The sequence below is a fragment of the Narcine bancroftii genome, chromosome 5 (genome assembly GCF_036971445.1).
Source record: "Narcine bancroftii isolate sNarBan1 chromosome 5, sNarBan1.hap1, whole genome shotgun sequence".
Taxonomy (NCBI): domain Eukaryota; kingdom Metazoa; phylum Chordata; class Chondrichthyes; order Torpediniformes; family Narcinidae; genus Narcine; species Narcine bancroftii.
Window position 1 is genome coordinate 208154493 of NC_091473.1, and position 287564 is coordinate 208442056.

The 287564-nt window shown below is 46.9% G+C and overlaps 8 protein-coding genes, 1 long non-coding RNA gene, 1 other non-coding gene and 2 gene segments (V, D, J or C); 8 read left to right on the forward strand and 4 right to left on the reverse strand.

The window, feature by feature from the left end:
• Window positions 1-4874: 4874 nt before the first annotated feature.
• LOC138764664 (uncharacterized) lies at window positions 4875-22578 on the reverse strand. 2 transcript variants are annotated; one of them, XR_011358280.1, is made up of 3 exons: window positions 22502-22578; window positions 15512-15604; window positions 4875-9106 (listed from the first exon to the last, which is right to left on the reverse strand). It is a non-coding gene; the product is annotated as an uncharacterized lncRNA (long non-coding RNA). The 2 variants fall into 2 exon arrangements; XR_011358279.1 differs by lacking the exon at window positions 22502-22578 and adding an exon at window positions 15745-15835.
• Window positions 22579-48908: 26330 nt separating this feature from the next.
• On the forward strand, window positions 48909-50270 carry LOC138764663 (Ig heavy chain V region-like). The segment is given in 2 exon segments: window positions 48909-49051; window positions 49161-50270. Coding segments are annotated over 2 exon segments (417 nt in total).
• On the forward strand, window positions 49989-85126 carry LOC138765495 (Ig heavy chain C region, secreted form-like). The segment is given in 10 exon segments: window positions 49989-50129; window positions 50183-50303; window positions 57351-57653; window positions 58585-58887; window positions 61749-62048; window positions 62134-62451; window positions 77786-78088; window positions 78177-78494; window positions 83800-83942; window positions 84574-85126. Coding segments are annotated over 10 exon segments (2262 nt in total).
• LOC138764661 (uncharacterized) lies at window positions 50315-53832 on the forward strand. The gene has a single exon (XM_069940862.1). It carries the CDS (start codon window positions 51938-51940, stop codon window positions 53561-53563), a length of 1626 nt encoding a protein of 541 aa, XP_069796963.1. The 5' UTR covers window positions 50315-51937; the 3' UTR covers window positions 53564-53832.
• A 2801-nt stretch (window positions 85127-87927) lies between the features above and the next one.
• LOC138765579 (U6 spliceosomal RNA) lies at window positions 87928-88034 on the reverse strand. Its single transcript, XR_011358575.1, has one exon. It is a non-coding gene; the product is annotated as a U6 spliceosomal RNA (small nuclear RNA).
• Window positions 88035-100209: 12175 nt separating this feature from the next.
• On the reverse strand, window positions 100210-110021 carry sdr39u1 (short chain dehydrogenase/reductase family 39U, member 1). Of its 6 annotated transcripts, XM_069940875.1 has the most exons (6): window positions 109747-110021; window positions 107912-108015; window positions 105559-105641; window positions 102335-102456; window positions 101474-101626; window positions 100210-101179 (listed from the first exon to the last, which is right to left on the reverse strand). In XM_069940875.1, exons 1-6 carry the CDS (start codon window positions 109760-109762, stop codon window positions 100770-100772), a joined length of 888 nt encoding a protein of 295 aa, XP_069796976.1. In that variant the 5' UTR covers window positions 109763-110021; the 3' UTR covers window positions 100210-100769. The 6 variants fall into 6 exon arrangements, with proteins under 6 accessions (XP_069796976.1, XP_069796981.1, XP_069796978.1 ...); XM_069940880.1 differs by lacking the exon at window positions 102335-102456; XM_069940877.1 differs by lacking the exon at window positions 101474-101626.
• ttc5 (tetratricopeptide repeat domain 5) lies at window positions 109272-123198 on the forward strand. Of its 3 annotated transcripts, XM_069940872.1 has the most exons (10): window positions 109273-109550; window positions 111609-111741; window positions 111949-112157; window positions 113231-113378; window positions 113640-113731; window positions 114493-114549; window positions 115804-115950; window positions 116175-116389; window positions 116867-117011; window positions 117296-123198. In XM_069940872.1, the coding sequence occupies exons 3-10, from the start codon at window positions 111975-111977 to the stop codon at window positions 117413-117415; spliced, it is 1107 nt and encodes a 368-aa protein (XP_069796973.1). In that variant the 5' UTR covers window positions 109273-109550; window positions 111609-111741; window positions 111949-111974; the 3' UTR covers window positions 117416-123198. The 3 variants fall into 3 exon arrangements, with proteins under 3 accessions (XP_069796975.1, XP_069796973.1, XP_069796974.1); XM_069940874.1 differs by lacking the exon at window positions 116867-117011 and having other exon boundaries at window positions 109272-109550; XM_069940873.1 differs by lacking the exon at window positions 109273-109550 and having other exon boundaries at window positions 111330-111741.
• On the reverse strand, window positions 118039-127378 carry LOC138764669 (E3 ubiquitin-protein ligase CCNB1IP1). 3 transcript variants are annotated; one of them, XM_069940884.1, is made up of 4 exons: window positions 126770-127378; window positions 125279-125901; window positions 124384-124699; window positions 118039-118452 (listed from the first exon to the last, which is right to left on the reverse strand). In XM_069940884.1, exons 2-4 carry the CDS (start codon window positions 125573-125575, stop codon window positions 118358-118360), a joined length of 708 nt encoding a protein of 235 aa, XP_069796985.1. In that variant the 5' UTR covers window positions 125576-125901; window positions 126770-127378; the 3' UTR covers window positions 118039-118357. The 3 variants fall into 3 exon arrangements, with proteins under 3 accessions (XP_069796985.1, XP_069796984.1, XP_069796983.1); XM_069940883.1 differs by having other exon boundaries at window positions 118039-118540; window positions 126770-127377; XM_069940882.1 differs by having other exon boundaries at window positions 118039-118543; window positions 126770-127372.
• ipo4 (importin 4) lies at window positions 127036-219653 on the forward strand. 8 transcript variants are annotated; one of them, XM_069940865.1, is made up of 31 exons: window positions 127036-127274; window positions 158926-159012; window positions 159963-160042; window positions 161454-161495; window positions 165160-165289; window positions 168854-169033; window positions 178880-178945; window positions 179762-179863; window positions 182202-182285; window positions 187611-187772; window positions 188307-188360; window positions 189840-189949; window positions 190816-190924; window positions 192098-192227; window positions 196345-196458; window positions 196838-196951; window positions 197487-197610; window positions 199322-199433; window positions 204842-204951; window positions 205400-205477; window positions 205916-205973; window positions 207039-207144; window positions 208125-208318; window positions 208790-208843; window positions 210172-210297; window positions 212613-212821; window positions 213396-213532; window positions 215063-215167; window positions 216985-217054; window positions 218042-218170; window positions 218958-219170. In XM_069940865.1, exons 1-31 carry the CDS (start codon window positions 127209-127211, stop codon window positions 219040-219042), a joined length of 3327 nt encoding a protein of 1108 aa, XP_069796966.1. In that variant the 5' UTR covers window positions 127036-127208; the 3' UTR covers window positions 219043-219170. The 8 variants fall into 8 exon arrangements, with proteins under 8 accessions (XP_069796966.1, XP_069796964.1, XP_069796967.1 ...); XM_069940863.1 differs by lacking the exon at window positions 218958-219170 and adding an exon at window positions 219337-219653 and having other exon boundaries at window positions 127037-127274; XM_069940866.1 differs by having other exon boundaries at window positions 127037-127274; window positions 218999-219170.
• A 27726-nt stretch (window positions 219654-247379) lies between these two features.
• LOC138764671 (thiamine-triphosphatase-like) lies at window positions 247380-254534 on the forward strand. 2 transcript variants are annotated; one of them, XM_069940887.1, is made up of 3 exons: window positions 247380-247600; window positions 249253-249785; window positions 253831-254534. In XM_069940887.1, the coding sequence occupies exons 2-3, from the start codon at window positions 249272-249274 to the stop codon at window positions 253929-253931; spliced, it is 615 nt and encodes a 204-aa protein (XP_069796988.1). In that variant the 5' UTR covers window positions 247380-247600; window positions 249253-249271; the 3' UTR covers window positions 253932-254534. The 2 variants fall into 2 exon arrangements, with proteins under 2 accessions (XP_069796988.1, XP_069796987.1); XM_069940886.1 differs by having other exon boundaries at window positions 247380-247564.
• A 4317-nt stretch (window positions 254535-258851) lies between these two features.
• On the forward strand, window positions 258852-262514 carry LOC138764670 (CCAAT/enhancer-binding protein epsilon-like). The gene is made up of 2 exons (XM_069940885.1): window positions 258852-259489; window positions 260739-262514. The coding sequence occupies exons 1-2, from the start codon at window positions 259001-259003 to the stop codon at window positions 261060-261062; spliced, it is 813 nt and encodes a 270-aa protein (XP_069796986.1). The 5' UTR covers window positions 258852-259000; the 3' UTR covers window positions 261063-262514.
• Window positions 262515-279860: 17346 nt separating this feature from the next.
• The window catches only part of LOC138764673 (phosphoenolpyruvate carboxykinase [GTP], mitochondrial-like), a 19392-nt gene continuing 11688 nt past the window's right edge, over window positions 279861-287564 (forward strand). The window contains exons 1-6 of one of the 2 annotated variants that reach the window (XM_069940888.1): window positions 279861-279973; window positions 280890-281141; window positions 281896-282080; window positions 282622-282828; window positions 283227-283417; window positions 285584-285746. In XM_069940888.1, coding sequence (XP_069796989.1) covers window positions 279951-279973; window positions 280890-281141; window positions 281896-282080; window positions 282622-282828; window positions 283227-283417; window positions 285584-285746 — 1021 coding nt within the window. In that variant the 5' untranslated portion in view covers window positions 279861-279950. The remainder of the gene's footprint in view (window positions 279974-280889; window positions 281142-281895; window positions 282081-282621; window positions 282829-283226; window positions 283418-285583; window positions 285747-287564) is intronic. The other variant, XM_069940889.1, reaches the window with a different exon arrangement.

The following is a 287564-nucleotide window of genomic DNA, read 5'->3' on the forward strand; positions in this document are numbered from 1 at the left end:
CAAGGAAAACTGCCTCAGGATCTTCGTGATGCCACCATCATCATCCTGTACAAAAACAAAGGCGAGAAATCAGACTGCTCAAACTACAGGGGAATCACGTTGCTCTCCATTGCAGGCAAAATCTTCGCTAGGATTCTACTAAATAGAATAATACCTAGTGTCGCCGAGAATATTCTCCCAGAATCACAGTGCGGCTTTCGCGCAAACAGAGGAACTACTGACATGGTCTTTGCCCTCAGACAGCTCCAAGAAAAGTGCAGAGAACAAAACAAAGGACTCTACATCACCTTTGTTGACCTCACCAAAGCCTTCGACACCATGAGCAGGAAAGGGCTTTGGCAAATACTAGAGCGCATCGGATGTCCCCCAAAGTTCCTCAACATGATTATCCAACTGCACGAAAACCAACAAGGTCGGGTCAGATACAGAAATGAGCTCTCTGAACCCTTCTCCATTAACAATGGCGTGAAGCAAGGCTGTGTTCTCGCACCAACCCTCTTTTCAATCTTCTTCAGCATGATGCTGAACCAAGCCATGAAAGACCCCAACAATGAAGACGCTGTTTACATCCGGTACCGCACGGATGGCAGTCTCTTCAATCTGAGGCGCCTGCAAGCTCACACCAAGACACAAGAGAAACTTGTCCGTGAACTACTCTTTGCAGACAATGCCGCTTTAGTTGCCCATTCAGAGCCAGCTCTTCAGCGCTTGAAGTCCTGCTTTGCAGAAACTGCCAAAATGTTTGGCCTGGAAGTCAGCCTGAAGAAAACTGAGGTCCTCCATCAGCCAGTTCCCCACCATGACTACCAGCCCCCCCACATCTCCATCGGGCACACAAAACTCAAATCGGTCAACCAGTTTACCTATCTCAGCTGCACCATTTCATCAGATGCAAGGATCGACAATGAGATAGACAACAGACTCGCCAAGGCAAATAGCGCCTTTGGAAGACTACACAAAAGAGTCTGGAAAAACAACCAACTGAAAAACCTCACAAAGATAAGCGTATACAGAGCCGTTGTCATACCCACACTCCTGTTCGGCTCCGAATCATGGGTCCTCTACCGGCATCACCTACAGCTCCTAGAACGCTTCCACCAGCGTTGTCTCCGCTCCATCCTCAACATCCATTGGAGCGCTTTCATCCCTAACGTCGAAGTACTCGAGATGGCAGAGGTCGACAGCATCGAGTCCACGCTGCTGAAGATCCAGCTGCACTGGGTGGGTCACGTCTCCAGAATGGAGGACCATCGCCTTCCCAAGATCGTGTTATATGGCGAGCTCTCCACTGGCCACCGTGACAGAGGTGCACCAAAGAAAAGGTACAAGGACTGTCTAAAGAAATCTCTTGGTGCCTGCCACATTGACCACCGCCAGTGGGCTGATATCGCCTCAAACCGTGCATCTTGGCGCCTCACAGTTTGGCGGGCAGCAACCTCCTTTGAAGAAGACCGCAGAGCCCACCTCACTGACAAAAGGCAAAGGAGGAAAAACCCAACACACAACCCCAACCAACCAATTTTCCCCTGCAGCCGCTGCAACCGTGTCTGCCTGTCCCGCATCGGACTTGTCAGCCACAAACGAGCCTGCAGTTGACGTGGACTTTTACCCCCTCCATAAATCTTTGTCCGTGAAGCCAAACCAAAGACAAGACCCATCCCAGAGCAGATTTGAGCTGATTGGCTATGGCCTTGGAGAGGATATTGTAGTCACCATTTTGCAATAATATGTGCCTCCAGTTCATGATATCCTCCTCTCCCATCTATTTGAATTTGCGGATGATAATCCCCTTTTTACATACTGCCTGTCTGCAGCATAGCATTGTGCACTTCCAGAAGGGATGGGCTCACCCAGTCCCACAGAACTGTATACAACTCAGCCACTAAGCCATTGTTTATGGGAGTTTTATTCAACCCAAATGAGTGGATGGAGTCTGTCAGCTCCTCGAGACTAAATGTCTTGTTAGACTCTCCCGCTTGCTGTCTTATACCGACGTGATCGAGGAAGGAAGTTCTGGGAGTCTGTTCTCGTCTGTGGCCTTAGTTTCATACAAATCTCCAGAGAAGGATCTACTAGTCCTCCATATGCCCATCTATGACAAGGGTTATGGGTGTGAGATAAAAAAAGGGTTTGAATGTTGTGGAATAGGTTTACATAAGTCATCACATTGTGGGCTGAGGGGCCTGTACTGGACTGTAATGTTCTATGTTCTGCAATATTTGGCACTGCAGAGGCCCAATATTACATTTTAACTCTGATATCTTTCCATCCCAAAAAAGATGGGGAGCTTCAGTTTTGGTGATGGAGTTCCAATTGTTCACCACCTACCAGCAGTCTCGACCTTCACCCTCACCTGGATCATCCTGCTCCACCCACCCTCTTTTTCTTCTTTCTCTCTTCCACACACATACACCTGGCACCTCCCAACTCTATCCTTCACTCTTCCCATTTGTCTCTGATCCTTCACCCCTCCCATATTCACCAATTACCACATAGTCCCTCTCTCACCCCTCCCACCCTCTACTTCTTTTACTGGCTCTCTCCTCTTTCCACAATAAATCAGATGGTTTTCAACAAAAAATATGGACAATTCCTTTCCTCCTATTGATGCTGCTGGATGCAAGGTGAATTGACCACTGTCAGTTTCCCTTAGCATGTTAGTGAGGAGTGGAATTTGGAGGTGGTGGGTAGTTGATGTGAATGTGAGAGATAACAGCTCGATTATTGCAGGATTTGTGTCGATGGTCAGTGTGAGCTGAAGAGCCTGTTTAAGTGCCATTTCACTCCATAACCCTGATGCGAGGGAACCGTTGAAACAGAAGGGATGCCATTTTCACTACCACTTGACACACTGAATGGCAGTGGAGAGACATCAGAAGTGGTTGGTTTGGGCCAACATTGACAAGTTGAGTCTGCACAGGTAAACTGTTGCCGGCACAGAGACTAATTCTTTCTGGGGATTGTTTGTTTCTGCTGAGCAAATATTATTAAGAGAGATGAGAGAATGAAGCTGAATGAATTTATTCACTTGGGCTGCTGGTCACCATGAGGTCGAATGATTTCCTGCAACTTGACCTGAAATCTCAGACTGCCTTGGGTCAGGTGAAAAGATTTCACTTGATAGAATAGTTTGTTTCTCCCTCACAGAGATTGCAAGTCCCTTAGTTCCAGGAATTTTTTTTTTAATTTATTTAAATGACCTGTGTCTGAACAGTGGGACTGGGGTCATCAATGCCAGATACAAGTTGGTGCAATACCTCACACCACAAAAATTACATAAATCAAAGCCAGAAATTTTGGAAATGTGCTTTAGGTGTGGTGTAGAGATTGGAACCTCTGTCCACTGCATCCTGGCCATGTGCAAGGGGGAGATCCTTCTGGACGGACCTGGGGACATTCTGTGATGCACAATCAGTTGCAAAAGTCTGAAGTACAGGTCCTGGATGGAGGCTTTTATTAGTGAGGGTGGACAATGTGCCTTGAGTTGCTGGCTCACACTGACCCGGACTCGAACTGGGGGCAGGTTGTGACATGACAGCTTTTATGAGGAATAAAGGGGAGGAGTCAGGAGCCGGCCAGTGAGAGCAGGGTCAAACATACAAGGTCAAGGTATTTACATATATAAGTGGTTTCACCACATTCTGAAAAACATTACAAAAGTGGATTTTCCACGGGATCCAGAGTTGTACCTTTTGGGAGATGTTGGGGATGTGAGTTATAGACTGTCCAAATACCAAATTCAGTTTGTGAAGGCCACCTGGGTGGGAGCCAGGAAGAGTTTAGCGGTAATGTGGAAGTCCGACTCCCAATTAAATATCACGCGATAGAATATGGAAATGCAGAATTGCATTCTCTTGGAGAAAATCACGCACAATCTAAGGAGGAAATAAGACACATTTGTTAGTGTGGCAACCCTATTTGAAATACATGGGCAATCAGATTGACTAGTTCCCCCTTCCTTCGAAATGTGGACACTATAAAAAATCTGTCCCAGAGAGGAAGGGAGTGGAGTTAAGGAAGGGAGACATGGAGTCGGTGTCATGTATTTTTTTAGTTCTCTTTTTATTCCTTACCTTTGTTATTTAGTTAGAATGGTTATTTTTCCTTAGGTATTGGTGGGGGCTGTGAACCCCACTGGTGAGTGCATTTGTATGATTATATTTGGGGAAAGGGAGGGGTGGGGAGAGGGATTTAATACAGACTCTGTACATTATATGAATGTTGGAAAAGATGGCAGTGGTTGTTTGAATTGCTTTATGAGTATAAAAACCAAAGTGAAATATTAAAGAATAATTGATTTAAATTTAGGTGTACAGCACGGTAACAGGCCCTTTCAGCCCACAAGCCCAAGCTGCCCAATTGACCTACACCCCCGGTACGTTTTTGACAGGTGAGAGGAATCCGGAGCCCCCAGGGAAAACTCATGCAGACACAGGGAGAATGACAAACTCCTGACACACAGCGCAGGATTCGAATCCCGGTCCCAATTTGCAAAATCTGCATGTTTTTCTTTGCCTCCGTGATGGTTCATTCTGCCTGCTGTTGCTCAGATGCCAATTCCTGAGTGAATTGAGCACCTTGCAATAATAGGCTGCAACCACTGGGGGGCAGAGAACAACCCCCAGACACCCTGGCTTTGGCCAAATTAACTGGTGTTACTGCTCCAGCCACTGGGTGAGAGTGTGGCAGCCCGACATAGAGGGTTAGCTGGAGGGTGTGGTGGAACTACACAGAAGGATCCCACTGCACCTCGAGGCCGAATGCTGATTTTCTGTTTTTTTTTGATGGAGCTCTTCAGATAAAGAGGTAAAACACAGGATTTTGTGGACACTGTGGTTAAGTGAAAAAACACACACAAATGCTGGAGAAACTCAGCAGGTCAAACAGTGCCTTTATGTAGCAAACGTAGATACATCAATGTTTCAGGCTTGAGCCCTTCATCAAGGCATGAAGGAACATGAGAGATATCTCAACAAAAGGGGGGAGAGGGGGTTGGTGAGGGTGGGAGATGATAGATGGAGGGAGGGTGAGGACTGCAGGAAGGTGGGAGAGGAGACTAGACTAGGTAGAAAGGGAAAAGAAGTAGGAACTGGAATAACTAGTGTAAGGGAAGGTGGGGAGGGGAGGAAAAATGCAAGATGATCAGTGGAATGCAGTGATTTCAATGTTCATCCCCCGGGGTTGGAGGGTGCCCAGATGAAAAATGAGGTGTTGTTCCTCCAATCTGTGGGTGGTCAGGGTGGGGTAGTGTGAAAGGCCATGTAAGCTTCAGAGTGTGACTCAGAATTGAAATGGTTGGCTCTGGAGAGGTCGCTTTTGTTGCAGACGGAGAGGAGGTGATGCACGAAGCGATCTAATCTGCGACTGGTCTCTCCGATGCAGAGAAGGATTCAGAGAGTGTGCCAGATGCAGTAAATGAGTTCTTTGGAGGTACAAGTGAAGTATTGCTTCCCGTGAAAAGTCTGTTTGGGACCTTGGATTGTGGTGAGGGAGGAGGTGTGGGTGCAGGTATTACAACTCCTATGACCACAGTGGAAGGTGCCGGGGGGTGAGGGCGATGGGTGGAGAGGGAAGAATACACAAGGAAGTCACGGAGGGAGCTGTCCCTATGGAAGGCTGAGAGGGGAGGAGAAGGAAAAAGGTGTTTGGTGGTGGGGTTCTGTAGTAAGTACCGGAAATTCTGGCAGATAATGTGTCGGATGCGGATGCTGGTGGGGTGGTAGGTGAGGATGAGTTTTTTTATATACAGGTAAAGTATTGCTTCACCTGAAGGTCTTCACGATGGATGTCCAATCCCTTTACACCTCCATTACCCACACAGAAGGCCTAAAAGCACTTTGCTTTTTCCTGAACCTCAGACCTGAGCGGTCACCTTCAACCACCACTCTTCTCCACCTGGCAGAACTTGTCCTCACCCTTAACAATTTTTCCTTTAACTCATCCCACTACATCCAAATTAAAGGAGTAGCAATGGGTACCCACATGGGTTCCAGCTATGCCTGCCTGTTTGTGGGTTTTGTGGAGCAAAACACAGGCAAGACCTCCCCCCCCAAAACTCTTCCTCTGGTACATCGACGACAACATCGGGTAGACTCATGCATCCATGATGAGCTCATCAATTTCACGGCCAATTACCACCCTAACCTCAAACTCACCTGGTCCATCTCTGATAATACTCCCCATTTTCTGGATCTCTCTGTCTCCATCTCTAGAGACTGAATCTCCACTGACATTTATTACAAACCCTCTACCTCGCACAACTACCTGAACTAGACATCCTCACACCCCTGCAAGGACTCCATCCCCTTCTCTCAATTTCTCCATCTCTGCCACATGTGGACTCACCAGAGATGAGGTCTTCCAACCCAGAGCATCTGAAATGTCTGCCTTCTTCCATAAATGTGTCTTTCCCTCCCAAAATATTAACGCAGCCCTCACCCCCATCTCCTCCATTCCTCGCTCTACCCCTGGCCTCCTGCCCCTAGAAACAATAAACACAGAATCCCCCTTATCCTCACCTACCACACCACTAGCCTCCACATCCCACACGTTATCCGCTGGAATTTTCAGTACTTACTACAGATCCCACCACCAGACACATTTTTCCTTCTCCTCCCCTATCAAAGTAATGTTAAGAACTAAAGACAAGGTACAAAATACCCCTTACCAAAAAATTGGAAGGAGAGGGACATAACCAGAACATATGATACAGTGAACCTTCTTCAGTTATACATTTATCACATTTAGAAGAGAGATTTGAATAGAATTTAGCTCATTGAACTTTGGAATAGTGGGCCCCGTGTACCACCTTCAATTGTAATAATGAGTGTCGAGCACAAAGAGAGGATGAATGTGCTCGTTTCAAAATGGAGTCCCGTGTAGTTTCAGAAATTAACTGTTGAAAATCTTGTTCCCGTAATTTTTTAAATTCTGTTCAGGGAACTATGCAGAGATCTTAAAATAATTCATAAAGGACTGATAACAGCTGTTTGTGGTCAAATTTAAAATCATAAATCTCCCCGATCATATTAGGTTCCAGACCTTGAGGAAGCCTCAAAATGAAAGAATTCAAGAAACTCCTAACCTGTAAATAACAAAAAAAGTGATGTTTAGATATTATAAATATGATGGATAATTGTTCAAAAGAAGCAAGATTTTGGTCAATAAAGAAACCTGCGACTACAATTCTCTGGTGAGTCCACATTGGTCACCTCATTACAGGAAGGAGGTGGAAGCGATGGAGAGGGTGCAGAGGAGACTTAGCAGGATGTTACCTGGATTGGAAAACAAGTCTTATGAGGCAAGGTTAGCAGAGCAAGGACATATTTCTTTGGGCCTTAGAAGGATGAGAGGAGACTACAAGATCATGAGAAGCATTGATAAGGTGGTCAGCCAGCATCTGTTTCCCAGGGCAGGAATGGCAAACCCCAAAGGACGTGGGAACAAAGTGAAGGGAGGGAAGTTTAGGGGAGACATCAGAGATAAGTTTTTTTTTGATGGAGAGAGTTGTGAATACCTTGCCGGGGATGGTGATGGAAGTTGAATCATTCGGGGCATTTAAAGGACTCTTAGACAGGCACATGGATGGAAGAAAAATAGCAGATTACGGGGTAGGGAGGTTTGAGTACATTTTGTAAGGAATACATGGGTCGGCAAAACCTTGAGGGTCGAAAGGCCTGTACTATGTATAAGGAAAAAGCAGGCAGATGTCTGAAGAAAGACTGGGAGAGAAAAGGGGGAAGAATGGGAGGGGGAGGAGTCCAGACCAGCAAACCAGAAGTGTTCATTGGACATGATAAAAGGAAAGGTGAGAATTGATTTTGACTCTGTGAAAGGAGAGAGAGAGAGAGAGAGAGAGCAAACTAAATAAAAGGAAGGAGATGAAGATTGGGGGGTGGTGGTGGTGGTGGTGGCTTATAGAACACCAGAGAAATCGATATAAATGCAATCAGATTGGATGGTGACCAGTCGGAGGATGAGGTGATGTCCCGTCCATTTTCAGGTAGTCTCAGTCTCTGAATGAGTTGATTGTCCTAGAGTTTGGTGGTTGAGGGGTAGCAACTATTCCTGATCCTGAAGGTGCGAGTCCAGTGGCACCTGTATCTCTTTTCTGATGGTAGCAACAAGAACAGACCGTTTCCTGGGTGGTGTGGATCCTTGATGATTGCTGTTGCTTGACGACTTCATCGTTCCATGTAGATGTTCTCGATGGTGGGGAGAGTTTTCCCTGTGAGGTTCGGGCTGTGTTCATTACCTTTTGCAGGGCTTTCCTCTCAGAGGTATTGATGCACCCAAAGCAGGCCATGATGCAGCCGGTCAGCACATGTCTCACTACATTTCTGTAGAAGGTTCCCAAGGTTTCCGTTGACCTACCCAGCCTCCGCTGAGGAAGTCGAGGCACTGATGTGCTTTCTTCATGATGGCATTGTTATGATGGGTCCAGGAAAGCTGCTCTAAGATCGTGACTCCCAGGAATTTAAATTTGCTCACCCTCTCCACCTGTGATCCCCCAGAGATGCCTGGATCATACACCTCTGGTTTTCCTTTCCGAAAGACTGCAATCAGCTCCTTAGTTTTGGTGACATTAAATCAGAGGTCATTGTTAGTACACCATTCAACTAAGCTTTGAATCTCCCTCTAGTATGCTGACTCATTGGCCCTTAATTATACAGCCCACTCAGGTGGTATTGTCAACTAATTTGTGAACAATTTTGTTGTCGTATTGAGCCACACAGTCAATGGTGTAGAGTGAGTAGAGCAGGGGGATAAATACATTACTCAGTGGTGCTCTGGTACTGAGGCAGATTGGAGAGGAAATATTCTGCCAATCCGGGCTGACTGGAGTCTGGAAATGATGAAATCGAGGATCCAACAACACATGGGAATATTGACGCCCAGGCCTTGGAGTATGTTGATTAGTTTGGAGGGAATTATGGTGTTGAATACCAAACTCTAGTCAATAAATAACATCCTGATTCATGTATCTTTGCTGTCCATGTGTTCCAGGGTTTTGTGTCGAGCCAGTGAGATGGCATCTTCTGTAGACTTGTTGCACTGGGAGGCAAACGAGAATGGATATATGTCACCGCTCAGACAGGAGCTGAAACTGAAGGAGAGTGAGAAAGACAAAAAGAAATACCAAGGAAGAGATTGAAATGAAATTTCAAGAACTGAGATGGAGACAAGAAGAGATAAAGAGAGATTTTTGTTCTTTTTTTTGTTTGTGACCACAAATGGAATTCTAATCTTGAGTGAGAGAGAGGGAAAATGGATGGGTTTGACAAAAACCAAGAAACCAAAATGGCAAAGTTTGTGTCAAACGTCCTCTATCTCCTGTTTTTTTAAATTTTTATTTATTACACAATGAACCTTTTCATTACAAATGTTTCTCATTAAATATGCACAGTGACATTTTCTCTCTTTTCTCCCCCCTCCAAAACCAATAAATATTAAACATATAAAATACAATAAAACAACATCTTCACACAAAAGAAAAACAAACAAGAAAGATGTGTCTCTACTTTTACACATTAAATCTGATCGTGTTTATCTTCTTATCGTTTTAGGAGATGGAGGTCCGAGGCGAGGCCAGCTCTTTCTGTTGTTTCATGTATTTGTTGTCCTAGAGTTTGGTGGTTGAGGGGTAGCAACAATTGTTCAAACAATGTAATGTCTTTTAAATTACATGTAATTTTTTCCAATGGGATACATTTATTCATTTCCATCTCTGGAGACTGAATCTCCACTGACATTTATTACAAACCCTCTACCTCGCACAACAATACATTGTTGTATTTTCAGGCTCTCTTCCATTTTCCAAGTTGACATTTTACATGTTTTTGCTACTGCTAAGGCTATCATAATGAATCTTTTTTGTGTTCTATCCAATTTGAGACCGAGGTCTTTACTTCTTATGTTATTTAAAAGAAAACTTTCTGGATTTTTTGGTATGTTGCTTTTGGTATTTTATTTAATATCTGATTTAGTTCTTCCCAAAATATATTCAGTCTTGCGCATGCCCAAGTTGCATGTATTGTTGTTCCAATTTCATTTTTACAGTGAAAGCATCTATCCGATATTTTTGGGTCCCATTCTCTTAATTTTTAAGGGGTGAGAAATAGCCTGTGTAACCAATTATATTGTATCATACGTAGCCTTGTGTTTATTGTGTTCTTCATAGTTCCAGAACATAACTTTTCCCATGTTTCGTTCTTTATCTTTGTTTAAGTCCTTTTCCCAACTTTGTTTAGGTTTGTACCTTATTTCATCATTTTCCTTGCCTTGCAGCTTAATGTACATGTTTGTTATAAATCTTTTAATTATCATTGTGTCTGTAATTACATATTCAAAACTGCTTCCTTCCAGTAGTCTCAATCTGCTTCCCAATTTGTCCATTAAATAAGCTTTCAATTGATGGTATGCAAATATTGGACCATCAGTTATTCCGTATTTGTCCTTCAACTGTTCAAATGTTAATAAATTATTTCCAAAAAAAAACAATTTTCTATTCTCTTGATTCCTTTTCTCTCCCATTCTCTTAAAAAAAAATAATTTGTCTATTGTAAAAGGGATTAGTGGATTTTGCATCAAAAGCTTTTTTGTTATTTGGTAATTTATTTTCCTTTCTACGTGCATCTTCTTCCATATATTAAGTAATGATGCAATACTGGTGAGTTGATATATTGACTTTACTCCTATTTTATCTAGTTCTATCTTAGTCTCACTCCTGTTGTGAGGCTGTGCCCTCTCATTGAGGTACAAACTGGTAAAGCAATACCCTGCTCCTCCTCTATCCATCAAATCCAAATTCCAGAATAGCATTCCATTGATCGTCATGTCCACAAACACAGTTGTTTGCCCTGTCAAAGCACAGACTGAAGAGCCATCAATGCAGGGCCACAATCCAGTCAAGAAAGAGGGGCAAAAGAGAGTCTCTTTTGAGGCATTGGGGGTCCTTGGATCAATCCACCTCCTCCGAGGCTGCTTCCTCTCGGCCTCTGTGAGCTTAGTAACCCAATGGACTCTTGCCCTGTTCAATAATGAGCCCAAGCTCAAGGCATCCAAGCTGTATCTCTGTGACCCATGGTTCTGAATCCTGAAGTGTGGGGAATCTATCAGTATCTGAAGCTCTTCAGGAGACTCACTAGCCATCAGCACTTTAACCAATCCCGGTAACCAAAAGTCATTTTCCCGAATGGTGCCAGCGCCTGCATCCAACATATCCTCCTCCGCCAGTTCTGCCACATACATTGGGATCCCACCACGAGACACGTATACCCCTCTCCTCCCCTCCCTGCCTTCTACAAGGACCACTCCCTCCGTGACGCTCTTCTACCTCCTTCCTCACCAATTATCTGCTTGGGACCTACCCCAGTGACCACAGGTGATGCTCCACGTGCCCAAACCTCCTCCCTCACCACCATTCAGCGTCCCAAACAGTCCTTTCAAGTGTAGCAAATTTACTTCTGCACTTTCAGTGGTGATGTTCTGTATCCAGTGCTCCCATTGTGGTCACCTCCACATTGGAGAGACTCGACGCAGACTGGGTGATCACTTTGTTAAACAGCTCGGCTCTGTCTGCTGCAATAGCATGGATCTCTCAATGGCTCCCATTTCAATTCTCCATCCCATTCACTTGCTGAAATGTGTGTCCTGGTCTCATGCACTGCCAGACTGAGGCCAACCACACACAGGAGGAACAACACCTCATCTTCCAACTGGGAACCATCCAACCAGATGGCATTAATAACAGCTTTTATGGCTTTCGGTAAAACTCATACCCCCAAACCTCGCTTCCTTTACCTCTGCCTCTCCGTTCTATTTCTCTCCACTCGCATTGGGTATCCTTTCACCAGTGAGTAACTCACTGACAGAGCAGGGTATCCTTTCACCAGTCAGTAACTCACTGACAGAGCAGGGTATCCTTTCACCAGTCAGTAACTCTCTGACAGAGCAGGGTACCCATTCACCAGTCAGTAACTCACTGACAGAGCAGGGTACCCATTCACCAGTCAGTAACTCACTGACAGAGCATGGTATCCTTTCACCAGTCAGTGACTCACTGACAGAGCAGGGTATCCTTTCGTCAGTCAGTAACTCACTGACAGAGTAGGGTATCCTTTCACCAGTCAGTAACTCACTGACAGAGCAGGATATGCTTACACCAGTCAGTAACTCTCTGACAGAGCAGGGTATCCTTTCGCCAGTCAGTAACTCTCTGACAGAGCACGGTATCCTTTCACCAGTCAGTAACTCTCTGACAGAGCACGGTATCCTTTCGCCAGTCAGTAACTCACTGACAGAGCAGGGTATCCTTTCGCCAGTCAGTAACTCACTGACTGAGCAGGGTAACCTTTCATCAGTCAGTAACTCACTGACAGAGCAGGGTATCCTTTCACCAGTCAGTAACTCTCTGACAGAGCAGGCTATCCTTTCGCCAGTCAGTAACTCACTGACTGAGCAGGGTAACCTTTCGTCAGTCAGTAACTCACTGACTGAGCAGGGTAACCTTACACCAATCAGTAACTCACTGACAGAGCAGGGTATCCTTTCACCAGTCAGTAACTCTCTGACAGAGCAGGGTAACCTTTCACCAGTCAGTAACTCTCTGACAGAGCAGGGTATCCTTTCGTCAGTCAGTAACTCACTGACAGAGCACGGTATCCTTTCGTCAGTCAGTAACTCACTGACAGAGCAGGGTATCCTTTCACCAGTCAGTGACTCACTGACAGAGCAGGGTATCCTTTCACCAGTCAGTAACTCTCTGACAGAGCACGGTATCCTTTCGCCAGTCAGTAACTCACTGACAGAGCAGGGTATCCTTTCGCCAGTCAGTAACTCACTGACTGAGCAGGGTAACCTTTCGTCAGTCAGTAACTCACTGACAGAGCAGGGTATACATTCACCAGTCAATAACCTGATTCCTCTTGTCCTCAGCTACTGCCCCACCAGCCTTCACATTCAACACATCCTCCTCCGCCATTTCTACCACCTAATTCGTGATCCCACCACTCGACACATATTTCCCTCTCCGCCGTCTGCAGGGACCACTCCCTCTGTCACTCCCTTGTCGACTCCTCCCTTCCCACACATTATTCCCTTGGGTCCAACTCCTATGACTGCACGAGATAGTCCTCTGTGACCACACCTTCCTCATCACCTTTCAGGGCCCAAACAGCCCTTCCAAGTGAAGTAGCATTTCACTTGTGAATCTGCAGGGGTCATCTGCTGCAACTGGTGCTTCTGTTGTGGTCTCCTCGACATTGGAGAGACTGGGAGATCGCTTTGTTGAGCACCTTGGTTCCATCCGCCACAACAATGTGGACCTCCCAGTGGCCTCCCATTTCAATGATCTACCTCATTCCCTTGCTGACGTGTGTGTCCGTGGTCTCGTGCTCTGCCAGACTGAGACCACGTGCAAATTGGAGGAACAATACCTCTTCTGAATGGGCACCCTCCAACCAGATTCGACATCTCTGGCTTTTGTTAAACCTCTCCCCTACCCCTCACTTTCTTCCCCTGTTGCCTTCCCTTTGCTTTGTCTCTCCATTCCATCTCCTTTTGCACGAACATGATGAATCCTTTTGTTCTTTTCTTGATATTTTTATTGAGGTTTACAATAAAACAGAGTTAAACAGAATGTTTTTGTAAGAAATACAAATTGTAATAAAATGGAAAGAAACCAGAAAACCCTTAATTCAAAGCCCCTACCACAATACAAGGTTGGAAAAAAAAACTAATGTGTGGATATCAAATGACGAGAACCTGGAAATAAACAGCACAGCATCGAAGGGGATGAGAACCGTCAAACTCAGAGTGTGATAATGGCCCATAATGGGCCTCATGTCTGTATGAAATTAGTATTTGAATCTTATTTCATCAAAATTGCTCGTCTCGCTATCAATGAAGTAAAAGATAAAATTTGGTTTTGAGTTGAAGTCAATAAAACGTCATCATCCTGTAATGATCCAAAAAGAGCAATTCAAGGGCAAGGTTCCAACTTAACCTTAAGTTGTTTGGAAAATATTTCTCTAAACCAGGGCAAGTCCATAATATGTGAATCAAAGAAGCCTCAACAATTACATTTGTCACATCGAATGTGTATATCAGAGTAAAAACGAGACAATTTAACTTTCAACAAGTGTACCCTATGGACCACTTTAAATTGCAATAAGCAATGTCGTGCACAAAGGGAGATCAAATTAATCAGATTACAAATAGAGTCTGAGAGCTCATCAGAGATTGAAAGATTCAAATCCTCTTCCCAGCGTCTCTTAATCTTAACTAACAAGGTCACATTTAAATCATGCAAATTGTTATAAATAAGAGATAGTGAATCTTTATGAGAAAGTTGTAAACCAAAAAGTAAATCAAGAGGATTTGCCTCGGGAATTTGCGGAAAATCAGGGATCTGAGATTGAACAAAATGGCTCACCTGCAAATATCTAAAAACAATGCATTTGGTCATTCACATTTAACCATTAATTGTTCAAAAGAAACAAACTTATTTTGAAGAAATAGTTCTTTAAAACATTTAAAGTCTAATCTGTGCCGACCCTTAAAACCTCTAAGATGCAAAAAGGGTAACAATAAGGACTGGCAAGGGAAACATTCTGAAAGCTAAAAAACCTTCTAAATTGTGCTCACAGGTGTTGAGAGCCTCACCTTCTCCTTCAATATCATATCATTTGTTCATTTTGATCTGGCTGTGATTGCCTGCAGATCCTGCAAGGATTTCAGATCAGAGGAGCAATCCTCGTGACTCAGCTCCCATTCATCATGAAGGACACCTGAGGCTGGTTGTGTCCATGGTCGGTGACAGTGCAAAGTCATTGGACAACTGAAGCAAAGGCTCCCATTTGCCTTTACAGAGAGTGGTGAGTCATTACAAGTTACTGACAGGAGGGTGAACCAGATGCCAGACCAAAGAAGTGGGGGAGGGTGCGCAGGGAGGGGGGATATCAGGTGAGGAAGAGTCTGGTAAAAGCTGTTTTGAAGCAATGTTTTAATCTGACAGTATGATCTGTTCAGACAGAACACACAACATTACAGCACATGTAGAGGCCCTTCAGCCCACTATGTTGTGCCAACCTGTATAGACCTACTCCACAACAATCTTTTTTCTGACCTCACACCCATAACCCTCTATTTTTCTTACATCCATTGCCTATCTCAGAGTCTTTTGAATGTCCCGATTGTACCAGCCTCCACCTCCAACCCTGGCAATGTAACCTCGACACTCACACTCTGTGTAATAAAACTTACCTCTGACATCACCCCTAACTTTTCCACCTCTCACCTTCAACAGATGTCCTCTGGTATTTCCTAATGTTGGGTGCTGGCTATCCACCCTACCTAATCCCCTTATAATCTTAAATACCTCTAATAAGTAACCTCTCATCCTTTGGAATGCAATGATACACATATCACTCTCTTGATGCCAGAGGCAGACCTCTTCATCCTTTCATTCACCCTCAGACAAAATGAATAGTGTCTTGACTGAATGTCCAACCTTAATTCCTGTCATCTTCAGGGCCTGTGGTCTTTTAAACCAGTCACGACCTTTAATTTGTATGGCGATTTACAGCTGTCGTCAGATGCATCTCTGGATCAGTGGGAAGAAGACAAAGTAAACAATTAGTGGGAACCTCTCAACTCCTTCAGAACCAAAATCACAGGGTGCCCTGTGTCGAAACACCTCGTTCCCATAATGAATGAATCAATCCATCCTGAACAGTCAATCACCATTACTCTGAGCCCGTTGCTTTCCAATGACACTTGTCCTGAAATGACAAGAGGGTCTTGGTCTGTGTGGATCTCACGGCCACTGGTTTCGATTCCTTCAGTCCCATCCTGCTTGGTAAACATGAACTTGTTGGTTGGTGCAAGAACCACCTCAGAAATGTATTTCCAGATGCAAATCAATGTGCTTATTCATTTTAGTAACAAGACTGCAATGGGAGGGCCCCCAGCTCAAATTAAACCGGCCTGTACAACCTGAGAGGAAGTGGAAGAAGGACTGCATCTTCACATTAACACAGAGTTTCAGACATCTGCAGCTCTTCACAGCAAATGGCTACTGAGCTTTAAATGAGCCACAGGCTGTCACTGAGAGTTGGTGAAGTTTGATCCAGGGTTAATTCAAAACCTATGGGGACCTTGTAGACCAAAAGCAGTCTCTACACTCCTTCCACTCAGTGCCCTGACACCATCCCAGCAGGGACTCCATCTCTTTGATGCTGCAATGCAGTGGATTGAATGGAGTGATGCTCTTTTCTGTGTGAACGTTTATCGGTAGATACTCATGTTAACCCCCCATACAATCTTCACAAAGACAAGATTAAAGTCTAATGCGTATTTCCACCTTCAAGATGATAACATTGAGGAGGGAAAAAAAATTTCATTCTCCAGGGGTATGGAGACTAATGTCATTAATCTTACTTTAGTTCTGTTTTTACAAGAGAGGATACAAATAACCTCCCAAGGATGTTGGGAAACATAGAGACTAATGCAAGGGAGGAACTGAAAGAAATCAGTATCTCTAAGGATATGGTCTTGGGGAAATTGATGGGATTGAAGGCAGATAAATCCCAAGGGCCTGATAATCTACATCCTAGGGTACTTAAGGAAGTGGCCATTCAGATAGCAGATGCTTTAAGAATTATTTTCCAGAACTTGATAGACTCAGGATCAGTACCCATGGATTGGAGGGTAGCTAATGTTACCCCACTATTTAAAAAGCGGGTTAGAAAAAAAGCGGGGAATTATTGGCCGGTGAGCCTTACATCAGTAGTGGGCAAAATGATGGAATCCATTATTAAGGATGTAATAGCGGAGCATATGACTAGCAGAGAAGAGATCGGACGGAGTCAACATGGATTTACAAAAGGTAAATCGTGCTTGACAAATCTATTCGAATTCTTTGAGATGGTGACAGGTAAAATAGATGGGGGAGAGCCAGTGGATGTGGTGTACCTAGACTTCCAAAAGGCCTTCGATAAGGTCCCGCATAAACGACTGGCTTCCAAAATCAAGGCTCATGGGATTGGGGGCAAAGTATTGATGTGGATTGAGAACTGGCTGGCAGGTAGAAGACAGAGAGTTGGGATAAATGGCTCGTTTTCTGAGTGGCAGGCGGTGACCAGTGGGGTGCCTCAGGGATCTGGACTGGGACCCCAGCTGTTCACAATTTACATTAATGATCTGGATGAGGGGATTGGATGTAATATCTCCAAATTTGCAGATGACACCAAGCTAGAAGGGGTTGTGTGCACGGAAGAGGGGGTCAGGAAGCTCCAGTTTGATTTGGATAAATTGAGGGACTGGGCAGATACATGGCAAATGCACTACAATGTGGATAAATGTGAGGTTATCCACTTTGGTAATACAAACCGGAGGGCAGATTACTATTTGAATGGCAATAGATTAAGAGATGGGGAAGTGCAGAGAGACCTAGGGGTACTTGTACACCAGTCTCTGAAGGCGAGCATGCAGGTACAGCAGGCGGTTAAAAAGGCAAATGGTATGTTGGTATATCAAGAGGGTTTGAGAATAGGAACAAGGATACCTTACTGCAGCTGTACAGGGCCTTGGTGAGACCACACCTGGAGTATTGTGTGCAGTTTTGGTCACCTTATCTAAGGAAGGATGTTCTTGCAATGGAGGGAGTGCAGAGGCGATTCACCAGGCTGATACCTGGAATGGCAGGAATGACTTATGAGGAAAGATTGCGCAAATTGGGATTGTACTCGCTGGAGTTTAGAAGATTGAGAGGGGATCTCATAGAGACATACAAAATTCTGGCAGGACTGGACAGAGTGGATGCAGATGGGATGTTTCCAATGATGGGAAAATCCAGAACCTGGGGCCATGGTTTGAGGATAATAGGCAAACCATTTAGGACCGAGATGAGGAGGAATTTCTATACCCAGAGGGTGGTGAATCTGTGGAATTCATTGCCACAGAGGGCAGTAGAGGCAGGTTCATTAAATATATTTAAGAGGGAATTAGATATATTTCTTCAGTATAAGGGTATTAAAGGTTACGAAGAGAAGGCGGGGATGGGGTACAGAACTTTAAGATTAGCCATGATCTTGCTGAATGGCGGAGCAGGCTCGAAGGGTCGAATGCACTACTCCTGCTCCTATCTTCTATGTTTTTATGTTTCTATCTCTCATTCTTGATAAATCATAATCTCAATGAGATAGAGTAGGGAGAATGTGGAACTCTCCCAAAGAGGTGAATGAGTGGGAAGGGAATAGACGGAGATGTTGACCCAGTTGGACGGTGTTGGGGTGGCTGAAGGCTCGTGTGGAAACTAAACAATGGCGTGGAAAAGCTGACCTGAATCTTCTCCAGTGTTGTATGTTCAATGTGAGTCAGTGCAACCTCAGAGTCACATGGGAGCAACAACATCCATGAGGCAGTCAATAAATCTCCCACCAGAATGTGGTCGTATCCTCCAGGACAGGAAGAACACAGATTTGATCTAGAGAGAGGTTCCTTTCACTTGTTCCAACAATTTCACCCAAGTTGTTTCAGACATTGGTGAGACCAAACTTGGAATATTGTGTGCATTTCTGGGCACCTAACTACAAGAAGGATTTCAATAAAATTGAAAGAGTGCAGAGAAGATTTACCAGGATGTTGCCAGGTCTTCAGGAGTTGAGTTTCAGGGAAAGATTAAATAGGCTAGGACTTTATTCCTTGGAGCAAAGAAGAATGAGGGAAAATTTGATAGAGGTTTACAATATTATGAGAGGTATAGACAGAGTGGATGCGAATAGACTTTTTCCACAGATTGGGGGAGATAAATATGAGAGATCATCGATTTAAGCTGAAGGGGAAAGGTTTAGGGGGAACATAATGGGGAAGTTCTTCGCTTATAGAGTGGTGGGAGTGTGGAATGAACTGCCAGCTGATGTGGTGAATGCGAGCTTGAGAGTGTGTTTTAAGAATGAATTCAATAGGTCTATGGATGGGTGATACCTGAAGGATTATGAAATGGGAGCAGATCAGTGCAATGAGGGAGATGATGGTCAGCACAGACTAGAGGGGGTGAATGGCCTGTTTTCTGTGCTGTAGCATTCAATGATCCTATGGCTAGAAGAGCATATGTTACAGGGTGAGGATTCCTCTGTTTAGGCATATTAAACCCTCTCAGGCAAGGAACATGTTGACAAACACCAAAGCTCTCGACCCTGATAAATAGGCGATTAAGCATTTGGAATGGAGAACATGTGGAAGTGACATTCACACAGAGTGGGTGATGTGAAAAACATTCCTGCATTTATTAGATGTTTCATAAATATGATGCAGAAAGGTGCAAATAATAGGTTGACAGGGTTAGAATCCAGAAAGATGCTATGTTCCAAAGAGAGAGAGTCAACTGGATCAATAGACATTGGCTGCTTTCTGCATGTGGAGAGGGTAAGAAACTTCATATTCCTGGGTCAAGTGCTCTGAAAATCCATCCTGAACCATGATGTCGATGCAATCATGTAGAAGGCTCGACAGCCACTATACTTCATGAGGAGTTTGTGGAGATTCGTGATGTCACCAAAGTCGCTTGCAAATTTCCACAGAAATTCTGTTTGGTATTGAGGTGCCAATGGACAGGACGGGAATAGGCGACTGAGGGTTGTAAACTCAACCAACACCATCATGGGCATTAGTCTTCACTCCATTAAGGGCATCTTTAAGAGGCAGTGCCTCAAGAAAGCAGTTTCTATCTTCAAGGACTCTCACCACCCAGGCCTTGCCCTTTTCTCACTGGGAGGAGGTGCAGGAGTCTGAAGACACACACACACACACACACACACACAATGTTTCAAAAGCAGCTTCTTCCCCCACCATCATATTTCTGAATGGACAAGATCCTGTGCACATGGCTTCACTTTTCCTCTTTCTCGCTCTCATTATTTCTTTTACAATTTTGTATTTACAAAATTGTAATTGATAGTCATTTTGCACCTTGTTCTCCACACCCTGCTGCCCTAAAACAACAAACCCTGATCCATGTTCGTGGCCAACCTGACTCTGACCCTGCGATGGAGGACGTGGATGTCAGGGTGAAGTGACGGAGTGTCTCCTTTGCCTCCATCTTCTCATCTGTGTGGAAGGGACTGAGTTACACTGCATGGATTGGAGGCGCAGAGGGTGCAGCGGTGCTGTTGAATGAAGTCACAAGTGCAGCTCATGAACTGGAAGTGATTTTTGGGAATGAGGGGGAGTTGGATTGTGAGATGCAGGTTCCCTCCTGAGCACTCTGTCCTCTTCCACTGGTTCCACCTCACTGGCATCTTCATTCTGGGACACCTGCTCCTGTTATTGGCACCAGTGTGGAAGTGAAGCAGGTCTCCATCTGTGCCACCGTCATGGTTATTTCCTTCTTATTTCCAGATCAGCCAATCACAGAATTACTCGCAGTTCTCAGCAGAAGAATTAATGTCAGAGAAGAAAAGGATTCAGTGACAAATTGTCGCACTGCTGATTTTCAATCACATCTTTAGAGGGGTTAAGATCAGCTTGAAATACCTCTGGCTCGACCATTTCTGTGCCCACTTCCAATCCTCACTCTATCAACTTGGAACAGTTACTATCACTGTCAGGTCCATGTAGTGAGAGAACGGAGGAGGAAAAAGACACACGGAACCGTCTGTGACCTGTGCAAGACAGCACGGTAACAGACCATTTGGCCCAGTAGCCTGTGCCATCCAATTACACCCAATTAACCGACAACCTCCGCTACATTTCAAACAGTGCGAGAAAACCAGACCACGGGAGAACATACACTTTACAGACAGCGTGGGATTTGAACCCCAGTCCTGATCGCTGGCGCTGTAACAGCATGACACTAACCACTACACCAACTGTGCTACCCTCATCGTTCTGCCTTTACCTGGTATGATTACTGTGTGAACTGGGGATCATGTCAAACAAACGTTAACCCTGATTCACTGGCAGCCAAAATGTGGACAGGGCCTGTGAAGTTGGTGAAAGAAATGCCCTTCAACACCTGGCTGTTGAATCCTCTGTCATCGAACATTAGCGCTCAGGGTTGGGCCCTTCAGGCCTCCACTGTCTGTGCTGAACACGATGTCCCAATTAAGCCAGAACTCTGCTGCTGGCACATGATGCAGTTCCCTCAAGAAAAGAGAGAAGCTGGGAGGAGAAGGAAAGAAAAGAATGGACTCAGTAGAATTTCTGGTGTAATTTTGTTGAATGACAACATTGTCTGACTGGCTTAATGCAACCTAGATTGTATACCTAAAATGGATGAGAGGGGGGGTGGGGAGGTGGTTTGGGAGGAAAGGGGGGGGGGAGAAAAAGTCACTGTATATGTGTGAAAAAGAAATAGTGTATATCATGGCTAATGTGATTTATGGTGTGAAAAATTTAAAAAAAAAAAGAAAAGAGAGAAGCAAGGAGTGATTTGCCCTATCACTGAGCAGAGGATGAGCAGGGAATCCAACAGGCCAAGGTTTCCATCACAGCTGCTGAGATTAGACTCTGTGTTGAGGAGATATTGGACTGTTCTGCCACAGCTCATACAATCATCTAACCCCCTTCACCCCACCCCCCCCATCTCTCTGCCTCTCTCCCCACCCCTACGTTCCTTCTATTAGGGCCTTCTCTCCTCATCCTCTCTCTCTCTCTTACTTTTCTTGCCTTTCCCTGACCCTATTCTCCATCTCTTCCTCATCTTTCATTGCACCTCTCTTCCCAACTCTCTGGAGCCACCCACTTTTCCTCTCTCCCTCCTTTGTCACCCCACTTTTCTAATACTCCCCTTTCCATTTTCTGCCACATCACATCTCTTGCCTCCTTCCCCTCTCCTCCCACTGTCTCTTTATTTTTTTCTCCTTCACCCACCATCAAACTCACTCCCAGGAGCTGCTGTTTCCCAGGGACAGTGTTGGACCCCATCCTATTCCCTATGGGCAGGTGAGTCAGATCATAAGGCTCAAAGAACCACTGTCTGCACTCCATGTCTCCATTCAGAATGGGAGCTGAAGGCAGAGGATACTGGAGATGGGAAAGCCAAAACTGTGAGGCTTATATCCGATGGCCGTTGGGCTGGATCGTTTTAATGAAACTTGTCATGATACATGAAAATTGAAACCTGCTGGAATTGGGAGTTTAAATTCATGAAAGGGTGCGCTGGAGGCCTGTGCGTTCCAAATAAGGGGGAAAACATTTCAATTGGACCCAGGCTATTCAGAGCACAGGAAATCCGGAACTCTCTCTGGAAAACTGTCAAGGATTGGGGTCAGATGAAATTTTCTCCAGTGATGGAATTTTGTAAGAGAGGGCAGATGGAGTTCAGATATATGTCAGCAACGAATGGGAGAAAGTGGAAGGCTGAACAACCTCTTTCTGATGCTCTCTGCATGGGACAAATTTCAACAGAGTCTTTGTGTGCAGCTGTCAATTGACCAGAGATGTGCTTGACATTTTCATTGTTGTGTGTGAAACTGGGCACTGATCTGGGGACTCTTACCTTCACTTCAGACTTCCTGTTGGAGATGGCAGCGGGACTTAATCTGAGATGGGGACCTCCCAGTGGGAACAGGCTGCTAAAAAGAAAAGGCATGCTGCTTGATGTATGGAAATGTGTTCCTGATTTAGTGATCAACACCAACAAACAATTCTCACCTTGCTAGAAAAAGACAGCTGATTACTGTGTTTGGATTGGTGAAGGCAGATAAGGATGCAAATGTGCTCAGCATCTGTCCTGTGGAGAGAAACATCGCAAAACTACCTCGAGTCAAACTCAAATACTGGATTCATTTGAGAAGAAAAACAAACTTGGCTCAGATCAATGTTGCTTCTTAATTACTCTGCAAACAGAAAGTTTGGGGATATGACTTGATCCCATTAAAATGGAGGCTTCTGGCAAAATGTTCCAGGACAGATTCCACTCTGATAACTGCATAATCACATGAAAATGTATCCAAGTTTCCCCAATTCTTGTGAAACAGGACACATCCAATAAGTAAATTCCTGACGTCAGTCTACTCCAGGGGTGTCAAACTCAAATTCACGGAGGGCCAAAATTAAAAACTTGGACTAAGTCGAGGGCCGAACTAAATATTTATTGAAAATTTTCAATAACATCTGCATGTTTTCTCTTCTTTCAACATATGTAATGTTAAACTTTAGGATATAAATTTAGGAGGATAATGTTACAGGTCAGGAGTAGGTAGCTCAAGTTCACCTTTGCTGTGTCCATTTTGGCCTACATCAGGACTCAGCATTTCCTGCTCACTCCTCAGGCTCTAGGCCTCTATTCACCCTTGACCCACCATCCCTCTACCTGACCAGTCCCTTACCCAACCTCTACTCACCCCTCACTCCACTCGCTCTGCCTCTACCCACCCCATCCTATACACGCCCCTCTACTGCCCCTCCCCTCAACCTGTTCCTCCCTCTACCCGTCTCTCACCCTCTAATCACCCCTCCCCTACTCGCCCTGCCCCTCCCCTTTTACCTCTTCCCTATCCACCCCTTCTTCTACTCATCCCTCCCTCTAACTGCCCCTCGCACCACCATAACTTCCCCTGCCCATTACTCCTCACCTACACCCTCTGCCCACCCCTTCTTACCCACCCACTCAGGCCCAGCGCGCTGCCGATCAGTCTTTGCGGACAGCCACCTTCTCTCTCTTCACGTGCAGGGCCGAACCAGCCGTCCCTGGGGTCCGCGCGGGTGCAAGCGCTGAAGGCCGTGGCGACCGGGAGAAGTGCGCTCGCGCTGTGGAAGGGCTGTCCGGTGCCAGTCGCGCGGGGCTCACGTTGCCCAGGGGCCGTGCGCAGTCTGCCATGCCCGTCGCGCCGACAGGAAATCACAGGCGCTCGCCAATCCGCCACACCGCTCGACAGGTGGGAGAAGTGACTGGTTGTGCGGGGAGCCTTCCAACTGGCTTGCCGGCTGATGACATCGACAGACTTCTCGTGTTACAATTTCTCGTGTTACAATGGGGAAGGATGTGCAATGAAGGGGGAGGATGGTGGGGGTGACATTACCAAAAAACAGCATCGGCTCTCGCTGCAGGGCGGGCCACCTCTAATACATTTTTGAAATGATCTTGCGGGCCAAATATAATTATATCGCGGGCCAAATTTGGCCCGCGGGCCAGAGTTTGTCATGTGTGGTCTACTCAATCCTCAGTAAAGTGATGGGCATGTTTGGCTGTGGGATCAAGTGCCACTTACTCACCATTCACCTCCTCACCAGTGACCAGTTTAGGTGTTACCTGGGCCACTTGGTTATTCAGCACATCTTTGCCTTTAGTCTCACGGGGACCAAAGAGCTGAATTCCAGAGATAAGCCAGAAAACTATGGGCTGGAGAGATTTACACCAGTTGTAGATAAGAGGCTGGAGGGGATGCTGAGAGACAGGATCTCCTTGCAGTTGGAAGGGCAGGCACTGATTAAAGATAGCACGGCTTATTGCATGGGAACTTGAATCTTGTCACCTTGATTAAAATTTTGGAGGTGACCAGGAAAATTGCTGATGGCAGGGCATCCCGTGTTGACCATGTGGAATTTATCAGCAAGGCCTTTGACAAGATCCAACATGGTTGGCTGAACTACATGGTGAATTTTCCATGGAATCAAGGGTGACCTGTCCAATTGGATACAGATTTGGGTTGATGATAAGAGGCAGAGGGAGGTTGTGGAGGGTTAGAACATTGAACATCACAGCAAACTACAGGCCCTTTGGCCCCCAATGTTATGCCATCCTGTATAAATAACTCAACAAGCTAAACCTTCCCTGCCTCACACCCTCTATTTAGCTTGTGTCCAAGAGTCTTTTAAATGCCCCTATTCTACCAACCTCCCCCACTACTGGCAATGAATTCCAGGCACCCACTGCTCTTTGTGTCAAAACCTACCCCTGATGTCACCCTTAAAATTTCCTCCCCTCACCTTTATACCGATGTCCTCTGGTATTTGCTTCTGTCGTTCTGGGAAAAAGGTGCTGGCTCTCCATCCTATTGATGCCACTTGTAATCTTATAAAACTTTTATTCAGTCACCTTTCATCCTTCATCGCTCCAAAGCGAAAAACCCAAGATATGTTAACCTTGCCTCATAAAACTTGTTCTCCAATCTAGGCAACATCCCATACTCTCTCCACCCTCTCTTAAGCTTCCACATCCTTCCTACAATGAGACGACAAGGACTGAACACCATATCCCAAGTGTGGTCAAACCAGAGTCTTATAGTGATATAACATTACCTCTCAACTCTTGAATTCAATGCCCCTACTAATAAAGGCCTGCACACCATAACCCTTCTTATGTTCCCTATCAACCTGCACCTTGAGAGATCTACAGATTTGAACCACGAGGTCCCTCAGTTCTTCCACATTATTAAAAATCCTGCCATTAACCATTCATTCCGCCTTCAAGTCCTACTTTACAATTTGCATCATTTCACACCACTGCCACTTATCCATACAACGCTGCATCCTGTATATATCCTTTTGTAACTTACCACAACCGTCTACATTATCCACAACACCTCCAACCATTGGGTCATCTGCAAACATTCTAAACTAACCTTCTAATTCTTTGTCCAGGTCACTTATAAAAATCATAAAAAGCAGAGATTCCAGAGAACTTCGCTGGTCACTGATCTCCAGTCAAAATTCAGATTTCACAAAGACAAGGTTCCATGGCTCTCATGCCCCTTGAGTTTTTGAATGAGTCTACCTTGGGAGACCTTGTCAATTGCCTTACTAAAATCCACAGACTCCACATGAACTGCCCTGCCTTCATCAATTTCTCTTGTTCCTTTCTCAAAAAAGTCAATTTGGTTCGTGATGCATGACCTGCCCTTCACAAAGTTCTCCTGATTATTCCAGAGCAGACTAGGCTTCCCTGAAGGCTTGGAAATGCTGTTCAGAAGAATCCTCTCCAATACTTTGCACACCACTGATGTCAGACTCACTGGTCTATAATTTCCAGGATTCTCCCCATAACCTTCCTTAAACAAGGGTCTACATTTACCATTCTCCAATCCACTGTACCTTCTCTTTGGTCAGAGAGGATGTCTAGATTATTGTCAATGCCCCAGCAATCTCATCCCTCACTTCCTGTCATAATCTGGGCTGTATCTCGCCTAGTCACGGGAACATCAATCCTAGTGTTTTTACAAAGATTCTGCACGTCCTCTTTCTTACCCTCACCTTGCACCAGCACATAAACTTGTTTTATACAGACCTCACATTATTCAAGATCCCCCTCTCTGCTGAACACTGAAGCAAACTACTCATTTAGGACCTACTCTCTGCCTCCAGGCGCACGTTGCCTCCTTTATCCTGAAGCAGCCCTACCTTCACTGGAGTCATCCTTCTGCTTTTTTTTTGTGAGCATAGAAAACCGTTGGATTTTCCTTAATCCTTCTTGCCAAGACAGTCTCCTGCCTAACTTCTAGCTATCCTGAGTCCTTTCTTCAGTTCCTTTCTGGCTACCACATAATTCTCATGAACTCTCCCTGTCTTTTGCTTGCTAAACTTTATGTAAGCCTCCTTCTTCCTCTAAACTCATTGTCTCACCTCTTTAGTCAAGCACACTTCCTTTTTCCTCTCATCTTTTTGCTGTCTCAATGGGACAAACGTATCCAGAACCCCACACGTGGACCCTAAACATCCTCTGCATTTCTTCTGTGCTTTTCTCTGAGAACAGTCACTGTCATTGAAATATACCCCACCATGAATTCTGTCACCTTACCAGGTTTATCAGCCAGGACTAGATCCAGAATGGCCTCTCCTCTAATCGGCTGGTTCACATACTGTGTCAGGAATCCTTCTTGGACACCCTTGACAAATTCTGCCCTAGCTCTTCCTCTTGTAGTAACGAAGCCGCAGTCAATATGAGGGGCGTTGAAGTTTCCCATAGCGAAAAGCCAGTTATTTCTGCACTTTTCCACAATCTGCCAGCTTATCTGCTCCACAATGTCCTAAGGGCTACACAAATACGAATATAATAGTTGAAATTTGTGGAACAAATTTAAGGCTAAAATTTAGGGGGTTGACTATTACATACACAATACTTTCAACTGCAGTAAGTAACTGTGTCGCTTGAGGCGTCAGGAGCTCAGGAGGCGGGTTGCTGGGATCGGGTTGTAAGTCCACATTGGCAGCTTTGGCAGCTCAGATGGGCAGACGGCTGGAACCAAGGTGACAGTCCGCGGTCTGAGCATCTGGAGCTGGGATTGGCAGGCTGGTAGCCGGGGTCAAGGCGAGAGTCCATTGTCGGGACATCAGGAGCTCCGATGGGTGGACAGACAGTGCCAGGAATACGGTGGGCTTGAATTTTACACACAAAATATATAAAAATTCGGATGTTTGGGCTAAAAACTGGGGGGTTGACTTTTATATGCTTTCAACTATTATACGTTTATCCAGAGTTTGGGGCACATAGACTATTTCCAACAGAGTGATTAACATAGAACAATACAGCACAGTACAGGCCCTTTGATCCTCGATGTTGTGTCGACCCATATATCCCTTCCTAATAACAAGTACTAAAACATCCTTACCCTCTAACCCTCTATTTTACTTTCATCTGTGTGTCTGCCAAAGAATCTCTTAAATATCCCCAATGTTTCAGCTTCCACAACCATCCCCGGCAAAGAATTTCTGGCACCCACAGCTCTCTGTGTTTAAAAAAAACCTTACTCTGAACTTCCTCCCTTAAATTTGTACAGAAAGATGTCCTCTGGTGTTTGCTGATCCTGCCCAAGGAAACAGGTGCTGGCTTTCCACACTATCTATTGCCTCTCACAATCTTGCAGACCTCTCTCAAATCTCCTCTCATCTTTCTACCATCCAAAGAAAATTGTCCCAGCTCTGCTAACCTTGCCTCATAAGATTTGTTTCCCAATCCATCTGCACCCTCTCCACAGCTTTCACATCCTTCCTATAATAGGGTGACCAGAACAAATAAGTGTGATCTTACTAAACATTTGTAGAATTGCAACATGACTTCTCTATTTCTGAATTCAATCCCCCGATTAATGAATCCAAGCATCCCATAGACTTTCTTATCTATCCTATCAAAGTTTGCGGTGACCTTGTGGGATGTATGCATTTGCACCTGTTCCTTCTGTTCATCTACATTCTTAAGTAACCAACAATTAACCCTGTTCTCAGGTTTCTTAGTTCTTCCATTTTATTTATGTGCAAGAGTTTGTTTCAGGCATGGCAGGTGAGCTCAGACCTGTATCATGCTCCTCCTATTCTATGTGGGAACTCAGGGATACTGTAAGTGTCCCTGGGGACTACGTGTGCAGGAAGTGTGTCCAGCTGCAGCTTCTGTTTGACCACATGATGGCACTGGGGTTGCGCGTGGACTCAAATTTGGAACATCTGGGATGCTAAGATGTTGGTGGATAGCACCTTTAGTGAATTGGTCACACTGCAGTTTCAGAGGGTAGAGAAAGATAGGGACTGGGTGACCCACAGTAATAGGAAGGTAGCGCAGGAGTCTTCTGTGGTCATCATCCTCCAAAAGAGATATACCATTTTGGATATTGTTTAGGGAGATGACCCCCAGGATCATCAGTATCCAGGATCATGGTTCTGCTGTGCAAGAGGGCATGAAAAAGAGTGGAAGGGCAATAGTGATAGGGGGATCCATTGGAAGGGGAATAGACTGAAGTTTCTGTGACAGCAAACGGGACTCCCAGTCGGTCTGTTGCCTCCAGGTGCAAGGGTCAAGGTTGTCTTGGAGCGGCTGGAGGACATTCTGAAAGGGTCAATTGTTGTGGTCCATATTGGTAACATCAATTAAGGGAAAAAAATGTGATGAGGTCCTATAAGTTAAATTTAGGGAGCTAGGAAATAAATTAAGGAGTAGGACCTCAGGGGTAATAATCTCTGTATTGTTACCAGTGCCACGAGCTAGCAAGAGTAGAAATAACAGGATAGTTTGAACAAATATGTGGCATGAACAGTGGTGTAGGAGAGAAGGTTTCAGATTCTTGGGACATTGGAATGGGTTGTGGGGCAGATGGGACCGGTACAAACTGGGCAGTCTACATCTGGGCAGGGCCAGGACCAATGTTCTTGGGAGTTGGTTTGCTTGCACTGCTGGGGAAGGTTTAAACTAATATTGCAGGGGGATGGGAGCAAGCGCAGAGAGATAGAAGGGTGTAATATGAGGGTGGAAGCAAAAGATAGTAAGGTGAAAAGCAAAAGAAGCAGTTGGGTAAACTCGGGGCAAAAATCAAAAACAGCCACTTTTCAGCATAATGGGAAAAGGGATAAAAGTGTGGCAGAAGCAAGCCTGAAGCCTTTGTGTCTCAATGCAAGGAACATTCACAATAAGGTGGATGAATTGAATGTGGAGATAGCTATTAATGACTATGATTTAGTCGGGATCACAGAGACATGGCTTCAGGGGGATCGAGACTGGGAACTCAACATTCAGGGATATTCAGTATTCTGGAGGGTTGGACAGAAAGGAAAAGGAGATGGGGCAGTATTGTTGGTTTGAGGAGGTAAATGCAATAGAAAGGAAGGACATTAGCTTCGAGGATGTGGAATCGATATGCGTCGAGCGGAGAAGTACCAAGGGGCAGAACTCGCTAGTGGAAGTTGTGTACAGGCCACCTAACAGTAACAGTGAGGTGAGAGATGGCATTAACCATGAATTTGGTAGTGTGTGCAACAAAGGTACAACAGTTATAATGGGTGACTTTAATCTACATGTAGATTGGGTGAACCAAATTGGTCAGGGTAACGAGGAAGAGGATTTCTTAGAATGTATGCGCGATTGTTGTCTAAACCAGGATGTGGAGGAACCAGCAAGAGGACAGGCCATTCTAGACTGGGTATTGAGTAATGTTAATTAGCAATCTTGTTGTGAGAAGCCCCTTGGCCAAGAGTGAGCACAGTATAGTGGAATTCTTCATTAAGATGGAGAGTGACCGAGTGAATTCAGATACAAAGGTTCTGAACTTAAAGAAGGGCAACTTTGATGGTATGAGATGTAAATTGGCAAATGTACTTAAAGGATCAATGATGGAAATGCAATGGCGATCATTTAAAGATAGCTTGGCTGAAATACAACAATTATACATCGCAGTTTGGGAAAGAATAAGTCAAGGAAAGTGCTGCATCCGTGGCTAACAAGGGAAATCAGAGAGGGAATCAAATCCAAAGAAGCAGCATATAAATTAACCAAAAGATAAACAATATTTCTGAGGACTGGGAGAAATTCAGAGTTCAACAGAGGAGGACAAAGGGATTTATTAGGAAAGGTCAAATGGATTATGAGAGAAAGGTGTCAGGGAACATAAAAAATGACTGTAAAAGCTTTTATTGGGACTTAAAGAGAAAGAGACAAATGTGGCTAAGGGGATCAGGGGGTTTGGGGAGAAGGCAGGTACTGGGTACTGAGTAGACAATCAGCCATGATCAAAATGAATGGTGGTGTAGGCTTGAAGGGCCAAATGGCCGACTCCTGCACCTAGTTTCTATATTTCTGTTACAGCTCAAAAACAGGATGTTAGGCCTTTCTCGTCTGTACCTGACTATTATTCTGCCTTGTTCCACTGACCTCCACCCAGACTATGACCCTCCATTACCCTCATATAGATGTACAGTACCTGTCCAAATTCTTTACTTTAATAATTTTTTTATTTTTCACACTGTGAACCATATCAACCATAATATGTACAAACGTTTCTCATTAAATATACACAGTGGCATTTTCTCCCTATTTTTACCTTTCACTCCCTCCCCTCCTTCCACCCCCCTCCAATACCAATAAATATTCAACATATACAATACAATAAAACCATAAAACAATGTCTTCACACAAAGAAAAATGAAAAAGAAAAATGTGTCTTCTACTTTTACACACTCAATCTAATCGTTTTTATCATCTTATCATTTTAGGAGATGGAGGTCTGAGGCAAGCTCTCTCTGTTATGTTCCTTGTATGGTTCCCAAATTTGTTCAAACAATGTGACTTTTTTAAAAATTTTATGTTATTTTTTCCAATGGAATACAATTATTCTTTTCCATGTATCATTGCTGTATTTTCAGACTCTCTTCCATTTTCCATGTTAACATTATACATTTTTTGCTCCTGCTAAAGCTATCATAATGAATCTATTTTGCGCTTTATCCAAGTTGAGGCCTAATTCTTTACTTCTTATGTTACTTAAAAGAAAGATCTCTGGATTTTTTGTAATGTTGTTTTTTTGTGATTTTATTTAATATCTGAGTTAGTTCTTCCCAAAATGTATTCACTTTCGTACATGCCCAAAATGCATGTATTGTTGTTCCAATTTCCTTCTTACAGCGAAAACATCTATCTGATAATGTTGGATCCCATTCTTTTAATTTTTGAGGAGCGAGAACCAATTATACTGTATCACGCTTCACCTTGTGTTTATTGTACACTTCATAGTTCCAGAACATAACTTTTCCCATGCTTCATTTTTTATCTTTATGTTTGTAATGCGCATCGAAAGAACCAAAGACTTGTTGATCCAAACCAAACTAAAAGACTGAAGCATATCACAAGTAAGTTGACCAGTCCAGAATGACCTGGTCTGGCTAGGAACAAACCTTTAAGACCTGCCAGTAGGTGTGGCTACACTCTAAGCCAATCACAGTCATCCTCCACTACCATCTGTACATATACACATTGGTGATAGAATCTGTACTATCACATTCACCCTTTCTTTGAGAACCGACCCCAGGGTGAATGGAGGATAGGGGCTGTACCGGTCAGGGGGTCTGACCATCCGACGTGACCACCGTGGCGCCGGGATTGGGGTCGCCGGAGTCGTGTCGCCGGCAAGCCTGTAGGGTGCGGCCACTGCTTCGCTCAATTCCCCAACGCCATTATCGACAGTATGGCCTGAGCTGGTGGGGTGCTGCTGGTCCCTCTGTTCAAGCACATGACCTGGGGTAGAAGGAATAGGGGGAGGTTGGGTTAAAGGCATTGCTGCATCTGATCCAGCTTGGGCTAGGTCCCTTACCAAGACTGTGTCCTCCCGTCCGTCTGGGTACTCGACTTAGGCATAATGCCGGTTCGCATGGAGCAGAGTCACTCGGTCAGCCAAGGGATCATTCTTAGAGTACTGGATGTGGCGTCATAAAAGGACTGGACCAAGAACCATGAGCCATGCCGGTATGGTCGTATCCGACTCAGATTTCTTCGGGAAAGAGAACATCCTTTCATGGGGGGTGACATTGGTCACAGTGCATAGGAGGGAGCGGATGGAGTGTAGGGCACTAGTGAGCACATCCTGTCAGTGAGGGGTGGGGAGACCTTTGGACCGGAGGGCAAGCGTAACCACTTTCCAGACGGTGACATTCTCTCTTTCGACTTGCCCATTACCATGTGGGTTATAGCTGGTGGTCCTGCTTGAAGCAATACCACGCTCCAGAAGGTACTGCCGCAGCTCCGTGCTAATAAACGAGGACCCCCTGTCACTGTGCATGTAACTGGGGTACCCGAAGATGGCGAAGATGCTGTGCAGGACCTCTATAACTGAGGAGGCAGACATGTTCGAGCAGGGAACAGTGAACGGGAAGCGGGAGTACGCATCGATGGCCGTAAGGATGTAGGTGATATGGTTGGTCAACGGCAGGGGCCCCTTGAAGTCTACGCTGCAACGCTGCACGCCATTGACGAGTCCATTCTGTTCCAAGTCGAAAGCGATGCGTCTGACTTTGCACTGGATGCCACTTTGAACCAGGCCGGCCAGCCGGTAGCCTTCTTCTCCAGAACCCTCCAGGGTCCTGAGAGCCAACACTCCTCTGTCGAGAAGGAGGCCCAAGCCATAGTCGAGGCAGTTCATCGTTGGAGAAACTATCTCACTGCAGGCGCTTTACGCTGTTGACTGACCAACGTGCGGTTTCTATCACAATGTTTAAATCCTTTTCCCACTTTTGTTTAGGTTTATAGCTTATTTCATCAATTTCCTTATCTTGCAGCTCAATATACATGTTTCTTATAAATCTTTTAATTACCATTGTGTCTGTAATCACGTATTCAAAGCTGCTTCCTTCTGGTAATCGCAATCTGTTTCAACCTGTCCAAATTCTTCTTAAATGTTAAAAACGAGCCCACATTTTCACTTCAGCAGGATGCTCGATCCACACTCCCACCACTCTCTGTGTGAAGATGTTCCCCCTCATATTTTCCCCTAAACTTTTCCCCATTGACACTTAACCTATTTCCTCTGGTTTGTATCTAACCTACCCTCAGTTCAAAAAAGCCTATTTACATTAACTATACACCTCATAATTTTAAATACCTCGATCAAATCTCCCCTCATTCTTCTCTGCTCCAGGGAATAAATTCCTAACCTCTTTAACCTTGCCCTGTAACTCAGTTCCTGGTCATGTTAACATCCAAGTAAATCTTCTCTGCACTTTTTCAAACGTATTGATATCTTTCCTGTCGTTCGGTGACCAAAACTGCAAACACAGTACTTCAAATTTGGCCTCACCAATCTCAATACAACTACAACATGACATCCCAACTCCTATATTCAATACTTAGATTTATAAAGGCCAATATGACAAAAGCTCTCTTTGCAACCTTTTTCCACGTGTGACACACTTTCAGAAAATTATGTATCTGTATTCCCAGATCCCTCTGTTCGATCGCACTCTTCAGTGCCCTATTATTTACCATGTATGCCGTTTCTCAGTTTGTCTCTTGAAAATTCATCGGGGTGGCATGGTTAGTGTAGGGGTGTTGGGCTTAGTGTAGCAGTTAGGGGACAGCACCATTAGCTCAACACTGTTACAGCTCCAGAGATCTGGACCAGTGTTTGAATTCTGTGTTGTGTGTAAGGAGTATATACATTCTCCCCATGACTGAGTTTGTTTTCCCGGGGCTCCGGTTTCCTCCCAACTTTCAAAACGTACCACGAGTTGTAAGTCAAATTGGGGGTAATTGGGCAGCATGGGCTTGTGGGCCAAAAGGGTCTGTTACCATGCTGTATGTCAAAATTAAATTAAAATGCAACACCTCACGCTTGTCTGCATTAAACTCCATCTGCCATTTCTCAGCCCATTTCAGCTGGTCCAGATCCCTCTGCAAATTTGAAAGCTTTCCTCGTTGTCCACAACACCTCCAAGTTTGCTGATCTAATTCACCACATTACCTTTGCTATAGATAACAAACAATAATGGTCACAGAGCCAATCCCTGAGGTAGGTACATCACTAGTCACAGGCCTCCATTCTAAGAAGCAATCAATCATCCACTACCACTCTCTGCCTTCTCCTGTATAGCCAATCTTGAATCCTGTTTACTCCCTCACCATGAATATTAAGTGTCTGAACCTTCCTGACTAACCTGCCATGTGGGACCTTGTAAAAGGCCTTAACTAAAGACCATAGAGATAACATCCACAGCCTTACCTTCATCAACTTTTCTGCTCAAAAAACTCTGAAACATTGGTTAAACGTGACCTTCCACAAACAAAGCCGTGTTGACGATCCCTAACCAGTCCCTCATTATCCAAAAACTTGTATATCCGATCTCTTAGAACGCCTTTCAGTCATTTACCTACTACTGATGTCAGGCTCTCACCGACTGATGATTTTCACGGTCATTTTTGGAACTTCCTTTAAACAACGGAACAACATGAGCTACCCTCCAATGATCCGGCTCCGCACACGTGGCTGAGGACATTTTAAATATTTCTGCCAGAGCTCCTGCAATTTCTACACTAGCCTCCCTCAAGGCCCAAGGGAATATCTTGTCAACCCTGGGGATCAATCCATCCTTATTTGCTTTACAACAGCAAGCACCACCTCCTCTTAACTCTGCTTGTTTGCCTACTTCCCTGGATTCTGTGCCAGTTTCCTGATTCAATAGTGATACAAAATGCCTAATTAAGACCTCCCCATCTCTTCTGGCTGCATGTATAGCTGATCAATCTGATCTTCAAGGGGACCAATTGTGACCCTACTTTCCTTTTGCATTTAGTAAAGCTGTAGAGACCTTGAGGATTTTCCATCTCATTGTTTGCCAAAGCAACCTCATGTCTTCTTTTAGTCTTCCTGATTTCTTTCTTTTTTCTTGCATTTATCATACTTCTCAAGAACTTCATTTACTCCGTGTTGTCTATGCCTGTTATTTATCTCTCTCTTCCTCCAAACCAGATCCCCAGTATCCCTCATAAACCAAGGTTTCATATGCCTGTTAAGTTTGCTTTTAATCCTGACAGGAACATACAAACAATGTGCTCTCAAAGTTTCACTTTTAAAGGTCTTATACTTACCTTGCACATCTTTGCCAGAAAACAACTTATCCCAATCTACATGTTCTAGATCTTTTCTCATTTCCTCAAAATTGGTCTTTCTCCAATTTACAATCTCAACTCAAGGCCCAGACCGATCCTTCTCCATAATTAACTTGCGATGCATAACATTATGATCATTGGGCTCAAAATATTACCCTGCACATATTTCTGTCACCTGTCTAGTCTCGTTCCCTAATAGGAGATTCAATATTGCATTCTCTCTAGTTGATACCTCTGTATATTAATTGAGAAAACTTTCCTCAACACATTTGACAAGCTTCAAGCCATCCAGCTCTTTTACAGTAATGGGAGCCCCTGTCAATATGTGGAGTTAAAATCTTCTCCTATCACATGTTTCCTAGAGCTGTCTGCTATCTCTCTACACATTTGCTCTTCCAATTCTCGTTGAGTCTATAATACAAATCCATGAGGGTGGTCATACATTTCCCGGTCATCAGCTTGACCCATATAGCCTCAGTAGAGGAGTCTTCTGGTCTGTCCTGTCTGAGCACATCTGTGCTATTTTCCTTGATGAGCAATGCTCCTCTTCCCCCTTTCATCCCCCTGTTCTATCAATAGAAGCCCAGAACATTGAGCTGTCAGTCCTGCCCCTTATGCAGTCAAGTTTCACAAATGGGCACAATGTCATAATCCACATGCCAATCTTTGCTCTAAGCTTGTCTGCCTTTCCAATAATACTTCTGCATAGAAATGGATGCACTTGAAAACTCTGACGTTTCCTGTAATCTTCAATCTTCAGTCCATCTCTTTCCTCCTTCACTCCCATATCTGATCTGGCATCCTGGTTCCCATCGTCCTGCTAATCTAGTTCAAGTGAGATGGGGTTAATACCTCCAAGTAACGTTAGTGAGACAGCAGAAATATTAAATCATCAGGTCAGTGTTTTCTGAGATTAGATGATTAGGTGAGCATGTTAAGAACAGAACAATAAAGGGATCAGTGTTTTTTGGAAAAATATCTGTGAATTCTTTTTTTTTTTTTTTTGTTTAAATTTTTTATTTTTCACACCATAAATCACAATAGCCATGATATACACTTTTTCTTTTCCACACATTTACAGTGACTTTTTCTCCCTCCCCCCTCCCTCCTCCCAAGCCACCCCCCACCCCCCCCCTCTCATCCATTTTAGGTATACAATCTAGGTTGCATTAATTCATATAGACAATGTTGTCATTCAACAAAAATACACCAGAAATTCTACTGAGTCCATTCTTTTCTTTTCTTCTCCTTCCATCAACTTAGGTAATGTTTGTTCCCGGTAGGTTTTCGCTATTGTATTTAATGTAAGGCTCCCATACTTGTTCGAATATTTCAATATTATTTCTTAAACTATATGTTATTTTTTCTAATGGAACACATTTATTCATTTCTATATACCATTGTTGTATTTTCAAATTATCTTCCAATTTCCAGGTTGACATAATACATTTTTTTGCTACGGCTAGGGCTATCTTGACAAATCTTTTTTGTGCATCTTCCAAGTCAATTCCAAATTCTTTATTTTTTATGTTACTTAGGAGAAAGATCTCTGGATTCTTTGGTATATTGTTTTCTGTTTTTTTTTTTTTTTTTTTAATTTTTTATTTTTCACACCATAAATCACAATAGCCATGATATACACTTTTTCTTTTCCACACATTTACAGTGACTTTTTCTCCCTCCCCCCTCCCTCCTCCCAAGCCACCCCCCCACCCCCCCCCCTCATCCATTTTAGGTATACAATCTAGGTTGCATTAATTCAGTTAGACAATGTTGTCATTCAACAAAAATACATCAGAAATTCTACTGAGTCCATTCTTTTCTTTTCTTCTCCTTCCATCAACTTAGGTAATGTTTGTTCCCGGTAGGTTTTCGCTATTGTATTTAATGTAAGGCTCCCATACTTGTTCAAATATTTCAATATTATTTCTTAAACTATATGTTATTTTTTCTAATGGAATACATTTATTCATTTCTATATACCATTGTTGTATTTTCAAATTATCTTCCAATTTCCAGGTTGACATAATACATTTTTTTGCTACGGCTAGGGCTATCTTGACAAATCTTTTTTGTGCATCTTCCAAGTCAATTCCAAATTCTTTATTTTTTATGTTACTTAGGAGAAAGATCTCTGGATTCTTTGGCATATTGTTTTCTGTTATTTTATTTAATATCTGATTGAGATCATCCCAAAATTTTTCTTCTCTCTCACATGTCCAGATTGCATGAATTGTTGTTCCCCTTTCTTTTTTACATCGAAAACATCTATCAGATACTGTTGGGTCCCATTTATTTAACTTTTGCAGTGTAATGTATAGTCTGTGTAACCAATTATATTGTATCATACGCAGCCTCGTATTTATTGTATTTCTCATCGTTCCAGAGCATAACTTCTCCCATGTTTCCTTTTTTATCTTTATATTTAAATCTTGTTCCCATTTTTGTTTAGTTTTACCATTTGTTTCCTCATTTTCCTTTTCTTGCAGTTTAATATACATATTTTTTATAAATCTTTTGATTAACATTGTATCTGTAATCACATATTCAAGGTTACTTCCCTCTGGTAAACTCAAGTTGCTTCCTAATTTATCTTTCAAGTAGGATCTCAGTTGGTAATATGCCAGCGCTGTATCTCCAGTTATATTGTACTTATCTCTCATTTGTTCAAAGGATAAGAATCTACTTCCTGAAAAACAATTTTCTATTCTTTTAATCCCTTTTTTTTCCCATTTTCTAAAGGCAAGGTTGTCTATTGTAAAAGGGAGTAGCTTATTTTGCGTCAATATTAGTTTTGGTATTTGGTAATTTATTTTATTTCTTTCTACATGAATCTTCTTCCATATATTGAGGAGATGGTGTAATACTGGAGAAGTTCTATGTTGTACCAATTTTTCGTCCCATTTATTTAATATGTGTTCAGGTATCTTTTCCCCTATTTTATCTAATTCTAGTCTCGTCCAGTCTGGTTTTTCCCTTGTTTGATAAAAATCTGATAGGTACCTTAATTGTGCGGCTCTATAATAATTTTTGAAGTTTGGCAATTGTAAGCCTCCTTGTTTATACCATTCTGTTAATTTATCTAGTGCTATCCTCGGTTTCCCCCCTCTCCATAAAAATCTCCTTATTATTTTCTTTAACTCTTTGAAGAATTTTTCTGTCAGTTGTATTGGCAATGCCTGAAATAAGTATAGTATCCTTGGAAAAATGTTCATTTTAATACAGTTTATCCTTCCTATCAGTGTTAGTGGTAGCTCTTTCCAATGCTCTAAATCGTCCTGTAATTTTTTCATTAGTGGATTGTAATTGAGTTTATATAATTGGCCTAGATTTTTGTTTATTTGCACACCTAGGTATCTTATTGCCTGCGTTTGCCATCTGAATGGGGATTCCTCCTTAAATTTTGAGAAATCCGCGTTATTCATAGGCATTGCTTCACTTTTATTTACGTTTATCTTGTATCCCGACACTTCTCCATATTCCTTCAATTTCTTATATAGTTCTTTTATTGATAGTTCTGGTTCTGTTAAGTACACTATCACATCATCCGCAAACAGACTGATTTTATATTCCCTGTCTTTTATTTTTATTCCTTTTATATTATTATCTATTCTTATCGATTCTGCTAGTGATTCTATAGCTAGCGCAAACAATAATGGTGATAGTGGGCATCCCTGCCGCGTTGACCTGCTTAAGTTAAATTGCTTTGATACATGTCCATTTACTGTCACTTTCGCTAACGGTCCCTCATATAATGCTTTAATCCAATTAATAAACTTCTCCGGTAAACTGAATTTTTGCAATACTTTGAACAAGTAATTCCATTCTACTCTGTCGAAGGCCTTCTCTGCGTCTAAAGCAACTGCTACTGCCGGTGCTTTATTTCCTTCTACTGCATGAATTAAGTTAATAAATTTACAAATATTGTCTGTTGTGCGTCTTTTTTTGATAAATCCAGTTTGGTCTAAATTTACCATTTTCGGTACCTGTTCTGCTAATCTGTTTGCTAATAGTTTAGCTATTATCTTATAATCTGTGTTTAGCAGAGATATTGGTCTATATGACGCTGGTGAGAGTGGATCTTTCCCTTGTTTTAGTATCACTGTAATTATTGCTGTTTTACATGAATCTGGTAAGTTTTGTGTCTCATCAATCTGGTTGATTACATCCAGGAGGGGCGGTATTATTAGGTCTTTAAATGTTTTGTAGAATTCTATTGGGAGTCCATCCTCTCCTGGTGTCTTATTATTTGGTAAATTTTTTATTATCTCTTGTATTTCTACTGTTCCAAATAATTCTGTTAATTTATTTTGTTCCTCTATTTGTAGTTTTGGTAGTTCAATTTTAGTCAAAAATTCATCTATTTTCCCTTCTTTCCCTTCGTTTTCGGTTCGGTATAATTGTTCATAGAATTCTCTGAAGTTTTCCTTAATTTCTTTTGGATTATATGTAATTTGTTTGTCTTTTTTCCTTGTTGCCAATACCATTTTCTTAGTTTGCTCTGTCTTAAGCTGCCATGCTAAGATTTTGTGTGTTTTTTCACCTAGTTCATAATATTTCTGTTTTGTCTTCATTATATTCTTCTCCACCTTATATGTTTGTAATGTTTCATATTTTATTTTTTTATCCGCCAATTCTCTTCTTTTGGTTGTATCTTCCTTTATTGCTAATTTTTTTTCTATGTTTATTATTTCCCTTTCCAACTGCTCTGTTTCCTGATTATAGTCCTTCTTCATCTTGGTTGCATAACTTATTATTTGCCCTCTAATGAATGCTTTCATTGCGTCCCATAGTATAAACTTATCTTCCACTGATTCCGTATTTACTTCAAAGTACATTTTTAATTGTTTTTCAATAAATTCTCTAAAATCCTGTCTTTTAAGTAGCATGGGGTTTAATCTCCATCTATACATTCTTGGAGGGATGTCCTCTAGCTCTATTGCCAATAACAGGGGTGAGTGGTCCGATAATAGTCTAGCTTTATATTCCGTTTTCCTAACTCTCCCTTGAATGTGGGCTGATAACAGGAATAGGTCTATCCTTGAGTATGTTTTATGTCTAGTCGAGTAGTATGAGTATTCCTTTTCTTTTGGGTTTTGTTTCCTCCATATGTCCACAAGTTTCATTTCTTGCATTGATTTAATTATAAATTTGGTTACTTTGTTCTTCCTGTTAATTTTTTCCCCCGTTTTATCCATATTTGGATCCAAATTCAGATTGAAATCCCCTCCTATTAGTATGTTCCCTTGCGTATTAGCTACCTTCAAAAAGATATCTTGCATAAACTTTTGATCTTCTTCGTTAGGTGAATATATATTAAGTAGATTCCAAAGCTCTGAATATATCTGACATTTTATCATAACATATCTCCCTGCTGGATCTATTATTTCCTCTTCTATTTTAAATGGCACATTTTTGCTAATTAATATAGCCACTCCTCTTGCTTTTGAATTATACGATGCTGCTGTTACATGTCCTACCCAATCTCTCTTTAATTTCTTGTGCTCCAATTCAGTTAAGTGTGTTTCTTGGACAAATGCTATATCTATTTTTTCCTTTTTCAGTAAATTTAGTAGTTTCTTCCTTTTAATTTGGTTATGTATTCCATTAATATTTAGAGTCATATAGTTCAGCGTAGCCATTTTATATTTTGTTTATCTTCTCTTTCCGTTTTTCCATCATTACCTTTCCTCCTTTTCCATTTCTGTTTTCTTATTTTCAACTCTTTACCAGACAACATTCCTACAACATCCAACATTTTCCTTATTCTCCTATTTCTATCTTCTTTATCCCCAATCTCCCCTTCCCCTCCTGAGTTGTCCTTTATCCCTTGTCGGACAACCACATCTCCCCTCTCCATTTGGATTTGCGAATCCACTCGCAAGCGTCAACTGATTTTGCAGTGACCGCTCTTTTCCCCCACCCAGCCCCCCCCAGAAAAGATTTCACTTTTTATATGTCACAAAGGTCACTCTTTTAATTCCCTCCTTATTCTCTCTATTCCATTACCTTCCCTTATTAATTCTTGTCTATACTATCTATGTTTTCCTCTAATTACAGATACTTTCACATATGCCCATTGTCTCTATTCACTCTTATACCTCTTTACCCGCATACATATCAATCGTGGTCATTTTTACCCTCATTACCCGTCTTCATCCCTCAGTCTATTTTTGTAATTGTTCTGCAAATTTCGTGCTTCTTCTGGATCCGAGAACAGTCTGTTTTGTTGTCCTGGAATAAATATTTTCAATACCGCAGGATGCTTCAGTGTAAATTTATATCCTTTCTTCCATAAAATCGCTTTTGCTGCATTGAACTCTTTTCTCTTCTTTAGGAATTCAAAGCTTATATCTGGATAAATGAAGATTTTTTGCCCTTTATACTCCAGTGGTTTGTTGCCCTCTCTTACTTTTTCCATTGTCTTCTCCAGTACCTTTTCTCTTGTAGTATATCTTAGGAATTTTACTACAATAGATCTTGGTTTTTGTTGTGGTTGTGGTTTAGGGGCCAATGCTCTATGTGCCCTTTCTATTTCCATTTCTTGCTGTAGTTCTGGACATCCTAGGGCCTTAGGGATCCATTCTTTTATAAACTCCCTCATGTTCTTGCCTTCTTCATCTTCCTTAAGGCCCACTATCTTTATGTTATTTCTTCTGTTATAATTTTCCATTATATCTATTTTTTGGGCTAGTAATTCTTGTGTCTCTTTAGTTTTTTTATTAGATTCCTCCAATTTCTTTTTTAAGTCTTCTACCTCCATTTCTGCTGCTACTGCCCGTTCTTCCATCTTGTCCATTTTTTTCCCCATTTCTGTTAAGGTCATATCCATTTTATTTATTTTCTTTTCTGTGTTGTTTATTCTTCTTCTTAAATCATTGAATTCCTGTGTTTGCCATTCTTTAAATGACTCCATGTATCCTCTAACAAGAGCAAGTATATCCTTTACCTTGCCTTTCCCTTTATCTATTTCACTGTATTCTTCCTCTTCTTCTTCCTCTGGGTTGGCCATCTGTTGTTTCTTTGCTGCCCTTTCCTCCTCTTCTTTCTTGTTTCCATTGTCTTCTGTGGTCTCTTCTTGCTGCAGGTGTTCTGCAGCTGTCGTTGCCGGCTGTGGAGATCGACTCCCCAGCTGGTCCCCCCTCCCGTCGGTGTGTTTTTTTTCATGCGCATCGCGCATGCGTGACTCCTCGCGCATGCGCGGTTGCACACTTTTACTCGGCTCTGTGAGCCATTGTTGTAGTTCTTTTTCTACCGACCTGAGGTAGTGGGGTCTTCTCTCCACAGCGGGCCTCTTCGGACAGGTAAGGCCTTCACCTTTTTCCTCCGTTGTCTTCTCTTCCTCTCTTCTTTCCGTTGATTTTGATTTTTCTCCTTTTGTCTCCATCTTCTTTCCACCTTTATACTCACTTTTCTTTAACTTGTATTTCTGTGTCTTTGTATTTTCTCTTGTTTTTCCCGACTTTTCTGGAGAGGGCTGGAGTTCACCGTCCGGCCACTACTCCATCACGTGACTCTTCCCCCCATATCTGTGAATTCTGATGTTTGGTAACTGCTTTTAATATTTCAAATTTCATGAAGTTTGGAGCAATTCCCTTGGATGAGATACAGAAAATGCATTTCCTACATTCAGGAAGGTAGAGCAGGAAGTCTGCAATCACAGGCCACTTGGCTGAACATCTGCCATCAGTAAAATATTCACAAGAAACAGAAGTAGGCCATTCAGCCCATCAAATCTGTTCTGCAACTCCACACTGAGCTAAACCTTTCTCGCGTCTAGTTCCAATTTCCGGCCTTTTCCCCATTATCCTTGATACTCTGACTAATTAGATACTTCCTTTAACTCCTCCAATGATCGGGCCTCCACTACTTTATGTGGCAATGAATCCCACAAATCCACAACCCCCTGGCTAAGGAAATTTCTCCTCCTCTCTGTTTTAAATGGGTTCCTTCTAATTCTAAGACTGTGTCCTCTTGTCCTCCAAGGGAAATATTTATTCACTTCTACTCTGTCCAATCCTTTCAGCTTTCAAAATGTTTCTGCGAGATCCCTTCTTATTCTTCTATTCTCCAATGAATACAGTCAAGAGCTGCTAAGCGTTCCTCATGTGTTAGCCCTTGCATTCCAGGAATCATCCTGGTAAATCTTCTCCGTACTCTCTCCAACATCATTACATCCCTTCTAAGATAAGGGGCTGAAAACTGAACACAGTACTCTGAATAAGGTCTCACCAGTGCCCCGTAGAGCTTCGTCAACACCTCTTTACCCTTATACACTATTCCTCTTGAAATGAATGCCAACATAGCATTCACTTTCTTGACTGCTAATCCAACCTTTCGGGTGTCCTGCACAAGAACCCCAAGTCCCTTTACACTTAAAAATTTTGAATTTTCTCCCCAACCAAATAATAATCTGTCTGTTTATTTCCTCTTCCAAAATGTTAGAAGCTATAAAGTACAATCTCATATTGCCTTATAATGTGGAAGGGGCGCATTCAGCCCGATGAGTCTGCACCAGCTCTCAGAGCATTCTGTTTTCTTTCAACTCATATAACTCCCCACTCATTCCCCTGTTACCTCCCTACTGCAGAGGTCATTTACAGCGGCCAATTAACCAACATGGCAACACATCTTTGGGATGCAAGAGGAGACTGGAGAATCCAGCAGGAACCTACATAGTCACAGGAAGAACACACAACCCCTGCTTGGAATTCTTTGAATACGTGACATGAGTTGCAGAGAATGGGTAGCTGGTGGATGTACTGTACTCAGATTGCAGAAGACAAGGATCATTTAAATTTAAATATACAGCACAGGAACAGGCTATTTCAGCCCATGGGTCCAATTTACACCCAATTAACTGACTCCACTGGTAAGTTTTGAATGGTGGAAGGAAACTGGAGACCCTGGGAAAAATCCACACAGACTCCAAGAGAACGTACAAACTCCTTACAGACAGTGCAGGATTCCAAACCCAATCTTGATTGTTGGTGCTGTAAAGGCGTTGAACTAACTGCTACGCCAACCGTGCTGTCCAGTTACCTCCTGAGCCTTAAGCTTCATTTTTCTGCAATAGCCCTCTAAGGCCTTTTCAGGAAAATAAAGCTCAAGGATTAGGAGATAACATCTTGACATGGAGAGAAGGGCTGGGTAGTAACGGGAAGCAGGGAGTCAACATTCTTGGGTCTTTTTTGATTGGAAAAATGTACTGAGTGAGATGCCACAGGCCTTCAACCTGCTAATATATATACAGTCAATGCTTGGGTAAAGGTTCTGAAGGCACAGTTGCTTGATGATCAGATCGAAAGTCGATGCTGAAGACAAAAAGGATAGAGGTGGGGTAAGTGAGGGTGTAAAAATCTGGCAAAGGATGTTAGAAAATCTGCAATGGTCCATTTCAGAAAACTGAAAATGCCAAGAGTGAGAGATTGCAGGGGTCAGAGGTGAAGAGAGATCTGGGTAACCATTTGCAAAGATTACAAAAGGCTGGTATATAACCACAGCAATAATGAAAGCTCACAGATTGTTGTTGTTTGCAGACAGAGGAAATAATGACGAAGGTGGGAGAGCTATGAATCAGTAGTAGGGAGCAGCCATTCTCAAACTTTTTGAGCTATGGCCCCCTTAGGACTCTGCCAGAAGTGTATGGGCTCCCTTCCCTGTGAAGCAGTCAAGTTTAGTTGGTTTCCTCATATGTCTCTCCTACTGACTGCATAAAAAACAACTCATATTTTATGATTTCAGACCTGACAACCCCCCACCCCCACCCCTGTCCTTGAATGTGCTGTGACTTCCAGGAGGCTATATGGCCCCTGGTAAGAATGGCTGGTATAGAACACTGGTAAATACCCATGCAAATTTCTGTGCACAATATTTTTTCCTTATTTCATCAGAGAAGCAGTTCAGAGAAGTTTTACTCATAAGCAAACTGGACTGGACAAATTTTCTTAGAACGATAGAACCATAGAACAATAAAGCACCAAAACAGGCCTTTTGGCCCTTCTAGTCTGTGCCAAACTATTTCCTGCCTGGTCCAACAGAATTGCATCCAGAACATATCCCTCCCTACGCCTCCTGTTCTTGGATCCATCTAAATTTTTCTTAAATCTCAGAAATTAAACTGCACACAATGCTCCAAATTTGGCATCATCAATATCTTATGCAACTTCATCATAACCTCTCAGCCACTGTACTCAGTGCTTTGATTTACGAAGGCCAATGTGCCAAAAGCTCTCTTTACATTCCTATCCACCTCTGATGCCACATTCAGTGAATTATTTAGCTGTATTCCCAGATCCTTCTGTTCTTCTGCACTCCTCAGTGTCCTACCATTTACAGTGCATGTCCTGCCTTGGTTTGTCTTTCCAAAGTGCAACACCTCACATTGGTCTGCATGTCATTCCATCTGCCATTTTACAGCCTATTTTTCCAGCTGGTTCAGTTCCCTCTGCAAGCTTTGAAAGCTCTCCTCACTATCCACTCCACCTCCAGTCTTTGTGTCATGTGCAAGTTTACTCATCCAATTTACCACATTATCGTTCCAAAGACCAGATCATTGATACAGATGACAATGAAAAGTGGATCCAGCACCGATCCTTGAGGCACACCACTAGGCACAGGCCTCCAGTCAGAGAGACAACTGTTCACTACCATTCTCTCGCTTCTCCCATAAAGCCAATGTCTAACCAAATTTACTACCTCACCATGAAAACCGAGCAATTAAACCTTCCTCACTATCCTCCCATGCGGGTCCTTGTCAAAGGCCTTACTAAATTCCATGTTGACAACATCCACCGCCTTCATCAACTTTCCTATTAACCACCTCGAAAAACTCGAGATTAGTTAAACATGACCTTCCATGCACAAAGCCATGTGGACAATCCTCATCAGTCCCTGTCAATCTAAATACTTGTATCCAAATACATGTTAGGCTTAGATTTGCTGGAATCTAGAAGAATGGGATGAATTGATTGAAATGTCTAAAATACTGAGGGATAGTGGCTGGGTGATGTGGGATATTCTGGAACTAGGGATCACAGCTTCAAAGTAAAGGGTTGCCAAATTAAAACAGAGATCAGGTCTTTGGAATGATATCCTTCCAGGACAATGGAAGCACGGTGTTTGGATATTTGTGAAGGCAGAGGGAGATGGGTATCTGAAAAGCAAGGGATGAATAGTGGAATTGCGGAATTCGTTGCTACAGGAGATGGCTGAAGTGAATGATGGAGATGCATTTAAGGGGAAACTAACAGGGCCTGTGTGATGAATCTGTGTCATGCTGTCAGTCTTTCGCTGTGCTTAGTCTGCTTTACTGACATTAGATGTGTATTATCTCTACCACTAAAGACACTCCCCTTATTTATAACTGTGTTTGCACCCATTATCATTCCTTATTGTATTACTTAGTTTCTACTAATAAAAGCCATGATTTCTGGTGAACTACACAGCCTTCATTCTCTTCATTAACTGGCACTTCAGTCTGAAGGAGAGGTACAGCGACTGATAACACAACAGGACTTAGTGTGGGCTATCAGCAAGTATACAACAAGGTTTCACGTCTCAGACACTGGAAAATTGAATGTGGAAAATGTGAGCTCGTCCATTTTGAAAACAAAAATAGAAATTCAGAGTATTGTTTACAAAGTGAGAGAACGAAAGGTCAGAGGGATATGGGTGCTCTTGCACAAGAATCACTGAAGTTAAAATGCAGGTGAGACAGTGATTATTGGAAGAAGATTTGATTAGAGGAGCAGAGGAAAGTTGCTCCAATTTTTGAGAGCCCTTCTGACACAATATTTGGAATAAGGATTACAGCTCTGAAGGAAGGATCACGTGATTGAGGGATTGCAGGGATTGAGTTCTGGGATGTGGGCTTGTTGCATGTTAAGCATGAAGCAGGCTGCATCTCTGCTTTTCTGAATTTGGAACAGGGTGTGTGACCTCATTAAAATGTCTGATATTTAGTGAGAGACTTGGCAGGGTGAATTTTGAGGTGATGTTTCTGCTGGTGGGGTGTCTAGAACCAAGGTTCAGTCACATAGTTCTATCACTGAGGACCAAGATGAGGAGAATGTCCTCACCCAGAATGGAGTGAATCTGTGAAATTCTTGAAATTCTGGATCCAGAGTCAATCCCTGACTCCATTTGAGGATGCAATAAATGGACTTTGAGATATGAATGTTTCAACAGATGTGAGTTTATGCATAGAAATGGCCCTGAGGTCAAATGTGAACAGATTGATGGAGAGAGTATGTGGGGCTGGATGGGCTTCTCCTCTCCCTGTCTCTCATGTTCTTGTATTTCCCACTGTCCTGGATCAACTGGTTCCACGGTGAGAGCTGAGGATGTAACAGAGTTGTCCTGGGGACCTCCAACAACATGTATGATTTCTGCCTGTATCAATGTCACCTTCACCAGTGGGGTCACAGCCAGCTTGTGTCAATGGCAGTGGGTTGAGGTCCCACTCCAGTGACTGGAGCCCTTCCTGCAGTCTGGCCCTCCCAGCACAGGTCTGAGGGAGCTGCTGCCCTTCTGAGGAAGCAGTGAACTTCCTGTCATGTGATGTGAATGTAGAAGGTTTAGGAAATTCTCCATCATCCATGCCAACCAGCATCAATGAAATAGCTTGTCTGCTCCCTTTATTTCATTGATGTTCAGGAAACTTGCTTTGTACAATTTGGGTCCCATGGTCCAGTCAAGACAACAGTGACTCCACTTCAAAAAGTACTTTGCTGTCTGTGATCAAGCCCTGATTTAACATGGAACAGTACAGCACAGTAAAGGGCCTTTTCCCCACCTCATATCTGTAATCCACAATCTTTCTTACATATATCTGCCTTTTGAAGTCTTTCAAATGTTCTGATGGTACCAGTTTCCATTCCAGACACACACCATTCTTTGTGTAAAAATAAATGCCCCTGATGTTTCTCCTAAACTTTCCAATCTCTCAGGGGGATATTTGCACACTGAACAGTGCCTCTCAATTCCTGTCTATGCGATCTCTCATTTATTTTTTCTTGGAGATATCTGTACACTGACCGATGTCTCTCTTTGTCACACACGGGAACATCTGTACACAGTCCCTCTCTCTCGGGGGATATCGGAACACTGACTGGTGCCTCTCAGTCCTTCTCTCTGGGGGGTGGGGGTGGTGGGCATATCTGAACACTGTCCAGTGTCTCTCAGTTCATCTCTCTCGGGGGGATATCTGAACACTGTCCAGTGTCTCTCAGTACCTCTCCTTCAGGGGGATATCAGAACACTGACCTGTGTGTCTCTCTGTCCTTCTCTCTGGTGGATGGGGGTTGTGGGGATATCTGAACACTGACCGGGGTCTCTCAGTCCTTCTCTCTGGTGGGGTGGGGGTTGTGGGAATATCTGAACACTGACCAGTCCCTCTCTCGCAGGGGTATATGAGTGAATTGAAAAGTATGATAGATCTTTAATCCGGATCTTATCATGACCACTGGCCTGCACCTGTTGCACAGACAAACATCTTTTGGGGAATTGAAATCTCTGCTGGGGGCGGGGACAGGAAGCTGCCCCTCTGGTTTCAGTGGGTGGGAGCCTGTTCAAGCCGCGGTTCCCTCTCTCCCTCTCACTGGCCCCTTCCCCATTTAAACAGCGCTCACTGCAGCTCCCGACAAAGCCGGTCTGAGCTGAAGCCGCCGATCTGTGGAGTGTCCAAGTCTGGCTCAGTGCGCGGGGCGATGGGGATCGCTCCTTATCTCTTTCTCTTTCTGTCCTGTCTGGCAGGTGGGTGCCCCGTGTCTTCACCCAGCCCGGCCGGGCCCGGCTGCTTCTCGGAGACTCTCTCGCCGTTGAACCGATCATTAAAATCCACTCTTTTCTCTTTTACTGACAGGCGTGCGGTCCGACGTCGTCCTGACACAGGTCGCGTCAGCGGTGAAGAAGCCCGGGGAGTCCTACAGACTGACCTGTGAGACCAGAGGGTTCGATCTCAGCAGCTCCTACATGCACTGGGTGAAACAGGTCTCCGGGAAAGGGCTGGAATGGTTGGTGTGGTATTATAGCGAAAGTAGCAAGTATTACGCGCCTGGAATCCAAGACAGATTCACCGCTTCCAAGGGAAGTAACAACTTCTACCTACAAATGAACAAGCTGAAAGTGGAAGACACGGCCACCTATTACTGTGCGAGAGACACAGCGAGAGGAAGCGGGGCTGGACCGCTGCAAAAACCCAGCGAGAGCGCCTGCCCTCAGGGCGCTGAGTGAGAGGGCAGCAGTGATCACCACAGGGATTCCCGGCCTTGCTGTGCCCCCGTCGGCCCTCCCTGCAATAGGAGGCGAGTGGTTGAAGGACGAGGGGATCGATCACAGAACAGGTCGGAGCCAAGCGCCGCGGATGGGACTGGAGTATCGGAACCAGGAGCACGAAGCGGCGGCCCCAGCCCCCTGGCCAGTGTGGATGGGAGGGGATCTGTGAGCCGGGACAGTGTCGGGACGGTTTAACTGAGGGGAGAGTGGGGTCGGAGACAGAGTGAGGGACGGAGGTTGTTGAACGGCGGTGTGTCACCGTGACTCTAGCTGGAGTGTCACGGTGGTAGGGAGCTGAGCAGAAACTGGTCCCGCCCGACAAATGAGCGTCTGCAGCGCAGCCTGTCTCCAAGGATCCCGCATTGCTGCTTCCCAGGGTCACATCCCCGAAGCCTGACTGCGGCTGTTTGAGGAAATGTCCATTTGCGGGCAATTAAACACCCCAAAGCCGGCGACTGAGTTTCTCGCGGGGCGGGGGAGCCGGTGCCCGCAGACAGGAAAACTGCCCAAAATGCTGCTTTTATTCACTCGTCAGGAAGAGACGAGGACGGAGTTGGTGACAGAGATGTGGGAAGCGGCTGCTCCTGGTCCGGACAGGGTTCATTCTGACACTTGGCTGGGATAACTGGAGGTGACGGCTCAGTGAAGTTACTGTATTGGGAGAGTCGGGAGACGGAGCAGTGTGCGCTCGACTACTGGGGGAAAGGAACCTCGCTGACAGTGACTTCAGGTAAGACCCTACTTCTCCATTCCACCCTTTCCCATTTGTATTTTATTAATTTGCCCTTTGAGCTGCTTCACTGAGGCCAGTGAGATATTGAATCAATTACTTGAATCTCCCCGAGACGGGCGGTTTCTCCAGTTACTGGAATCGGGGTTTCCTGTCGGCTGCTTTCGTGGTTATTACTGTTAGATAAGACCTGGCTGGGGAAAGGGTCCGCACATGTGTGATCCGGTTAAAGTCTGAATAACCCCAGGGTTCCAGTGGAGGTCAGTCCGCTCCTGTCATGACCGGTGTGAGGCCCGTCCCAGGATACACAAAGTATTGGGCAGCTCCGACTGCAGAGAGAGGTTAAATGATGGGATCAGAGTTTTATTCTCTGATGGGTGGGGAGGGGGCTACGGTGGGAAGAATGATGTCCTTGAGAAAGTAGAGGGAGGGGGCGGTGAAGGGAAGGAAAGGCAGGAAAATGAACACAAAATTACTTCGTAGGTTCGGGGCTGCTTTGTACTGGTGGGTGCGGGAGGTGAGGTGTAAATCTTCAATCGGGGAGGGTTGAAGGGAACTTTTGTTGAGGCAGTAATTGTGTGATCTGGATCACACTGACTGCGAGGAGGTGGAAGGTTACGGAACAGGAGTGAAACACGAGCCTGCAGACGCTGTGATTATAGTAAATAACCACAGAAATGCTGAAGGAACTCAGCCGGTCTCGCAACGTCAATAGGAGGAAAAGATACCGGCGTTTGGGGTCTGAGTCCTTCTTCAGGGGACAAGCAAAGATATCAGGAATGCAGACTGGAGAGAGAAAGGGGGGCAATGGGAGGGGGAGGAGTTCAGACCAAAATGTGTCCATTGGATACAAGAGGAAAGGTGAGGGTTGATATTGGCTTTGTGAAAGGAGACGGGGAGAGAGACAGACAGAACTGGTGGAGAGGCGACTGGGGGTGGGGGGTGGTGGGTTTAATGGAAACCGGAGATAATAGTATAGAAGGAACAGGAGAGATCCTCCTTTCCTCTGGATTCGGGGAAAAGCAATTGGAGCAATGTTTGACCATTCCATTGAGTCATTCACTCCGTTAACTGGCAAACACTGACACAGTTGGATGAATCGTCTCGATCTGTGCTCAGTCATTCAATGAACATACTATTTATTTTATAAATCCAGAAAACACTCACTTAAAGATATCCCATCAAATATCGCAGGGCGTTCAGAGCCTGCGTTAAAAGCAGAATTAAGCTCTGTCCTGTCAGTGACGGATCAGATACAAAGTTCCTTTTGAACTTCCTCCTCACTCCCGGGGCACAGGTTTGACACTGGGTGGAAGTTCCCTCCACACTCTCCTATTACAGCCTCCAGGACACTGACGGAAACTGAGACATGGAATCCAACTCTCCATGTGGTTCTGTCCAACGCTCCCAGGGTAAAAGCGACTGAACGCAGAGGATTCTTTCAATGGGAAAACAAATTGATGCCATTTGATGTCTAGAGTTCGCGACGATGAATAGTTTGCAGAGAGAAAATGTTAGACCCGGTTGAGATGTGAATTTTCAGCTGAACAGATTTGCTTTCTCTTTTCTCTTGAATTGCAATATTTAGAGATGCTCGAGAACTCTAAGCGTTTCAGTCCACATTATGTATTAACATGGCTCAGAGTTTAGAGTCAAAATGCCTAACTTTTCTGATGTTCTTTCCACTTCCTGAGATCAGGCCGAATCCAAACCGAGCTGCTGATTCCCACATCCCCAGGTTATTTTGGAAAATCCAGCACTGTGTTATCAAACCCACCTCCACCCCAGCACCCTGCTGTCCCACCTTGAAAATCTCCCCTCCACCCCAGCACCCTGCAGTCCCACTCAGCTCCTGTCACCTCCACCCCAGCACCCTGCTGCCCACCCAGAAAATCTCCCCTCCACCACATCACCCTGCTATCCAATGGGCTCCTCTCTCCACTTCATTCCAGCACCTTGCTGTCCCACCCAACTCCTCCCCTTCTCCATCCCAGCAGTCTGCTGTCCCACCCAGCTCCACCCCCCTCTATCCTAACTCTATGCTGACCCACCCAGCACCTCTCCCATCTCCACCCCAGCACACTTCTGTACCTCCCACCTCCTGTCCCCTCTCCACCCCAGAACCCTGGTGTCCCACCAAGCACTTCTCTCTCCATCCCAGCATCCTGCTGACCCACCCAGCACCTCTCACCTCTCCACCCCAGCACCCTGCTATCCCACCAGCTCCTCCCCTCCATTCCAGCACCCCACTGTCCCACCCAGCTCCTCCCCTCAATCCCAGCACCTCTCCACCCCAGCACCCTGCTGTCCCACTCAGCTCCTGTCACCTCCACCCCAGCACCCTGCTGTCCCAAATAGAAAATCTCCTCTTCACCCCATTACCCTGCTGTCCTACTCAGCTCCTGTCACCTACACCCCAGCACCCTGCTGTCCCACACAGAAAATCCCCTCCACCCCATCATCCTGCTGTCCCACTCAGCTCCTGTCACCTCCACCCCAGCACCCTGCTGCCCACCCAGAAAATCTCCTCTCCACATCACCCTGCTATCCAATGGGCTCCTCTCCCCAATCCACTCCAACACCCTGCTGTCCCGCCCAGTTCCTCCCCTTCTCCACCCCAGCATCTTGCTGACCCACCCAGCACTTCTCGCCTCTCCACCCCAACACCCTGCTGTCCCACTCAGCTCCTGTCACCTCCACCCCAGCACCCTGCTATACAACAGGCTCCTCTCTCCACTTCATTCCAGCACCTTGCTGTCCCACCCAACTCCTCCCCTTCTCCATCCCAGCAGTCTGCTGTCCCACCCAGCTCCACCCCCCTCTATCCTAACTCTATGCTGACCCACCCAGCACCTCTCCCCTCTCCACCTCAGCCCACTGCTGTCCCTCCCACCTCCTGTCCCCTCTCCACCCCAGAACCCTGGTGTCCCAGCAAGCACTTCTCCTCTCTCCATCCCAGCATCTTGCTGACCCACCCAGCACCTCTCGCCTTTCCACCCCAGCACCCTGCTGTCCCACCCACCTCCTGTCCCCTCTCCACCCCAGAACCCTGGTGTCCCAGCAAGCACTTCTCCTCTCTCCATCCCAGCATCTTGCTGACCCACCCAGCACCTCTCGCCTTTCCACCCCAGCACCCTGCTGTCCCACCCAGCTCCTCCCCTCCATCCCAGCACACCACTGTCCCACCCAGCTGCTCCCCTTCCATCCCAGCACCTCTCCCCTTTCCACACCAGCACTCTGCTGTCCCACTCAGCTCCTAACCCTCTACACTTGACTCCCTGCTGACGATTTGATGTGTTTTCCAAGTTCACCTCCGAACCACCATTCGGAACACTGATCCCAATTAAACTGAACTTACCATCTGCAGATCCTGGGATGTAGAAGATCCTCGGATGTAAATCCCACTTACTGACGTTGTGCCTCTCCACCAGAGACACTCAGCAGCTCTCCAACCCTCTGTGGGAAGGGACACAGAGATTATGTTTTACATCAATGGCTTTTCATTAAAGTCCTTCAGTCAGATTTTTGACACCCAGCCTCTTTCATTTTTATTTTGATCCTTTTATTTGGTGAAAGTTCATTTGTGTTTTTCATTGATTTTCACATCCCCAAAGCATCCCAAACTCTTCCCTAGCCCTTGAGGTGCAGACACATTGTACCCAACTTGTCTGCAGCTTGGTCCCACAAACGGAACCAGGAAAAAGTCCAGACGGTCTGCTTTAGTGATGTCGGGAGGGACCCGAGTTCCCAAAGTTCTCCTCCACTGGGGACTCCTCTGCTGAAGAATGACTCTGCTGTGGATGAATGGACAGACAGTGATTGGCTGGAGGGCATCCAGATGATCCCAGTTCTTTGCTCCAGGAATCCCTGTATTACTAAGGGCTGACATCAATGAAGAGCAGTGAGGTTCCTCAGATCATCCTTTACTTGAATTGCTGACTCCTTATGAAACTGAGGCTCACCAGGATCAGACAGTGCTGGCAGTGAGTGGCAGTTCCAAAGGGAACCAACAGTGTGCAGCCACGTGCACTACAGTTAGTCCTGGACATGCACAGACCCACTGTACAGAGTTTACTGAGATGTAAATTATACTGGGCCATTCACCACACTTCTCCACATGGAGCTGGGCCTTGCTGGGCTTCCCAGGATTACAAGAGGGAATCCAACACTATGATTCCCTACCAAGCAGGGCCTAGTAAAGGCTCACAGTCCCCATTCATCTGGGAACTCTCGGTCGGCAGATCTGTGAAGATCATTAGTGATGAAGGATTTTGGGGTACATTTTGTGGATTCAATGAACTGAAGATCACTTATTTTAAACAAAAGACTTTCAAAAGTACCTTTTGTGGCAGAATTTAAGTCAGTTTTAATGTTTCGGACATTTTAAATTTGTTATGTTACATGACAGCTTTGCTAACCCAGGTTTGCCTTGTGTCAGGGTGTTCTTGGCCCAGAGACCCAGCAATGAGACCATAGAGTGTTGAGGTCTTGGTGCTCCTCACTTCAGGTCTCCAACATCCAGGTCCCACCTTTTCCTGTGTGGCAGGGTGGGGAGAGTCCCGATAGCAGGCCAGACCAGCACCATTCAGCCCTTTGAGTGTAGTTATGGTCCAGGTGCCTCCTGTCCTGTGATACTTCACCACAACACAGGTCAGGGTTATATAGCCACTGGGGAACCTTCTTTGTTGTTGCATCAAAATGGAGGCTCCAGGACAGATCCTCAGACAAGCTGACACCCGGAAATCATGGCCACTGCTATCTGGTTGAATAATGTCTTTGAAGCAAGATTTCAACACTGCTTTTTGCTCATTACCTTGACAAAGGGTTCAAGGCTGAAATGCTGGTTACCCTTTACTTCCCATCAGTGCTGAGTGACCTGCTGAGTTTCTCCTGCACCATTGTGCACTGCAGTTCAACATTTCACCTCCATCTACTGGAGGAAACTATTGTGAAGTAAATATTTTGTAATTTTATTTTCCACCTAATTGAATCTTGACCAAAGTTTGTTCACTATCCTTCCATTCGCAGAATATATCCAATGGAACATGAGGCATAACTTTTTTAAACAGAGGGTGGTGGGTGTATGGAACAAGCTGGCAGAAGAGGAAGTTGAGGCAATGTTTTAAGAAAAATGTGGATTGATACGTGGATAAATTTGGAGGGAAAGACATGAAAAGTGTGGGTCAGACATTCTGGTCAGTGCATGCAAGTAGGGCCAAAGGGACTGTTTCAACCCTCTCTGACTCTGTGACTCTGTTTTGGTGGCCAAGACTAGTCCTGCCCACAACTCTGCTCCAGATAATTCTGACAATGGGCCAAAACAAAATCTCCTGCTATCAAATCTGTCATGGAGTCATAGCTCAGAAACCAACCCTTCAACCCAACTTGTCCATGTGCCTCCTTGTCTTTCCTTGACCAGATCCTTGATATCCCTTATTTTCCAAGGTTCCCTCCTCCTGCCAGTTTTATCCTGCATTTTAACAGGATCATGTTGGTCCTGAAGTCCACCTATTTCACATTTGGAAGCCCACTTGCTGGATATCCCTTTATTTGTAAACAATCCATGGAGAGTGAGGAAAGAGGGGAAAGAGCAAGTGTTGTGGTTACAGGGAGAATGCTGTAAGGGGAGTGAAGTGTGGAGATGAAAAGTGGCCAAGGGAGGTGCAAGGAAAACAGTCCCTTCAGAGCGCTGAAATGGAAGGGAAGGGAAGATGCACCTGGTGGTGGAAGCTCATTGAAGGTGGCAGAAATCACCAAGGATGATCTGTTGAATGCAGAGGCTGGAGAAGTGGAAAGTGTGGAGAAGAGAAGGGTGGAGTTGGAGCAGATGTGGAGGAAATAGAGGAGATGTCGTTTGTCACACACTGAACATTAAGAAACGATTCAAAACTTTTCAAGCTATTGAGAAGATTAAAGTAATGAAAACTAAAGCACCCATTAATGCCCAGGAATTAGCTGAAGTAACCACATGATAGTTGGTTGCTCTTTTCCAGTGAAATGAGAACCAGTTCTTTCAAGTGAATTCTGCCTCTTAACTGGTCCATTTCCTCTCTGGACACTGGAGCTGTGTATTCTGTGAACCTTTCAACCTTCCAGGATTCCTGCATTTACTCAGAACTGGGCTAATGGATTTCCAGATTCCTTTCTTATTTGTGTTAACATTCCCTCCTGCTTCACCACTAACTTACACGGGCTGTGTGGGTTCAAGCTCTTCTGCCACTACATTTGGAAAACCTGTAAAGCAGGATCAGATTCACTGTGGGGTCAGTTCAATTGAATTTCAGAAGAAGAGTCCCCAGGTGCCACCATAACACACATTTGGTATTGACGAGGTTCAGGTATTCAGGCCGGTGTAACTTCATTCCATGCAAATGCTCTGAATTATACAATAATCTTCCTGCCAATTATTTCCTTTTTACTGTGAACAATATTCTGGTGCAAAACGTTCAATAAGGATCATTCGTTGCATTTGAGGGAAAGATTTGGTGCAACTTTGATCAAAATTCCACACTTCAGACGTTGGGTCACTGCCTCAGTATTGCAGGAGAGAGTCGCCTTATATGCCATGCTTAAATCTCCTCTGTGGGATTTTTGAATATTAAATTTAGACATATAGCACGGTAACAAGTGTTTTCACCCCACGAGCCTGTCCCGCCCAATTACACCCAATTGAACTACATGCCTTGGTATGATTTGAATGGTTGGAGGAAACCTACACACACACACACACACACACACACACACACACACACACACACACACAGGGAAAACATACAAACTCCTTATCGAGAGCACCAGATTTGAACCCCAGTTGCTGGTGGTGTAACAGCGTTGTGCTACCACTACACTAACCGAGCTGCCTTTTGCTGTTCCTTGGATTATTCCATGCCTTTTTCCCTCAGAGACATAGACTCTCTGTTGAGATATAAAGTGGGAAGCCATTTCTGTAACACGGTAAATGAATTTGGAAATGACATTGGATGTTTGCTTCATCTGTTGGTCATGCATTTATTGACAGGACTGACTGTGAATTTATTTACTTTTCAGAGGTTGAGTCATTACCGTCAGTCTTCATCGCCCCTCCCTGCCACAGAGAATCTGACCAAGTGGTCAGCCTCCTGTGTCTGGTCAAGGATTATCAGCCTGAGAGCATCATCCAGAAATGGTCCACTGCCAGTGGGGACATCACCAACGGAATCAAGAAATATCCAGCAGTGTTGGGGCAGAATGCAAAGTACACAATGAGCAGCTTGCTCCGAGTCCCTGCGGCGGATTGGAAAAGCAACAATATCTACTACTGCAAGGCAGGGTACAAGTTAACCGAGCTCGTGACAGCAATATTCGCTGAACGTTAGTATGAGATTTGATTTTCTATTTGAAACTACATTACTGTCGAGGGATAAAACTAGAGCAGGAACCTTTGTCAAAAAATGAACAAGGATGTCCATTCATTCCTTTGCTCATTTCTTCCATTCCTACAAGCCAGTGCTGCTGTAGCGTACAAAAAAGGCAGAGAGAAATTATGTGGAAATAGAGCGGAGCATGAAGCAGTTTCCTCCAGTCAATGAAACTGAATTTTGGTGGAATGTGCAGGAAATAATCTGTGCTGAACAGCCTCCATTGTATCCACTCATTTATCTAATTTCAGAAGACTCTGCACCATCCCCACCACCTGGCCCAAGCACCACTCCCCAGATTAGCTCCTCCACACGGAACCAGACAGACATTAGTCACTGTTCCTGCAAAACTCACACTCCTTGTGAAGGGAACTGAAGAATCAACATCCCCCACTCACCTTTATCCATCACCTCTAAGATGTGAGCAAATCATTGCCATTAAAACCAAATAATTTCCTTTTGTCCATCTGTTCTACTTTTTGATTGTCCTCAAAATTGTGGTTCCCAAATGTCCTGTTCTACCCCATCTGCTCATGTCCACAGGATCTGGAGTCAGCCATTCCTCTGGATGGCATGTTCCACCAAACAATCAGATCACCAATGGTCTGCCCACACAGGCCACTTCCTCGTTCAACCCCCTCAACACTGCAGTGTGGGACATAATGCTGGGGAGGCCTGTGTTGTACACCTTGATCTCCCAATCACAGCTCTACCCAACATCTCACGATAGGATCCATCCTATCGACAGGTCATCTGTAATGAACAGAATTGTAGAGTGGGCTGCTGTTGGGGCATTTGCAAGTGGAGTTGGGGAATGGAGTCCTCCTACACTGTGGCCAGTTATGCCATCAGTAATATTGCATTAACATTGCATTGTTTTACAGCTCAATCTCCAAAGCTCATGCCTCTTGTTCCATCCCCGGAGGTTCTCAGCAATCAAACAGCTGCTATCCTAGGCTGTGTGATATCCGGATTCTCACCTGACAAGATTCAGGTGACCTGGAAAAAAGGCACATCAGAGCAAGTGGGCACTCTTCTCCCTTCCACGAAAACTGATGGTGGATTTGAAACTGTTGCCTACCTGACCTTGTCTGTGGATGAATGGACCAGCAAACAAGAATATTCTTGTGAAGTGACCCATAAACCTTCCAGCTTCAGTGAGAAGATCGTCATGAGATATCAGGGGGGTGAGTGGTGTCTGAAGGAGAATTAATTTACTTACAGTATTCAACTAGCTGACCTCCACTCAATTCATGTCCCCGATGGGAGTCCTGTTGAGTGAGGTGTGATATTTATTCCCTCTACATTTCAATCCAACCCTTTCCGTCACTAATTTTAACCCAATCTGTTGTTCAGCAAAAGTGAAAGTTTAAGTCTCCTGTGCACTTACTCCCACATAATTCTTGTGGTTACTGTGTGGAGTGAAAGGGAAATGGGACATCAAGCAAGATGTGTCCCAACCGATAGACCATGTGGAGAAGATCTCCACCTTCACTTTTCACTTTGCAGTCTCAGTTTCTGGAAAAATAGCTCCAGCCGAGTGAATGAATCTCCGCAGTCTATCTCCACAGTATCCCAGGAATCTCCCCGGCAGGTCATCCACTCACAAAGATGGATTATTATTCTGTTGGCCAACCCCTCAGAAACACTGGGATTAGAACTTGGAACAACAGGTCATCATTGGTTTTCATTATCTCATCCCTAAAAGATGGTGAATGCAGAGAATAGAGGTCGGGACTGTGTGGAGCTCCTTCCTTTCTCAGTGCAGCCAGTAGAGGAGAGAATATCTAATGGTTAAATCTATGCATCTTCCATTTTCAGATATAAACTGTCCCAGCTGTTCGAAGTGTGTGCCGATATTCTTCCAGCAGACTAATGTCAATGTGACATTCTCTGATGGTACCACCCGACCGTATCATTGTTCACAAGGAAAGTGTCAAATAAAGTGATTGGCTGCATGTGGAATTCGTCAGTGAATTTTATTACAATCCATTTTCTGGATTCAAATCTATCCCACCATATCCACTGAGATCAAAGTGCAGCAGAGAACAAGGCATCAATTCAAGCTGCCCCATCCCCACTCCACACCTCACATGTACACTCATTCATTTGTGGACATTGTTGGTTCAGTGTGATTCAGATCCCAGCCCCACTTCCCTTCACCACCTTCCTTCCAGGTCAGCAAGAACCAGGAACTACATCTCAGCCAGTGGCTTGGGGAGGAGGTGCTGAAGATACACAGGGGTGAAATGTCACCTTGGCTCAGTTACAGAATGTGACAACCTGTAAGAAAAGGGGCCTGTGACAAATCAGTGAGACAAACCACAGGACCCCACCAGTGACCTGACCAAACTCGCGCGCTTGGTGTGAAAGGGATGGACAGCAAACATTGGAAGCATTTTGTTCACTCACCTCCTGGACACTGAACTCAGTCCAAGAGAGAAACTCAGTGATCACAAGGAATGCCACTGAGGGGAGTGTGTGGGTGTAATCACCCAAAGGTTAATAGAATAATATCAGCACTTTGCAAAAAGGAGAGCTATCTCGACATTGTGAGGACTTATGAGGGGGAACTGCCTCTCACCAGAGATGGCTGAGCATTGGATTGATTCATTGATATGGGATGTGACTGAACAACAAACAAACGTTCAACAACATCACTGTACTGATTAAACCAATATTCTGAAAGAAATAACCCTGACACCACACACCTCACTTTACAAACTTCAGACCACACACTGCGAGAAATCTTATCTGGACTAACACCAGGTACCTGTCATATGTTTTTAAATTGCTCAACACTTGTTAAAAGAAAGAAGGGTTGAGCAAGAGATAACATCATATGTCATCAAATGAAATGTGTCCTGCCAGACAGGCACAGAGTTCATTATATCTGCTCTAAATACCATAGAGGAATTTACGCTGAATGTCGTGAAGGTTTCAACCCTGACACAAACATAATCACCCTCCTTTAAAAGTGTTTGAGAGCAAACACAGCCCTCGTGGACCAAAGTGACTGATTGTGTAAATGGTGAACTGCAGTTTAACTGATGTGACGATGGTGCTTGAGGAGACCAGTGGCTTTGCAGAAAACAGGAAACAAACGTTTCTAAAATGAAACGGGAAAGTACATCTGTTCCAAAAAAATTTCTAAACTGGAGCAAGAGGGAGATTTCTGTTATTCTCCAGATTTATGGTTTGCTCTGTTGTTACTGGAGAGCAAGTTGTCCACATCTTTCTTTCAAATAGTTATTTTCAAATATTAAAACACCGCACCACTTCACTGGAGCACAGTCACAGAAAACTGATTCAAACCCAGATGTCAGGTGCCCTCAAAGCTCCGTCACAGAGGATTCATATTCATTCACAATTTCATGTCCCTCATTGATCGCTCTTGAACTGAGGGTTTTTCTGGACCAGGGCTTGGCCATATAACTGCAGGTCTGGAGTCACATGCGACCAGACCAGGTATAGATGACAGATTTCTTCTGGTGATGAACAACAGTGGACCAAATGGGTTTTATAACACACAAATACTTTATAATCCCCACCACCAAAGAGAGTGTTTTATTCCAGGATGCATTTATTAATGAATACAAAATGAGGGAATCCCAGCCTCAGTCCAGAGAAAAGGATTCTCATTGATTCACAATGCTCAGTGGAGGTAACTCATTCATCAGGGGCTCCATGTGAAGAAGATATTGAATTGTCTCATGAGAAATAAGCCCACTTCCCTCTCATCTGGCTTCCCACAAACCTGACACTGGCTTTGCAGCATCAAAATGTTCAGCCTCTCACCTCCCATCGAGTCCCTGCTCTGAACCTCGTGGTCACAGTTCTGGGGAAGGCGATTAAACCCATTTGGCAGGTCCTTTATACTGAGTTTATTTTCCCAGCCAACATTTGCAGCACACTTTTCCACCCTTGCGAGTTTCTGTTATCCTGTTTCCAGTTCACTGCCACAATGCACTTGGATCTGCTCTGACTTTCCATCACAAAAAGAAAAGCTTCCACTACAATTCTGACATCTCCTCTTTCTGATCCACAGAATTGTTTGTCTCAATTCAAAATCCCTCCATTAAAGAGATGTGGATCAACAAAACAGCTACTCTGGTGTGCACAGTCATCTCTGCTGATCCTAAGAAAGTCCACATCTCCTGGGAGGTGAACGGGGAGGATAAAAGTGATGCAGCTGTGACCCAACAGCCCAGAAGGAAAGGGTTCCACAACACAATAATCAGCCGACTCCAGACCAGCGTGGAGGAGTGGTCCAGCGGGATGGAGTACATGTGTTCTGCCCAAGATCATTTATCCTCACCAGTCTCAGCATGGACAAAAAGCACCAAAGGTGGGCAAGAAATCACTGATTAAACAACAAACATCAGTGATGATGTGAGAAAGAGTCCAATGTTTTCTTTGTTCTTCTGTTCCAGTTGAGACAAAATCTCCTGCGGTCAGACTGCTGCCTCCACCATACGAAGAGTCTAAGCATAGGAACGTGGCTACCCTCGAGTGTGTGGTCTCGGGATTCTACCCAGACCACATTGATGTCACATGGAAGAAAGGTCACTCCCTGATCTCCTCCAATACCAGCTGGACACAGACTGCTCTGGAGCAGGATGGGACTTTCAGTGCCAGCCACTTCCTGATGGTGAATTCACAGGAGTGGAAGACAGCCTCAGTCTTCAGCTGCACGGTGTCTCATCCCTCCTCCAACACCAGCATCACAAAGGAAGCGAGGAACCTCCAAGGTAAGGTCCCGACCCACTCCATTGTTGACATTGTTTGCTTTTTGCTATAAACTGTGCCAGACAGAAACATGGTGCAGACCTGTTATGGTTTGATGACTGAAACGATCCTCCAGAATCTTGGCCAGAGAAATAATTGCTTTCATAACTTGAGCACAATACAAACCATTTCAATGGCCAGGTGCCATGTAGATCCCACATATCCCTCTTCCAAATGGTCTCTCCTTCTGTCTTTGAATGTAATCTGGGCCTCTGGTCATGGCCTCAGCCGTGACTGAATCTGCATCAGGACAGCACTCTGCTCCAGCATGGGAAGAGTTAGCCTGGGCAATGTGGAAGCCTCTGCAGGACGGCTTGAACACAAAACATTCTGACAAAGCAGCAAGAGATTTCAGTTACACTTCATGGAGGCCAAATGCATTTTAACAGTTGTAATAAAGATCAAATATTTGTGATGCTTGAATTTTAAAAATGTCAAGGAAAATTGCTGGAATATTTCTGAACTAAAATATTAGCTCTGCTTCCCTCTGCACAGGTGCAGCCTGAATTGTTTGGAATTTTCTGTTTTTGTTTTAATAAGTGGCTGGGAACAGCTTAAGTGTCCTCAAAACTGTCCAACTTACATCAGAGACAAATTTGTTCATTGATATTCCTGACAAGAGTTTACCCTGTCTGCTCAATTGGGGAAATCTCATTCCTCCATCAATGTAGATAAGTCTCGACTGATCTGATGCGACCAACGAATGATTTGCTGGAGATGAATATGAAATGTTGGTCTCACCAGTGATGCCCCATCCTTTGGGGAATGGTGAAATTGTAGCAACTGGTTTGCAGCGTGTATTGAAAAATGAGCAAATGATCAGACATAGTCCAGTTGAAGTTCAGTAAAAGTCTTTTACTCAAACAGTTACGCGCAGATTTTGAAAACACCGTACATTCCAAATGATATCATGACATTACTCGGAACCTCTTGACCTGGTTCGATTAAGCCTCCAGTGAGCCTCTACAAAATAATAATTATGACGTTTCTCCCAGCTGACTGTTCAGATACCAGCCCCTCAGTCACTTTAAGAAAACCTTCCTTCGAAGAGATCTGGATGAACAGGACAGCGTCCATTCTATGTGAGGTGGTCCATGGTGATTTAGAGGGATTCAGGGTAACCTGGCAAGTGGATGGAAGTGAGAGAAAAGATGGGGTGAGAACTCAGGGTCCAAATAGGAACGGAGGTGAAGACATGATTATCAGCAGACTGACGGTCCCCGCTGCGGAGTGGGAGATAGGAACTGAGTACTCGTGCGTGGTGGAGGACAAGAGTTTGCCAACACCGGAGAAGAGGTCCATTAAGAAGGCCACAGGTACGTGAAGAGAGAGCTTGGTGTGATTCTGATCTAAGCAAGTAGAGGAATGATAATAAATACTGAGGTTTTGTCATTTACATTGTGTAATGTACAGAAGCAAAGCATATGTCACCATTCAGCAGTATGGTAGACTCAGGGAAAATTAGAGAGTAGAAGTAGGCCATTCAGCCCTTCATTCCTGCTTAGCCATTCAATATGATCACAGCAGATCATTCAAATTGCACCCCCTATTCCTCCCTTCTCTCCATGACCCTTTAACTTTTACCCTTGGAACAATATCCAGCTCATCTTTGAATCTATTTACTCACTGGGCTTCAACTGCTCTTCGTTCACCATTCTCCAGGTGAAGACATTCCTCCTCTCACACCATCTTCAGCCTGTCAACCTTGTTCCTGGATTCTGCCGCCATCAGGAACATTCTTCCAATATCGATTCTGTCCAATCAGTTCAGAATGTTATAGTTTCCATGAGTCTCCCCACATTCTTCTTTGCCCTGTAGAAGGTCTTCTCATGTTGCTCAGAGAATATTAAGGAGCAAAGGAAGACTAAAGCCTCCAGAGAAAACCAGTAAGACCCCAAATCACCACAGCAGCCTCATCCAAAACCAAACTCAGCTGCGGGGTGAGTTCCTATGATGATGTCGAGGGAGAAGGATCTGCAGCTTTCAAACCCTGAGGGAGAGACTGAGTCAAGGCAGTGAGTGGAAGGGCAGGGAGGCTGAGGCACAGACTGAAGTTCAGCAGATCATTGAAGCAGAGGGGGAGATGGACGAAACAGCACAGGATGAGTCATCCGTGGTCTGACCCACTTTCTGTGGAGTCTCTGTGATCAGTGGCTCCCACTGATTAAACAGAATGGACAAACCTCTCGAGAAGTTTTAAAATGTGTCCGAGTCAAGGCTTCCACCCTGCACATCCCAACAATGAGCATAAAGGGAAAAGGCTCCAGTGTCAGGTAAAGTGAAATCCCTCAAGATGTAGAAGTTGCCCATATTGGTTTGAAAGCACAATGTGTGGGTTCAGCACAGAATTATTGAAAGATGCAACCTAACTGAGGTTCATTCTGTTCCCAGGTGGAGTTGTGACTTCTCCTCACATCTTCCTCCTCCCCCCTTCATCAGAAGAGTTAGAGGGCGATCAGTCTGCGACCCTGATGTGCCTAGTCAAGAAGTTCTCTCCTGCAGACATCTACATGGCCTGGATGGCCAACGACACCCTTCTGAAGACTGGCTACGTGAACCAGCCAGTGACCGAGGACCCCAGAAGTGGCTGGAACATGATGACCAGTCAGTTGAAGGTTTCTCCAGAGGAGTGGGATCATGGCACCACTTTCTCCTGCGTGGTGGGACATGAGTCGCTCACAACTAATCTGTTCAGAAGCATCAATAAATCTCACAGCAAACCCACCTCGGTCAATGTCTCACTTGTTCTCACTGATAGTTTTACCTCTTGTGCATAATACCTCACGATTCAATGGTTTTGTTAGTTTGATGAAAATTAACTGTCCAAGAAGATCTTTTTACTTTCTATCATGATTAAGATCTGGACATTTCTGAACCATTGAGAACAAAATGAGACTCGAGGATTACATTAGCCACAAATTTCTCAGCATCTGTATGGCTTTACAGACATTGATCAGATTGAAACATGATCTGGGATCTCAAGATGTGTTAAATCAATGGATGTGTTCATGTATCATTTGGAAGTTCAATAAATGTAACTTGAAAATGTCATGATTCTGCGTGTGCTTTGCTGATTGGCTTTGAGAGGCAGGAAATGAATGATGTGGGATGTGCTGTGTGGAAAATGCACATTTTGGGAGAAATTGGTGTCTTTGGATCGATGATGTGCAAAATAAAGGGATCCTTTAATATCAGGACCTGTTAACATAGAACATTGAACAATTCCGCACAGTACAGATCCTTCAGCTCTCGTTGTGCCGACCCATGTATTCCTTCCAAAAAAAAGTTCTAAACCCTCCTTACCCCAGAACCTTCTATTTTCCTTTCATCTTATGTGCTTGCCTTGAGAGTCTTTTAAATGTCCCCAATGTTTCAGTCTCTACCACCATCCCTGGCAAGGCTTTCCAGACATCCACAACTCTCTGTGTAAAAAACACTTGCCCTTTATGTCTCCCCTAAACTTCCCTCCCTTAATTTTGTACATATGTCCTCTGGGGTTTGCTGATTCTGCCCTGGGAAACGGGTGCTGGCTTTCCACCCAATCTCTGCCTCTTGTAATTTTGTAGACCTCTATCAATTCTCCTCTCATCCTTCTACACCCCAAAGTCAAAAGTCCGAGCTCTGCTAACCTTGCCTCAAGAGAATTGTTTTCCAAACCAGGAAGCTGTTCCATTCCAATGGCACAGTTAAACTCACTGAAAGGAAGAGTACCTCTGAAACCCAGCAAGGAATTGAGGGCTTTGCAATAACTGGCACAGTAGTGAAGTTGAGGTCAAAGTGGATCAGTCATGTTCAGGTTGACTGGCTGGGTGGACGTGAAGTGCTTGGTAGTTTACTCTTGCTCCTGTTTTCCATTGTTCTTCTCAGGAGAATGGAGATGGAGACGGAGAAAATTGCAAACAGAAGCAAAAATTGAAGTGGGAAGAAAATTGACTGAGAGAGAAATAGCGTGTGGAAGAATCAAAGAGGGAAAATAGAATGTGAGAGTAAAGCAGGGTGAGGCTCACAGAGGGGGAACCTTCCCATGATTCACTGGGTTTATTCCCACTCTATGAGACCTCACTCCTCATTGTTATCCAGCACTAATCTTTTATAGGTCTCATCATAACTTCGGAACATCAATGAACTTATTAAAGAGGCAATTAAAGTATCTGAGACAGGAATTCATTGAGAGGAGTTTTCTGAGGCGTTTGCAAATGTTTCTCATGAGAAACTGTTTGCCACAGTTGCAGCCTGAAGTCTGAGTGGCAGAAGGACAGGAGAAAGACTGAAGACACAATGGGTGGGAACTGAACCCAGCAGGAGATGATGATATGCAGTGTCCTGTAATGACCTCAGTTGCTTCCGTAACCATTCATGGACATATTCATGACATGGCTGAAAGGATATAAAGGGTTTCCAGCAGCAGAAGGTGATGGCATGGTAAGCCACGTGGACAACACACACACACACACACACACACACACACACACACACACACACACACACACACACACACACACACACACACACACACACACACACACACACACACACACCCCAGTCACACTCCCCCTATTCCTTGCCCATTTATTTGTGAACTCTGTTGGCTCACTGTCGCTCAGCCCACTGACCCACTGCAGGACCAGATCATTTTACTGGTCGGACTCCTGTTGGGAACTGGAAGCCCTCCTTCTCATCCAGAGCCTGGCGGGCAGGAGATAATGCGGGTGGATGGGGGAGGGTGGCGAACCCTTTCACAAACCTGAACCTGCGGCAGGTTGGTGAGACTGAACACAGGGATCCAACTGGTGCTCTCTCTCCTCCTGTGCGTTTGGTTGAAACACTTGGCAGCAAAAGCAACAACTGTGTCATTTTCATTCCAATCAGTGAATTCAGTCAAGTGCAGAAATTGGCAAAGTGTTTGTTTAAATTCTGCCAAAAGGTGAATATAATTAGCCATTGGAATAGGATCAGCATTCTCTAACAATAAGGGGAATAGTCCCAACACTGCCAGGCTTTCTGATGGTGACCTTACCTGGGGCACTGGACACTGTGACTGTGTCTCGGTGTCACGACTGCAGGACAGGGCTGAACACCTTGCAATTCTTCATATCAGGGCACTGCTGATTGAAGCCACATTCTCAAATCATTGGCCAAACTGACTAATCTCTAATTACAGTAGGTAACAGTCCTCTATTTCTACAATAAATTTTGAAAGAAATTGACTTTGAAGTTGTTCAGGTTAATTTGGAAAGAAACAGAACTGTACTTATTTCGTGCTGAAAAAAGGGTTCTGAGAAGCAGCTCCTCTGCAGTGAAAATCGGCTCACTTGGAGTCAAAGATGTTGTTCCCTGTGTGACAGAATATATAGATAGTTTTTGGGAGATAAATTGGGAAAGGTTTGTTTGAGTAGGTCACATACAAACACTTTAAAACATATCTTATTTAAAATACTGGAGCTCTGCCATTTGCTAGACATGTCGGGGCCAACAGTCTTTGCAAGAGATTCAGAGAGTGCCCAAGAGACTTGACGAATAGATTGTTGTTTACAAAAATGCAACAAATGAAAGATCTTGTCGGTCGCCTTCTGTCTGGAAGAGAACTTACTGGTCTAAGTGGGTCATGTGGTTTTGCAAGCAGAGAGAGTAAAACAGACTTTCTCTCAGAAAGAGAGAGAGACAAAGATTACTTCTCCAGTATTACACCCAGCAACAGCAGCTGGGACTGGAACAGGACAAGCTGGCAAGCTTGTGGAAAACCCCATGTGGAAGATGGGTTGTAAGTGCTTGATTTAGCCTGGTCAAAGCCCTTATGGTTCATGCAAGAGAAGAGGACTAGCTCTCTAATGTTTCACTTGCAAGAAGAGAAAGGAAAAGGCACTCTGTGATTACCTGAAAGAAAGACGTTATCATTTGGAGAACCCTGAAGGGGGCAAGTTTTGTCAGAGAGACAATGAGGTGGCTTGGCATCTGGAGAAACCTGAAGGCGGTGTAGTCCATCGAATGACTCAAAGACTTGTTGACTTTATTAACAAGGCTTTTATTAACAAAAGACATGAGCATAGTACATTGAGGTCGACCAGTCCAGACTGACCTGGTCTGGTTAGGAGCAGCCCTTTATGACCTGCAGTAGGCGTTCCTCCGGCTCTCAGCCAATCACTATTACTATATGTAAATATATACATTGGTGATAGTATCCTGTATTATCATATTCACCCCTTCTTGAGGAACTGACCTCGGAGTGAGTAAAAGAAAAAGGGGGAAGGTATATCATGCAGTGTTCATGGGCTGTAACAGTCGGGAGGCCTGATTGTTCGACATGATCGCCGGGATGGGAGTAGCTGGCAGAATATCATCGCTGGGGTCCCCGGGTGTGGGCGCAGTTTCGCCTAGTACACAGTCATCGTTGGCCGTGGGCTGGTCCAATCTCCTGCCGTTGTCATCCGCAAGGTGCTGCTGGTCCCGCTCTCCCTGCATGTAACCTAGGGGAGGATTGAATGGAGGTTGGGGTTGGAACGTGACAATGTTAGACCTGGCTTGGGTCAGGTCCCTTATCCAGACCGTGTCCTCCGGCCCTTCCGGGTACTCGATATAGGCATAGTGCGGATTCACAAGTTACAGCGTTACCTGGTCGACTAGAGGGTTGTTTTTCGAGTAGCGGACATGAATTCTCAGCAGGACAGGTTCAGGGACCGTCAGCCATGCTGGTGCAGTTGTTCCCGGTTCCGACTTCCGCGGGAACGAGTACATTCGTGCGGAGTAGCGTTGGTGGCAGTGCATAACAGGGACCTGATGAAGTGTAGGGCATTTGGGAGGACATCCTGCCAGCGAGTAGTGGGGAGGCCTTTGGACCAGAGGGAAAGCGTGACTGCTTTCCAGACGGTGGCATTCTCCCAATCGACCTGTCCGTTACTATGTGGGTTGCAGCTCGTGGTCCTGCTCGATGCTCCAGGAGGTACTGCCTCAGCTCCGCACTCATAAACGCGGACCCCCAGTCACTATGCATGTAGCTGGAGTACCCGAAAATGGCGAAGATGCTGTGCAATGCATTTATGACTGAGGAGGCAATCACGTCTGGGCAGGGAATAGCGAACAGGAAGCAGGAGAACTCATGTATCACTGTGAGAATGTAGGTGTTACGGTTCATCGACAGTAGGGGCCCTTTGAAGTCCACTCTGAGATGTTCAAAGATCTGGGTGGTTTGAATGACCTGGGTCTTCTCAGGTCAGAAGAAATTGGGCTTGCACTCAGCGCATACTGGGCAGGCTTGGGTCATGGAGCAGATCTCCTCGACCATATAGGGCAGGTTGTGGGCCTTTACAAAGTGGGCAAACCTGGTGACTCCTGGGAGACAGAGCTCCTCGTGGATCTATTCAGCCTGTCCAGTTGTACACTGGCACATGTCCCATGGGAAAGGACGTCAGCGGGTCATTGAGTTTGCCAGGCCTGTGCTGAATGTCGTAGTTGAAGATAGAGAGTTCGATTCTCCATCTAGGAATCTTGTCATGTTTGATCTTACTCCGCTGCTGCCACTAAATATAAATGAGACCGTGCATTGGTCGGTCAGGAGTGTAAAGCGCCTGCCAGTGAGGTAGTATCTCCAACAACATACGGCCTCTACACTGGACTGGGCCTCCTGCTCAACAGAGTAGTGTTGGCTTTCTGGGCCCTGCAGGGTCCTAGAAAAGAAGGTGACAGGCCTACCGGCCTGGTTTAAGGTGGCTGCCAATGCAAAGTCAGACACATTGGTCTCCACCTGGAAGGATATGGATTTGTCTACGGCGAACAGAGTGGCCACGGTGATATCCGACTTGATGCGGTCAAATGACGGTCTGGCTTCCGCTGACAAGGGGAAGGAGGTGGACTTAATTAGGCCGTGCGTTGTCAGGGTACTGTGGGACTCATTGAGCGTAATAAGAAAAAAAAACAGGCAGCGTTTGAGTGCCTTCTGGGTTTGGGGAGGTAGAAGGTCCATGAGCCTTGATTTGAGTCAACCAGTCTTCGAGTCATTTGACGCGCTACAATTTTATTAACAAAAGACTGGAGCGTTGTACATTGAGGTCGACCAGTCCAGACTGACCTGGTCTGGTTAGGAGCAGCCCTTTATGACCTGCCAGTAGGCGTTTCTCCGGCTCTCAGCCAATCACTATTACTATATGTAAATATATACATTGGCGATTGTATCCTGTACTGTCACAGGGGATAAGTTTCATCAGCGAGACACTGAGGTGGCTGGTGTCCATCGTACAACAAATGTCTCTCTGAAAACCGACAAGAACCTCATCTTTCAAGCACCAAAGCCTGGTGAACTTCATAAATGTTAAATCCTGTGCACAGTATAAGAATTGCCTGCAACCAGTGAACTTGGAGGAATGAGAAGTGAGATTGGACTGAGAACCAGAGAACTTACACACACATTACATACACGTGCGCTTAGAATTAGAAGGGGGTTAAGTTAGGTTAAATAAGTCAATAGCGATAAGTTAAAGTTTGATTCTATTTTCATGTTTCAAAATAATTAAAAGCAAGGTTTCTTTAAGTTACCATTTCTCTTGGTGAATATCTATTGCGGTTGAAAGTGCAGCGCTGGCCATCTGAAAGGGAAAGCTGCAAGGGAGGTGCCTCGGAGCGCACTCTGGCTCCTGTCCCTTCGGGTTGTCAGGGTTGGGGCGGCAGGCTGTCAGAGCTAGGGTGGCCTACAGGGTTTGGGGTGGCAGGCGCGCACTACAGGTATTGGGGCGGGCAGCGCAGGCTGTCAGCGCTGGGGTGGCCGGCGTGGGCTGTTGCCATACTGATCCCACTTATGAGGGACAGATTAACTTGTTGCTTTCCAATGCAGGCACCGAGCACCAAATGTTTGTTGATAAGCTGCCCACAGCCAAGTCAAACCTTCAGTGCTCTGAGAGGAATCAGACCAGCAGAGAGTTTGAACGAGCAGAGGCATTAGGAAAAATATATGGTACAGAAGAATTTACACATGAACCAGTTAGCAAAAGACATCACGGTGGCAAATAAAAACCCAGGGAGTTTATCAAAGAGAAATGCAAACACTAAATATAATGAATATCTAAAACAAAGAACAGGACAGCACAGAAATAGCCCATTTGCCCACAATGTGTGCACCAAACATTACCGTCCAATTAAACTAGCCCCATGTCAGTCCCCAGACTGATCCCACTGCTCTGCTCTCTCCCCATAGCCCCATGTCAGTCCCCAGACTGATCCCACTGCTCTGCTCTCTACCCATAGCCACATGTTGGTCCCCACACTGATCCCACTGCTCTGCCCACACCGGCCGCCCCACAGTGTTGGGACTGATTAAGGGCTGTGGGGAGAGCACTCAAGGTTTGGTGTGGCTGTGGGCAGATTATCAACAAACATTTGGTGTTCGGTGCCTGCATTGGAAAGCAACAAATTAATCTGTCCCACATAAGTAGGATCAGTATGGGGACAGCCCACACCGGCAGGCCCAACCACTACAGCCCGCGCCGACCAATCCAACCAATAAAGCCCGCGTCGGCCTCCCCAACCACTACAGCCCTACAACCCCTACAGCCCGCGTTGGTCACCTCAACCCTGACTGACCGCGCCGGTCACCTCAACCCTGACTGACCGTGCCGGCCGCCCCAGCGCTGACAGCCTGCGCCCACTGCCCCTGCCCTGACGTCCTGTGCCAGGGGGCAGGGCAGCAGGGAGGGGAGCTTTCATGCGCTCGCCAGCATATTGTCATCCCCTTAGTATTCGCTTTCAGGCAGCTGCATTCAGGTGCCGGGGGGACCTCAGTACTCCGGCGACTATCCCTCCCGGAGGAGGGTTACAAAGTTTGCCTCACATACCTCCTGTGCTTTCAAGTGGCCTCCTGACAGACCCATATGGGTATAATATGTGGCTTTACATAGGGGGATTTTGGCAACCTGAAAGTGCCTTTAGTCTCCAGTATGAGTCTTATTGTGATGGGGCGATGAATAACCATCAAGTAGCTGATTTAAATTTAGAGATACAGCGCGATAAAGGCCCTTTCAGCACCTGGACCTGTGCTGCTCGACTACACCCAATTGACCTACAATCTTTGGTACTTTTTTAAACTGTGGAAGGAAACCAGAGCGCTGGGATGAAACCCACGCAGATACAGGGAGAACATACAAATTCCTTATAGACCACGCGGGTTTTGAACTCTGGTCCCAATCTCTGCAGCTGTCAGAGCGTTACGCTGTGCAACCCTGATGTTTTTTGAGGATGTAATGAAAGCAATGGATCAAGGAGAATAGGTGGATGTTGAGGAGTTGGGCTTCAAGAAGGCATTCAATAATGTGCCACAAAAAAGACACCCAGAGGATAAGGATGCTTGAAATTGGGGCGTAAGATATTAGGATGCATAGAGGATTGGTTTCCCGAAAGAAAACAGAAGATTCAGATAAATGGATGTTATCTATTGGCAGATTGCAACAGGGATTGATACTGGGCCCATGATATGCAAGAATAATTTAAGTAAGGGAACAAGTGCTCTGTATCAAAGCCTGTTGATGACACAAAATTGAGATATACAGACACACAGCACAGAAACAGGCCATTTCAGTCACAAGCCCTTGGCACCCAATTTATACCCAATGAACCTACATCCCTGGTACATTTCAAAGAGTGTGTAGAAACTGGAGCCTCAGGAAAAAAACACGCAGACATGAGCAGAACTTGCAAACTCCTTACAGACAGCCCAGGATTTTAACCCCGGTCTCAATCACTGGCACTCTAAAGGCAATGCGTTAACCATGTCGCCCATATGTACAGGAGAAAATTTTGGAAAGGATGCAGAGAGTCTGAAGAGAGAGAGAGACTAGTCAATGAGTGGAGAAGGGTCTGTCAGGTGGCACAAGGTTGTAAAATCTGAGGTCATTCACGGTGGAAGAAAATAATAGATCAGGTTATTTTTTTTAATGGTGAATATTTACCGTATGCTCTGATCCAGAGGGAGTTGGCAGTGATTGTGAATGAATCACATAGATTAATTTGCAGCTGAAAGAGGTAATGAAGAAGGGAAATGGGATGCGGGCCTTCACTTCCGGAGGGATTGAATTGAAGAGAGGTAGGATCTGCTGTAGGGTTCAGGTGAAGCTGCACCTGGAGTTTGAGTCTCTGTATATGAAATAGACTATACTGGATTGGAAGCGGTGGTTCATCAGGTTGATTCCAGCAAAGAAAGGTTCAGCCTGTAAGGGGAGATTGAGTCGCTGGAACTATACTCACTGGAATTAAGAAGAATGAGAGGGGATCTTACTGAAAGGTAAAATTATGAAAGGGATAGATAACAGTGGCAGGAAAGTTTTTCTTCTGGCAGGTGAAATTAGAACAGGGAACGTCTCATGAAGACTTGGGGGAATTAAAGAGAGAGAGATGATGAGTATCTGCTTTTCAGAGAGTGTAGCAAATCTGTGGAATTCCCTGTCCAAGGAAGTTGTGGAGACCTACTCATTAGATATATTCTTTTTATATTATTTTTATTGTTTTATCAGAAAAAAAACAAATGTATAATAAATTGATCGCATGAGACTATTACACATTAAAGATTATAGCACATATTATGACAATAATATAAGCATATAACAATTTACAGTACGGAAACAGGCCATATTGGTCCTTCTTGTCTGCACCGATTTATGTGAAACTCCACTAGTTCCACCTATCTACTACCATGCCCGTAACCCTCCAATCCCCTCACATCCATGTACTCATTTAGCCTCCTCTTAAATGACAAAATTAACCCTGCAGCAACTACTTTTTCCGGTAGATCATTCCACTAAACCACCACTCTCTGAGTGAAGAAGCATCCTCTTATATTACTGTGGTGCGCTGATAGCCAGAATCAGACACACACAAAGGTAAAGACTGTACAACAGGCTTTAATCCACAAAGACTTCCACAGAGCCAGGCTAGCTCTAGCTGTAGCAACTCTGAGTGAGGCCTCGGGAGGCCGGCGCAGGCTTATATCCCGGAGGATGATTGACACCCGACTGGGTGGAGCTTGATCCATTCAGGCCGACTGGTTGACAGCCGGCCAGGTGTTGTCCTGTCCCCTCACACTCCTGCAGGTACAGAGGTTGCCCCGCAGTAGGCCGGTGGTGTACCACCACAATTACTCCTAAAATTTTGCCCCCTAACCCTTAACTTATGGCCCCTTGTTCCAATCTCCCCTACCCTCAGGGGAAAGAGCCTATTCACATCTATTCTATCTATTCCCTTCATAACTTTAAAACTATCAAATCCCCTCTCAACCTTCTACGCTCCAACGAATAAAGTCCCAGTCTATTCAATCTTTCTCCGTATTCAAGTTACTCCAATCCAGGCAACATTTTTGTAAACCTTCTTTGCACCCTTTCTACCTTATTTAAATTTCTATAAATAATTCTATAAATTCCTAGAATTTGGCAACCAGAACTGAACACAATACTCCACACTTGGCCTCACCAATGCCTTAAACAGTCTCAACATCACCTCCCAGCTCCTATATGGAGCTATGCTATGCTACCATATGCTATGATTTATAAAGGCCAGCATACCAAAAGCCTTCTTCACTACCCTATCTACATGGGAATCCACCTTTAAGGAACGCTGAACCGTTATTCCAAGATCTCTCTATTCCTCAGCATTCCTCAATGCCCTCCCCTTCACTGCATACGTCGTCCTATTTTGGTTATTTTTCCCAAAATGAAGCAACTCAAACTTGTCTACATTGAACTCCATCTGCCACCTTTCAGCCCACCATTCCAAACAGTCCAAATCATTCTGTAGTGCATGGAAATCCTCCTCACTATCCACAACTCCCCTTATTTCTGTATTGTCTGCATATTTACTCACCCAATTTACATCCAAATCATTAATATAAATGACGAACAACAAAGAACCCAACACCGATTCCTGAGGCACACCGCTCGTCACTGGCCTCCATCCTGACAGACAGTTGTCCACCATGAATCTCTGGTGCCCATCTTGCAGTCACCGCTTAACCCATCTGTCTGTCTTTATATTAATCCCTAGCGATTGAACCTTCTTCACTAACCTTCCACATGGAACTTAATCAAAAGCCTTACTACAATCCAAATACACCACATCAACTGCTCTACCTTCATCAACCTTTCTGGTCACCTCTTCAAAAAATACTACAAGAATCGTCAAACACGACTTTCTCCTGACAAACCTATATTGAGAGTCCCTGATCAATCCTTGCCCATCCAGATATTTATACATATTATCCCTAAGAAATCCTTCCATTAATTTCTTCACCATCGATGTCAAATTTACTGGCCTATAGTTGCTTGGCCTACACCTTGCATCCTTTTTAATACTTGCTCTTAACTCCCAATCCAATATGAATTTGTACAAAGAGTTGCATAAAGAATAAAGAAAGAGAAAAAAGGGAAAGAAAAAAATTGAACCTCATGCCATCCAAGGTTGTAATTGAGAATGAGGATCTGCTTTTCTGAGAGTGGAGAAAATCGGTGGAATTCCCTGCCCAAGGAAGTTGTAGAGTCCTATTCAAGACAGAGTTTTGCATTGTGGGGGAATCAAGGGGGTTATGGGGAAAAGGCAGGTATTTGGATCTAATTCTAGGACCAGATCAGCAATAATCTTGTTGAATGGTGGAACAGGCTCAATTTCTTATGTTCTTTGGTGCACCAAACATACCAAGTATTTCACGTCAAAACCTGATCCCAAGACTGAGGTCAGCTTCCCAAAAATGTGATTAAAACCATTTGAATCATTCACACCATTTGGACCTCAGTGGCAAGGTCATCATTTCATGCCCATCTTGACCTATCCTTGAGGTGAGCACTTGCTGGTTCATTCTGAGGACTGTCACATGGTTCTAGAGTCACATGGTAGCCAGTCCAGAAACTACACCTGCTGGAGATTGCACTTATTGCATTAGGGAAGCTAAAGATCATTCAGCTTGCAACTATCTCACAGACCCTGCTGTGACCAAGGTCATTCACAGTGGAAGAAAAATATAGTTGATCAAATTATTCTTTAAATGGTTAACGTTTGCAGCATACTGCTGTGCAGAGGGAGTTGGAAGTGCTTGTGCATGAATCGCCGAAGCTTGGTGTGAAGGTACAGCAGGTCATTAAGAAGGTCAATGGGATGTGAGTTCATTGCTGGAGGGATTGAAATGAAGAGCAGGGAGATTCTGCTGCAAGTGGACAGGCTATTGGTGAGGCCGCCGCTGGAGTATTGGGTGAGGTTCTGGTCTCCTTATGTGAGAAATGTTATCCTGGCAGAAGGCGGTGCAAAGGAAGCTCATCAGGTTGAGTCTGTAGATGATGGAGGGAAAACTAGGGGTGGAGATTGAGTTGCTTGGGACTATACACGCTGGAAGAGAGAAGAACGAGAAGGGATCTTACAGAAATATTATGAGGAAATTTGAAATCGGAAAGGGATAGGAATATATTTAGGATCGAGATGATGAGGAAGTGGTTTTCACATCAAGTAGCGAATCCGTGGAATTCTCTGCCTTGGGCAGTGGTGGAGACTTGTTCATTTGATGTAATTAAGACAGTTCAATAGATTTTTGCATTGTTGGGGAATCAGGGCTAATGGGTAAAAGGCAGGTATGTGGAACTGATCCGACATGATCTTACTGGTTGAGGGTGCAGGTATCACAGGCCAAATAGCCGACCTCTGCTCCTGCTTCATACGTACACACCTGTCATCTGGTATGTCCATGAATGGATTGGATGCCAGAAATATTGTTAAAGATATTTGAAGCAGGTCACAAAAAGTTACCACACTCCCACGCTGCAGAAAATTGTAATATTCCAAGCGTTGATTTGGTCAAACATACTGAGATGGCAAGAGGCATGGTCAAGGAAGATCTGAATGTCAGCACCAATGTTTTCATACCTGAAGAATCCCAGGTTCAGTTTGAATAGAGAAGAGAGGCCTCACTGATTCAGTAGGCACAATGTCAATAAGTGGTCCACAGTCCCACAGAGGCACCAAGGCAAGATGAATTTGTGCAATGTTTCCTTTGGTCAGAAACTGCATCTCACATCCAGGTGAATGCACTTGTTGACCCTGCAGCAACTAAATGCCATTCAGTTTACAACTATCTCACTGTCCCTGTCAAAAGCCGACAGGTTCCCAAGGATATGAGTTCCTGGTGTTCAATTCCGTTTACTCAGTCAAGGCAGTCAGAAAAGATGGTTTCATTCTAATGTTCAGTTCACTGCAGATGCAGCTGTCATTCAAGTCTGGGTCAAAGTGGAGAAGCCCGCTGACACCAGACATAGTCCAGTTTGTAAGTTTTTTATTTCTCACCTGCAGAATTGTCCATCTTTTTACAAAATCCATCCACTGAAGAGATTTGGATCAACAAGAGCGCTACTCTGGTGTGCCTGGTTGTGGGTGCTGATCTGAGCCAGGTCCAAATATACTGGCAGGTGAGCGGAAGGGAGAAAATGAAAGGAAATGTGACCCAACAACCGAGAGAGGAAGGGACACAAAGCACAGTGATCAGCCAATTCCAGACCAGTGTGGAGGAGTGGTACAGTGGGGCAGTGTACACTTGTTCCACCCAAGGATCTTCTTCATCCTCGCCAGTCTCAGCACAGACACAAAGTACCAAAGGTGGGCAAAAGATCAGTGATTAGATGGACAACATCTGTGACCTTGAGTAAAAATGTTGACGTCTCCTTTCTTTGCTCGTCTGTTCCAGTCGAGATCAAAGGGCCTGAGGTCCGTCTGCTGCCGCCAACACATGACGAAACCAAGAGTAGGATCACGGCCACCCTCGAGTGTGTGGTCTCTGGATTCTACCCGGACCTCATAAATGTCACCTGGGAGAAAGACAGCTCCCTGATCTCCTCCAACACCCCCACTACACGGACTGCTCTGGAGCAGGTGGGCACTTTCAGTGCCAGCCACTTCCTGACAGTGAGGACAGATGAGTGGAAGAAAGGCTCAGTCTTCAGCTGTATAGTGTCTCATCCCCCCTCCAACACCAGTATCAGCCGGGAGGTGAAAAACATGCAAGGTACGGTTCTGGGATTCACCCTAATCTTAAACACCTTTCTCTATGCCACAAACTGGGGCCAAGTTAGTTCACTGAAAGATAGTTGTGGCATTGTTGTGCTTATGTGAGGGAGCTGATAACCTGAATGCATAGAACAGAAGCAAATATATTCATTGATACAATTTCACAGAAAAACATACAAAACCTACATCAAAACACAGGCCCTTCGGCCCACTAAATTGTGCCAATAATGTCCCTACCTGAGAAATGACCAGCCTTACCCATAGGCCTTTTTTCTAAGCTCCATGTACCTTTCCAAAAGTCTCTTAAAAGACCCAATTGTATCTGCCTCCACCACATCTTGTCGAACACCTCAATAGCCCAACACAGAGGAGGGCAACGCTTGGTTATGCTCAACAGCCTCTGGAGAATGGCTTCGACGCACAACTTGAAGGGACAGTGCAGGATTTTAAACTGGAAAGCAATAGCAGGATATAAGTTGCTGTGGGCAGTCGAAGTGAGGGTGAAACTGGGAAAGGAACAGAAGATTAACAGGTTCACTGATGATCTTTTGTAAATGTCACCTGCCTTTTGCACTCTTTCGCCTTCAGTCACTCACCAAATTCATCAGTGTCTCTGATAGGCCTGGCAAGTCAGTCACTGGAGCAGAACAACAAATGCTGGTCCGGTAGGCAACAGTCTCACCCAATGAAAGAAAGATGACATAATGGCGGCAAGATCAAGGTTTTGACACTAGTATCTCAGGAACTTTGGGCAAGTCTGCCTGTCAGCACAACTGAAGGAAGAGGATGATGACCACTTTGTGTGAGTTGCCCCTCAGTGATTTTGAGCAGTTCAGGGTAACCTGGGACGTGAAGACTTGGGCCGAAGAGGAACAGGGTCAAAGGTGTCTTTGGCTGATTCACTGCAGATGGGTGGAGTCAGGCTGAGTACTTGTATTTGTTCAGGTTTTTGTCAACACTGGAGAAGAGGTCCATCACGAAGTTTCAACATTTCAATGAAGCTCAGTTGGAGTCGGTTTGCATTGGCGTGATGTACATCCATCCACAGAAATGCTGTCCTTTTGTATTAGAGTCCAGGAAATCCAGGACATGATAACACCACCAATTAATTCCATTGAGGAAAGAGAGGGTATCTCCAGAATGTCACTCTTCCTTGTATGGAGAGCAGCATGTGGTCACATGGTTCACAATTTGAACAGCTTTGTGAATGTTACATTCTGCAGAAGCCCTAATTCACTATTTGTTCTCAAGTGACTGCAGCCGAGAGACCAGTCTGATCCAATTCACAGAGTTTCGTGTTCTTTGGAAAAGGACAAACACAAGCAATGTTATGGTTCATTTGGAGATGAGATGTTATTTCTGGACCGGTGATACGCTCCACACTTTTTCCCCTAATTATTTCTGTAGAGAGTGGCCAAGAAGGGAAATAAGTGTATTCCAGGAAATTATACTCCAGTAACATCCAATTTGTGGTGGGAACCTCACCAAAAGATACTTGAGGATAGTGTATATGTGCACATTTTGAGCATCATGGTCAGATTAACTTGGCTTTACGTGGTGTAGAGAATTATGTGAATGATATTTTTTGAAGAAGTAACAGAGATGGTCGATGAGGGTGGGACACTGGACCTTGTCCTCATGAATTTCAATGAGGCATTTGAGAAGGTCCCTCACAATAGACTGATCCAGAAAGATAGGATGCATTAAATCGACAGTGAATTTTAGATGATTCTGTGGAGTTGTGGACAAAGAATATAACAGATGTAAATCAGTTACAGATATGGGCAGAGAAATGGCAGATGGAGTTTGATCCAGACAAATGTGAGCTTTTGAACTTTGGAAAGTCAGAAGTAAAGGTGACATATACAGTTCATGGCAGGACTCTTCAAAGCATTGATGTGCAAAGAGATCTGGGATCCACAGCTCCTTGAAAAGTACCGAAGGTGCTGAAGAAGGGGTGTGGTATGCTTGTCTTCTTCTGGTGGGGCATTCAGTACCAAAGTGAGCAAGACATGTGGCTGCTATATAAATCAGGTTGGAGTCACTTGGAGAACTGCATGCAAATAGAATCATGAATGGCATTGAGAATGTAGACTGTTATTGTCTTTTCCCAAAGCTAAGCATGTAACACACAAGAGAACGTGTTTAACCTGAACAAGAGCAAGTTTTAGCAAGATCTTTCACTCAGATGGTGGTTGGTGCCTGAAACAGGGATAGTGGTGGAAGCAAATAACAGAGTAACATGTTAGAGCCTTCTGAACAGACTCAGATACATGACGGAAGGGGTGAACAACTTTACTTTTAGATGTGGTGAGGGCACTCGTGATGTAAAAGTTCCCCAGCTTGTTGTAAGAATAAAACATTGCAGCAACAGGCCATTTTGGCCACAAGCCCTTGGCACACAATTTACACCCAATGAACCTTCATCTCTGGATTCAAACAGTGGGAAGAAACTGGATCCCCCAGGAAAAGTCCACGCAGACATGAGGAGAATATGAAAACTCCATACAGACAGCCCAGGATTTTAACCCCGGTCACAATCGCTGGCGCTGTAAAGGCGTTGTGCTGACTGCTACGCTAACCATGTCGTCCATATATACAGGAGAAAAATTGTGGAAAGAATGCAGAGTCTGAAGAGAGAGACAGACTAATGAGTGGAGAAGGGTCTGTCAAGTTCTACAAAGTTGTAAAATCTGAGGTCATTCAAGGTGGAAGAAAATAATAGATCAGGTTATTTTTTTTAATGGTGAATATTTACCGTATGCTCTGATCCAGAGGGAGTTGGCAATGATTGTGAATGAATCACAAAGGTTAATTTGCAGATGCAAGAGGTAATGAAGAAGGGAAATGGGATGTGGGCCTTCACTTCCGGAGGGATTGAATTGAAGAGAGGTAGGATCTGCTGTAGCTGAACAGGGTTCAGGTGAAGCTGCACCTGGAGTTTGAGTCTCCATATGTGAGAAGAAAGGATATATGGATTGGAAGCGGTGGTTCATCAGGTTGATTCCAGCAAAGAAAGGTTCAGGCTGTAAGGGGAGATTGAGTCGCTGGGAATATAGTCACTGGAATTAAGAAGAATGAGAGGGGATCTTACAGAAAGGTAAAATTATGAAAGGGATAGATCAGATGTGGAAGGAAATTTATTTCCACTGAGTGGGGGGGGGGGCCCTAACCTCAAGATTCGGGGGAATGGTTTAAAGATATAAGTGCGGATTAACTCTTTTTAAAAATATTCTATTTATAATTTTCCAGACTTAAACAATTATCCATCTTATCGATGTTAATGTTGACAATATCAACATTGATTACAGTTAACAATTATCAATTCAATACAAGAATTTCTGAGGAGTTCAAGCTTTCTCGATCCCTTTATCGCCACCCCCCCCCACCCCAACACCACCTTACCCCCTCCACATTTAACACTTAACCAACCACAGTTACACACAATATTCAAGATGTTCACAACAAAGGTATGAAACATCTATCTGGGGTTCATGTGTTTGTCACGTCGTGGCAGCCACTGAGGATTAACTCCCTTTTACAGAGAGGATTGTATTCACTGGTATTAAGAAAAATGAGAGGGGATCTTATAGAAATGTGCAAAATTCTAAAAGAGATAGATAACAGTGGCAGGAAAGTTCCTGCTCTGGCAGGTGAAATTAGAACAAGGAACATCTCATGAAGACTTGGGGGAATATATTTAGGAGAGAGATGATGAGGATCTGTTTTTCAGAGAGTGTCGAGAGTGGAATTCCCTGCCCAAGGAAGTTGTGAAGATGTACTCATAAGATATATTGTCTTTTTAAATTAATTTTTATTGTTTTGTCAGAAAAAACAAATATATAATAAATCCATTGCTTGAGACAATTACACATTTGAGGTTATAGCATAGATTATGACAATACTTACTCTTAACTCACAGTCCAATATGTATTTGTACAAAGAGTTGCGTAAGGAGTAAAGAAAGAGAAAAAAGGGAAAGAAAAAAACAAACTCAATGCCATCCAAGGTTGTAATTGATAATGAGGATCTGCTTTTCCGAGACCACAGAAAATCGGTGGAATTCTCTGCCCAAGTAAGTTGTAGAGACCTGCTCATTAGATATATTCAAGACAGAGTTTTGCATTGTGGGGGAATCAAGGGGGTTATGGGGAACAGGCAGGTATTTGGAACTAATTCCAGGTCCAGATCACCCATAATCTTGTTGAATGGTGAACAGGCTCAATTTCTTTATATCAGGAGGACAGGACAGCAAGGGGGAGGAGTTATGCTGTAGGTTAGAACACGTGTGCAGTACTGAGCAGTTTGGATACCACAACCAGGACAGGAAATTCCAGCTGGACAGACCTGGACCCTCACGGGTAAATTACAAGGTGAGATAGTTTAATGATGGTGTATTCTCTGAAATCTGGAAAGCTGAAGGAAGACACATTCAATGTTTTCAGGATGTTAAAGGAAAATGACAGAGATAATTAGAAGACATTATTTCTTTTTGTTTCATTGATTTAGTGTATTTTTTATTGTTCTGTGCACCGAGATGCAGTTTAAAAACAGAGTTTTGCATGCTATCCAGGCATAGCAAAAGGTCGCCACTCTCTCGTTCCGTTTATGGTTCCAGAATTCGCTGAAAACCATATGGTAAAAACAAAGTTAATGGAGTAATCATAATGAGTGTCCACTGGGATTCTGTCATTCAACAATATAGCAAATCAAAATTTTGTTCAGCAGCGTCCTGCCTTTCTAGGAGCTGGCTCGTCATCGGCTGCTGGATGGGAAGTGACTCAAACAGCCACTCCGTGTTATCAGTTATAGACCGAGTAAGCGCAGTTTCCATAACCACAGTTACTGTCCTGGCTCTGTTACCCTCCCAGGTAATTGTTGTAATTCAAGTCATTCAACAGGCTGTGTCTTCAGAATTCCATGAGTTTCCATGGTACTTCAGTAGCTGTACTTGTGAATGCAAACCTGCTTCCAGAAAGTACTTTTTCCTCAGTTTAATGCAGTTCAGGTCTCACATTTGTCCCTCAGACATTTTGGAGGGAAGAGTTTTACAGACAAGTTCACACCGTTTTACAAGGACGCAATCGATGCTAGATCCAAAGGTTATTTTGACACTGAGACACTGGAATTTTTGCTGGCCCAAGGTTTTAATGGTAAAGTCAGATAACACAATTGGTTCCAGATCATCCACAACCTCATGAAATGGCTCATGTCCTCTTGCTATCTTCATTTTATTGAGACGTTGTTGGTCTTCATGAAACATATGTGGGAAACTAACTTTCCTGCTTTCTCGATCACTGCAGAAGCCTGCCCTGAATGGATAGGAGAGGAAGGAAAGGAAGAACCAGGAGAGTTGGATGGAGATGACAACGTGCTTACAGTTGCTGCCTTCGCCATTCTGTTCATTATCAGTTTTCTCTACAGCACCTTTGTCACTGTGGTCAAGGTAACCAAATTACCAATATCAGAGATAACCCATGAAACCCACCTTCCAGCTTCCATTTCTCACTACATTGTGTTCTCGGTTTCTCGAATCCCAACTATAGCACGATCAACAGCGGATTCAGTCGGGGGGGCCTGCACAACCCTGGGACATTAAACCTTACTCCTGTTCTCTGGGCTTTGACATAGCAAATGTGACAGAACGTTGCTGAGTGTTTGGGACAATGATCCTGGGCTCCAGCATTGAAATCAAACAAGAGTTGTGTTCATGTGAACAAGGAAGATATCTGCACCGAAAACCTGAGCCCGAAGGCAGATCTCACTTCAGACCCCAACTGGGCTTCAGACTGCCTCTCCTTTAGGGACCTCCTGAGAGAATGTTGAGAGATCACCTGTCCGTGAGGAACCATCTCCTAGAAGAAAAATAGACCATTTTCCCATGGGATCCATTATCTGCAAGTGTGACAGACCCCTTAACCAGGAGGGTCCTAGAAAAGGGGGGAACCACCCATCTCGGAGGGTCCGTCTCCTCGAATAAGGACAGTCCCCTTTATTTATTTTACCCATCCTTCCAGGTCATGGTCTGTGCTGCCTCTTACAAAACACAATATCTCACTTCTCTGTCCACATTCCAGGTACAGCAATGACCAACAGATACACGCACCACCTTCCGTCAGGAAATCCCGGTGAAGCTGCTGATGTTCCGAAATGGATTCTCCCTCTCATTCCCTCAGCAATCCTAGGCTACTGCACTGCAACTGTTCATTTCAGGAAATAAACCTTTCTATGCACTGGGGATCCTGGAAAAGAATTGGGTTGGGAGAGGGAGGGAGGGACAGGAGGGGTCATAGCAGCGGGAAAATGTCAGGGTGTGTGACAATGGATGGGTGGGGAGAGGCAGGCAGGTTTAATTTTTGGGAATGCAAGTGGGGTCAGTGACAATGAAGAGGGCAGTGGGGGAGGGGGTATTGATATTGTGGAGCAGGAAAGTGATCTGGGGACATGAGAGGAGTTTGAAGCAACGTGGTGGAGGGTGGGTCAGTGCTTGGGGTCTTGATATGTCGACTTTTGTAAATAAGTTGTTGTTGAAATCATTGCCTGTGGCTTATTTTTCAGTTTTTTGCTGGACTGTATGTTTTGATTTAAAGTCAGATATATTAAAAAATGGATGATTAAAGTGAAAAAAAATACCTGTCCCATCTTAATTCCCTCACCACATCTGGGAGTTCACCTTCCACAATTTCCAGCCAACAAGTGGACACCCCCCAGAACATATATCACAGAGATTTGCAGCTTGTAATGTTTGAATGTGGTCACATTCTCACTGCTCACATTCATAAGGGATTTCCCACAGTGGAAACATCGGGGCATTGCATCCCAAAAAGGACGCTGAGGAGAGCACGACAATGCATGGACAGAGACTGGATTAATAGCAACCAAGAATAGAGCAGGACATCACACATATGTGGGTAATAAACACCAGCATCTGATGCAAGTGAACTAAGTCCAAGCAGCAGACATTTGGGAAATTAATGCACCAGGATGAGATACGGGAAGAATACACCTTGTCATGGGGTCACCTCTGAAATTGCAGGTAACAGGAAACAGCAGACCCCGGCCTAGGGCCAGATGGCACAGTTAATTATGAAGACACAAGTTGCTTTATTGGCACATGCCCTGAAATGCACTGAGAAAGTTTTTTTGCAAACAGTCCAGCTGGTCATTTCGTAGATTGTACAGGAAGTAAAACACGGTATAAGAGCAATGTTACAGATAGAGATCAGTTAGCACAGGGCAAGGCAACATGATTTTACTGATGTGAATATAATTAATCTCCTCATCCAACGTCATGAGGGACATATGTCTTATCTTGGAGAATGGTCTGATTCCCATGTATGAGAAACAATTCATACAAGAATATCAGTTATTTCAGAAAATGAAGAGGATCAAATTCACGATGTGACCCCAGACAAATGCCCATGGTTCATAATTTATACCTGGATAAGATTTGAGAGACTGCACCAAAAATAACCTATTGGGAGAGAATCCCAGTGCCCAAAACCCAAAGTGCAGAGCAGGTGGGTGTGGATTATGACCCGAACTCTGATCCTGGGAGAATAAATCACAGGAACAAACAAAGGGTGAACCTGACCTTGGAACAGGACTTGATGGAGATGACCTGCCCCATGGGTAAACCATCCACAGCCAGTTATACAAATGAAAACAATTTGTTCATCCAGTTTCCATGGAAACAATGAAACAGTCATTAAATTACATAACATTGAATTAATTACATTGCAATTTAGATCAGGAATCAATCCCAATCCAATGGGATGGATCTATTAAATTTAAACATAAGTACAGCACGGTAACAGGCGCTTCCGGTACACCTTATGATATTGCTAAACATCCATATGTTTTGAAGGGTGGGAGTAAACCAGAGGACCCGGAGGAACCCCTCAAAGACGTGGGGAGAACATACAAACTCCTTACGGACAGTGCCGGAGTCAAACCAGGCCACTGGTGCCACAACAGAGTTGAGCTTATCACTCAGCTGACCATTCCGCCCCAACATAGAAAACAACATCGAGGTGGATCAGTCATAGCGCAGTATAAAAATGCGTGACATTTATTTCTTCATTCATAAGATGTGGAGAGGTCCAGTATTTGTTCCCATCCCTAACGGCTCTTGAACTGGGTGGTTCACTGTGCCAGTTCACAGCAAACGATCAGCTACTGCACTGCGGTGTCTGGAGTCTTGTACAGATCAGGCCAGGGAAAGTCAGCAGATAATCGTCATTGAAGCCTGTCAGTGTCAGATTTAAAATCCAATCTTTTTTAAAATGTCTAAACCTCTGACACAGGCCCTTTATTCCATACATTTAATGGAATGAACTTTGACCTCCCAGCTGCTGTTTGACTGGAACTTGTGCCCAAATCATGCAGTTTCTTTATGACATCCAGTAAATTAAAAATCATGTTGGTGTATCTGCCATTCTACGCCTTCATTCCCTCCACTTCCTCGTGCTCCCTCTTTCTCTCTCCTGCTCCATGCACTCAGCTCCCCTCTGCCTTCCACTTCAAATCACTCCTTTTTGTACGTTTCCTCTGTTTTTTTCCTGGTTAATAATAGATTTCTCCCCAATGTCCTCCCTCTCTCTCCCCACCCCTCCCCACCTTGTGCACCTATGACACTTTGTCAACTTCCTTCCATCTTTCACAGCAGCGTGGTGTCAGCAGCCAACAAACAACATCTGTCACTGAGCAACCAGACTCCCTCCCACCCTCATAATTTAGCCATCGACAAACCCAGGAAGTGGAACAAAGAAGGACCTTACCAGGCTACTGGCCTCTGCTCCTCTCCACAAGTATCAGCTCTGAACATTGACCTGCCATCTCCTCTCCCTCTGTGCATAAGAACGGCTAATCTTCCGGTGTATTTTAAACACATCCTTGCTCACAAATACGGCCTCAAATTCTGTTTCCTGTTTTTGTGTTTCAGCTTCTCTCAGCCAATGAATCAGACACTCTGTTTGTACAAAGTGGAGCCAAGTAGGGAGAACATACAAACTCCTGACGGACAGTGCCGGAGTCAAACCAGGCCACTGGTGCCACAACAGAGTTGAGCTAATCACTCCGCCGACCATTCCACCCCAACATAGAAGACAACATCGAGGTGGATCAGTCATATCACAGTATAAAAATGCGTGACATTTATTTCTTCATTCATAAGATGTGAAGAGGTCCAGTATTTGTTCCCATCCCTAACGGCTCTTGAACTGGGTGGTTCACTGGGCCAGTTCACAGCAAATGATCAGCTACTGAACTGTGGTGTCTGGAGTCATGTACAGATCAGGCCAGGGAAAGTCAGCGCCATCTTGAGGGGATGTCACGTGATGCTGTAGGATCAACATGGAGGCTCCTGACTCCCTTGGAAAATTCGTTTTAAATAAGCGCTGTTTAAAGTTTTTTTTTATTAAAAAAAAGAAAACATATATTTACGCTTCACGAATTTGCGTGTCATCCTTGCGCAGGGGCCATGCTAATCTTCTCTGTATCGTTCCAATTTTAGTATATGTGCTGCCGAAGCGAGCACAGTGCTGTTTAAAGTTGAACAAGATTGTAAAGTGTATTTGAACCTTGCTTTACTTCCACGATCCCTCCAAAAAAAAAGGAAAACTGATAGCAATGACCTCCAGAACCCGATGGGAAAAGAATCGAGGCCTACCTTGATGATGAAGCAGCGCCCTGGACTCCGTTCTGCCTCCCACCCTGGTGAGCCTTTGGAGGCAACTCGTGCCGGCACCTCTCCCCCGCCCACTCACACACACAGATGTTTGTCAATGAGGACCCTGTAAGTCACACATGTCAAACTCTGGCCCGTGGATAATTATATTTGGCCCGCAAGATCATTTCAAAAATGTATTAGAGGTGGCCCGCTGGCCGCCGCGCCAGTATAGAGCATGCACAGTAATACAACAAATCCCAGAATGCATTGGCGTCAGCCTGCTAATCGCCCCCACCTCCTCTGTTTACGTTGCAGGGTCTCACCGTGGACTCTGGTTTTGGGGCCTGGCCGGTGTCGGGGAAGCCAAGGCCGCTTCCCAGCGCCCGGAACCGGAGGCCTCGGGCCTGACCTCGCCAGGACCGTTGCCCACTCCCCCTCCCTGCCGCAGGCCGATCCGCGACTCACGGTGATGGGGCCGCTGATCCGCCAAGATGCCGCCCTGCAGCGAGAGCTGATGCCCCCACACTGTCGTTGTCCAACCCGATCGCCCGCAAACCCCGCCCTCCCGCACACAGGCCTGAGTAAGGATTATGAACTTTAATCTCAGGATAAAACGATCTTCCAATAGTTTCATGTCACAGTGATAAATATATACCTGGTTAAAAATGATCCTGCACCTGGATACAAGCTCATTAGGCATAAAACTTGAAAAGTGTGTAAATCAAAGGATATCTGTACCAATGGAAAAAGGGCATGGCAAATAACCCTGCTAGAGTTCAGCCCACAATCAGTCACCCATTTGATTGTTTCAGGAATCATGTTATTCTCCCACATTCTCAATAGCCCTCAGATTTTACTATTCGACAGCACACTAGCAACATTTGACAAATCCTCTATAGAGATATTATTTATTGAATATTTTATTTCTCATTTGTTAATGCTTCTGGAAAGAGTTTATCCAAATCTATTATTAAACATTTATTTTAATAAGAAAAAGTTTAACATTACATGTTGAAAGAAGAGAAAACATGCAGATGTTGTTGAAAATTTTCAATAAATATTTAGTTCGGCCCTCGACTTAGTCCAAGTTTTTAATTTTGGCCCTCCGTGAATTTGAGTTTGACACCCCTGCTGTAAGTGAAGCATGCCTGTGCAAGCCCAAAGCATTTGTGGGAGCGCAGCAAGCCTTGACAGGCAGGTCGCGGACCTCGGCGCAGGCGGAGGAGGGAGGTTCATCAGCTGAAGGTGAGGGAGAAGGGGAGGTAATAGAAGAGAATAAGTTTATTCCTCAAACCAAGACAGATGTAAGGGATCAAACAAGGGTTAAGCAAGTATAATAAAATAGGAGTCTTCAAAAACAGGATAACAAGTAAATAGATTTAGCAAGTCCTGGAGGTTGATTGATGAGTAAGAACAAAGACATGACACTTCCTGGTAAACAAGTTTGCAGAAAGGCACATAAACTGATAAGAAGTTAGAATACACTTAGACAGAATTACCTAATGCTAAACCAATCCAGGAGGCAGAAGAATGTTAAGGGGAAGGTACCTCTGTACCGAAATGGAATGTATAAAAAGTTGGGTAAGCCCCAGTATCTGTGTGTATTCCCAGGGTAAGGGGAAGCACCCAACTTTGCATTGTTGTAAAATTATAATAAATGTTCTTTGTTCTCAATTTTTGTCTCCAGTGAAATCTGTGACGGCACCTCTGCTTTTCACACAGAGGAATTATCTATAATCTTAATGCCACAGATTAAAGCAATGAAAGGGGAAATGAGAGAAGGATTAAAGGATGTTAAGGCTGAAATTAAAGAGATGAAAGAAGAAACTGATAAGGTGTTTGATGTAAATAAAATGAAGAAGAAATTGGAGAAAATGGAAGAAACAATCACTGGAGTTCAGGATGGTGTGCTTTTTTTGGTATTTTTTTATTTATTGCACCATGAATCATATCAGTAACGATATGTACAAGTGTTCATCATTAAAATATACAGTGACATTTCCTTTTTTTTCTCCTTCTTCATCCCTCCCCACTCCCTTCAAAAACCAATAAAACACACAAAGAAAACAACAAAAAGCAAAGAAGTTATATCGTCCACTTTTACATATTTAAATCTTACTGTGCTTGTATTCATATCACTTTAAGGGATGGAGGTCTGAGGTCGGCATTTTGTTCAAATAATGTAAACTTGTCTTTTAGATTGTATGAGATTTTTTTTCTAATGGAATACACTTGTTCAATTCTGGGTGTATGTCGTGTTGAAGACTGTGTCTAATGTAGGAAAATACAAGTACTGGTTTACTTAAAGCAAATGAAAAGCTTTCTGATAAAGTGTCTATTTTGGAGAATTTCAGTCGAAGAAAGAAATAACATTAAAATAGTAGGCCTTTCAGAAGGGAAAGAAGGTCCAGATGCAATATGCTTCTTTCAAGATTTGGACTCCTCAAGTATTGGTAGAAAATAACTTTGAGAATAAGATTGAGAATGAAAGAGCCCAGAGGGCCCTGAGTCCTAAGCCTCTCCCTAATCAAAAGCCACATTCCATATTAATGAAGTGTCTGCATTTTCAAGACAGAGAGAAAGTTTTAAGACTTGCTGTGAAAGGAGCGAAGGAAGGACAAGGTCTTTTGTTATGGGAAGGGGATATTCTACCCCAACTTGAGTGAAAATTTGTTGAGAAGAAAGAAAGAATTGAATTCAGCTGAGAAAATTCTATACAATATAATTTTGTCCTTTGACACCCTGCGACTGAAGATTTTGGTTCTGAGACACCAGATTCTTTACAAATTTTACTCAAGTGGAAGAATATGCTAGGAGTCTTCCCAACCTCAACCTTTAGAAACTACTACGGACTTGATGCAATTAACTATCCATTTTTTTCTTTCTTTTACTTTAATTTCATAATTGAGATGGAAGAATTTTTTTCCTTTATGCCCTTTTTCTTTTGATTTTTGAACTGTTATCTTAATTATGATTAATTAGTTAGTTGATTAATTTTTATTAGCTAAGTGATGAAAGTTTATAAATTGAATATACCAAAGGAGTTGGGAGGTGTGGATTTCTGTGTGTGTTTGTGGCTGGTCACAACCTGTAAAATGGAGGGAGTTAGTGTTGGGCAACACTTATTGAGGGGGGGGGGTTTATATTGTTATAGGTATGAACTTGTACAGGTATTTTATTTTGTAGGGAGAGACGGCCGAGGGACCGCGGTCAGGGAGGCAGTCAGGCAGCCAAGGGACGCGGTCAGGGGTCAGGCGGCCGAGAGACCGCGGTCAAGGGGCAGGCGGCCGAGGGACCGCGGTCAGAGGGCAGGCGGCCGAGGGACCGCGGTCAGGGGGCAGGCGGCCGAGGGACCGCGGTCAGGGGGCAGGCGGCCGAGGGACCGCGGTCAGGGGGCAGGCGGCCGAGGGACCGCGGTCAGGGGGCAGGCGGCCGAGGGACCGCGGTCAGGGGGCAGGCGGCAGAGGGACCGCGGTCAGGGGGCAAGCGGCCGAGGGACCGCGGTCAGGGGGAAGGCGGCCGAGGGACTGTGGTTGGGGCAGGCGGCCGGGTGACTGGAAGGGGGTAGGGGTGGATACAGCAGCACAATTCGGGTGGGCTTTCCGAAATCCGGAAAAATCGGAAATTCAGAACACACTGTCCCCCGCGGGTTCTGGATAAAGGATCGTGTACCTGTATTACAACTTTTTTCTTCTTTTGGATTGCTAGGTGCCTATAGAGACACAGTTTTGTTGGATTTGGAGGAGGTCTGGGTGAGGGAGAGGGATTGATAAATGTTTGGTCTAGATGAATAGGTAATTAAGTTGGTAAATTTTAATGTTAATGGGCTAAAGGGAACATTAAAAAGAAAGAGAGTGTTAACATAAGAAATTGGGAGTTGATGTAGTATTTAACTGAAAAATAAGACAGAATTAAAATGGGTATGGGTGGGATATGTAATGTCATCATTTAATTCTAAAGCAAGAGGGATGGCAATTTTGATTACAAAGAATCTACCGATTAAGATTCAGAATATTGTAACAGTCTCTGCAGGTAGATATGTAATGATATTGTCAAATATTTTCAGAAATGTGGACACTTTTTGATTTGTATGCTCCAAATATTGATGATGAGAAATTTATTCAAGATACCTTTTTAAATCTAGCAGAGGCACATGAAAATATCCACTCAAGTAATGACGAGAACGAAAGCTGCGAAAGCGCCATTGGGTTTGATGAGAGATTTGAACATAATTGATGTAATGAGTACATGGATGTGGGGGTTGGGGGATTATGGGGAGGGAGCAGGTAGGTGGAACTAGTAGTTTCACTTAAATTGGTGCAGACTAGAAGGGCCGATATGGCTTGTTTCCGTACTGTAATTGTGATATGGTCATATGGAGAAGAATTCGCCCCAGAGAGATAGACTATTCATTTTATTTTAGTAGGTTTGATTTTTATTCCAGAATTTATCTAATTTTGGTTTTCCCTCAAATACAAACTCAGACTTTTGAAGTGGATTGTAAGATGAGGATTTTATCTGACCATTCACCTTTGTTAATAACTATGGAAATGCCTGATCAGGAGAAGTCGATGGAGATTAAATTCCTTATTGTTGAAAAGGAAAGATTTTTGTAATTTTGTTCGAAATTAAATTTGGATATTTTGTGATACAAACTTGAATTCCATAAATGATAAATTTACTATATGGGATGCTTTAAAGGCATATTTACATCAAATTATAAATTTTACATCTAAAATTAAGAAGGATTATATGAGAGAAATAGATCAATTAGAAAAATAAATTACATTTTTTGAAAAGGATCTTCAAACATCTGTTTCTGAAGATAAGCATAGACAATTGATTAATAAAAAGTTTCATTATAATACATTACAAACATAGGACTGAGAAAGCTATTATTAGGACGAGGCAAAAAATATTATGAATTAGGTGAGAGATCACAAAGTATTAGCTTGGAAATTAAAACGCAGAACAAACTTTGAGAATAAAGCAATTAAAAAAATACTAACGCAATGGTTCTCAACCTTTTTCTTTCCACTCACATATCACCTTAAGTAATGCCATAGGTGCTCTGTGATTAGTAATCCCATACAGTCCCTTCCAAGTGAGGCAACACTTCATTTGTGAATCTACAAGGGTCATCTACTGCATCCAGAGCTCCCATTGTAGTCTCCCCTGCATGAGAGAGACTGGACACAGAATGGGAGATCACTTCGTGGAGCACCTTCACTCTACCACAAAAGCATGGACCTCTCAGTGGCCACCTATTTCAATTCACCATCCCATTCCCTTGCTGACATGTCTGTCGATGGTCTCATGCACTGCCAGACTGAGACCACGTGGAAAGTGGAGGAATGACGCTTCCAATACCGTCTGGGCACTCTCCAACTGGATGGCATTAACATTGACTTTTCTGGTTTCCATTAGACGCACCCCACCCTCTCATCTTTCCCCATTTCTCCTTTTTGTAGCTCTCTCTCTCCCTTTTGTCTCCTTTCACAGAGCCAAAATTCTCACCTTTCTTCTCATCAAATCAAATGAACACCTTTTGCCTGTTTCCCTCAGTGATGGTCAACAAGCTCCAAATCATGGGCCCCTGAACCCACTCCTGCAACTAAATCCTTAACTTCCCCATTGGAAGATCACAGCCCCTCCTCACTGACAATCAACGCAGGCGCACCTCAAGGATACGTGTTTAGCCCACTGCTCTACTCACTCTACACTCATGACTGTGTGGCCAGGCACAATTCAAATGCGATCTGCAAATTTGCCAATGACACCACAGGTATCAACAGAATCAGAGTGTCAGCATCTCTGAGAATCGGTCCTGGAGCCCTCCACGCAGATGCAATCATGAAGAAGGTTCGCCACTTTGTGAGGTGTTTGACAAGATTCAGTATGTCTCTCAAAAACTTCACCAGGTGAACCATGGAGAGCATTCTGGCTGGTTGCGTCACTGCCTGGTACAGAGGTGCCAACTCTCAGGGCAAGAATAAACTCCAGAGGGTTGTTAACTCAGCCTGTGACATCACAGGCACCAGACTTCACTCCATCTCCATCGAGGACATCTCCATGAGTCGGTGTCTTAATAATGCAGCCTCTTTCCTCTTCCCATCAGGGAAGAAGGTAAAGGAGCCTAAAAACAAGCACTCAATAGTACAAGGAAAGCTTCTTCCCCACTGCCATCAGATTCCAGAATAATCAGTGAACCAAAGACCCTGCCTTACTTTTCGTCCACTCTTTTGTTTTTATAGCTTAATGTTGTAAGATGGTTATAGAACGTTTACACGATGATTACTACTGAAAAACATTGAATTTCATGACTTGTTCATGACAATAAATTTAGATTTTGATCTTCCTAAGCAGTCCAACGCAATCTTGTGCATGCCTCATTACTTATCTGCAGTCTCAGCGCTTGTCCGTGGGGTCTATTCACCCAGTCTGACTGCTGTGGGCTCTGTACACCTGACAGTAGTTTATTTTAAAATTTCCAAACAACATTTAAACCTTTAAATGATCATTTGTTATTAAAAGTGTTTAAATTCATCCATTGGTCAATAGTAAATGCCAGATTTGAGGTTCGTCTTAGTCAAAGGGAATTGCTCAAGACCAAGATTTTAGATGAAAATTCAAAGGTCGTCCTGTACAAAGTTCCCAATAAATGATATTTAATTAAATGAATTTTGATCTCCCAGCTGCTATGGTTTGATTTGAACTTGTGTGTCCTGAATTACATCCAGCAACTGAAGTATCATGTCGGTATCCCTGCTGGACAACATCACAGAGACCACAACAATATAGTCACATGTTCATCTAGTGCACAGTGGACCCACCCTGCACACACACTCCACCATTCTACACCTTCATTCACTCCACTTCCTCGTGCTCCCTTTCTCTCTCCTACTCCATGCACTCAGCTTCCCTCTGCCTTCCACTTCAAAGCACACTTTTCCTTTTTGTACCTGGTTCCTTTCCTTCCTTCCTGGTTGATAATACATTTTTCTCCAATGTCCTCGTCTCTCCCTCTTCCTCTCCTCCCTCTTTCACTCTCCCTTTCTCTTTCTGTCTCTCTCTCTCCCCCTCATGCGCCTACACTTTTGACAACTTCCTTCCATCTTTCACAGCAGCGCGATGTCAGCAGCCAACATCTGTCACTAAGCAACCAGACTCCCTTCCCCCCTCACAATTCAACCATCTACTAACCCAGGATGTGGAACAAAGGACCTCACCAGGCCACTGGCTTCTGCTCCTCTTTAGAAGTGCCAGCTCTGAACATCAACTTACCATCTCCGATCCCTCTGCAAGTGCTGCCAGTTCTCCAGTGTATTCTTACAAATACGGCCTCAAATTCTGTCTCCTGTTTTAGTGTCCATACTTCTCCCCTTTCAGCCATGGATCAGACACTCTGTATAAAGTGGAGCCAACTTGTGAGAACCAAATTCTGCCCTGGAGGGAGGATTTTTTTTTAAATTTTTTATTTTTCACACTATAAACCATATTGATCAAAATACATACATTTTCCTTCTTGAATATATAGTGTCATTTTCTCCCCCCTTCCCTCCTCCCCTCCCTCCCTCCCTCCCTCACCTCCCCTCCCATTTATTTAAAGTTCAGAATATAAGATACATTAAACCCATCAAACAATGTTGTCACTCAATAAAAATAAACAAGAAATTCCACTGAGTCAGTTCTTTTCATTATCTTCTCCTTCTGTCATTTTAGGTGGTAGATGTCCACGGTAGGTTTTCTCTATTGTGTTTCATGTATGGCTCCCATATTTGTTCAAATATTGTAATGTTATTTCTTAAATTATAGGTTATTTTTTCTATTCATTTCTTTATACCATTGTTGTATTCTCAAGTTATCTTCTAATTTCCAGGTTGACATAATACATTTTTTTGCTACAGCTAGGGCTATCATAACAAATCTTTTTTGTGCTCCTTCCAAATCGAGTCCAAATTCTTTGTTTCTTATATTACTTAGGAGGAAGATCTCTGGGTTTTTTGGTATATTGCTTTTTGTGATTTTATTTAACATCTGCTTTAGATCTTCCCAAAATTTTTTCACTTTCTCACATGTCCAAATTGCATGAATTGTTGTTCCCATTACTTTTTTACAGCGAAAACATCTGTCTGATACTGTTGGGTCCCATTTATTTAACTTTTGAGGTGTAATGTATAGCCTATGTATCCAGTTATATTGTATCATACGTAACCTCGTGTTTATTGTATTTCTCATAATTCCGGAGCATAACTTCTCCCATTTTTCATTCTTTATCTTTATATTTAGATCTTGTTCCCATTTTTGTTTAGTTTTACCATTTGTTTCCTCGTTCTCCTTTTCTTGTAGTTTAATATACATATTTGTTATAAATTTTTTGATTATCATTGTGTCTGTAATCACATATTCAAAATTACTTCTCTCTGGTAACCTCAGACTGTCTCTCAATTTGTCCTTCAAGTAGGATTTCAGCTGGTAGTATGCCAACACTGTATCGCGAGTTATATTATATTTATCCTTCATTTGTTCAAAGGATAATAATTTATTTCCTGAAAAACAATTTTCTATTCTTTTGATCCCTTTTTTCTCCCATTCTCTAAAGGAAAGGTTATCTATTGTAAAAGGGATTACCTGATTTTGCGTCAGTATTAGTTTTGGTAGTTGGTAATTTGTTTTATTCCTTTCTACATGAATCTTCTTCCAAATGTTGAGCAGATGATGCAATACTGGAGAATTCCTACGTTGTACCAATTTTTCATCCCATTTATATATGTTCAGGTATCTTCTCCCCTATTTTATCTTGTTCTAATCTAGTCCAATCTGGCTTTTCCCTTGTTTGATAAAAATCTGCTAGGTATCTTAATTGTGCGGCTCTATAATAATTTTTAAAGTTTGGTAGTTGTAAGCCTCCTTGTTTATACCATTCTGTTAATTTATCTAGTACTATCCTCGGTTTCCCCCCTTTCCATAAAAATTTCCTTATTATTTTCTTTAACTCCTTGAAGAATTTCTCTGTTAAGCGTATTGGTAATGTCTGAAATAGGTATTGTATCCTTGGGAAACCACAACAAAGCAGCAAGAGGAAAACATAGAATATAATGAGAACAAGAAAGAAGAGAGTAAAAAGAAATCAAAGAAACAACAGATGACCAACTCAGAGGAAGAAGACCAGCATCAAGACACTTCTAGTAAAAATAAGAAGACCAAAAATACCCAACAAAATAAAACAAACAAACCAAACAAGAAAACCAGAAGAGACAGAGGTAAAGGACACAGATCCTGGAGTGGACTCAGAAGAAGAAAAGGAAGAACACAGAGAAATGGAAGATGAAGGGAAGGGCAAGTACATGGATATTTTTTTTAAAGAATATATGGAATCAGTAAAAGAATGGCAATCACAAGAATTCAGTGAAATAAAAAGAGTAAAAAGTACAAAAAAAAAATGAATAGATTAGAGATGATCATCTCAGATATAGGAAAAAGAGTGGATAAGGTGGAAGAACGAGAAACAGCCATAGAAATGGAAGTAGTTGACTTAAAAAAGAAATTAGAAGAATCTGATAAAAAAGTTAAAGAGACACAAGAGCTGTTAGCTCAGAAGATAGATATAATGGAAAATTATAATAGAAGAAACAATGTAACGATAGTGGGCCTTAAGGAAGATGAAGAAGGCAAGAATATGAGAGAATTTATAAAAGAATGGATACCCAGGGTCCTAGGAAGACCAGAATTACAGGAAGAAATGGAAATAGAAAGGGCACACAGAACATTAGCCCCTCAACCACAACAAAAACCAAGATCCATTCTAGTAAAATTCCTAAGATATACAACAAGAGAAAATATATTGGAGAAAGCAATGAGGAAAATAAGAGAAGACAAAAAACCACTGGAATACAAAGGTCAAAAAATTTTTTTCTATCCAGATATAAGTTTTGAACTCCTGAAGAAGAGGAAGGAGTTTAATACAGCAAAAACGATCCTATGGAAAAAAGGATATAAATTTATGCTAAAGTATCCAGCGGTACTTAAAATAGTTATTCCAGGGCAGCAAAACAGGCTATTCTTGGATCCGGAGGAAGCACGAAAATTTGTAGAACAATTACAAAACAGACAGAGAGATGAAGACATGTAATGAGAACAAAAATGACCACGAACTATATGTATGAGTTTCCCCGACCGGCCACTACTCCATCACGTGACTCCTCCCCTGGAGGGAGGATTGAGGCAGCAAACTGGAGGGTAAAGAAAAGAAAGAGAGAGAGAGGACAGGTTGGGAAAAAAGCAAAAAGTGCAGATGAGGGAATGAGCCTGAAGGACAGGGAGAGAAGGGGAAAGGAAGCAGAAGTGCTGTTGGAAATGTCTCAGTCACCCTGAAAGCCTATATATGAATCAGCCATATTCCTCACGAACTTGCTGTACAGATTTGGGGTTATGGGATTGGGTGCAATCCCCAAATTCTGATCTCAGCCCGACATTAAATGATTGGTGTGGGAATCAGAATTATCCCTTTAGCTCCTGGGCATGGGTGTGGAGGAGGAAGGGTTGCCTAAATGACTGATCACACCTGGCTTGAGGCATTCTCTCATTCATGGGACACGACCTCCTGTTCCCAAGATTTTCCTGAGACATAAGATTGGAAATTAACCATAATATCTGATCTTGAGATATTTCTCAGTCTTGCATTTTATTCTGCAGTATCATCTGCAGGGGCATGTTTCCCATTATCCTCTTCTGATACATACTTCCTGGTATCTTCTTGAGGGGTGTATTCCATAGTATCTTTTGCTGGGATGTATTCCCCAGTATTTTCTGCAGAAATGTACTTCCCAGGGTCTAATCCATGGTTACATTCTTCCAATCTATGTTCCTGAGATGTATCCCAAATCTGGTCTCAATTGTTTTCACCCAAGGCTCCCACAACACCCAGGGTATTACCTTCTGAACCTACCTCCAACCCAGGGAATGGCCAGTCTACACTCCAGGGAATTGATTCATCCCCCTCCTGCCCTGATATGTCCAGCCCAAAGCACCCACCCCCATCAGTATCCAGTACTGCACCTCTGGGTGACAATACCCAAAGGATGACCTGCTCCCCACCCCACTGACCTGAGTTTTACTGCTCCCCCATAGCCCTCCGCTCCCCAACACATATCCCTATCACTGTAACCACCCCCCCACCCACCAAGGACAACATACCCCTCCCTGCCTCTGTAACTGCCTACAGTCCCCAACACCCCTCCCTGTCTCTGTAACCCCCCCCCCACAATCCCCATACTTCCCCCCCCATGACTCTGTAATCTCTTATGGTCCCCACACCCCTCCCTGTCTTTGTAACCCTCTCCGATCCTATACATCCCTTCCTATCTCAGTAAACCCCTCCAGTCCTCACACCCCTCCGTCTCTGTAACCCACTCAGCATCACCCACACCTCTCCCTGTTTCTGTAACCCACTCAGCATCACCCACACCTCTCCCTGTTTCTGTAACCCACTCAGCATCACCCACACCACCTTGTCTCAATAACTCCCTCATCACACACGCCCCTCCCTGTCTCTGTAACTCCCTCAGCATCAACACCCCTCCATCTCTATAACCCTCGCCACATCACCTACACCCCTCCCTCTCTCTGTAACTCCCTCCGCATCACCCACACCCCTTCTTGTCTCTTTCACCCCCTCAAAATCACCCACACCCCTCTTTGTCTCTGTAACTCCCTCATCACCCACACCCCTCCCTGTCTCTGTAACCCCCTCCAAATCACCCCTCCATCTCTGTAACCCCTTCCACATCACCCCTCCCTGTCTCTGTAACCCCCTCCACATCACCACTCCTTGTCTCTGTAACCCCCTCCACATCACTGCTCCTTGTCTCTGTAACCCCCTCCACATCACCTGCACCCCTCCCTGTCTCTGTAACCCCCTCCACATCACCTACACCCCTCCCTGTCTCTGTAACCACTTCACCTCCCATCCTCACACCTGCTGCTAAGCCGTCAATCTCTACAAAGATGTCACCCCGGACCCTGGAAGGACACAAGTGCCAGATGAAGGAAAGAGTCTTTATTGATTTTTGTGTTACAGCCACCATCAACAGTGATATGGAGTTCCACCCCACATTCTACCCTCTCACTCCATCCCCTTTACCTCCTGATCTCTGACCCCCTGATCTCTCAACTTGACCTGACTTTTGCCACAACTCTCAGGCTTCCACCTCTCCTGACCTTGAACAAAAGATCCTGCACCTGCTGACCTTTCACATTGCATGACCCCCGACTCAACCTTGACCCTGCACTGTTTTGAAGCTTCGGGAATGTGGGCTGCCATTTTGCTCAGAATAGCCTCAATTACCCTGCTGACCTTTTGGGTCACCTAACCCCACCAACATCGTCCTTGGCACAGAGTGAGAGCACGGGGATCTGGAATCACCCAGGGAACTCAACGACGCAATGGTTGCAACCACCAACCCACACCCGTGAACCCTGTTGGCCCCTACCCACTGACCTCAGCTGTGAGGGCAGGACACCTTCAAGGCAGCCCCTAGCTAGGGGAAGCAGTAGCAGTAGCCGTTGACCCTCACACCCTGGCCCTTGACCCCAGCAGCGAGATTAGGACACCAGGTCCTTCAAGGCAGCCGCCAGCTGGGGGAAGTGGTAGCGGTAGCCACTCTCCAGAGTGCGCTGAGGTACCACCCACTGCCCCTCGAGCAGCATGCTTGCCCTCTGGGGCCCTAGCAGAGCTTGGAGTACACCCCCGGGCACCGGGAGCAGAGCAGGCCGTCCCAGGCATCTGGCCAGTGTGCCCACAAATTCCGCATTGGTGCTGAGGCAGGGTGCCACACCATTCAGGATTCCGTGCACTGTGCTGCCCTCCATAGCGTGCAGGAGGATACCAGACAGATCATCCACATGGATCCAGGGGAAGGGCTGGCGGCCCGATCCAAGAGAACCGCCTAGGCCCAGCCGGAAGGGCCACAGCATCCACTTCAGGGCTCCTCCATTCTTGCCCAGAACCACACCTGAGGGCAGAGGGAAGAGTCAGTCAGGCTTACCACAAGGGTCAGACAGAGGGAGGGGCCTAATTCGGGGGTAAGAGGGAGGTGTCTGAGGGTAGCGACAGACCCATGCCAGAATACAGAGGGGGCCGGATCAATTCCGAACGGTGATAGAGAGCGGGAGACCCTGCATGGGAGGGGGAAGACAATCTCATAGCGGGGGCAAAGAGGGGGATGGACAGACTTTCAGCAGGGGATGGAAAGGGCAGTCTGACTCCTGGAGAGGACCAACTTCTCCCAGCAGAGTGGGGTACTCACCTGAACGCACCACCACCTGCCGCACAGATCGCCCTGTCTCCTCGGGCAGACGAGCAGCTCCCTCCCAGTCTCTGACCAACCTCGACATGAATTCAAAGTCTCCCCCCGCACTCTCCTCATTGTATTCCTGGGAGAGACTGGGTCGGTAATATCCTGAGGGAGGGTGGGTAAAGGGAGGGAAGGAGGGAGAGGGTTGGTGGTGAGAGGGAGGGAAGGAGGAAGAGGGTTGGTGGTGAGAGGGAGGGAAGGAGAGAGGAAGGGAGGGAGAGAAGGGACCGAGGGAGGGAGGGAGGGAAGAAGGGAGAAAGAAGCGAGATGTGGTGGGTGGGAGGGGTGGCGGCATCAGTGGAGGAGGGGGTGTTCCAAATCGTTGGGGGGGCATTTACCAACAGGTCAGTGAGGGAGGGAGCGATGTCTATCAGATGGGGAGGGGGCATTTACCGACGGGTTAGTGGGGGAGAGGGTGTTTACATATCGGTGGAGGAGGGGTTTACTGATCAGTGGGGAACGGGGCATTAACTGACAGATCAGTGGGGGATGGGGTGTTAGCCATCGTTGGGCTTGGGGGCATTTACTGACGGGTCAGTGGGGGAGGGGGTGTTACCAATAAGTCAGTAGAGAAGGGACATTGTCGATCGGTGGGGGAGGGGCTGTTTACCAATCGGTCAGTGGTGGAGGGGGCATTACCTCTTGGTGAGGGAGGGGGTGTTTACCAATCAGTCAGTGGTGGAGGGGGCGTTACCAATCGGTCAGTGGGGGAGGGGTGTTAATGATCAGTCAGCGGGGGAGGGGTGTTAATGATCGATCAATAGGGGAGGGGGATGTTTAACAACACCAGTCAATGGGGGTGGGGGTTTTTACCAACTCCAGTCAGCAGCACCCATGCATGTGGAGGGCTCCTGGCCCTGATGATTGCGTCCCTCAGGGTCCTGGTCGTCTCCAACCGGCTGGACTGTACCTCCGCCTCATATTCAGCATCCCACCTGGGGGGAGTGGAGCAATGAGGCAAACGCAGGCTCATTCCTCCAGCAACACAACTCAGTCTCCAGTGCATTCAGACCCAAAACTGTCCCCACTTGCAGTTCCATCACAGATTGACTCAACACTGACCTTCACAGCACAGGCCTATCGCAGTTTCTTGCGTGCAGGGCCTGTGCAGGCTCACGAAAAACTGTCATCAATGTACATAGCCCCACCACTGACCCCAACATACAGGTTCTGCACAGACTGACCCAACACCATCCTCAACCTACACAGACCCAGTATCCACAGAACCAGCGTCGTTGCCAGTGTGCAGATCCTGTGCAATGCGACCCAACACCATTCTCGACATGCACAGACCCGCCACTATACCCAGGGCACGTCCTGCGCAGACCAACCCAACAGTAACCATGACGTGTGCAGATCTAGCACTTCCCCAGCATGTAGGTCATGCGTAGACCAATCCAACACCATTCATGACATGCACAATCCCAGCATACACAGACCCAACACGGTTCACAATGTGCACAGAGTCAGCACACCAGTTTGGCACAGATCAACCCAACATCATTCACGAGGCACACAGACCCATCACCATTCCCGGTGCACCAGTCCTACTGACAGATCCAATACCATCAGTGATACATGCAAGCCTAGTGCAAATAGACCCACCACCATCCTCAATGCACAGGACCTGCGCAGACCAACCCAATAGTATCCACAATGCACGCAGACTCAGCATACGTAGACTAACACGTCCCTGATGCGCTCACACATTCTCCAGTCAGCACAGATACCCCTCCCCACCTTCACATCACTGCCAAAACTCACCCCTTATTACACTCCCTCTGCACCCACATGCCAAATCCACCTACAAATTAGTTGATGGCACAGATGTAGGCTGATCATAAATACCTGTGAGATGGAACATAGAAAGCAGCTTGAGCGTCTCCCTTCAACATCAGCAAGACAAAGGAAGCTGATCATCGAACCCACACCACTGTCTGCATTAATAGTGCTCATTTGGAGACAGCAGATAGCCCAAAATTCCTGGGAGTGAACCTTTCCTGTGACCTCATTGGGACCAACCTCACTCACACAATATTCCAGAAAGCACACCAATGACTCTACTTCCTTGGAAGACTGAAGAAGTTCTGCTGGTAACTCGTTACTCAACTACCATCGAGATCTTCCTTGCTGGCTACATCAAAGCCTGATATGGATAGCAGCTCTGTCCAAGATCAAACAATGCTACAAACTGTGGTGAATGCAGCTCAGATGACATCTCCCTCACCTCCATTGACTCCATCACATCTCTCACTTCCTAGACAAGGCACCCACAAGGCACTGAAGGACCAATCACACCCTGACTCTCTTCTCCCTATGCCCATTGGGGAGAAGGCTCAGGAGTGAAAAATCCTCCCCCCTTCTCCCAACAGCCATCAGGATTCCTAGGCACTGCAGAGGACGGAAAGATTGAGTTGGTTTATAGAGAGGTTTATCAAATATTGATAAACAACTCGCGCGTCTACGAGAACAAAGGAGGTGATTGAGATGAAGGTCGGCCATTCTCCATTACACATAAATGGTTCCATCATGAAGCAAGTGGAGAGCACATAAACCCTTGGTGCACATGACCTATCCTGGACCCACAATACCACCTCCTTACTCAGAAAGATGTACCAATGCCTACATTTCAAGGAGGTTGAAGAGGGCAAGGCCACAGGCCCCCATCTTGACAAGGTTCTACAGGAGCACAATTGAGAATGCTGAGTATTGTAGCTATAAAGGGTACAGTGGATCATCAAATCTGCCAAGAAGATCACTGGGCGCCCCTTTTCCTCCACTGACAATATTCATAAGGAGCTTAAATAGGACTCAAAAAATAATCGAGAATCCTTTCCATCCAGCTCACAGTATCCTTGACCCACTACCATCAGGAAGGAACAGAATACTATCACCAATGTATATTTGTATATATTTGCTTATAGCTGTTGTGATTGGCTGAGAACCGTAGCCACGCCTACTGGCAGGTCATAAAGGTCTGCTCCTAACCAGACCCAGGTCAGTCTGGACTGGTCGATCTTGCTGTAATGCGCTCCAGTCTTTTGCTGATTAAAGCCTTGGTTTGAGTTAACAAGTCTTTGAGTCATTCGACGCGTTGCAAACAGGAGAAACAGTTTATTCCCAAAAGCTGTGCCCTTTAGTTCAAAATGATTCGAGTGCCAAAATATTTTCTTTTGTATTTGAGAAAGATAATCAAAGGTTGATTTATTACTTATTATTGCAATTTAAAATAAATTTAGCAGTTTCAAGTTTTGTGCTTTTCATTTTTTTCTACAAAACATTCGTTTTTGAAAATAGAAGTTGACAATTTTATTTTAGGGGATGCAAGTAGCTGGGACAAAATAGTCTGCCACTGGCCTTGCCCACCCCCTTCCCCAGCTCTATTCTCCAAACCCTGCCCTCTCCCCCACACCCCAACTCTCTCTGATACCAAAACCTCCTCTCCCCTTCTACTCATCCTCCCCACCCTTCCCCACAGTATCCCCTCTCACTACCCTCCCCGAACTCTCTCCTACACCCCACCCATCGCTTCTTCCCTCCCCCGTCGCCTAAACTGTCCCCTCCTCTCCCACATCATACTTTCCTCTCCGTGTTCCCCAGCCTCCCCTTCTCTCCCCCCACCCTTCTTCCTTCCGCCTACCTCCACTCATCTCCCTCCTCTTCCTATCCCCACCCCTCTACCCACTTCCTTCCCCATCCTTCTACCCTTCCATTCCCTCCACACTCCTCTCCCCTTCCCTGTCCTTCCCCCTCCCTACTCCTCTCCCCTTCCCTAACGCTCCCTCCCCACTTCTCTCCCCTTCTCCCCTTCCCACACCTCTCCTCTTCCCCTACCCATTTACCTCCCTCCTCAACCCCCCTCATGCAACCCCTCCTCTCCCTCCAGTACTCCCTCCCCCTTCACCCCACTCTTTTTATCTTCCTTTCCCCTTCTTCACTCCACTCCCACCCTCTTCCCTCACCCCTCTCCCCACCACGCCTCACTTGCTTCCTCTCCCCTTCCCTCACCCTCTCCCCATGCCCTCACACATACTGACCTCCGCAGGGGGGAGAGTACATTTGCTCCGGCCACATTAACCACAGCGTCACATGTGGGGAGACCCTTGGACACCAGCTGTGCCTGGAACCAGAGTTAAAAGAAGTCAGGGATGGGGTCAGCAGTGGGATCCAGGACTTGGTCCGCTTGGTCCTGTTGAGTCAATGTTGGAATTGGCTTGCCAGACTTCTCGCAAAAGAACCCATCGCACTGCACCATGTGTGATATGGCAGAATGTTGAACTGAACAAATTTCCCACGTGCATGCCTGAACCCCTCTCACCCCTCCCCCGCACCTTTCCCTTCCCCAATCCCCTTCACATTTTCCCACCCCTGACCCACCGCCTCATCACTCTCCACCACCCCTTTGCCTCCCAACTCCCCTCCCTCATTCAGGGATGGAGGAAAGGGTCGGGGCTCAGAAACAGGGAGGGGAAACACTCTCTCCATTTTTTCATCTCTCTTCCTCCATCTCTGACCCCACCACCCCTTCTCCCCCTCTCACCCCTTTCTTTCTCATTTACCCTCAATCCTTCTATTTCTCCCACTTTCCTCCTCCACCCCGTCTCCCTTTCTCCTCCTCTCTCTTCCTCCCACTCCCTCCCTCCCCCTTTCCCTCCCACATGGTCCCTATCCCTAACCCTCACACCTACTACCCTTTCCTCTCCCTCCATTTTCTCTTCCTCTCTCCCTCTCACTCCACTTTCCCCCTCCACTCCCTTTTCCCCTCTCTCTCGCTCTTCCCCCTCCCTCTTCTCTTCCTTCCTTCCTGCCATCTCTGACCCTCATTTCCTCCCCTCCTTCCTTACACCTCTCCCTCCTTTCCCTCTCTCACTCCTTCACTCTCCTCCTCCCTCTCCTCACCCCACCTTACTCCCTCTTTCTCGCCCTCCACAACTTTCACTCCTTCCTTTCCCCACTCCCTCTGTTATTCATCTCTCCCTCTCCCCCTTTCCCCCTCCCATCCTTCCCCTCTCCTCTCCTTACCAACTCTCTCTCCTTCTCCCCTCTCACTATCCTTCCCCCTCCCTCATACTCCCCTCTCCCTTCCTACTCCCTCCTTCATTCCTTCTCTCCATCTCACCTATCCCCCTCTTCCCCACTCTCTCCCTTCACTAATCCCTATTCCCCTTCTCTCTCCCACCTTCCCTGCTGTCTCTCTCTCCTCTACATTCTCTCCCCTCCCTCCTTCTACCTTTCTCCCAACCCCCTCTCTCACCTTCTACGCCTCTCCCCTCCTTCCCCCTCTCTATACCACTCAGTGATTTTTTTAGTTTTATTTAAAAATTTCCACCATGTAATTATAACATATAAACGATACTTAAACAAACTTAGTACTCAGCGTGATTGTGCTTGATGTCTTGCTCCCACTCTCCCCTCATGTCCCTCCTTCCCCTTCTCCCTCCCTTCCCACCTTGCAACATCTCTCTTATCATTCCTTCTCTCACCCTGCATCGCCTCCTTCTCTTGCCTTCCCACCTCTCTCCCCTTCCTTCACCCCTCTCTCTTCCTTTCCCCCTCTCCCCTCCCCCTCCCTCCCTAAACCTCCTTCCCCTCTCTCTCCCCTCCTTCCCCCTCCCCTTCCTCTCTCACCTCCTTCCCCTCTTTCACTCTTCCTTCTTTCACATTCCCCTTCTCTATTTCCTTCCTTCCCCGTCTCTCCCTCCCTCCCCTCCCACCCTCCTTTCCCCCTCATTCTCACCCTCCTCTCATACTCCTTCACCTCCATTCTCTTTTTCCCACCCTCCTTCCTCCCTCCATCTACCCTCTCACCCTCCTCCTTTCCCCCTTTCTCCCTCCCACCTTTTTCTTTCCCTCTCCAACCTCCCCTTTGTCTCATCCCCTCTCATTTTCTCCCCACCTTCCCCTCTCTCTCACTCTCTCCTTCTCCTCTCTCCTTCCTTCTCCCTCACTCTCCCCCTATTTCCCACTCTCCCCTTTCTCCTTCCTTCTCTTTCCTCTCCTTACCCCCTCCCTTCTCAGCTTCCTTCACTCTCCCTCCTTCTCCCTCTCCCTTTCTCACCCACCCTCCATCCTCCTCTCTCCCCCTTCTTCCTCACCCCCTTTCACCCTCCTTCTTCCCTCTCTCTCCCTTTCCTGCCTCTCTCTATCTACTTTCTCGATATCTCTTTCCCTCCTTCCTCTAATCTGTCCTCCTTTCTTCCTCCTCTCTCCCCCCTTTCCCATTTCCCTCCTTCCCTCTCCCTTTCACTCCTTTCCCCTCTTTCTCCTGCCCTGTCTCTCATCCTCCCTCCTTCTCTCTCTTCCCTTCCCCCCTTTCTCCTTCCCCCTCTTTCTCCTTCCCCTTTCCGTCTTTACTCTCCCTCTTCCTCTTTCATCTCCAACATCACTCACCCAGGTAACACCAGCCCTTGGATCCCGTGAGACATGCTGCACTTCATGACCTTTGCTCCTCAGAAGGTGGGTCAGAGCCCCTCCCACGAATCCAGAGCCTCCTCCTGTCCAAGAGAAACCAGAGAGAGCTCGGGAACAACCTCATACATCTGTGTTTCATGCAATCATTCCCCAGAGGCTGGTGGAGAAACGAGAGGCTGTCTTTACTGGGACTCAACTCTGTAACTGAATTCTGGACTTCCTAACAGAAAGACCATTCTGTCCAGGTCGGCAGCAAGACATCAAGCACAATCATGCTGAGTACCAAGTTTGTTTAAGTATCGTTTATATAAGTTATAATTACATGGTTGAAATTTTTTAATAAAACTAAAAAAAAATCACTCTGAGTACCGGTGCACCTCAGGGCCATGTGCTCAGTCCACTACTGTTCACGCCACTGACCCAGGACTGCATCGCCAGATCCAGCTCCAGCTTCAACATTGTCATCAAGTTTGCCTCATCAGCAACAGCAATGGAGAATGGAAGATCTCGTGAACTGGTGTGAGAGTAACAACCCGAGTCTCAATGTGGACAAGATGAAGGAGATGATCATTGACTTCAGGAGGACCAGGAACGATCATCCTTCACTACACACAACGTTTTAGTGGACAGCACCACGTTCCTTGGAGTTCACTTGATAAGTGAGTTATCGTGGACACTCAACATCTCCTCACTTGCCAGGAAGGCACATCCTGAGAAGACAAGTCTACCAGCCACCATCATTTTCTCCCCTATCACCTTCCCCTCTCTCTCGCTCCCTCCTTCCCCCCCTCTCTCTCCTTCCTTCCTTCTCTCTCACTCCCCCTCCTTCCCTTTCCCACTCTCCCCTTTCTCCTTCCTCTTTCCCTCTCTTTACCCCCTCCCTCCCTCCCCTTTCTCTCTCCCTCCTTCTCCCTTTCTCACCCACCCTCCACTCTCTCACCCGTTTCTACAGGATGCTGGCCGGCAGCATCACAGTGTGGTATGGTTGCTGCAGAGAAATGGATTGGAGGTCAATCCACAGGATTATAAAAGTGGCAGAGAAGATCTACCATGATCATTGTCTAAGAGGGCACACAAAATCACTGAGGACACCTTCCACCCTGCACACAGCATCTCTCAGCTGCTCTCATCTGGAAAGAGATGCAGGAGTATCAAAGCCAGCACTTACCAGGCTGAGGAACAGCTTCCTCCCATGGGCAGTGAGAACGCTGAACGACCAAAGGAACTACTCACACTAACCCTCCGAAATTCTCATATTTACAAAACAATATTTATTTGTATAGCTAATACTTGTCCTGCATGTGCATTATATGTGTCACTTCCGGTTGTGTGTCTGCATTTTTTTGCAGATGACAATAAACTTGACTTGACATCCACCCCCAAGCCCGAAGCAGGGGCGAGACCCTACACTCTGACCACAGTGTCAGAGTCCCCAGCTCGGTCTCTCTGACCTCAGTGAGGGACATGCTGACCCTGGAATGACCTCAGAAAATGACCTTGCTGTCACTCATCGATCAGAGTAAAATCAGAGAGAAGCCGGAGTGTCTGAGCAGGAGGCAAAGATATATAACCAGCGTTTCCAGCCTGAGCCCTTCTTCAGCGTCCTCCTGTGAACGCAGTGAGACCGGCTGAGTTCTTCCAGCATTTATTCTCTCGACATTATACAGTTTCTTTACATTTGTTTATCTGTTTACTACCTATAAGTGGTCATTCTACTTCGACTGCAGGAATAAGAATCTCAGGGTTGTACATGTATGGTCTCCGACAGCAAAGCTGAATTGTGATCTCTGTACCGACTTTCGCATTTCACTCACCGATCAGAACCCTCATCTTGCAACGCGCGCCTTGTTGCCCCGCTGGGGCGCATGCGCGCTCTGCTCCTTCCCCGTCTTCGGAGCCGCTCTTGGTGGGGAGGACTTCCGGCAGCTGCCGCTCGTTCTTTGGAGGACTTGCTGCCCAATCGTTGGAGTTTTGTCGCTCGCCGTGGGGCGGCCGGCGAGAGAGATGGCGGAGCGTGGAGCGGGGGAGGGGGACGGGAACGGGCAGCGGAAGAGCGCGGGTACAGGGGAACGGGAGGAGTGAGGGGAACGCGGGGGGGGGGGAGGAGTGAGGGGAACGCGGGGGGGGGGGAGGAGTGAGGGGAACGCGGGGGGGGGGGAGGAGTGAGAGGAACGCGGGGGGGGGGAAGGAGTGAGAGGTACGCGGGGGGGGGGAAGGAGTGAGAGGAACGCGGGGGGGGGGAAGGAGTGAGAGGAACGCGGGGGGGGGGAAGTGAGGGGAACGAGGGGGGGGGAAGTGAGGGGAACGCGGGGGGGGAGTGAGGGGAACGCGGGGGGGGGAAGTGAGGGGAAACGCGGGGGGGGGGAAGTGAGGGGAACGCGGGGGGGGGAAGTGAGGGGAACGCGGGGGGGGGAAGTGAGGGGAACGCGGGGGGGGGTGGAGTGAGAGGAACGCGGGGGGGAGTGAGGGGAACGCGGGGGGGAAGTGAGGGGAACGCGGGGGGGGGTGAGGGTCGGGGAACGCGGGGGTGAGGGGGATAAAGGGATCGGGAACGCGGGGGTGAGGGGATAAGGGGGTCGGGGAACGCGGGGGTGAAGGGATAAGGGGGTCGCGGACCCATCGGTGAGGGGATAAGGGGCTCGGGGAACGCGGGGGTGAGGGGATAAGGGGGTCGGGGGTGAGGGGGGGATAAGGGGGTCGGGGAACGGGGGTGAGGGGGGATAAGGGGGTCGGGGAACGGGTGAGGGGGATAAGGGGGTCGGGGAATGGGGTTGAAGGGGTTTGGGGAATGGGGAAAGGGGATGGGGAACGGGGTTGAGAGGATAAGGGGAACGGGGATAATGGGAACAGGGATGAGGGGTCGGGAACTGGGGATAAGGGGGTCGGGGAACAGGGGGTCGGCGAACGGGGTGAGCAAGTCGGGGAACGGGGGTGAGGGAGTTGGGGAACGGGGTGAGGTAGTTGGGGAACGGGGTGAGGGGGTTGGGGAACGGGGAGGATGGGGTCGCGGAACGGGTGGTGAGGGATATAAGGGGGTCGGGAAAAGGGATCAGGGGGTGGGGGTTGTCAGTGGAACGGGGATAAGGGGATGGGTGAATGGGGGTGAGGTGGAGAACGGGGTTAGGGGAGTGAGGGGGTCAGGTTACGTCAGGAAATGGGGGGTGAGGGGTGAGGGGTGGGGGAACGGGGGGGTGAGGGGGTGGAGAATGGGGTTAGTGGAGTGAGGGGGTCGGGTTACGGGGTGAGGAATGGGAATGTGGGGCATTAGGGGTCGGGTTTACAGGTTGGGGAATGGGAATGTGGGGTATTAGGGGTCGGGTTACGGGGTGGGGAATGGGAATGTGGGGTATTAGGGAACGGGGTGGGGAGGGGTATCTTGTGATGGAGGGTGGGAGGAACCAGGGCATCCGGGAAAAACCCACACAGACATGGAAAGAACATACAAACTCCTTACAGACAACAGGATTAAAACCCGGATTGCTGACACTGTACAGGGTCACGCTAACTGCTGCTCCAACTGAGCTGGCCAATTGTGCTGTGGGAAGGGGGCAGGGGCGGTCAGCACTGTCATGTGAGGACTGGGGCAAGAACGCAGGTACTAGGTGGCCCTGTTGTGGGACACTCGTGTGCCACTCTCAGCCCCCAGGTGTAACTCAGCTGCCTTTCTCCATTGCAGGAGAGGGTGGATCAGCTGTACGCTTTCCGCGATCGGTACTTTGAGAGCCACGGTGTGGAGCAGGCAGGGAACCGGCAGCGGGACCTGGAAGACCAGCTGCAGTGTGTTCTGAGATCCATCCCAGACCTGCCTGGTGCGTGCTCGTAACGTGCAGCCCCACCCCGTCCCGTCCCCCTTCCACCCTCATCGTCCATCCCTTACGTTCCCCTTCCACCCCCATCTTCCATCCCTTACGTTCTCCATCGCCTCTCCCACCCCTTCCCCTGTTTCCCCCCACTCCAACATTGACCCCTTCCTACCAATGCTGAACTGTTGACGTCTTCTCTCCCCCTCCTCACAGACTCCTCCAACAAGGCTGAGCTGTTGATGCTGAGGGGCAAGGCCCTGAACGTTCTGGGAGAGTATAGCCCCAAGGCGGAGGAGGCTCTCTCCCGGGCCGTGAAGCTTGAGCCCAGCCTGGTTGAGGCCTGGAACCAGCTGGGTGAGGTGTACTGGAAGAAGGGCGACATCTCCGGGGCTCGGACCTGCTTCTCCGGGGCCTTGAACCAAGTAAGTGGCAGGGGAAGGGAACAAGGGGGAGGGGTCTAGGGGGAAGGGAACAAGGGAGGGAGCAAGGGGAGATAGGAATGAGGTGGAGGAGGTAGAAGGGCAGTGAGGGGGAGGAGTGAAGGGGGTGAAGGGAGGGGAATGAGCATCAGGGCAAGCATGGGCTGATGGACATGGGGTCAATGAGGGTACCAAGGGAATAAGGGCAAAGGGTCGATGTGAATGGACAACGTGGGGAGCAATGGGATATGGCAACTGCAGAGGGAACAAGGGTTCAATGGGATTTGGGATCAAGGAGAAGGTGGGTGTGAAGGAAGGTGCAGGGAGGGGGTCGGGGGCCAGGTAGGCAGTGGGGAGGGGGTCGGAGGCCAGGTAGGCAGTGGGGAGGGAGTTGGGGGCAGGGAAGGAATTTGGGGCGGGATCAAGGTTTGGGGGTGAGGTGAGGATTGGGGTTGGGGATTTCAGATTGGGGCAGGGAGGGGATTGGGTAGTGGGACGGGTTGGGTCATGCAAAGGAGTTAGGATGAGGTGGGAGTTGGGGTGAAGGGGTTTGGGGAGGAGGGGGTTGGATCTGGGACGGGGTTGGGGCAAGGAGGGGGTTAGGCTGCAGGTTGGGAAGGGGCCTTGGTGTGGGTTTCAGGACGGGGAGGGGCATTAGGATGGGTTTCAGGATGGGGAGGGGCCTTGGGGTGGGTTTCAGGATGGGGAGGGGCCTTGGGGTGGGTTTCAGGACGGGGAGGGGCCTTGGGGTGGGTTTCAGGACGGGGAGGGGTCTTGGGGTGGATTTCAGGCCGGGGAGGGGCCTTGGGGTGGGTTTCAGAATGGGGAGGGGCCTTGGGGTGGGTTTCAGAATGGGGAGGGGCCTTGGGGTGGGATTCAGGACGTGGAGGGGCCTTGGAGTGGCTTTCAGGACAGGGAGGGGGAAGGGGCCTCAGGGTGGGTTTCAGGACGGGGAGGGACCTCGGGATGGGTTTCAGGGCAGGGGCCTTGGGATAGGTTTCAGGATGGGGAGGGACTGAGGGGTGGAGGTGGATTTCAGGGTGGGAATAGACCCTCACCTCCCACTCCCCCCACAGAGCAAGAACAAGGTGTCCTTGCGGAACCTGTCAATGGTTCTGAGGCAACTCCCAGCACAGGGAGCCGAGCACTGCCGGAACATCCAGGCCAGCGTGGAGCAAGCCCGGCAGGCCCTGCAGATGGACCTCACTGATGGGACATCCTGGTGTAAGATGGGGAAGTGGGGAGGGGGCAGTGGGGATCCCGGGGATGGGGAGAGGGCTGTGGGGGTCCTGGGATGGGGAGGAGGTGGTGGGGGCCTCGTGGACGGGGAGGGGGCAATGGGTAGTCCAGGAAACAGAGGTGGGAGTAGTGGAGTTCCGAGATGGAGGATAGTCCTAGAGATGGGGGTGCGGTGGGTAGTGAGTTTTCTCCCCACCCCGCCCCACCTACTTTCAGCCTGACGACCTGCCTGCCTCACTCCCACAGACATTCTGGGCAATGCCTACCTCTCCCTGTTCTTTGCAAGTGGACAGAGCGCCCGACTCAGCCAGCAGGCCTTGAGTGCCTACATGCAGGCGGTGAGTGCCCGTGGCTTTCCTGACAACGAACGGGTGAGGGGGAATGTATGCTATGAGGCCAGGGCCTCAACACAAACTGGAAGGTGGGGAGGGGGCTCGGGAGAATCCAGTTGTGTGCCGGGGCTCTGGAGAATCCTGTCATGGGGAGGGGGTTGTGGAGAATCCTGTTGCAAGCGGGAGTTCCATAGAATCCGGTCGCAGGGAGGGGGGGTGAATGGTTGGTGGGGTTTAGGGAGGAGGGTCAGGGATGAAGGGTCAAAAGGTTCAGGGTGGGTCAGCGGTTTAGGGAGGAGATTCAGGGGTTTAGGGTGAAGGATCAGGGATTCAGGGAGGGTCAGGAGTGAAGAATTTGGTTTAGGTAGGAGGGTTAGTGGTTTCAAGGAGGGTCAGGGAAGAAGGGTCAAGGTTTAGGGAGGAGGATCAGGGGTGAAGGGTTGGGAGTTTTAGATGGCCAGTGCTGAAGGATCGGGAGATTCAAGGATGGTTGGTGATTTTGGTGAGGAAGGTCGGGGTAAAGGGGTCAGGGTTATGGGTTGGATGTGCAGTATGGGGGGAGTCGGAGGCTTCACGGAGGGTGTGGGTGTGAGGGTCAATGGTTTGGGGGAGAGGACGGTGGGTTTGCAGAGACATCATTGATGTCATTGCTGGAGGGTGGGGATGGTGAGGACATCAGACCCATTCTCCTGCAACCCTCTCCTTCAAACTGGGAGCTGTTTCAGTGGGTCTGGATCCCACTCACCATCCCTCTGTTCCCTTCCCAGGAGAAGGTGGATCCGGCCTCCCACAACAATGCTGATCTCCACCTAAATCGCTCAACGGTGAGTCCCCAAAACCATGTGCCCATCCTGGGGGCAGTGGGGTCTGTCTTATAGTGAGGTGCAGTGGTAGGAATGCAACGTTATTTAGGAGCTTACTGTGGAGAAACCCTAGTGAATCCTGTAAAGGTGGGGCCTCCTAGTGAATCCTGGGAAAGGTGTGTAAGATAGGAGGACCAGTGAATCATGGGAAAGGTGTGCAAGGCGAGTCCCCCCAGGGAATCCTGGGAAAGGTGTGCAAGGCAAGACCTCCCCGTGAATCATGGGAAGAGCATCCAAGGCGGGACCCCCAGTGATTCCTGGGAAGGCCCTGCAAGGCGGGACCCCCAGTGAATCATGGGAAGGGTTTGCATTGGTCAGTGCTCCAGACTGGAAGAAAAAGATCATGGGGGATAGGGGAATGGTCCTGGACTGGGGAGGGGAGACAGAATGATAATCAGTAAGGATTCCTGGAGGGGTAGGGGAGGTGTGTGAGAGTCAGGGAGCAGAGACAGTTCAAGGGCAGGGAGACTCTGGGAAGTGGTGAATAGTGTCAAGGGTCTCGAGACTGGGGAGGGAAAACGTCACAGAGATCCCCTCTCCTCGGGGTCCCCGAAAGGTGGGACATTCCAGGGAGAGGGGAGCAACTGATTTGTGTGTGTGTGCACTACTTGCATGAGTGTGTGAATTTGTGTCTGAACCCATCTGTGTGTGTGTGTACCTCCCCATGTGTGTCTTTGTAACTGCATCTGTACCTGCCTGTGTGTATGTCTATATCCACATGTCCCTGTAGTGCTGTGTGCGTCTACATGTGTCCTTGTGTGTCTACCTGCTTGTGCGTGTCTATCTGCTCGTGTGCGTGTGTCTGTACCTGCCTGTGTGTAGGTACATTTTTTGTGTGTATGTCTGTATCTGTCTTTGTGAGCGTATTATGTGTATGTGTACCTGCCTGCATGTATCTATCTGGATGTGTGTGTCTGTACCTGTTGCGGATGTCTGTAGCCATCCGTGTGTGTCTGTACCTATCAATGTGTCTTTACCTGGCTTTGTACGTGTGTGTGTCTGTCTGTACCTATCCGTAGGTTTGTCTGTACCAGCCCGCATGTGTGGGTGTCTGTACCTGTGTACCCCTCCGTATGTGTATGTGTACCTGTCCGTGTGTGTACCTGTCCGTGTGTGTGTCTGTACTGCATGTGTGGGGATGTGTATGTGTAGGTTGTGGGGGTGTGTGTCTGTACCTGTCTTTGTGCGTGTATGATGTCGTGCTCTGCTCTACAGCTGTATAGATATGAGGAGAACTACCAGGCAGCCTTGAACGGCTTTGCTCAAGCCTCTGCCCTCGACCCAGCCTCTTCCGAAGCCTCCCTCCGGGAACAACAGCTGCTCAACTTCCTGGCACGAGTTAGCACCCTGGTGCAGCAGAAGGTGAGGGAGTGGGGTTGGAATTAGCTCCACTGATGATGAATCATCCTGCCCACATCACCAGGGTGAGCTGCCCTCCTCCTCAGTTCCCCTCCACCCCGTCCCTCTCCTTTCCCACCCTCCTCTTGCCCTAACCCCTTCACTCGGTTTCCCCCTCCCGCCACATCCCCTTCACCATCCCCCTCCACTCCCCAACCCCCTATTCCTGATGCTGACTCTATTTCCAGGGGAAGCTGAAGACGAAGCGTTTGAATGGTTTGGTGAGTGTGCTGCTGACCCGGGAGCTGGGCCCTCACCAGCATCGCCTCTATCGCAGCCCAGGCAGCCAGCCCACTGCCCTCAGCCTGCAGCCTCTCTCTGCCCTCGTTCCTGGCATCAACCGTGGCCTCGTGGTCCTTGGGAAAGTGGTCTTCAGTCTCACTACAGACGAGAAGGTTCCCTTGTGAGTATGGGGTGTGGATGGAGGGTGTGGGGATTGTGTGATGGTTGTGGGGAAGGTGGCATTAGGGTAGAGGCAGTGGGATAGAGTGTGGGGGGAGCAAGAAGGGCACTGGGGAGGGAGTAAGGCTGAGGGCATGTGGTGTGGGAGCATTGAGATCCTGCCCCTCCCTCTCCTACCCCTTCCACCCCCTCCATTCCCCCGTCTGCCCACCCTCCCCTCCTCAAACCCTATCCCCTTGCCAGACCCCATCCCTCCCTCAGATCCCAGATCCCATCCCTCCCTCAGATCCCATACCCTGCCTTCCCTCTCCCAGACACCCCTCCCTCCCAACACACCCCCTCCCCCACCCTTCCCAGATACCCTCCCATCCCCAGACCCCTTCAGAACCCAGTGCCCCTATATGTTACCCCACACCCCCCCTTGGGCTGGGTTACCTTTTGGCCACTCAGTGACCTGGAATCTGACCTTTGGCCTCAGCACCTTCGGCCTGCTGGACGTGGAGGGAACATGCATGGCAGTGACGGTCTACAACGTGGCGCAGAGCTGGGGGGTGCTGGTTGGGGACTCGGTGGCTGTTCCCCAGCCCCTGCTCAAGGAGCACAGTGTCGAGCACAAGGGCAAGGTGAGTGGGTGTGGGCAGAGGATGCATCGCCCCCTCAATATAGTACCTGGTCCACCTGTGATAAGATCCGCATGTGACCCTGTGACCCCAATGATGTTGAAGTGACTCCTGTGACCCCAGGCGTGACTGCTATTGACCCAGTATGTGATCTGTCGCTTTCCCCAGTGACTCCTCCAGCAACACCCCGCCGATCCACCAGTGACCCCTGCCTGTAAAACCACCCTCCCCCCCAACCCGCATTGACATCAGCCTCTGCTTTGACCCCGTGTGTACTCTTTCCACAGCGGTTTTCCTTCCGCAGTATCCGTGTGGAGACTCCGCTGGTCCTGGTGGTGAACGGCAGGGATCAGAACACCAGCTCTCAGGCTGCTGCCATTGTCGCCTACACACCGTGCACAGAGTGAGGGGGTTTCGGACCACTAATCCACACCCCCCACCCCCGCTGGGGTGCAGGTCAAACACCCCCATCATATCTGGAAATCGTCAGCACCTCCTCCTTCCAGACAGCTCTCCAGGTGGGGAGAGGAGGGTTCCAGTGATCTGTACTCCCTGGGTGGGGAGGGGCCCGGAGTCTCTGTTCTCGCCTGGGAAGATCAGACTGGAGGGACCCACTTGGGTCATGATTGGGGAGTCAGTGCAGACTTCTGGATCTCCCACACCTTCCTATTCCTTTCTCCCCTGCCTTTGGAACGGGACCCGTTGTTGAACTTTCATGGCCTGGGGTACAGAGCACCGTCTCCACGGGACTGGTGAAGGGTCATTAAAGTGATTTTTCTATGGAGCTGGTTCAGCATTGGGACCTGCAGTTCCCGTCCTGGAGACAATTCCCCAGACCCTGTAAACTCCTCCCCTCTGCTGGGAGCTCACAATGGTTTCGTAAACCAAGTGGCCTCCTTCACCAGTCTCGGCGGAACAAGTGGACCCAGCTTGGTGCTGGGGGAGGGGGGGGTGTGAGGGAGGATGGGGGAGGGTTGCAAAAGGATGAGAGAGGACTGATGCAGAAGATTCAAATGCTTGATGAGGCATCGACAGTCTCCCAGATAATGTTTATTGGTGGCTGCTTCCTTGAATGTCCAGAGGACAGTGAGGGGAGAGGAGGGTGTGGAATGGGTAGATGAGGGGGAAGAGGGTGTGAGGGTAGGAGTAGGATTCAAGGACGGGTGGGAGGGAGGTGGATGATCAGGTGTTGAATGAGGTGGGGAGGGATGGAAAGAAGGGAAGAGATGGGGAAAAGGTGGGATTGATGGGAGGGCTTGAAGGATGGAGGGGGTGGGAGATGGTGGAGGCAGGAGGAGAGGTGGCTGAGACTGGCCTGGTCTCTGAAACCCCTCACACCCTCTTCATCTTCATGGCATTGCTGGGCTGAGTGATGGGTGACTGCTGCTGCTCATCATTGGGGGAGAAGCTGAAGAAACCTCTGGAACAGTCCCGGGCAGGTGAGCTGAAGAAGGAGGGTTTGAGATAGAAGTTGCTCTCTCCTGAGGGCCTCATCACTGGGGACTCACCAGACTGGAACCGGGTCAGACCACCTGCTGAGATGCAGAGGTCCGGTGAGAGGGATGCCCACCAGAACTGCAGTCTGGTCCCCAACCACCACCTCTGTCTCTGCTCTGCAACCCATGACCTCCACCTCTGACCCTAAACTACAACCCCAGATCATCATCCTCTGAACCTGCATGACAATCCTTCAACCTCTACTTCTGACCCTGCACTGCATCCTTGATCTTCTGACCCTGAACTGCACTTCCTGACCTCGACCCTCTGGCCCTGCACTTCCTGATCCTGACCTTGACCCTCTGGCCCTGCACTGCAGTTTCTGATCCTGACCTCAACCCTTGTGACCCTACACTGCAATTCATGACCCTGACCTTAATCCTCTTGACCCTGCACTGCAATTCTTGACACAACATCTGACTCTGCATTGCAATCCCTCACACAAATCTCTGATGCTGCAATGTAACCCCTGACCTTGATCCTTCGCTGCAACCCATGAACTCTCCATCTGATTCTGGACTACAATCATTGACCAACTCTCTGACCCTGCACTGCACCCCTCACCCCTATGACCCTCCACAGCAGCCGTTCACATGAATCTCTGACCCTACAATGCAATCCCTGACTTCTGATCTCGACCCTGCACTGAAATTCTTGACACCAACCTCATCCTGTACTGCAACCCCAACCTCAACTCTGACCCTGCACTGCAACCCCTAACCTCAACTCTGATCCTGCACTACAACCCCTAACCTCAACTCTGACCCTGCACTGCAACCCCTAACCTCAACTCTGACCCTGCACTGCAACCCCTAACCTCAACTCTGACCCTGCACTGCAACTCCTAACCTCAACTCTGACCCTGCACTGCAACCCCTAACCTCAACTCTGACCCTGCACTGCAACCCCTAACCTCAACTCTGACCCTGCACTGCAACCCCTAAACTCAACTCTGACCCTGCACTGCAACCCCTATCCTCAACTCTGACCCTGCACTGCAACCCCTAACCTCAATTCTGACCCTGTACTGCAACCCCTAACCTCAACTCTGACTGCAATGAAAACCACAACCTTGACCCTCTTAACCTCCACTACAACTGGTGACCAACTCTGAACCTGCTTTTCAACCCGACCCTGACCTCAATCCTCTGATCCTGACTGCAATTACTGACCCCAATTCTGCACTGTATCCTTGACTTTGACCCGCTGACCATGTACTGCAATCCCTGACCCTGATCTCAACCCTCTGACACTGCACTGCAGCCCATGACCTTGCCCGACAGACCCTGCTCTACAACTCAACCTCACCCTTCTCACCCAGATATCGTGGTTCAAATTGGTACCAATTACATAGATAAGATTAGGGATGAGGTTCTGAAGAGGAAATATGAGTTAGGAAATAAGCTGTAAGGCATGACCTCAAGGGTGGTAATCTCAGGATAGCCGCCTGTGCCACGCACCAGTGAGGGTAGGAATAGGAATTTGTGGCTCAGAATGCAGGGGACAGAGGTCAGATTTGTGGATCACTGGGATCTCTTCTGGGGAAGGGACGACCTGGAGAGGGACCAATATTCTGGCGTGCGGGTTTAAACTAGTTTGGCAGGGGAGTGGGAACCAGAATGTGAGGAAATAGAGCAGAAGGGGGAAAGGATGATCAATGAGTTGTAAAGACAGACAGGTAGCTAGATGTCCAAAACTGCACAACATGCCACCTGCACTCAGTAGTCTCACAACTGTAGTTGCTGCATGATGTCAGTACTCGAAATGATGTCAATAGCCTTTTTTTCCCTGCTGTCCACCTGTGTTGCCACATTCATGGAACCATGCACCTCCAGCCCCGTCTCTTTGTTCTACAAAACTCCACAGCACCCCACTGTTTACCGTGAAAACCTACCTTGGTTTAATCAACCAAAGAGCAACACTATCCACATGTCTGCTTTAAATTCCACCTGTCATTCTTGGCCCACTTTCCTAGTTCATCTCAATAGGGTTTAAACTAGTTTGTCAACAGAATAGAGCACATGGTGGAAAACTTGGTGCAATGTGTAGTGAGGAAGGATAGACAGTGGAGGGAGCATAAATGTCAGTTGGAGGGCTTGAAATATGTTTATTTCAATGCTAGAAGTATTGGGAATAAAGGAGACGAGCAGAGCATGGTTCAGTGCGTGGAATTACAGCATTTTGGCCATAACAGAGACCTGGCTGACACAAAGACTGGATTGGCTGATGCAGGTTCCTGGGTTTAAATTTCAAAAGGGATAGAATGTTGTGGGGGGGGGGGGGGGGTGGTTAGCAATACTGGTCAGGGATAATATCGTGGCTGCAGAAAGGGAGGATGCTGTGGAGGGATTGTCAATGGACGATGTGGGTGGAAGTCAGAAATAAGCAAACACTGTACTGGAAGGAGTCTATAAGCATCCAAATAGCCCTCAGGGCACTGAGCGACAGTTAATCAGGCAGAATTTGGAATGGTGCAGAAATTACAAGGTGGTTGTTATGAGAGTCTTGCATTTCCCAAATACTAACTGGCACCTTGCCACTGCAAGAGGGATAGATGGGCCAGATTTTGTCAGGTGTGACCAGGAAGGATTTGTGACACAAACAACCAGAAGAGAGGTCATACTGGATCTAGTATGGTGTAATGAAACTGGTCAGTGTACAGATCTCTTGGTGGGGAACATTTTGGTGACCGTGACCACAACTCTCTGAGCTTTAGCACAACAATGGACAAGGATAAAAACAAAAGAATGGTTAAGTGTTTAATTGGGGAAGGTCTAATTATGATGGGATGAGGAAGGAACTAGGAAGAGTAAATTGGGAACAGATGTTCTCGGCAGACGCATAGAAGTAATGCAGAGGATGATTCAGGACCACTTGCACAGAGTTCTGGATAGGTTGATCCCCCTGAGACAGGGAAAAGATGGAAGGAAAGGGGAACTGTGGTTGACAAAACAGGTGAGGCAGCTAGTTGAAGAAGGAAGCAAAAAGGAAGGGCTCTAAGAAATATATTGTAACAGGAAGAGGACAGAGCTAAAAAGAGGCTTGAGAAGGCCTTGGAAAGTAGGATTAAGGAAAACCTTAAAGCATCTTATGCTTGCATGAATAAGAGAAGGATGGCGAGAGTTAAAGGTAGGGTCATGTAAAGATAAAGAAGCCAATGTGCATGGTGGGGGAGAGGTTGAGAGATCCTAAATGAATACTTTGCTTCAGTATTCACCAGAAAAAAAGACCTTGACCAAGGTGAGGTCAGAATAAAAAATGTTTATTTACTGGATCATGTTGAAATTAAGAAAGGGTAAGTGCTGGAGATTCTTAAAAGCAATGGGATTGATGTTTCTGGAATTGGACAAGATGTATCCCAGGATGTTATGGAAAGTGAGGGAAGAGATTGGGTTCTGGCATCCTCTTTGGGCACCGTGGAGGTGCCAGAGGATCGGAAAATGGCAAATGTGGTCCCCTTGTTTAAAAAAGGTAATGGGGAGAATCCATGGATTAAAAGACCAGAGAGAATTCATAGGAACAGGATTTATGGCCATTTGCAGTCTTCTCAGGAATAGTCACCATGGCTTTGTGAGAGGGTCGTGCTTCCTGAGCCAATTTAGCTTTTTGAGTAAGTAACAAAAATTGATGGAGAAAGTCATGAGGCACGGGATCTATGGAACTTTTGTTGTGTGGATTCAGAATTGGCTTGCATGTAGAAAGCAGACAGTAGTTGTGGACGAAAGGTACTCTGCCTGGAGGTCAGTGACTAGCGGAGATCCACAAGGATCTGTTTGTTCTGGGACCCCTGCTCTTTGTGATTTTTATAAATGACCAGGATGAAGAGGTAGAAGGATGGATCAGTAAGTTTGCAGATGATACAAAGGTTGGAGGAGTTGTGGATAGTGTAGTTTACAACAGATATAGACAAGATGCAGAGTTGGGCAAAGAAGTGGCAGATGGAGTTCAATCCATACAAGTGTGAAGTCATGCATTTCAGAAGGCCAGGCTTGAAGGCAGAGTACATGATTGATGGAGGATTCTTAACAGTGCGACCTTGGGGTCCAAATCCATACATCTCTCAAGGTTGCCACGCAAGTTGATGGGGATAGTTAAGAAGTTCTATGATATGCTGGGCTTCATTAGTCAAGAAAATTGAGTTCAGGAGTCGTAAGGTGATGTTGTAGTTCTATAAATCTCTGGTGAGATCGCAATTAGAATATTGTGTTTAGTTCTGGTCACATCATTACAGGAAGGATATGGAACCAATGGAGAGAGTACAGAGAAGATTTACCAGGATGTTACCTGGATTGGAAAATGTCTGACAAGGCAAAGTTAGCGGATCTAGGGATTTTCTCTTTGGAGCAACGAAGGGTAAGAGATGACTTAATAGACAACTACTAGATTCTGAACGGCATAGGCAGCACATTTTTCCTGGGACAGGAGTGACACACCTGAGGACATCAGTACAAAGTGAAGGGAGGAAGATTTAGGAGAGAAATTTGGGGAAAGTTTATCATAGAGAATTGTGGGTGCCTGGAATGCATTTCCAGGAATGGTGGTGGAGGTTGGAACAAAAGGGGCATTTAAGAGACTTTTATACAGGCACATGGACAGAAGAAAAATGGAGGATAATGAGGTAGGGAGGTTTCGGTTTTGGGCCTGTAACTGCTGTAATGTACTATAATCTATAAACATCTGACCTGGTAATGCAGCTCCTCAGCCTCAATCTTAACTCTCCAACCCTGCACTCCACCCCCTCGTCCCTGTGACCCTGCTCTCCACCCTCTCATCCCTGTGACCCTGCACTATGATTCCTGACACCCCTCTGCCCCTGCATCAAAACCCGACCACCCAACATCAATTCCCTGACCTTGTAATATAACTTCTGAATAAACCCTTCTAACCCTGCACTGCAACGCCTGACTGACCATCTGACCTGCACTGCAGCCCCTTACCCCAGCCTTTGACACTGAACTGCAAGTTGACCTCAATCTCTGACCCTTGATTGCAAACCATGACTCCTGACCTCAAACCATTGACCTCAACCTCTGACCCTTTACTGCAACCCCTGAACTTCAGATTTATGACCTTGTACTACAACTCCTGACTTCGACCCTCTGACCCTGCTACAAGCCCCAACCACGACTCTCTGATCCTGCACTCCAACAAAACTCGAGCCTCTCACCTGGACTGCAATACCTGACACCGATCTCTGACTGCACTTGACCCTCAATCTCGATCATCTGTATTTTGCAACCCTTTACCTTGTTCCTTTGACCCTTTACTGCAACCCCTGCCCTCAACCCTCTGATCCTGTACTGCTTCTCCTGACCTTCACCTTCTGGTCCTGCACTGCAACTCCTGAACATCAGCCTCTGACTGCACAGTAACGCCTGTCCTTGACTGTACTCCAACCCCTAACCTCAACATTGAATTGAAACCCCTGAGAGACCCTCTAACCCTGCACAGCCCTTGACACCACTGCCAACCCTCTGACCCTTTACAATCCATGACTTCAATGCACCAACCCAGCACTTCATCACCTCTGACCCTGCACTTCATCACTTGACCTTGACCCTTTGACACTGCACTGCAACCCCTGAACCCCAGCCCTCCCCTGGTATCCCAAGCCCCTCCAGTTACCTCCTGGGTTCCTGTTAAATTACCCCTCCCTCCCCTTAAACCTCTGGTGCCAATTTGCCATGCTCTCGATGTTCACCCATTCTATCCCTCTCCTGATTTTGTACACCTCTTGTGAGATTATCCCTCGACCTGCATTCCCAGGCATGACAGCTCAACCTGTTCCACCTCTCCCTGTTACTCAGGCGCCCTTAATTCAGCGGCATCTCTGTAATGGGTGTGGAGGTGTAATGGGTGTATGAGCTGTTCCAGGTACCTGCAGGCATGTTGTAGCCACGGGCTGCTGTGTGCTCTCCCTCCCCTGCCATGGCGATGCTCCGCAGACGCAGGCTGTCATACAGGCCCTGCAGCCTCTGGTACTGCCTGTTCCTCTCCATCAACTTCTCAGCCATCTCGCTGTACTTCTTCTTGTACTCATCCAGCAGCTTCTTCAGAGCATTGACTTCACTGCGGCTGTTGCTCACTTCCAGGTCCTTGCCCTGGATCTGCTGGGTGTACATCTTCTCCATCTGCTTGAGCCGACCCTCTGCCCGGCTGTAGGTATACTCCTGGTACATGCGCTCCTGGTGGATCTGAGGGAGGTTTGTCAGACATGGCCTCCAAAACATAGGACGAGGAAAGGTAGCATGGTGCTAGGACCAAGGGGAATTCCCCACCCACTCCCCAGGAGGATTCCCTCAGCCTCCTCTTCATGGGTATGCGCCACCTGTTCCTTAGGTTTTGGTATCCAGGACGATTCCCTCCGCCTCCTCCACAGGGGTTTCTCTACCCAATCCTCTCTTAAGCCTCTTCCCAGCAGTACAGTGCGAGAAGCCGACTACCAGGGTTTGGGGTTTATCTTCCATAGGGTGGGCACTGAGAACCCAGGCCATCCCATGGGATTCTTCTCTGACCCCTCTCTCCCCAACCCCTTCACTCCAAACCTGGTCCCCCAGGGTCAAACTCCAATATCCCCACACTCATTGGGCCTGACCCCAGGACTGGGTCCCCAATCTCTCTACCCTCAGGACTCTTTGCTCCCGGTTGCCCCCTCGGGACCTGGGCCCCCGTTCTACCACCACCTCGGATCCATCCCATGACACCCCTCAGGGTCCTTCCCTGTCGGATCCACCCTCCCGGTTTCCCCCGGGGCCCGTTTCCTCCGACCCCACCTGGTAGGTCCAGAAGGCCAGCGCCCGTGACGCGATGTCCAGCACCAGCTCGGGACGCAGGCCGGCCAGTACCATGGCCTTGTACTCTTCGGATGGGCTCAGCTCGGTGCGCACGATGTCCAGCTTGCCTGCCAGCGCGCTGTTGCAGGCGGGGCAGAGGGCGGGTGAGCGGCTGAACTCGCCGCTGCCGTGTTGGTCGCAGAAGACGTGCGAGCAGGCGGTGACCCAGGCGAAGCCCGACAGCCGGGTGCGGCACTTGGCGAAGTTACACAGCAGCACGTCTTCGCACATCGCCATGGCAGCCGGCAGCGTGTGAAAACCGGCCAGCGCGCAGGCGCGGCGCGGGAGAACTGAGGCGGTGAGCAGTCGCTGCGCGAGGGACTGAGCGGTGCATACACATGGAGGCGAGGCCGCTTCCGGGAAAGGCGTACAACGGGCTGAATCAGTGATTTCAGGGGTCCGTGCCTTGCCCGTCTTGCGAACACAACGTCTCCTCACTTGTCAGTACGGTGCAACGGCGACCACTTCTTGAGAAGACTGAACGGACAAGGCCACTGGTCAATGTTCTCCAGGAGCTCTATCAAGAGCATCCTGGCCGGCTGCATCCCAGTTTGGTACAGTTGCTGTAGAGCATTGAGAGATCAAACCACAATAAGAGAGGATCATTGGAGTCTCCCTTCCCTCACAACGGGATCATTGTCTGAAGAGGGCATGCAAAATCATACAGAACCCCTACCACTCGACACAGCATCTTTCATCCACTCAGAAAAGAGATGCAGGAGTATCAGAGCCAGCATCACCAGGCTGAAAAACAGCTTACTCCCTGAATGACCTGCTCATACATACCCTCCGGGAGAACTATTTATTAAACAAAATTTATTTATTTTTAGAGCAGCAGTCAGCAACCCAGGTGGGAATCCTGAGCTGTCTCTAAGGATGTTCTCCTTGTGTCTGAATGAATTTTCTCCCACCCTCCAAAACGTACGGGAGTTGTAGGTATTGGGGTAGCATGGGATCATGAGCTGGAAGGGTCTGTTACAATGCTGTGTGTCTAAATATAAAAAAATATTTTTATATGTGTATAAACATACTGCATATGTATTGTTTGTCTGTGTCTATGTTATGCCTGGTTACACTGAAGAGCAGAGAATACCGTTTCATCAGGCTGTATGTGTACAATCAGTTGATAATAAACGTGAATAATACTACTTGTAATGAAAATGTTCACATGACAATAGTGTATTCGTAGATTTTATATTTTAAAAAACTACTATTTATATATAACTGTTTGCCATTCATACCAAGTGATAAATAAAATTTTCCAAAAAAAATAACGATGTAAAAGTTACAGTCCTTCGAAGTTTCCAGGGATCGGGTTCAGAAAAACTTCACTGATAGTAGACCAACAGGTCAGGGATACTGTTTCACCCGGTCCTCCCAATTACTTGGGGGCTTCATCCAGCCCTCCAAGTGACAGCGGGCTTCACTCACCCAATCTTCCCAGTGACGGGCAGTGTTAATGCTGTCCTCCAAGGTTTTGGGTCGCTGTTAATGCTCCTAGTGAAGGGGACTGTTAATACGGTCCTCTCAATCATGGTGGCACTGTTAATACCATCCTCCCAGTGCTACTCTCCCAGAATTCGGGACTATTCATGCAGTCCTCGGGGCTCTGCAAATTCAGTGACGAAGGGGCGCCCTCATGCAACGTTTGGCGGCGCTGTCACTGCGGTCTTCAGTGACGGGACCGTGACGCGCAAGGCGTCCTCCTCGCCGGCGGCGGCGCTGCGTCAGACGGCAGCTTCTGTGGCCACCAGTCAGAAGCACGTTGCTGGTGAGTGAGGCTACGCGGTCGTGGGCACACGGTGAGGGCTGAAGGAGAGAGAGAGAGAGTGAGGAGACGGAGCGGGGGCCGGAAGGGTACGAGACGGCGATGGCCGAGATCCTGGAGAAGATCCTGAACAACTTGCTGGAGCCCGACACTGCGCTCATCCAGCAGGTAAGGCGGGGACGGAAGCGGGTCGGCCGGCCCCTGGGAGGGGAGGGGCGGGGCGAAGCCTGGGTCGGTGCCGGGGTGGTGGGTGCAAACGATTGCTCCGGCGCTCGAGCTAAGGCTCCCAACTGTCGGCGGGCGAGTAGCTCGTGTACCTCCCAACGGCCGCAACACGTTTCCCCGGAGAAAGGGGGCGGGGCCTGGGTAAATTGAAGGTGGTGATAGGACAACCTGGGGCAGCCGGGGTTGATGATTGGACACTCAAAGGACAGTGATTGGCCACCCGGGGACGGAGCTCGGACAAACATGGGCGGAGCTTGTGCATAGGGCGGGCCTGTGAGTCACTTCTGTGGTGTGCAAACTATTAGAGAGGATTCTTACGGATAGGATCTATGAGCATATGGAGAAGTACAGTCTACTCAAGGATAGCGTGGCTTTGTGAAGGGAAGGTTGTGCCTCACAACTCTAATTTGAATTTTTTGAGGCACTAACAAAAGAAATTTATGAGGATGAGTTGATGTAGTCTATATGGATTTTAGTAAGGCATTTGACAAGGTTCCCCTTGAGATACTAGTTCAGAAAGTCCAGGCATGGGTTGACTTGCAATTGATAGTTGTACTGGAAGGAAAGTATTCTGCCTGGAGGTCTGTTCTGGGACCCCTGCTCTTTGTGATTTTCATAAATGATCTGGATGAAGAGGTAGAAGGATGGGTCAGTAAGTTTGCAGATGAAATGAGGGGATGGAGTTAATTTGGACACGTGTGAAGTGATGCATTTTGGAAGAACAAACCGGAAGGCTGAGTATAGAATTAATGGTTGGTTGCTTAAGAGTGTGGATGAGCAAAGGGATCTTGGGGGTCCAGTTCCATACATCCCTCGCTACTTTGGTTGATTGGATAGTTCAGAAGGCTTATGGTATCCTGGGCTTCATTAGTTGGGGAATTGAGTTCAAGAGTAGAGAGGTCATGTTGCAACTCTACAAATCTCTCCTTACAGGAAGGATGTGGAAGCTATGGAGAGGGTGCAGAGGAGATTTACCAGAATGTTGCCTGAATTGCAAAATTAGTTTTATGAGGCAAGGTTATCAGAGCTGGGAATTTTCCCTTTGGAATGTAGAAGGATGAGAGGAGACTTAATAGAGGTCCACAAGATTATGAGAGACATAGATAGGGTGGACAGTCTGTGCCTGTTTCCCAGGGCAGAAATAGGAAGCACCAGAGGACATATGTACAAAGTGAAACGAGGGAAGTTTAGGGGAGATTTCAGGGGTAAGTTTTTTTATGCAGAGAGTTGTGGGTGACAGGAATGCCTTGCCAGGGATGGTGGTGTAGGCTGAAAAATTTGGGGCATTTAAGAGACTCGTAGACATGCACATGGATGGAAGAAAAATAGAGGGTTACGAGGTAAGGAGGGATTAGAACTTTTTTTTTTAAGGAATAAATGGGTGGTCACAACAGAGGGAGGAGGAGCCTGTACTGTGCTGTAGTGTTCTATGTTCTATATCCGTCTCATCCTTGGACCTATCCAAATTTTTCTTAAATGTCAAAATCAGGCCTGAGGGAAGAAAGTCATTCTCCTTGGCTTTTGCCAGATGACCTCTTTTCTGAGAACCTGTGGTGAGAGGAAGCATCCTCTTCACATTGACATTGCCTCTCTTTGCTCAAGATCCACCACTGCGAGTCCGATCTGTCCAGTGCCCCCCATAGCACACCCTTCCCCTCGGAACCTGACTGACCCTACGGCAAGTGTGGAGGCTGGATCTGCAGGATGGTCATGTTGGTCTAGAGTTCAGGGTTTACAGATCCCTGGTTTGAGCTCATCAATAATTGGATCAGCTGAGGTGATGCTCTGGAGTCAACAGGGGTCCTGACCCCGAGACATTGACCAAGCCTTTTCCTCCAAAGGGCTGCTGAGTTCCTCCAGCACTCGGCTATTTGCTGCTGATCACCGAGCCAGCAGGTAGCCATTGGACGAGCAGAAGCAACAGTCCAATGTTGAGGAAATAGTAAAAAAATAAGAGGGCCTCTGAGAGTGGGGAAGACCTCACCCTTTCCCTTTGTGGAGGGTTGAATCGAGACTCAGAGTTTATTATCATCAGACTGTACTTGTATAACCAGGTGACACAGTGTTACTCCAGTCCATAGCCCATGCACAATGCACATCACATTATATAAAATAAATATATATAAATATTTTAGGATGATTTACTCGGTTACAGGATATTGTTCCTTAATCTCACAGCCTGGGAGGGGGGGGAGGGGGGGGGAGCTGTTTCCCAGTCTCCCAGTCCTGATTTTGATGCTCCTGTACCTTCTTCCTGATGGTAATGGATCAGCGGTCCTGTGTAATGGGTAGTAGGGATCCTTGATATTTCTTTGGACCCTATTTAAGCAAGGCTCCTGGTGAATGTCGGACTGAGAGTAGAGATGGATCCAGTCGGAGGATGGCAATCCTATGGATTTTGGGTGGTACAGTGAGTGTAGCAGTCAGGGCCTGCAACCTGTGTTCAGATCCGGTACACTCAGTAAGAAGTTTGTGCTTTTTCCTGTGACCTGCTTGGATTATCACATTTAATTCTGGTTGCCTCATTACAGGAAGGGAGTCAGTGCTTTGGAGAGGTTGTGGGGGATATTTACCAGGATGTTGCCTTGATTGGAAAACATGTCGTATGAATCAAGGAGTGATGGAGGATAAGAAGTATAAAAGATTATGAGTTGCAGTTGGAGGTGGGGTGAGTGGCTGGTGATTGGTGAGTACGAGTATTTGACTGTTTAAAAATGGCACGGAGGGCAAAGAGTTAAGCTGAGCGTTGATTTGTGGGAGCGAGTAATTGGATAATTGAGTTAATTGGCAGTGACCAAAGGAGGTGTAGCTGAAGGAGCAGCCCAGTGAGTGAGTGGCCTAGTAAAGGAGTGGAGCTTGAAGCTTTGGTGAGCAGAGGCTGAGAAAGAGTGAGCTTGCTTGCTAGCTACCAGAGAGGTAAGATCAGGTGAGGTAATTTAAATCCTTTAAGATAATGGAGTCGGCTAGGGCAGTGGACTGCTCCATTTGCGGAATGTGGGACAGTTACAGTTCCTTACAAACTGAGTTAGGGTTAACTGCAGATCTTGAGAGAGGTAGAGGTAGTTGCAGACAGGTGTGTCAGGGAGGAGGTCACCCTAAAATCCAGGAGGTGCAAGGGGAAGATGCAGACAGTGCAGAGTACCCCTGTGGCTGTTCCAATCAACAACAGATATACTGTTGGTGGAGACAACCAAACAGGGACAAGTTGAGGTAGTAATGTCTCCAGCGCAGAGGCTGCCCTCGCCCCCACCCTGACTCAGAAGGGAAGGGCGAGAAGAGGAAAGCGATGGTGATTGGGGACTTGTTGGTTAGACAAGTGGATAGAGGGTTCTGTGAACGAGATCGAGGCTTCCAGATGATATGTTGCCTCCCAGATGCCAGGGTCAGGGATGTCTCTGATCGAGTTTATAGCATTCTGGAGGGAGAGAGTGAGCATGCAGGGACCAATGACATAGAGAGGAGTAGGGATGATGTCTTGAAGAGGGAATACAGGGAGTTATTAAGGAAGTTAAAAAGCAAGACCTCAAAGGTGGTAATCTCAGGCCACACGTCAAAGAGGGTAGGAACAGGAAGTTATGGCAGATAAATGAGTGGCTGAAGAGTTGGTGCAGGGGGTATGGGTTCAGATTTGTGAATCATTGGGATCTCTTCTGGGGAAGGATGGACTTCTTCAAAAAAGACAGGCTACACCTGAACTGGAGAGGGACCAATATCCTGGCAGGCAGGTTTGCTAGAGCTGTTGCAGAGGGTTTAAATTAGTTTGGCAGGGGATGGGAATCAGAATGTGAGTGCAGAGATTAGGGTAGAAGGGAACTAGGGTGTTAGGGCCAAGAAAGAGGAAAATAGAACAGTCAAAAATAATGTGCAGCAAAGATTTTTTTTAAACTTTATTTATTCATTCAAAAAACAAATAATATGACATATACAATTAACCATAAACATGAATGTTATTTTTTTATATATATAAAAAAAGAGAAAAGAAAAGAACCCCCCCCCCTTCAGCCAACTCTCCTAAGGAGAGCCATAAAGAAAGAAAAAAATATTAAAGAAAAATTAAATATACATATTAAGATCTAATCAATGTAAATTGAAATGTAAATATTCTAAATATAATGACCACTTACTAATAAAAAATTATAATTATCACACGAAACATACATAATTTTTTCCATTATTAAACAATATTTCATCTCATTATGCCATTTATTAATATCAATCATATTTATATCTTTCCACATACTAGCAATACATTTTTTCGCTACAGATAAAGCTAAATATACAAAAGCAAGCTGAAACTTATCTAATCCCAAGCCTTTCAAAGGTTGCAAACTAATCAATAAAAATACTGTTGGATCTAAAACTATTTTAATCTTATACAGATATTCTAAAAACGATTGAATTTTCTTCCAAAAAGATTGTATATGTATACATGACCAAACGGCATGAAAAAAAGTTCCAACTGTATCACCATATCTAAAACACAAGTCTGATTCATGAAAACCATACTTTTAAAATTTTTCAGGTGTTAAATATAATTGATGTAAAAAATTATAGTTAATCATTACATAGCGTGCATTTATCAATCTAGTTACAATATCATAACAAATATCTAACCAATCATCTTTGGAAAAAATAAAACCAGTATCCGCTTCCCATTTACTTTCAGATCTATCCCAACCCTTTTTATCCATACCATCCTGTAATATTTGATACACAGATGAAATATAACCCTCCTTTGGTACCTTCATAAGAAAAGTCTCAAATTTAGACATTTCAGGTAAAATTATATCTCTACCAAACATACATCCTACCAAAGATTGAGTTGGATAATATAAAAACAAAGAATTCTTATCAATACCAAAATCTTCCCTCATCTGATTACCCTCTTTTAAACAATCTCCCAAATTTTTCACACCTTTAAATCTCCAATGCAATAAACTTCGATTATGTATTGAAAAAGGAGTAAGTTGATTATTATACAACGGAGTCAAAGCCGATAATTTACCCCTAGAGCCTGTCATTTTATTTTTCTTTATCCATAAATGCATTACATGTTTTATTATAGGCACATTATATTGGTGTAACAAATTTATATTCCATCTAAACAAAAATTGATGTATTTCAAATTCAGAAATATTTGCCATCTCAATTTTGGCCCAACTAGAAGGCTGTACCAAATACATCAATGAACTAATAAATTTAAGTTGGGCTGCTTCATAATAATTTTGAAAATGTGGTAAACGTAATCCCCCTAACTCATATTTCCAAGTTAATTTATTCAAAGTCACTCTCGAAAATTTACCTCTCCATAAAAACTCCCTAAACATTTTATTCAAATCTCGAAAAAAAATATTATCAATTAAATACATGTCTTGTGTAAACTTGTACCTCTCATTTTGTTCATTTTAGATTGGTCACAGTGTTTGAGCTACTGAAAGAAAATAGACACACACACCGAGAGCAGTTCAGTTTATACAAATGTTTATTACAAATTCAAAAACTGATTTCAAACTACAATATGCAAGCCCTTCCCAACTATACTTATCAACGCCTGGACTGGTCCCAACTGCCGAAGCGAGGCAACAACTGCACACTTCTAGTAGGTTGTCAGGGCGCCGGTAGTAGCTCTTCCACCTCCCTCGACCGGGACGTTGGCTGGACTCCAGAAGTAGTTCTTCTTGCTGAGAGATGTTGCCACCTCTCAGAGAGTCTCAAACTTCAGCAGCGGGACCATGGCTTATATTACCCAAAAACTGCTTACCCAAGCACCTATTCCCAGCACAGCAAGAAAGATAAGCGAGCAAGCTAGCATGTTAGGCTTCTATCAAATAACATAATTTTCAGCTTATCACTTTGAATACAATGGTTTATTTTGCATCAAGGCTTGGCCTCTGACAGTCTGTGACCAAAACAAGCAGGAAGATTAAATGTTCTTGGTACACAGATGTCCTTTCGTCAGATAACAGCATCTCTGGCCTCTCGGTGGAATTTAGCTTATGTCTGCTGATTCTAAAAACAAGCAGGTTCTCAGCCTTGCAGAAGCAAAGGCTGCAAAATTAAAAAAACACGGTTAGAATCTTCCATTACATTCCACCCCTTGGTCACAGGCTGTCAGACACGAGATTTGACAAGCATAAGAGTACAAAAAGAGCGTGAAAGTAAAATCAAAACTACAAAAATAAGCAATAAAGTGAGCAACCAACGAAGAATAGTGTGGCTCAACCACCAGCTAACCATGAAAAAGGATTCAAACTATCCTTGTGTGCCACAATACCCAGACACTGGAGCTCACAAACAGATTTTGAAACATGCTGAACAATAACATATTTATATAAGATGAACTTGAGGCGGGTGACCGAGGACTTCCTTGATGTAATGCATCGGACCGTGTTTCCCATGGGCAACTCCCTCGGAACGTCCTCGACATTACAAATCCAATTTTTGGCACCAAAGCAGCTGTTAAGCCAGATCACCAGGAGCGTAAAACGCAGGACCTGGAACAAAGAAGCCTGACATATGTCACTCACGATGCCGTAAGCGTTCAGTGTTTAAACAAACTAAATCATCCTGTCCCTCAATAGCTACCCACTGAGTGTTACCTTGGGCAGGTGTCACTATTTCTCCTTTTACAGCAGGGCCACTACCTGATGGTGCCGCCCATACTTTTTGTCCGGCATTCTCTAGTTCAGGAGTGGGAGGCAATGACTGTTTTTCCTCTGGAATAGGCTGTAATTCAGAAGCGTGAAGAAGTCGGTGGAAAGGTCTACCTCCTTTTAAAGGGCAATGATTCAAATTGTCGACTGCCCGCTGCAGCACATGGCACCACCCCTTCAGAGTCCCCAGTGGTGTTAACAAACGAATTTGTTCCTTCAGTAAGCCGTTCATTCGTTCAACTAACCCAGCAGCCTGCGGGTAATAAGGAATATGGTGAACCCATAAGATACCTTTGTCATTTGCCCAATCACAGATTGCCTTCCCAGAGAAGTGCGAGCCATTATCAGACTGAATCTCCTCTGGAACATCATAACGAGAAATTAAATGGTTTAGTCCTTGGATAGTACTAGCTTGGTCAGCCGTCTTGGTGGGAAAAGCAAAAACCAGGCCCGAAAAGGTGTCAACCATTACGAGGACGTAATGTTTACCCATACAGTCTGGCATGGGGCCTATGTAATTAATTTGCCAGACCGCAGCTGAGCGAGTACCCCGTTTTATTCGGCCATGTGGACCAGAAGGAACGGTGCGGGACTTTACAAGCTGACATGCTGGGCATGTACGCACGACCATGCGGACATCATCCTGATGGACGGGTAAAGCATGTGTACGGGCCCACATAGCTGATCCCTTCTCCCCAAATGGCCACTCTGTTCATGTGCCCATCGAGCCAGGGGGACGGTATCGGCGCGGCTGATCTGCTACTGTATTATGTTGTGCCATGTTAGTCGCCACATTGGTATGGGCATCACCGTGATATACGGTTATCTCACGATAATGGGAAGCATCCCACAACAACTGCCACAACTGTTTTCCCCATACTGGGCAGTCATGTGTCAGCCAGTCGTTCTTTTGCCAATCAGGCATCCATACCACGTCCATTAGCCACAGCCCAGAAATCAGTAAACAGGTGAAGAGGGTGATCATGGGGGTCTAGTGGTAAAGTGACTGCCTTCAACTCAGCATACTGACTGGAGCCACCATCCCCCTCCTCCAATAAGTGAGTTCCTGACTTGGGATGGTAAGCCACCACCTTCCACTTTTGTTTTCCTTGCACCCACCGGCTGCTACCATCAGTAAACCAGGCGTCTGTAATGGAGGATTTAGACCAGCTTATGAAAGAAGGGATGCAGTTGCATCAGAAGACATAATCTCAATTCCACTATGAGGCCCAGGATGCATATTTAGTACCAAAATTCCACTATGGGGCACAGGATGCAGTTGAATAGGAAGGCATTATCTAATTTACATTTATGAGGCCCAGAGCAGTTTACATTTGTTGGTCACAGACTGTCAGGAGACCTTGAAGATAATTAAACCATTTGTTCAAAGAGATAGGATTTGAGGTAAACAACTTTTGGGGTGATATGAGCCATGGTCCCACTGCTGAAGTGAGAGACTCTCCAAGAGGTGGCAACATCTCTCAGCAAGAGGAAGATAATAAACCATTTGTTCAAAGAAATAAGATCTGAAGTAAACAACTTTTGGGTAATATAAGCCCTGGTCCCACTGCTGAAGAGAGACTCTCCAAGAGGTGGCAACATCTCTCAGCAAGAAGAAGAACTTCAAGATTCCAAACCGATGTCCCGGTCCGGGGAGGTGGAGAAACTGCTACCGGTGCCCAGACAACCTACTACAAGTGTGCAGTCGTCGGCTCGCTTTGGCAGTTGGGACCAGTCCAGGCATTGATAAGTATAATTGGGAAGGGCTTGCATATTGTCGTGTGAATTCAGCTTTAGAAAGTGACTGCCTTCAACTCAGCATACTGACTGGAGCCACCATCCCCCTCCTCCGATAAGTAAGTTCCTGTCTTGGGATGGTAAGCCACTGCCTTCCACTTTTGTTTTCCTTGCACCCACCGGCTGCTACCATCAGTAAACCAGGCGTCCTCTTGTTCTGCTTCCTATACCATCTCTTCTGTGGCCCCTTGGATCATCACATCATCGATATAATGGTGAATTGAGAGGGAAGGCGATACTGGCACCATCTCCAAATCACGGGCAATTAGGCTATGGCAAATAGTGGGAGAGTGTACATAGCCCTGAGGGAGGCGCCCCTTCCAGGTAAAGGTGAACTGATCCTGTGAGACCTCAGCTATAAGAATACAGAAGAAGGCATTAGCGAGATCAATGACAGCATACCATGTTCCTGAGTTCCCAGTAGCAATGTTTTCAATAAGGGTAACAATATCCGGAACTGCCGAAGCAAGTGGTGGGCATGTTTGTTCAAAAAACGATAGTCAACTGTCATTTTCCAGGAGCCATCCGGCTTCTGGACCAGCCAAACAGGGCTATTAAAGGGTGACATTGCGGGCCTCACTACCCCTTCTTCTTGCAAAGCATCGATGGTGGCAGTAATCACTCCCTGCGCCCCAGGGAGGCGATATTGTGAAATGCACACTGATTTCATGGGGGGTGGCACCATCACAGGATCCCACTTAGCCTGACCCACTACTAGTCTTTTTGTAATAGTTCGAATTCCAAATGCAAATTCCCCTTGGCTAGTATTAAGGGCCATACCGGCCAACATATTACAACCCAGGATACACTTGTCAGTGGCAGCCACCAGGACATTTAACCATACAGTGGAAGGGCTATCACCCACCGTGACACGGACTTTTATTTCCTTTGCCAGGGTGACCGCTCCTCCCTTTATTTGAAATGTTGGTCCAGTCCAGAGGTCGGGGTTACCTGGAATCACCGAGTGCGGAGCACTCGGTCATTACCCCACCCCAATGGACTGTTAACGGTATGTAGGGCCGTGGGTCCCCGTGTATCCGCCGTATCTCAATGGAGTAGATACGGGAACCCTGCCCACACCTTCATGCTTTAGTAGGGTTCGGGGGCTTCCAGGCCCACATGCCTCTATAATCCATAAGAGCCTTGTTAACCATTTGTTGTATCTCATCACGGGTAACTGGAGCAGGAGAAGCCGGCTCGATAGAAGCAGCAGTGGGAGCAGAAGGCACAGCTGGGCCAGGAGGACTCAGCAGCTGGTGATGATGTTCCCCTGCTTTTCTCTTATAAAGGGCATAAAGGACCACAGTAGGTTTCCCATCAATATCACTTTGAGGTACGCCTAACTAACAAGGTGAGAAAAAGGTCCTTTCTTGTCGGTCCATTATTACCAGCAGACCCTCTCTTTTCATCCTGCTTGTCTGATTTACCCTGGGTTGTACATGAATGGATTTTACCTCCCAACTCTAATTCTCTAAGCCCAGATAAGGCGTCCACCGCCTCAGACACAGGGTCCCCAATTAGCGGACTAGTTACAGACAGAACCAGTCCCCGTACAGTGGGTTGTGCGGAACGAACCAATCTGGTATGCATTCCAGCCGTGAATATCTCTTCATCAGGGCTCCCCCCATGTACCCATAGCCTCAAACGCCCTGCATACAAGGCAGAGGCCAGGGCCTGTTGACGAATTACTGCTATACCCTCCTCTGGGGTTCCCCAATTATTCTGCAAATGTAAATCCCAATCTACTGGTGATGCGTAGCAGGGCATCCCCTGGAGTAGTAAGTAAGTAATCCACCTCTCTCCCTCTACCCCGTAACTCAGCAGTGACACAGATATCAGTAGTCAATGTTCCTAATCCCAACAATTCTTCAGGGGTTAAAAATACATTACCCCCCCCCCCCCCCACCGTTCCCAGACACGCAGGAGCCAGGCTGCCAGAGTTTCTCCTGCCTTTTGCCTAAATCGATCTCCAATGGCAGCCTGCTCTTTTATAGAGAAGTCAAGTGTCATTGACTGCTTCTGACCCCTATTCCCACTTTGGCCCGCAAGGCCCTCCACCCAGTCTAGGGGAGGAGGTCAAGACCATCCCGTAGAGGGAGTAGGCCATAGAGCATAAGCAGGGGTTTGGGTATTTTCCTCTGGGTTCACGTGGGAGACCGGGGTATCTATCCCTTCAATCTCTACCCTTACATCATCCCCCCTTCCATCTGTTTGGGAAGTCTGCTGCCTTATGGGGCGGGCGTTAACAGCAGGTGGAGAGGGTAGTATGTTAGACACATGCTGAGGAGTATCTGCATTATTACCATTGTCATTCCAGATATTCCCATCCCAATCATCAATTACATCAGGATCATCGCCATTCCTTATCATGGCACAAATACGATATGGATCGGGTAATACTCTATGCCTTTCCTTATCTGTACAGAGCTGCTGCCGGAGTTTAATATTACGGCAGATCATTTGGACATGCTTATCCTCCCATTCTTTGGCTCGGTCCTGACTGGTGTGAACAATCTCGCTCATCATGGAACAGCGTTGTCGCATGGCTCCTAGCTCCTCCTCTAGTTGCTCTCTTTTGTGCTGAGATTCTACTTCTCTTTGAACTAAATCTGCTTCACGCTGAACGGAATGGCGTAAGGCTGTGGCCAGCAGCCAAAAACCGTCCGTCAGCGTTCCCTTTTTAACAGGAAATTTACTTTCTTGAAGGAGAGTGGCAACCCGCTCTCCCAGAGGTGCACTTGATGGGTCTAACTTCTCATCGCAACCAATGTGTGGTCCCAACAAAAACAGGGTATTGGCCAACATGCCAATCCCGGAATCAAGAACTGCTCAGGGCTCACCTCTTTCTTTCGGCAAAACATTTTGAGACCAATCCTGCTCGCAGCGCCAATTGTCTTGGGTAAACTTGTACCTCTCACTTTGTTCGTTTTAGATTGGTCACAGTGTTTGAGCTACTGAAATAAAATAGATACACACACCATGAGCAGTTCAGTTTATACAAATGTTTATTACAAATTCAAAAGCTGATTTCAAACTACAATATGCAAACCCTTCCCAACTATACTTATCAACGCCTGGACTGGTCCCAACTGCCGAAGCGAGGCAACGACTGCACACTTCTAGTAGGTTGTCAGGGCGCCGGTAGCAGCTTCTCCACCTCCCCCGACCGGGACGTTGACTGGACTCAAGAAGTTCTTCTTGCTGAGAGATGTTGCCACCTCTCGAAGAGTCTCAAACTTCAGCAGCGGGACCATGGCTTATATTACCCAAAAACTGCTTACCCAAGCACCTATTCCCAGCACAGCAAGAAAGATAAGCGAGCAAGCTAGCATGCTAGGCTTCTATCGAATAACATAATTTTCAGCTTATCACTTTGAATACAATGGTTTATTTTGCATCAAGGCTAGGCCTCTGACAGTCTGTGACCAAAACAAGCAGGAAGATTAAATGTTTTTGGTACACAGATGTCCTTTCATCAGATAACTGCATCTCTGGCCCCTCGGTGGAATTTAGCTTATGTCTGCTGATTCTAAAAACAAGCAGGTTCTCAGCCTTGCAGAAGCAAAGGCTGCAAAATTAAAAAACGCGGTTAGAATCTTCCATTACAATATGGAATAGATTGAAACAAATATTGTATACACGGAAAGATATTCATCTTAATTGTATTTATCCTACCCATTAAATTAATAGGTCGATCTTTCCATTTGATCAAATCAGTTTTAATTTTTTTCATTAACAGAACATAATTTAATTTATATAAAGATTGATAATTAACATTCAAAATTATATGCAAATATTTAATTCGATCAGTCCATTTCAAATTAATAATATTCATATTAACTGAATAATCTCCTTCACTTACCGGTAATATTTCACTTTTTTCCCAATTAACTTTATATCCAGAAAGACATCCATATTGTATTAAGCATTCCTTCAAGTGCAAAAGTGATTGAGCTGGGTTTATTAAATACACCAATACATCATCAGCAAATAAATTAATTTTATACTCCTCATCTAAAACTTTCATACCTTGTATCTGTGTATTTTGTCTTATCAATTGTGCTAAAGGTTCAATCACTAACGCAAACAAAGCAGGTGATAAAGGACAACCTTGACGAGTTGATCGAAATAGCTTAAAGGGTTCCGAAATCAAACCATTCGTCAATACTCTAGCTACCGGTTTACTATATAGAGCCCTAATCCAACCAATAAAAAAAAAGACCAAACTTGAATTTCTCTAAAACTTTAAACAAAAAGTTCCATTCAACTCTATCAATGCCTTTTCTGCATCTAGAGATATGACCATCAGATGATCTGAAGATTGCCGAAATCTATTAATCAAACTAATCACGCGCAAAATGTTATCTGAAGCATATCTATTCTTTATAAAACCTATTTGATCCATATGAATCAACTTAGGTAAAAATTTAGCCAATCTATTCGCTAATATTTTAGCTATTATTTATAATCTACATTTAACAATGAAATTGGTCTATATGAAGATACTTTCAAAGGAACTCTATCTTTTTTTGGAATTACTGTAATTAAAGCACTAGAACAAGACTCAGGTCATTCATAATGTTCTCCAACTTGATGTAATACATCCCCAAACACTGTAGATAAATCATCATAAAAAATTTTATAAAATTCAATCGAAAATCCATCATCACCAGGCAATTTTACTGTTCGGCATTTCCAGCATAGCTAGTTTAATTTCCAAATCAGTAAATGGTTCTTCTAACTCCTGTATATCTGCATCCTCTAATATCAGTAAATTCAACTGTGATTAAAAAAAGATCAATCGATCCAGTTTCTTGTTTACCTTCAGATGTATATTAACTTTTTATAAAATGAGTAAAATTCATCATTATTCTCACGAAGTTTATAAGGGAATTCCATCTAACAGCATTAATAATCCTCGAAATGTGTTCTTTCTTTAATTGCCATGCCAGTACCTTATGTGCTTTCTCTCCCCATTCATAACACCTTTGCTTAGTCCTATTAATCACACATTCAAATTGATAAGATTGCAAAGTATTACATTCCAATTTCAATCAAATATCCCATAATACAAACTTACTTTGAACAGAATTAGAATTTTCTTTAAAAAAAAATTAATTTGTTTTTTTCAAAAAATCAATAAATTCCATATTTTTTAACAACATTGTATTAAACCTCCAACGATAGGCCACTTGGATTTTCTCAGAAGTTGCATATGTAAAATATAACAAAGAATGATCTGAAATCACCCTACTTTTATATTCCGCTTGTTGTATTTTCCCTTGTAAATGTGCCAATACTAAAATGAAGTCAATCCTTGAAAATGATTCATGTCTAGATGAATAAAAATAGAAATCTTTCTCTGTCGGATTAAGACATCTCCAAATATCTACTAAATCAAGATCTTTCATCAGCGCTTGAACCTGAACTGCCACCTTGGATTTCTTAACTTTCTTCGGAGATTTATCTAATAAAGGTTCCAAAACACAATTAAAATCACCACCAACTAAAATATTATCATTAGCCTGACCCAAACATAAAAATACATCTGAAATAAATATTTCATCATCTACATTTGGGGCATAAATATTAAGTAAAGTCCATAATTCACTAAAAATCTTACAATTCAATTTAAGAATACATCCTGCCTTTTCCTCCATTGATTGTAATTCAAAAGATAAATTTTTAATGTATCAAAATTGCTACACCTTTAGCCCTAGAATTAAATGAGGAAGAATATACATGCCCAACCCAGTCCCTCTTTAACTTCATACTTTCCTTCACATTCAAATGTGTTTCTTGTAAAAAAAGCAATATCAATTTTCATTTTCTTAATATATGCCAAAACTCGCTTACGCTTAATTGGATTGATTAATCCTCGAACATTAAAAGTAGCAAACCTCAACTTTGACATATCTACTATTGTTACTAAATACCAATAATATCTTGAAAACTCAAATCAACGTATATAGGCCCTCCAATAGGAGAAAAAAAATCACAAATTAAAAATTAACTAAAATGAAAATTTAAATAAAAGAAAATCCCCCCTCCCAAAAAAAACTACCAAAAGATAGTAATTCCCCCAAACAAAAATTGGGTGTGGGTCACCCACCAGTGGCTGATGACTAGTAAAGAACTTAGAGCAAATCTCTCCCTCCCCAGCCGAACAAAGAATAACATCAAAATATCATAATAACAAAAAAAATAGAGTAAGGGAAAAAAAATCTTCTTTTTATCCAAGAGATTCCAATCTCAAAGATCCCATTTCTGAAGAAGTTGGACTCTTCCCATTTCCGTTTTTCCCATTTCTGCCATTTCTTCCATTTCCAGAACAACCAGATTTTTCTTTAGGAGATCATGGTGGACTACATCTTTGTCCTCTTATATCTGGCAATGAATCAGCAAAAATTATTGCTTCACGATCATTTTCAAAAAACTGAAATTGATAGTCTCCATAAAACACCTTCAACACTGCAGGGTAGCGAAAAGTAGACTTATAACCTTTACGCCACAAAACTTTAACTGGATTAAATCGACGCCGACGTTGAATGACCTCTTGACTCAAATCAGGGTAAAAGAAAACTCTGCTATTCTGAATCAATAACGGAGTTTGTCATTGTCTCACATTCTGCACTGCAAGTCGAAGTATTGCTTCTCTGTCCAAATAATTCAAACATCGAATTATTACCGGTCTCGGTGGTTGACCAGCTGAGGGTGTTCTTCTTAAAGCTCTATGGGCTCTTTCCAGTACCAATCCCCCCAGAAAAAAAATCTTGCCCTAATACTTGCGGGATCCAGTCTTTAAAGAAACGAAGAGGATCTTGTTCTTCTATACCTTCTGGCAAACCAACAATTTTCACATTATTCCTTCTGCTTTGATTCTCCAAGTAGTCTATTTTCCTCTCTAGCTCCTTCTCACGTTCTCCCAATTCTATGACTGATTTTTCAACCTTCAGCACTTTTTCTGTGTTAGAAGCCACTTGTTTACAGTCCAAAAAAGCAGTCTGAAATTTTTTAAATTCTTCATAAGATGCACCCACATGTGTCTTAACCATATTTAATTCTGAACTTATACCAGCAGTCATTTGAGCCATTTCATTCATTTGAGATGTCAAAGGGTTAATAACAGCTTGAACAACATTATTTAATTGTATACACTATAGGTCAGAAAAGCTCAGCCCTGCTCTCTCTGATGTAGTGACAGAACAAGGTAACTGCAGCTCCTGCTGCAACATATGCAGCAAAGATGACAAAAGGGACAGGCAGGTGAAAAGACAGGATAATTTGCTGTTCAATAGAAATACAGCAAAATCAGTAATAGATACTAGTCTAAGGGAACTGTTCTTCAATGTAAAGTGGATGGCCCTGTTGTACAGCTACTGATTAAAAGATGTAACATTGTGGCCATCACCGAGACATGGCTTAATGATGGATGTGATTGGTGATGTCCAAGGATATACTATGTATAGAAAGGATAGGCAGGTTGGTACAGGTAACGGTGTAGCCCTGATGGTAAGCAATGATATTAAATCACTAGAAAGCAGGGACCATAGGGACAGAAGTGGTAAAATCCTTATGGATTGAGTTAAGAAATGGCAAGGGTAAAAGGACCCTATTAGCAGTTATATACAGGCCACCCAACAGCAGCTGGGAAGTGGACGACGAGCTATAGCTGGAGATAGAAAAAGCATGTCAGAAGGAAAATGTCAAAATAATTATGAGCATTTGAACATGAAAGGGGATTGGGAAAGTCAGGAAGGTACTTGATCTCAGGAGAGAGAGTTTGTAGAATGCCTACGCGATGGCTTTTTGGAGCAGCTTGTTGATAAGCCCACCAGGGGATTGGCAGTTTTGGATTGGGTGATGTGTAATGAACCTGAGGTGATTAGAGAATTAAAGGTAATGGAACCCTTAGGAAGTAGTGGTCATAATATGATTGAGTTTGTTTTCAAATTTGAAAGGGAAAAGCTGATATCAGGTGTGTCAATATTTCAGTGGGATGAGCAAGGAACTTGCCTAAGTTGACTGGAAAAGTAAGCTAGAGGGATGGCAGAGCAGAGTTGGATATTTCTACAAAAAATAAAGAAACTGCAGGATAGATATATTCCAATCAAAAAGGAACATTATGAAGGCACAAATGTGGCTAACAAGTGCAGTTAAGGCTAAAATTAAAGCAAAAGAGAGGTCATACAAGGAAGCAAAAATTAGTGGAAAAATGGAGGAGTGGGAAACTTTTTAAAAACTTACAGGAAGAGACAGAAATTCATTAAGAACGAAGAGATGGAGTAAGAAAATAAGTTGGATAATAACATACAAAAAGATACCAAGAGTTTTTTTTTAATATATAAAGAACAAACGAGAGGCACGGGTATATAGGACCAATTGAAAATGATGCTGGAGAAATTATAATGGGGTATCAAAGAGATGGCAGAGGAACTAAAAGCATACTCTGCATCAGTAGACTATGTATAAGTGGTATACTAAATTATTATCTGGCATAAAAAATAGTCCCATATTAAAATGCATAATTTCTATATGGAACAAAATTAATCAATACTTTGGGTCTAAAGTGGGGCTGTCCCCACAAACGCCTCTGACTCCGAATAGATAAATCACATTGACAGTGGACAAGATCCTGGACACCTGGTGTTGAAAGGGGTCAGATGTATCAAGGACTGTTATGAGCGGGGGCAATTATTGTAATTTGAGCAACTGAGAAATAAATATGACTTGTCAAATAAGACATTCCTCTGCTACCTTCAGATAAGATCTTTTTTGAGGGTCAAATTAGGTCCATCCATGTCCTTACTGATGTGCAGTGACATAGATTCATCTCAGCTATGTATTTCTTACTCCAAGTGAAAGGCCCTAAACCAGCCTTCACAAATCAAGGCAAAGGTGGGAGTCAGACTTAGGAATAACAACTGATGAGCGGTGCTGGTCAGATCTGTGTTGGAACAGCATGACTGTGATTATTAATGGATGGAATAGGCTGGTGCAGTATAAATTTCTCTACCAGCTATATTTGACTGGCAAAAATTGAATAAGGCTAAACTAGAAATTACAGACCAATGTTTTAGATGTGGCATTGCGACAGGAACCTTTGTGCATGCAACCTGGACATGTACCATGGTGAACCCTTCTGGGTGGAACTAGGCCAAGTCCTAGAAAAAAATCTATAGGTAAAGAATTCCCACAGGACCCAGAGCTGCTCTTATTGAGAAATAGGATGGACATAAGGCTCAAGATGAAACTGTCCACATTCCAAATCCAATTTGTAATGATCACATTGGCAATGGCCAGGAAGTGCATAGCGGTTACCTGGATATCTGACTCTCACTTGGGCATTGCATGCTGGAATAGGTAAGTGCAAAGCAGTTCCCCTGGAGAAAATACCTACAACTTAAGGGGAAAAAATTAACATTTTTTGTGAGAAACAGAAGTACCTTCACAGAAATTGCTCCAGACAAAAATTGAGAACAAAGAACATTTATTATACAACAATGCAAAGTTGGGTGCTTCCCCTTACCCTGGGAATACACACACACACTGGGGTTCACCCAACTTTTATACAGTTGATTTCAGTATAGAAGTACCCTCCCCCTTACATTCTTCTGCCTCCTGGATGAGTTTGGATGAGGCAATCCTGTGTGCCTATGTGCTGTTTCTGTGAACTTGGAGGACCAGGGGGTATCCTGTCGGTGTCCCATCATGTCATTGTCCTTATTGTCCTTATTCACAAACCTGCCTTTGTCCTTATTCACACCTTCCCAACCCTCAGGGCTTACTAACTTTTTATATGCAGAACTTGCTAATTCTGTCTAAAAGGCTAAAAAGACCCTTATCTTATTCCAGACTAACTTTACTTCCTACATTCTATTATCTATCCATATCCTATTCATACTGCCTTTATTCATTACACATATATCCATACTAGTTTTCTTCATCTTTCATATTTTCATATTAGTTTTACTCATCTCTCACAATCCTCACTTTTCTTTTAGCTACGCTTCGTGAATTCTCAACTGGAATGTATTACTTGTAAACTTGGTCTTTTTCCCAGCGAGTCAGTAAACGAACTGCAGTCTCAGCATCATCAGACGGAATTTTGGAAACATACATCCTTTGGGTTATAGTGATCTGACGAGGGGTCCGTTGAATTAAATACTGCACACTAGTCTTTAGGCAGGGGAGCACCATAATGGCCAGAATAGTGAGTCCAGCTGCTATAAGGGCTGTGGGTATCAGACTCCAGTTACCAATAAAAAGTCTAGTCCATCCCACACCGGACCGAAGTTGCCAAGTCTGAACCTGGGCATGGGAAGATTTTCGAACACCTGAAAAAGTGTCTTTAACCGCCTGACCGTTGTGAGCATTGTCATTAATCAGTCTTTCACAAACGCTGCCTTCAGCAGCCAACGAGTAATTGAGAGCCAGGCGGTTTTGTTGAACTGTGGCTCGTATCTGTCGTCTTTCTTCAGCCCATAAATTCAGGGCAATCGCTGTCTGTTCGGTGATGATCTCCAAGGCTGCCTGGAGTCTGATTAAACGATTTAAATGCCAAGCAGCTTTAGTGTTTGTAGCAGCTTACGTCGTTTACAACTGGAACTCCCCTTACAGTGGTGGTGCTTAACATTCCGAATGTCTGTGTGACCCAAAGGATGATTTACAGGAGACCAAGTTGGGGAGGGGTGTTTCTTGTCACTGAACCTGCGAACATTAGCATAAGTATCACTGAACCTGTGAGTTGCAGCCTGTCTGTGAACATTAGCATATGTATTCACTCTATCTCTGCTACATGTACAATCCTGACTAACATTCTGTCTGTCATTGTCCCACCAACTTCTTTGTGCTATCTCTTTAAAACTCCTCTTTTTAATACCTGTAGAGACCAAAATACAAATCAAATCTACTCCCCTAGGGTCGTTCTGTTCCCCTGGTCCATGTTGGGATCCTATATTAACCCATACTAAATAAGGTACCCCACTATGACTATACTCTATACCTGCACCCTGTCTGCATTCTAAAGGTAAATAATTGTCACCTCTGCTGCCCCTATTCCAGGAGGACTTAATACATTGTGAGCAATTTGGTGATTTCCCAAAAATTGGGAACCAACAAGTAAACAAAACAGCAAATGGTAAAAACAACATTACAGCACTTTTTCCCGGCGTAGTGTAACTTTCAGATCAGAAGGATGAAGGACTGCACGCCAGGTGGAGGGTAGATTATCAATGTCGTTAGTCTGTGGTTCAGCAGCTCGTTTAATTCGTTGGATGTGGCTCCATCCCTTTTCTTTCGTTCGCATGGCAGTGTCTGTAATCAAAAGTACACAATAGGGGCCATCCCAGACAGGTTTTAGTTGGTGATCTTGCCATGCTTTTACATATACCCAATCACCAGGTTTAATAGAATGAATAGGATACTCCAGGGGTGGGGTTTGAGTTAATAAGCCCTTCAGTCGTAAGTCATAGAGAGAAGTAGAAAGTCTCTGTAAGTATTTAGATATGTACTGGTCATTAGCCTCAGGGATAGGGGTATCAGTGTGGAATCCCATGTAAGGAAGACCAAACATCATTTAATATGGTGAGACAGCAAGGTCCTTATGAGGAGCTGTGCAAATCCTAATTAAAGCTAAGGGTAAGCATTTAATCCAGGAGAGGCCAGTTTTCTCATGAAGTCGAGTGAGCTGATTTTTCAAGGTCTGATTCATTCGTTCAACACAGCCTGAGCTCTGGGGGTGCCATGGGGTATGTGGCTGCCAATCTATTCCCAGTATTTTACACACACCCTGGAGTACCTGAGAGGTAAAATGTGTACCTCGATCTGAGTCAATGGTTTGAATCGTACCGTATCGTGGAATCACGGACTCCAGTAGTATCCTGATAACGGTGCTGGCACAATCATTAGGAGTCGGGAAAGCCTCAACCCATCGTGTGAAATGATCTACCATCACCAGGAGGTATTTGTAAACCCCTATCTTAGGTAATTCCATAAAATCAATTTGTATCCGTTGAAACGGGCGTACAGCTATATCGCAACCGCCAGGCATTACCTGGCGCATAACTTTCTTATTTACTCTCTGACAGATTGGACAACCCCGAGTACTCTGCTTGGCTATAGTGTATATTCCCGAGCAATGAAAAGACCGTACAAGAGTATCCACAAGTGCCTGTGTTCCCCAATGTGTCTGCTGGTGGAGCTGATCAATAATTTGCCGAGCCAAGGCTTTGTTCAGCACTTGGCGTCCTTCTACCGTCCACCACAACCCATCAACAGTTTGACACATTCCCTGGTCCTTCATGTAAACCTCCTCTTCCTGTGAAAAGATGGGAGTCTTTTGAACCTCATACGGGGTGGGCAGTAACAGCTGCATGTCGATTTTCTCCGTGAGAGCAGCCTGTTTGGCATCTGCCTGTCTGTTCTCCTGTGCTTCAGGACTGTCACCACTTTGATGGCTCCGTACATGAACTACAGCTATTTCCTCAGGTAATGTAAGAGCATCTAGATATTGGACAATTAAGTTTTCATGGATCAACTTTTGTCCTTTCCCAGTTATCATTCCCCGCTCTTTCCAGATCTTCCCAAAGGTGTGCCCTACACCAAAACACTTTGAGTCTGTGTAGATCATGCCACCTTGTTCTCTTGACTCTGGAGAGCTCTACAGAGGGCATAGAATTCACAAGGTTGTGCTGACCAATGACTGGGAAGGCGACCGGCTTCAATCACTACTCCTTCTTTCCCATCCACTACACTATACCCGCTATAGCGAGTGCCATCAATGCAACGGGAAGATCCATCAATAAACCACCTTTCACCCTCCTGTAAAGGCTCATCGCTTAAATCCTCTCTAATTTTGGTCTGTAAATCTATTACCTCTAAACATACATGCTCTAAATCATTTATGGTATTGTCATAATTTGGAGAAAGCAAGAAAGCTGCTGGATTGTGTTCTTTATTCATAATCAGGGTCAAATCATCCCTATCCATTAGGATCGCTTCATATTTTAAAATTATAGAGTTTGTAAGCCACTTTCCAGCACGTTGTAAGAGAATATTGCGGACTGTGTGAGGGGTGTGAACTATCATCGGGGCACCAAACGTAATCTTTCGTCCTTCCTCAACTAAAATAGCAGTGGCTGCGATGGCTTGCACACATTCTGGCCAACCACCACAAACAGGGTCTAAAACTTTTGACAGAAAAGCAACTGGCTGTCTACAGCCTGCCCTCTCTTGTGTTAGTATTCTGGTGGCTACACCTCCTTTCGCATTGGTATATAGGTCAAATGGCTTATTTAGGTTGGGTAAAGCCAACACTGGGGCACTAATAAGGCGCTGTTTCACCAAGTTAAAATCTTTAATCTCTTCCTCTGTCCAGACAACAGCTTCGCCCCCTAGAATCGTGGGTTTATCATAGAGAAATCTGACCAGGCTAGAATAATTTTCAATCCAGATTCTACAGTATCCCACTAAACCAAGGAATTTCCCAAGTTCTTGGGCATTCTTGGGAGGTGGGATCTGTAGAATACCACGTATCCTCTCTGGACTTATTTTTCTAGTCCCCTGACTCACCAGATGACCTAAGTATTTAACTTCTGATTGAACAAATTACATATTGTATCACAGGCAATTCTCTCTCCGAGGAGCCTCGTCTAGTATTTGTTCTAAGACCTGGCTGAATAAATTTGGTGATTATGTAAAGCCCTGGGGAAGGACCGTCCACCGGTATTGATTCTTGTGTCCAGTAAAAGGATTTTCCCATTCAAAGGCAAACATGTCTCTGCTCTCCGTTGCTAACGGACAGGTCCAAAAAGCATCTTTGAGGTCAAACCATTTACTATGGGGATCGATTTTACCCATTATCGTATAGGAATTAGGTACAACCGGGTGATGGGTGAGAATAATTTTGTTCAGCTTCCTCAAGTCCTACACTAATCGATAGGTACCGTCTGGTTTTTGGACAGGTAAAATTGGGGTATTAAAAGGTGACATACAAGGTTCAAGTATACCATCTTTCACCAACTGGTCAATTACTGGCTGCAGCCCCTTTCGGCCAGCCATAGGAATTGGGTACTGTTTTCATCTAATTACTTGCTCAGGATCTTTTAAAGGAACTTGCAGGGGAGGAATATCTAACACTCCTCTATTGCTTCTTTTTGCCCATACTCCAGGATTTATTAGTTCCCGATCCTCCTCGGTTAATACATACAATTGAACCCCGATACCTGATTCCAGTGGCCTGTTGCCAATAGCCAATTGGTCCTGTAAATCTCGTCCTAACAAACAAACTCCAGCTTGGGGAACTAGTAAAATATCCTCTGTTATTATCTTTTCTCCCAGTTGTATTCTTACATCCCTTAATACAGGGACCGTAAAATCTCTTCCTCCTACTCCCGAAATCATCACTGTCCCCTCTATCTTAACACCCTCTGGTGGTTGTAAAATACTAGACCGGGCTGCCCCAGAATCTACTAAAAAGGTCATCTTGTCACTGTGGGGTCCTATGCTTAAATTTACCAATGGTTCTCCGTGCAGCCCCACGGTGTGCATTGACTGAGAACCGTGACCCCCCCTATTCATAATCTGCTTCCATCAGAGCATAAGATCGCGTCTCCCTGGCTCGCATTGGGCATTCTCTCTTAAAATGTCCCTCCTTTTTACAATGGTAGTAAACTAATGCTCCTGTTTCCCAATTCCTACCAGGGTCTCCACGGGGTCCCAGGAATGGTCGTCGTCCCCGGAATTGTCCTCTACCCCTGCCTCTGCTCTTGTCTCTACTTCCCCACTCCTGGCGCTCCTCCCAATGTCCAGGAGCTGGCACACAGCCCCTAACATTTCCCTGCTGTCCCTCCACAACTTCCTTGACTGCCTGCATCAAAATCTTAGTCTTTCCTTTCTGTTTATCCTCAGAGCTCTGGACGTATGCCCTTTGTGCGATCTGTAAAAGCTGTGTTATTCCCTGTTCATGCCAATTCTCAGTCTTCTGCAATTTTCTCCTGATGTCTTGGGCTGAATTAGTAACGAAGCCCGTTAATACCCACGTATATATATTTGATCCCAAAAATTGATCTAATTGTTCGGCACATCCCTGAGGATCTTCTATCAGGGAGGTCATTTCTCTCTTAAAGTTACGCACCTCCGTACTAGTCAGGGGCACATTTACGAAACCGAGACCCCCTCCCACGGGAACTTCCTGTAAAGGTCTCATCCAGTTAATTTCTGACATCCTCTCCTTTATAATGTCTAGGTTCCTGCTCTCCGGGAAATGAATCAAAGGGTTCTACCCTTCCCTCCCGGAGGGTCTCACACTGTTCTGAATCAAAGTCTCCTCCCTCTCTTGTCACTTGAGGTGGTAATCTAGTACTTTGTGAACAGGTCATCATACCACCCCTACTTTCTTCTCCTTTCTTTAGCTGTGGGGGAGGAGGGGAAGGTGAAGAAGGGTAGAGCATAGGAGAGAGGGGAAAGATAGGAGCCGGCATAGGAGGAGCATAAGGTGGAGGAAGGGAATGTAACATCCCATCCTTGTGTTTCAGGGACAAAAGGTTCCTCATCCTTCTTGTCCTTACATTCCTTTTCATTCAAAACCAGTTGATCAACCGATCCACTGAGCCAGCAGGCTGCATATTCTCTGCTCTCAATATTATATCTTTGATTTTGATAGAGCCAGATGTTCAATGCCTGACACATCCAATCCTCATCGGATCCAAACTTTGGCCAATATACCGAATTCCCTTTTATTGGGTTTTTTTTTAACCCATTCCAGACAGCAATACCTGACCATGGTCTGTTTGTCTTTCCCGCGAGTTCTCTCCGCACCCCAATCAGATAGCATTAATCCTAACGGACTTTGCTTAGTTATCTGATCGTCCCGTCCTTCCTTAGGACTATTTCCCTTGCTACTCACACCTCCCATACTAGCACGCTTCCTTAACATCCTCCCGTTGTTTGTTCTCAAAGCCTCTTCTCGGATATCACTCGCTTCATCCACTGACAAATCACCCGCCGTCCGGGAGTCCAGCTGAATCAGCCGGGGTGCACCTACCCTCGTCGTTGGGCACTCTGTCAGTGGAGGGAGTGGGATCCCGGACGAGCCCCCATTTGTGAGAAACAGAAGTACCTTCACGGAATTTGCTCGAGACAAAAATTGAGAACAAAGAACATTTATTATACAACAATGCAAAGTTGGGTGCTTCCCCTTACCATGGGAATATACACACACACACACACACACACGGGAGCTCACCCAACTTTTATACAGTTTATTTCAGTATAGAAGTACCCTCCCCCTTACATTCTTCTGCCTCCTGGATGAGTTTGGCATTAGGCAATCCTGTCTGCCTACGTGGTGTTTCTGTGAACTTGGAGGACCAGGGTCCTCCAATCATGTCATTGTCCTTATTCACAAACCTGCCTTTGTCCTTATTCACACCTTCCCGACCCTCAGGGCTTACTAACTTCTTATATGCAGAACTTGCTAATTCTGTCTAAAAGGCTAGAAGACCCTTATCTTATTCAGACTAACTTCCTACATTCTATTATCTATTATCTATCCTTATCCTATTCATACTGGCTTTATTCATTACACATATATCCATACTAGTTTTCTTCATCTTTCATATTTTCATATTAGTTTTACTCATCTCTCACAGCAACCATATTTAAATTTTATAGGAGCACAGTTATAGTATCGCGCTGCCCTGCCTTCCCTGAGGGAGAGTGAAGAATTTATAGATACACCGCTCAGGGAAGTGCTTACTTCCCTGATTGGGGGGGGTCAGGTAAGTGGACTACTGTCAGGGGAGAGGGGAAAGTTGCTAGCTCTGTGGTGAGCACCCCGGTGGCTACTGCTCTTAGCAACAAATATAGTGTATTGGATGTAGTTGGGGAAGATAACCTGCCAGAGGTTGCACCAAGGGAACTGGTGGTGCGGAAAGGAAGGAAGGGGAACAAGGTGGTCATTGGGGACTCCATCGTCAGGGGAACAGACAAAAGATTCTGCGAACCTGACAAGTGTTCCCGTATGGTGTGTTGCCTCCCAGGAGCCAGGCTGCGAGGCGTCTCGGATAGGGTTCAGAGTATCCTGGTGGGGGGGGGAAGGTGAACGGCCAGAAGTCCTGATACACGTGGGTACAAATGACGTGGATAAGATGAAGGAGGAGAACCTGAAGAGGGACTACCGTGAGCTCGGAAGGAGGTTAAGAAGCAGAAGCTCCAGGATTGTCATCTCGGGGCTGCTACCTGTGCTGTACATGGGTGGGGACAAAAATAATAAAATCAGGAGGTTAAATGTGTGGCTGGAGGAATGGTGCAGAGTGCAGGGATTCAGGTTCATTGACCATTGGGATCTCTTCTGGGGAAGACAAGACCTCTACAGGAGGGATGGTTTACACCTGAATGCAATGGGGGCCAAAATACTGGCAGTTAGGTTTAAAAATGTTGTCAGATTTGATTTAAACTAATTTGGCAGGGGGAAGGGAACAGGACTGATAGGGAAGCAAATAGGAGAGTGAATATAGGGATGTTTCCGTTAGACGGTGAAACAATAAGGAAAAAGGGAACTAAAAAGAATAGGAGAGTAGGGGCAAGTGCATCGAGAACAAAGGTGGAGGGAGAAAGGAGATATGGTATCAAGGTATTGTGTATGAATGCACGGAGTGTAAGGAATAAAATGGATGAGCTTGAGGCACAAATGGCAATGGGAGGTTATGATATTGTCGGAGTAACTGAGACATGGCTGCGGGAAGGGCAGGATTGGGAAATAAATGTTCCAGGGTGCACATCCTATAGAAAAGACAGAAAGTTAGGAAGAGGAGGTGGGGTAGCTCTGTTGGTAAGAAATGAAATTCAGGCGTTTGAAAGGAAAGACATTGAAACAGGTGGGGTAGAGTCTGTTTGGATATAATTAAGAAATTGTAAAGGCATGAGGACCATAATGGGGGTCATTTACAGGCCTCCGAAAAGTAGCTTAGATATCAGTAGAAGTATAAATCAGGAATTAAGAGTGGCATGTCAAAGTGGTAGCAATACAGTAGTTATGGGGGACTTTAACATGAAGGTGGACTGGGATAATCAGACGGGGGCAGGAGCACAAGAGACTGAGTTTATTGAATGTCTACGAGATACTTTCTTGGAGCAGCTAGTGGAGGAACCTACCAGGAGGAAGTCGATTCTGGACTTGGTGCTGTGCAGTGACGCAGAGTTAATAAGTGACCTCGATGTAGGGGAGCCATTAGGGAATAGTGACCATGGTATGGTTGCTTTTGAGCTGCAATTAGAAAGGGAAAAAGAAAGGAAGTCGGAAGCATCTATACTGCAGTTAAATAAAGGGGATTATGCAACTATGAGGGAGGAGCTAGACAAAATAAAATGGATAGATACACTAGCTGGGAGGACAACTGGGGAAAAATGGCAGGTATTTTTGGACATTTTTCACAGGTTTCAGGACAAATTTATTCCAAAGTGGAGGAAAGGCTCTAGGAGATGCAAATGGCAGCCGTGGCTAACTAATGAAATCAAGTGTAATATCAAATCCAAAGGGAGTAAGTATAGGATAGCGAAGCGGAGTGGGAAGTTAGAGGATTGGGAAACCTTCAAGGAGCATCAGAGGGTAACTAAGAAAGTCATAAGAGAGGGGAAAATTAAGTACGAGAGGAAATTAGCAAATAATATAATGGAGGATAGCAAAAGCTTTTTTAAATATGTGAAGAGGAAGAAATTGGTTCGGTCCAAAATTGGTCCATTAAGAATGGAAAAGGGTGAAATTATTACCGGAAACAAGGAGATGGCTGAGGAATTTAACAAATACTTTGCAACTGTCTTCACCAAGGAGGATATAGGTTATGGTCAGTTAGGGGGTAATGGTCATGCGGTGTCAAGAGACTTGGGGAACTTTCCTGGGGAAGTAGGGGATCTAATGGATATCCAGATCCAGAAACAGGAGGTTGTGAGTAAATTGTTGGGACTGAGGGCTGATAAATCCCCAGGGCCTGATGGGCTGCATCCCAGGGTGCTTAAAGAAGTTGCTATGGAAATTGTGGAAGCACTGGTCGACATTTTCCAAAGTTCCATAGATTCGGGGGAGGTCCCTGAGGATTGGAGAGTGGCTGATGTGGTGCCGATTTTTAAGAAGGGGAGGGAGGGAGAAAACGGGCAATTATAGACCGGTCAGCCTGACGTCGATGGTGGGGAAGATATTGGAGTCTATCATAAAAGGAGTAATAGCAGAACACTTAGGCAGAAATAATAGTATAAGGGCTAGTCAGCATGGATTCCTTAAGGGTAAGTCATGCTTGACTAACCTTCTGGAATTTTTCGAGGATGTGACAAAGAGGGTGGACTTGGAAGAGCCTGTGGATGTGGTGTATTTGGACTTCCAGAAGGCCTTTGATAAGGTACCGCACGGGAGACTAGTGGGCAAGATCAGGGAGCATGGTATTGGAGGTAAGGTGCTGACATGAATAGGAAATTGGTTAAGAAATAGGAAACAAAGGGTTGGGGTAAGCGGGTCTTTTTCAGGATGGCAGGATGTGATGAGTGGAGTGCCGCAGGGATCGGTATTGGGTCCTCAGTTGTTTGTAATTTATGTAAATGATTTGGATGAGGGGATTATTAATAACTTGAGCAAATTTGCAGATGACACGAAACTGGGTGGCGGTGTTGGGTGTGAGGAGGATGTCAGGAAAATGCAGAGGGACTTGGACAGGTTGGGGGAGTGGGCAGCTGAATGGAAGATGACGTTCAATGTAAGCAAATGTTATCCATTTTGGGGGCAATAATAGGAAAGCTGAGTATTATTTAAATGGAGACAAGCTTGGGAGTGGGGAGGAGCAAATGGATCTGGGAGTACTTGTTCACCGGTCACTGAAGACTAGCATGCAGGTTCAGAAAGCTGTGAAGAAGGCAAATGGCATGTTGGCTTTCATAAAGAGGGGATTGGAGTATAGGAACAGAGACGCCCTTCTGCAGTTGTACAGGGCCCTGGTGAGACCCCACCTGGAGTATTGCGTCCAGTTCTGGTCTCCAATTTTGAGGAAGGACATACTAGCTATTGAGGGTGTGCAGCGCAGATTCCAGGGATGGCGGGGTTGACATATGCTGAAAGGCTAGAAGAACTGGACTTGTATCCGATGGAGTTTAGAAGGATGAGGGGGGACATGATTGAGGTATACAAAATTATCAGGGGGATAGACAGGATGAAGTCGGATTACTTGTTCCCAATGATGGGGGAGACGAGGACTAGAGGGCATAGTTTAAGAATACAGGGTAGGCCCTTTAGGACGGAGATGAGAAAACATTTTTTTACCCAGAGAAGTGTGAATATGTTCAAAAGAAAGTTAGATAAGACTCTAGTGGGCAAAGGAGTTAAGGGTTATGGGGATAAGGCTGGAAAGGGGTACTGATGGTAGTGATTAGCCATGATCTGTAAAATGGCGGTGCTGGCTCGACAGGCCGAAGGGCCTACTCCAGCTCCTATTATCTATTGTCTGTCCTCCAATTGGGAAGGGGAGGGGCAGTTTCATTCCATCCCAATCAAGTAAAATCAAGAAAAATGTAAAAGCCTAGGTGCTGGCTGTCAGGCTGTGACAAATCCCTGATGTGTTCCCATCCTTTGTTGTAGGTGTCTTGAATGTTGTATGCAATTATGGTCTGTTGAGTGTGGGGAGGGAGGAAGGTGGGTAGGGGGAAAATGACTCTGACTCAACAGCGAATTCTGTCTATAATGGATAACTGTAGTTTGTGATTTATTACTGGAAATTGTTTAAGTTGGAGTTTGAAAATCTATAAATAAAATATTCAAAAAAATATATATTTATTTTGCGTCGGTCTTCATTGAGAAAGACAATAGTAACATACCTGACAGTCAGAAGTCAGGGTTACTAGAGAGATAGGGCTTAATAAGCTGAATAGACTGAAGATAGATAAGTCTCCCAGACCAGATGAAGTGCATCCATGGGTTCTGAAGGAGGTGGCTTTGGAGATTGTGGAGGCATTGGAATTGATTTTACAGAAATCTGGCATAGTTCTGGAGGATTGGAAAGTGGCAAATATAGTTCCGCTGTTTGAGTGAAACAGAAAAAAGGAAATTATAGGCCTTTTAGTCTGATGTCGGTAGTTGAAAAGTTATTGGTCAGAAAGTTATGAAATACTTCGAGGTGCATGACATGATAGATCCAAGCCAGCACGGTTTCATGAAGGGAAGATTCTGCCTGACCAACATATTAGGTTTTTTTTGAGGAAATCTCAAGTAGGATGGACAAGGTAGAGGCTGTGGATGTTGTGTATTTGGATTTTCAAAAGGCTTTCGATAAGGTGCCGCATAAGATGCTGTTTAATAAGATGAGAGCCCATGGAATTAAAGGAAAGATATTAGATTGGGTGGAACATTGGGTGATAGGCAGAAAGCAAAGGGTGGGAATAAAGGAATCCTATTCTGGTTGGTTGCCAGTTACTAGTGGTGTTCCGCAGGAGTGGGTGTATTTACAATGTATATCGATGATTTAGATTATGGAGTGAATGGTTTTATGGCCAAGTTTGCAGATGACACGAAGATAGGTGGTGGAGTAGGAAGTGTTGAAGAAACCAAAAGGTTGCAGAGAAACCTGGACAACTTAGGAGAGAGGGCAAAGAAATGGCAGATGAGATCCAATGTGGAGAAATGTAAGGTTGTACATTTTGGAAGAGAAAATAAACAGGCAGTTTATTATTTGGATGAGGAGAACATTCAAAATTCAAAAGTGCAAAGGAACTTGTAGATGGATCAGCAGTAAAGAAAGTGAATGCTATGTTGGCATTCATTTCAGGAGGAATAGTGTATTAGGAGTAAAGACGTGTTAATGAGGCTCTATTGGGGCACTGGTGAAACCTCATTTGGAGTACTGTGTGCAGAGGAATGCTTAGCGGCTCTTGGACTTTATTCATTGGAGTAATAGAAGAATGAGAGGGGATCTCAAAGAAGCATTTCGAATTGCACAGAGTAGATGTGAATGTTTCCCTTGGTGGGTGAATCCAGGACAAGAGAGCACAGTCTTAGAATTAATAAGAACTCATTTAAAACAGAGATGAGGAGAAATTTCTTTAGCTTGAGGGTTGTGGAATTCGTTGCCACATACAGCTGTGGAGGCCCAATAAATGGGGGGAGGGGTTGGTTTAAGGAGGAGATTGATAGATATCTAATTAGTCAGGTTATCAAGGGATATGGGGGAAAGATCAGAATTTGGATCAAAACGTGAGAGTGCTTTAGCTCAGGGTGGATTTGCAGAGCAGACTTGATGGGCAGAATGGCGTACTTATCTTGTGAACTTGGATAAGGTGAACAGCCAGCATTTTTTTCCTGGGGCAGCAACAGCCAATACATCTGTTTAAGGTGAGGGAAAGAAAGTTTAGGGGGGATGTCAGAGGTACATTTTTTTACTCGGGGAATGGTGGGTGCTTGGAATGCATTGCTTGGGTGGTGGTGGAGGCTGATACAATAGGGACATTCAAAAGACCATGAGATAGGCACATGGATGAAAGAAAAATAGAGGGATCTGGGTGTGAGGGAGGATAAAATTAGATTGTCATGGAGTAGGTTACACAGGTTGGCACAACATCACGGGCTGAAGAGCCTGTATTGCGCTATAATATTCTACATTCTTTAAGAATTCTCTACTAAGTTGTAGATTAATTCAAGAATGATGTATAAAAATTTATAATTTTTTTTAACAATACAGCACGATAGAAGGCCCTTCCAGCCCATGAAACCCGTGGCACCCAATTAACCCACTAACCCCATACATTTTTCGGTGGGTGGAAACCCATGCAGGCTACGAGGAGAATGCATTAACTTCTTTTAGATGATGCCAATTGAACCCAGGGCGCTGGTGCTGCAATAATGTTGCCCTAATCTCTACATTCACAGAGCCACCAATCTACACACAGAAGGCATTGAGTCTTGGGAGACCATGACTGTCGAGCTTGATAGAGTGGTGTTATCTCCTCGACTGGTCTTTCAGAAAGAGTCCCTTGACTCAGGGAATGGTTATGTGGAGAATTGAACAGCATGTTACAGAGTTGAGGTGAACAGCACCCACACAATAACAGAGGGGCTGAAGGGAAGAGAAGGCAACACATGCGGAGAGATAATTACTTTTTCCTGCCCACAGGCCACAGCTCAGTTGAAGGAGGCATTCAAGGATCCATCGGTGGTCCCTGCTCTCTGCTCCATTCTCACAAGTGCACCAAACCCTCAGGTAAAGAGCTCCTAGCTTCCTTTGGAGAGTTTATATGGACTAGCTGCCTCTGGTGGCAGGAGAGTCATGGGGCAGTTTCAAGGGGATTGGGAAGTTTCCCAGAAGGGGCAAACCAGACCAGTTTTCAGCACACATATTTGTCTGAAAGGTCTTGTGAACGAGTTGTGGAAGCAGATTGGTGTTGAGGTGATTTGGAAGGAAGCAAAACACTGCAGGACTGTGAGAAAGGGGCAGGGAGTACTGGGGTTAAATGGCTTACCATCTCTTCTTTCCCCCCCCCATCCCTTCCTATCCCCATCTCCCCTTCTCCTCTCACTGATCTTGCCCACCACCTTTCCACTCTCTCCTGCTTCCCTACCCCTTTCACCATTTCCTTTCTCCCCACTCTTTCTCCTCCCCTCACTCCTTTTCCTCTCACCTTTTCCCACCTCCCACTACATTTTCCTTCACTCCTGTCTCTGAATCTGCCTCCAACATACCCCTCTCCCTCCACTCCTCTCTCTTCCCCCTCCCATCCCTCCTTCCTCCACCCTTCTCTCTGTGCCTGCCTCCATCACCCTTTCCTTTTCCAGTGCATCTATGGGCTGGAACAAGTGACAGTGGTGGAGCTGGTTTGATCGGGTAGTAGAACTGCACAGCCTGTCCCACTCACTGGCTCGACATTCATCTGATGCAGAGCAATCATCTGCCGGCCCTTCTGTGGAAGTTGCTTTCGTTCTGGGTGCTTTTCAATCAACTCAGCTCATTCTGCTAGAGATGCCCTCTTCTCTGCCCCCCCCCCCCACCCCTCTCGGTGTGGCTGCATCCACCATCCCTCTCTCCACCCCCAACACAGAGCAATCATCCACTGGCCTTCCTGCGGACGCTCCTTTCTTTACTCTAGGTGCTTTTCACTCGTCTCTCTGCTCTATCTGTCAGAGGCTCACCCTCTTTTCCCCCACCTACTTTAGATCCGCCAATTTGCAGCTGTGCTCGTGAGGAGAAGAGTCGCTAAACACTGGAAGAAACTATCGGTCGACCTTAGAGAGAAGTATGTCAAAGAAGAAGTGCCTGTTGCTGAACAAAATGCATGGTTTAAGCCTGGAGTTTAATGAAGGGTTCCAAAACTTGGAGGAAGGGATGAGTGTGGAGTTGGGCAGTGATCTTCTGCCCCTCAGGCCCAAAATACAATGCAGCCTGAGACAGAGCGCGCAGAGGGTAGCTGGGTGAGCCTGTGGGTCAGTTGTTGACCTTTCACTTCAAGGAAATATCCAGGATGAAGGGCAGCATGTGTGAACTGGTTTATAGAGGGGCAGCTGGAGAAGAAATGGGTGCAGCAACAACTTGTTCCCTGACCTTTCACCCTGTGGGATATGGAATATGGAATCAAGACTCCAAATGGTTGAGAAGGAGACCCAGCCAAGCAGTGAGGTCTCCATAACATTTGTCGGTTCCACTGTGGACTTATAAAAAAATTTAAATTTAGACATACAGCACGGTTACAGGCCCTTTCGGCCCATGAGTCTGTGCCACCCTATTGCACCCAATTGACATACACCCCCGGAGGAAGGAAACTGGAGCACTCGGAGGAAACCCATGCAGACACAGGGAGAACATACAAACCCCTTACAGACAGCTTGGGATTTGAACTCCAGTCATGGTCTCTGGTGCTATAACAGCATTGCGGTGAGTCTGTCTGGAAGGGGAAGTTTGGATTGGGTGTTGCTGTGTTACATTAATCAGTGGAGACTGGGTTCCCACAAAATTAAAATAGTGTGAGATTGTCAGAGGCCAGTTTTCATTCACCCAGGTATTAACTATAAGATGCCCTTCTGTTGCCAAAGAGGAGCTCTTTGTGGGAAAAGCAGGCTTGTGTCTGTAAGCTCTGGGAGCATGTGATGGGACAGTGAGGAGGGGACCTCATTCTATCAAACCCACATTTTCCCTACCCTGGAGAGAGTGATGGGATGGTGCAGAGAGATATACACTCTGTATCTAAGCCATTCTGTCCCTTGCTATGAGTGTGTGATGGAATAGTGTGGACGGAGTTTTAGTCTGTGTCTAATCTAGGAGTGTGTGATGGGATATTGTAGCAGGAGCTTCACTGTGTTGGCACAATGTAGAGGGATCTTTGGTGTGGTGCATGAGGGATGTGTGTGTGTGACGGGACAGTGGAGAGAGACTTTTATTCCTTTGACCATGAGAGCGTGTAATGTGAAGATGTGGAGGGGCTATCACTGCCCAGGAAATGTGTGATGGAACAATATAGGGAGATATACCTTGTGTCTTGCCCTTGCCTGCGATTGTATGACTGTGGGAGTGCGGAGGGTACAGTTTGTGTTCACTGTGCTCAACTTGGATTGTTCTGCCCTGGATGTATTTAATGGGATGCTGTACTTTGCCAGTTGTTGACTCCTAGTTGTATGTTCTAACATGTTATCTCTGAATTTTTCTCCTTCCAGTTTAAAGCCTGTGGTTTTGCAGTCTCTCCAACAGGAACATGAGTAAGTGATCAAAAAGTCCTTCTATTTGGTCCATGGGAGAAGTATTGGGAAGGTGTGGAGAGGTGGAAAAGGGGCACTGATTTGGAAAGAGACATCCTAGTGCTGTAGCCCAGGATGTAGTGAATGACAGCACTTCTAGCTTAGGTTTATCAGTCACAAAATCCCCAGTACAGTGAAAAGGGTTCTTATCTCTAACATTCATAAAGAGCACAATTTACAGAGTGCAGGATTGCAATGAAAAAGATCAATTAGTACCAAGCAATACAGAAGAAAGCCCAAAAAATAGGGCTTCATAATTCAAATCAAAGATAGGAAGTAGATTTGAATAAACAAATGGATTAATGAGATTGGTTTGGGATATGTCGAGAAAATATGAAAAGTACAATAAATGTGAGATATAGAATGGTGCAAAATAATTTAATTCAGCTGTTATATTTAACACCATGTATATTTTCAAAAATCGAATCAGACTCTTTTGGATTTTATGTTTCAGATGCAGACAGGAATTTGGTACACTTCTCCATTCTTTTTAGCAGTGTCCTAAAGTTAAATATTTTTTGGTTAGAAATAGGTAACTTATTGGAACAAATAATTGGGATTAAATTCCCACAGGATCCAATGTTATTTTTGGGTGATATCAAGAATATTGAACCCAAGTTGAAATTGACTATGTATCAAGTTGGTTCAAGTTGCTTTAGCAATAGCAAGAAAATGTATTGCCATAAGTTAGAAGTTTGATCCAGATTTATGAATAGAAAGATGGCCTGCAGAAGTTCAGAGTTGTAAACCACTTGAGAAAATTACTTATAAATTAAGAGGCAAATCTATATTTTGGAAGATACAAAATATGGGTGTTATATTTCAATGAAGCTCTGACATTCCCTTCTCCTTAAGGTCTCAGTATATTATAAGAGATTTTAAAGTAATAGGGCACCCCTGTTGAGGGTCTCTAGTCCCATTCTTTTTTTTCTTTATGGGGGGAGTCCATATTTTTCTTTTACATACCGCATGTATTTGTATTGTTCTGAAATATCTTTAATTATATGTTTTATTGTGTGGTTTTAAACTAATAAGTAAAGTTTTTTTTAAATTAGCACCAAGCAAGGGCAGCAAAAGAGCACTGTTATGGGGTTCATTCAGGAGCCGGATGGCTGTGGGAAAGAAACTGTCTTTAAGCCAGATGGTGCACTCTTGAGTCTTCTCCCTAATGGGAGGAGGGAGAAGAGAGTTTGTCTGTGTGTGCTTTTCCGAGGCAGCTGGCGGTGACTACGGATGGGAGGGAGGTTTGTTCAACCTTCTTCTGATCTTGGGACTGAGCAGCTCTGATGTTGTAGTGTGATACATCCAGCAAGTCTGCTTTTGATAGTGTATCTGTGGAAGTTATTGAGGGAAGAGCTAGCATGCTGAATTTCCTTGGCCTTCCAAGAAAGCAGAGGCATTGGTGCGCTTTTTTGCCCATCATGCCAATGTGCATGACCCAGGGCAGGTCATGGGAGATATTAGTTCCTAAGAACTTGAAGCTCTTTACTCTTTCAACTTCAGCAGTGCACTCTCTACCTCCTCTCCTGAAGTCACTGATCATCTTCATCTAATTGAAGTTGAGAGAGAGGTTGTCATCTTGGCACCATGCCACTCGACCTCTGTCTCTTTCCTGCATTCTATCTCATCGGTATTTGATACCTGGCCCTCCACTGTGATGTTGTTGGTGAATTTGACGACAGAGTTCGAATGTGGGTGCAGAAGGAATAGAGTCGGGGACTGAGTACACTTAATGGGGCGGCACAGTTAGCAAAATGCTATTACAGTGCTCGTGACCTCCACTGTCTGTCCTAGTTCTCCCCTTGATTGCGTGGGTTTCCTCTGGGTGCTCTAGTTTCCTCCCATATTCCAAAGACGTATGGGATTAATAGGTTAATTGATCACGTGTGAAATTGGGCAACAGAGGCTCGTGGGCCAGAAGGCCCTGTTGCCATGCTGTATATCTAAATATATAATGTTAAAACATCCTTGAGGAGTGTTGGTGTTGAGTGTGATCGTAGAAATGTTGTTATCCATCTTCACTGATTGCCGTCTGAAAGACAGGAAGTCAAAGAGCAAGTTGCCAAGGATTTTCTAATGTTGGCATCATCCACATGGCCAGTAATGGATTTATGTGGTGGTTATTTTGAGGCATTACCTGAAGGCAACTTAATAAGTTATCTGCAGCTCTGTGACTGTATCTAAGAAATGGAAAAAATGCTTTTGGCATTGAAATATGGAAGTGAATGGGAAAGAAGAAGCGAGGCCTTCAAATGAGAGAACATCTGGATAACAGTGATCTTAAATCTACCCATGTTGGAGTAGTCAGCTGGAGAAAGGCCAGTTTTAATGGGTACAGCACCATGATGAGATGTGGAGGGAAATCAAGAGCTTCCTGTATTACCTGAACAAGAGGGCATAAACAGTAATCAGACAGCAGATGGTAAATGCCAGGTTGTCAGCACAAGTGGACCCAAGTGTATTTGAATTCCGAGAGAATGTGAATAAGTATCCATGCCTCCCACTGATGGGAAAACAAAGAGCTGCTAGATGGAGTCCACGGGTTGGGCAGCATCAATGAAGAGAAATGGTCAGTCAATGTTTCGGGTCGGGCCCCTTTATTGACTGTAGCTGAAAGGGTGGCATGATAGATAATACTTAAAAAGAGGGGGAAAGAAGCTGGGGGAGGGGCACAGAGATTGGGCAGAGGGTGGGAAGGACTGGTAGAGGGAGAGACCAATGAGAAGGGAGGAGAGAGAAAACTAGAAGTAAGCACAGGGTAGGTAAAGAAGAGATGGAACTGGAATTGGATGGAGGCAGGAGTTCCTAAATTTGGGAAAACCATGGTCCATGTCTTTGGGTTTCAGGTTGTCAGGAGCATAGTGCGGTGTTGTTCCTTGAGTTTACATTTGCCCTCACCCTGGTGACAGATGAGGTCGAGGACAGACATGAGTGGGAGGGAATGTTTGGGGAGGGAGGAGGAGGAGTTGAAGAAATTGGCCACAGAAGTTCATGCTTAGACCCACAAATAAAATGAACACCTGCACTCCTGTACCTCCATTTCTCAGTGGTCTCTCCCTTCACCTATCTCTCCACCTCTACCTGCCGTGCCCGCAGGAAAAAGGAATCTCAGGGTTGTACGTGATGTTATGTTTATACTCTGACAATAAATCTGAAACATTTGCCAGCTTCACCTCTCTTCCCAGATACATGTGGGATCACCCATTTTGTACAGCAGAAGGTCGATAAAGGGTCCTGTCCTGAGATGTTGACTCACTGTTTCTATCCACAGTTGCTTCCTGACCTGCTGAGACTGCCCAGACTTTCACTGTTCACTTGAAGGTTCCAATGTCTACAGTATTTGTATTGGTGTTTTCACTTCCTCTGGACGTTGGTTTTTGCTTGCTCCTCCCACATCCAGCACCAGGTCTGGTTGGAAGTAGCTCAAGGGCAACAATCAGAGAATCCCTTCTCCCAGCATCCAGTTTCAATGAACCTTATTGGAAGTAGCTCTGGAGTGGTGGCCTAATGACTTGCATCATCCAGTACCAATGAGTTTGGTTGGAAGTAGTTCTGAGGCAGTGGCTTACTGAAAGTTTCTATATCTGAATCCCTTCTCGCTTTCCTTTGGTTCACCCTCTTCCAGGCACAAGGTTCGGCACTCGGTCGCCCAGTTGGCTGCAATCATTGTCAAGCACGAGACCCCAGAGAAATGGTCCCAATTACTTCAGTTTATAACCCAGTGGACGAAGAGCAGCATTCCGGAGGAGAGGCAGGTGCGTGAGTAGGAGGGGCATAGCGTTCATCAGTTCAGAACAGAGTTGGCTGTGAAAGCATGGCTCATCGCAACCCTGCAGGCCCCCTACCTTAGGAGTAAGAAGGAAATCATTGCGATAGTGCCAGAATGTGCGCATCTGGTGGATTATTGATCTATGGGGGTCAGTAGCATGGTGCAATACACAAACGTGCTGGAGAAACTAGCAGGTCATGTTGCATGTGTAGGAAGTAAAGTATAACTGAAGTTTCTGTCCTGGGCCTCCATCAGGTATGAGCAAAAACAGACAGGGGCCCATTATTCAAAGGTGGGGGTGGTGGGGAGGAGCACAGGCTAACAGGTAAGAGGTGATAGGTGGATGTAGGTGAAGGAGCAAAACAGCTGGGATGATAGGAAAAGGGGGTGGGGAGCTGGAGGAAAGGAATCAGAGGGATAGGGGAAGAGACTCGGTGAAGGGGGTTGACAGAAATTGGAGATTGATATTAATGCCTTCCAGTTTGAGAGTGTCCAGACAGAATATAATTTGTGGATGGCCTCAGTTTGGCAGTGCACAAGGCCATGGATAGACATGTCAGTGTGGGAATGGGGTGTGGGATTGAAATGGTTGGCCACTGTGAGTGGCCATGGTGATACCTTACTGGCCAGAGTTATGGACCAATCATCCAGACCCACCGGGACAACTGAAGAATGTGCCTCTACCCCCAGAGAGGGGGTCGGTCCCCACCCCTCAAAGGGAGGGAGGTGTTCCCTTTTCCTTCTATGAAGTGGGATGGGGAAATTGATATCCTGACTTTGCCCCTTTTATTTTAATTCATTCACAGGTGTAATGGGGGTGGGGGGGGGGCGGTTGAGGGTAGGGTAAGACAGTTGCTCCAGGATGTTAAGTAAAGGGCATGAGTTTAAGGTGGGAGGGGGTGGAGTTAAAGGGAGATTTACGAGGCAAGTTTTTTTTTGTTACACAGATAATGGTACATGGAATGGGCTTAAGTAAATCTGGAATGATTCCTCTCAGTAAAGGTGATCATTAAAAAGCCTGGCTTGATACTTAATACCCGCTTTGGTCTGTCAGTTAAGGAAGTCTGAGATTCATACCCATTCCATTTGTCGAGTGACTCTGAACTCTCAAATATTTCAGTGCAGGGGTAATTGGGGATGGATAATAAATGGCAACAGCATCCATAGCAGAGAACGGTGCAGCACAATATGTCTGTGCCAACCGTGGTGCCTATTTAAACAGCCTGGACACAATCCCTATCCATTCCCTGTCTGTCCAAATGCTTCAGAACAATTACTCCAGACAACCCATTCCTGGCCAGGTTTGACCAATCGCATTATGGAGATGGTGACTCTCCCGGAGGTTGCTGCTGATTCAGGTGTTTGCCCCTCTTCAAATCTGATCTGACTGCAAAGATCTACGTCCGCACGCATTATTGGACACAACAGCAGTACTTTTTGGGTGGAGAAATAGAAGGAGCCATTTTTTAACCATGCTTGAGGCATTCCCTCTGCATGAGATTGGGGGACACAGTAGGATGGCCAGTTGAGTAACACCATCTTCTTTTTGTTCCCACCAGATAACTTGGTGATTTTTCTTCTCTTTTTGATGAATTATAGTTCTCATGCATCCCAGAATTATAAGCAAAAGTGGTTCAGGTTAGAGCATTGGACTCAGGCATATTTTAAATAATGGGTGATCTTTTTTGACCCAAGAATTGCAAGTACGTAGTTTCCAGAAAGTGGAGACATGGGTAGAAAGGGTGGTGAAGGAGGTGTTTGGCCTGTTACGAGCCCAGAGGACCCCAAAACCTAGCAGCAATAGATATTCACCAAGACAAAGGGTTACTTAAACAAAAGTTGATTTTAATGATCTTTAAACATGAAAACAGGCTCACACTTTAACTTATCACTATTGACTTAACTAACCTAACTTAACCCCCTTCTAATTCTAAGCGCACATGTATGTAATATGTGTATGTAAGTTCAGAAAAGTTCTTTGATTTACAGTCCAGTCTCACTTCTCATTCTTCCAAGTTCACTGGTTGCAGGCAATTCTTATACTGTGAACAGAATTTAACATTTATAAAGTTCACCAGGCTTTGGTGCTTTAAAGATAAATGGTTACTGCTCAGGAAGGTTCTTGTCAGTTTTCAGAGAGAGATTTGTGGTATATCGACACTCACAACTGATTCCTTTTTTTAGTCAGCCACTTCAGTGTCTTGCCGAAAAAACTTGCCGCCTCAGGATTCTCCAAATGATAACCTCTTTCTTTGAGGTCACCACAGAGTTCCTTTTTGTTTCGCTTATTCCAAGTGAAACATTAGACAGCCAGTCCTCTCCTCTTGCATGAACCACAAGGGCTTTGACCAGGCTGAACTAAGCACTCAAAACCTGTCTTCCAAATGGGGTTTTCCACAAACTTGCCAGCTTGTCCTGTTCCAGTCCCAGTTGCTGCTACTGACTGTAAAACTGCAGAACTGATCTCTGTCTCTCTCTCTCTCTCTCTCTCTCAGAGAAAAAAACCTGTTTGACTCTCTGCTTGCAAAACCAGATGACCCTCTTAGAACAGCAAGTTCCCCTCCAGACAATCTGAGGCTCTAACAAGTTATTTCATCTGTTGCCTTTTTGTAAACAACAGTCCATTAGTGAAGTCTCTTGGGCACTCTCCAAAGCTTTTGCAAAGACTGTTGGCCCCAACATGCAGGAGCAGAGCTCCAGTATTTTAAATAAGATCTGTTTTAAAGTGTTTGTATGTGACCTACACTAACAAACCTGCCCCAATTTATCTCCTAAAAACATATCTATATTCTGTCACAGGCCATGTTTGACTTCATCGGTCGGGGCCCTGTGTCCAGGAGCAAGGATGTCCTGTTACAACTGTGCAATTCATTGTGATGAGCCGCATTTGGTGTATCACATGCAGTTCTGGTTGCCCAGCTTTAGGGAGAAGGTCCTTGAGCTGGAAAGGGGACAGGTCTATAAAAATACAAAAGGTATAGGGAAAGTGGACAGACACTGTCTCTCTCCCTCCAGGATTGGGGAAACTAAAACTTAAAGGGCAGAGGTTGAAGGTGGGAGGGGAGACATTTAAAGGGGATCCAAGAGGTCAGCTTGTCAACATGGAGGGTGATGGGTGTGTGAAATGAGCTGCCGGAAAAAGTGGTGGAGGGGGACAGTTACAGGCTTGGATGGGGAAGGGTCAGAGAGGACGCTGGTCAGAGGGAAATGGATGGGGAAGGGTTAAAGGGGTACAAAGGGTGGGGAAGGGTCAAGGGGGACACGGGTGGGGAAGGGTCTGCATGGACAAGTTGAGCTGTAGGGCCTGTCCCCATACTTCTTGGCTGAGTGACTGGAACATACCAGAGACATTCCATGTATCTGGAAGTTCCGGGGAAGGGTCATCATCCTTGCTTCTTCTCCCACACATGCAGCCTTGTGCTGGTGGGACGGTGGGGGAGGAGGGGGCTCCTCACACTTGAGATGGTAAGGGCCAACGTGTGCCAGCGGATCCGTGGTGGTGGGAATTCTAGCAACTGTCTTGGTAACTAGCCTCATGCCTGTCACGCAGGTGGGGATGCTGCTGCTGAGCACAGTCGTCGACATCAGCACCGAGTCCTTCAAGTGCCACTTCCGTGAACTGATGCGGCTCTTCAACCAGACCCTGGAGGACCACACCAACCCTCTGGTGGTCTTCTACACCATCCAGACCCTGACCGCAGTGGTGTCGTACATAGGGACTGACGAGATGGTGAGTGAAATGGCCCCACTTCAGCGAGCTCAGAGACACTGTCCCAATCCATGGGCACCTCTGCTGCACTGACCTCACAACCAGTATCTCATCAAGCCTACCCAGCTATTCCATTTACTATTCTTTTCAACCCCCATTTGCCTGCCTTCTCCCTTTATCCCTTGATTTCCTTCTTATTTGAGAATCTATCAACCTCCGTTGTAAACATGCCTGATGACGTCCTCCACAGCCATTTGCAGTAACAAATTCCACAGATTCACCACCCTCTGAGTAAATGCATCTCTGTTCTAAAGGGTTGTTTTTGTATTCTGAGGCTGTACCTTCTGGTTCCACGCTCCCCCTCTTTAGGAAACATCCTCTCCATATCCACTCCATCCAAGTCTTTCAGTATGAAATTCTACACCCCCCCCCCCCCCCCACCCCATCATCATTCCAAACTTCAGCGAGTACAGTGCCAGAGCCATTTAACCCTCCACATATAATATCCTTTTCATTCCAGGATCTTTATAGTGAACCTCCTCTGAACCCCCTCCAGTGCCAACATATTCATCCTGAGATAAGGAGCCTAAAACAGCTCATGATATTCCAAGTTTGGTCTGACCAATGGCTTATAAAGCTCAATCTTGAATCCCTTCTTTTATATTTTATCCCTCTCAAAATGAATGTAAGCATTAATTTGCCTTCCATACCATTGACTCTACACCTTCAGGGAATCTGCACGAGGTCTCCCAAGTCCCTCTGCACCTCCAATTTTTTAACTCATCGCCCATTTAGAAAATACTCTCTGCCTTTATTCTTTATCATCATCAATAATGTAATTTTAAATTTATTTGTCACATTGTACCAAGGCAAGTGTGCTTCTGCGAGCAGTCTGACATTTATACAGCTGTGGAAAGAGCTTTATAAGAGTTAATCAAGAAAGTCTGCAGGCTCTGGAGTCTAGTGCAGGACACACAAGTGCTGGAGAAACTGCAGGTCATGCAGCATCCATGGGAAGTAAAGGGTAACCAATGTTTCAGGCCTGAGCCCTTTGTCAGGAAGGTTTCTGACGAAGGGCTCAGGCCAGAAACTTTAGTTACCTACATGATCCATACACATTTCTCCAGCACATTTGTGTACTACACCATTTACAGTGTGTAGAGTTACAATGAAAAGAAAGACCAGTTGGTGCCAAGAAAAGGCAGCATGGGAGCACTGTTGTGGGATTCAGTCAGGAGACTGACGACTTCAGGGAAGAAACTGTCTTTAACCCTGACGTGTGTTTTCACACTCTTAAGTCTTCTCATGGATGGGATGAGGGAGCAGAGTGTGTATCTGGGGGTATCTTAGCTTCTCCAGAGTGTTGTCTCTCTCCCAGGCAGTGCGAGCTGTTGATGGAGTTGATGAAGGCAATGAGTCTTGGGAGCTGTGTTCACTGCCCTTTACACCCTCCAAATTTGAGCTGAGCAGCTGCCGTCTCACGCTACGATGATCCAGTGGGACTGATTGCACTGGTCGAGGTCCTAGAGGAACAGGGGTCATGCAATTGGTCCTTTGCGTTCCCATTGCAATCATCTTTCAGCAACTTGTAACTTGCACTAAGTAAGCTCAGCCAAACTCAAGTTTATTGTCAGATGTGCTGGGCTACAGTTATAAGGTTTGTTTTGTATGCTGTCCAACAAGTTCAAGTTTATTTGTCATCTGATTGTACCAGTTACAACCTGATAAAACAGCGCTCACTGATCCGCAGAGCAAAACACACAGACATAACATATAGTGCTCTCCATAATGTTTGGGACAAAGATGCATCGTTTTTTTTCTTGATTTGCCCCTGTGCTCCACAGTTTAAATTTGTAATCAGACAATTCACGTATGATTAAAGTGTACATTCCAGATTTTATTCAAGATTATTTGTATATATGTTGGTTTGACTATAGAAATTACAGAACTTTTTATACATAATTCCCCTATTTCAAGGCACCATAAGGTTTGGGACATTTGGCTTCACAGGTGTTTGTGAGTACTCAGGTATGTTAATGATTTCATTGGTACAGGTAAAAGAGACCAAGGCTTGCTTCTAAGCTTTTGATCACCTTTAGGATCTGTAATTGACATTTTTCATCATGAGAACTCGAGTTTGTGCCACTGAAAGTCAAAGAACCCATTATGAGACTGAACAACAAGAATAAAACAGTAAGAGAGTGCACAAACTTAAGGATTACCAAAATCAACTGCTTGGAACATTTGATTTCAGATATGTTGTCAGAGTACATACATGGCATGACATACAACTCTGAGGTTCTTTTTTTCCTGCGGGCAAGAGAAAATTACCATTTGTTGGTAGTGCAAAGAAAAATCTGTACACAATGACATATAAACAAATAAAGAACTGTAAACAGAGAACAAAATGTAATGAACTGACTGTGCAATACAGAGAGATTAAAAAAGACCTTAAATGAGTCCCTGATTGAGTTTGTTGTGTCTGATGGTGGAGGGGTAGCAACTGTTCCTGAATCTGCTGGAGCAAATCTTGTGGCATTTATACCTCTTTCCTGATGGTAGCAGTGAGAACAGAGCATGCACTGGGTGGTGCAGATCCTTGATGATTGCTGCTGCTCTCCGATGGCAGCATTCCCTGTAGATGTTCTTGATCATGGGGAGAGTTTTGCCTGTAACGCCCATGGCTGTTTCCACTACCTTTTGGAGGGCTTTATGCTCAGGGGTAATGGTGGCCCCATACCAGACCATGATCAGCACACTTTCCACTACACATCTGTAGAAATTTCCTTGGGTTTCTGATGTCACACCAAACCTTCACAAACTTCTGAGGAAGTAGAGGCGCTGACGTGCTTTCTTCACGATGCCATTGGTGTGTTGCATCCTGGAAAGATCTGAGATAATGACTCCCAAGACCTTAAATTTGGTCACTCTCTCCGCCTCTGATCCCCCACTGATCACTGAATCGTACACCTCTGGTTTTCCTTTCCTGGTCAACAATCAGATTCTTGGTTTTGGTGATATTGAGTACAAGGTTTTTATTGTTGCACCATTCAGCCAAGTTTTCGACCTCCATCCTGACTAAGAGAGAGAATAACATTGAAAATGTGAGTGTTGACATATTCAATATATTTTTGAGACTGGATAAGCGGTGTCAAGATGCTTTCTTCAGATTCACTCTCCTGAACGCAGTTTGCACGTCATCCTCAGATATGGACAGGATAGGATCATCAAGGGACGAAGGGGTGTGGAGGGACGGTTCTCTGTTACTGTGTTCAAATTGGACGTAGAAGGCATTAAGATCCTCTGGGAGAGAAGCTTGGCCATCCACCACTTCACCGGATTTGGTTTTGTAGCAGTTTATGTCATTTAGGCCATGCCACAACTGTTTGTTGTCCCTTGTTTTTCCCATTTTTATTTGGAATCTTCACTTCGCCCAGGAAATGGCTTTTCATAGGTCATACCTGCTCCTTCTGTATTGATATGGATCTCTGGACTTAAATGCCTGTGATCTGGCTCTCAGTAGGTTCCGGATTTCATTGTTCATCCAGGGCTCCTGGTTAGGAAAACCCTGAACAATTTGGTGCAGACACACTCATCCACAGCTGTTTTGATAAAGTCTGTGACAGCCCTGGTGTAATTCTCAGCTGAGTCCTTGAACACAGCCCAATCCACTGACTCCAAGAAGTCCTATAACTGTTCTTCAGCCACCTGATCTCCGGAGCCTCTCTTTTTATGCTCTGTTTGTATGAAGGCAGAAGGAGCACAGCCAGGTGATTCAACAAGAAGAAAGAGCGTATTGGTGAGCTCAGTAATTGCAAAGGGACTGATAGGCCAAAGAAGACCTCCACTACTGATGACAGAAGAATTCTCATCACAATGAAGAAAAATCCCCAAACACCTGTGCAACAGATCAAAAACACTCTTCAGGAGGCAGGAGTGGATATGTTAATAATTAATGTCCGCAAAAATCTTCATGAACAGAAATACAGTGGTTTCACTGCAAGATGCAAACCACTGGTTAGTCACAGAAATAGGATAGCCAGATTACAAGTAAACCACAAAAATATGGCCAGATTACAGTTTGCCAAGTAGGATTTAAAAGAACTGAAGAATTCTGGAAAAAGGTCTTGTGGATAGATGAGACCAAGATTAATCCGCATCAGAGTGATGGTAAGAGTCAAGTGTGGATGCGTAAAAGGAACTGCCCAACATCCAAAGCATACCACCTCATCTATGAAAGGTGGTGGGGTTGTTATGGCCTGGGCACGTATGGCTGCCACAGGCACTTATCTGCATTGATGATGTAACTGCTGATGACCGTAGCGAAATGAACCCTGAGATGTATAGAAACATCTTATCTACTCAAGTTCAAGCAAATGCCTCCAAACTCACTGGATGGTGCTTCATCCTACAATAAGACAATGATCCGAAACACACTGCTAAAGCAACAAAGAAGTTTTTCAAAGCTAAAATCTGGAAAATTCTTGAATGGCCAAGTCAGTAACCCATTCTAAATCCAATTGAGCATGCCTTCCATATACTGAAGAGAAAGCTTAAGTGGACAAGCCCGTGATACAATCAGGAGCAGTAGCGGCCGGGCGATGTGCAATGAATTGGGAGTATTGTGCTGATGGCCGGCTCCATCCCTATCTGCTCGCATATAATCTGGTTTCCCGCCTCAACCCAGAACCCTTCCAAAGACTGCCGTGAAACCCTACCCACAGTTATACTCAGCACCTGGTGATGTCTATCAATCACAGACTTCAAGCAGTCATTGCATGCAAGGGATATGCCACAAAGTACTAAACAAAATTAATATACATACCATTGCTATGTCTCAAACATTATGGTGCCCTGAAATGAGGACACTGTATAAAAAGTGCTGTAATTTCTACATGGTCCAACCAAAATGTACTCAGATAACCTCGAATAAAATCTAGAATGTGCACTTTAATCATGTGAATTGTTTTAATTACAAATTTAAAACCATGGAGAACAGGAAAATAAAGGAAAAATGTGTCTTTATCCCAAACATTGTGGTGGACATTGTAAATAAAAATGATACACGTATATGGTATAAATATTCTTAGTAAATGGTACAGTCACTGAGAATTATTTTAGTAGTCTCACTGCCTGTGGAAAGTTCCTCAGACTGGTGGATCTGGCTCTGATACTCTGTATATTTTTCCTGATGCGAATAGCTGGAAGATGCTGTGTGCAGGGTGGGTAGGGGTCCTCCTTGCGAGCCCTATTTATACAATGATTCGATAAATCACATCGATGGGGGAGGGGGACCCGGTGATCCTCCCTGCTGCTTTTATGGTCCTGTTGATTGACCTCTGATCCAGTACTCTCCAGTAACCACACCACACTGTTGTCACAATGCTGGCCAGTACCATTGCCTGCCTCAGCTTTCTAAGGAAGTGCAGTCACTATTCAGCCTTCCCGACAAGTGAGGAGATGTTATGTGTCCAGGATAGGTCATTTCTTAAGTGTAATCCGAGGAACTTGATGCTCCATTCTCTCCACTACTGAGCTATTTTAATATCTAGTGGAGGGTGATTGTTCCTGGGTCCTCCTGAAGTCCACAATCATCTCCTTTGCTTTGTCCACATTGGAACTCAGGTTGTTATTCTCACACCATTTCACAAGATTTTCTTTTTTTTATATAATTTTTTATTTTTCACAGTGTGAACCATATCAACCAAAATATATACAAACATTTCTCATTAAATATACAGAGGCATTTTCTCCCTTTTCCCCCCCTACCCTCCCTCCCCCCTTTCCACCCCCCTCCCCAAAAACCATATACAATACAATAAAACCATTAAACAATGTCATCACACAATGAAAAATAAACAAGAAAAATGTGTCATCTATTTTTACACACCGAATCAAGTCATTTTGTCTTATCATCATTTTAGTGGGTGAAGGTCCGAGGCAAGCTCTCTCTGTTGTGTTCCATGTATGGTTCCCAAATTTGTTCAAATAATGTGACTTTATTTTTTAAATTATGTAATTTTTTCCAATGGAATACATTTATTCATTTCCATGTACCATTGCTGTATTCTCAGGCTCTTTTCCATTTTCCAAGTTGACATACAATTTTTTGCTACTGCTAAGGCTCTCATAACAAATCGTTTTTGCGCTTTATCCAATTTGAGGCCTAATTCCTTACGTCTTATATTACTTAGAAGAAAGATCTCTGGATTTTTTGGTATGTTATTTTTTGTGATTTTATTTAATATCCGATTTAGATCTTCCCAAAACATTTTCACTTTCTTACATGCCCAAATTGCATGTACTGTTGTTCCCATTTCCTTCTTACAACGAAAACATCTATCTGATAATGTTGGATCCCATTCTTTTAACTTTTGAGGCGTGATATATAACCTGTGTAACCAATTATACTGTATCATGCGTAACCTCGTGTTTATTATATTCTTCATAGTTCCAGAACATAACTTTTCCCATGTTTCATTTTTTATCTTTATGTTTAAATCCTTTTCCCAATTTTTTTAAGGTTTATAGCTTATTTCATCCTTTTCCTTACTTGCAGCTTAATGTACATGTTCATTATAAATCTTTTAATTATCATTGTGTCTGTAATCACATATTCAAAGCTGCTTCCTTCTGGTAACCTCAGTCTGTTTCCCAATTTATCCTTTAAATAAGCTTTCAGTTGATGATATGCAAACATTGTACCATGAGTTATTCCATATTTGTACTTCAACTGTTCAAATGTTAATAAATTATTTCCCAAAAATCTATTTTCTATTCTCTTGATTCCTTTTCTCTCCCATTCTCTAAAGGAAAGGTTATCTATTGTAAAAAGGATTAGTGGGTTTTGTGTCAATAACAATTTTGGTATTTGGTAATTCATTTTTTTCCTTTCTAAGTGGATCTTCTTCCATATATTAAGTAAATTATGTAATACTGGTGAGCTTTTATATTGCACTAGCTTTTCCTCCCACTTATAAAGTATATGTTCTGGTACTTTCTCCCCTATTTTATCTAGTTCTATTTTAGTCCAGTCTGGTTTTTCCCTTGTCTGGTAAAAATCTGATAAATTCCTTAATTGTGCTGCTCTATAATAATTTCTAGTTTGGTAGCTGCAAACCACCTTGGTTGTACCTCTATTAATTTATCTAATGCTACCCTCGGTTTCCCCCCTTTCCACAAGAATTTCCTTATTATTCTCTTTCATTCATTAAAGAATTTCTCTGTTAAGGGAATTGGGAACAATTGAAATAAGTATTGTATCCTTGGAAGACATTAATTTTAATGCAATTTACCCTCCCTGTCAACGTTAATGGTAATTCTTTCCAATGTTCTAAGTCTTCCTGCAATTTCTTTTAGTGGCTGATAATTTAGTTTGTACAGGTGGCTTAAGTTATTATCTAACCTAATACCTAGGTATCAGATTGCTTGTGTTTGCCATTTAAATGGTGATTCTTTTTTAAATTCTGTATAATCCGCATTACTCATTGGCATCACTTCACTTTTATTTGCGTTGATCTTGTACCCCGATATTTCTCCATACTCCTTCAATTTCTTATGTAATTCTTTAATTGATATTTCTGGTTCTGTTAAGTATACTATGATGTCATCTGCAAATAAACTGATTTTATACTTTTTTTCCTTTATTTTTATCCCTTTTATTTTATTTTCTGTTCTTATCAGTTCTGCCAATGGTTCTATTGCTAAAGTGAACAAGGAGGGGAGATAATGGACACCCCTGTCTAGTTGACTTACTTAATTTAAATTGGTTCGATACATATCCATTTACTGTTACCTTCACCAATGGTCCATTATATAATGCTTTAATCCAATTAATATATTTTTCTGGTAGATTGAAACTCTGTAATACTTTAAATAAATAATTCCATTCTACTTTGTCAAAGGCTTTTTCTGCGTCTAAAGCAACAGCCACTGTTGGCTTCTTATTTCCTTGAACTGCATGAATTAGATTAATAAGTTTACAGACATTATCCACTGTTTGTTTTTTCTTAATAAATCCAGTTTGATCTTGTTTTACTATTTTTGGTACGCAATCGGCCAATCTGTATGCTAATAATTTCGCTATTATCTTATAATCTGAATTAAGTAGAGATATTGGTCTATATGATGCTGGTGTTAGTGGATCCTTCCCCATCTTTGGTATTACTGTAACTATTGCTCTTTTACATGAATCTGGCAAGTTTTGTGTTTCTTCTCTCTGGCTCATTACTTCCAGGTGAGGAGGAACTAATAACTCTTTAAATGTTTTATAAAATTCTATTGGAAATTCATCCTCTCTTGGTGTTTTATTGTTTGGCAGCTTTTTTAATATATCCTGTACTTCCTCTATTTCGAATGGTTTTATCAGTTTGTTTTGTTCCTCTTCTTGCAATTTTGGCAGTTCAATTTTAGCTAAAAACTCTTCTATTTTATCATTTTTCCCCTCATTCTCAGTTTGATATAATTGTTCATAAAATTCCTTAAAGTTCTCATTAATCTTGGGTTGAATGTGATTTGTTTGTCCTTTTTCCTTGATGCCAATACAGTTCTTTTAGCTTGTTCTGTTTTAAGTTGCCAGGATAATATTTTGTGTTTTTTCTCCCAGTTCATAATACTTTTGCTGTATTTTCATTATGTTCTTCTCCACCTTGTACGTTTGTATTGTTTCATATTTTTTTCACAAGATTTTCCATCTTCTTTGTATTTCGACTCTTCATTGATGCTGGTGAGGCCAACTCCTGTCATGTTATCTGCATATTTGATGACTCTTGCAGGTGGAAATAGCATTGCATTCATGGGTCAGTAGCATGAACAGGAGCAGACTGAGCACACAGCCCTTGGGTGTGCCAGTGTGTGATTGTGTTCAATGTTCTGCTATCAACCCAGTCAGACTATGGTCTTTCCATTAGAAAGTTCAGAATCCACTTACCAAAAGGGGTGCTGTCCCAGCGAGGACAGCTTCTCCACCGTCCTCTAGAGTATGATTGTATAAGCGCCAAGCTGGTCAATGAACAGCAGCCTAGTGCACGAGGTGTTGTTCTTCAGGTGGGTCAAGACAGAGTGTAGGGACAGACTGAGTTCCTCCAGCATTTCAGTGTTCCATTTCAGTGGAACGGTTCCGTCTGCAGGCAAATTGAAATTGGTCCCGTGTTAACAGTAATAGAGTGGAAAGCAGAGAATGCAGAGAGACCAGATTAGGTGAAACATTGATTCACTGGTGTGAAGTTTGTTCAGGAGACTGAGAGCAGCAGGACAGAAACTGTTGTGAAACCTGATGGTAAGTGAATGATCTCGATCTCGCACGTCCTCAGGAGGAGAGATGAGGTAGTGCAGCCGGCTGGGATCACCCCTATGATGTGTTGTGGAGTTGAAGGAGGTGTTGTGGGATGATGTGACCCCAACTCAGCGTTCTTCATGGGGAGGTTTAGCATTTATGAACCCCAGGTAGATCCTGTGGAAAGGAAGAAGAGGCACCAATAACTGAAGAACTTGAACAATTACATGACTACTATCCTCAGCAATAACTCCAGCAGGCCAGCAGATATTCTGGGCTGATTGTCTCCTGTCTGCAACTCACCACCTCGTGACTATTGCCAGTCACCCACCACCCTTGCGACATCTGCCAGTGACCCAGCACCCAGAGACCTCTGCCCATCACCCCATGATTTTAACCAGCAACCCACTGCCCCCACAACATCTGCGAATGATCCTGTAACCTCACTATTACACCCTGGTCCATTATCCTGTCTGTTTTCCATCTGTTTTCCATCCAGAGGGGGGATGGTTTTAGAGTTGCTTGCGAGTTCGTGCATCTGCCCAGCTCTCAGTGGCAGCCATTTGACAGGGTTGTTTCTCTCCCTTCCACAGAATATGATGCGTCCCATGGTTCCAAAGCTGTTGATCGCAATCCAGACCCTTATCCAGCACAATCAGGTGAGCTCTTCGTGCGGAGCGCTGAACTGGAAAGGCCCACAGGAGCTTGGAATCTGGAGCAGCAAGTGCCCTGCTGGTGGAACTCAGTGGGTCGAACGGCATCCACAGGGGAGAACGATCTGTCAGTAATTCGGGCCGGGAGCCTTCAAGAGGACAGAGAGTGTACCACGTGACCGAGAGGGAGCGGAGAAGTGGCCCAACAGCTCTCCCCATTCCCACTACGGTGACGTTGTCTGATGCCAGCATTACTAGCCTTTCTCTCGCATGTCACCTCACCATGACTCATCTTCCTTGCTTCTCGTTCTCCCTTTGGCACTTTCCAATCAACTGTTTGTCATCCTTCACCCCTCCCTAATGGCCCCTGTCCACGTCACACTGTGCACTCTCTGATCTGCTGGGGTTCCGGCCTGAATCATGGACTGTTCTTTCTCTCCCGTGGACACTGCTTGACCTGCTGAGACCCTCCAGCAGATTGTTTGTTGCCTTTGCAGTCTTACCCGTGGTATTGTCAAGGTTCAGTCAGAAAGTCCGAAGAAAAACCATAACGAGAATGTGAAACAAGAAGATAATGAGCCTTGTGCATTTTGTGCTTTTGATGTTTTAGGGTGAGAATCCTTTTTGTCTAATTTCGATCCTGTGTCCATGACCTGATGTAGCTGTGGTCACTGGTGGACTGGCGTTCATTGCCCACCCTTAACAGATCAGTGTGCACCACCTCCTGCGTCAGGTCACCCAAAGCCATGCTGTCTGAGTTCAGGGATCCCCTGCTTCCCTGAGCACCTCTCCATCCAGTGACAAGCAGTGTTCTCCCAACAGGATCAGGCCTGTGAGGCCATGGAAGTCTTCGATGAGCTGATGGAGAGTGAAGTGTCCATCATTGTGCCGTATCTGTCACAGATCATCCACTTCTGCTTGGAGGTCAGTGCCAACTCTGCTCCCCTCCCTGTCACACCCTGGAGGGTGGGGATTCCTCCCGACTACTCCCCTCCCTGTCCTACATGAGGGTGTGGGGTGGGAATGGAGAGGAAGCCCCCCAACAGTGACTTTGCCTGTCCTACCCAGGAAGATAATCCCTCCCAGCTGCCCTTCCATCCCACTCGGGGCTGGGGGAGGTTTCCTTCCAACTCTGCACTCAGCCAAGGGTATGTGAATTCCTCCCGTCTACACCTCTCCCTGTCCCAATTGAGGGATCCTGTTCTGGTTGGTTGTTTTCGGTTACTAGTGGAAACAGGGGTCGATGTTGGGGCCACTTTTTACAATGTATATCGATGATTTAGATTATGGATTAAATGGTTTTGTGTCTATATTTGCAAATGACACCAAGATGAGTGGATGAGCAGGAGTGTTGAAGAAACCAAAAAGTTGCAGAGAAACTAGGAGAGAGGGCAAAGAAATGGCAGATGAGATACAATGTTGAGAAATATATAGTTGTACATTTTGAAAGAAAAAATAACCAGGCAGATTATTATTTGAAAGGGAAGAAGATTCAAAATTCTGAACTGCAAAGGCTGGAAGGGATACAGAGAAGTTTCACTTGGACATACTTTCCGAGGGCTGGAGGAGGGGAGGCTGGGATATTTTTTGTTGGAGTGTGGGGAGGCTGAGGGATGACCAAAAAGAAAATCACAAGGAGCACAGATAAGGTCACAGTCCTTTTTCTATCCCATGATAGAAGAAACGGTAACCTTCGCACTGTTCGCTGCAACAGCAAGGAACTCCCAGTGGCCACCCATTTCAATACCACACACCATCCCCACGCCTAAGTGTCTGTTGAAAACTGCCAACCCGAGGCCATCTGCAAATTGTAGGATTTTGTCTGGGCACTCTCCAACCAGGCAGCATCAACGTTGACCTCCAGTTTCCTTTTGGCCCCTCTCCTGAGTCAATCTTGCTCTCTCTCTCTCTCTCTCTCTCTTTCTTTCTTTTTCTCTCTTTCTCTTTTTCGCTTTCTCTTTTTCTATCTTTCACACCCTACCCCCCTTCCCTTTGCCTATCAGAGAATAAGTCTTGTAAAAAAATCACTTAAGTCTGCAGACAATGTGGTTGAAATAACTCAGCAAGTCAAACTGTCCTTTATATAGCAAAGATAAAGATGCATTATTAGCCTGACGTTTCGGGCTTGAGTCCTTCATCAAGGTATGGAAGATGTCAGCAGGTGACCCAACAAAAAATGCAACACTTTATCTTCTCCAATCACCTCCACTTTTTTCTCTTCTACCCTCCCACCTATATCCACCAATTACCTCAGCCTGTGTTCCTTCTGTGCTTCTTCCTCCTATCTTCCATCTCCTCCTCCTCCACCTTTATATTCTGGAGACTGTCTTCACAGGGCAAATCAAGGAAAACAAAATAGTTTACGGGACAAACAGGAATATTGAGGTTGTCCAAATCTTTAAAAAGTCGTTATTGTCCCTCTAGCACTTCCTCTGGCAGCTTGATCCATACACCTATGGAAAAATTACCCCTTGGGTCCCTTTTGTATCACCTGAAATCTGTCCCCTTAACCCCCGCCCAAACCCTGGGAAAAAGAAGGTAACCGTTCCTCTCACCTATACCTAAGAGGGAACAGAGCCAACACGGATTCATGAAGAGGAACTGATGTTTGCCATATCTGCAGAGAGATTTGGGCTTGTAACTGGCAGAGTTAGTAACAGGGATTGAGGATATATGGTGGCTTTTGATTTTCAGAAAGCCTTGGCTGTGAGGGAGTGAAGTAGCGCACAGGGTTGGGAAATGACTTGGCACAAGCTCAGGACTGGCGGACAGATTGCAGTTGAGAGCAGGAATAAATAGCTTGATTTTGGGGAGGAAGGTTGTGACAGATCTAGGCTGCAAGGGAACGCACCAGTTACACACCCAATCAATGTGAGCACTTGCTGAGGGGTTAATTTGCTGTTGTGAGAGTGTGGATCCAGCAAAGGGTCTTCACTGCAAAGTGTTCTGAGGTGTCAGCAGATGATGAGATGGGGATGCTGAGGGATGACTCTTCCACGCAAAGGGTGGTGGATATGGGACACACTGCCGGAGAAAGTAGTCAAGGCAGGAACACTGACAGGATACATGGATAGGAAAGGGTTAGATTGAATGAGAACAGCTCAGGAAGCCATTTGATTCAGTACAGAGGAGTTGGGCCAAAGAGCCTGATTCCGTGACTCCACACCCGACCCCTTTCTCTCCACCTCTCTGGCCCGCTTTGTCTGAATATGTTCATGCATTCGTTGCTCCTTTCTGAGGGCGCTGTTCTCTTCTCCACCAGATTGCTGCCAACTCAGTTCTGGAGGACAACCTCCGGGTAAAGGCCTTGTCCTGTGTGAGCTTCCTCATCAAGCTGAAGGGGAAGGTGAGCAAAGCAATGCACGAGGTCAGATTTTCACTCTTTGAAAGGAATAGGTGTTCATTGTAATGTGTGGTTCTTTGGTCTGTGCTCTATCCAGGCAAGCCAGCCTGCACTTAGATTCAGTGAGTAGAGCAATATTAAAACAAAAGTGCAGGGTTAATTGTTGCAGTAGGTCAGAGAGAGCAGAGTGTAATGTTACAATAAGTCACAGAGTGCAGTGTGCACTGTTACAATGAGTGAAATAGTGCAGGGTTGCAGTAAGTTAGAATACAGAGTGTAGTGTTACAGTAAGTTGCAGAGTGCAGGGTGTAGTGTTACAGTGCATTCAAGTCCAGAGGCCCCTTCAAGCTGCCGATAAAATGGGCAACTTGAAAGGCCTTGCTGGCGTCCACGTAAATATCATCTACCATCCCGCCCTCATTAATCCTCTCCGTCACCTCTTCTAAAACCTCAGACAAATTTGTCAGACATGGTTTCCTGCCCACAAGGCCTTGCAAACTCCCTTCTTTGGCTTGGCTTCGCGGACGGAAGATTTATGGAGGGGTAATGTCCACGTCAGCTGCAGGCTCGTTTGTGGCTGACAAGTCCGATGCAGGACAGGCAGACATGGTTGCAGGGGAAAATTGGTTGGTTGGGGTTGGGTGTTGGGTTTTTCCTCCTTTGTCTTTTGTCAGTGAGGTGGGCTCTGCGGTCTTCTTCAAAGGAGGTTGCTGCCCACCGAACTGTGAGGCGCCAAGATGCACGGTTTGAGGCGATATCAGCCCACTGGCGGTGGTCAATGTGGCGGTCACCAAGAGATTTCTTTAGGCAGTCCTTGTACCTCTTCTTTGGTGCACCTCTGTCTCGGTGGCCAGTGGAGAGCTCGCCATATAACACGATCTTGGGAAGGCGATGGTCCTCCATTCTGGAGACATGACCTACCCAGCGCAGTTTGATCTTCAGCAGCGTGGATTCGATGCTGTCGACCTCTGCCATCTCGAGTACTTCGATGCTGGAGATGAAGTCGCTCCAATGAATGTTGAGGATGGAGCGGAGACAAAGCTGGTGGAAGCGTTCTAAGAGCCGTAGGTGATGCCGGTAGAGGACCCATGATTCGGAGCCGAACAGGAGTGTGGGTATGACAACGGCTCTGTATACGCTAATCTTTGTGAGGTTTTTCAGTTGGTTGTTTTTCCAGACTCTTTTGTGTAGTCTTCCAAAGGCACTATTTGCCTTGATGAGTCTGTTGTCTATCTCGTTGTTGATCCTTACATCCGATGAAATGGTGCAGCCGAGATAGGTAAACTGGTTGACCGTTTTGAGTTTTGTGTGCCCGATGGAGATGTGGTGGGGCTGGTAGTCATGGTGGGGAGCTGGCTGATGGAGGACCTCAGTTTTCTTCAGGCTGACTTCCAGGCCAAACATTTTGACAGTTTCCGCAAAACAGGACGTCAAGCGCTGAAGAGCTGGCTCTGAATGGGCAACTAAAGCGGCATTGTCTGCAAAGAGTAGTTCACGGACAAGTTGCTCTTGTGTCTTGGTGTGAGCTTGCAGGCGCCTCAGATTGAAGAGACTGCCATCCGTGTGGTACCGGATGTAAACAGCGTCTTCATTGTTGAGGTCTTTCATGGCTTGTTTCAGCATCACGCTGAAGAAGATTGAAAAGAGGGTTGGTGTAAGAACGCAGCCTTGCTTCATGCCATTGTTAATGGAGAAGGGTTCAGAGAGCTCATTGCTGTATATGACCCGACCTTGTTGGTTTTCGTGCAGTTGGATAACCATGTTAAGGAACTTTGGGGGGCATCCGAGGCGCTCTAGTATTTGCCAAAGCCCTTTCCTACTCACGGTGTCGAAGGCTTTGGTGAGGTCAACAAAGGTGATGTAGAGTCCTTTGTTTTGTTCTCTGAACTTTTCTTGGAGCTGTCTGAGGGCAAAGACCATGTCAGTAGTTCCTCTGTTTGCGCGAAAGCCGCACTGTGATTCTGGGAGAACATTTTCGGCAACCCTAGGTATTATTCTATTTAGGAGAATCCTAGCGAAGATTTTGCTTGCAATGGAGAGCAGCGTGATTCCCCTGTAGTTTGAGCAGTCTGATTTCTCGCCTTTGTTTTTGTACAGGGTAATGATGATGGCATCACGAAGGTCCTGAGGCAGCTTTCCTTGGTCCCAGCAGAGCTTGAAAAACTCATGCAGTTTGGCATGCAGAGTTTTGCCGCCAGCCTTCCAGTCCTCTGGACGGATTCCATCCATACCTGCTGCTTTGCCACTTTTCAGTTGTTCAATTGCCTTTTATGTCTCTTCCCGGGTGAGGACCTCATCCAGCTCTAGCCTTAAGGGCTGTTGAGGGAGCTGGAGCAGGGCGGATTCTTGGACTGAGCAGTTGGCACTGAAAAGAGATTGGAAGTGTTCTGACCATCGGTTGAGGATGGAGATCTTGTCGCTGAGGAGGACTTTGCCGTCTGAGCTGCGCAGCGGGCTTTGGACTTGGGGTGAGGGGCCGTACACAGCCTTTAGAGCCTTGTAAAAACCCCTGAAGTCGTCAATGTCCGCGCTGAGCTGGGTTCGTTTGGCGAGGCTAGTCCACCACTCATTTTGGATCTCCCGGAGTTTGCGCTGAAGATGGCTGCATGCACAAAGGAAGGCTTGTTTCTTCTCTGGCCAGGACGGCTTTGTAAGGTGAGCCTGGTGGGCAGCTCGCTTCTTTGCCAGCAGCTCCTGGATTTCCTGGGTGTTTTCGTCGAACCAGTCCTTGTTTTTCCTGGAGGAGAAGCCCAGTACCTCTTCAGTGGATTGCAGTATGGCAGTCTTCAGCTGATCCCAGAAGGTTTCAGGGGACGAGCCCGTGAGGCAGATTGCATCCTTGAGCTTTGCTTTGAGGTTTGCCTGGAAGTTTCCTCTCACTTCGTCTCACTGCAAGTTTCCAACATTGAACCTCTTTTTGGGGGCTTTACTGTTCCTGGACTTTGGCTTGAAGTGAAGGTTGAGCTTGCAGTGAACCAGCCGGTGGTCAGTGTGGCATTCCGCGCTGGGCATGACCCTGGTGTGGAGCACATCTCGTTTGTCTCTTTCTCGCACCAGGACGTAGTCCAGGAGGTGCCAGTGTTTGGATCAGGGATGCATCCAGGTAGTCTTCAGGCTGTCCCTCTGCTGAAAAAGGGTGTTTGTAATGATAAGCCGCTGTTCTGCGCAGAGCTCCAACAGGAGGCACCCGTTGTTGCACTTGCCGACACCATGCTTGCCCAGGATTCCTGGGCAGGTTTCTGAGTTTGCCGACGCGAGCGTTGAAGTCGCCAAGGATGACAACCTTGTCGGCTGTAGGGGTGTGTTGAATGAGGTCGCGCAGATCAATGTAGAACTTGTCCTTTTCTGCTGGTTCCGCCTGGAGGGTTGGAGCATAGACACTGATGAGGGTGATGCGATGCTTGTTTTGAAGGGGGAGTCGCATGGACATGATCCAGTCCAAGTGGCCTGTCGGGAGGTTTTAGAGTTTGGAGGCAATGGAGTTCTTGACCATGAAGCCTACACCAGATAGGCGTCATTCATCCATAGGCTTGCCAGACCAGTAGAGTGTGTAGCCCGCGCCGCGTTCTTGGAGGCTGCCTACATCTGCAAGGCGGACTTCCCTGAGAGCGGCTATGTCAATGACAAGTCTGAGGAGTTCATGTGCGATGAGGGCAGACCGACGTTCAGGTCGGTAGCTGTCAGCCTTGTCTAGCTAGCATGGTTCTGATGTTCCAGCATGCTAGCTTGAGTTTGTGAGCATCTTTTGAGGGGGAGGACGTGGAGGGGGAGGACGGCACATCCTCGGGTCTGCGCAAAGGAGCTTTTAGGTAGAGTGCAGTGTGCGCAGTACTGGCCCCACCCTTTACACCCATGGTTCGTGTGCCGCGGCCAAGAAGCTGGGACGTGGCAGCGAGGTCCTTGGGTCGTAGGTTTTATATCGGAGTAGCCTTCTCCTATGCAGGTTTCTTACCCGGGCTGGAGGGGCCTGCCTCCCCTCCTAGGTCAGACCATACCTGGTCGCAAATCACCTATGGACATGGCCTAGGTAAGTTTAATTGGGTTCTCTAACTACCTCTGAGGTAGATCAGGGACCTGGTTGGATTCTGACAGGGTTGACCGAGTCACATCCTTTCTTACTGCTGTGTAACTGGGGTGTAAAATGTAAAAAGCGAGGGGAAGGCAGCGGCCCCGGCCTCGGCAGAGTGAAGCAGGCGGAGGCCCCGGTCAGGGCAGAAGTGAGGGGGAGGCAGTGGCCCCAGCCTCGGCAGAGTGAAGCAGGCGGAGGCCCCGGTCCGGGCAGAAAGAAGGAGGCGGCGGCCCCAGTCCGGGCAGAAGCGAGGGGCAGGCGGTGGCCTCGGCCTCGGCAAAGCGAAACAGGCGGAGGCCCAGTCCGGCGCAATCAAGAACCACAAGCAGACTATCCCCAACCAATCTTTGCCTTTCCCAATATAAAACATCCTGTCCATCACAATCCCTTCCTAGTACTCATTCACCCCTGATACAAGGTTCATCTGTTTTCTCTTCAATTAAGGCACAACATTGATTCACCTCCAGTCTTTAGTTGCCTTGCCTGTGGCTAGTGAAGATACTCACCTCTTTACCAGGGCACGAACAATCCCCTGCATTTCTTCCCTTGACATTCAAGGATGCAGCTGGTCTGGTTCAGGGGGCTTTTCAAGATCTCCTTCAGCTATTCAATGTAGGAAAACAAGAGTGCAGTCACAGGGCAGAGGGCAGAGATCAGCATGAAATCGCTCCCGATTCCTGATGAGGGGTTTTGGTCCATATGACTGACCCTTCTCTTTTTTACCCTCCTGTCGATACTGCTTGTCCCCACTGAGTTCTTTTAGCAGCTCAGATTCCAGCTGCCTTCTCCTGCGTGAGTTCTTTGTGGTTGGGGAAGAAGCTGTCTTGGGGTGGAGGGTGTTCCTGGGTTGGGAGTAGTTTGCTGTGTGCTTTTCTCAGGCAGCAAGCAGAGAGAGAGAGAGAGAGAGGTTTATGTTCAAGTTCATCTTGTACCATAATATCTAGTGTGGTAAGAAGTGTCCTTCTGTGAGCAGACTAACAGGTTATTGCCAACATTCGTACCTCTGTGTAGTCAGTAGACTAGAATATGAAGGTGAAATAAAGATCAATTGGTAGCAAACAAGAGCAATCTAACAGGATATCACCAACATTCATACCACTGTACTCAGTAGACTATTCAGAGTATAAAGATGAAGTAAAGATCATTTGGTAGCAACCAAAGGCTGCGTGAGTGCATTGTAGTGAAAGTCATTCAAGAGACTGATGGGTGCAAGGACAAAGTTACTGTTCCGATAACGTAGCCGATTCTGCACCTCACAGGCCATCATGAAGCAGAAGCTGCTGCCCAGCATTCTCAATGTGCTGTATCCCATCATGTGCACAGCTCCTCCTGAGGGGGAGATGGACCCTGAGGACCTGGACCTGGATGATGATATTGAGGATGAGGTGGAAGCACAGACACCAAAGCACTTCTCTGCCCAGGTCAGTGGGTGTGCAGGGCAGGAGCAGAGGGTCGAGGGGAGGTGGCTGAAAGTTGAGGGGAGGTCATGAATATTAAGGGGAGGGCAGGAGCAGAGGGTCAAGGGATGGTTGCAGAGGTTGAGAGGAGGTTGTGGAAGTTAAGGGGAGGGCAGGAGCAGAGAGTTGGAGATAGCAGAGGGTCATGGGGAGGTCACAGAGGAGAGCAAGACTGGTAAGGGTTGCACTAGTGGTCAGAACTGGAGAGGGCTGCACTGGTGGATGGTACCAGTGAGGGCTGCACTGGTGGACAGGACTAGAAAAAGACTGCACTTGAGTATGGTACCAGCTTCTTCCCTCCCCCCACCGCCCCTCCACCTAACCTCCCATTCCCATCTGTGTCTCCCAGTGCTTCTTTTACCGGCGCTAGCCCTCAGAGTTCAGTGGAGCCCAAACCCTTGGTACCATCCTAGGGCACTTAGCTGTCTGGAGGGAGCTACGGATGCATTCATCCTTTGTAATGTCTCCTCCCCCCCCCTTTCTCTCTCTCTCCCTCAGGTAATCGACATGCTGGCCCTCCATCTGCCCCCAGAGAAGCTGTTCTCCCAGCTGGTGAGTTGCAATCTGCCCAGAGCATGGGGATATCTGGGGTGGCAGTTAGTGGGAGACCAAATGCAGCAGGGGGCAGCCCTCAGCTCGTTCTTGGGACCTGACACTTGGGACAATGGAGGAACCAGCCAAAGCAGCTGGGATCGGGGGGCACATAGAGCAGGGCCATGGAGAACATCAGAACACAAGAAACCGGAATGTTGGAAGCCATCTGGCCCTTGAATGCTCCCCCATTCACTGAGATCTGGTCTGATCCTGATCTGCTAAACCTCCCTTCCCATTCCCAATCAATCAAAATCCATCTACCATCGCCAAGAGGACAGGATTTCAGCAGTACCAGGGTTTGTGGAGGGTCAGTGTGTTCCTCCCTTGTCCCATCAGCTTCGGATCAATTAGGATGGGGTCGGAAAGGTGGTTGTGGTCTCTGAAAGGAGAGGGTGTTATTTGGGTTCGTGTGGGTCCCACAAGTTAAGAACCAGACCAAAGTACAGGTACAAAGCACGCGTTTATTTCAAGGAAGGAATTGAGACAACAGGGTCGATATGTCAAGCAAACTTCTACACATACACTATACTCACGGGGTAAATTACATTTTCGGATGATGAGGAGAAACATACAGAAACTGAGCAAGTTACAAAAGCATACACATTCAACTATCAGATCAAGGTGATATTACATGCCCCCACCCCTTGACCAATATGGACATGGCTCTGCTACCTAGCCTCGAGACTCACCCCAATCCAGTACAGAGGTGATATTTACATGCCACGAGGAGTCCAAAGAGCCAGAACAAAGGGGCACATCAAAGTGGGGGACCAATCGTAAAGGTCAATGTGGGCCCTGTTGGTTGCTGTGGCCAATGGCTCGAAGCCAAGGGCAGGGACTCAGCAGGGGTGAACTGAGGTGATTCACCTGGGCCAATTGTAAGGGTCACCTTGATGGCTTCGGGTGAGTCTTTGACCTTGATTGGCAGGTAGTGTGTCCTCCAAACAGGAGCGCAGCAGCGCCACTTGGTGGTGGAACACTGCCTCTCTGTTATAGAAGGTCTCGCAGCACTGGTTTGTGGAGGGTCAGCATTCCTGACCAGTCATGACTATGCAGAGATTTAATCCCCACAGGGGAACGGGTGGGACAGTGCGGTTGTCCTGAGGGGGTGGGGAGAGGTTGTCACTGATCAAAAACCAGGGTGTCGAGATGTAATCCTCACAGAGGAACGAATGGGACACCAGTGTTGTGCAGAGAGAGAAGGGAAGGGACATCACTGACCTGACACAACTGTGTCGAGATGTAATCCCCACAGGGGAATGGGTGGATATGAGTTGTGCAGAGGGGGAAGAGAAGGGACATAACTGACCTGACACAACTGTATAGAGATAAATCCCCACAGAGGAGTGGGTGGAACACGGGTTGTGCAGATGGAATGCTATTGGGAAGGTATTGGGGAAGAGAAGGTATCTGATTACTAGTGCCATCCTTCCACAGACCCCGCTGATGGAGCCGGCGCTGAGGAGTGAGAATCCGTACGAACGGAAGGCAGGACTGATGAGTATGGCAGTGCTGGCCGAGGGGTGTGCAGATCATATTCGACAGAAGTGAGTGAGAAATTGGAGAAGACTCGTCCATTGCAGGTGTAACTGTGATATCCATCGGTTCCCAGTGTAGCCATGTAAACACACGTCAGTTCCTGGTGTAACCATGTGAACAGTCATCTATTGTCGGTATATACTGGATAGCCAGTCCTTGGCCTTCCAGACACCTCCGTGCCATAGTGTAATGTGATCACCCATTACGACCTGTGTAAGCATGTCTAGTGACTATCGGTGTGAGGCTGTGTGTGGATGGTGATGTGAACGCCCATTAGGACTTGGGCGAGGCTGTGTGTAAATTGCAGTGTGATCACCAATCAGGACCGGTGCGAGGCTGTGTGAAGACAGTGGTTTTGGGTATGTGTGTCTCTGATCATGTGGTGTCCCATTCGCTCCTCTGTGAGGATTACATCTCGACACACTGGTTTTTGGTCAGTGACAACCTCTCCCCACCCCCTCAGGACAACCGCACTATCCCACCCATTCCCCTGTGGGGATTAAATCTCTGCATAGTCATGACTGGTCAGGAATGCCGACCCTCTACAAACCAGTGCTGCGAGACCTTCTGTAACAGAGAGGCAGTGTTCCACCACCAAGTGGCGCTGCTGCGCTCCTGTTCAGAGATCACACTACCTGCCAATCAAGGTCAAAGACTCACCCGAAGCCATCAAGGTGACCCTTACAATTGGCCCAGGTGAATCACCTCAGTTTACCCCTGCTGAGCCCCTGCCCTTGGCTTCTAACCATTGGCCACAGCAATCAACAGGGTCCACACTGACCCTTACAATTGGCCCCCCACTTTGTCCCCAGAACTATAAAGGACCACATGTGAAGATAGTGGTTTCATGATGCCTGCTCCCTTGGCCTTTCAGACACCTCCACACCATGCTGCAATGTGTGTGTCAAGCTCTGGCTGACCAAAGCCAAGTGGTACGCAACGCTGCTCTCTTCGCACTTGGACAGTTTTCAGAGTTCCTTCAGGTAGGAGCCAGCCCAGATACACACCCCCTTCCCTCTCATGTTCACCACCCCTACCCTTCCCCATCTCCATCCCTTCACCTTCTCCTTCACTTACTCCCCTCTCCTCCACCCCCTCCTCCCCAGCACCCCCACCCCTTTCCTCCTCCCCCTCGTCCTCTACTTTTCTCCTCTCCCTACCTCCCTTTCTGATACCCAACCCCTTCCCCCTCCCCTTAACCCCCACCTCAACCCCCTCTCCCCTTTACCCCTTTCCCCTTTTCCCCTCTCCCCTTTACCCCTTCACCCCTCTCCCCTTCACCCCTCTCCCGTTCACCCATCCACCCCTCTCCCCTTCACCCCTCTCCCCTTCACCCCTCTTGCCCTCTCCTTCCCTCCTCTACCCCTCCCTTCCCGTTTCCCTTTCTCCCCTTCCTCTACGTTCCTCCCTTTCCAATACCCCACACCTTCAACACTTCCCCTTCCTCAACCTTCCCCTTAATCCCCTCCTCTCAACCTCCATCCCCTCAACCTTTCCTTCCCCTCCACTTAAAACCTGTCCTGTTCCATTCAACCTCTCCCCTCCCCTTAACGCACTTACTTTCCCCTTAACCCTTTCCCTCCCCCTTCACCCCAACCCCCCTCCCTCCTGCCCTTCCCCTTCCCCACCCCCTCCCATTACCATTCCCCTCACCCTTTTTCCTTCTCCTTCCCAAACTCATTACCCCTCTCCTTCCCCACCTCCTTTCCCCCTTCCCACCTCCTCTGTTTCCCCTCTTCCTCCTCCTCTTATTTTCCCACTCCCTTACCACCTCCTTCCCTTTCCTCTCTCACTCCCCTTCTTTTCCCCTCTTCCCATTCCTTCCCCTCCCCCTCCATTTTTCTGGGCGAGACCTCCGTCGTGTGGTGGCTCTCCCTGCTAATCCCCTTCACTTCTGCATCCAGACACACCTGCCCACCCATGCATCCTGCATTGGGTCTGACACCTTCCACCCCTCCAGTCCCACCCTGGGTCCCATACCCTTCTTTTCAATCCCACTCTGGGTCTGACACCCCTCCCACGTAAATCCCACCCTTGTTCAAACCACCCTTCCTGTAAGTTCCACAGGGTCTAACACCCCTTGGTCCTCGGAAAGCGTAGTCAGTTACGGAGTTTGGGACTCAGGACTAGCCTGCTTGTGTCTTTTTCCTCTGCAGCCGGACATCAGTAAGTACTCCGAGGAGATCATGCCCCTCCTGCTCAGCTACTTGGGCTCCATTGACAATTTGAAGGGTGGACACATCACAAAGGCCTACTATGCCCTGGAGAACTTTGTGGAGAATCTGGGTAAGGTGACCCTCACTTTGATTGGCTGAGGTGGATTCCCTGGGAGTCTCCAGACCCATTTTCCAAAGGCAGTTTCACTCCAGACCAAACAGACATAGTGGGTGCCTCTGCCTGGGGCAGCATCCTTGCAGGGAGTCGAGACATTTCAGGCCTGAGCCCTTCTACACAGGTGCTAAAAACCAGGCAGACACCTGGACAAGGGAGTGGGGAGGGAGAGGTGATGGATGGATCTGTGAGGGCGCAGAGGGGGTGAGAGACCAGAGGGTGGGGTACATGGAATTGGAGATAATGTCTGGACGTGCGTATGCCTGATTTTCAACTCCCCTGTGAAAGGGCTCAGGCCTTTCACAAAGTGCCTCTACTTTCCATGGATGCTGCAGGAACTGCTGAGTTCCTCCGGTACTTTGGTGTCCTGCAAGAGACCTCAGCAACTGTAGAGCCCTGGCTGATCTCCTGTGCCCTGTGCAGGACTTGAGTCTGTGCCAGCTCCGTGAAGCTGAGAGTGATACTGTGTGAAACACGGCTCATGGCTGGGTGGTGTGGAAATCTCCTGCAGCCGAACCGAGCAATGTCTGCTCCAGTAATGGTGTTCTATGGGGATAATTGGAGTGTCAGATCTCAAGATGTGTTGTGTGGGCATCAGTAGAGGGTCAGAGCTCCTGTTGTGTTGTGTGTGGTTTAGTGCAGGGTCAGGGCTGGTGTGTTGTGTGTGGTCTAGTAGAGAGTTTGGGCTCTGTTTGTGTTATGTATAGTTTAGTGGTATATCAGGGACCCTGGTTGTGTTGTGTGTTGTTTAGTGGTGTAACATGGCCCCTGGTGAGTTGTGTAGGGTTTATTGGTGGTTCAGGACCCCTAGTTGTGTTGTATGGGGTTTGGTGCTGTAACATGGTCCCTGGTGAGTTGTTGGGGTTTAGTTGTGTAACATGGCCCCTGGTTGTGTTGAGTGTGGTTTAGTGGTATATCAGGACCCCTGATGAGTTGTGTGCGGTTTAGTGGTGGTTCAGGACTCCTGGTTGTTTTGAGTGTGGTTTAGTGGTGTATCAGGGCCCCTGGTGAGGTGGGTGGGGTTTAGTGGTGTAATATGGACCCTGGTGAGTTGTGTGCGGTCTAGTGGTGTATTTGTTGACCTCACCAAAGCCTTCGACACCGTGAGCAGGAAAGGGCTTTGGCAAATACTAGAGTGCATCGGATGTCCCCCAAAGTTCCTCAACATGATTATCCAACTGCACGAAAACCAACAAGGTCGGGTCAGATACAGCAATGAGCTCTCTGAACCCTTCTCCATTAACAATGGCGTGAAGCAAGGCTGTGTTCTCGCACCAACCCTCTTTTCAATCTTCTTCAGCATGATGCTGAAGCAAGCCATGAAAGACCCCAACAATGAAGACGCTGTTTACATCCGGTACCGCACGGATGGCAGTCTCTTCAATCTGAGGTGCCTGCAAGCTCACACCAAGACACAAGAGAAACTTGTCCGTGAACTACTCTTTGCAGATGATGCCGCTTTAGTTGCCCATTCAGAGCCAGCTCTTCAGCGCTTGACGTCCTGCTTTGCGGAAACTGCCAAAATGTTTGGCCTGGAAGTCAGCCTGAAGAAAACTGAGGTCCTCCGTCAGCCAGCTCCCCACCATGACTACCAGCCCCCCCACATCTCCATCGGGCACACAAAACTCAAAACGGTCAACCAGTTTACCTATCTCGGCTGCACCATTTCATCAGATGCAAGGATCGACAATGAGATAGACAACAGACTCGCCAAGGCAAATAGCGCCTTTGGAAGACTACACAAAAGAGTCTGGAAAAACAACCAACTGAAAAACCTCACAAAGATAAGCGTATACAGAGCCATTGTCATACCCACACTCCTGTTCGGCTCCGAATCATGGGTCCACTACCGGCACCACCTACGGCTTCTAGAACGCTTCCACCAGTGTTGTCTCCGCTCCATCCTCAACATCCATTGGAGCGCTTTCATCCCTAACGTCGAAGTACTCGAGATGGCAGAGGTCGACAGCATCGAGTCCACGCTGCTGAAGATCCAGCTGCGCTGGGTGGGTCACGTCTCCAGAATGGAGGACCATCGCCTTCCCAAGATCGTGTTATATGGCGAGCTCTCCACTGGCCACCATGACAGAGGTGCACCAAAGAAAAGGTACAAGGACTGCCTAAAGAAATCTCTTGGTGCCTGCCACATTGACCACCGCCAGTGGGCTGATAACGCCTCAAACCGTGCATCTTGGCGCCTCACAGTTTGGCGGGCAGCAACCTCCTTTGAAGAAGACCGCAGAGCCCACCTCACTGACAAAAGGCAAAGGAGGAAAAACCCAACACCCAACCCCAACCAACCAATTTTCCCTTGCAACCGCTGCAATCGTGTCTGCCTGTCCCGCATCGGACTTGTCAGCCACAAACGAGCCTGCAGCTGACGTGGACTTTTTACCCCCTCCATAAATCTTCGTCCGCGAAGCCAAGCCAAAGAGAAAGAGTGGTGTATCAGGACCCTTGGTTGTGTTGTGTGGGTTTAATGGTGTAACATGGCCCCTGGTGAGTTGTGTGGGGTTTAGTGGTGGTTCAGGACCCCTGGTTGTGTTGAGTGTGGTTTAGTGGTGTATCAGGGCTCCTGCTGAGGTGTGTGGGGTTTAGTGGTGAATCAGGGCCCCTGGTTGAGTTGAGTGTGGTTTAGTGGTGGTGCAGGACCCCTGATTGTGTTGTTACATGGCCCCTGGTGAGTTATGTGTGGTTTAGTGGTGTTACGTGGCCCCTGATGAGTTGTGTGGGTTTTGGTGGTGGTGCAGGACCCCTGGTTGTGTTGCGTGTTGTTCATGGTATAACATTGCCCCTGCTGAGATGTGTGGGGTTTAGTGGTGGTGCAGGATCCCTGATTGTGTTGTATGTTGTTTAGTGGTGTAACATGTCCCCTGATAAGTTGTGTGGGGTTTAGTGGTGGTTCAAGACCCCTGGATGTGTTCTGTTTTGTTTAGTGGTGTATCAGGGCCCCTGTTTGTATTGTGTATAGTTTAGTGGTGTATCAGGCTCCCTGGTTGTGTTGTGTGTTGTTTAGTAGTATAACATTGCTCCTGCTGAGGTGTGTGGGGTTTAGTGGTGGTGCAGGACCCCTGGTTGTGTTGAGTGATGTTTAGTGGTGTTACATGGCCCCTGGTGAGTTGTTTGGGGTTTAGTGGTGGTTCAGGACCCCTGGTTGTGTTGAGTGTGGTTTTGTGGAGTATCAGGACCCCTGTTTATGTTATGTGGGGTTTAGTGGTGGTTCAGGACCCCTGGTTGTGTTATGTGGGGTTTAGTGGTGGTTCAGGGCCCTGGTGTGTTGTGTGGCATTTCGTGGAGAGTCAGAGTTGATGTGTGGCATTTAGTGGATGTTCAAAGTCCCTGATACATTATATGGGTTTAGTGGGGGGGTTTAGGGCTGCTGAGGCATTTTGTGTTGGAGGAGTGTATGGTCTGAGCGAGTGTGTTGTGTTTCAAGATTCCTTTGTTGTCATATAATGGTATAGAACAAGTAATGTTACACAAAACTGCCATCTTCCTACTGTAAGGCAGACAAAAAGTCGCCATTAGTGTCAGCTTGTGCCTCTTTTAGTACGAAAGAAAGAAAAAAAAGGCCCTTCAGAGTTAGAGTGACCATGGATTTGCCTTCAGCATTCCTGCAGTCTTCCAGACTCCTATTCAATCCATCAGCAACCTGAGCTCCAGCTTCAAATCTTCGATATGATAAGGAACCCTTCAGCATCTGAAGCCTTTGGGGCTCCCTTCTTCCCCTCAACACCCTCTACAATCCCAGTTCCGATACCTGGTTCACCAGCAGCCCACAACCCATGTGGGTCATCTGACTATGTTGCCCACAGCCTTCATGGATCCCTCAGCCTCTGAGACCCTTGTTTGTGGAGGGTCATTGCTGCTATGCTGCATAGGGTTTAGTGGTGGGTCAGAGCCCCTGTTGTGTCGTGTGGGATTTATTGAAGGAATAGTGGCCCTAGTGTGAGAACTTTAGTGGTGGGTCAGCACTAGTGTGTTTGGGATTAGTGGAGAGTCCAGAGCTGGGTTGTTGTATACAGGATTGGCAGTGTTTTACTGCATTTGCTCCTCCCCCTGTCCCTTGCAGGAAAGAAGATTGAGCCCTACCTGCCTACCTTGATGGACAGGATGTTGACAGCCCTTTGTTCATCGAGCAGCAGCCGTGTGAAGGAACTGGCTGTCAGCGCGATTGGCTCCATAGGTGAGTAAATGACACATGGACGCCCAGCCCTGCTCTTCTTCCCCTCATTCTCCTTGTTCCTTTCCCCTATCCATTCACAGCTTGAGGCATCCCTCACAGGACATTCCAAGTCTCCTCATTCTTTTATCAATTGGATTCCCACCCCCCACTGCCGTTGATAATGCCCTCATCTCTTCCATTTGCGTCCTCTGTTCTCCGCCCCATGTCCCCCACCCTAGAGAGAAGAACCAGGATAGTCCCTCTGGTCCTCACTTCCCACCCCACCAGCCTCCGGACCTGACGTGTTCGGACCCTCCTTCCACCCGGAAAGACCAGTATTTGCCATTGCCTGTTGTGTTTGTCTCCTCCTGCCCCACACCATGGCATGTGAACACCTCAGCCAGTGCTGCCAAGGAGGCGCTCCTTCCCTACTTCCAGGCAGTGATTGTACATCTGAAAGGCTACCTGATCAACACCAGCGAGGAGCTGCGACAGGTCCAGATCCAGTCCTTGGGTGAGCAGAAGGATGGGGGAATCAACTGTGAGGGGCTGGATGGAAGGGGCATCTGGTGCAGGAGAGGCAGGAAGAGCAGGGGTTGGGGTGGGGAAGGGGTGAGGAAGAGTTGAGGGTGGGGAGGACGGGGTTAGGGAGGAGTGGGGTGCGGGAAGGGCTAGTGTGGGAGGGACGGACGGGTGTGGGAAGGGTCAGGGGGTGTTGTTGGAGAGGCTACAAGTGTGGGAGAGGCTGCTGTTGGAGGTGCAGCAGGGTGTGGGAGGGGTGGTAGGTATGGGAGAGATCACACCATGGGATCCCTCAAGCTGTGGGAACCCCAGTGCCATGAAAGCACGCACGGTGGGTAGGACACAGTCTTGACCCAAGGAATGTTTTCCAGGTCTGTCCCGAGACAACTCTGTGCTGCCCTACCTTGGCTATATATTACAGGCTGTTGTATTGGGATCTCTGCACCTGAATCCTGCTGTTTATCTTGTGCTGGTTGGTAGCAGTAAGGACCAAAGCTTCAGCAGCTGACAATCCTTAATTGTTGCAGAGACATTGGGGGTTCTTGCACGCAATATTGGAAAGGAGGTCTTCTTGCCCCTCTCTGAAGAATGTTGCCAGCTGGGACTGAACCTCATTGATCACGTCGATGACCCAGACCTGCGTCGGTGCACGTAAGTCTCCTGTCCTTTGCACAAATGTCAAGACCATTGCTCCTTCTTCACCAGGGCTGTTGACCTCGCACTATCCTGTGTGCTTTGGCATAATGTGGTGAACACTGCTCTGTTTTGATGCCCCATAGAGCTCGCATATACTACGCACTTGCCTGTGTTCCCAACCTTTTAACAAAAGGGATTGTTGACCACTTTTCAAATCACCCAATATTCACATGAACCGCTCTCTCCATTCTGCACTCTCCATCCACCCCAACCTCCATACTCCCACCACCTGTCTCCCCCCCCACCCTCCATATCCCTCCCTCCGTCCCACCCTCTCGGCACCCCTCGCTCCATCACTCTCCCACCCCTTCCCTCTCTCTCTTTCACCCCTTCCCTCTCTCTCTTTCGCCCCTTCCCTCTCTCTTTCACCCCTTCCCTCTCTCTTTCGCCCCTTCCCTCTCTTTCACCCCTTTCCCTCTCCCCTTTAATCCCTTCCCTCTCCCCTTTAATCCCTTCCCTCTCCCCTTTCATCCCTTCCCTCTCCCCTTTCACCCCTTCCCTCTCCCCCTTTCACCCCTTCCCTCTCCCCTTTCACCCTTTCCCTCTCCCCTTTCACCCTTTCCCTCTCCCCTTTCATCCTTCCCTCTCCCCTTTTATCCCTCTCCCCTTTTCACCCCTTCCCTCTCCCCTTTCATCCTTTCCCTCTCTCCCTTTCATCCCTTCCCTCTCTCCCTCCCGCCCCGACTCTCACTGGGACTATAGGGGCCCAGGTTACATGGAGGGGAGTTTGGTTGTTGATGAGATTGGAGGGGCCCAGGTTACATGGAGAGGTGGGGGGGGGGGAGATACTGATGGGACTGGTGGGGCCCTGGTTACAAGGAAGGGGTGTGAATGTTGATGGGACGGAAGTGGCCTGAGTTACATGGTGTGGTGGGGGGGAGTGTTGACAGGACTGGAGGGTTCGGATTACTTGGAAAGATGGGGGGGTGGTTTGTTGATGGGACTGGAGGGACCCAGGTTACATGAAGGTGGGGGTTTGTAACCTGGACCCCTCCAGTCCTGTCAATATGAAGAGGAGAGGGAATGTTGATGGGACAGGAGGGGCCTGGGTTACATTGGGGGGGAGGGAATGTTGATGGGATGGGAGGGGCCCGGATTACATGGAGGGGGGGATGGAATATTGACAGGATGAAGGGGCCCAGGTTACAGGAAGTGGGGGGGGGGGGAAATGTTGACAGGACTGAGCGGGCCCGGGATTTTTCTCCTGGAGCACATGGATAAGGTGAACTATCACATCCTCACCCCCACCTCCAGGTTCAGGGAGAATAATACACAGCTTTAGGGTGAGGGGGGCAACTTTTCCACAAAGAGGGTTTGTGCAATGAGCTACTCTCCCTGAAATGGTGTCAGTTACAGGGTTTAGAAGATAATTAGACAAAGACATGGATGGGGAAGGGTTAGAGGGATGGAGCTGAACACAGAAATGGGACAAGCTTGGGTTAAAAAAAACTTAACCAGTATGGAAGAGGTGGGCCAAAAGGCCTGTTCCTGTCTTGGGCATATTTTCCTGCTCCAATCCTATCTGCCGCCATCTGGAGGCAAACACTCCCAAGCAGCAGGTCACCTATGAAGGAGAGCCATCCTTCTCTCCCAACCTCAGGGAGACACACACCCCCCCACCCCCTTCACATGCCTGCAGGCCCTGACACCTTTCATGTGTTTGCAGGTACAGCCTGTTTGCTGCCCTGTCAGTGGTGATGGGTCCCAGCATGGCGCCTCACTTGGAGAAGATGACCACCGTGATGTTACTCTCAATTAAATCCACCGAGGGGGTGACGGTAAGGGTTCAATGGGAGGGACAGGGAGGGCAACACTATGCATAATGCCTCCTTGCAAGGGGCCACACCATGCTCCATCTGATGTCATGTTTGTAGCCTTTCTCTCTCCACCTCTGTGTTTTCAAACAAAACCCTGCATACCCTGAGGGTATGCCAGAAGGAATTCCACTACATGTCCCTGAAGGGTATGGAGCAGTGTTCCCACCACGGGCCTGCTTCCCAACATCCACCCTCCATCCAAGGAATTGAATAAAGCAGTGTTCCCGCTTTCCAAACCAGCTTCCCACTTTCCACCCTGCACCTTCAACTTTGCAGCCTGTGGATCCTGGTGATAAGGAAAGGGAGAAGCCTCCTCTCAAGCTTGATCCACCAGGCCACACCTTTACCCCAGCGCCATTTTCCTCCCATTATCACTGATTCATAGAAGATTCCAGAACAGTACACCCCCTTCAGCCCACAATATTGTGCCAACCAATATAAATATACTCCAAAACAATCTAACCCCTCCCTACATCACATCCATAACCCTTTTTTTTTTCATCCATGTGCCTAGCACAGAGTCTTTTGAATGTCTCCATTGCACCAGCCCTCCACCACCATCCTCAGCAATGCATTCCAGGTGCCCACCAATCTCTATATAAACAGCCTACTTTTGACACCTCCCTTCAACGTTCCTTCAATCACCTTAAGCAAATGTCCTATCAATTTGCTATAGTCACCCCAGGAAAAAAGTGCTGCTGTCCACCTTATCTATGACACTCATAATTTCATACACCTATTAACTCCCCGTGTCAGTCCTTGTACCCTGAGGTCCCTCTGTTCTGCAGCACTCCCCAAGACCCATGATTCCTGAAGTTTGTCAAATTGACAACATTCTCCACCATTCACCGTGTCATTCCTCATTCTACAAGGTCCCTCTGTTCAACAACACTCCCCAGGGACTTACCAGTCACCATGTCAGACACGTACCCTAAAGACGGTCTGTTCTACAATGCTCCCATCTTTCTCCATATCAATTCTTGTACCCAACGTCTCTCTGTTCTACAGCTCTCCTCACCATGCACTGTGTCAGTCCTGGTACCCGAGGTCTCTGTTCTACATCAGTCCCCACCATTCACAGTGTCAGTCCTCGTTCTCTGAGGTTGTTCTGTTCAACAACACTCCCCAGGGCCCACCCATTCATCTTGTCATTCCCCATATCTCAGTGACACTGAAAAGGACCCCAACATTCACCACTTCAGTACTCATACCCTGAGATCTCACTGTTCCACAATAATCCCCACCATTCACTCTGTCAGTCCTTGTACCCTGTCCACACTATTCACCATGTCATTCCTCATTCTCCGGGATCCCTTTGTTCGACAACACTCCCCAGGGCCTGACTATTAACCATGTCATATCTGTACCTCGAGGTCTGTTTCTTCTACAACTGTCCTCACCGTTCACTTTATCCAAGTTCTCTCTGTTCTTTAACACTCCCCACCACCAACAGTGTTAGTCCACATACCCTGAGCTGCCTCCATTCTACAACACCCCCTGGGCTTCACCATTCACTGTATCAGTTCCTGTACCTCTAGGCCTTTCTGTTTTACAACACCCCATGTGGTACCACCATTCACTGAGTTCAACCCTATACCTTGAGGTTACTCTGTTCTGCAGCATTCCACAAGACCCACCATTCATCATGCCCTGAGTTTTTTTAGTTCGAAAACACACCCCACCATTCACCAGTCCTTGAACCCAAGGTCCCTCTGTTCTACAGCACTTCCCAGGGCCCTACCATTCATCGTTTCAGTCCCCATACACAGAGGTCCCTCTGTTCTACAACACTCACGAGGAATCCAACATTCACCGTCTCACCCCTCATGTCCAACAACATTGCCCAGTCCCAACCATTCACCATCAGTGCTCATACCCCAAGGTCCCTTTCTTCAACAGCATTTCCTACACCCCTATAATTCACCGTGTCATTCCCTGTACCTCAATATTCCTCTGATCCACAACACTCATGAGGGTCCAAACATTCACCACCTCAGTCTATCTGTTCCAGAACACTCCAACAGTTCACCATGTCAGTCCTCATACCCCAAGGTCTCTCTATTTTACAACACTCCCCACCACTCACCGTCTGTCCTTTCACCCTGAAAACTCTATTCGACAACAATCCCTGACATTTACAGGTACCCCAAGATCCAACAACTGCTCTGGGCCCCACCATTCACTGTTTCTGTCCTCATACCCTGAGGTCCCTCTGTTCTACAACACTCCCGGAGTCTCCACCATTCACCATGTCGATCTTCATACCCTGAGATCTCTCACTTATACAACACTCCCCACCATTCATAATTTTCGTCCCTATGCCCAGATGTTCTTTTGTAATACAACACTCATAAGGGCCCAATATTCACTGTCTCAGTACTCCTAGGTCTCTTTGTTCTATATCACTCCCCACTGTTCCCAATGTCAGTCGTTGTCCATGAGATCTCTCTGTTGTACAACACTCCCCACCAATCACCATGTCTGTCCTTGTACCCTAGATCTCTCTGTTCTATAACACTCCTCACCATTCACTGTCAGTCCTCCTATCCTGAAGTCAGTCAGATCGACAACACTTCCCACCTCTCACCTTGTCAGTCATCATACCTTCCCTCTGTTCTGCAACACTCCCCAGGACCCCAACATTCACTGTGTCAGTCCCCATACCCCAAGGTTCCTCTGTTCTACATCATTCCCGGGTGCCCACCATCCACCCTGTTAGACCCCATACTACAAGTTCTCTCATTCTTCAACACTTCCCATCATTTACCATATCAGTCCTCATACCCCGAGGTCTCTCTGTTCCACAACACTTGCAACTATTCACCGTGTCAGTCATACCCCATGATATCTCTGTTCTACAATGCTCCCTTCCAGTATCCAGAGGTCCCTCTCTTGTACAATATTCCCCAGGACCCATCCATTTGTTGCTTCAGTCCTCATACCCCGAGGTCCATCTGTTCACTTCTGGATGCCACCATCCACTGTGTCAGACCCCAAGTTCTCTCATTTCTACAGCACTCCCCACCATATCCTTATACCCGGTCTCTGTTGTACAACACTCTCCATCACTCACTGTGTCAATCCTGGTATTCTGAAGTGTCACTGTTCCACAACGCTCCCAATCCCCATATTTGTTGTGTCAGCCTTTGTACACCGATGTCGTGCTGCTTCACAGCACACCCCACCATTCACCATGTATTTCCCCACATTCTGCAACACTCCCAGAGCCCTTCCATTCCCCAGGTCAGTAGTTGTTCTCCAGGGTGTCTCTGTTCCACAATCACTGTGTCAGTTCTCATTCCCCGAGATATCTCTGTTGTATAACACTCCCCAGGGCCCATGTAGTTCTCCATACCCCAGGATCTCTGTGTTCTGCAATGCTCTCCATTATTCACCGCATCAATCCTCAAACCCAAGGTCCCTAAAAGTCCCCAGGATTTCACCATTCACTGTTTAATCCCTGTACACCAAGGTTACTCTGTTTCACAACACTCCCCACCATCCCCATATCCCGAGGTCTCTGTTCTACAAGATGGCCTACTATTCACAGTGTCAGACCTCATACCCCGAGTTCTCTGTTCTACAACATTCCCGATCATTCACTGTGTCATACACCGAGGTATCTGTTCTCAAACACTCCCCACCATTTACCCTGTCAATTCTTGGACCCCCTGGGCCCTTTGTTGTACAACACTCCCCAGTACCCAACCATTCACCATGTCAATCCTTATACTCCAAAGTTTTACAACACTCCCCACCATTCATCATCTCAGAACTCATACTCCGAGGTCTCCCTGTTTCAAAACTCTCCCCACTGTTCACCATGTCAATGCACATACTCCTGAGATTTCTTCTGCACACTCTCCAGTCCCCCAACATTTATCCCGACAGACCTCATACCCCCAAGATCTCTCTGTTCAACAACACTCCAAAATACTCACCATGTCAGCCCTCAAACCCAGAAATCCCTCTGTTGTATCACACCATCCACCATGTTAGACCCCATACACCAAGTTCTCTTTGTTTTTCAACACTCACTATCATTCATCATGTCAGTCCTCATTCCCCGAGGTGTCAGTGTCTACAGCTCTCCCCACCATTCACCGTGTCAGTCCTCGTACTCTGATAACTTTCAATTCTACAACAGCCCCCCCCCCATGCCCCGCCATTCACCGTCTGTCCTCGTACCCTGAGGTCGTTCTGTTCCACAACTTCCCCCACCGATTAAACTCTGAAGTTTCTCTGTTCTACACTACTTCCCTCTATTCACTGTGTCAGTCCAAGAACCCTGAAGTTTCTCTGTTCCACAACTCTCCCCAACATTCACCAGGTCAGTCCTTGTACCCTAAGGTTTTGGTATTCAACACTCTCCACCATTCACAGTATAGGTTCTAGTACACGTAGTTCCCTCTGTCCTGCAATACTGCTCAGGGCCCCAACATTCCCCTTGTTTTTCCTTGACCACCAAGGTCTCTCTGTTCCACAACACTCCCCACCACGGTTGGCTTAGAGGGTGGCACAGTTGACGTAACAGTTAGCGCAATGCCTTTATAGCGCCAGTGATCGGGACCGGGATTCAAATCCTGCGCTGTCTGTACGCTCTCCCTATGTATGCATGGGTTGTCCTTGGGGGCTCTGTTTTTCTCTCACCGTTCAAAATGTACCAGGGGTGTCAGTAAATTGGGCAGCACATATCTCATGGGCTGAAATGGCCTGCTACCTTGCTGTATGTCTAAATTAAAACTATTCAGTGCATTAGTCCTTGTTCTCTGAGGTTCCTCTGTTCTACAACATTCCACAGGACCCCACCATTCGCTTTTTCAGTCCTCTTACCCTGATAACTCTCAGTTCTACAACATTCCCCACCACTCGTTGTGTCAGTCCTCAACACCATATTTGTCCCCGAGATCCCTCTTCTACCACACTCCCCAGGGCCCCATCATTCACTGTCTCAATCCTCTTACCCCGAAGTCTCTCTTCCACAACACTCCCCACCACGCAATGTTTTAGTCCTGTTATCCCAAGGTCTCTCTCTTCAACAACACTTCGCACCATTCACTGTGTCAGCCCTCATACCCAGAGAATTCTCTGTGCTGCAACACTCCCCACCATTTATCATATAATTTCTCTTAACCTGAGGTCTCTCTGTTCTAAAACAGTCCCCAGAATCCCACCATTCACCATGTCAGTTCTCTTACCCTGAGATCTCTCTGTTCCTCAAAACACCAGGGGGAACCCATATTTCACCATGTCAGTCTTGCCCTGAATGATGTGTGATGGGCCTCCCCTCTGCCAGAAATTGCCCCAGTGGTGAGGTGCACTCTCTTCTAATGTCAACCACATTGTCACACCTCTCCCCATCCTTGCAGGCACATTATGACAATGACAGCAAAACATTCCTGTTACTGGATGATGATCTGGACGAGGACGAGACCATCGCAGAGGATGAGGAGGAGGATGACGATGCTGACATCACAGGGTATGTGTAGGGATCCAACAATGGGGGCTGAACAACCAGGGGTGTGGTTCCCATCAATTGGAGGTGAATGACCGGGAGTGGGGTTGTGACCGACAGGAAGAGGTTAATGACCAGGGAGGTGTCAGCAACTGGCAGGATTGGATGCGGTTGTTGAACAGCTGGGTGTGGACTTCCATCAACAACAAAGGTGAAAAACTGGTGGAAGAGTTCCCACCAATCAGGGCAGGGTGAATGATCAGGGGAGGGGTGACCACCGATGAGGGGATGAGCATCTGGTGGAGGTGTTCCCACTGGCATGAAGTTAATGATTGTGGTAGAGGTTCCCACCTGACCAAAAGGAGGGAACAGGTCAGTGTGACAGTGCAGGTGGTGAAAGACGCACTAGGTGTGGGTGAGGTAGAGTTGCCCTGCCTAATGGTTAATCGCCACCTGTACTCCTACTCTGCAGTTTCAGCGTGGAGAATGCTTACTTGGATGAGAAGGAGGATGCCTGCGATGCCCTGGGGGAGATTGCAGTCAATACTGGGTAAGAGGCCCTGAAATCTCACTGACCCCTGAATTTCAATGCCCCCCCCACTTACCAAATCTCGTGACTCCTTGCCTTCCCTGATCCCAGCACCTCCCCCCCCCTCCCTTCCCAGATCTGAGTGCAACCCACCTCCATTCCCAGATCACAGCACCTCACCCTCTCCTACCTGGGTCTCAGCACCCCCTCCCTTCCCAGATCTCAGTGCCCCCTACCTACATAGATCCCAGCCCCCCCACTCTCCCTCCCCACCCCCCGCTCTCCCCCTCCACTCACCGTCCCCCCCACTCTCCCTGCCCCTCGTTCTCCCTCTCCCGCTCTTCCCCCCCCCGCTCTCTCTTCACCCCACTCTCCCTCCCCCCACTCTCCCTCCCCCGCGCTCACCCTCCCCCCCGGGCTCTCCCTCCCTTTTTTCTGAACCTATCTTGTCTACATCAGGACGACCTTCTTGCCGTACATGGAGTCCTGCTTTGAAGAAATCTTCCGCATCACTGATGTAAGTTCCTGTAGTCTGAACATTTACCCATACCTGTCCCAGAAACCAGCTTGTCAATCTGGATAGGGTAGCCATCACTGCATTGTCTTGAAGTGAGAGGAGATACCTGATTGTGAATTTCAGCCAAAGAAATCACTGGTAATCCTATGTATTGCATCATTCCCATCCCTGTAAATAACTCTGGTCCCTACACCCCTTCCCATCCCTGTAACCCCCTCCGGTCCTACACCCCTTCCCACATCCCTGTAACCCCCTCCGGTCCTACACCCCTTCCCACATCCCTGTAACCCCCTCCAGTCCTACAACCCTGCCCACATCCCTGTAACCCCCTCCGGTCCTACACCCTTCCCACATCTCTGTAACCCCCTCCGGTCCTACACCCCTTCCCACATCCCTGTAACCCCCTCCAGTCCCCATACACCCCACCCAATCCCTATAAACCCTTCTGGTCCCAAACTCCTCAACATCCCTGTATAACCCCCTCCAATCCCCACCCACCTCTCCTCATCCCTATAAACCCCTCCAGTTCCCAAACTCCTCAACATTCCCTGTAACCCATTCTGGTTCTAACATCCCTTTCTGTCTCTCTAAACCCCTTCCTCTCTCTCAACCCCTCTGGTCTCCTGCACCACTCCCTATCTCTGAAACACCCTCTGAACTTCATACCCCTTCCGATCTTTCTCTAATTACCTTCAGTCCCCTATAACCCCCTCCTGTCTCTATAACCCTGTCTGGTCCACACACCCCTACCCATAGCTTTCCACCACTCCTTGCAGGGGCAGTGAACTGTCAAGAGAGTCTGTACTCTGGACATCCCTTCATTGGGTTGGAGTCTGGGTGGGGACACACTCTGTCCCCGTGTCGACGGCATCATGGGTGTATTTCTCCAACTCTGCCCTGACTGCCTCAGATGGCTTGCTGCATACTTCAGTTCTCCAGTTCCTCTGCTTGTATTTGTGAAAGTGGTCAGCCCCCGCTTAGTTTGGAAACCTTACCCTTCGCATGGATTTTACTTTGGTCCCCAATTGCATAGCCAGATTGAAGGGTGAGCTCCATGTTTTGCAGTATCCACATGTCAACGTGAGGAAATCTGCCTACGAAGCTGTTGGCCAGTTCTGTTGCGCCCTTTACAAAGTCGCTCAGGAAAATCCGACGGACCAAAACCTAGAAGGTAACAGTTCCACCCACCTCAGAACATGGAGCATTGGAGCCAGATTTCAGTCTGACTGATCCCACTTGCCTCGCATGTTCAGTCTCTTTCCAGTCCCTGCCTCTTGCAATGCAAAAAGGTGTTGGAGAAACTCAGCAGGTCATACAATTCTGATCCATGACCCCACCATCCTTCCCGTGGATGCTGCATGTCCTGCTGGGTTTCTCCAGCATTCCCTGTATCCCATGAGCTCATAGTGGAAGTGTGTTTCCCCCCCACCACCCCTCCTCCTTCCCACTCTGGGGGGATTGGTTCTCTCTAGGATCACAGAGCATTCCAACACAGTACAGGCCTTTCACCCACGATATTATACTGACCCATGTAAACCTACTCTATAATAATCCAACCCTTCCCTATCTCACATCCATGTGCCTTCTAAAAGTCTTTTGAATGTTCCTATTTTACCAGCCTCCACCACAATCCCTGACAATGCATTCCAGGTATTCGCCACTCTCTGAATCAAAAAAATGTACCTCTGACATCTCCCTTAAACTTTCCTCCACACACCTTAAACAGATGTTCTCTGGTATTTGCTATTGTTGCCCTAGGGAAAAAGTGCTGGCTGCCCACCCCATAATCTTGTCCTTCATAACCCTGACCTTCATAAGCTTGTATCTCTCTATTAAGTCACCTCTCATCCTTTGTCACTCCAAAGAGAAAAGCCTGAACTCTATTAATTTTGCTTTATAAGACATGTTCTCCAATCCAGGCAGCATCCTGGTTAATCTCCTCCGCACCCTCTCCAAAGAATCTACATCCTTCCTGTAATGAAGCAACCAGAGCTGAACACAATACTCCGAGAGTAGTCCAACAAGAGTTTTATAGAGCTGCAAAGTTATGGAATTGAACATCTCTATACCCCAGCCCGTTAACCCTCTCCCTCCCAGCCCCAACCCGCCCTCAGCCATCTCTTCCCATCGACTGTTTCCCTTCGGTCCCAGGGTTCCAGAAGCTGCTCTCGGTGGTCTTTCCTAACTACCTAAAGACTATTCAGGAGGAGAAGGACCGCCTGGTGGTCATGACCATCCTGGAGGCCATGAACAGTGTACTGAAGAGCTGCAAAGGTGACGCATTGAAGGAGCCCGGCCGCCTGGACGAGATCTGCAAGGCTATCCGGAGTGTGCTGCAGAAGAAGGTGTGGGTCACTGTCCAAGAGAAAATTTCCTTCCCCTCTCCACCCCCAGATGGTGTGAAGGGGACAGATTTCCCTCCTAGAGAGAACCACTCCCTCCCCTCTCAAAGGTGTTGGGGGGAGGGGGATTGATGGGAAGGGAGGCAATTTCTCCATCCGAGATAGAACCACCACCCTCAGAGGGTGTGGGAGAGGGGAAGGGAGGAACATCCCCTGTCTGAGAGAGAACCATGTCCCAGAGGGTACAGGAGAGGGGAGGGGAGGTATGTCACAGTCCGAGAGGGATCTTCCCCTAGGGCTGTGGGGGAGAAGAGGCACAAACCTTGTCCGAGAGAGAATCTGCCTCCCCAGAGAGGAAAGGGGAGGCACATTCCCCATCTGGGAGAGAATCGCCCCCAGAGTGTGGGGGAGGGGAGGAATGTTTCACACCCAAGAATCTCACCATTGGCTGAATCTCGGCTTTGTTTCCATCAGACAACCTGCCAAGATCCGGAGAATGAGGAGACGGAGTCGGATGAAGATCAGGAGGTGGGTGGAGTGAGTTCTGTTTCCCAGCTTCCCTAACATGAAATAACCTTTTGAAAGGCACTTGGGTGTGAGGGAAATGGAGGGGACCATGAAGGAGGGAAGGGACAATTGACCAGGAGAATCAAAATCCGGTTTATTGGTCATGAACATGTGTCATGAAATTTGTTGATTTGCACAGCAGTGTTATGCATTAATGTGCAAAAATTACTATGGCTTATATTTCCATAAATAACACTACTTAAAATAAATAATTAGTACAAAGAAGAGAAAAAAAAGTGAGGTAGTATCTGTGATTTATTGTCCATTTAGAAATTTGATGGTGGAGGGGAAGGTTTACATAGACCACCAGCACCTCGTAGGCCAAAGGCCTGTGCTGTTCTCAGTGGTGACTCGAGCTCTGCTCCTCCCATCTTCACACCCATCACACACACTCTCTCCTCTCACTGGCTCCTTGATACAGTCATCCTTCCCTCGTCTGGACCCACCCTTCACCCTCCCTGCCTCTAACCACCTCACCCACCCATCACCCTACCCCTACCCACCTCCACCCACCCATTGCTGTCCCTGCCCCTCTGCCCATCTGTCACCCCCAGCCCCTCCACCCATCCGTCACCCCCAGCCCCTCCACCCACCCGTCACCTCCACCCATCCATCATCCACAGCCACCCCCTCCACCCATCCTGGGAGGGAAGAAGTGAGGGGAGCATCTCTGGGATGGGGGGAAGAGGTGAAAGGGGTCAATATTTCCACTCAGAGGGACCTCCATTTCTGGGATGGGGAATTTAGAGAGATGAGAACCAACGTTTCCCCTCAGAGAATGGTCTGTCTCTTGGATGAAGGGGTGAGGTGAGGGGTACAATGGGTCATATTGGGTGAGTCTGTTTCTGGCACTGAGGGGAGAAATGAGGGGTGCAGTGGTTCTCCTTGGTTGTTTCTGGGACAGGGGTGTACAGAGTTGAGGGGACATTTTTCTCCTCAGGGGGCATGGTTCATCTCTGAGATGGGTGTCTAGAGAGGTGAAGAGGGCAATGTTTCCCCTCAGGGGTGGTCCATCCCTGGGATGGTGGACAGGAGGGGAGAGGTGAGGGAGGAATGTTTCCCCTCAGAGAGTGGTCCATCTCTGGGATATCCTGCCAGAGGAAGTTGCAGGTGTGGACCTAATTTGGTGTTCAAAGAGCATTGGGGCTGATATATGGACAGGAGGGTTCTCGGATGGGTATGGGCCCAGTCACTCCAATGGGACGGACCCAAGGCAGACGGGTGGGGGGATTTGTCAGGGATGGGTCGGGCTGTGCTGAGGCTCATGGACCTTCCCATCTGTTCTGCAGGCAGAGTACGACTCCATGCTGCTGGAATATGCAGGAGAGGGCATTCCTCTGCTGGCTGCTGCTGTGGGTGGGCAGGTCTTTGCCCCCTACTTCGCCAGCTTCTTACCCCTGCTGCTGTGTAAAACGGTAGGTACACGGGCATCCCAGGTCCGTGCATAACCCGGCCAACATCGGGCAGACTATGTCTGCACATCCCACAACACTGGGCGAGCTGGACCTGTGCATTCCCCAACACCAATCCACAGTGGCCGGGCAGCTGCTTTGTGTCTAATCTCTCTGATGTAGAAAAGACCATAACGGGAGAACCAGATGCAGTAAATGACCCCTGCAGATTCACAAGTATTGCTTCACTTGGAAGGAACTGTTTGAGGCCCTGAATGTTGGTGTGGAAGGAGGTGTGGGCATGTTACATTTTCTGTAATCACAGTGGAAGGTACTGTAAAGGTAGGTGAGGACAAAGGGAAATCCTATTCTTCTTGCATCTGGGGCTGAGGGAGCCAGCGGAGCAGTGTGGGAGATGAGAGTAGATGCAGGCAGGGGCTGAGTTTATGGCAATGGATGAAAAGGCACGTTTTTTTTTAAGAAGGAGGACATCATGGATGTTCTGGAAGGGAAGACCTCATCCTGGGAGCCGATACGACAGAGGTGAAGGAACCGAGAAAAAGGAATGGAATCAGGTTTTGAAGAGGTGTAATCAAGGTAACTGGAAGTTTGGGGGTTTGTAGAAAATATCTGTGGAGAGTCTGCATCCCAAGCTGGAGACAGATATCAAGAAAGGAGAGAGTGTTGTAAGAGGTGGACCAAGTGAATTTGAGGTTAGAGTGAAAATGAGCACATCTACAGGGTTCATATACTGCATTCGGTGCAGTCTCCTCTACATCAGAGAAACTGGACGCATACTGGGAGATCATTTTGTGAGCACCATCGCTCTGTCCGCTGCAACAGCTAGGGCCTTCCAATAGCCAACCATTTTAATTCCATAAACTATTCCCACACCAACATTTTAGATACTGCCTCCTTCATGCACTGCCACCCACAAATTGAGGATCAACACCTTATATTCCAACTGAGCACTCTCCAAACTGGACAACATCAATATCGACCTCCAATTTCCGATAAACCTCCTCTCTGGTCTCTCTCTCTTCCCCCCCATCTCTCTGTCTCCTTTCCTCCAGCTCTCCATCCCCTTCCCTTCTCTCTCCTATCATAGAGCTGACCTCTCCCCTGTCATTTCTCAGCTTTTTTCTCTACTACCCTCTCACCTGCATCCACCTATTATCTCTTGGATGGCTAGTTCTTGGCTGAAGAGCTCTTTTCATGAGCAGTTCAGCAGCAGTACAAAGAGCACATTACAGAGCACAGTATTCCAGTGAAACAGGGCAAAACAAGAGTGTATCAAGAACACTGTTGTGGGATTCGTTCAAAGCCTGATGTCTGCAGGGAAGAAACAATCTTTGAATTGGCACTGTGACAGAGTATTTAGAAGTGGTTTGGGAGGAATTTTGAGAGCAGCTTGCACACACACACTTTAAAACACAGAATATTTGCAGGACTTTTGCAGAATGCTTTTTGCAGGAGGCAACGAAGTATCGACAGCAGCTTGCCTGGGAGAGCATGTGATCTTTGCAGGCAGAAGAGAACAGCTTTACTCTTGGAGAGGGAGAGAGTGAAACAGAGAGGAGAGACACAGAAATCAGTTCCAGAAGGACAAAGCTGGCAAATTTTGGAAGGCTGCCTGGTCCAAGGAGAAGACTGGCAGTGTGAAAGATGACCTAAAAGAAAAAGGATCATCTGGAGAACCCTGAAGGGGGCAAGTTTCGTCAGCAAGACTGATCGGAAGGGAATCATTTGCGGTTGTCCTGGGACAAAAGGAATCTCTCTCTGAAAACCAGCAAGAACCCTTCTCAGTGGTAACCATTTGCCTGTTAAGCACCAAAGACTGGTGAACTTTGATAATGCTAATTTCTGTGCACAGTCCAAGAATTGCCTGCAACCACACCAACATTCAGGGCCTCAAACAGTCCCTTCCAAGTGAAGCAATACTTGTGAATCTGCAGGGGTCATTTCTAATCTTAAATATACATTACACACACCTCTTAGTATTAGAGGGGGGATTAAGTAGTTAGGTAGGTTAAGTAATAAGTTAAAGTTTAATACTGTTTTCTTGTTCAAATATAATTAAAAATAACTTGATTAAGTGACCCTGTGTTGTGGTACATATCTATTGCTGCTGGTTTTTGGGGTCCTCTGGACTGTAACAGCACTTTACCACTTGGTGGGAGCAGGGAGTGTGTCCGGGGTGGGACAGATCCTTCCCAGGCAGCAGGAGGTGGAGATGGAGTAGACGGAGGGGAGGGAGTTTGATGCGATGACCTGGGCTGCTCTCCTGAGGACCATAGCCAGTGTTGATAGTAATTTGCCGTGATGCCTTGGTATTTCAGAAGCCCAGCTGCACTGTGGCCGAGAAGTCCTTTGCCATTGGATCGATTGCAGAGACTGTTCAGGCCCTGGGGCCAGCGACAGTGCAGTTTGTCCCGCGACTGCTGCCCATGCTGCAGGCTGGAGCCCGAGATGCAGATGGTGAGGTGTGCAGCAATTCCGTCTTCGGCATCGGAGTTCTTGCAGAGCAAGGCAAGGAGGCCATCTTCGAGTATCCTGCACCACTCAGAAAATGGGAACCCTCTCTCCTCTTCCCTCCCTCGTTCTCTTGCTTTCATTCTCTCTTCCCCTCTCTCTCCCTTTCACTCTCTCAACTCCCTCTCTTTCTCACCTTCTCTCTCACTTGCTCATTCTCTCTCCTTCCTTCTCACCCCTTTCTTGTTCGCACCCTCATTCTCTTCCCCCTCTTGTTCTCTCTCTGGCTCTTCCCCACCTGACAATAGATCATCATTTGGTTTGGGGTGTATGTGAATCATATCTTTACCCTTGTGTCAGTTGTGAATCCATAAATGCATCTGTGTGTTCATTTCTGTCCATGTACATGTGTCCCCTTCTGTGTGTGCCCAAGTTCTTGTGTGTGTGAGTCCGTGTGCTTCAGTGTTCCAGTGTGTGTGTGTGTGACTATCTGTGTGTTCCCATATGTGTATCCGAGTTCCTGTGTGTCTGTGTTCAGGTGTGTGTGTCTGTGCTCCCGTGTGTGTGTGCCTGCTTTAATTCTAGCCAAAGCCCGATTCTGTGGGCTTAGGAACCATGGATCTCCAGCACTGTCTGCCCTTTAACGCCAGTCAGACACTATCCATCTCTGCTGAATATCCTATCATCCATCATTTCCCGAAATCAGAACCGTCGGGTGGTGGACAACGTATGTGGGGCCGTATCCCGGATGATGATGACCAACCTGGCTGGTGTGCCAGTGGAACAGGTAACACAGCTCCCCTGCCCTGACAATATCCACTAAGTCCATTCCACCCACCTCACTTTCCTCTGTCCCTGCAGTCCCTCCCCTTGCACACCGTCCTTGTGTCTCCAGGCCCCCACTCCCTCCCTGTTCCCCTCAATCCTTCCCCATTCCCCCACTCCCCGTCCCCCTCACTCCCTCCCCGTCCCCCCCACTCCCTCCCCGTCCCCCCCACACCCATTCCCCTACTTCCCCATCCCTGACTCCCTCCCTCCCTAATCTCATCCTACTCCCTCTCCTTTGCACCATTCCAACCGCCCCTCTCCCTCCCCGTCCCCCCATTCTGAGCCCCAACTCCCTCCCCGTCCCCCCATTCCAATCCTCCCACTCCTTCCCCATCCCCCCCATTCCGAGCCCCCCACTCCCTCCCCATCCCCCCATTCCGAACCCCCTCTTCCTCCACTCTCTCCCGGTCCACACTCCCCATCTGCCCCACTTGTTCCGCACTCCTCATTCCCCATTCAATGTATACCCATATCATTACCACATTCTGTCCTGGACCGATCTTTCTACACAAATGTCCCATCAGACCAGATATTGAAATGGCAGGGTACCACTGGTGTGTGAGAAGGGAGTGCCAATTGACGGAGTGGTTCTGGTCGCAGAGGGTATGTTAGAAGGGAATGTCCCTTGTCTGAGAGGTTCTGGGGAAAGATGAGGAGTGGGTGTCTCCTGACTGAGGATTCCCGGAGAAAGAGTGTTCCCTGACTGAAGGGTCCTGGGTGGGGGGTGTGGAATGTGGAAACAGAAGTGTCCCTGATTGAGGGGTTTGAAGGAAGTGTGTTCCCCAACTGAGGAATTCCTGGGGAAGGAATGTTTCCCGACTAAGGGAACCCAGGGTGGAATTTGGAAAAGGTGTTCCCTGATTGAGGGGTCTTGGGGAGATTGTGATGTGGGGAGGTTGTGTTCCCTGACCGAGGGGCCCCTGCCAATGTAATTTGATCAGGAGAATCCTCTGACAGAGGGGTCCCAGGGGGTTGTGGGGTAGGAGTGTCCACCAACTGAAAGGTTTGGAGTGAGTGTCCCCTTACCAAGAGTTCCTGGGGGTGTGAAATGTGGGGAGGGAGAGTCTCCCGACTGAGGGGTCCCGGGTGGGTTTGTTGGGAGGGAGAGTCTCCCGACTGAGGGGTCCCGGGGTGGGTTTGTGGGGATGTAGAATCCCCCAACTGAGGGGTCTGGGGGGATTGTGAGGAGGTAGAGTACCCCGTCTGAGGGGTCCCGTGAGTGTGGTAGGATGGGTGGAGAACAGAGGTCAGCCCTCAGAAGGATGAACACCCCACCCCTGTGCTCCAGAGAAGATGCAGCCTTGTGTGACACCCTACTTGCTTCCATGATCCCATCATTCACTGCTTGTGCCACAGAGGTCCGGCCATGGGGGAGACCTGCCAGAAGAATGCCTACATTTCCAAAAAGTCGCACCTTCATCCCAGTAGATTATTCCTCCCTGTTTCCGGGCAGAGAATTAATGCACAATATCTGCATTTGTGTTGAGAGGTCTTCCCCGTCCTTGTCCGGCACCTTCCACTGAAGGAGGACCTAGAGGAGAACATCACGGTCTTCAACTGCATCACCTTCATGTACAAAAACCGAACCAATCAGGTAGAGTGCCGATCACCCAGCATGAGCTTCAATGTTTCTGACAACATGGGGTTCAGAGACACGGTGTGGAGTCTGTAGTGGGAACACCCATCAACTCACAGTGTAACAGAGTAGGGAGACTGTAGTGGGAATATCATTCAGCTCATGGTGTAAGGGTGTGGAGACTAGTGGGAACACCTAGCTCTATGCAGTGTGACTGGGTGTGGAGACTGTAGAGGGATCACCCACCAGTACCAGGTGTAACAGGGTGTGGAGACTGTAGTGGGAACACCCAGCAGTACTCGGTGTGACAGGGTTTGGAGACTAGAGGGAACACGCAGCAGTACCCAGTGTAACAGGGTGTGAAGACTGTAGTGGGAACACCCAGCAGTACCCTGTGTGACTGAGTGTGGAGACTAGTGGGAGCAGCCAGCAGTACCAGGTGTAACGGTGTGGAGACTGGTGGGAACAGCCACCAGTACCCAGTGTAACAGGGTGTGAAGACTAGTGGGAACACCAAGCAGTACTAGATGTGACAGGGTGCGGAGACTGTAGAGTGAATGCAGTGTGAACATTAGTGTATGTTGGAATGACTATTTTGTTTACCATTTCTGGACCAAAGTGGATATTGCCTACATATATAGATTTTAGTTGGACATTTGAGAAGGTCACTCATGGTAAGGTGAGAAAGTATGGATGAATTTAATCAACGGTGAATGGATAGTTGGGATTCAGAATTGCCTGGTTCAAATTGTGTTCTGGAGAGAATGGTGTTGGGACTCCTTTTGTTTATGGTGATCATAAATAACATGGTGGATGGGTTAGTGAGAGGTTCTGGGGAAAGATGAGGAGTGGGTGTCTCCTGACTGAGGATTCCCGGAGAAAGAGTGTTCCCTGACTATACAAAATTGGTGGAGTTGTTTTGGACAGTGTTATGGGCTATCGAAGTATAACAACAGGATGTACATCAGTTACAGATATGGGCAGAGAATGGCAGATGGATCTAAACCACTTTGGAAAGTGAAATTCAAGTGGAATGTGTTCAGTTAATAACTGTGCTCTTATAATGTGGATGTGCAGAGGTTTCATAGAAAAGTCAGGAGGGACTTGTCAGTCACAAACGAGCCTGCAGCTGAAGTGGACATTTACCCCCTCCATAAATCTTCGTCCGCGAAGCCAAGCCAAAGAAAAATATTCAAGAAGGAAATGTTTGTGTGTATTTTGGTCAGTATGGTTCATAGTGTGAAAAATAAAAAATGTTTTTAAAAAAAAAGAAAAGTCAGGAGGTCATGTTGCAACTGAATAAAACTTTGGTTGGTCGCACTTGGAATATTGTGTGCATTTCTGGTTTCCCCATGACAGAAAGGATGTAGAGGCTTCAGAAAGGGTACAGAAGAGGTTTACAGGGTATGACTTGTGGGGGGAGATTGAACAAACTTGGTCTATTTTCTCAGGGTGTTGGAGTTGACGGGTGAGTAACTAAATGAGTATAAAATCATGAGTATGGTGGACAATCAGAATCTTTTCTCCAAGACAAAAATATCGCACACGAGAGGGAGGGAGATGCGAGGTGCAAATATTTTAGAAGAATGTTAGGTCCAAAAAACAGGATGCGAGGAGTAATGGTGGAAACAGAGACAAGAGTAGCGTTCAAGAGTCTTCGCAGTAGATTTTTTGTTTGACTTAGACATGATGTTCATCACAGGCCCGTAGGCTAAAGGGCCTGTTCCTGTGCTGTACCGTTCTTCAGTCCATCTGTACGTACTGGTGAAGTGGAATGGTGGGTGATTGCCTTTCACTGTAATGCGAGAATTGCTTGTGGTCTGTCTCAACTTCAGGTCATTCGGCATCTGCAACAGTTACTGGCGGTGTTTGGGGAAGTGATTGGCACAGACCAGCTCAAAGAAGGTAAATGCCCTTTGGCGTAATAACTGGACAAATACCATGCAAATGACAGAGTTGGTATCCACAGCCTGAGCCACGCCATTCCTCTATGTGTGTGTGCGTATATTTTGTGTGAGGAATGTGTGTGTGTGTGTGTGTGTGTGTGTGTATATATATTTGGTGTATGGAAAGGGTGTGTGTGTGTATATTTGGTGTGTGGGTGGGTGTGTAAATATATTTTGTGTGTCGAAGGTGTGTGTGGATAGGTGTACATGTGTGTGTGCGGTGGAAGGTCCTGAGCTCATTGAGCACATCTCATGCTCCCTTGCATGCCCTTCCCGTGGCTGAAAGAACATTGATGTTTCTCAGACACACTCCCGTGTCGCCCCTAGTACCATTGTGTATATTGGTACAACAAGCACCTTCACTCACTCCTGTTTCACCTACTCTGAGTCTCTAAAGTATATTTGCGTGATGCAGTCTTGCACACCGTCCTATCTGCCACGTCCTCTCCTCACCTTGTGTGTCAGTCACTTACATCCCTCTTCAGTTCACTCCAAAATCATGTGCCTCAAGAAGGCAGCCAACATCATAAAGGACCCCATCCCCTTGGTCACAACCTCTTCTCACTGCGACCTTCGGGCAGAAGGTACAGAAGCCTGAAGACCAGCGCTTCCAAGTTCAAGAACAGTTGCTTTCCAGCAGATATCAGGCTCTTCAGGCTGTGAAACTAATCGGAATACTCAGAGACCACAAAAGTTCTGCTCTTTTGCTGTCACTGATCTTTCACCAGCATGGCTGTGAATATTTATTATCCATCCATTGAATTAAATTAAATGAGACAATAAATACGAGTTTACCATCACAATTTTTCTTTCCAAACACATGTTTAGCTGCAGCAAGCAGGATACTCAGTACATGTGTACACTGAACATACATGTGTACACTGAACGATGTGTGTGACAGTAAACTCATTATTGTTATGATAACTGCTCCCTTCGTTCACTGCAGAGAGTCAGAAGGCCCTGGTGATGTTGGTGAAGGACATCTCCCAACACTTCCCCCAGGAAATGCAGAACGCGCTGCTGGCGCTGCCACAAAACACGGCGAGCAAGCTGTCAGCGGTCATGTCTTCCTGAGGTGAGACGCAGTCCCATAGCCCTCATCTGTGCTGCCTGGGACACTCAGACCCAACGCCTCTGCCTGGGCCCCGTGGTCCATCCCAAACCCAAACCCGATCCCAGTCTCTGCAGGAGGGAACGTGTCCACTACTAACTGAATCTTTAGGTCCCAGCTAAACATCCTGCAAAAAGGGTGTGACCAGGAGGGTTCAGAGCTCTTTCCCCCTCCCTTCCCCAATGTGCCATTCTCCCCTCCCTTCCCAATGTGGCAAACTCCTTCCACTCCCCCTTTCATGGTGTGGCACATTCCCACTCCCAACCCCCCCCCCTCCCCGTGTGGCACATTCCCACTCCTCCCCCCCCCCCTGATGTGGCACGTTCCCACTCCATCTCTCCCCATCCCCCGATGTGGTACATTCCGACCCCACCCCATGATGTGGCACATTCCCATTCCTCCCCCTGATGTGGCACATTCGCACTCCCCCTCCACCCCCCCCCCCCCCCCCCCAGTGTGGTACATTCTCACTCCTCCTCCCCCTGGTGTGGCACATTCCCACTCCTCCTTCCCCAGTGTGGCAGTGTGGCACATTCCCACTCCCCCCCCCCCACCTTCTCCTCCCCCCATGTGTGGCAAACTCTTTCCACTGCCCTCTGCTTCCTCTCTCCTTTCCCCTCTCTTACTGCTCCTGTTTATCTGACCTCTCCTCACTTCTCTCTCTCCTCTTAACCTCCTCTACCTCTCTCCTCTCCCTCCCTCCTCTACCTCCTTCCTCTACCCCTCACTCTCTCCTCTCCCTTTCCCTCAGAGCCCTTCCCACACCTCTCCCTCCTATCCCCCTCAGTGCAGTGTTCCCTGGGCACAATAGTGAGGAATCTCTAGCCCTGCCTTAGACTCTCACTGGCGATGCCTCACCTGCTGTGTGTCCTGTGTCTACACTTCACCAGATCTCACTCCCTGTTTACCCAACCTCTCTCCCTGCTGCCCCACCCACCCCTTCCCCACCCTACTCTTCTCCACCTCCTCCTCCACCCCTCTCTCCCACCCCAGTTCTCCTTCCTCTCTACCCCATCGTACTACATGCTCTCTTTTACCCTTCTTCTGCCACCCTTCCCCCCTCTCCCTCCACTCCCCAATCCTCCATTCCCCCTCTCCCCCTTTCATCCACTCTCCCCATTTCTCTGCAGTCCCCCCCAAGGCTCAGCTGGACCTGAAGATGGACACAGAAGGACCATGATTGCTGTTTCTCATGTGGAAAGTATGAAGCAAATTGGTTTGTGCTCCTTTCAGGGAGGTTTTCAACAGACTTAACAGTTCCAGATACAAGTTGCCAAAGATTCTTGGTCATGTTTTTTTTTGACCCCTGTTTGCCAAAATATGGTGATTTATTGTGTTTTCCTGTCAAAGACGGAAGTGTTTCAAGACCAATTTTGTGGAATTAATTTTTTGGTGTTTTGTGAACATCTTTTTGAGTTGAAATGAATAAAAGCCAACAGAAAGATGATGTCGGCCCTGGAGGCATGTTGTTGTGATGGGTGACAATTAAAACTGTCTCCCCTAACAAGGTTCTTTCACTGGCCCTTTGGTTTGGGCAGTCCAAGGGGCATCCCATCTGTGCCTCAGTTTTCCCCAGCACCTTCTCCTCCATCTCACCCCTGTCACTGATACCCTTCATCTTTATCCTTGGCCACCCAGCTCCTCCTCCTCTCCTTGTCTCCAGTCCCAATCTCTATTTTGCCCCTTCTCTCTATATCACCAGCACCTTCCATCTCTTTATTGTCTCTGTCTCACTCTCCTCCTCTCAACCCTCTACCTCCCTCTCTGTCTCTCTACCCCCTGGTATGCACTACTCTCTGGGTGAAACACTTACCCCTGATGTGTCCTAAAAACTTTCCTCCCCTTACCTTGTACAGTTGTCCTCTATTGTTTGTTTCTCTCATTCCAGGAAAAGAGCATTGGCTGGCCACCCTATTCATCCCTGTCATAATCCTGTCGACCTCAAGTCACCTCTGGTCCTTTTTCACTCCAAAGAGAAAAGCCTTAGCCTCATTAAGACATGTTAACCTCCTCTGCACCCTCTTCATATCCTCTGGTTTATATTTCACCTAACTTCAATGGAAAGAGCCTACTTACATTTTCTCTAACTCTACCCATAATTTTGCTTACGTCTATCTGTAATATAAATAAAAGCTCACACTCAACTGGAGGGAGAACTAACCCTTTTATTAGCTTACAACACAGGTAGGGCTCATGAACAGACTTCAGAGGGGTTCAGGGTTTAGGTGGGAAACCAGGGTTATATACAGGCCCCCGGGGGAAGGGCCAGGAGGCGGGACCAGTCATCAGTACAGGACAATTCTAGTAAATCCCAGTTCACTACATTCACCCCTTCCTTCAGAATTTAGGGTCTGTGGATGAAGAAAACAAGGATCAGAGGATGGTAGTAGACACAGAAGAGATATTTACAGTACTATTTACAGATTCAGGCAGTCCGGGGGTTTGGAGATTCTGGTGAAGCGCCTTAGCACCAGGGGACCTTGGGCTCCTTGAGTCTCCTGGTCCACCTATAATGGAAGGGTAGTGGGCTGGGGCTCTGGCTCAATGAACCTCCCACTGAGGTTCTCTTTCCTCCTGAACCAGGTCCTCTGAGCCCCTGAGCAGGGGTGGGGAGAAGAAGCTCAATATCTTGTGGGGCACCCCAATGGATCCACTGTTCCGGCAGGTGTCAGGTCCCTGATGGAGACGGTGTCCTCCTTGCCATCTGGATACTACATATAGGCATATGTGGGGTTGGCATGGAGCAGTTTCACTCTTTCCGCCAAGGGGTGGGTCTTGCTTCTCCTCACGTGCTTCCTGAGAAGGACTGGAACATGACTAGTGAGCCAGGCTGGGAGTGTAGGCCCTGATGCCGACCTTCTGTCGAATGTAAACATAGCTCGTGAGGAGTAGCTACCAAATTGAGTGGAGCTTGATGGGGAGGACATGCTGCCAGCGCGAGTCTGGAAGGCCTTTTTGTTTCAGGGCAAGTTTGACAGCCTTCCAGATTGTTGCGTTCTTTTTTTCAACCTGCCCATTCCCCCGGGGGTTGTAACTGGTATGCAATGCCCCTCACCAGCAGGTACTGGCAGAGCTTGTTGCTCATGAAGGCTGAGCCCCAGTCGCTCTGGATATAGCCAGGATACCCAGGATGAAAATAGAGTCTAGGGCCTTCATAACGGATGAGGCGGACATGTCAGGGCACAGGATGGCAAACGGGAAGCAGGAGTACTTATTGATGACTGAGAGAGTAGATATTCACGTTCGTGGAGGGGAGAAGTCCCTTAAAATCAATACTGAGCCGTTTGAAGAGCCTGAATGATTTAATCAAGTGCACTTTCGCGGGCCGCAAAAAGTGCGGCTTGCACTCAGCTAGGGCAAAATGAGCCATGAATGGCAGAGCTCATTGTGTATGGTCTGCAGTTGACCGGTGTGTGCGGAGGCACAGCATCCCCTGGACAAGGCATCTGGAGGGTCGTTAAGGGCCCCTGGCCAGTAGGCGATGTCAAAACTGTAGGTGGAGATTTCGATCCTTGTCATTCTTGATTTTGCCCCTCTTGGCATTGCTGAACATGAATGTGACAGTGAGGAGTGTAAATGTTTTACCAACCAGGTAGTTCCTCCAGTGCCATACAGCTTCTACAATGGCCTGAGCCTCCTTTTCCACAGACAGGTTCTGGAACTCTTGGCCTTGAAACATCCGTGAGAAAAAGGCAACCGGCCTGCCCACCTGATTGAGAGTAGCAGCCAGGGCTACGTCCAAAGTGTCATTTTCCACTCGGAAAGGTACATTTTTGTCTACCGCGTGCATGGCAGCTTTCGCAATGCTACTTTGGAGGTAATTAAAAGCTGTCTGGGCTTCGGGCGCAAGGGGAAAAGTGGAGGCCTTTAAGAGGGGATGAACCTTGTCAGCATATTGAGGGACCCACTGGGCGTAATATGAGAAAGACCCCAGGCACCTCAAAGCCTTTGTGATTGCAGGGAGGGGAAACTCTAACAGGGGGTGCATCCTATCAGGGTTGGGCCAATGACGCCATTCTTCACCACAGAGCCAAGGATAGCCAGTCGTGTAGTCCTGAATACACACTTGTCAGAATTGTAGGTGAGATTCACGGCTCTCGCCGCATAGAAAAAGCTCTGGAGATTGGCATCATGGTTTTCCATACTTGTCCATCATTCTGTCAATCTGCTGGAAAATAGACACCCCATACCAAAAGGGACCCTCTGGAACTGATAGAGTCGACTGTTAGCCTCAAATGCTGTGTATGGGTGGTCCTCGGAACTGATTGGCAGCTGGTGATAGGAAGATTTCAGGTTGATGTTTGAATACACCCAATCCTGCACGATATCGTTCACCTTGTCCGAAATGTGAGGAAGGGTATATATATCCAGGAGTGTGTATCTGTTCATTGTTTGGCTTTAGTCAATCACTAACCTCGACTTGTTTTTCCCCTTTACTACCACCACAGGTTGGTGCTGGGTTCGATTATCCCCTCGTCCCACAGGTGCTGGGACTCCGTTTTTATAAATTCTTTGTCTGCCGCGCTGTACCTCCCACTCTTGGCAGCGATGGACTTACAGTCGGCAGACAGGTTTGGGAGGGGCGGTCGATGTTCAGCGTGGAGAGGCTGCAAGTGGGTTCTGGTTTTGAGGGCCCCTCCATTCCAAACTGTTACCGGGAGAAGGGGACCAGAAAACTCCAAGGTCACGCTTTTAAGTTGAAGTCCAGACCCAACAATACTGGAGCACACAATTCATCTAAAATGTACATGCAAAATTTACAAAATTCCCCTCCCCCGCCTTCAAATGACAGATGAACTTTACAATGTTTCTGTACACATGCTGAATGGGACTGGGACGCTACGAAGATTCGGTAGTTAGAAGTTATATTTCTGCACACTGAGTCTATGAAACTTTCTGTGGAGCCTGTGTCAATCAGGCACTTGGTCAAACGTCCATTTACCTTCACCATCACCACTGAGATGCTGAGCTGATGAGGTCTATTCTGGTCAAAGACCAGTGATACCAGGTTGCCAGAAACGTCGTGTTCTTCCCTCGAGTGGCCCCCTCCGTCCTGAGTCAACCTATGCAGGTAAGATGGTGTCGACCTCATGGTCCAGCAAGATGGCTGCCTTTTCTATGAATTCAAAATGGGGCCACTGCAAGATGGCCACCGAGACTTTTTGCACCATTTCCATAGGCGGTGGGTGGTGCAGCAGGTGATCTCGAGCGAGTCCGGCGCAGACAACTTGGGGCTGGAATCAAATCCAGGAGCCATATAGGGCATGGACATCCCTTTGTGAAGTAGACCCTTGCCCAATGTCCCTTTATCCCACAGCTGGAATACGCCAAGTCTTTAGCTGGGCAGTGGGCACAGGGGTGTTCTCCCTTGCTGCAGAAAAAGCATTCCCGGGCTCGGGAAGTGGCAGCCATTAGACTGAGGGTTGCCGGCCCTTGGAGATGCTCACCTGAGAGCATGAGTTCACTGGCCTCCAGGTCATCATTCTCAAGACTGGCCTGTTCCAGTTATTTGGCCAGCTCGACTTGGCTAGCAAGGTCCTCAACTCGAGCAGTCACTGCTTCACGTACCTCAAGCACACCCTGCCACTAGAGTGTCCCAGATCTGTTTATCTTCCCGGATGTGGCCCAAAGTGGCTTCAAACCTGCAGTTCTTAGCCAGCGTCTGCAGATCCAGCAGGTAGTCGTCAATCGATTTTCTGGGCTGTTGGCATAGGGCGAGCCAGTGCCTGGCTAGGACCTCATTTGGGGCCTTCATGTAGCAGGCCTTCAGCACCTCAACAGCGGCCTCATATGTCGGGCAGTCTTGGACAACTGCGTACCCCTTCAACCCTATCTTTGAGATGAGATGAGTGCCGACCTCCGGAGTTCGTCTGTATGGAAGATGTCCCTGGTCGCATTCAGGTAGGCCTGGAAGCAATCTAGGCAATATGTGAACCCCTCAGCCACGGGACACTGGGGGTCTATTAACAGCAAACTGGGCTTGAGCAAAGCCTCCATCCTTGTTTGTAAGCTAATAAAATTGTAGCGTAGATAAAAGCTCACACTCAACTGGAGGGAGAACTAATGCTTTTATTAGCTTACAACACAGGAAGGGTTCATGAACAGGCTTCAGAGGGGTTCAGGGTTTTGGCAGTAAACCAGGGTTATATATGGGCCGCCAGGGGAGGGGCTGGGAGGTAAGACCAGTTGTCAGTATAGGACACTTCCAGTGAATCTCAGTTCACTAGACTATCAACCTAAATTTAAATTAGACATACAGCACTATAATAGCCCAATTTGACTCATGATTCCGTGACAACCATTTTACGCCCAATTAACCTACACCCTGATACGTTTTTGAATGGTGGGAGAAAATTGGAGCCCATGGAGAACAGCCACACAGTTGCAGGGAGAATGTACAAACTCTTTTCAGACAGCATGGGATTCAAACCCAGGTCTGCTCCCAATCGCTGCTGCTGTAAAGGCAATGCACTAACCACTATGCCAACCATGCTGCCCAAATCTCCCCTCGTTCCTCGACGCTCCACAGAATAGTGTCCTCATCTGTTTAACCTTTCCCTGTAACTCCGTTCCTGAAGTCCAGGCCACATCCTAGTAAATCTTAGCACTCTTTCAATTTTATTGATATCTTTGACCTAAACTGCACACAATTGACCTCAGCAATGTCTTCTACAACCTATCTATAACATCCTAACTTCCTGCTTTTGATTTATGAAGGCCTGTAATGCCACTTTCAGGGAATTATGTATTTATATTCCCAGATCCCTCTGTTCTACCACACTCCTCTTTATCATATATGTCCTACCTTGATTTGTCCTTCCAAAATGCAACACCTCACACTGCATTAAATTCCACTTGCCAATTTGTAGCCCATTTTTCCAACTCGTCCAGATCCCACTGCAAGCTTTGAAACCCTTCCTCACTATCCACTACGACTCTAATCTTTGCATCATGTCAAACATGCTGATTCAATCTACCACATTATTAACTAGGTCATTGATGTAGAGACAAATAAAAATAGACCCAACACTGATCCTTGAGGCACACCACCAGGCAGTGGTCTCCAGCCAGAGAGGCAATCATCCACTACCATACTCTGGTTTCTCCCAAGAAGCCAATGTCGAATCCAGTTTACTACTTCATCAAGAATACTGAGTGAATCTTCCTTTTTTTTTTCAAAAATATACATAATAAAATTTTCAATATCACAATATATTGTGACTGAACCTTCCTGACAAACCTACCAGATGGGTCCCTGTCAAAGGCCTACCTAAAAGTCCACAGCATTTCCTTCAATAACATTCCTGATATCATCTTCAAAAAACTGTAAAGTACAGAGCCATGTTGACAATCTCTAATCAGACCCTATTATCCAGATACTTGTTTATCTTTGAATATCTTCTTATAACCTACTGATGTCAGCTCACTGGACTATAATTTTCTGGATTATTCTTGGCGCCTTTTTTAAAAAACAATGGGACAATAATGAGCTATCTTCCAGCATTTAGCTTGTGGCTAAGGACATTTTAAATATCTCTGCCAGGGGCCTTGCAATTTCTACACGAGCCTCTCTCAAGATCCGAGGGAATACCTTGTCAGGTCCTGGGGATTTAGCCACCTTTATTTGCTTAAAGAAACCAAACACCTCCTCCTCTTTAATCGTTATAGGTTCTATGACCTCATTGCTTGTATTGGCCATGACCTTATTGCTTGTGTTGGTATAGTGGTTACAGAGGCAGTGATGGGGACCAGACCCAGGATCAAATCCCACACTGTAAGGAGTTTGTACGTTCTCCCCATGTCTGTGTGCATTTTCTCCAGGGGCTCCTGTTTCCTATACCCTTCAAAAACGTCCTGGGGTGTAAGTTAATTGAGTGTAAATTGGGCAGCATAGACTCATGAGCTGAATTGGCCTGTTAACAGTGCTGTCTGTCGAAAAAAATATAATTTTTTAAAATCCCCTAGACTCTTTCCCAGTTTCCTGAGTACAGTTTCCATACAAGCTGCCCACTCTGATCTGCAAGTGGACCAATTTTCTCCCTTACTATCCTTTTGCTCTTAATACACCTGTAGAAGCCCCTAAGATTTTCCTTCACCTTGTCTGTCAAAGCAATCTCATATCTTTTAGCCCTCCTGATTTCCCTCTTCAGTTTAGTGCCTGAATTATTTGTACTCCTCAAATACCTTGTTTGCTCCTTGTTGCCTATATCTCTCACTTCTTCTTAACCAGATCCCAAATATGCCTCAAAAAAACCAGACCTCTCCAGAAAAATAGGAAAAAAGTTAGGAAAAGACAAAGCACAACAAAAATAAAATATAAGAAAGAGAAGATAAAGTTACAGAGAAGAGAAAGAAGATGGCACCCAAGAAGGAGAATGTAAAAACAGGAAAAAAAAAGTAGAAAAGTTGCCAGAGAAGAAAAAAGAAGGCCTTAACTGCACGAAGGAACAGGGAGCTGTGGTGGCGAGGAGCGCCCGATCCCCGAGGTTGGTGCCTGCCCTGCGGAGTCACAACCTCCCAACCAGTGGACTTCAAAAATTGCTCTCGGAGCCAAACAAAAGTGCGCAATCAAAGGAAAAAGAGGACACCGACAAGAGGGGGGCTCAGCAGAGGAGCGGGCAGCCACAGGATGAACAGCTGAGGGATGCCCGACCCCAGGGCTCTCAGCTAGAGAATGAGGAAGGCAGCAGAGGAGGGAGCAAGGAAACAGATGAGGGAGAAAGATTGAGGGGTGACTGACAAGAGGATCAATGACAGGAGGCCCGACAGACGAGCAGCCCAGGAGGGGAGGCCCAGCAAGAGAAGGCCCGACAAAGAGATATAAGCAGCTCATCAAGAAAAACAGAAGAGACACAGACACAAAGAAAAGGAGACACAAACACAGGTACAGACACAGAAGAAGAGGAAGAAGACCAAGATCTTCACAGAGAAATAGAAGGTAAAACTGATGGACACAATATAGATAAAGCTTTTTTGAAGAACAAATGAGAGCAGTAAAAGAATGGATATCATTAGAATTTAGTGCAATTAAAAGGAAAATGAAAAGAGCAGAAGATAAAATACAAAATTTAGAGCTGGTCATGACAGAAATAGGGTAAAAAGTAGAGAATGTGGAAGAGTGAGAAATGGAAGTAAACTTAAGAGAAAAATTAGAAGAAAGTGAGAAAAAAGTTAAAGAGACACAAGAGTTGTTAGCTCAGAAAATTGATATGTTGTAAAATTATAGTAGACGAAACAACAAAAATAGTGGGCCGAAAGGAAGATTAAGAAGGCACAGACATGAAGGAATTAATAAAAGAATGGATCCCGAAGGTCCTGGGAACAACAGAAATGCAGGAAGGAATGGAAATAGAAAGGGCACACAGAACACTAGCTCCGAAACCACAGACACATCAAAAACCAAGATATATCTTAGTAAAATTTTTAAGATATACAAGAGAAAATGTACTGGAGTGGGCAAGGAATAAAGTTAGAGAAGATAATAAACCATTGGAATACAAGGGTCAAAAAAAAAAATTTTTTAACCCAGACATAAGTTTTGAGCTCTTAAAGAGGAGGAAGGAGTTTAATACAGCAAAATCGATCCTATGGAAAAAAGGTTATAAATTCATCCAGCCGTGCTTAAAATATTTATACTCGGGGAACAAAACAGACTGTTCTCGGATCTGGAGGAAGCACAAGAATTCGCAGAATGCCTGCAGGACAGAAGGAGCGATGAAGAGATGTAACAAGAATGAAGAACGGCAATAAAAAAAAAGATGTAAAAACAATGTATATGTAAAGAACTAAAAAGGGAAAAGAGAAGGAAGGGAGTAAGGGGTAAAAAAGAGAGAGCTTTGTTATATGTGTAAAAAAAATTTCGGGGGGGTTGGGGGGAGAGGGAATAACCATCACTCCAAAATCAGTTGATGCGAGCAAGATCGCAATCCAAATGGAAAGGGGAGTTGTGGTTGCCCAGCAAGGGATAAGGGGCAACTCAGAGAGGGGTTAAGGTATTATTTGGTGTGGGAACTGTTGGAGTATTTTATGTTTTAAATGTGTTGTCATACATTGAGTTTAATAAGGGAAAACTAAGAGATGTAAATGGGAAAAAGGGGGATGGAGGTGGCAAGGAGGTGGAAAAGAGGTGTAAGCAAGATATAAGATGGCCACGTTGAACTATATGACAATAAACATTAATGGAATACATAACCAAATTAAAAGGAAGAGGCTACTAAATTTATTGAATAAGGAAAAAAATAGATATAGCATTTGTGCAGGAAACGCATCTAACTGAAGCAGAACATAACAAACTAAAGAGAGACTGGGTAGGAGACGTAATGGCAGCATCCTATAACTCAAAAGCTAGAGGTGTAGCCATACTAGTTAACAAAAATGTATCAATCAAATTGAGGAGGAAATAATAGATCCAGCAGAGAGGTATGTAATGATAAAGTGTCAGATATACTCAGAATTTTGGAATTTGCTCAATATATATGCACCTAACGAGGAGGATCAAATTTTATGTAGGATATTTTTTGATGATTGCAGATACACAAGGAAATATATTGATAGATGAGGATTTTAACCTTAATTTGGATCCAATGTTGGATAAAACTGGACAAAAGACAAGCAAAAATAATAAAGTGGCCAAATTTATGGTTAAATCAATGCAGGAAATGAAACTTATGGATATATGGAGGAGGCAAAACCCAAGAGAGAAGGAATATTCATATTATTTGAGTAGGCACAAAACATACTCAAGGATTTATATGTTTTTGTTGTCAGCCCATATTCAAGGGAGAATCAGGAAAACTGAGTATAAAGCTAGACTACTATCAGATCATTCACCCCTGTTATTAGCAATAGAACTGGAGGACATCTCACCAAGAACATATATCTATATAGGTTAAACTCCATGCTACTTAAAAGGCAGGAATTTAGAGAGTTTATTGAAGGCCAAATTAAAACATTTTTTAAAAATAAACACACAATCGATTAAAGATGATTTTGTACGATGGGATGCAATGAAAGCCTTCATTAGAGGACAGATAATAAGTTATGTAACTAAGATGAAAAAGGATTACAATCGGGGAATAGAGCAGTTGGAAAAGGAAATAGTAAGTACAGAAAAGGAACTAGTAAAAAGGGATGATATAACAAAAAGGAGAGAATTGGCAGACAAAAAAATAAAATACGAAACATTACAAACGTATAAGGTGGAGAAGAACATAATGAAAACAAAACAAAAGTATTATGAACTGGGAGAAAAAACTCAAAATATTGGCCTGGCAACTTAAAACAGAACAAGCTAAAGGAACTGTATTGGCATCAAGGAAAAAGGACATATAACCCAACAGAGTTTAATGAAATCTTTAAGGAATTTTATGAACAATTATACCAAACTGAGAATGAGGGGAAAGATGATAAAATAGAGGAATTTTTAGCTAAAATTGAACTGCCGAAATTGCAAGAAGAGGAACAAAACAAACTAATAAAACCATTTGAAATAGAGGAAGTACAGGATATATTAAAAAAGCTGCCGAACAATAAAACACCAAGAGAGGATGAATTTCCAATAGAATTTTATAAAACATTTAAAGAGTCGTTAATTCCTCCTCTCCTGGAAGTAATGAACCAGTTAGAAGAAACACAAAACTTGCCAGATTCATGTAAGACAGCAATAATTACAGTAATACCAAAGACGGGAAAGGATCCATTAACACCAGATTGGTGTTAATATTGGTCATATAGACCAATATCTCTACTTAACTCAAATTTTAAGATAATAGCAAAATTATTAGCAAACAGATTGGCCGATTGTGTACCAAAAATAGTAAAATAAGATCAAACTGGATTTATTAAGAAAAGATGAACAGCAGATAATGTCTGTAAACTTATTAATCTAATTCATGCAGTTCAAGGAAATAAGAAACCAACAGTGGTTGTTGCTTTAGATGCAGAAAAAGCCTTTGACAGAGTAGAGTGGAACTACTTATTTAAAGTATTACAGAAGTTTAATCTACCAGAAAAATATATTAATTGGATTAAAGCATTGTATAATGGACCATTGGCAAAGGTAACAGTAAATGGATATGTATCGAATCAATTTAAATTAAGTAAGTCAACTAGACAGGGATGTCCATTATCACCCTCATTGTTCACCTTAGCAATAGAACCTTTGGCACAACTGATAAGAATAGAAAATAAAATAAAAGGGATAAAAATAAAGGAGAAGTAGGATAAAATCAGCTTATTTGCAGATGACATCATAGTATACCTAACAGAACCAGAGATATCAATAAAAGAATTACATAAGAAATTGAAGGAATTTGGAGAAATATTGGGGTACAAGATCAATGCAAATAAAAGTGAAGTGATGCCAATGAATAACGCAGATTATACAGAATTTTAAACAGAATCACCATTTAAATGGCAAGCACAAGCAATCCGATACCTAGGGATCAGGTTAGATAATAACTTAAGCCACTTGTACAAACCAAATTATCAGGCATTAATAAAGAAATTGCAGGAAGACTTAGAACACTGGAAAGAATTACTGCTAATGTTGATAGGGAGGGTAAACTGCATTAAAATGAACATGTTTCCAAGGATACAATACTTATTTCAAATGTTACCAATTCCTTAACATAATTTTTTAAAATTAACTAAAGAGAATAATAAGGAAATTTTTGTGGAAAGGGAGGAAACTGAGGATAGCATTAGATAAATTAACAGAGAGGTATAACCAAAGTGGTTTACAGTTACCAAACCTTAGAAATTATTATAGAGCCGCACAATTAAGGTATTTATCAGATTTTTACCAGACAAGGGAAAAACCAGACTGGACTAAGATAGAACTAGATAAAATAGGGGAGAAGGTACCGGAACATATACGTTATAAATGGGATGAAAAGTTGGTGCAATATAAAAGCTCATCAATATTGCATCATTTACTTAATATATGGAAGAAGATCCACTTAGAAAGAAAAAAAACAAATTACCAAATACCAAAATTATTATTGACACAAAATCCGCTAATCCCTTTTACATTAGATAACCTTTCCTTTAGAGAATGGGAGAGAAAAGGAATCAAAAGAATAGAAAATTGTTTTTTGGGAAATAATTTATTAACATTTGAATGGTTGAAGTACAAATATGGAATAACTCATGGTACAATGTTTGCATATCATCAACTGAAAGCTTATTTAAAGGATAAATTGGGAAACAGACTGAGATTACCAGAAGGAAGCAGCTTTGAATATGTGATTACAGACACAATGATAATTAAAAGATTTATAACAAACATGTACATCAAACTGCAAGAGAAAGAAAATTATGAAATAAGCTATAAACCCAAACAAAAGTGGGAAAAGGATTTAAACATAAAGATAAAAAATGAAGCATGGGAAAAGTTATGTTCTGGAACTATGAAGTGTACAATAAACACAAGGTGAAGTGTAATACAGTATAATTGGTTCTCGCTCCTCAAAAATTAAAAGAATGGGATCCAACATTATCAGATAGATGTTTTCGCTGTAAGAAGGAAATGGGAAAAACAATACATGCAATTTGGGCATGTACGAATATGTTTTGGGAAGAACTAAATCAGATATTAAATAAAATCACAAAAAATTACATACCAAAAAAATCCAGAGATCTAAGTAATATAAGTAGTAAGGAATTAGGCCTCAAATTGGATAAAGTGCAAAAAAGATTCATTATGATAGCCTTAGCAGTAGCAAAAAAATGTATAATGTCAACTTGGGAAATGGAAGAGAGCCTGAGAATACAGCAATGGTACATGGAAATAAATAAATGTATTCCATTGAAAAAAATAACATATAATTTAAAAAATAAACACATTGTTTGAACAAATTTGGGAACCATACATGGACATAGAGAGAGCTTGCCTTGGACCTCCATCCCCTAAAATGGTAAGAAGACAAAACGACTTGATCCAGTGTGTAAAAGTAGATGACACATTTTTCTTGTTTATTTTCCTTTGTGTGAAGATATTGTTTTATGGTTTTATTGTATTGTATATGTTGAATATTTCTTGGTTTTGGAGGGGGGTGGGAAGGGGGGAGAAAAGGGGGAAAATGCCACTGTGTATATTTAATGAGAAACATTTGTACATATTTTGGTTGATATGGTTCACAGTGTGAAAAATAAAAAATTATATTAAAAAAACCAAGGTACCTTATGCCTGTTAACTTTGCCTTTAATCTTTACATACAAACTGTGTATGCTCAGAATTTCTTTAATTCCCCAGATCCTTACCATTACCTTTTTTAATCAAGGGGACCACATTTTCCATTCTCAAAACCTCCGGTACGTCCCCAGTGGCTACAGGGGAAGCAAAGATCATTGCCCACATCCAAACAATCTTTTCCCTTGGTTCCTGAAGTAACCTATGGTTTATCTCGTCCAGAGTCAAAAGGGGTAGAAAGGAGAAAGGGTGGGTGGGGAAGGAGAAAGAAGGGATGAATGGGAAGGGGGAGAAAAAGGAAAGTGTAAAAAGGGGCAAAGGAAGGGTAAGAAAGAGGAAGAAGCAACAAAAATGGGGAGGGGAGAGAGGCAAAAGAGGGAGAGAAGGAGAAGGAGAGATGGGGAAAGGGAATGTGGAAAAGGGGAAAGAAGGCAGAGAGAGAAGGAAAAATGGAAGGGAGAAAGAAGGGGAAAAGAGGAGAAGGGAAAAGAATGGGAAAGGGAATGGGATGGAGAGGAAGAGGAAAAAGGAAAAGTGTAAAAGAATGGGGAAAAAAAGGGAGGAGGAGAAGAGGAAGGAGAGAGACATGGGAGAAAGGGAAGGAGGAGAAGTGGAAGGGGAGAAAAGGAAGGTGGGAAGGGGAATGGGAAAGGTAGAATGGAGCGAGAAAGGGGAAGGGGTAAAAATCGAAGGGGATGCAAGGGGGAGTGAAAAGAGAGGGAAGGGTAAAAGTGGAGAAGGAAAGAAGAGGTGAAGGGGAGAAAGATGGAGAGTGGAAAACGAGAAGGGGGAGTAAGGAGAAAGCTGCCAGCGCTGCTGCTGGTTCGGACCCGGGGTCCGACCACCTGGGCCAACTGCAGTTGGCTCCCAGAAAGCTTTCAGCGGCCTGGCAAAGGAGCCAAAGGTGTTTTATCTAAAATCATGCCACCGCGGAGTCTGGGCCCGAGATGGCGATGTCTGCGTGTGACCAGCAGCCTGAAGGGGTTGCAGCGGAATGGCATAAAGCACGAGTAACGGAGACACTCCCCCCCCAACTTTCAGAAGGAGAAGCGAATGGATGACCCTAAGGATGGTGACCATCTTGGTATGAGCAAGGGGCTAAAGGACACACACAGACGGCGGGCTCATAGGAACCAAGTGATAAAAGTGGGGTCGGGAGAGGAGGGAAGGGGCCAGGTGTGGAGGGGAGGGGAGAATCCGACAGCACATCTTTGTGCCACCTCCTATCTCCCTCGCTCCCGGTGTTTGTGGCCGGCACAACCAGCCCCCACCGAACCTCAGGACCTCTGGGCCCAGCCTGGGGTGCGACTGTCCATTCCGGCAATGGGAGCAGAGCACTGCTAGTTGCCGCAGTGCTTGACCTGGAGGTGGGCCTCCACCCTCCGCCTGTCCTTGTAGTGCCATTTACACCTCGGGCACTTCAGGGTCTTCCTGGAGTTGTGGGATAGAGAGGGGGAGGGAGAGGGTCTGTCCTGTCCATGCTGTCCCTCGGAAGTCTGCAAACTACAGGTCAACGGTGAGCCGTCAATGCCAGGCCATTCACTGCAGAGTACAGGTGTTTGGTGAACTACAGTCAGTGGTCAGGCCCCGGCCATTTGGTGAACTACAGGCGGTTGGTATTCTACAGGCATTTGGCGAATGACAGGCAGTTGGTGACCCACGGGCATCTGGCGAACGACAGGTGTTTGGTGACCCACAGGCATCCGGTGAATTTCAGGCGTTTGGTAACTCATGGCATCTGATAAACAACAAACAGTTGATGCTGAATTACAAGCAGCAGGTGTCTCACAGTAAGTCAGTGAAGCACGGGCAGTAGAAATGCTACAGGTAGCTGGCAAACTGCAGGTGACTGCCAACCTACTGGCTGTCAAGGAACGGTTAATAGTTGGTGATGTACAGGCAGCGGATAGACTGTTGACCACGAGCAAGCGTCAGGCAGTTGGAGAGCCTGCAGCTGGCAAATCACAGGGAACGTTGACTGTGGGTGAGCTTCAGGAGGCTGCTGGCTGCCATGGACTGTGGCCATGGAGTGATATGCCAGTGGTTGGCGGACTGTTGGCAGCGGGTGTGCTTCAGAAAGTGGTTGGCATACAGGCGATGGGTGACCAGACTGTTGCTAAACTGTTGGTTGTAGATGAGCTACATGTGGTGGGCGTTCCAAGGGGGGCAGATGAACTGCGACTGCCTGGCGATCTACAGGCAGACGTCGAGCAGCTGACATTTAGTGGCCTACAGGCAGTTAGAAGGCTGTATGTGGTGAGCAGGCAGCTGGCACATTACAACCAACGGGGGGGGGGGGGGCTGTGACCTACAGGTGGTTGGCGGGCTACTGCTCCCGGGGAAGGGACTGGCAGTCGGGTGACTGTTGGCAGTTGGCAATCTACAGGCAGCAGGCAGACTGTTGGCACTGGGAGGAGAGCTGCAGGCCGTCGGCGTCAAACACCTCGACCCGCCCGTGGACTCCTCAACATTCTCCGACTGAGACCCAGCCTTTGGCTGGAGGAAGTAGTCAGGCAGGGGGTGTACAGGATCAGATTGTGTCTCTGCTGGTCGGGCTGCCCTGGAGGTCAGCCAGGGCCCAGAAGGAGGGAGTGGAGGTGTGGGGAATAGTCAAGGGTTGGAGAGCAAGGGCACAGGTTGTCCAGAGGAGCTGGGCAGGGGCAAGGGTCAAGGAACGGGGAGTGAGGGCGGGAGTCGCTGGCAGAGTCGAGGGTACGACCCCACTCCAGCCGAGCTCCTAGGCGCTGGGACGACCTCCAATCTCCTGCGGCCCCGTTGCTGTGCGGGACCATCCTGTCCTGGAGCGAGACTCAGTTAGTCCATCCTGCCATGAGTTCTGTGGGAGAGAGAAGGTGAGGGTCAGCCCAGAAACACCCAGCCCCCCGCCCCAAACAACTCCTCAACATGGGTCTCTCTTATAAGTGAACCCGAAGACCACCACCAATGGGGAGCAAGGCCGGAGGGCCCCCATCCCACCCCCGCACAGGCTTATTCTGCCTCTGCCTTCCCCACAAGCGTCCCAGATCTCAGGTAACATTTTCCTCCCCTCTTCTCTCCTCCCCCCCACTCTTCCTCACCCCCCATTCTCCCTTCTCCCCTCCCCTTCACCCAATCTTTACTCCTCTCCCCTAGTCTCTCCCTCTCTGCCTCACCGATCATCTAAGCGGGTGCACCCCAAGGATGCTGAGCCCACTGCTCTACTCGCTGGGGGCTTTCAACATTGCAGCCTCCGATTCGCCCTCCTGGGACCCGGGTGAGACGACTGGGTGGCGTGGGCAGGATGTGCCTTTCAAACAAGCAGGCTAACCTACCTGTTCAAACACCGAACTGGCGATTCAAAGGGGGATCCCGGCCCTGCGATGATGCGTGGAGTGACACGTCATGCAGTCACAGGCATTCCCACAGGGAATCCCTTTCTGTTTCAAGTACTAAACACCAAATGATGTGCTGGCGAGGCACCGACTCCCTCAATGTCAGCAGCATCCGGGTGAGTTGCTGGACAACTATGTTCTTGAACTGTGGACCCTGACCAGAAAATGCCACCATGAAGTGGTCACGGCCTGGGTGAGAGAGGAGGAACAAATCTGGGATACCCTCGTGGCAAGAGTGAGGTCAAGGTACGTGAAGCAGCGACTGCTGGAGTTGGGGAAGAAAGACTTGGCCAGCTCTCAATCAGGCCCAACTGGGAGCTGATGACCTCATGGGCGAAAGCAGCACCTTTTCAGAGGACAGGTCGTTGGGGTGCCTGTGACCCCCATATCCCCAGCACCAACTGCTGTGGCCACGCGCAACCGGGGATGCTATTTCTGTGGACAGGCATAGCATCCCCGCACCTGATGCCCATGAAGGACTCTGTGTACAGGGACTGTAAGCGAGGGCACTGAGAGAAGGTCTGCAGGGCTAAAGGGAACCCAAAGAGGGTGGCCATCTGTACAACCCCCAAATCATTGCTCAACCCGTGCCTGAGACCCAAAGTGCTGGCCTCTGCACTTCGACAGCACAGAGACGTGCTGTTTGTCGCTAGCATCTTGCTGCACCTCATGGTCGATGCCATCTTGTCTGCCCCGCGGGCCAAGAGGAGAGAGCTGACATCAGCATGGGGTTTCCGGAGCACTGGCATCCATCGTCTTGGATCAGGCAATACTTCACTCGACGATGGAGGTGAGGGTAAACGGACACTTAGCTGATTGCTTCGTAGACACTGGCTCTACAGAGAGCTTTATAAACTCTGACGGCTCTGCGGTACAACTCAAGAGCGTACCCGGCAGTCACGTGATGGAGTAGTGGCCGGTAGGGGAACTCCAACCCTCTCCGGAAAAGTTAAAAAAAAAACAGAGAAAAAACAAAGGCACAAACGTAAAAACTAAAATAAAGTGAAAATAAAGGTGTGGAGAAGATGGCAGCGAAGAAAGAAAAGTCAAAAGCAACGGGAAGAAGAGAAGAAGAAAGGACGTCGGAAGAAGACGGTGAAGGTCTTACCTGTCCGAGGAGGCCCGCCGCGGAGAGAGAAGCCCGCTCCCTAAGGTCAGTTGAAGCCCCGAACTCGGGACTACAAAAATGGCTCGCGGAGCCAAACAAAAGTGCGCAATCGCCCATGCGCGACTCCTCGCAGCAAGAGGAGAACATAGAAAATAATGAGAACAAGAAAGAAGAGAGTAAAAGGAAATCAAAGAAACAACAGATGACCAACCCAGACGAAGAAGACCAGCAGCAAGACACTTCTAGTAAAAATTCTTTCTTAGGCTTGGCTTCGCGGACGAAGATTTATGGAGGGGGTAAAAAGTCCACGTCAGCTGCAGGCTCGCTTGTGGGTGACAAGTCCGATGTGGGACAGGCAGACACAATTGCAGCGGTTGCAAGGGAAAATTGGTTGGTTGGGGTTGGGTGTTGGGTTTTTCCTCCTTTGCCTTTTGTCAGTGAGGTGGGCTCTGCGGTCTTCTTCAAAGGAGGTTGCTGCCCGCCAAACTGTGAGGCGCCAAGATGCACGGTTTGAGGCGTTATCAGCCCACTGGCGGTGGTCAATGTGGCAGGCACCAAGAGATTTCTTTAGGCAGTCCTTGTACCTTTTCTTTGGTGCACCTCTGTCACGGTGGCCAGTGGAGAGCTCGCCATATAACACGATCTTGGGAAGGCGATGATCCTCCATTCTGGAGACGTGACCCATCCAGCGCAGCTGGATCTTCAGCAGCGTGGACTCGATGCTGTCGACCTCTGCCATCTCGAGTACTTCGACGTTAGGGGTGTAAGCGCTCCAATGGATGTTGAGGATGGAGCGGAGACAATGCTGGTGGAAGCGTTCTAGGAGCCGTAGGTGGTGCCGGTAGAGGACCCATGATTCGGAGCCGAACAGGAGTGTGGGTATGACAACGGCTCTGTATACGCTTATCTTTGTGAGGTTTTTCAGTTGGTTGTTTTTCCAGACTCTTTTGTGTAGTCTTCCAAAGGCGCTATTTGCCTTGGCGAGTCTGTTGTCTATCTCATTGTCGATCCTTGCATCTGATGAAATGGTGCAGCCGAGATAGGTAAACTGGTTGACCGTTTTGAGTTTTGTGTGCCCGATGGAGATGTGGGGGGGCTGGTAGTCATGGTGGGGAGCTGGCTGATGGAGGACCTCAGTTTTCTTCAGGCTGACTTCCAGGCCAAACATTTTGGCAGTTTCCGCAAAGCAGGACGTCAAGCGCTGAAGAGCTGGCTCTGAATGGGCAACTAAAGCTGCATCATCTGCAAAGAGTAATTCACGGACAAGTTTCTCTTGTGTCTTGGTGTGAGCTTGCAGGCGCCTCAGATTGAAGAGACTGCCATCCGTGCGGTACCGGATGTAAACAGCGTCTTCATTGTTGGGGTCTTTCATGGCTTGGTTCAGCATCATGCTGAAGAAGATTGAAAAGAGGGTTGGTGCGAGAACACAGCCTTGCTTCAAGCCATTGTTAATGGAGAAGGGTTCAGAGAGTTCATTGCTGTATCTGACCCGACCTTGTTGGTTTTCGTGCAGTTGGATAATCATGTTGAGGAACTTTGGGGGACATCCGATGCGCTCTAGTATTTGCCAAAGCCCTTTCCTGCTCACGGTGTCGAAGGCTTTGGTGAGGTCAACAAAGGTGATGTAGAGTCCTTTGTTTTGTTCTCTGCACTTTTCTTGGAGCTGTCTGAGGGCAAAGAAGACCAAAAATACCCAACAAAATAAAACAAACAAACCAAACAAGAAAACCAGAAGAGACAGAGGTAAAGGACACAGATCCTGGAGTGGACTCAGAAGAAGAAGAGGAAGAACACAGAGAAATGGAAGATGAAGGGAAGCGCCCTTTTTTTTAAAGCCTGTTTTTTTAAAACTTTTTTTAAAGAATATATGGAATCAGTAAAAGAATGGCAGTCACAAGAATTCAGTGAAATAAAAAGAAGACTAAAAAGTACAGAAGAAAAAATGAATAGATTAGAGATGATCATGTCAGATATAGGAAAAAGAGTGGACAAGGTGGAAGAACGAGAAACAGACGTAGAAATGGAAGTAGATGACTTAAAAAAGAAATTAGAAGAATCTGATAAAAAAGTTAAAGACACACAAGAGCTGTTAGCTCAGAAGATAGATATAATGGAAAATTATAATAGAAGAAACAATATAAAGATAGTGGGCCTTAAGGAAGATGAAGAAGGCAAGAATATGAGAGAATTTATAAAAGGATGGATCCCCAGGGTCCTAGGAAGACCAGAATTACAGGAAGAAATGGAAATAGAAAGGCCACACAGAACATTAGCCCCTAAACCACAACCACAACAAAAACCAAGATCCATTCTAGTAAAATTCCTAAAATATACAACAAGAGAAAATATATTGGAGAAAGCAATGAGGAAAATAAGAGAAGACAAAAAAACCACTGGAATACAAAGGTCAAAAAAATTTTTTCTATCCAGATATAAGTTTTGAACTCCTGAAGAAGAGGAAGGAGTTTAATACAGCAAAATGATCCTATGGAAAAAAGGATATAAATTTATGCTAAAGTATCCAGCGGTACTTAAAATAGTTATTCCAGGGCAGCAAAACAGACTATACTTGGATCCGGAGGAAGCACGAAAATTTGCAGAACAACTACAAAACAGACAGAGAGATGAAGATATGTAACGAACAAAAATGACCACAAACTATATGTATATGTGTATGTGTGTATGTATATATATAAAAAATAGAGTATAGGTAAGAACTAAGAAGGGAAAGAAAGGGAAGAAAGGAAGTATGGGGGGAATTAAGAGAGTGACCTTTGTTATATATGAAGATTAAAATCTTTTCTGGAGGGGCTGGGTGGGGAAGAATTACGGTCACTGCGAAATCAGTTGACACTTGCGAGTGATTTCGCAAATCCAAATGGAGTGGGGAGATGTGGTTGCCCGACAAGGGACAAAGGGCAACTCAGGAAGGGGAGGGGATGGTAGGGTTAAAGGAATTTTAGATAGGAGAATAATGAAAATATTTTATGTTTTAGAAATGTTGTCTTATAATGTGTTCAAAAAAAGAAAGCAGAAATGGATAAGAAGGAAAGGTGATGATGAGAAAATGGAAAGGAAAGATAAACAAAGTATGAAATGGCTATGTTGAACTATATGACTTTAAATATTAATGGAATACATAACCAAATCAAAAGGAAGAAACTGTTAAATTTACTGAAAAAAGAAAAAATTGATATAGCATTCATACAAGAGACACACTTAACTGAAGTGGAACACAAGAAATTAAAGAGAGATTGGATAGGACATTTAACAGCAGTGTCATATAATTCAAAAGCTAGAGGAGCAGCTATATTAATCAGTAAAAATGTACCAATCAAAATAGAAGAGGAAATAATAGATCCAACAGGGAGATATGTAATGATAAAATGTCAGATATATTCGGAGTTTTGGAATTTACTCAATGTATATACACCTAATGAAGAAGATCAAAAATTTATGCAAGATATCTTTTTGAAGATAGCAGACACGCAAGGGAACATACTAATAGGAGGGGATTTCAATCTTAATTTGGATTAAAACATGGATAAAACTGGAAAAAAAAATTAATAGAAAGAACAAAGTAACCAAATTTATAATTAAATCAATGCAAGAAATGCAACTTTTGGATATATGGAGGAAACAACACCCAAAGGAAAAGGAATATTCATATTATTCGGGCAGACAAAAAACATACTCAAGAATAGACCTATTCCTGTTATCAGCTCACATGCAAGAGAGAGTTAGGAATATGGAATATAAAGCTAGACTATTATTGGACCACTCACCCCTGTTATTCACAATAGAGTTAGAGGACATCCCACCAAGAATGTATAGATGGAGATTAACCTCCATGCTACTTAAAAGGCAGGATTTTAGAGAATTCATTGAAAGACAAATTAAAATGTACTTTGAAATAAATACGGAATCAGTGAAAGATAAGTTTATACTATGGGACGCAATGAAAGCATTCATCAGAGGGCAAATAATAAGTTATGTAACTAAGATGAAGAAGGACTATAATTAGGAAACAGAGTAGTTGGAAAGGGAAATAGCAAATATAGAAAAAGAATTAGCAATGAAGGAAGACACAACTAAAAGAAGAGAATTGGCAGATAAAAAAATAAAATATGAAACACTACAAACATATAAGGTGGAGAAGAACATAATGAAGACAAAACAGAAATATTATGAACTAGGAGAAAAAACACACAAAATTCTAGCATGGCAGCTTAAGACAGAACAAACTAAGAGAATGCTATTGGCATTAAGGAAAAAAGACAAGCAAATCACATATAATCCAACGGAGATTAATGAAAACTTCAGAGAATTCTACGAACAACTATATCAAACTGAAAACGAAGGGAAAGAAGATAAAATAGATGAATTTTTAACTAAAATTGAACTACCGAAATTACAAACAGAGGAACAAAATAAATTAACAAAACCATTTGAAATTGAAGAAATACAGGAGATAATAAAAAAAACTACCGAACAATAAAACACCAGGAGAGGATGGATTCCCAATAGAATTCTATAAAACATTTAAAGATTTATTAATTACTCCCCTTCTGGAAGTAATCAACCAGATTGATAAAACCCAAAGCTTACCAGAGTCATGTAAAACAGCAATAATTACAGTAATACCAAAGGCAGGGAAAGATCCACTTACACCAGCGTCATATAGACCTATATCTTTACTTAACACAGATTATAAGATAATAGCTAAACTATTAGCAAACAGATTAGCTGACTATGTACCAAAAATAGTAAATCTACACCAAACTGGATTTATTAAAAAAAGACGAACAACAGACAATATCTGTAAATTTATTAACTTAATTCATGCAGTAGAAGGAAATAAAGCTCCAACAGTAGCGGTTGCTTTAGACGCAGAGAAGGCCTTTGACAGAGTAGAATGGAATTATTTATTCAAAGTACTACAAAAATTCAGCTTACCAGAGAAATATATTAATTGGATTAAAGCATTATATAAGGGGCCATTGGCAAAAGTGACAGTAAATGGATATATATCAAAACAATTTAACTTAAGCAGATCAACAAGGCAGGGATGCCCACTATCTCCTTTATTGTTCACATTAGCCATAGAACCACTAGCAGAACTGATAAGAACAAAAAATAAAATAAAAGGGATAAAAATAAAAAACAAGGAATATAAAATCAGTCTATTTGCAGATAACGTTATAATATACTTAGCAGATCCAGAAATCAGAAATATCAATAAAAGAATTACATAGGAAATTGAAGGAATATGGAGAAGTGTCGGGGTACAAGATTAACGCAAATAAAAGTGAAGCAATGCCAATGAATAATGCGGATTTCTCAAAATTTAGGAAAGAATCACCATTCAGATGGCAAACATGTAATGCAATATCTAGGTATACAAATAAATAAAAACCTCGGCCATCTATATAAACTCAATTATTATCCACTAATGAAAAAATTACAAGACGACTTAGAGCATTGGAAAGATTTACCACTAACACTGATAGGAAGGATAAACTGTATTAAAATGAACATTTTCCCTATTTCAGACATTACCAATACGCTTAACAGAGAAATTTTTCAAGGATTTAAAGAAAATAATAAGGAAATTTTTATGGAAAGGGTGGAAACCGAGGATAGTGCTAGATAAATTAACAGAATGGTATAAACAAGGAGGCTTACAACTACCAAACTTTAAAAATTATTATAGAGCTGCACAATTAAGATACCTATCTGATTTTTATCAAACAAGGGAAAAGCCAGATTGGACTAGATTAGAACTAGATAAAATAGGGGAGAAGATACCTGAACATATATTATATAAATGGGATGAAAAATTGGTACAACGTAAGAATTCTCCGGTATTGCATCATCTACTCAACATTTGGAAGAAGATTCATGTAGAAAGGAATAAAACAAATTACCAACTACCAAAACTAATACTGATGCAAAATCAGCTAATCCCTTTTACAATAGATAACCTTTCCTTTAGAGAATGGGAGAAAAAAGGGATCAAAAGAATAGAAAATTGTTTTTTTGGAAATAAACTATTATCCTTTGAGCAATTGAAGGATAAATATAATATAACTCACGATACAATGTTGGCATACTACCAACTGAAATCCTTCTTGTAGGACAAATTGGGACCAGAAGGAAGTAATTTTGAATATGTGATTACAGACACAATGATAATGAAAAAATTTATAACAAACATGTATATTAAACTACAAGAAAAAGAGAACGAGGAAACAAATGGTAAAACTAAACAAAAATGGGAACAAGATCTTAACATAAAGATAAAGAAGGAAACATGGGAGAAGTTATGCTCCGGAACTATGAGAAATACAATAAACACGAGGTTACGTATGATACAATATAACTGGATACACAGGCTATACATTACACCTTAAAAGTTAAATAAATGGGACCCAACAGTATCTGACAGATGTTTTCGCTGTAAAAAAGAAACGGGAACAACAATTCATGCAATTTGGACATGAGAGAAAGTGGAAAAATTTTGGGAAGATCTAAACCAGATACTAAATAAAATCACAAAAAGCAATATACCAAAAAACCCAGAGATCTTCCTCCTACGTAATATAAAAAACAAAGAATTTGGACTCGATTTGGATGGAGCACAAAAAAGATTTGTTATGATAGCCCTAGCTGTAGCAAAAAAATGTATTATGTCAACCTGGAAATTAGAAGATAACTTGAGAATACAACAATGATATATAGAAATGAATAAATGTATTCCATTAGAAAAAATAACATATAATTTAAGAAATAACATTACAATATTTGAACAAATATGGGAGCCATACATGAAACACAATAGAGAAAACCTACCGGGGACATCTACCACCTAAAATGACAGAAGGAGAAGATAATGAAAAGAACTGACTCAGTGGAATTTCTTGTTTATTTTTATTGAGTGACAACATTGTTTAACGGGTTTAATGTATCTTATATTCTGAACTTTAAATAAATGGGAGGGGAGGTGAGGGAGGGAGGGAGGGGAGGAGGAAGGGGGGGAAGAAAACGACACTATATAGTTAAGAAGGAAAATGTATGTATCTTGATCAATATGGTTTATAGTGTGAAAAATTAAAAAAAAATTTTTAAAAAGCGGCCTCTATCCTCAAGGACCCCGTCCCCCTGAGCCATACCCTCTTCACTCTGCCACCATCAGGGAAAAGGTACAGGAGCCTGAAGACAAGCACTTAGTGGCACATGGACAGCTTCTTCGCCGCTGCCATCAGATTTATGAATCATCAGTGAACGGAAGACACTGCCTCACTTTTTGTGCACTATTCTGTTTTTTTTAAATTTACTGTTGTAAAAGTGGTTTACATGAACGTTTGCCCTGTGACACTGCCGCAAAATGACGAATTTTGTGACCTGTTCATGACAATGATTTCTGATTCTGAGGAAGGTCGTGAGTGCTGCAGAGAGGAGTTTACAAAGATGCGGCCTGGATCGGAGAGGATGCCTTAGAGGATCAGTTGAGTGAATTGCTCTCTTCTCCTTGGAGCCACAGAGAATGAGGATGAGTGAACAGATAGAGGTGTACAAGAGGATGAGAGGCATTGAGAGCATGCATGGACATGGGCTTTTTCACATAGCTGAAATGGTAAACATGAGGGAGGAAAAGCTTAGTGGATACAAGAGGTAAATTCTTCTCACAGAGAGTGGTGGGGGGGGGGGTCCCTGGAATGCACAGCTATTGGGTGGTGGAGGCAGGGACAACAGGGTCTGAGAAAACTGGTGGGTTGTGCAGTTGGGACATTCTAGGCAGATAGGAGTTGGCTCAGAAACCCTACTGTGCCATCCAGCCAAGAGAACTAGGAGCTGACAGATCCTGTTTGCGAGCCCTGCACCAAAACTGCCAAAAACTGATGGAAAACCATGAACGGCATCATAAAGCAGCAGCCATGGTCATTGCCACAAAGTGACACCCAGTGCCCCCATTGTGCTGGCCTCTGCGCTTCCAGACTGGGACTGCAGTCACCTTCGTGTCCACCAATGAACTGTACAACTTTGCACAGGATGACCAATATGAGCTAGCACAATACTGTGGACTGAAGAGCCTGTACTGTGCTGTGGATTTCTAAGTTTTATTTTCTCTGTTCTATTTAAGCTGTGCTCCTGGTAAATACCACCAATAGAGGAAAGGTAGACCCCAGTGATCTTCTCTGGCCATTTTGATGATTTTTGGTATTGACCTGGTCTGATGCTTTACAACTACCATCTCACACAATAGGGTGGCATGGTTGGCATAGAGTTAGCGCCATGCCTTTACAGCACCAGCGTTCAGGACCGGGGTCCAAATCCCGTGCTGTCTGTAAGGAGTTTGTACGTTCTCCTCGTGTCTGCTTGGGTTTTCCCTGGAGGCTCCAGTTTCCTCCCACCATTCAAAATGTACCAGGGGTGTAAATTAATGCGGTGTAAATTGGGCAGCATGGACTCATGGGCTGAAATGGCCTGTTACCCTGCTGTAGGTCTAAATTTAAACATTTTTTTTAAATTAAAATTGCAGCCGGATAGGACACTCTAAATTGTGTTCCTGCAAAATGTCGTAAAACACAAAAGTTTGGAGACGCTGTGATTGCAGTAAAAACACAGAAAGGCCGGAGGATCTCAGCAGCATCCACAGGAGGTAAAGATCTATCCCCGACGGAGTGGGCCTGAGCCCTTCTTCAAGGGCTGTCAAAAGCAGGCAGCACCTGAATTAAAAGGCTGGGGAGAAACAGCAGGGGGAGGAGAACAAAGTGACAGACAAAAGGTGTTAATGGGATGAGAGTGGGAGGACAGAAGAGAGGAAAGGGGAGGACTGGTGGGGGAAGGGATGTTGGCTGTGTGGTGTGGAAGCAGAGCTGGGGAAACAGAGGGGAGAGAGAGAGATCCAGAGGAAAGGGGACATGGTGACAGATGGTGGGGGGGGGGGGGGGCGAAATCTAACAGAAACCAGAGAAGTCTATATTAATGCCATCCGGTAGGCTGGTGCCCAGATGAAATTTGAGGTTTTGTTCCTCCAATTTGTGGGTGGTCTCAGTCTGGCCATGCACGAGACCATGGACACACACACCAGCAGGGGAATTGAAATGGGTGGCCACTGGAAGATCCACACTATTGCGGCAGCCAGAGCCGAGGTGCTCAATGAAAATCTCCTAGTGGCCACCCATTTCAATCCCCCCACCCCTCCCGCCTTCTGGTCAGAGAGGCATCATTCACTGCCACTCTATGGCTTCTCCCATAAAGCCAACATCAATCCAATTCACTACCTCACCATGAACACCCAGCGAATGAACCTTTCTGAGGAGCCTCCCATGTGGGACTTTCTCAAAGTCCATGTAGACAACATCCACAGCCTTTCGTTCATCAGCTTTCCTGGTAACTTCCTCAAAAAACTTTGTAAGATTGGTTAAACGTGACCTACTACACACAAAGCATGACCCTGTCATTTCAGGATCACTCCAGTGAACCTTCTCTGCACCCTCTCTATTGACAACTCATCCTTTCTCAGAAGATCACTGGGCTCTCCCTTTCCTCTATTGATGATGGATTGAGGATCCTTTCCACCCATTACACCACCATCAGAAAAGAGGAACAGAAGCATCAAAATCAGGCCAGCCAAGCTGGGAAACAGCATCACGGTGCAAACTTCCATATTATAATCATCTTATAATATTACTATAAAAAATAAAAATAATAGTGCACGAAAAGTAAGGCAGTGTCTTTGGTTCTTTGTTCAGGAATCTGATGGCAGCAGGGAAGAAACTGTCCTTGTGCCGCTGAGTGTTCGTCGTTATTATCCCAATGATGAGGAGGTTGAGAGAAGAGAGGGAGAGTTGGTGATGAGGGGAGGAGAGGGAGAGGGAGGGATAGAAGGGGAAGGAGGAGGATATAAGGGGAGGGAGAGGGTGGAGAGAATGGACGGAAGGGGATAGAGAGGAGGGGAGAGGTGGAGGTAGGGGGATAGTGGGGGAGGGAAGAGGTGGAGGGGATAATGCAGGGGATGGAGGAGGATAGAATGGAGGAGAGAGGTGGCGGGGATAGAGGGGGAGAGGTGGGTGATTGAGGGAGGGGATAGAGGGAGAGGGGATGGAGGGAAGGGGATAGTAGGGTGGAGGGGAGGGAGAGGGATGGAGGGAGGAGGATAGAGGGCAGTGGTGATGTGGAGGATAGAGGGGAGTAGTGATGTGGAGGGGATGAAGGGAGGAGGATAGAGGGGAGGGAATGGAGGGAGAAGGATAGGGAGGGGTGAAGGGGATGCAGGGAGGAGGATAGAGGGGAGGGGCGAGGAGATGGAAGGAGGGGGATAGAAGGAAGGGGAGAGGTGGAGGGGATGGAAGGAGTGGAGAGGGAAGGGGCAGAAGAAGGAGAGAGTTGAGAGAGGGAGTTAACTGTCGGCCTACAACTAACGGCAGGCAAAGCGCTACTTGCGCAGGCGCATGAGTGGCAACCTAAACGATGACAGCACAAAGTCCGGCTCAGAAAAGCTCCAGAGTGCAGGCGCAGATATCGTGGGAGAGCAGCATCTTGCCAACACATCCCGGCAGTCGGCGGCGAAACGTCACAGCGCAGAATCTTCCCCACTGAACTACAACTCCCGGCATGTATCACGCTCAATGACGGAAATGAACGACGCGTGATCTGCAGCTCCCGGATGGAACCGATCGCCGGTTAGTGCGTTGACCTGCAGCTGGTCCCGGAGCCAGGTTGGGGACTGGGAATAGGGAGACGGGGACACGGGAACAGAGGGGGACGGGGTTGTCGGGGGACATAGGTAGGGGTCGGGGGAATGGGAATGAGGACGGGGAACACGGGGATGGGAACAGGGGGACACGGGGTCGGGGACGAGGGGACACGGGTATGGGGATGGGACAAGGGGGACGGGGTTGTCGGGGTCGGAGGGATATAGGTATTGGGATGTAGGGGTCGGGGGGATGGGAACAGGGGGACACGGGGTCGGGGACGGGGGACACGGGTATGGGGATGGGACAAGGGGGACGGGGTTGTCGGGTTCGGAGGGACATAGGTATTGGGATGTAAGGGTCGGGGGAATGGGGATGGGAACAGGGGGACGGGGGTGTCGGGGACGGGTGAATGGGGACATGGGGTTGGGGAGGGAACAGAGGTATGTGGATGTTGGGGTCGGGGGGATGGGAACAGGGCGATTGGGTTGCAGACGCCCCCATTATCAAGCCGCTAGGCAAAGCGTGGGGATGAGGTGCAGGGGAAGAGGAGCTGGTCACTTGGCTCTGCCCGAGAGAGATGCGATAGAGAGAGCGATTCAATATGGCTTTATTGCCAAAAAATTGTACCGAACAGCAAAGAAATAGAAGCAAGTGGGGGGCCCTTCAGAGTTACGAAGTGTCCATGGATTCGCCTCCAGCACTCCTGCAGCCTCCTGTTTGATACATCGGCAGCCCAATGATCAACATGTCTTCAGTGTCCGAGCCCTTCTTGCCCTCAGCACCTGCTGGAATCCTGGATACCATGAGCCATGAGCCTCTCTCCAACCAGCACATACAGGTTCCCCCCACCCCCCAACTGCAATTCACCAGCAGGCTTTGTGTGGGCCCCTTCGTCACTGAGCCCCTCACTCATCTGCTCCTGTGGTCATCTTCTCTGCTTCTCCTCAACAGGGGGGGGGGGGGTGGGGGGGCGCATGTATCCCCTGTTTCTTGTGCCCTGCGCCTGCCTGCTTCTGCAACCTTCATGACTGAGCACTGCCAACTTGTGCCCAGACCAGTGGTTGGAGGATTTTAGTTTTAAAATGTTGCCTCCTTTAATAGGGCCACTTAATGCCTGAACAGAGCCACCTGCATCAGGACCAGGCAGATGGACCCTTCAGACCAGTGGCTTGTCTGTGCTCTCTACTCCAGCACACCTGCCATTACAGCAGCTCCAGCAGCATGAGGTGGTGGGGTGGGGGCAATAGAGTATGAAATGAAGGAGGGATTTGAGAGGAGGCTGCTGAGAGGAAGGGAGGCAGAGCACAGAGGAGTGAGATCTATTTGACTATAACTCCCCTCTCCCTCCTCCTCAACCCCATCTCTCTTCCCTCCCCTTGCTCATGCCCCCTCCACCTCCATGACCTCTGCAACTCCCCTCCTCACACTCCTCTCTCCCATCCTGCCCTCCTCTCCCATCACCCTCTCCTCTCCTACCTTATTTCCCTCTTCCCCACCCCTCTCCCCAAACACTCTCTTCCTATCCACCATGCCTCTTTCCACCACCACTCTCTCTAACCCCTTACCACAACCCCCCTCTCTCCCCACCACTCATCCCTATCCACCATCCCTCTCTCTAACCCCACACACCCCTCTCTCCACCTCCCACCTCTCTCTACACCCCTCTCCTACAGCTCAAGCCTGCTGACTACGATGCCAATTGAGGTGGAGCGGAAGTTCCTCATCCGGGAGGATATAGAGTCTCGGCTGCAGGCAATGGACGGGCAGTGCCAGGGTACCACATCCTTCCTGGACCGGTACTATGACACCCTGGACTACCAGCTGACCACCTCTGACTACTGGCTGCGCAGCCGGGAGGGGCACTGGCAGCTCAAGAGCCCCTTCTGCATGGGACAGCACTCCTGCAATGCCACCCGCTACCAAGAGACCGACAATGAGGCCCAGATCCTACCCCTCCTCCTTCCCCTGATCCCTCAGACCCGGCACCAGAGCCTAGCCCAGCTTGTGGGGAGCGAGGACCCAATTCTGAGGGAGTTCGCCTCCATACGCACAGAGAGGACCACCTACCGCTTTCCTGGGGGTCTCCGGGTCGATCTGGACCAGGCTGGGTTTGGGTACCAGCTTGGCGAGATGGAGGTGGTGGTGGGAAGACAAGAGGATATTCCCTCTGCCCTGGCCCAGATTGAGGAGCTGGCCCAGAATCTGGGTGGGTGTGGTGGTGGTGAGGGGGGTTACAGACAGGGGATGGTGTGGTGGCCAGAAGAGAGATAGGGAAGGGTGGAGAGGGCTAGAGGGAATTAGGTGTAGAGACAGGAGGGGGTTACAGAGATGGAGCGGTGTACGGACCTGGGGTGGGGGGGGTAGGGAACAGGAGGGTGAGGAGTTACAGAGACAGGAAGGGGTATGTGGACAGGAGGGTGGAGGTTATAGAGACAAGGGATGTGGGGGGCAAGAGAGAATTGGAGTGGTTGTAGGGATTGGAGGGGGTTACAGAGACAGGGCGGAGTGTGGGGTCCAGAGGGGGGCGTTACAGAGTCAGGGAGTGGTGTAGGGGAGTGGAGGGGGGGTTTACAGAGACAGGGAGGGCTGTGGAGGTCTGTGGCCAGCTACAGAGACAGGGAGGGGTGTAAAGGACAGGAGGGGTGGGTTACAGAGATGGAGAGGTAAGGGGGGGTGGCCAGAGGAGGATTATATAACCATATACAGCACAGAACAGGCCAGTTTGGCCCTACTAATCCATGCCGGAACAAATCCCCACCCTCCTTGTCCCACTGACCAGCACCTGGTCCATACCCCTCCAATCCTCTCCCCTCCATGTAATTATCCAGTCTTTCCTTAAATGTAAATAACGTCCTTGCTTCAACCACCTCTGCCGGAAGCTTATTCCATAAGAAATTTCCCCTCATGTTCCCCTTATAATTTTCCCCCTGCAATCTCAAACCATGGCCTCTGGTTTGAATATCCCCCACTCTTAATTGAAAAAGCCTATCCACGTTGACTCTCTCTGTCCCTTTTAAAATCTTGAACACCTCCATCAAATCCCCCCTCAATCTTCTACGCTCCAGAGAAAAAAGCCCCAAGCTGCTGAACCTTTCTCTGTAACTCAAACCCTGACATCCTGTCAATATTCTCGTGAACCTTCTCTGCACTCTCTCTATTTTGTTTATATCCTTCCTATAATTTGGTGACCAAAACTGCACACAGTATTCCAAACTTGGCCTCACCAATGCTTTGTACAATTTCATCATAACATCCCAACTCTTGAATTCAATACTCCGATTTATGAAGGCCAACATTCCAAATGCCTCTTCACCACTCTATCTACCTGAGTATCAACTTTGAGGGTACTATTTACCATAACTCCTAAATGCCTTTGTTGCTCTGCACTCCTCAATTGTCTACCATTCAATGTATATGACCTATTTAGATTTGCCTTTCCAAAATGCAACACTTCACACTTATCCATATTAAATTCCATCAGCCATTTCTCAGCCCACTCCTCTAGCTTTCCTATATCTCTTTTTAAGCTACGGTAATCTTCCTCACTGTCCACATACCACCAATCTTTGAATCATCTGCAAACTTACTTATCCAATTCACCACCCCTTCTTCCAGGTCGTTAATATATATAACAAACAATAGTGGACCCAGGACCGATCCCTGAGGAACTCCACTTGTCACCGGCCTCCAATTTGACAAACAATTTTCTACCAGTACTCTCTAACACCATCCATCCAACCATTGCTGAATCCATTTCACTACCTCCTTATTTATACCTAATGCCTCCACCTTTTTTCCTAACCTCCTGTGGGGAACTTTGTCAAAAGCTTTACTAAAGTCTAAATAGACAACCTCCACAGCCTTCCCTTCATCAATCTTTTTTGTAACCCCCTCGAAAAACTCTATAAGGTTTGTTAAGCATGATTATAGAGACAGGGAGGGGATATAGGGGGCCAGAGGAGGTTACAGAGACAGAGGGCTGTGGGGACAGGAGGGGGGGTTACAGAGACATGGAGGGGTGTGGGGGGGATTAGAGAGAGAGAGGGAGGGGGATTAGAGAGAGAGAGGGAGGGGGATTAGAGAGAGAGGGAGGGGGATTAGAGAGAGGGAGAGGGATTAGAGAGAGGGAGAGGGATTAGAGAGAGGGAGGGGGATTAGAGAGAGAGGGAGGGGGATTAGAGAGAGAGGGAGGGGGATGAGATAGGGAGGGGGATGAGAGAGGGAGGGGGATGAGAGAGGGAGGGGGATGAGAGAGGGGGGGAGGGGGAGTAGAGAGAGAGGGAGGGGGATTAGAGAGAGAGGGGGAGGGGATTAGAGAGAGAGGGGGAGGGGATTAGAGAGAGAGGGGGAGGGGGAGTAGAGAGAGGGGGAGTAGAGAGAGGGAGGGGGAGTAGAGAGAGGGAGGGGGAGTAGAGAGAGAGGGAGGGGGATTAGAGAGAGAGGGAGGGGGATTAGAGAGAGAGGGAGGGGGATTAGAGAGAGAGGGAGGGGGATTAGAGAGAGAGGGAGGGGGATTAGAGAGAGGGAGGGGGATTAGAGAGAGGGAGGGGGATTAGAGAGAGGGAGGGAGGGGGATTAGAGAGAGGGGGGGAGGGGGATTAGAGAGAGGGGGAGGGGGATTAGAGAGAGGGGGGGAGGGGGATTAGAGAGAGGGGGAGGTGGATTAGAGAGGGAGGCAGGGGGATGGGGGGGCCAGAGGTGGATTATAGAGACAGGGAGGGGGTATGGGGGGGGGGGGTCAGAGAAGGTTACAGAGACAGAGGGCTGTGGGAACAGGAGGGGGGTGGGTGTGGGGGCCGGAGGGGATTGCAGAAACTGGGAGGGGTGTAGGAGACCGGAGGGGGTTGCAGAGACAGAGAGGGGTGTGGAGACTGGAGGGGCTTACAGAGATGGGTGAGTTGAGGGGATGGAAGTGAATTAAGGAGACAAGGAGGGTGTAGGGGTCTGTGGGGATGTAAAGAGACAGGGAGGGGTGTGGGGACTGGAGTGGGTTGCAGAGACAGGGAGGGATGTGGGGACCGGAGGGAGTTACAGAGACATGGAGGGATGTGGGGACCGGAGGGAGTTACAGAGACAGGAAGGGTTGTAGGTGACTGGAGGGGGTTTCAAAACCCTTTTCAATCCCACTCAATTGGCTGCTTAGTGTCCTGGGATAGGAATGGGGATTTGGCTTTTCACTCTTGACCACTCCTAAGTGGGACACAGAACCCTTTCACACTTGCAAGGAGCCATCCCCAGGGTTTGGATTGTTTGACCTACTGGTGATGTCACGACGCTCACCGATGGTGGACCTCCCCTAAATCCTGATCAATCTTTTATGATCTTCTACTTGAACAAAATTAATCATGCCTAATTATAACATAATTAAGCTTCATGTTGAGCACAGTATGAGCCCTTCAGCTCCTGTTGTTGTGCTAACCTATATAAACCTTTAAACTGAACTGTAGGAAAGTGAGAGCAATAGTGGACAATTTTTAACCAGGGTGGGAAAGTTGGTAGCGCTATTACGTATAATTTATAAATTCCCGGAGGGGGGGGGGGGGGGGTGTGATGGTAGACCTGCCCCCTCAGAATCCCATGCAGTTGTACGTTCGGCTGCATTCATGGAGAGGTTTCTCTGCTGCATGGTATTCTGGGAAGTCAGGTCCGTCATTGCTTTTTCCCAGTCTTTATAAATTTCACACTACAGTGCTACCAACTTTTCCACTCTGATTAAAAATTGTCCACTATTGCTATTTAGTCCCTCTCTATCTCTCTCCTGCTGGGACTTTCCCACAGCAAAGTTTATACGTTCATTTTAAATCTTCCTTCATGTTCCTGCACTCACGTAAACACATGGGTCATTTCAGTCCCACAATGCAATGACCAGTTTCACACTTGCCTGATTTCAACGCCGGTGTCTGCAGACGCCAGGGTTTGATGGTCGAGGCCATCAATCCCTGATGTGAAATGATGTCATCTGACGCTGCTGTTGAGGTGATTTTACTTTCACGCAAAGCGCTTTCAAGGCTGAATGGTGATTAATTCCTGGGACCACTTGCAAATGTGAAAGGGGAGGGGTGTCGGGGACTGGAGGGGGTTACAGAGATCAGGAGGGGTGTAAGAGGCCAGAAGGGGTTACAAAGACAGGGAAGGGTGTAGGGGACCAGACGGGGTTACAAAGACAGGGAGGGGTGTGGAGAGTGGACCAAGTTGTATTTAAGGTCCTGTACACCATCACTCTTCTCCCTTGTTTGCCTCTCTTCCCCCAGGGCTTGGAGAAGCAGACACTGTTCCTGGAAAGATGCACGTCTTCTTGCAGAAATTTCACCCACTGCTCTTCCAGAAACTTCTGGGGGCCGGAATCTTGTAGAGGGATGGGAGTGTGAGACCAGGGACCATCAGTCGAACCTGCACACAGCAAGATTCCCAACAGTGAAAGGGGAGACGGTGGTGGAAGCTCCGAAAGTGCCCCTCTGTCTTTGGGAATGGAGTTTGGAAAATCACAGGAATCACTTTGGATGGGGAGGCCTGCCCTGCCGTGACAGGCCAGGACTGTTTCTGTGGCCCCCACATTGGGTTCCTCAGTGTCGGCAGATAAGTGAAATAAAGTCCGCCATTCATCAGAAGTAGGAGGCTGTAACACTTGAGATCATGTTTCCTCACCACCCATCCCCCCCTAATTACACGCTATTTCCTCTCTCCCTTCCCTTCTCCTCCCCTCCCCTGCTACCCCCTTCTCCCTCCACATCTCTCCCCTGATTTCAGTTTATTGTCGGAGTACATACATGACAGCACATACAACCCTGAGATTCCTTTTCCCTGCAAGTGCGACTGAATTACCACTAACTGGTAGTTTAAAATATAAACTGTACACTGTGTAAACTAATAAAGAACTGTAAACAGATAATGAATGTAAACTGCAATACAGAGCGAACAAATAAAATCAATAAAGTGGGCAAGAGTCCTTAATTAATTCCTGATTTGAGTTTGTTGCCGAGGAGTCTGATGGTGGAGGGGGAGCAGCTGTTCCCGAACCTGCGAGTCTTGTGACACCTGTACCTCTTTCCTGATGGCAGTAGCAAGAACAGAGCTTGTGTGGGTGATGAGGTGGTGAGGCTCTTTGATGATTGTTGCTGCTCTCTGACGGCAGCGTTCCCTGTAGATGCTCTTGATAGAGGGGAGGGTTTTGCCTGTGATGTCCTGGGCTGTGTCCACTACCTTTAGGAGGGCTTTACACTCAAGGGTACTGGTGGACCCCACACCAGACCATTATGCAGCCAGTCAGCACACTTTCCACCACACATCTGTAGAGATTAGCCAGGGTTTCTGGTTTCGTCCCCAACCTCCGCAAACTCCTGAGGAGGTAGAGGCGCTGACGTGCTTTCTTCACAATGCCATCGGTGTGTTGGGTCCAGGAAAGATCCTCCAAGATGGTGACTCACAAGAACTTAAATTTGGCCATCTTTACCACGTCTCTTCCCCCAATGATCACTGGATTGTAAACCTCTGGCTTTCCTGGTCAACAATCAGCTCACTTAGGTAGTTCGGTGACTTGGTTAGATATTGAATTGGAGAAATTAGAAGGGATCATTTTATTTATAAATGGATGAGTAAATCTGTTAATAATTATATATCTCCGGTTTTGTTTCATTTGATAAGTAGGAGGCTACTAAAATTATAGGAATGCCAGGTGGATTATTCAGATATACTCCTTTGTTGCAAAATAAGAGTTTGCCTTTCATAATGGACAATAACCTCCTTAAAATTTGGAACCAGAAAGGAATATTTGTTTTGAGTTGAGTCGTTTTTTCTCATTTGATAGGTTGAAGGAGAAATACCAAATTCCTAATAATAATTTGTTTTGTTATTATCAACTTAAATCAATGCTGAATGATTGTTTCGGGAGACATTTGGAATTACCTCAAGAATCACTATTTGAGATATTAATTCGAGGGAGGAAAGAAATGATTTATTTCAGAAATGTACAAATTATTACAATGGAAAATGGCTGCTAAGGTGGATTTGCATAAATCACGACTTAAATGGGGGGATTTGGGGATTCATTTTGATATAGATAATTGGGGAAGATTAATAAGGATACTCTGACAAAGTTAGTTAATGTTAGGTATAGGTTGGTAACTTATAACTTTATACATCAATTATATTTAACTCCTGAACGTTTGAAACTGAGGGCTTCAGATTTGTGTTTTTGATGTTATGAGCAGAAGGGTACATTTTTGCATTCAGTTTGGGCATGTGATAAGATTAAAGGTTTTTGGGCTAAATTAAGAGACGGTTTGCAGGAAATCTATTTTTCTCTAGACCCGAAGATCTTTTTAATTGGGGACCTTAATTGAAATATCATTGTTACATAAATTAGATAAATTTCAAATGGCATTTTTGAGATTGGCTTTAGCTGTTTCATGGAAAGATCAGATGGAGCTTAGCTTACAAAGGTGGCATTCAGAAATGAGGTCTTGTATACCAATGGAGAAGATCACTTCTCATTTAAGAGATCAATATTATAGGTTTAAAAAGATTGGGAGCCCATATTTGGATTATTTGAATTTGAGAATCTGAAACGGGTCGAGTGTGGCTGGATCTCCACACTGAATACTAAATAAATTATTGAAGTTGTTCTCCTTATCTCTTTTCATTTTTTCTCCTTTTTTTATGGGGAATAGAGGGATAGATTTAGGTTAAGGGAAAGGGTAGTGGGGGGTGGGGTGAGTTAGCTTGTAGATTTTTTAATTTTAGATTTTATAGTTTTATTTCTATGTAATCATGTAAATAGCTTTTTTAAAACTTTATGAATATATATAAAATATATAATAAAACAAACCAACCACTTCAAAAAAATAAAACTATATACCCCCCCCCCCATAAACTTCCTCTATCGGGGGAGAAAAAAATCTCAGTTATTTATTCACTGCTGCGGAATGTACCAAACCTTTACATTAAAAAAAAACACCACAAAACACCAAAAAATAATTACTATTATACTTCCAAACCCATATATCTCAGATATGGAGACCACATCTTCACAAAAAAAGAATAAAGAATAGTAAATTGCATTTTGATAATTTGTTAATTTTAATTCTGTAATTATGTTTATTACTTTGTTTTCTAATAAATAAAATATTTTTAAAATCAATCAGCTCCTTAGTTTTGGCGACATTGAGTTCAAGGTTGTTGTTGGTCCACCATTCAGCCAAGTTTTCAGTCTCCATCGTGTGCTGACTCATCTCCTGCCTTTATACAACCCACTACTGTGGTATCGTTGGCAAATTTGTTGATGATCTTATTGTCTTACTGAGCCACACAGTTGTGGGTTTAAAGTGAGCAGAACAGGGGCGAAGAACATAGCCCTGTGGTGCTCTGGTACTGATGGAGATTGTGGAAAAGTTCTTACCAATCTTCACTGATTGTGGTGTGGAGGTGAGGAAATTGATGATCCAATTACACAGTCGGGTGTTAACTCCCAGGTCTTGGAGTTTGCTGATCAGTTTTGAGGGGATGATGGTGTTAAATGTTGAACCAGCCTTTCAAAAAACTTCATCACTGTTGATGTAAGTGCTACTGGTTGATGGTCATTAAGGCAGGTTACTGCATTCTTCTTGGGCACCTGCTTGAAACAGGTGGGTTCCACACCCTGCTGGAGTAAGATGTTGAAGATATCCATGAATACCTTGGTAAATTGGTCAGCACAGATTTTTAATACTCGGCCAGGTTCTCCATCCGGGCCAGATGCTTTCCTCAGATTCACTCTCCTGAAGGCAGCCCACACGTCATCCTCAGATAAGGACAGGGTGGGATCATCAGGCAGGAGGGGTGGTTCTTCTCTGTTACTGTCATCAAATCAGGCGTAGAAGGCATTGAGTTCCTCTGGGAGAGAATCTTTGCCGTCAGCTACTTCACCAGATTTGGTTTTGTAACAGATTATGGTATTTGGGCCCTGCCACAGCTGTCGGGTGTGTTTCAATTTTCATCCGGAATCTCCACTTCGCCTGGGAGATGGCTTTCCACGGGTCATACCTGCTCTTGCTGTACTGATCTGGATCTCCGGACTTAAATGCCCATGATTTGGCTCTCTGCGGGTTCCAGATTTCATTGTTCATCCAGGGTTTCTGGTGGGGAAACCCCTGAATGATTTGGTGGGGACACACTCATCCACAGTTGTTTTGATAAAGTCTATGACAACCTCGGTGAACTCACTTTACTCCCCTCCCTTTCTTCCCCTTCCTCACCCCCACTCTGTTCTATACCATCTTTCTCTCTCCCTTTTCCCACCCCTACATTCTCAACCCATTCCGACCCTTTTCAACCCCCTTTTACAACCCTTCTCCTCACGGCTTCTCAATGTTTCACCACTTTCCACCTTCCTTTCCTCTCTCTCACTCCCTCTCCCCTCCCATTTTTCTCTCCACTCTCCCCTCCCATTTTTCTCTCCACTCTTCCCTCCCATTTTTCTCTCCCCTCTCCCCTCCCATCCCATTTTCTCTCCCACTTTTCTCTCCCCTCTCATTTTTCTCTCCCTTCTCCCCTCCCATTTTTCTCTCCCCATCTCCCCTCCCGTTTTCCTCTCCCCCTGCATTTCTTTCTCTCTCTCTCCCTCCGTTTCTCTCTCTACCCCGTTTTCTGTTGAACAGGAAGGTGGGGGAGGAGTTTTGCCGAGGTGGGGGTAGTGGACAAAAAGCAGCCTCCCTCACCATTTTGGCTGCACCCGTCCAGAACTCCAGCAGCGCCCGACCACTCAGACCCCATCCGGAGGGCCGATCGTTTCCGAATTCCCAAGGTTCCAGCTTCATTGCGTCCGTGTGTGGGATCGGCAGAGGGGCAAGAGCGGGTGTTACTGGCCACACCCCCTCCTTCGCCACCAACTGCAGTTCCCCTTCCACAGCCGTGCAGGAGGTGAGCGAGAGCCAGAGTGTCGCAAGACCTCTTGGAGGAGGGGGGCAGACTGGAAGGAGCGGGGCTCAGCCTCGACCACAGCAGGGACCTGTTCCTAAGCTCCTGGTCACCGCAGACAGCTCAACAGGGAGAGCTGGAGAAAGGAAGGAGCAGAGGAGAGAGGCAGGAGGGAGAAGGAGTGAGGGGGGTTGAAAGGGCAGGAGGGAGAGGAGTGAGGATAGAGAGAGGCTGAGGGGTGGAGAGAGAGGGGGAGAAAGGAGAGTGGGACGGGAGAGGTTGAGAGGAGAGGAAGAGAGCAAGGGAGAGGGGGAAGGGAGAGAGCGAGGAGGGGAAGAGAGAGCAAGTGGGGATAGAAAGGGAGAGGGGAAGTGACAGCGAGGGGAAGGGAGAAGGGGAAGAGAGAGGGAGAGAGAGGGGGAGTAGAGGGGGAGAGAGTGAGAGCAGGAAGGCAAAGGCTGCTGGTTTGTACTTCTGAGGACAGGCCAACTCTGGAAAGATCAACCCCCTCCCTACAAACATCCAGACAAGATGGCAGGCCCTGACCCCAACCTGTACCACTGTGGCCGCCGGCCGTGCTCCTCTCCCCACCCGCAACCATCCTATGGTTTGCGTGGCGAGGCAGAGAGCCTGGCCGACTCCGAGGCCTCCATTGACCTGGCCGGCTACGTTATGGAGACCGGCGAGGAGTTCCTCACCGACCTGTTCACCAAACATGATCGCCTAAAGGGCGAGGTTCCCCCTTACCCCTACCCGCCCCACACCCCTTCAATCCCTTCTGGGGGCTACTACCCACAGGCCTATGGCATTGAGCGCAAGGTTCCAGGACGCTCAGCCTACGAAGGGGGAGTGACAGCTGTAAAGGAGGAACCCCACGACCAGGCCCGGGGCTCCGGGGGAGCCCACCTGATGCCCCCAACCTTTGACCCTCTGCACTACCAGGTGGCACACTGTGGCCAGACCAGCATGCACCTGGGCCCAGGGGCTGTGGCACCCCCTCCGTCTGTCCGGCTCTACAAGGTAAGGGAAGGGGGGTCATTCGAGGCTGCTCATCCCTCCATGCCCTTTCCTCTCCATGTCCTCCTCCTCCAGGCTACCCTCCCTCATCAACCCTCACTTCCTGGTTCCTTCCTCCACCTTTCTCCCTCACTCCTCTCCTTCCTTCTCTACACTCCCTCTGTGCTGCAGCCTGCCCCTGCCTCCTCACCACTCCCTCCTTGAGGCTCCCTCCTCACTCCACTCTCTTTGAGGCTCCCTCCACCCTCCATATCCTCAAGGCTCCCTCCACCACCCTTCATCTCCTTGAGGCTCCCTCAGTCCTGCATCATCCACTCCTCTGTTCCCTCCCTCAACCTTCAACCTTGCCTGTTCCCGGAGCTGGGGGGGGGGGGGGACGTGCTCCTGATTTGGGGAGGGTGCTGTGCTTCTGGGGAGGGAGAGGGGGGGACAGGGACTGCACTCCCTGGGCAGGGAACGAGGAAAGGGGAATCACGCTGCTCAGGGAGGGGATGGGGAGAGGGCAACAGCACTCCCTGGGGGAGGGGAACAGCACTTCCTGGGGGAGGGGATGGGGAGAGGGGAACCAAGCTCCTGGGGGAGAGGAGGGGAGGGGATGGGGAGAGGGGAGCAGCATTCCCTGGGGGAGGGGAACAGCACTTCCTGAGGGAGGGGATGGGAAGAGGGGAGCAGCATTCCCTGGGGGAGGGGAACAGCACTTCCTGGGGGAGAGGATGGGGAGACGGGAACCAAGCTCCTGGGGGAGGGGAGGAGAGGGGATAAGGAGAGGGGAGCAGCACTCTCTGGGGGAGGTGATGGGGAGAGGAACCAAGCTCCTGGGGGACGGGAGAGGGGAACAACACTCCCTGGGGGAGGGGATGGAGAGAGGGGAATTGTGCTTCTGGGGAAAGGCACAGGAACAGTGCTGCTCAGGAAGGGGTCAGGGAGAGGCGAACAGTGCACCTTGGAGGAAGGGAGGGGACAGAGAGAGGGGAACTGCACTCCTGGGGGAAGGGATGGGGAGAGGGGAATCATGCTCCTGGGGGAGAGGATGGGGAGAGGGGAACCGTGCTCCTGGGGGAGGGGACAGGGAGAGAGAAATTGTGCTCCTGGGGGAGCGGACGGGGAGAGGGGAACCATTCTCCTGGGAGAAGGGACGGAGAGAGGGGAACCGTGCTCCTAGTGGAGGGAGAGGGGATGGGACCCCCTCCCTGGTACTTGTCTAACACTTACCCTTCATCTCTCTCCCACACCCCTCCCTATCGTTCCCAAGGCTGCGATCCCCATCAGCGGCCCATCCTATCCATGCGGCCCTGGGCTGCGGGAGCGACTGCCAAGTAACCCCAAGGCCAAGAAGGCAGTGAACAAGGACAGCATGGAGTACCGGCTGCGGCGGGAGCGTAACAACATCGCCGTGCGCAAGAGCCGGGACAAGGCCAAGCGGCGCAACCTGGAGACACAGCAGAAGGCACTGGAGTTCATGTCGGAAAATGAGAGGCTGCGCAGCAAGGTGGAGCAGCTCAGCCAGGAGCTGGACACCCTGCGTGGGCTCTTCCGCCAGGTGCCCGAGGGCACCATCACCCACTCCCGGCCCTAGGTAGGGCTCGGGGTCCCATGGGGGGAATGGGGGGGGATCATTCCATCTCCTGGCTGCATCAGTTCCCTCCAGGGGCCAGGGGCTGTGGAAGGGAAGGGGGAGGTGGGGGGGGTTACCCGGTATCTAGGTGAGGGATGGCCATTGCAGGGGCGTGGTTGGTGCCGGGTGCCATGGGGTTTGGGCTGTGACATTGAGAATGTTTTGGTGGATGATGTTGGGATTCAATAGTTGGGATGGTTTTTGGTGGGTTACGTTTGGTTTCAGTAGTTGGGACGGTTATTTTTGGTTTACATTGGGTTTGGTAGTTAGGACTGTTTTAGTGGGTTTCGATGGTTGGGATGGATTTTGGTGGGTGATGTTGGGTTTCGATGTTTGGGACAGTTTTTTGGTGGATTTTGGTAGTTGGGATGGTTTTTGGTAGGTGATGTTGGGTTTCAGTCGTTGGAACAGTTTTTGGTGGGTGATGTTAGGTTTCGATGGTTGGGACGGATTTTGGTGGGTGATGTTGGGTTTCGATGTTTGGGACGATTTTTTGGTGGATTTCGGTAGTTGGGATGGTTTTTGGGGGTTTTGGTAGTTGGGATGGTTTTTGGTGGGTGATGTTGGGTTTTGGTAGTTGGAACAGTTTTTGGTGGGAGATGTTGGGTTTCGATGTTTGGGACGATTTTTTGGTGGATTTTGGTAGTTGGGACGGTTTTTGGTGGGTTTTGGTAGTTGGAATGGTTTTTGGTGGGTGATGTTGGGTTTCAATGGTTGGGATGGTTTTTGGTGGTTTACGTTGGGTTTTGGTAGTTAAGACAGTTTATGGTGGGCTGTGATGGGCTCTGTGGATATGATGTCTCCCCTACCCCTCTACCCTGGGTGGGGAAGGGAGATGGATCTCCTTCAGCAACACTATGATGCTTATTTGCAGCCTGATCAATCCAGAGCCTTTCCTCCATAGAAGCTCCCCTTCTCTCTCAATAGATTTGTCTGCTGGAAAAGGGACCCTGTGGAATTGGCACTGATCCCCAGGGTGGCTCAGGAGGGCTGTGTGGAGGGGAGGGGATGGGAGGGTGGGTGCAAATCCTGGGAGTGCCAGTTTGGCTGTGGAGGGGAATTTCCAGAGAGACAATGGTTGGGGGCAAATCTCAGCCCTTCAGCCACACCTCCTTCCCCTCTCTGGGGAGGGAATTAAATGAAACGGTTAATTAGCAGGTTGGGGTTGCACACTTTCTCACCGTTCGACTGTCAGGAGGCTCCGGGCTGGGAGTGTGAGATGGGCTGAAGGCACTCCTACAGGTTGGAGAGCAGGATTTAGTGGCATGAATGGAGACTCCAGATAGTGGACGGGCCAACAACGGTTGTAGCATCTGATTCTCGACCCCACAGGGAGGGGTGGTTGCGGGATGGGTCATGCGGGCGCCCGTGACGAAGCTGTAAAACAAAATAAAAGAATGTGACTGATTGAAATGGGTTGTCGGAGTAGCCATCTTAATGCCCCTTCTCCCCCCCCCCCCACCCCCTGGAATTACAGGATCAAGGGTTACAGGTTAGAGATGTCTCACCCACCCCCTCCCCTCAGCCCAGCACAACCTTTGGCTCCTCAAGTGAAAGGGAATATTACTGGCATCACCCCACCTCCATGATTGGCCTGCGGACACCCAGTGCTAAATCCTGAACCTTTAGGAGCCTCTGTGCTCAGGATGGGAAGTGGTGAGTGCGAAGCAGGCCTTGGCTTCAATGTGACCCAAAGAGCATGCAAGGGTCAGATTCACTCACAGGACCTGCAGTGGGGATGGGGATTCTTCTGGAGTGGGCAAGGAACACCCCAGGAAGTGACCACAGTGCACCCCCTCTGATCCCATTTCCTTCCTCACAATTTAGTTGACAAGGACTGGCCCCGGCATGACAGAGGAAGGAAGGGGTCGGGGGGAGTGGGGTTTGAGCCCCGTAGTTGAGTCTGCCTTCAAGATGTTGAACCAGGCACTGCCATTGGTCGAGTGCTTACGTTCTTCCCTGAAGAGCCCTTTGAAGAGGGTCCCTTCCCAGTTTGGTGCTGAAACAACATGCCTGGTGAATCTTCACCCTCAACAGCTGTGGGCATGCCTGGTGAATCTTCACCCTCACCAGCTGTGCAGCAGCCAAAAAGATGACCTTTCTCCCACAATACACCCTGTCCAAAGGAAATGAGGAGTCATGGCCCATCTACCTGAGCTCCTGCCCAAGGTGGGTGCCCTTCTTCCCATGATGCACCCTTGGCAAGTGCCCTTATCCTATAATGCCCCTTGAACAGGTCGAAGGAACCTGGGAGAGCGGGCCAGTCACAGAAGGGAATCAGAGAGGATGAGACAGCCGTGGGTTATTGGAATCCCAGCCACACAGTGGAGTCCTCGACTGAGCCTCCAATGAACGCTTCACAGAGCAAGGTGCTGGGTAAACTGTTAGTGAGCAGTGAGTTTGGTGCTCTGCTGAGTAGGCATGTTCACAAGTATTACCAGCTATTCGCTACCCTTCTTCCCACCATGCATCTTGGGATGCCTCAGAGGAAGTGAAACATCCACAGGATGCTGGCCTTTCTTCTCACAATCCACCCCTATATCTATGTGGGAGGAAGAGGGGAACCCTTGCCAATTGGCCTGACCTCCTGCCAAAGTAGGTTCTTCTTCTACCCACAATGCACTTCTGGTTCCCGGGAGGAATTGGGAAGCCAAATGAATGTTCCTGACCTGCTGATGATGGATGCACTTCTTCCCAATGTATACTGCCCGCCATGCGAAGGATTAAAAGCCAAGTGAATAAGCCACATCTTCTGCCCTAGATGGCAGTCCTTCCCTCTCCCCTACCCTGTCTGTTTCTCCCCTTCCCCCTCCCTCTTTCCCCCCTCCCATTCCCCCATTTCTCCCCTCCCTCTTCCCCCCTCCCTCTTTCCCCCTCCCTCATTCCCCCCTCCCTCTTCCCCCTCCCCCTTTCTCTCCCTCTCTGTTCTACCCCACCCCGAGGAACACCTCTGGTCTCCGGCCTCCATGTCGTAGGGACCATCAACAACCACTCTCTGCCTTCTATGGACAGATCAATTCTGCATCCACAAAGCAAGACCTCCTTGGATTCTAGACTGCCATGCTTTCCGAATGAGCATTGCCTAAAGTGCCTGGGCATCCCTAAAAAAGGACCAGTAAGTCTCCACAGGCACCTTGAGGATTTCCAGGTCCTGTTGCTACCACAACACTATTTCGTGGATAAGGTTATAACTGCATTTTCGTTTGAAATTTTGGATTTGCTCACACAGTCAAACAGCTGCAGAGGACACAAAAGACTGGGGAAGCAATGGGCAGCAAAAAAGGTTTTTGAAGCTTGCAGGAGGACCTGGACCACCTGGAAAGATGGGCTGCAAAGTGGCGGATGGAATTTAATGCAAACAAGGTTGAGGTTTTGCATTTTGGAAGGGCAAACCAAGGAAGGACATACATGGTAAATGGTCGGGCATTGAGGAGTGTGGTAGAACAGAGGGATCCGGAAACACAGATACATATTTCCTTGAAAGTAGTGTTGCAGGTGGATAGGGTTGTGAAGAGTGTTCTTGGCACGTTGGGCTTCGTAAATCAAAGTATTGGGAATAGGAGTTGGTGGGGGGGTGGAGATGTTGGTGAGGCCAAATTTGGAGGAAAGTCTGTAGATGCTATGATTGCAAAGCAATACACAAGTGTGCTAGGTCGCAGGTGCCTAAATAAACATTGGGGAGGGAGAGGAGGGAGGAAGGTGCAGAGGTGGATGCAGGAGAGAGGGTGGTAGAGAAAAAAGCTGAGAAGTGACAGGGGAGAGGACAGCTCTGTGATAGGAGAGAGAAGGGAAGGGGATGGAGAGCTGGAGGAAAGGAGACAAAAGAGATGGAGGAGGAGAGAGAGACCGGAGAGCAGAGGTTTAACAGAAACTGGAGATGCCACCCAGTTGGAGAGCACCCAGTTGGAGAGCGCCCAGTTGGAGAACGCCCAGTTGGAGAGCGCCCAGTTGGAGAGCACCCAGTTGGAGATGCCGTCCAGTAGGAGAGCGCCAGTTGGAGATGCTGTCCAGTTGGAGATGCCGTCCAGAGGAGATGCCATCCAGTTGGAGAGCGCCCAGTTGGAATACAAGGCACTGTTCCTCAATTTTGTGGATAGACGTGTTGGTGTAGGAATGGGATGTGTGATTAAAATGGGTGGCCGCTGGGAAGTCCCTGCTATTGCAGTGGATGGAGCGATGGTGCTCAACAAAGCAATCTCCCAGTCTGCAGCCAGTCTCTCCAATGTGGAGGAGGCCACAAATGGAGCACCGGATGCAGTAGACGAGCCCCACAGACTCGCAGGCAAAGAATTGCGATCCCTGCAGTGGGCAGAGAGGGAAAGATGTGCTTGGAGGTGGGATCACATTGAAGGTGGGGGAAATTGTAGAGGATGATGTGATGGATGTGGAGGCTGGTGGAGTGGTAGGGCAAGGGGCATCCTGTACTTGTGATGTCTCAGAATGTAAGGTGGGGCAGGGCAGATATTTGGGAAATAGGGATCCGGGCAAAGGCACATTTCTTTTGAAGGAGATCTTGGGTGTTCAGGAATGGAAGACCTCACCCTGGGAACAGACGTGACAAAAGGGAGGAGAATTAAGGGAGAGGAACAGGATGTGATGAGGCAGAGTCATGGTAACTCTGAGAGTTCGTGGGTTTGTAGAAAATATTCAGGGGTGCAGTGTGCTGGAGCTCAGTACGCTGGTCTGGGCACCCTGCGGGGCGGCTCCGGGAACCTCGTCACCCTTTATGGTAAAACATTAGCACTGCTCCCCTGAAAATATCTGTAGAGTTTTCCCCTTGAGATGGAGGTAGAGAGATCAAGAAAGGGGAAAGCATAACCAAGGATGGACCAAATGCATTTGACGTTGGGGTGACGGCGATCAGCAATGTGGATAATGTGGACAAGCTCATGGTGGGTGCAGGAGGGGCAGCACTGATGTCGTTGATGAAGAGTTGAGGAGCTTTTCCTGGATGCAGTTTTGGTGACCTGACTACAGGGAAGAGATCAACAAGATTGAATGTGTGCGGAGAAGATTTACAAGGATCTTGCTGGGTCTTGAGGAACTGAGTTACAGGGAAAGGTGAAACAAGTTAGGACTTACATTCAAGTTTATTATCATCTGCCCAGACATATTGTTATGGAGTCCAGAGAACCCCAAAAACCAGCACAACACAGGGTTACTTAAACAAAAGTAGTTTTTCATTATAATTGAACAAGAAAACAAAATTAAACTTTAACTTATTACTTAACCTACCTAATCTACTTAATCCCCCTTCTAATACTAAGCGCAGGTGTGTGTAATGTATTTTTAAGATTAGAAAAGTTCTTTGGTTCACAATCCAATCTCACAGGTTGCAGGCAATTCTTGTACTGAGCACAGAAGTTAGCATTAACAAAGTTCACCAGTCTTTGGTGCTTAACAGGCAAATGGTTACCACTGAGGAGGGTTCTTGCTGGTTTTCAGAGAGAGATTTCTTTTGTTCCAGGACAAACGCAAATTATTCCCTTCCGATCAGTCTTGCTGACGAAACTTGCCCCCTTCAGGGTTCTCCAGATGATCCTATTTCTTTCAGGTCACCTTTCACACCGCCAATCTTTTCCTTTGACCAGGCAGCCTTCCAAAGTTTGCCAGCTTGTCCCTTTGGATCTGATTTCTGTCTCCTTCTCTTTCTGTTTCACACCCTCCCTCTCTGAGAGCAAAACTGTTCTGCCTGCCTGCAAAAATCACATGCTCTCCCAGGCAAGCTGTATTCTGCAACTTTGTTGCTCTCTTTGCAAAAAGCATTCTGCAAAAGTCCTGCAAAAATTCTGTGTTTTAAAATGTGTTTGTGTGCAAGCTACTCTAGAAATCCCTCCCAAACCACCTCTAAATACTCTGTCATAGTATACAAACCAACGAAGCAGTGTTTCTCCAGACCCTGGGTATTACAATAACATCTGAAGATCCAACTGCGCTGGGTAGGTCACGTCTCCAGAATGGAGGACCATCGCCTTCCCAAGATCGTGTTATATGGCGAGCTCTCCACTGGCCACCGTGACAGAGGTGCACCAAAGAAGAGGTACAACGACTGCCTAAAGAAATCCCTTGGTGCCTGCCACATTGACCACCGCCAGTGGGCTGATATCGCCTCAAACCGTGCATCTTGGCACCTCACAGTTCGGCGGGCAGCAACCTCCTTTGAAGAAGACCGCAGAGCCCACCTCACTGACAAAAGACAAAGGAGGAAAAACCCAACACCCAATCCCAACCAACCAATTTTCCCTTGCAACCGCTGCAACCGTGTCTGCCTGTCCCGCATCGGACTTGTCAGCCACAAACGAGCCTGCAGCTGACGTGGACATTTACCCCTCCATAAATCTTCGTCCGCGAAGCCAAGCCAAAGAGAGAGAAGAATACATAAACATCATCTAAAATAAATGTATAGAAATGAAGACCTTATTAAAGATCTATACTCGGAAACGAGTACGGTCATACAGGTGGGTGACGAAAAGACCAAACCCATTCGAGTCGAGAGAGGAGTGAAGCAGGGAGACCCTCTGTTGCCCATCCTGTTTAACATCGTAATGGACTCGTGATTTCATTGGTTACATTCATCAAAACCATTCATCAATCTCACAGCCTGTGGGAAGAAGCTGTTTCCCAGCCTGGCAGTTCTGATTTTGATTCAGATGGGAGTGGGTTAACTATCCTGTGTGATGGGGTGGAAAGGGTCCTCAATAATACTTGGAGCCCTATTTAAGCAACGCTCCCAGTGATTGTCGTCAATAGCGAAAAGGAAGACCCCAGTGATCTTCTCAGCTATTTTGATGATTCTCTGTATTGGTCTTGGGCTTAGTGGCTACGTTTCACACAGTCATGCAGTCGGTCAGGACAGCTGTGCTCCTATAAAATGATGTCAAGATGGGGGGGGGTGGGGGGGGCAGTAGCCTTTACCTCCTCAGGAAGTGTAGGCCCTGCTGTACCTTCCTGACTGAGGAGGTGGTGTTGCGGGTCTGGGATAGGATGTCCATTACATGCACACCAGGATCTCTCTCCACAATGGAACCATTGATCTTTGCCCTCCCAAAGTCCACAGTTGTCTCCTTTGTCTTGTCCAGTGGAGACTCCGGTTGATGTTTCCACACCATTTCACTCACGAACCTCCCAACTTCCTCTCCATCAGCCGACTCATCATTATTGCCAATGGGTACAACTTGACAATTCTGTCGGATCTGAATCCAGTCATGAACAGTAGTGGGCTGAGCACAACACCCTGAGGTGGACCAGTCCTCAGTGTGATGGGGCTTGAGATTTTGTTGCCAAACAAACTGCCTGTGGTCTTTTGGTCAAGAAGTCCAGAAGCCAGTAGGAGAGACATGGTGTTGAGTCCCAGGGAAGATCCATTTGGTGAAGGTCTGCAAATCTACAAGGGGTATAGACAGAGTAAATGCAAGCAGTCTTTTCCCACTGAGGTTAGGTGAGACAAGAATTAGAGGACATAGAAATCTAAGTTGTGCTGACTAATTTAAAAAAATGTAAAAAAAAGACTCAAACTGAAAGATCGGTTCTGAAATTTTACCTTGGTTACATAAAGGACACTGCCTGACCTGCTGAGTTTCTCCAACATTGTGTTTTTACTTCGATCGCTGTGTCTGCAGACTCTGGTGTTTCACTATGACTGCTGTATGACTCTTTGAGGGGGCCAGTCCTGCCCTGAAGAATTTCTCCTCTGCTCTCCCAAGGGAGGCCTGCAGGGATTCTCGCTCATTGCTTCCCATCCGTAATCCCTGCTGCTCTCAAGCTCTACGGCCGCGTACTCACCCAGACTTGCTTCCACAGCCCCGTTGGCCTTCGTTGCTACTTGGCGACCACACCTCCCCCCCCACCCTACTCTTGTTCGGGCACATGCTGGCATTTTTCTATCCCTTAATGGAGGGCTCAAGCCCGAATCGTCACTTATGTATCTCTGTCTTTGCCACGGACACTGTTTGACCAGCTGAGTTTCTCCAGCATTTTGTGTTTTTACTTCAACAATGGTATCTACGGATTTTCGTGATTTACTTTTACCTACTCTAAAATTAACCTACTGCATAACCTTCCATTTTTCTGAGTTCTATGTACCTATCTGATAGTCTCTTAAAAGATCCCATTGTACCTGCCTCCACCACTGTTGCCAGTACCGCCCACCACTCTCTGTGTGAAGAACTTCCCTCTGTACTTATTTCCAAGCACCTTAAAACTATACCTCCTCATATTAACCTGGGGGAAAAAGCTTCTGGCCGCCCACAGGATCAATGCCTTCCCATCTTCTTGAACAGCACTCGGACAGCTCACATCTCATCCTCCGACACTCAACTGATCCTCTCAAGGCACGCTCTCCAATGCAGGCAGCATCCTTGTAAACTCGAGTCACCTTTATTTGTCCTTCATATCCATGCTCACATGGTAAAGACGAGATGTCGTTTCTCCAGGACAGTGGAGCAGATTTACATAAATATAAGTTAGAAGCTCAACAGATTTAAAATATTTAAGACATAAACATTAGCAATCCACAAATGTTCTGGGAGTTCAGGAGTCTGATGGCTCTTGGCCAATCTGGACGTAAGGGTCTGAGTGCCTCCTACCAGCTGGCAGAAGGGAGAACAGTTTACGTGAGGGGTGTGTGGAGACTTTCACAACGTTCATTGCCTTTCACCTGTATCAAGTGTTGTAGATATCCCTCATGGTAGGATGGGTGCCCTCAGTGGCCTCTTCCGCTGACTCCACTCTCCTCTGCAGGGTCTCATGGTCCGAGGTGGTCCAGCTACCAAACCAGGCAGCGACATAACTGCTCAAAATATTTTCAATACATCCTATGTAGGATGTAGTGAGGAAAATGGGGACAGGGTGAGGGGGGTGGGGGCAGGAGATGAACTTTGCTCAGCCTTCACAGAAAGTGCAGGTGCTGCTGATGTTAAGAGACCAGGTGGGATTCTCCACCAAGTGCTCTCCAAGGAACTTGATACTCTTGACGATTTCAATCGATGGACAGCGGAGCAAAGACCCCAGGCCCCTTTGTTCCCTTTCCATAGCTTCCACATCCTTCCTGTGAACAGAAATGAACACTAGATTCCAAGTGGGCTCTAACCAAGGTCTTGTATAGCTGCAACATTACCTCATGGCTCCTGAACTCGATCCCACAGTGAATGAAGACCAGCTCACCATATACAGAACGCAAGAGCGTGGAACAAGCTGCAAGCTCGATTTCAACATTTAAGAAAAATTTGGACAGGTACGTGGAGGGGAGTGGTATGAAGTGCAGTGTTCTGGGTGCAGGTGAGTTGAACCAGGCAGAATAAGAGTTCAGTACAGACAGGATAGGCTTCTGCGCTGTACTTTTCTAAAGTTCTGGTCTGCATTGTGGATGAATGCTCTACTGTAACATTTCAACTTGTAGAATGAGAGAAGAAGTCAGACACAGAGTGAAGCTCCCTACAGAAGGTCCTGTCACACACTCCAGGGGTCAGACACAGAGTGAATCTCCCTCCAGATGGTGCCATCACACACTCCCGGGGACAGACACAGAGAGAAGCTCCCTCCACGCCATCTCGTCACACACTATCGGGGACAGACACAGAGTGAAGTTCCCTCCGCACCATCCCATCACCCACTCCGGGAGACAGTCACAAAGTGAAGCTCCCTCTGCACCGTTCCGTCACACACTCCCAGGGACAGACACAGAGTGAAGCTCCCTCTGCACCGTCCCATCACACACTCCCAGGGACAGACACAGAGTGAAGCTCCATCCACACCGTTCCGTCATACACTCCCAGGGACAGACACAGAGTGAAGCTCCCTCCGCACCGTTCCATCACCACACTCCAGGGGTCAGACAAAGAGTGAAGCTCCCTCCACACCATCCCATCACACACTCCAGGGGTCAGACACAGAGGAAAGCTCCCTCCACACTGACCCGTCACACATTCCCGGGGTTAGACATGGAGTGAAACTCTCCCTACACTATCCATTCACACACGCACACACCTGGGGATGGGATGAAGCTCCCTCTACACTATCCCATCATATGGTGTGGGGGATGGAAATGAGGTGAAGCTGTCCCCCATCACACAATCCTGGGGTGACATGGGCTGTTTATGTGTCTGCCCCACCCCCTGACAATAGTGATTCCGGGATTATACTCTTATCTGTTGTTGGGATTATGTGCAACACTCTGTGTCTGTTACAGGACAGGAAGCTGTAACCACAGTGGCTGTTGAGAAACAAGTGTGCAGGACCCTGCAGAACAGATAGGATGTTTGTCAACAGGCTGACAGGAGAGGATGGAGGGAACAAAAAGAGGGAGGGAGAGAATGGGGTGCCCCACAAGGCACCCCCTCCCCCTCCGCCATGGTCTGTCTCAAACTTGGAAGGAGTGTACAAGGGGGATGATGGGTTGTGGGAGAATCTCCTTCCCCTCCACATTTCCTCTCTCTCTCTCTCTCTCTCTCCACCCCTCCCCTTATCTCTCTCACCCATCAACCCTCCCCTCTCTTCCTCCTCCACCACTCTCCTCTCCCCCTCTCTCCCCTTCCTCTCTTCCCTCCCTCCCCTTCCTCTCCCCTCTCCTCCCCTCCCTTCTCCTCTCCTCTCTCACCCCCTCCCCACTCTCTTGCCTCCCTCTCTTCTTCCCCTCCCCCTCTCCCCCTTCCTCTCCTCTCTCACCAACCCCTCACTCTTCCTTCCCTTATATCCCAATCTCTTCCTCTCATCAACCCTTCCCTTTCTCTCCCTTATCCCATCCCCTCCATTCACTCCCCCAACCCACTCTCTCTCCTCTCAACCCCCTTTCTCTATTGCCATTTCTTACCCCCTCCCCATTCTCTCAATGCTCCTCCCTCTCTCTATCTCTATCCTTCTCTGGACTCTCTCCACCCCTCTCTCTAGCTTCTCTTCCCCATCTCCTCCCAGCCCTCTCCCCGTCGTCTACAATTTCTCTTCCTCCCACTCTTTCCTCTCTCCTCCTCCACACTTTTATCTTGATCCCATTCCCGCCATCACCCTCCCTTTCCCCTCTCACCACCTCCCCTCACCCTCCATCCTTTCCCTGCCCCACATTCTCTCTTAATTGTCTCCCACCCCTTCTCTCCTCCTTCCCACTCTCTGCTCTTTCTCTTTCCCTCCATCTTTCCTGCCTTTCTTTCTCCCTAAACCTGTCCCCCCTCAATGCCCCCTTTTCCTCTCTCCCACCTCCCTGTACCCCTTCTCTCTCATCAGCCTAATCCCTCCCTATCACCCCTTTCTCCCCACCTCATCCACTCTCTGCCCCCTCCCATCTCACCCCGTCTTCCCTTCCTCTCTCTCACCTCATCCCACTTCCCTCCCCTCCTTCCCAGCCTCTCTCCCTGCCTCTCCCCTCCACTTCTCACCATCTCCTTCCACTCCCCCATCTCTCATCTCTGTCTTCCCATCTCTCTCCCTCAGTCACCTCTTGCTCAATCCATTCCTGCTCTCCCTCCCCCTCACCACACTCCTTCACCCTTCCTCTCCCCTTCCACCTTTCTCCCCCTCATTCCTTCTCTCCCTCCACTCTCTTGTGTCCTGCTCTTTCCCCATCTCCCTTTCCTCCTAGTCTCCTCTTCCCTCTCCCTTCAACCCCTCACTCTTCCTCCTTCTCTCCCACCCACTCCCCCATTTTCTAAACACTCAGTCTCCCCTCCCTCCCCACTTCTCCCTCCACTTTCCTCTCCTTCCCCCTTTGTCCTCCACCTCTCATCCTAACACACCATCCTTTCTCCCTAACACACCCCTCGCTACCTTTTTCTCCCTCCTCTCTACTTCCCACCCTCTCCCACCTCTCTCCTCTTCCTGTCTCCCTTTTCCCTACCATTCTCTCCCCACTTCCCCATCATTCCCACCTTCCTCTCCCCATCCCTCTCTCAATGTCCACTCTCCCTCTTCCCATCACTCTACCCCTCTCTTTACCCCCTCTGCCCCACCCTCCCGCCTCTTCCTCTCCCCCTCTGCCCCTCACTCTTTTCCACTCCCTCGCCCTCTCTCATCCCCTCTTTTCTCTCTCTCCCTCACTTACTTTTCCTTTAATCTTCCCCCTCCATCGCTTCTGACTCCCTCCCTATCTGTCTCTCTCCTACTCTTAATGGTATTCTCCTTCCCATCCTCCCCATTCTCAACTCCCTTTCCCTCTCTCTTCCACATTGGCCCCAACCTCCTCTCGCCAAACCTCTCCCCTTGCTTCCCCACTTTTTACCCTGTCTATCTACCCCTCTCCCACGCTCTCCCCTTCCTTCCTCCTCTCCCTCTCTCATCCCCATGCTCTCCACCTCCTACCTCACTTGCTCCCCATCCCTCTCCATGCCTCCCTCGCTCCCCATCCCTCTCCATGCCCCCCTCGCTCCCCATCCCTCTCCATGCCCCCCTCGCTCCCCATCCCTCTCTATGCCCCCCTCGCTCCCATCCCTCTCCATGCCCTATTCTCCCCCACTCACTTCTTTCTCTTTTGTTCCTTTCCCCTTCTCCATTCCCAACCCTCCCCTCCTTCTCTCTCCACTCCCACCTCCTCTCTTCCCTTACCTCATCCTCTCTCTACCCACTCCCATTCTCCCCCTGTCCCCTTCCGCTATTCAATGTTGGACACCGGTACCCTCTAGTGGTGGCATCACCTAGTGCAGTCAGTCATCCAATGGGTGAGCCAGCAGAGCCATGGTCCTGCGTTCGCATTGGCTGGAGAGTTATCAATATCACACCCCCTGTACCAACCAATGGTGGTGCAGAGGTGTGGCCAGATCTGCCAATGGGTTAGAAGAGTAAACAGGATCCAGCAGTGGGGAGAAAGGAAACTGCGGCCAAGACAAAGATCCATTTTATTCCTCTCTTTGTTCCCCGCCATTACCTGGACAATCCCGGGTGACCCTTCAAAACCCAGATGGGAAAAGGGGGTTACAGAGACAGGGAAGAGTTTAGGGGACCAGAGGGGGTTACAGAGACAGGGAGGTGTGTGGGGACTGGAGGGATTACAAAGACAGGGAGGAGTGTGGGAACTGGAGGGGGTTACAGAGACAGGGAGGAGTGTGGGGACTGGGGGGGGTTACAGAGATGGGGAGGAGTGTGGGGACTGGAGGGGGTTACAGTCAGGAGGGGCTTTGGAGTCTGGAGGAGTTACAGAGATAGGGAGGGGTTGGGGACTGGAGGATTTACAGTTGGGGAGAGGTGTGGGGACTGGAGGGGGTTACAGAGATAGGGAGGGTGTGGGGACTGGAGGGGGTTACAGAGATGGAGAGGAGTGTGGGGACTGGAAGGTTACAGATTTAGGGGGGCTTTGGGGACAAGGGGTTACAGTCAGGGAGGGGCTTTGGGGATCGGAGGGGGTTACACAGAAAGGGAGGAGAGCGGGGACTGGAGGAGTTTAAAGAGACAGTGGGGTGTAGGGGACCAGAGGGGGTTACAGAGACCCGGGGGGGGGGGGGGGTGTGGGGTCTGGAGTAGTTTATAGAGACAGGGAGGAGTAAGGGGACTGTCGAGGGTTGGGTTACAAAGACTGGGAGAGGAGGTTGAGGGGGCCGCAGCAAGGTTCAGGTTTCAGATTTATTGTCAGGGTGCATGACATCACATGCAACCCTGAGATTCCTTTTTCCTGCTGCCGTAGTAGAATTACCACTAATTGGTTGTGCAAAAATAAACTGTATACAGTGTAAACATGTAAACTAACAAATAACAGTAAACAGATAATGACTAGAAACAAACTGTGCAACACAGAGAGATAAAAGAAAATCAATAAAGAATCCTTAAATGAGTCCCTGATTGAGTTTATCATTGAGAGTCTGATGGTGGAGGGGTTGCAGGTGTTCCTGAAACTGGTGGTGTGAGTCTTGTGACACCTAAACCTCTTTCCTGATGGCCGCAGTGAGAACAAAGCGTGTGTTGGGTGGTGAGGATCTTTGATGATTGCTGCTGCTCTCTGATGGCAGCGTTCCCCGCAGATATACTCAATAGCGGGGAGGGTTTTGCCTGTGATGTCCTGGGCTGTGTCCACTACCTTTTATGCTTAGGGGTATTGGTGTTCCCATACTAGACCATGATGCAGCCAATCAGCACACTTTCCACCACACCTCTGCAGAAATTTTCCAGGGTTTCTGGTGTCACACCAAACCTTCACAAACTCCTGAGGAAGTAGAGGCACTGACGTGCTTTCTTCACAATGCCATTGGTTGTTGGGTCCAGGAAATATCCTCCGATATAGTGACTCCCAAGAACCTAAAATTCTGCCCCCGCACCCCCCCCCCCTCACCTCTGGTTCCCCAGTGATCACTGGATTGTAAACCTCTGGCTTTCCCTTCCTGAAATCAACAATCAGCTCCTTAGTTTTGGTGACAATGAGTACAAAGTTGTTGCTGGTGCACCACTCAGCCGACAGAGACTGGGAAGGGTTTGGGAATTTGACTGCCCTCTGAACACAGGAGTCTGCAGAAGATAACAAACCTTGCCCAGTCTGTCCCGGTCTCTAACCTCCCATCCATCACAGATATCTGTGTGATGCGTTGCCTCAAGTAAATACCCATCATTGTGAAGGAACCCCTAGTCAGTCACAACCTCTTAGCGCTGCTACCATCAGGAACAGAAACCTGAAGACCAGTACCTCCATGTTGAGGAACACTTCCTTTTATAACACCTATTGGCCTCTTGAACCTCCAAGTACGACCCAAAATCTTGCCATAAAGTTCTCCAGGAGCCCCAGAAAAATTCTCTACCACTGAAATGCCACTTCCTTCTTGGGCAGTTTAATAATTTTCTGTCTTTTCTTTTATATTCATCATCTCTTCCTCCCTCTTGACATACCATGGCGTTTATTTGTTCTCTAGCTTTCACTGTGTCTTGTGTGGTGGCTGTGTCAGAATTTCAGTTCACCTGGTCTACTTGTTTGTATGACAGTAAACTCTCACCTCATCCCAGAAGCAGCAATTACCCAAGGCAAGAACTTTGCACTGTGTTCTTCCGTTGTCTGAAGGTTTATTTCCAAAAAAGTTTGCTGAGTAGATTCCACGTGGCCAACCATTTCAATGCCACACCCCACCCCCACGTGTCTGTCCATGTTAATGTCCATGTACTGGCAATCCAAGGCCATCTGCAAATTGGAGATACCATCTGGGCATTCTCCAACCAGACGACATCAACATTGACTTCTCGAATTTTCATTTTCCCCTCCTCAGGTTTCTCTCTTTCCCCATTCCCTCTCTCCCTAATAGTCTGAGTATGCCTGACCTTGGAACTGGTCAGTACTTGGAGGGGAGACCACCTAGGAACACCAGATACTGTAGGTTTCTGTGAGGGGAAAAGTGACGACTCTCTGTCTGCCTTACGGTAGACAAAATTCAAAGAATTTTAAATGTAGTATTACGTGGCAATGATAGAACCTTCCCCTCTCTTATCAGAGAGTTACCCTTCCCCATCACCGCAGCTTCTAACCTCTCACCTATATCCACCTAAGACCTCTTATCCGTTTGCTTTTGTTCCTCCCTCTTCCACACTCCCTCCTCTCCTCTCCCCCCACCCACACCTTTTATTTTTTGCTTGTTCCTGACGAAGGGTCCGTGAACAATACTTCCTGTGTGAACTGCTGAGTTTCTCTAACACCATTGTGTGCTGCCTTCACTCAGTGCCTGAAGTCTTTCCTGATTAAGTCCAATCTCTCTTTGCTCTTTGAGTATTGCTAAATTGAGAACTGGTTTTGCAAGGATCAGACTCCACCTGGAATATTCACCTGTGGAAATTCTTCACTCACTTTGCTTTTTTACATTTAAATAACATTATTTTTCCACAGCCAATTTTCGCACTTACCTTCCGGAGTGGCCGTTCACACAGAACGATCTATGTATGGATATCACCGCGTGTTTAGACTAAGTACCTGATGTGAGATATTTACGTAGGCTGGACATGGGACGATGTCACCCGTTATGTCCCTGGGACATGGTTGTGGACCGCCTGCACTATTCAGTTTAGACTACAGGTGATCCCCAATAATGTCCAGGGGAGCCGCAGGAAAAGTTTTGAAATGGGAATGAGTCACTTATTTCTGCTCCAATCTTTTTACACAGACTGCGTTCTAAGAATTTGGGAATAACTTCCTGGAACCCAGTGGCTGTGTGAAAAAAGAACATAAGGAGTGTGGAAATGGGATCTTCCTGGAAACTTGCTCATGCCAAACAAAATGGCCCAGGCCACTGATCTCAGCTACCAGCATTTGGCCCACATCCCTCCACCCATCCAACCCACGTATCTGTCCAAATGTCCCACCTGCCTCTATCCCTCCACCCATCCAAACCATGTATCTGTCCAAATGTCCCACTTGCCTCTATCCCTCCAAACCCATCCAAACCATGTTTCTGTCCAAATGTCCCACTTGCCTCTATCCCTCCAAACCCATCCAACCAACGTATCTGTCCAAATGTCCCACCTGCCTCTATCCCTACAAACCCATCCAACCCACTTATCTGTCCAAATGTCCTACCTGCCTCTATCCCTCCAAACCTATCCAACTCACATCTGTCCAAATGTCCCACTTGCCTCTATCCCTCCACCCATCCAACCCACGCATCTGTCCAAATGTCCCACCTACACTAGCCCCCACCTCCCTGCAGTCCAACATCCCACTCACCCATCCTCCCTTTGATTCAATCCAAATGTTTCTCAAATAGTATCTGCCTCAACCACCTTCTCCAGTAGCCCAATCCACACACCCATCACCCTCTGTGCACTAAAAAAATAATTACCCCTCGGGAACCTGTTAAATTGCCCCCTCCATCCCCTTAAATCTCTGGTTACCTATTTCCCCTGCTCTCTGCATTCACCCCACTGATCCCTCTGCTGATTCTGTACAGCTCCATGAGATCATCCCTCATCTTCCCGTGCTCCAAGGAATTAATCTGGAGCATGCTATATCTCTCTCAATACCTCAGAATCCCCACCCCGAGCCCTGGCCACATCTTTGCAGGTCTTCTTCGCACCCTCTCTGGCTCAACAACAACTTTCCTGCATTGTGGTGGCAAAAAGTGGACACAATCCTCAAAATGTCTGACCAACATACAACTGCAATAGGACCTCCTAACTGAGACAGATCTTGGGTGGGGATGAACCAACTCCCATGGGACAGTTTCCAGGAGGTGTTGAGCCCTTCCCTCTCCCCCAGAACATTCCCAAGGGGTTGAAACTCCTCCACCAGACAGTTCCTGGTAGTTGAAGCCCCTCCCTGGAACTGTTCCGGAAGGGGCAGGGGTTGAACCCCTCCTCTTCCCTGGGACAGTTCCTGAGGTGGATTGAACCCCTCCCCCCTTCCCCTGGGACAGTTCCTGAGGGATTGAATCCCTCCCCTTTCCCTTGGGACAGTTCTGGGAGGAGTGCACCCCTCCCCATTCCCTGGGTATGTTCTGGGGGGGAGGAGAGTGAACCTCTCCCCTTTCTCCGGGACAGTTCCTTGGGGAGGGGTGTACCCCTCCCTTCTACTGGACAGTTTCAGGGGATGGGGGTGGGGGGTTTAAACCATCCCCCCCACAGAGGGGGTGAAACCCTCTCCTGGGATGTTCCAGTGCCCTCTGGACCCTGGCATCAATGTTGGACAACAAGCAGCCAGGGTAAAGGTCGGAGATGGTATGTGCAGTGTAAACAGAGGTGTTGGGGGAAGGGTTGCTGACACCACAGTCCTCAACAGGCATACAGCAACGCTGCCCGACACCCCCCACCTACACACACACACACACACACACACACACACACACACACTCCCCTGGACCCTGCAATCCTGTGCTGTGGGAGTGGGCACTAGAAGAGGGGAGAGATAATAAGGAGGGAGGGGCTGATGAGGGGGAGAGGCTAAGAAGGGAAGGAGGGGACATGATGAAGGGGCTGACTGGTTAAGAAAGGATGGAGAGAGGGGGTGAGGAGGGAGAGAGAGAGGAGCAAGGGATAAGGGGTGAGGGAGAGATAGTGAGGAGGGAGGGATGGAAAGGTGGAAGGAGGAGGGAGGGAGCAGATGATGGAGGGAAGGGTGACGTGCGAGGGAATGAGAAATGGGTCCTGTGGGAGGGAACGAATGAGAAGAGAGGGGTAGGGAGGGATGGTGATATTGAGGAGGAAGGAAGGAATAGTCAGGAGGAATAGAGGTGAGGAGAGGAAGGAGGGATAAAGGGGAGTGGGTGGGATATTGAGGAGGGGAGGGGATGATGAGAGAGGGGGAAGGGGTTGGTAGGTGGGTGGTAGAGAAGGTGTAAGGTATGTGGGAGGGAAGTAGGTGGGAGGGAGGGGTGAAGAATGGATGGGAGGGGATGAGTAAGGTGGGAAGGAGGTGAGGAAGGTGAGAGGGAGGGATTAAGGTAGATAGGTGTGAGGGAGTGAGGTAGGTGTGAGTGAAGAGGAGGGGTGAGGCAGGTGGGTGTGAAGGAGTGAGATTGGTGGGTGTGAGATTGGTGGGTGGGAGGGGGTGAGCTAGGTGGGTGAGAGGGGGTTGACGCAGATGGGAGAGAGGGGAGGTGGATGGGAGAGAGGAGAGGTGGGAGGGGAGGTAAATGGGAGTGAGAAGGAGGGGGAGGTGGGTGGGTGGGTGAGAGGAGGGGGTTGTAGATGGGAGAGAGGGGAGGTAGGTGGGTGGGAGGGAGGGGGTTGAGGTGGGGAGCGGTTGAGCGAAGGGGATGTTTGGAGCAGGCGGAGGGAGGGAGGGTCAGTGAGGGCAGTAGGCGGGCCCGTGGACAGGCAGACGGTGTGTCCAGTGGGGGTGAAAGGCGGGCCGTGGGAGGGCTGTAGGCAGGCAGGGGCGGGGAAGAGCAGGGTACAAGTAACCGCGCTGCGCCGAGCCAGGATCCGGGAGAGCGAAGCTTCTGCCCCGTTCCCAGCTGCCGCGTACCAGCCATGTCCCCGGCACGGATCCTGCGGTAAGTCCCCGCAACCCCCCATGTCCCGGCCGCGATCGTGGGTGCCTGTCCCGGGGGAGGGAACCGGCTGGGACTCGTCTTGTGGCCCGATCTCCACCGCGAGCGAGAAGCAGCGGCCGGATCGCACTCCCTGCCAGCGTCACCACCATCGCTCGCTCCCCCCACCCCCTTCTCCCATCCCCTCTAATTCCCTCCTCTTCCTCCTACTCCTTCCTCCCACCCCTCCAACTCTCTCCCACCCCACTCCTCCAACCTCCAACTCCGTCCCACCACTCCAACTCCGTCCCACCCCTCCAACTCTCTACCACCCCACTTCTCCAACCCCCAACTCCCTCCAAAATTTTCTCCCACCACTCCAACTCTCTCCCACCCCTCCCCCACGCCCTCTTCCCCCATTTCCTCCAATTTCCCTCCCCTCATCCCACCCCCCAACACCCTCCCCTCTAACACCCTCCCCTCATCCCACCCCACAACTCCTCTGATGCCCTCCGACTCCACCCTCCCTCCACTCCCCATCCCTCTCTTCCCTTCCCTGTCCCTGAGATTTCTTGGTGGCAGAAATTGGGACAGGATGATCCCTGACTGGTGGGGAAGTGTGGGGGTGGGAGAGGAGCAGGGAGAGGGAGGAGTGGCACGTTGTGTTAGGGTACAGGGAGGGAGGAGGGGCAGCGAGGAGGAGAGGGTAGGGGAGCAGGCAGTGGGCATGGGTAGTGAGGAGGAGACAGGGGGAGAAGGCCAGTGATGGGGTAGAGGAACATGGTGGCAGGGGGAGAGAAGCAATGAAGGAGAGGGGTGATGAGGAGGGAGGGGTGGGTGGGGGGGAGGGACGGGGGGTGGGGGGAATGTGCCTCCTAGAATACTCTATGTTATTGCTCTGTGCACTTGTGTGTCAGAACTCACACCTCTCGTTCCACAGATGGTGCCGACATCTAGCCCATCCCCGTCTGTCTGTTTGGCCGTCTAGCCGGCAGGCGCACTGGACGGCCAACCAGCAGGAGGGTGTGGGGGCACTGCCGGGACATGTGCGGGAATTTGTGGAGAGCAGCGCGCGTCTGTGTGCGCCCCAGGACATCCATGTGTGTACAGGCAGTGAGCATGAGGCCCAGAGTATGCTGGGATTGATGGAGGCCCAAAGCCAAGTGGTTCGGCTGCCCCGGCATCAAAACTGGTAAGCTGCAGGGTCCCGCCAGCCATGTTGGGGTGCGTCACGCTGGCCACCCTTGGGTGGGTCCTGCCAGCCCCCATCCCTTAATCCCTCCCTCCCCATTCCTCTATCCCCTCCCTCTCGTCACCCTCTCCTGTCCATCTACCCCCTCCCATTTCCCTCTGTCTCCTTGTTCGTCCCCTTTCTCCTCTCCCTCTCCCCCTTATCACCGTCCCCTCTTCCCATCCCACCTTCCTTTCCCCTTCCTCCCTCTCCTGCCCTGTCTCCCTCTCCCTCTGCCTGTCCCCACTCCCGGGGAGCATGGGGTGGGAGGAGGAACGGATGTTTTCAGTGGCAAGGGAAGGGTTGTTATAGACGTGAGGGTGTGGGGTTGGATGCAGAGGAGCCACATCTGGTGGGACTGCCCTGGTTTAGCATATTGACTGATCCCTCTCTTACTGTACCTCTCTTCCTCCCTTCCACCTCCTCCTCATTCTCCCCTCCCGTCCCGGCGGCCCCCTCTCCCGGCGGCCCCCTCTCCCGGCGGCCCCCTCTCCCGGCGGCCCCCTCTCCCGGCGCCCCCGGCCCCCCCTCCCGGCGCCCCCTCTCCCGCCCACGCTCCCTCTCTCCCTCCTCTCCCGCTCGCGCTCTCCTACTCACCCACCCTCTCCCGCTTGCCCTCCCTCTCCTGTTCACCCCTCCTTCACCCGCCCTATTCTTCCCCCCCCCATCTTCTGTCCACGTTCTCCCACCCCCCAATTCTCTTTCCCAAACCCAGCTGGCTGGCCTGTACAGACCCCCGGGATGTGGCGAGGGTGGAGAGTCGGACTGTGATCGTCACTGACTCCCAACGCGACACTGTCCCCACACCCAGCGATGGCACTGCCTCCAAATTGGGGAACTGGATGTCGCCGCAGGTCTTTGAACGTGAGATGGGCCTGCGTTTCCCTGGTTGTATGAAGGGTGAGAGCTGCACCTACTCCCACCCCTAAATCCAAAGAATCTTTCTCTGCCCACCTCTCCTCTGTGGGATCTTCCTCTGCCTAACCTTGTCCTGGGTTGAGTTTGACCCCTCATAGACAGTGACGTTTGTGGATCTGAGCTCACACCTAACAGTCAGTACGCGACTCGGGATCAGGCCATTCAGCCCAACCCTTTCTGTTGACTCAGATCCCTAGCTGCAGTAGGGGCAGGGAGGAGGGTGCTCCATGAAAGAAGTTGGGAGCTCCCCAGGGAGGGGAGGAAGGTAGCTCCACGAGAGGGAGGGGGAGAGGAGAAGCAGAAGGTGGAGGGCTGGCAGGGAGGGAGCTCTGCATTGGGGTGGGGGATGGAAGGAGCTTTTGGGGTTGGGGAAGGGAAGGAGCTCTGTGCTGTGGGAAGGGAGGGAGCTCTGTGGTGGGATGGGAGAAGAGGGAGGGATCTCCGCGAGGGGAGAAGGGAGGATCTCTGAATGAGGGAACTCTAGGAGCAGGCTGACAATCCCTGACCCCTCTCCCCTGGACAGGACGCACCATGTATGTGGTTCCGTTCAGCATGGGCCCAGTGAGCTCACCCCTTGCCCGTTTTGGGGTGCAGCTCACCGACTCTCCCTACGTGGTGGCCAGCATGAGGATCATGACCCGCATGGGGCACGACAGCCTCGAGGCTCTGGGTACAGGGATCGAATTCGTCAAGTGTCTGCACTCCGTGGGCAGTCCCCTCCCCCTTCCAGGTGAGGGGAGGCAGATGGGGTAAGGGAGCAGGGTGGGGATGGTGGAGGGTTGAGGTGGGAGAAAGGGGAGGGGAGCATTGGGGGGGAAGGGGGTGTGGAGGGGCATTGGAGGAGGGGAAGGGATAACGTGGGGGAAGGGGGAGCGTGGCAGAGGGGAGGGTGCTGGAGGAGGGAAAGGCATGAAGGAGGGGAGGGTGTTCGGGAAGACGAGGGCATTGGGGTGGGGAGGCCATTGGAGTGTGGAGGGCCTGGGGGAGGGAAGGGAAGGGTGTTGGGGAGGAGCAGAGAGCATTGAGAAGGGAAGGGTATTGGGGGCACTCAACACTCTCACCCTCCACATCCCCACCCCCCCGCCCCCGCCACCTTGACTGCTGACCCCTTCCTTCCTCCCTGCCCAGATGGCTTGAGCCCCAGCACATGGCCCTGTAACCCGGAGAAGACCCTCATTGCTCACCTGCCTGATCAGAGGGAGATCCTCAGCTTCGGCAGCGGCTATGGAGGGAACTCCCTGCTCGGCAAGAAGTGCTTTGCCCTGAGAATTGCCTCACGAATGGCCAAGGACGAGGGCTGGCTGGCCGAACACATGTTGGTGAGCAATGGAGAGTGGAATGAAGAAGGAGGGTAATGGAACGGGGAGAGGGGAAGGTGGGGAGTGGGTGAGGGGAAAGGGGAGTGGAGGAAGGGAGGTGAGAGTGAGGAGGGAAGGTAGAGAGGGAGGGACGAGAAGCAGAATGCAAGGTTAATGGGCAGACTCTTGAGTAGTGTGGATGAACTGACAGGTATAGGACACACAAAGCTGCAGCTCAGGTTGATAGTGGTTGTTAAGAAAACGAATGGTGAGCTGGTCTTCATTCACTGTGGGATTGAGTTCAGGAGTCATGAGGTAATGTTGCAGCTATACAAGACCTTGGTTAGAGCCCACTTGAAACCTGGTGTTCATTTCTGATCACAGGAAGGATGTGGATTTTATAGAGAGGTTGCAGAAGAGTTTACAAGGATGCTGTGCTGCCTGCATTGGAGAGCGTACCTTGAGGATCAGTTGAGTGAACTTGGTCTTTTCTTGGAGCCTTGGAGGATGAGGTGTGAGCTGTCCGAGTGGTGTTCAAAATGATGAGAGGCATTGATCCTGTGAACAGCCAGAGGCATTTTCCTATAGCTGAAATGGCTAAGACAAAGGGACATCATTTTAAGGTGCTTGGCAGGAAGTACAGGGATCCGCAGTCAAGGTGTCGGGAGCTCGGATGGGTGGGAGCTCAGATGGGCAGGTGCTCGGGGGCATTGGGAGCTCAGAGGGGTGGGCAGCCGGGGGCGTTGGAAGCTCGGATGGGTGGGTGGCCGGAGGCGTTGGGAGCTCGGAGGGTTGGGTAGCCAGAGGCATTGTAAGCTTGGATGGGTGGGCAGCCGGGGGTATTGGGAGCTCGGATGGGTCGGCGGCCGGGGGCATTGGGAGCTCGGATGAGTGGGCTGCCGGGGGCATTGGGAGCTCGGATGGCCGGGGGTGTTGGAAGCTCGGATGGGCGGGGGGCCAGGGTGAGGATCAGTGATTGGGGGGGGGGGGGGGGGGGGAGGAGTCGGGTGCTCCAGCGGATGGGTGTCTGGGACCTGGGCGAAAGTCCACAGATGGGATGTTGGGAGCGCTGGAGAGCGGGCGGCTGTGGCCAAAAACAGAGGGGTTGGGAGGGAGGGTCCACATTTACATGGTACTAACTATACAGTAGATAGGTGCACAGAACTCAGGGTTTTGCAGTTGGGAAATTCTAGGCAGTGGTCAGAGTTGGTTGTTAGGTCAGCACAGCATTGTGAGCCAAAGGGCCTGTTCCATGCTCTAGACTTCTCTGTTCTGTGGGAGTGTGGGACATACAAGCATCAGGTATTGTGTGCCTCACCCATCCCCCAAGTCCCTCTCTCCCCATTTCAGTTGCTGAGTATCTCCAGCACATTTATGTATTCCAGATCTTTCTCATTTTTGTCATTTGCAATGCAACCTCTTAATTATACATTCAGAGGAAACTCCCTTAAATTTTTTTTTTTGCCCAAAATAGTATATGAAGGCAGGGGAATGTAGTAATACTCAGAAGGTACATTGAAATAATTTACAACTTCAAATGGTTTGTGAGTTTTAAGGGCAGAATTGTCTGCAATTAAACTCCCAAGCCTGATGTGTTGTGTTGCCTGGGGACAAGCAAATTGGTTCTCCAGGGGAAGGGTGGGGTGGGGGTGGGGGTTGGCGGGGGGAGCAATGAATGCTCAGGGAGGAAATGTAGATAATGTCACCAAGGATGTAATGTTGAAATCAACAGCAAAGGGTTAAACAGGAACGTTTGCAGATGCTGTGGTCCAGTTCAACACAAAAAGTGCCAGAGAAACTCAGCAGGTCTGCACACAGCAGCTCTAGAAGCAACCATCAAAAAGCAGGCAAGCACTGCATGGGTAGAGATTCCTGTTTGACTACATTAGATTGGAGCATTGTGCATGGATTAATCAGGCAGGAGGGAATAATAGGTGTAAATAACAAGGAAATATGATGATTGTTGTCACCAAGTATTTAAATATTTACCTGTTGAACTGATGGTAGACGGGTGTGGTGCTTTAGGATTGCTAGAGGGGTAACAGAGACAGGGAGGGGTCTAGGGACTGTAAGGAGGGGTTTCCAGTTTGGGGATGGGTGTAGGGACAGAAGGTTATAGACACTGGGAGGGTATGGGGAGGAGGAGTGTACAATTGGAGTTTATTCTGAGTCTCCGTCCTGCTCCAGATCCTGGCCATAACCAACCCCGCTGGACGGAAGAGGTATGTGGCAGCAGCTTTCCCTAGTGCCTGTGGGAAGACCAACCTGGCCATGATGAAACCCTTGCTGCCTGGCTGGAAGGTGGGCTGTGTTGGCGACGACATCGCCTGGATGAGGTTTGATAGTGAAGGTGGGTTTGTGGGAGGGGGGGGTGGAAGGGACAGGTGGGGAGGGAAGGGTGTGGGATGGGGAGGAGGAGGGACAAGGGATGGGGATGAAGGGAGGGATGAGGAGGAGGGGGTATGGTATTGGGGGGAGGTGATAGTTTTGGGGAGGATTTTGGGGGAGGGTGGTTTAGAGAGGGAGGGGTAAGGGTTTGGGGGTGGGGAGGACTTGAGGGAGAGAGGAGAGTTTGATGGGGAGGGATGGAGGTTGGGAGGGGTGGAACGTGGAGAGGGATGGAGGTAGAGGAGTCACGTGATGGAGTAGTGGCCGGTCAGGGAATTCCAGCCCTCTCCGGAAAAGTTGAAAAAAAAAACGCACAAAACACAAAGGTACAAGAGTAAAAATTAAAACAAAGTAAAAATAAAGGTGAGAAGAAAATGGCAACGAAGAGAGAAAAGTCGAAAACAACGGGAAGAGGAGAAGATGAAAGAACGTCGGAAGAAGAAGGTGAAGGCCTTACCTGTCCAAGGAGGCCCGCCGCGGAGAGAGAAACCCGCTCCCTAAGGTCAGTGGAAGTCCCGAGCTTGGGACTACAAAAATGGCTCGCGGAGCCGAGTAAAAGTACGCAACCGCGCATGCGCGAGGAGTCACGCATGCGCGATGAGCATGTAAAAAAACACACTGACGGGAGGGGGGAACAGCTGCGGAGTCGATCTCCACAGCTGAGAGTGACAGCTGCAACACAGCAACAGGAGCAGAACATAGAAAATAACGACAACAAGAAAGAAGAGAGCAAAAAGAAAACAAGGAAACAACAGATGGCCAACCCAGAGGAAGAAGAAGAAGAACATAGAGAAATGGAAGAAGAGAAAGGCAGGACAATGGATATATCTTTTTTTAAAGAATATATGGAATCAGTGAAAGAATGGCAATTACAAGAATTTAAAGAGATAAAAAGAAGAATTAAGAGTGCAGAAGAAAAAATGAATAAAATGGAGATGGTCATATCAGAGATAGGAAAAAGAGTGGATAATGTGGAAGAATGAGAAATAATCGTAGAAATGGAAGTAGAGGACTTAAAAGAGAAATTAGAAGAATCTAATAAAAAAGTTAAAGAGGCACATGAGCTGTTAGCTCAGAAGATAGATATAATGGAAAACTATAATAGAAGAAATAATATAAAAATAGTGGGCCTTAAGGAAGATGAAGAAGGCAAGAATATGAGAGAATTTATAAAAGATTGGATCCCCAGGGTCCTAGGAAGTCCAGAATTACAGGAAGAAATGGAAATAGATAGGGCACATAGAACATTAGCCCCGAAACCACAACCGCAGCAAAAACCAAGATCCATTTTAGTAAAATTCTTAAGATATACAACAAGAGAAAATATATTGGAGAAAGCAATGAAGAAAATAAGAGAAGACAAAAAGCCACTGGAATACAAAGGTCAAAATTTTTTTTTCTATCCAGACATAAGTTTTGAACTCCTGAAGAAGAGGAAGGAGTTCAATACAGCAAAAATGATCTTATGGAAAAAAGGATATAAATTTATGTTAAAGTACCCAGCGGTACTTAAATTAGTTATTCCAGGGCAACAAAACAGACTATTCTCAGATCCAGAGGAAGCACGAAAATTTGCAGAACAACTACAAAACAAGCAGAGAGATGAAGACATGTAATGAGAGTAAAAATGACCATGAACTATATGTATGTGTGTATATGGGTATATATATATATATATATGTGTGTGTGTGTGTGTTTGTGTATATATGTGTATACATGAGTGTATCCGTATTGAGAGGAAAATATATAGAGTATAGAAAAGAATTAATAAGGGAATGAA

Coding starts and splice junctions, on each gene's coding strand:
- LOC138764661 (XM_069940862.1), top strand. CDS start 51,938: ATGGCTCAGAGTTTAGAGTCAAAATGCCTAACTTTTCTGATGTTCTTT.
- sdr39u1 (XM_069940875.1), bottom strand. Junction 105,642..107,911: donor CAAGGGCTGGTGTTACCTGG/GTGAGTGATGTT, acceptor CTCTGGTTCCAG/GCACAGCTGGTGTCCAAGGG. Junction 101,180..101,473: donor GCAGGTGGTGGTGCGTTCAG/GTGAGTACCCCA, acceptor CTCTGCCCTCAG/GTGTGGTTCTGGGCAAGAAT.
- ttc5 (XM_069940872.1), top strand. CDS start 111,975: ATGCTGAGGGGCAAGGCCCTGAACGTTCTGGGAGAGTATAGCCCCAAG. Junction 112,158..113,230: donor TCTCCGGGGCCTTGAACCAA/GTAAGTGGCAGG, acceptor CTCCCCCCACAG/AGCAAGAACAAGGTGTCCTT. Junction 116,390..116,866: donor ACAGACGAGAAGGTTCCCTT/GTGAGTATGGGG, acceptor CTTTGGCCTCAG/CACCTTCGGCCTGCTGGACG.
- LOC138764669 (XM_069940882.1), bottom strand. CDS start 125,575: ATGGCGATGTGCGAAGACGTGCTGCTGTGTAACTTCGCCAAGTGCCGC. Junction 124,700..125,278: donor TGGCCTTCTGGACCTACCAG/GTGGGGTCGGAG, acceptor AACCTCCCTCAG/ATCCACCAGGAGCGCATGTA. Junction 118,544..124,383: donor TGGCTACAACATGCCTGCAG/GTACCTGGAACA, acceptor TCTGCATCTCAG/CAGGTGGTCTGACCCGGTTC.
- ipo4 (XM_069940863.1), top strand. CDS start 127,209: ATGGCCGAGATCCTGGAGAAGATCCTGAACAACTTGCTGGAGCCCGAC. Junction 165,290..168,853: donor GCATTCCGGAGGAGAGGCAG/GTGCGTGAGTAG, acceptor CCTGTCACGCAG/GTGGGGATGCTGCTGCTGAG. Junction 188,361..189,839: donor AGAAGCTGTTCTCCCAGCTG/GTGAGTTGCAAT, acceptor ATCCTTCCACAG/ACCCCGCTGATGGAGCCGGC.
- LOC138764671 (XM_069940887.1), top strand. CDS start 249,272: ATGCCAATTGAGGTGGAGCGGAAGTTCCTCATCCGGGAGGATATAGAG. Junction 249,786..253,830: donor GGAGCTGGCCCAGAATCTGG/GTGGGTGTGGTG, acceptor CTCTTCCCCCAG/GGCTTGGAGAAGCAGACACT.
- LOC138764670 (XM_069940885.1), top strand. CDS start 259,001: ATGGCAGGCCCTGACCCCAACCTGTACCACTGTGGCCGCCGGCCGTGC. Junction 259,490..260,738: donor CGTCTGTCCGGCTCTACAAG/GTAAGGGAAGGG, acceptor ATCGTTCCCAAG/GCTGCGATCCCCATCAGCGG.